The sequence below is a fragment of the Lepisma saccharinum genome, chromosome 15 (assembly GCF_977018435.1).
Source record: "Lepisma saccharinum chromosome 15, izLepSacc3.1, whole genome shotgun sequence".
Classification (NCBI taxonomy): Eukaryota; Metazoa; Arthropoda; class Insecta; order Zygentoma; family Lepismatidae; genus Lepisma; species Lepisma saccharinum.
The window spans coordinates 25122897-25411254 of record NC_139243.1 but is presented as its reverse complement, the minus strand read 5'-3'; the positions used below and the strand labels follow the sequence as shown (position 1 = coordinate 25411254).

Genomic DNA, 288358 nt, shown 5'->3' with positions numbered 1-288358 from the left:
AAAAGATTACATTTCTTCAACCTGAAGAGGGTGTTCAGGATTTCTGTACTAGTTAGCAATGTCTACGTTGCACCAGTTAAAAGATGAAATGTCATCAAAATCCGGACCCTAATTTGACCAATATTCTGTTGTTTTGATGAGGCTAAAATTTAGAGGTATACCTCAAGGTGATTGAAGAGTTAATTTTTTCGTCCGCTGAAAGCATAGCTTCAGGATTTTCCTGTAATATGTTGTAATTTAATAATAGAATATTTGCGATGTGATGTACGCATATTAAGTTACTTTCTTAACATTATATTCAGCGTTAAATTTTAGCGAACTACAAAGATGGACATGTACACGACCAGACTAGCTATTAACATGATGGGCGTGAAGCAAAACGTGTGCACACATTATTACTAAATGAATAATTATTACCAATTCCTCGACGAACGGATGTCATAGGCAGAAAATTTGCGTTTCATTGGCATATAAAACCTAACGTTTTAATTAGCATTTTATATTGGTAATGGTTCGACTTATTATTACAATGCAAAGATTAAGCGTGAAATCGATTATGCTGATTAATTCATTTAGAGCTTTATTCAACGACCGTTCTTTGGGGTAAAATGATCAAGCTGAAATACATAAAGTAGGACCCCTTTAGGAACTGTTTTATTGTCAGGAATCAGTGAAGAATTATTTATTTGGGTTACAAGACCCAACTGTATACAATACTAGAACCTTTGCAAAACTTGTCCTTTGTTAATCTGCATGGGAAATCGATAGGGAAAGGCTGTACTTTCGCTTCTGGAATGCGCTCCGAAATTGGAAGGCTTGACTGTTTTTCATATTGAAAGGAATGAGTACATCTTGCAACCAATACTTGGGAAGAGAAAGTTGCCGAAGTTGGAAACATTTGAAGTACTTGAAGGGTTTCTGGTAGACACAGAAGATGAACTATGATCTTTCATCAATCACTATGAGAGAATTCAGCACATTGGTAAAATACTGTTTTTATCATATTGAGGGTTTAAATTTAAATATGATTGTGATTTTGGTAGTTCAGCATCTCTGCATTTTGTAAGGAATCACACCTTGGTTTTGACACTTTGTTAATGAGCTTATTAATTAAGATTGTTTGAACTGAAACAAAATTTCTGCTTTAATTACAGTAGGAATATAGTCATAGGCATGCGCAGACTCTCTGATTAGGGAGGGGGCAAAAGCTTTGATGACAGTTCAGTTGGAGAGAGAAAAACCTTTCATCTCTATCATACTAAGGGCTTTAAATTTATAGATGTATGTAGTCACTCGGGTGAATATGCCCATCGGGGTTAAATGCCCAATCCCTCGTATCTCGCGCAACGTTAATGTTATGACTAGGGCTCGGAAGTTGAAGACCTATAAATTTCCAAAAAAAGACCTATAAAAAGACCTAAAAATGTCAAAAAAAGGACCTAAAAACGAGAAAAAGGACGTATAAATGTGATCCAAATTAATTAATAACTTCAGTTTTAATTACATATTTAATGAATAAAAAAATAAAAAATTCTGATTGTATGGAACACACAGTGCGAAAATACTATCTGAATGAAATGCATCTTCTTTCAGTCCAAAAATGTTTTTCTCTCGTTTCAGGGATAATTCAAATATATTTCTTTCTTTCTATCTTTTTATTTCTTTACTACAGAAAGGATGTTTAAGAGGTGATGAACTAATGATGATTCGAATTGAGGATGGGCAGTAAAAACGTAATCGAAAGAAGGTGAAGTTGCAAAAAAAAAAGCCTTTAAGACCTAAAAAAAGGCTAAAAAAGGACCAATAAGCCAAAAAACGCCGAAAAAGGCAAAAAAGGACAAATAAAACCCACCTGTTTCTGGCCTTCAATGACCCAAAATGAACATATATTATGTTGGACCTCGTCTTCGGACACTAGGAAAAAAAAGGATTTTTCCTCAACTTCCGAGCCCTAGTTATGGCAACTCTGCGACTCTTTGAAAGCGTCCTCCGTGGTGAGACGAGGCAGCAGGTTTGGAGCTTGTGAGAAGAATCTGAAGCCATCCAGGGTTAATTTCATGAAGTAAGAAGACAAATTTTTGAGGTAATAATTTTTTGGACGTTGCTGTATTAACAGTGTGCAATAATATTCCCAAGAGAGAAAGAAACTGAATTATATTTGGTGTAAAGATCAAGAGTCAGGGGAACATATCTGCAGAGTGAAACTGCCGCATGGTGCTCAGAGTTGCCAACCCAGCGATTCAATTTCCTGTTTGTAGCTGTGGGCTGATATGCCCACAGAAATTAAGTACAATATGCCCATGGGCATGGATCCAGTGTATTCGTTGTAGTATGTGGATGGATGAAATATGTATCAAATTAAAGTCCATGTGTCCAAAGTGCAATGCAATTTCTCACAAATGTAAACAGTAAAAGAGGCTATGGTAAATTCAAAATAAATGTTGTTAGAAACGCTATGCTTGTCTGTACAAATGATGTTCTGTTTACGAAACAAACGTTAATAATGTTCCAGTTAATGCTGTGTATTATTTTCCTTTAAATATGTCATGTGAAGTATTACAACAATTGTTTCTTGTATTGGGCATTTTACCCCTAATGGGTGGGCATTTTACCCTGAACACGTGGTGATTTGCTCAAATTGACGTTCATCTGTTTATTTTCTATGGTTCTTTTCCTATAAGACTTACAGTAATAAAACTTACAGTAACAATAACAAAACATGTAGCTTTCATTTGACATCCTTTTCATTGCGACACGTCTTCATTTAGCGAAGCTATAAACCACCAAAAAAAAGTTGGGCGTATTCCCCCAAGTGACTCTAATTTTCCATATGTATGCCTTAACATAGTAGTTCAGAAATGTCAAAATATCTCGAATTATTCAGTAGAATTGCATCCTGGTTTTGACATTGTCTTCATTGGCTTGTGAATAAATATTTTATGGACTGAAGCAAACTTCATGTTTTAATTGTACCTAGTATTATAAATATAGTTCTCCAACTAGAAGAGGTAAACGTACATTCTTTTCTAATGAATCTAGAAGAGTGGGGAATGCTGAGAACATTGAACATTTTGGGATCTACTATGTTTTGTAAGGCAAATTATAAGTGAACATTCTAGGTTATATACGAGGGCAATTCGAAAAGTCTTTGTCCCTATTTTTTTTAAGTCGAAATAATAAACATGCAGGGTAAATCAACATATAGGAATTGTTCTATTACCTTGCACTATTTTTACACACAGTCATCATAACGGTTCAGGCATTTGTCCAATCATAACACTAGTTTGGAGATGCCGCTGTTGTAGAATCCGGTCGGTTGATCGTGGAACCCCTGCCGGACAGCCGTCTTCGCTTCGTCGTCGCAAATGAACCTCTGTCCTACCAGGAAGAGGCATGGAGCTATCGTGGAGGATGACCACATTGTCCACATCAAAAATCCTTTATTGCTCTTCCTGATGGCAGCTCGCAGACGTGAGAGTGTGCCACAATAGCTGTTAGCGTTGATGGTGTCACCTCGTCGCAGGAGTGGTCCTCAATGACCCCAGAAGGCTGTGACCATCAACTTCCCAACTGATGGCATTCTGCGGGATTTCTTCGTGATAGGCTCTGCTGCTTTGATTCTGGAGTCAAATGCAATACCCACGTTTCATCTCCAGTGACAATGAGATCCAGGAAACTTGCACCCTCCTCGGCGTAACGCAGCAAATGTTTCAGTGAAGCCATCATTCGCTTGCCCTTGGTCAGGTCATCCAAAAGCTTAGGCATCCACCCAGGGCCGGATTAAGACGAAATTGGGTAATGTTTTCCGTTGTGAGCGAAGAGCGAGGACGCCCCACCCCGACCGCTCATTGTCATGAAGGTCTTCTCGGTCATTTTCGAACTCGCAACACCACCACCGCACGCTTCCCAAAGCGAGACACTTGCTCCCATACTTAGGCTGCATTTCCGTATGGATCTTGATGAGCGTTCGTTCCTTGCTCCATAGAAAACGAATAACACTTTGCCCTCGTATGTTTACACTTTCAACTCTAAATCATGAGTTATGTCGGGCCTCACCAACATGTCATTACTTCGTTACCTTTCAATCAAGGTATCCCTCGTTCGATACCAGGTGTAGAAATACGGTGGTTCGGATTTCACTTTAAACTTGATGTCCAGTCCTAATTAGCCTTTCAGACAAACTCAAGCCAAAATCATGAGTTATGAATAGACTTCGGATTTTTAGGTTCTAAAAAGTGTGCTTTTAGGTTCCTAAAATAGGCTCTAAAAATCCTAAAATAGGCTCTAAAAATCCTAAAACAGGCTCTAAAAATCCTAAAACAGGCTCTAAAAATCCTAAAATAGGTTCTAAAATCATAAAATAGGTTCTAAAAATCCTAAAATAGGCTCTAAAAATCCTAAAATAGGTTCTAAAATCATAAAATAGGTTCTAAAAATCCTAAAATAGGCTCTAAAAATCCTAAAATAGGCTCTAAAAATCCTAAAATAGGTTCTAAAATCATAAAATAGGTTCTAAAAATCCTAAAATAGGCTCTAAAAATCCTAAAATAGGCTCTAAAAATCCTAAAATAGGCTCTAAAAATCCTAAAATAGGTACGAAAAATCTTAAGTTAGACTCGAAAAATCTTGAAGTACGTTCAAAAAACCTTAAAATAGTTCAAAATTTCTGAAAAATGCTGATTAGGTATAGTCACCGGCAATGAAAATGGGACACCTATATTCTGAAATACGCACTATCTTGCATAACGTTATGTGTGTTGCCTAACCCTAAGGCGATGGCAGAACTCACCATTGGAAATTTGCTATTAAAATCCACTCTTCGACGTATAGTTAGGCTAAAGTCATTTTTCATGTTATCCACAGTCAAACTCCACAATTTTGTCTGTGAGGATCATCTTATATGCTGAAAATAATCTTTCAGCAAAAACATAGTCAGTGTTGCAAACTTCAATGCTGAAATGTTAGTTTGCAAGGCACGAATGAAACAAAGCACCGAAGTGACACGAAAGTGAGCAAGACCACACAGATCAGACCACTTTGGATTGTACAGGTAACAGTGACACCAGACATTTTGCTTCGTAAAATCACCATGGACTTGGAGGAAGGGAAATCGACAGAGAGTACGTTGCAAACACGTTCGTCATTGAATTTCTTCGTGACCAAAAAAAAGCAAATGCCTCTGTGTGACAAGAATCCTGTAAAAGCTTTAAAAATATATTAAAACCTAAAAAAGGCGTTGTTTAAGCGCACAAACCTAAAATGTGTTCTATAGTTTTCTTTAGGAACTATAAAACTTCACCAGTTGTTGCGTTTTTTAACGAAACGCTGACATAGCTTATTATTTCTTACATACCTGTAAAGGGAAAAAATAGGTTAAAAACCTCAAATCCGAGGTCTAGTTAATTAACACGATACCCTGGCGTTCTGTGTAAAAATAAGAGGAGATAATTTCTTAAACCCTGATTGTATACTTATGAATGAAGTTGTGTAAATAGAGCTCTCTTATTTTGGTATGAATATATTAAAGAACAATTTTCCACTTTCCATTTGTTTTTATTATCCGATTGAAAATTTCACTTTTTCGTCCATGAGAAGTGTAATGTAAAGAAACTTACTCTGAAAGCATAGCTCCATGACTTTCTTGCAATATGCTTTAATACAATATAGTGATATAAAATGTTCAATATGATATATGAATATTAACTACGTCTTTACGATTATGTTCAGTATGCTGCAAGATTGGAACATTGGTGAAAGAAAGTACAGGGGAAACACCAGAAGCCTAATTTGTAGAGTAAAATCAATGATGATGAAAACAATTCCCATAACTTAATCTATATTTCTATTGGCTGACTTACTTTCCCACGCTGCGCTGTCGTTCCAATTAGAACGGATCTCTATAGTATGCGAAGGAAGTACGATTGTACTCGCAGCCTTGAACATGTATATGAGGGGTCTCACTTCATCCCATTTGACGACCACCTCCTCCTTGGGAAATCGATCTGAAACGTACATACAGGGTGATTCAAAAGTGTGGAACTACTCATATAATTTCTACACTCATATAACTCATATAATGCCCATTATTACATTACATTACATTACATATTGAATTTGCATTATAATATAATTATAGACACTTATCAACCATAAGCAACCAATATGCACATATTACAACTAATCAATACATGTAATAAGGGGGGAACGTCTCTTCCCGCCCGCCTCTTCCCGCATACATTCGAGGGTATGAGCTTATTGTCCAGGTTCCTACAAATATACCACGACGTCAGTTGCTCCGAATTTGACTGTTCCCCCGACTTTATTCTCTCTATTTATTGCAATTTGGTTGCATTTTATAATAGATATAATAATAAATTGCAATGTTATACATAGGAATATATAAATGACATAATTGGTGTATACAATACATTATGTGATATCTGTTTTGGGATCCAGAACAGAGGGCATGAACCACGTGAGTGACATTACATTGCATGTAAATTTTCTTTTTTTTTTTCTTCTTTTTTAAACCATTTGTGAACAGTGTGAATATAACATTTTCCATTTGTATGGTTTCTGATTTCGACTCTTATGGTTACATGGTAGGACAGTATTAATAACATTTTAAATAATATTGTCAATAAAGTTCCCCGGACAGTGAGACAGGCATGCATAATCTCGGAGTCACAGTGGATTCCGGTCTGGCTTTCCAGAGCGATTCTGATATACAAATTATTTCCATCATCAATTCACAGAACCCAACTCACAAGTCCTGAACCCGATTCTGGCATACCAGAGCAGGGTGCCCCCAAAAGGCCACATCCTGCGCCCACACTCATTGCCATTCATTCAGTAAGGAAGGAGAGATAAAAAATTCTAGACATTACTGGATATGAATGGAAACAGGTGCTATATATAGAAGACCATGTACTGTATCTTTGATGCATGCTACACACACCGTCCGCCACCTTGGATACACCATCTTGGATCCGCCATCTTGGATTCAACTTAAATTTTTCAAATTGGAACAGGGGCATGTGGCATATCAAAATCATGTGAAATTTTCTGCCAAATCGAATGATGAAATCCATTTTAAGATATCCATTCATTGTTCTCTGCACCATGGGGCCACCATATAAATTAATTATCGACGACATAAATAACATATACAGGGTGTTAAAAAATTACTCCAAAGTTTGGGTGGTGCCATGAAAGTAAGTATCCTTTTCTAATAAACATTACCTCGAAAGTGCTTAAACTGTCCCAGGAATCTCTGTAGCGAACGAACGAAAGCAAGAGACTGCGGAAATAGTGACTCGAGAGAGCTCGACCAATGAACAAGTGCTAGGGAACGGGATTGCATGGAGGGGAACGGACTGCAGTTCCCAGCCTTTGCAGCAGCGTGTAATGCTTCGCTCCGAGGCTTTGCTCCAGAGATTCCCGGGATATAGTATAGTTTCGGCTCTATAAGTACTTGACCTCTATCCTGTAGGTATTCAACCAAACACAGAAAATAATAGCAATGGCCTAACTTCTATGGGCGCGTGAAAGAGTTGTCTTCAACACAACAACTTGAGAGTTACGCAAATGTCAAAGGAATAAGTCAAAGATCACCGCAAATTTAACAAATTGAACGCAAACAAAACAATATCGATAATTTTGGACTGAATTCTAAGTCTGCATCGTTTTCTAGTGTCACTAACAGAAGTATTATATTCAATATTTCCATTACAAGATGCTCGTTGCAGGTGAAACTGTATTTACATGGATAAACGAACCAGTGCCAATATGATGTACAGTATCTGTCGCCTCTTTACACACACAGAGAATGCAATATCTCTTCTAAATCACTCCAATGTCAATTCCAGTGAATTATTATTTTTTTAAATTTATAGGCATGTCATTACAATGTCTGTTTGAGCCTGTTACATGATACGGGGTGCATTCTCTAATTAAAGAAAACACTATACTTCTTGTCTAGTCTTACGGCGGGCGCTCTACATGCTGGCAAGGGAAGTGGGGAGCGGGGAAGCGACCAATCCAACGCGATAAGAAACTCAGCAGCCTGTAGAACGAGGTTCACGTAATACTTCTTCCTGCCACGTCGTATCTCTCGGCGCCACCGCTGTTCTCTGGTTGGTCCCGCTCCCCACTTTCCTTGCCAGCATGAAGAGCGCCCGCCGTAAGAGTAGAAAGGAGCTCCAACACTTCCAAAAAAAATGAAAGATGTCTAATAATTCGCAAATTGACTGTCATAATTGCTGCAAATTTAAAGCTACTGACCCGCAATTTGTATAGATGCTAGATGTAAGGAATGATCTGTGTGGTATTTTAATTGAGCAAAATCGGTCATGGTATTTCAAGATGGCGGCCACAAATCGAATGTTTTATCTTTCGGGAACTTTAATTTTGCTAAAATAAGCTGGCGCAAGATAAGCTAGTAATATTAATAAAATAAATAAAAATAAAAATTGTAATATGCAATAAATCCACGTTACGAAACTAAAATCTCAGTGGTTTTTGGACATAGTTCGAGCAATAATTTTTATGGTAATAGAAACTTTAGAAGGGAACGAAATAGGGGCAAGTCTTGAAGATAGTGACCACAATGATGGCAGCAGATGTTGAGGTTTTAAGCTGCACTTCATACAGCGACTAGGTACATCTGGTCCCGAATTGCATTTACATGCTATGGCAATGATACATTTACTCGTAGCACAAATATTTATTTATTTATTCAATTACTGCCTCAACAGAGGTAAATCCTCCAATTACAGAAGGCAGATAAGCAATCATACAAAAGATAAGTTTATAAACACACACACACGCATAACAAAAATGAAAAAGAACTAAACAGAACAAATGCAATTAGCATATATACAAACATACATAGACCGATAGTACAAGTAATCAATTACATAATCGCAAATAATCAACTTAAACAATTGGTCTCTTTCAGTTAAATTTCACCATACAAGTACAAATTAGTTGTAATTAGTTATAATATAATATAAATCACAGACTGTTTATCATTCTGTATAGAAATAATGCTATGACAAAACATTAATGCTTTTACATTATAAAATTAATCAACTGTTTCTAATGTGACTCAAAAGTTTCACAAATAATGCCTATTTCATTATTTTGAGTAACGAACACTTACAAGGTGTAAACATCCAATTACAGTCCTGAACATCCAATGGGTAGAGGACAAAATCCATCGAACACATCAGTTTCAAAGGTGAGAATCTGTAAGAAGAAAAACACTACTAACACTAAGTCATGGCCTATACTTGAATATGTGACTATCATATGGTCTCCTTATTGTGGAGGAAACAGCAATGACATTGAAAAAATAAAAATAAAGTTTTTATAGATGTCTAAACCTCAAGAAGCTGAAAATTAATGAATTGGGATATTTGTTGTAGTTTTTAAATTTAAAAAATACTGAGACCCGTTTTAAGTATTCGAAACAAAGCTTCATTTACGTGTAGTACCACATTCATGAAAGCACACAAAAAAAATTCTAGCAATTTTGTATTATTTTTGTGCAATTTTGTACCAAATCAAATATTTTATACAAGTCAAATAACCAAGAAAAATCAAAGGTGGTAGGCTACTACAAGTAAATGCTGTAGTACCACTATCGGAAATTCAAAAATGAACAGTGCAGGAGTTTTGTACACGAAATCAAAAATTTTGTACAAGTCAAATAACCAAGAAAAATCAAAATTAAAAGTAGCACTACAAGTAAATGCTGTAGTACCATTTTCGAAAATTCAAAAATAAACAGTGCAGCAATTTTGTACTATTTTTATACAATTTTGTACACCAAATCAAAAATTTTGTACAAGTCAAATAACAGAGTAAAATCAATATCAAAAGTAGTACTACAAGCAAATGATTTAGTATGTTTTCGAGAACCCGAAAATAAACAGTGCAGGAATTTTATACTATTTTTGTACAATTTTGTGCACCGAATCAAAAATATTTCCTTCTTACTTCTTGTTATTTTGAGGTAACGAATATGTGTGTGATTGTGTGTGTGTTTTCTTGAACCTCAGAAGTTCATAAAATTTGGAATGTTGAGCAAAGTTGTAGTGAGCACAGCGCACTACGATGCCAGGGATCCCGGGTTCGAATCCTGGTCTGGACAAGGATGTTCTTTTCGAGTGTCCCTTCTTCAACTTCATCATATTGTAACGGTTTGTCGGGCAAGACCCCTAAGACTACCGTTAGGGGTATGTAGTTCAGACGTCTGGGCTTCGAGCTGTAAGGGAAATACATTAATTTATCCTAGTAGAGTCTTAATACTAATTAGGAGAACCTGTAAGGTGTAGACATAATTAGGCGCATAAGTTATGATTAACAATAACAAGGTTTATTATAGAGAATAGATGTTGCTGCTATATGAAGAATATCTCAACCTATATGTTAGGGGAAGGAAGCTGCTTGGAAGAAAGGTAGATTAGCGATACTTAGTATTCTTGAAGTGAAGTTCCTTGCCCATTTTCTAAGTTCCTGAAGACAGCCTGGACTTGGCTGGGAGGATAGCCATCTTGAGTCGGAGACTGAACAGCGCCTCCGGCCGTACTTCAGATCTGCTGGTCGACTACCACACCTCTAGTCTTGCGACTAGGGCTTATATACTTCGGGTGTTGCCTCGTGTCGCTCTCAGGAAGTATAGAAGGTCAGAGATGCATGGACAGAGGACTGATTTTATCTGGTGTCCTTGCATCGTGTCATCGGGTCGTTCGCATGTGGTGTCTTCACATGTGGAGCTCTCCGCACGTGGAGTTGCTGATCGTATCTGGTTCTTAAAAACCATCGCAGTAACCATAGCTTTCCTCTTGTTGCTGACCTTACAGACTTCACAGAAGGGTAGAGAGTGCATGTGGACTGAAGATAGGCGAAGATAACATCCACAGCGCCTTGAGTGCATCCTGTTGTGAACCGCACCCATTTCCAAGTTTACAGAAAGTCAAGAACGTACAGAAACGTGCACGTTACAATGTCACCAGGGGCGGCGCCAGGGGATGCGAAAGGGGTGTTTGCCCACCTCTTAGTTTTCTCCCGCACCCCCTTCAGCACCCCCTTATTAAAACATACAATGAACCGAAATCACTAACTCTTACAGTGTCATACTATGTCATGCCGTCACATTGAACACCTACTGTTAAGTATTGAAGTGAGACAGCTGTTCTTGCCTCTCTCTGGAAAAAAATCATCCTGTAGTTCATGTATGTCATTGGCCTCAACAAGCTGCTTCTTTCAAATTTCTAAATATGCCGTTGTGCTAAAATCAAGCAAATATTAAGCAAATCGTTAGTATTCATCAGTTTCCTTGGCATATTACCATAGATACCTACTAAAAGTGAATTCTTATGTAGATTTAGTAGCTAAACTCCGTACCAGCTAACTGCAGACCAGGCGAACGAGAACAAGTCTCTGCGCAAGTAGTGACGCGAGACGGCTCCACCAATGAACAGTGAGGGAAACGGGATTGTGTAATGGATAACGGGAGTTACCCGTTCTCGCTGAAAGCGTTCCAAACTTTTGAAAAGGATAATACCGAACGCACATGGCAAACGGACCGTAATTTTGTCTCCAGGTCCGTACGATTGGTTAAGGAATTTCTTAGGGAAATATTAGGGATAAAACTGCAAGAGCTAATTTTGAAAAGCCGTGCATTTAGCGTACGGACTAAGGTCTGGACCGTACGGTTGGCAACGCTGCGCTTTCACCACTCGATTTTCCTCCTCCCCCTCTGCCGATATGCGCGGCCCTGCTTTACAGTTAGCTGAGACATGTTATAAATCATGCATGCACGCTTCTTTTTTCTTTATTTTCAACATCACACCACCTAAATGCCATTCCGGACCCGCCCTCAGCACCGCTAGATGATTAATCCTGACGCCACTGCTGCATATCATCATTCATCCTTGTCTTCACTATTAGCCAAAAGTGGAAGAAAAGCAAAGTGAAATTTGCCAAATCAATGAATCAATCAAGTAAGCATGTTCAACCTACCCCAAAACAAAACGAAGTCGTTTATCCTTGAAGTGGGCAATGGGTATATTCCTCGCGTTCTTTAGTTCCTTGAACTCCTTCATTGGCACGATATAGACGTCAGGGATCCATAGTTTATTAACATCTTCGCCATTCAGAGCTTTCCATTGGCCCGTAGAATTTGGTAAGTCGTCTGTTTGCAGGCGATAGTCTTCCCACTCTTGAACAAGAAACCCAATCAAATCTATTTCCTGAAAAAAAAAAATCAAATTACTGTAACTGCAGAAATATCTTCAACTAAATGACATTTTCTTAGTCTTTATATATTCAACTAGTAACAAACACTCATGCAGTTAAATGAAATCATATGATTTTAATGCTAGTCGAATCAGCGTTATATTGTAAAATATATATATTTTTTTTCAGTTTACGAAATCTGTATCGAATGATTCGATGTTAACATGAATGGACGGACCAATCGAAAACAGTATTGTAGAATAAATATTTCAATAATGTGAGCCGCGGTAGCTCAGTGGCGGAGTGGTTATCACGGCCCGCTATGACGCCAGGGTCCCGGGTTCAAATCCAGGCTTGGACATGGATCTTTGTGTTCGTCTGTCCTGATTATAAATTAGAATTGAAAGAAATTAACATGTATGAATTGGATGTGTGGGGAAGGCTGCCGTGTAGGGGTCTTCCTTAAAAAAAAAATCGTTTGGGCGTCTGACTACCATGCAACAGACCCGGATTCGATTTTTCCCACCTCTTCAAGCGGCTCCGGCGCCCACCCAGCGTCACATAAAATGTGTACCTGGAGGAAACTCTTGGGGGTCAAAGCAGCCAGGGGCGTGGTGCTGATCGCATCACCCCCACCTTCGACGTGATCAAGAAAGTGTGGGGCCCTAACTCCACACCCCCTATACGCCTTCATGGTGTGGTGCAAAGCACAGGGGAGCACTTTACTAGCGGGGTATGAAGACACTGCCACACACATTCTATATGTCGACCATTTTTTTGAGGTGGTGTGATGAACACCACGCTCCGGCCGACTTTATCCCCCAGGTTTGATCCCAAGTACTCATTTATGGAGGCTGGGTGAACCCTAGAGTACGTATCAGCATCTTTATATCTGCATATAATCATTGGGACGGCTTTCCCTATGTATCACACAGTTAAAAACTAAGACTGTCCCATACAAAATATTATTGGTTCTCGTTGCTAGTGACGTTACTATGTTAAGTACACTATTATTCGACGTAGCTATGAAGCTAATTACATTAATTGCATTTCTTCCAGTACCACTAGTTGGTGTGCGAGAAGAAATCCCTTTCTTGAATTACGCTTAGATATAAAGAAAGTAATTTTATGCCACATTGTTCCAAATTTATTTTCTAAACGAACATCAAATCACTTGAGGATTTGGCACACACAGGAGATGCACTACGTGTCTACGTATCAAATCACATGTTTCTAGCTTTATTTGCTTCTGATATATCGAAGCTTAGACATTTATGGATTATTGAGTTTTAACTACTACAAATAAGAGACACATCAAGAGCATTTATATTACGTTAGGGCAGTATTAGATAGATATTTCTGTCCGTTAAATTTTATATTTCTATCCTTAATAGTTTCTGAGAGATCATTGTATCGATTTGTTTCATTTGTTGATTATTACGTATTAGTGGTAAGGCCAATTACGGATACAATATGGAATCACGTTATTATGTCACAGTCCTTTCAGCATACTAAATTTCACGTTTATAGTTCGAGTTGTTTCGGACATGTTGCACCTTTTAAAAAATTATCGATTTTAAATTGTATATATACGGAACCAATCAAAATAATTTGTCACCTTACTAGCATTGCTGAGGTCCTCAACTTCAGTTGCAACTTTTGAACGCTGACGTTAGGTCTTTTACGAGTACAAAACTTCGATGTGAATCTTCATTTTCTTAATTGTTGTTCGTAAAGTTGATGTATCTCCCGTCCCCTTCAACCCAACTTCCGAAATTTACATATAAGCAGTAAATTTTAATCCGAAGCTCTAACAAATGTGTATGTACATATATGTGTGTGTGCGTATATATACACACACACACACCCGTACACTATTCTGTCTTTCGGATACATCTCGATGATGAGAATGGTTGATTTGAGAATCCAAATGAGAAGCGCCTTACTCACGGTTCCAATCTGAGACCTCTGGCTCTTACGTGCTACGCAAACCACTAAACCAAGGAGGCCTTCATTACGCCGAGCCATTTCAGTTCTTATGAATCATACGTAATCACCCCATATGTCGACAATGTAACGATTGAGGTAACGATTGATTGATTGATTTGGTGTTTTAAGTCCACTTTATGCACAGTAAGGCTAATCGGGCCTACTGTTTAAAGTGGGATCCGAATCACTATGTGCCTCCACCGAATATCGAACCCGGGACCCTTTGATTACAAGGCGACGACGCTACCACTGCGCCATCGGGGAGGCCCTATGTTGCGGTAACGAATACGTGTGTGTGTGTTTTCTCGAACCTCAGAAAATACTTAACGTTCAAAGATATTTGGACACAAATTGTGCAACAAGATTTCCCACTATTTAAATTTTTATGTTGTACACCACTGGTTCCCAGCCTTCATGAGACCGTGTCCCTTTAAATTCTTTTTTAATTTTATGTCCCGATCTCAACTATTTTACTCGTAAATACCTTTCTAATTTGTTAAACTTTATACATTCAATTAATATGTACCCTTGAAATTAAATATTAATAAATACATTATGGAATAATTATAAAACACAAAGCTCGATTATGTCTAGGCTTGGTTTACAAATCTAAAATTTGGTTTAAATTTATTGTCAATCATTGTATGTAATGAAATCTTGATGTCGGCTCAGGCCAAAGTCAAATTTGTAAATATTGATTTTTATTAGCGTTTTGAACACTGAAAGATTCCAATTAATAAAGACGTTTCCAGTACAAAATATTTGTTAATTAAAATTGCTGGGAAAACTTAAATGACAAATTTCAGCAGAGCTTCTTCCGGCCATGTATATATTTGATTTCCCGGCCCGGCGGTTGAGAGATACTGTCTAGGCACTTATACGAGGTGGTTTGTGTTGATGAGTTTTGTTTTAAATATACTTTATGCACAGATTTCCTGATCGAGGCTGGACCTACAGTTTAAAGTGAAATCAACTGTTTGCCTCCTCCGGGTATCAAACATAGGACGCATTGATTACAAGGCGACGACCTTACCACTCCGTCATCGGGGAAGCATTTGTATTGGTGATTTTTGGGAGGGTAGATTCTACCTTGTTCAGTTTTGATTCAGTTCTGGAATTTCATATCACACATAATAATATATAATATAGTCATGTCTAATCTCACTATAACTTACAGTCAATAAAATATTATTTATTTAGAATTTTAAAATGCATGTATACCTGGTTCTCCTCGTCTATCGTTGCAACCCTTATAATATCAAGTTTTAATGTTATAACAACTGAACCTGAAATTGATATTAAAACAAGATCAAGGATAAGTTTTAATTACGTAAAAGTTAATAATTACCGTATATCATATAGTATTTATAATACTGATACTGTATATCATAGTATACGTTACTAGTTCATAATTACGAGAGTTGGTCATATAGTCTTTATTATCGTAGTGATGAAATTGATCTGGTGTTATGAACGCCTGGGGTGAGATTAGTCCTTCTCTACACATGCACCACATAGAGCGACACACTTCTCCCAGCGGTGGATGAACTGGTGGAGTCCCCACTTTGGCTGCCGAAGAACTACTCCACTTCAGCAATCACCTCGTCGTCGTCCTGGAAACGCAGCGGGTTCTTCATGCGAAGGGAGAGAAAGAAGTCACTGGCGCTAAGTCGGGTGAATAGGGCGGGTGGGGCAAAATTTCGAAACCCAGCGCAGCTGCATGTGTCACCGTCTGCTGCGGAGAATGAGCTGGTGCGTTGTAATGGAACAGACGAACACCCTTGGAGAATTTTCCTCGGCGCTTTGATTTGATGGCCTCCCGTAACTTGGTCAGAAGGTCCTGGTAGTACCTTCCTGTGATCGTTTGACCCTTCCTAGCGTAATCTGTGAGGAACACGCCATGACAGTCCCAAAAAATTCGCAGCATCACCATTTCCGGTGACTTCTGCATCTTCTCCTTCGTGATTCGTTTTCCAAATTTGTTTGCCCGCATTGAAAGCGCCTGTGCCACTTTACCACACTGTGATAGGATAGGGCATTTTCGCCATACATACTGATCAGTTCCGCATGGATCTCCTTTGCGTTATTCCCCTTCAAAAACAGAAAAAGCATCACTGCGCGAACTTTCACTGTCTCCACTGGGGGTGCAATCTTGGAAGCGACGCCCAGCAGCGTTCCACAGGACTATGGAGCTGGCTAGTTCTGTTGAGCTGACACTAGAGGGACGTGCGCTTACTAGAAAAACACAAACATTGGTTTCACTACGATAATAAAGAATTTATGACCGACCCTCTCGTATGTCCCTTTAATTTTCTAAATTCCACGTTGAAGATTGCAAAATGTTGTAATTATTTGTATTTTTGTTATTTGTGTAATGTTTCTACACCTATGAGTTAATAGTGATGAAAAACAAAATGTCGAAAATGGATGATGGAAAATACAACGGAACATGCAAAGGGACTTTCAGTTGCAAAAAGAGGTGCATTGAAAAATGATTTCCTCATCAAAATGTTGTTAAAACACAGACTTTAATGTGAGTCTACTATAATTACACAGAAGTGAACACAAAGAATTCATCTTGCAAAGGTTTTGAACGACTAGCTCTTTCCCGGAAGTGAAACGATAATCTTTCGAACTTCAGTGAAACGATAAGCTTTCGAACTTCAGTGAAACTATAACCTCTCAAACTTCAGTGAAACTATATGCTCTCGAACTTCAGTGAAACGATAATCTTTCGAACTTTAGTGAAACGATAATCTTTCGAACTTCAGTGAAACGATAATCTTTCGAACTTCAATGAAACGATAAGCTTTCGAACTTCAGTGAAACGATAATCTTTCGAACTTCAGTGAAACGATAAGCTTTCGAACTTCAGTGAAACGATAAGCTTTCGAACTTCAGTGAAACGATAAGCTTTCGAACTTCAGTGAAACGATAAGCTTTCGAACTTCAGTGAAACGATAATCTCTCGAACTTCAGTGAAACGATAATCTTTCGAACTTCAATGAAACGATAAGCTTTCGAACTTCAGTGAAACGATAAATTTTCGAACTTCAGTGAAACGATATGCTCTCGAACTTCAGTGAAACGATATGCTCTCGAACTTCAGTGAAACAATATGCTCTCGAACTTCAGTGAAACAATATGCTCTCGAACTTCAGTGAAACGATAAGCTATCGAACTTCAGTGAAACGATATGCTCTCGAACTTCAGTGAAACGATATGCTCTCGAACTTCAGTGAAACGATAAGCTTTCGAACTTCAGTGAAACTATAACCTCTCAAACTTCAGTGAAACTATATGCTCTCGAACTTCAGTGAAACGATATGCTTTCGAACTTCAGTGAAACGATAAGCTTTCGAACTTCAATGAAACGATAAGCTTTCGAACATCAGTGAAACGATATGCTATCGAACTTCAGTGAAACGATATGCTCTCGAACTTCAGTGAAACGATATGCTCTCGAACTTCAGTGAAACTATATGCTCTCGAACTTCAGTGAAACAATAATCTTTCGAACTTCAGTGAAACGATAAGCTTTCGAACTTCAGTGAAACGATAAGCTTTCGAACTTCAATGAAACGATAATCTTTCGAACTTCAGTGAAACGATAAGCTTTCGAACTTCAGCGAAACGATATGCTCTCGAACTTCAGTGAAACGATATGCTCTCGAACTTCAGTGAAACGATAAGCTCTCGAACTTCAATGAAACGATAATCTCTCGAACTGCTGTAAAAAGATAAGCTCTTGCACAAAAGTGAAATGATCTCTTTCACAAGAGTGAAACAATATGCTATTGCACAAAAGTGAAACAATAAACACACGCGGACGTAAAAGGTAAAATTCAGGAAAACATTGTTAATCGTACATCTTATTTTTCTTAACATATAATGTTATGATTAAAAATTACTGTATTTTTTCGGACATGTTAACCTATAAGTTGAATGAGAATTGCACAGAGTCAAGTGGTTCCCTAAATTAAGTAATTTTCAATAATTGTTTCAAATAATTACCATAGTGTAAATTACTTGTAACTATTATGAAGAAACCAAGAGTAAGTAATTAGTGTCATAGAGTTAAAATTTTCATACCATTTTGAAATGGAGCAATTTTCTTGTCATATGTTTCGTCCGTAATGTTATAAGGAATCTGACCTAGTGCTGCAGCTAAGAAACAAATGACATAATATCTGAAAAAAGAGACAATATTTAAAATACTTTTTAACATAAAATATCTATTCAAGACACGAAAGGCATGTTAACAAGTACTGTTAGCGAAACACAAAATTGGTTCTGTATTACCGCTACAAATGTTTACAGAATTTTAGGGAAATGACAAGAGTTTAATGTATTTTTAGTGTTATCAAAGTTTAGAACATTTTAACTAATGAAATATTTATAGTACAGGGTGTACACAAAGTGTCTGACACATTTCAATTATTAATAAGTCAGAAACAAATGAAGATACAAATAAAACGGTGGCAATGATAGATAAACTCATAAATCAAAAAGTTGTGTGTCCTGTATACACTTCTATGTGTGTTCCCTTTGTCACACGGAGAATGTCAAGATGATAATAGTTTTTTCATATGTTCGGGTCAGCATGTCGACATCCACAGTGGATTCACAGCGTTGTTTATTCCGGCTTTATTTTCATCACTTTTGTAAGGTTCGTCAACATTGTTCGTCGTGTGTTGAACGAACTCTTGACGGGAAGATGAATTTGAGGTGGTGGTTCGATCCTTGGCCCACGAGATCACCCCACAAAACCTTCTTGAACTTTTGTTTTCTTTGGAGATATGTGGTAGACATTTTTGTGAGCAAAAGTGATGAACATATGAACTGAAAGCCAGAACAAACAACGCGATAACCTTCCACGCGTACAGTTACGTCACATAAGGAACCTAAGGAACAAATGCAAGCTTTCACACCAGACTACCATTCTTAGCTAGGTTTAGATTTCAAACTATATACAGACCCAACATTTCAACATCTGACTTGGTATCCTCGAAGCACTGAACTTACACGGATATTATATACTGTTCCATGTTTCGTTTTGACATTAGGACTTCAACTCCAACAGTAATAGACAGCTCTCCTGCATCAACGGAAGGAAACAATTGATTATTTTCAACAGCTCGCATGTCAACGACATGCATTATTGAACATCATAACTTACAACAACACGAGTTCGAAACTACGTTACTATGGAAGTACTATTTATTAATTTACATGCAGTGGTACTTTATATAGATTTCATATCTTTATAACTGCTTTTGTGATTGGCCAGAGGAAATTCGATTTTAACTTTGCATGTTGAGGTTACAGAAAGATCCTAGAATATTTAATTACTTTGTATCGCCGCTGTGGCTTTCGAACTTGAGAATACTGTAAATTGGGCGAATGGTGTATTATATCGAAAAACCGAAGTTACTTTGAATGAGGTTGAATAATGATTACGAAATTGATGAAGAGACACTCGTAGAGAAATATTCATGTACATACCAGGGCTCGCGTATTTCCTTAGTTTGTGTAATTGGTCTTACCTATCTAGGCTAACATCAGAGCCTAAGACTCCTGATTTCGTAGGACAATACACTCTTAGATGTTACTGCAAATTTTACAGTATTCTACCGTTAATGGTTAATGCTCGCCTGTTAATCGACAAATACTGGCCAAACTTAATTTAAATTTCAATATTTTATCGTTCACAAAGATAGAGTTGGTTATAAATTTAATTGCGTACACTATAAATATATATTTAAAAACTGAATTATTGAAATAATATTTATTAAGTTAACTATGTAAATTAAAGTGCTGCCAGGACCCGGAGAGGGTAGCACCAGTCCGTCTTAGGCCAGGGTAAAACATGAGATACTCAGGGCAACTAAAACTGATTGATAACTTATTTTAGGAGGAGAAAGGAGAACAAAGGAAACAACTTGTTTAACTCACTACAGAAGGTACGAACCGACATATATTCTGAAAACGTTGACATAATACATTTCAGACACTTCATTAAATTTCATTATACAATTTCAGATTGAGAATGTTTGTTTGCCTTTTCAATTCTTCAACTTTCTTCTTCTATGGAAAAACTCTTCTGTAGGTCACTGTCTTTTATATCTATATTTCCACAGGCTTCTTCTTCTATGGAATAGACTGATGGACTTCTCGGCTTCTTCTTCTATACTGAATTCCCCAAGCTTCTACTTCTATGGACTACTAAGCTTCTTCTGCTAGTCTTCTTCTTCGATGGACTACTAGAGGCTTCTTCTTCTGAAGATTTTCTGCTTACATCTGCATGCGTGTATTATTCTCAGATTACAACCCTTTATCTGCATATACTTCTGCGATTACAACCCTTTATCTGCATACATTTATTCTTCTGAGATTACAACCCTTTATCTGCATACATTTATTCTTCTGGGATTACAACTCTTTATCTGAATACATTGATTCTTTTGGGATCACAACCCTTTATCTGCATGCATTAATTCTTCCTGGGTTACAACCATCTATCTGCGTACATGTATTCTTCTTGGATTACAACCATTTGTTTGTATGCGTTACTACCTCAAATAGCTAAATGCCTTCCACAGGGCCGCTATCTAGCCTGCACCGCCACCGCCTAATACGAGCAGAAAAGTGGGGGTAATCAAGGGGCGCCGCCTGTCCCGCGCTCACCTTGATTTGGGTCTGCAATATATGCGCCTACACGGAAGTGCTTGGGGGCTGACTATGACTTGGCGCCACACCGCGGAAACAACCAAAAAGTCCTGCACCCAAAATCGTAATCACTTTCCGACTTCTTTAAGTTCTACATATTATCATATAGGCTATACGTGGCGATCATTTGTTTTTCTAGCTTCAAACCTATTTCATTATTATTCTCAGTTCATAAATTAAGATAAACATAATCAATTACACTATTTACAAACACTTTCATTCAATCCCCATACTCCTTGTTTCTTTAATCAACGTTCCTAATACATTCGTCGCGTGCTGCCATCTATCGGCCATTATATCAAACATCCGCTAACTATTCTCGCCATGCGGGCACGTGACAGTCCTTCTCTGTGCTTTGCACCACGCTATGAAAGCGTATAGGGGGTGTGGAGTTAGGGCCCCACACTTTCTTAATCACGACCGAGGTTGGGGGTGATGTGATGAGCACCACGCCCTGGCCGCCTTTACCTCCCAGAGTTTCCTCCAGGTATCCACTTTACGCGACGCTGCGTGGGCGCCGGAGCCGTTTGAACAGGTGGAAAAATCCTGGTTCTTCCCAGTCGGGATCGAACATGGGTGTCTCGCATGGTAGTCAGACGCCTTAACGACTGGGCGACCACAGCTTTATAAGTTAACTATCTAACGGCCGTTAATACTTTAAGAAAGGTGAAGGTCATTTTTTACGTCACTTGGACGTTACCGGAAACTGAAGTCTTCAATCGTCATCTCCTAAAACAGAGTGATAGATTGATTTATTTGGTTTGGTATTTTACTTCGCTTTTCTCCACTTTTGGCTAATAGCGAAGTTGAGGATGAGTGATAATATGATAAAGGGACACTCGCAAAGAACATCCATGCCCACGCCGGGATTCGAACCCGGGATCTCTGGCGTCGGAGCGCGCTGTGATCACTCCGCCGCGGAGGTCTGCAGCAACAGGGTGAGAAATGGTGGGGGGAGAGACATACCCAATAATTTCCGGTCGGAGAGTTTCTGTTCTAACAACAAACATAAACAATTGATTTTGACTTAAAATAAACGTGGATGGGTCAGAAAACAAGGTTACAACAAGCATTCTGTGAATAACGAAATAGAAGGTAAGTAATTGGTTTACCCGGAGGTGCAACAGATGGCGTCATATACGTGTGGCGAGTTTCGACAACTTCACGTTTACCGTCAGCGGCGTACCGTAGTAGACAATGCAATGGCGAGACGCTTGGAGAATTGGTCTGCAGTGGAAGCACGAAGTGTCATGACGCTTCTTGTGGGTGAGGAATGTTCCGGCAGCGGATACTCATAGCCAACTCATGGAAGTGTATGGTGAGAGTGTTATCTTCTTTCATGACAATGCAAGAGCCCACACAGCCCGCCAGACTCAACAGTTGCTGCAACGTTTAAGGTGGAAAGTGTGGAACCACCCCTCATACAACCCGGACTTGGCCCCGAGTGACTTTTTCCCCTTTCCTCAGTTGAGAGCACAAGCGCACTTGTCTGGAACACTCTTCTCGATCGTCGATGACGTCCAGGCAGCTGCCACGAAGGGGTTCATTGAGCAGTGACATGATTTCTACCAACACGGCATCAACAAGTTGGTCCAGCGGTCTCATAAATATCTCAATCGTTTTGGCGATTCATGGAAAAGTGATGTGTGTATAGCCTTCTTAGAATACATCATCAATTCATACCAGGTCATACTGTATTTTTTAATTGTTGTTGTAACCTTTTTTTCTGATCCACCCACGTACTTTTAAAGAATAATATCGAAAATACACTTAAAGAAAGAAAAAACATACCGTCTATCTCTGTGCTTTTTATGAGTGTTGCAGGCTTCTATCCCCCCTCCTCAAGAGGCCATTAACAGATCTACTCCAATAACAACAATATGTGCAGAATAATAGTAAAACAAGAATGCAAGCCAAAAACTCAATATGCTGACCAAGGCAGAATTTGTTTTATTTTAAAACATAAACTAAACGTTACGTTTCAACCTTCTAGCAAGGTCTTCTTCAGACTCTGTACCAAATACAAGTGATATAAGGTACAAAACAGGAAGATATACAGCGTGTCCATAAATATACTGTCATACTTTAAAGTGGTATTACGTCGCTTTGGATAATCGTATTTAAATGAAATTGGTGACATTTGAAAGAAAAACTCAAATATTTTATTTTACAACTCATAGACATTGAATGTGGCCCCCACGAGTGGCCCTGCAGACATCAAGGCGATATTCCCATTCATGCCACACACGCTCCAACATATCCACAGGGATGGACTGGATTGCAGAAGTGATGCGAATTTGCAGTTCTTGCAGGTTTTCAGGCAATGGGGGTACGTGATAAAACACACCAACACGTTCACCAAACTCTGTGTGGAATGATATTCTAAAACACACCAACTACGTTCTTAAATCTTCTGTAATAACAACACAATTTTAAAGGAAAACATTCACATGTAACGTGCCTGCCTGCAAAATATCCAACAATGAACTCGCATCGTCCATTGTTGTCAGGAGTGAATTTATTTCAGTTTCTATGTTTGATTTCTTTCATTGTTGTCCATTGCTGATATTGGTGTCCATTGTTGACATGCACAAAAATATTTGAGTTTTTGTTTCATATGTCACCAATTTCATTTAAATACGATTATCCAAAGCGACGTAATACCACTTTAAAGTATGACAGTATATTTATGGACACGGTGTAGGCTATATACACAAAAATCACTCCCCTCCAGACACAAGATTATTAGAAAGTTGTTTTCCAGCAGGTGGCCTTCTCCTGTCAACTGTTGGTTCACCTGACAGGCGATTTAGATAAATATTTCCTTTCATCTGGAACGTGGTTGGACTCCTTATGTCACGCTCGTTTTCTTTATTCTTTCTTTCTTCATTCCTCTTCCTTCTTTTCTCCTCCTTCGCTCTTGTCCTTTTCACTCTCTCTAACACGTTCATCCATTCTTTGTTTATCTTCAGTCCCCCATTCCAGTTAATTGTGTCTTCTTCCCCTTTCTTCTCTATTTCCTTGGCCTCCTTCCATTTTCTCACTAGTACTCTCTTCTTCCTTCCTATCTGCTTAGCCTCATCCCACTCTGTCATGTCATGTTTCTCTCGTGTGTTTAAATATCGCATTTCTCTCTCTCTTTTAAATCGTACATCATCCCTATGTTCTTTCAGCCTGTCTTTCAGCCTCTTTTTTTGTTTCTCCTATGTACATACTCTGACATTATTTACACTTCAGTTCACAGATAATCCCTTCCTCTTTATATATCTTCCTGTTTTGTACCTTATTTCATTTGTATTTGGTACAGAGTCTGAAGAAGACCTTGCAAGAAGGTTGAAACGTAACGTTTAGTTTATGTTTTAAAATAAAATAAATTCTGCCTTGGTCAGCATATTGAGTTTTTGGTTATCATGGAAACTAGGTTTCATGGTGTTAAGAATGCAAGATAAGTTTAAGTATTAAATTAATTTATTTATATTGGACAGCAAATTATTTTGATAACTTACAGATAATGAAGCCATTTCAACAATTTTCTAATTTATTGGCATTTTTATCAGTTGGTTAAGGAATTCATTTGCTACTTCGTAAATACCATATATCTATAAATATAAATTCCTTTGTACTTACCCTGGACCTACAGTTTAAAGTACAACGTGCCTCCACCGGGTATCGAACGGTTATATATGTAGGCTATATACAAGGTGTCTTAAAACAACTTCAACAACGGTTGGGTGCTGGTAGATTTCATAAGAGGGTCATTCCATATCAAATCAACCAAGGTCTGAACCTTGACATCTCAGTGATTGATATTTTTTGGTGCAGTGGTAGTACCAGTAAAGTTGACGAAAACTGCCAAATTTCGTATTTTTTCGGCTCATAGTTTTTCAGTTATTGACTTTCAAAAAAGCAAAAATCTCAAAATTTGATGACATTTTGAAATCTTTAAACAGCTGTAGATCAAAAACTATTTGACCTAGAGAACTCAAATTGGTGTCCTTCTCTTCTGCTTTTAACGAGATATAATGCAACATGACTGTGGTATTTGAATTTCGTAATTTTTCAAAAGCTTGAAAAAAAAGGTTTTTTTAAAAAAATCTCAAAAACACAATTTTTTAAAATTCACATTATTCGTCCACGACCTTACCGACCATCTCACAGCTGCCTCTAGTAATTACCTTCTTTTCGCAAATGACTAAAATTTTCAGAGAAATCTCCACTTCCAACGATGCTCATCTTCTCCAGAATGACATAACATTTATTTCATGGTGCCTGACATGGAAACTTACATTAAATCCTGAAAAATGTAATACTCTCACCATCTTTCTAAAAAAGAACCTGTTAAAGTCATCTTACTCCATCTTTGGCAATAATATCAAAGCAGCAGTGGCGGCGATTGGGTTCCAAAACCGGGGGGCAAGGACGGTTTATATTCCTTTGTAGATAAGGTTTAGCGTAGTGCGATAGCAAAAGTGGCAAAACGAAGGGGGAGTCAACTTCCCCCTGGTACCCTCCCCTCTAATCGCCGCTACTGGAAAGCAGTATCCTCTCACAATGGCGTAGGTATTGTTTTCGACCAAAAACTCACATTTGAAGAACATATTACAGGCACCACAAAAAAGGCAATGTGTTCGTTACAGGGTTCCCTCAATACGCAATTTTTCAACACCGCATCTCCTGCCCCATCTACACGTACAGACTCCCTATTAACACCGTTTACTGAACGATTTCAGGGATCTTTACAAAATTGTCAATGGCAAAATCCGTTGCAACACGCTCCTCCAGGAATTCCACTTTCAAGTACCTATGCGCACAACACATAATACAACTAATACAAATCTACTTTACACAGAGAAGCCCAGACTGGTAATTAAAAAAAGATCGCTCTTCCATAGACTTCCCACTCAATATAATGACCTTCCATCAAGTGCTGATGTATTTTCCACAGACTATGCCTTTCGATCTACCATCAGAACATATGTTGCTAAATAATATTTAGTTGTGTTTTCTTGACTTATTTATGTGTTCTTTTGTTATTTTTATGTACAGTAAGCCCTCGTTAACACAAACTCGCTTAAGGCGAACACTCGGTTAACATGAACAAAATGTTGGTCCCGGCAGGGATGTAAAGTTTTATCGGTTAACGCGAATTTCGGTTACCACGAATTACGAACTGTTTCTTAGTTAGTTGCGTCATTAGATCTCATTTAACACGAACTTTCAAAGTTTTTCATATTTTTTTCTGTTGTTCCTCTGTCGTTCCTCTGCTACGTATGTAAGAAATCGCTCAACAATCTCTATCATCTTGTCAACAATCAACTTATACAGTATTGTAGCCAACAGATTCAGATCAACAATGTATTCAAATGTGTTTTTCTATTCTTTAAAACGTAGCCAGTACGAGTAACATCAATTGCAAGCAGTAAGACGGAAGTCATGACCAAGAGGAAGCAGACAGGCATACATCTGCAAACAAGACTGAAAATCCTAGAGGAAGTAGACCGTGGTGCATTGAACAAAACGACAATTGCTGAACAGCATGGAATTGCCAAATCTACATTATCTACAATACTTAAATACATAATACGTATTGTAAATGGTTAATGTGTAGAAAGAACTGTATTGCAACAAAACAAATTTGAGTGCCCGGTTAGCACGACTCTTGTTAACACGAACTCTTGATTTTTCGGTCCCTTGGGATTCGTGTTAACGAGGGTTTACTGTATTACGTATCGTTTATTCAATAAAAATGTGCATACACATGTAATATTACGCCCATCATGTGAATAGCTAGTCTGTTCGAATTACAAGACCATGTTTGCAGTTCACTAAAGTTTCACACTGAATATGATAATAAATAACTTAATATTCGTGTATATATTTCCAAACGTTCTACAGGTGGGTCTTGTGGCCAATTTTATTTGTCGTTTGCAAGGAAATATCCACCATGTAGCTTTCGTTACATCTGCACCAACTGCGCGTTCGTTTTAACACGAATTCCAGTGATAGCATCTCTCGCCCGCCTACTTGCATTCCGTATGCTTACAAGAACTGGCCTCAATCATGGCTGCTCCAAAGCACATTGCAACAGTTTGTGACGTAGGTGAAACACACCTATTATTAAATTACAACATATTGCAGGAAAATCCTGGAGCTATGCTTTAAACTTAGTTTGTTTTACGTCACACCTTATATGAACGAAGAAAGTAAACTTTTTCAGTCACCTTGAGGTGCCTCTAACGTTTAACCAAATCAACTGAAAATCTGTACAACTGCTCTATAATATATATCCACCGGGTATCGAACGCAGGACCCCTTGATTACAAGCCGACGACGTTACCACTGCGCCCGGGAAGGCCCAGTTAAAAGTCTAAACTTATACACAGTATAATAACCAATGATAAATTGTAAATGATGTGTACTTATACAGAGTGTTCGAAAATTCACGCAGCCCGGTGTTTACGACCGTATAACGGAATAGCGAAACGGAATGCGAAGAAACGCTTTCTGCCAAGCCCTGTATATTGGGAAAATTTAGAGAGACAAACATATGTAAGAACGTGCATGTTTTAATAACAAATAAGCAAAGTGTTGCCAAAGGCGGTTGTTTTTTGTTTTGTTTTTTTATTGCAAATCGTGTGTATTGATGCACAGAACTCTCTGAGGTAAATTATTGCAACATTTCACAATACCAACGAACAATTTGGATGGCCATTTATTGAATTTGACAGAAAAAGAACTTTGATGAAGTTTCAAAAACATTGCACAAGGGAATAAATGGGCTGTTCCAAAAATCAATGTTTTCACAATATTACGAGGGACACTGGCAACACTGTTGCTGTCACGTGTCACTAACAGACGTGTTTCACCTCAAGCTATCACACTAAGGCACCTTTAACGACAAAGGAGAAAGTTGGTTATTTTGCCCTACAAAATTTTCAATGTTCACAGCTTATCCCACTCTTCTAGATCCGTGAGGTTGGAATGTTCGGTAACCTCTTCTAGCCAGAGGACTGTATCCATAATACATATAATGAAGACAGAAATGTAATTTTAGATCACAAAGTATTTATTCACAAGCTCATGAACACAGTGTCGAAACCAGGGTGTGATTCTACCAAAAAAATGTGAAAATTTTCTTGACAATGCTGAACGACTATATATAGAAAGTCATATCCATATTTAAATTTAAAGCTCTTGATTTGATAGAAAGCGTATTTTACCAACGTGCTGGATTCTCTCAAAGTGAGTGACGAAGGATTGTAGTTCATCTTCTGTGTCTAGCAGAAACCCGTCGAGCACTTCGAATGTTTCCAATCTCGGCATTTTTCTCATCTCAAGTATTCGCTGCAAGAAATCCTCTTTCCTTTCAATGATATCACTAACAGTAAAATATTTCAAATTCCGAGCGCATTGCAAAAGCGAAAGGACAGCCTTTCCTGTTACTTTCAACAATGCACAATGCACAAGTTTTGCATTGTGTCATGGAGAGGAAAAAGGACACCATTTAAAGTACCTTTCCAGAAAATGGTGGGGAAGCGTAGATCCAGAAGACAGAGTGATGAACATAGCTGTACTCCAGAGATATCGAAAGATTTTTCAGCGTGTGGGTTGTAAATGTTGACTTCTGTTAGTCTTTCTCTCGTTTCTTCTGACAAATCTCCGAGACACTCGCATTGAAGCACCCAACGCATGTGACAGACATCCATAGACTCAAGGTACCTGAGGTGATTGAATGAGAGTAGATGGGAAAATACTTCGCGTCTGTTTTCATCGATTTTCTGTCATTTTTAATTATGATTAATGGTTTTTTTTATTTCTTATCGAGGGTGACGCTATTTTTAATTAATCAAGCGTCACGTGTCGAGGGTGGAGGAGGAGATGAGTCATCGATGACTCATGCACACGTGTGAGTTTGAAATTAATGGTTTTCCATTAATGCACAAAAGATATTATTATGTATTCCGTTTTTACCCTAACCTAACCCTATTGAGTAGTATAATTGATGATATTATAAACTCAAAAATTGTACAAAAGAAGAGGTTATTTGATTAAACAGCCCGATTTGCTTACACTTAAAACCATGCCAAGATGGCCCTATTCCCCAATTTTTCAAGTGTGATATGCTCTTAATTTTAAGAATTTTGAATCCTAGTGTAGAAAAGAAGAACCCTCAACAGCCCGATTTGCCCACACTTAAAACTATGTCAAGAGGGGGCATATAGCACAATTGGCCATGTGTGTACATATTTAAATCTAAAGAATTTTTAATTCTAGTGTAGAAAAGAAGAACTCCCCTCAGACAGATTTGCCCATGAGTGTAAAAGCTGAATCTCTTAGTTTGTTGTCTATAAACTTGTCAAAGATATCCCCCCCCTTGATATTGTTTTGACTATACTTAAAACTAGGGCAAAAATGCTCATAAGAGCTTTTGCTTATACAATAATATATGCTTAAATACTTATTACCTGGAATATGCTCAATATTTTAATTGGACAACAGCTTCAACTCATATATCTAGTACTAAGACAATGTAATATGCAGAGATTTTCTAGAATTGCTCTGTGACTCTCTCATTTCTTACATCATAAACATATGATTTTTCACCTATAAGAATTACACTACATATGGTGTCTGCAGGGAGTGTATCGTGGAATTCACAGATAATTTTAATGTTTGTCCTGTCATTAACCACAACTTGTTTCCTTTTTGAAGTGTTGATGACAAACATGGGTCTCTGTGCTTTGAATTCATCTGGTGTGTAATACATGTCAGTATTGCCAGTAGTGACCCTTTTGTATGCTGTAAATGCTTCATATAATTTGAGGAAATCATCCTTGGACATGTCTAAATTATAATTTTCTCTAGGGAATACCTCATTTCCGCCATTTTTAAGATATATGTTCTTGATGTTGCAGCTATCAAATTTACTTGAATTTTTTTCCTGATTATTGTGTCTTCCAGTCTGAAACAGTACCACCACAAAATCCGGCATGTCATATTGTATACTGGAGAATGAATTTGTAGCATCAAACTCATAATAAGTACCAGTGGCGGGCTTCTGTACACATTGATATGTATAAAATTGTAAAGGAATCTATGGATTTTTTATTATATCTGCTTTGTATTTAAGAGCATAACTGGCTTCATACTCAACAACCGGGATTCTTAGCTCCTTAGTCTGAATAATGCACTTGCCCTCATCAGGTAGGGTATTAGGCAGAGCTTCCCCTGTAGAGTTTAATGTACTGTACCTCATCAAAGCATTATTATCATTTGCAGCTCTTCTAAATGTAATTCTTAAACCACCCTTCCACATAATATCTTTGTAATCTGAGAAGAATCCTGGCAACAGGCGCATGGGGAACAGTACAGTGTGGCTTTTAGATAATATCTTATCACCAGCCTCAAATCCACCTATTTTGTAGTAAGAAGCCTCGGTTTTGGATAATTTTAGTGTGGCCAAAGCTGTGGAGGTAATGCCGGGATAATCTACTCTGTTTATAACAACACCATGCTTTCTGATCTCAATTTCAGAGAACAGATGTGGCACAAAATTGTCTACCAATCTTATATTTGAATTTGCCGGATAATCTGTACCATCGAGCTTTACAAGATCAAATTTGATGTATAGATCTGCTCTGTGGGGGTGTATAAAGCCATCCCCTACATCAAGATCAACCTCAATCTCTGTGTTTGGTTGATTTAAATTTGCAAAGGTCCTCCTGTTTGGGGGGAATGATTGTAGCTCATAACTCTCAATATTTTCCATTTTTTTGTATGTATTTTTATTTAAATATTAATCTCTATGATTGCAGTTGTTGTGGCTCCAGCAAAATCAACTAATTCTTCTTTTTCATTAGTGACCATCAACTCAATGTAATCTATTCTATTATGGCACACAGGAAAATATAATGTTGGTGATGGAGTGTAGATGATGGGCTCCATGAATTCAGAGTTAGATTTGAATGTTGCAATGATGCCAGTTTGTTTGTGAGTGCCTATGCCATTTGATTTGGTGATCATACCCTCGGCCACATTACAGTGAATATTCAGAGACTCTATGGCTAAGAATTTGGGTATATTAATAGCAGTGTGTTTGATGGCTGGTTCAAGTTTTGTGTTGTTCTCAAAGCCTAACAGCTCTCCTATAGTACCCAGATCCACTGTTTCTGTAGCAGATACAATCTCTACTCTGTGAGTGACAGAATTTTGAGTCAATACTATACCTCTGGGTAATTGAGCATTTAGAGTAGATAGATTATATTGCCCTGGAGTGATGACAATTTTTTGATCACCAACTGCAATTGTGTTGTTGTGGTGTGTAATATTAGGGATCAAGTACATGCCATAAAATGCTCTGAGAGCTATTGTTTTGGGATACACTATGTCATCATGTAATCTGAGCTTCAATATTGAATTTTGGCTGGTGAGATGGAATACCCCCATGATGTTTTAAATACCACAAAGCTTTTTGAAAATCTTCAATTGATGGTTTATTTATTTGAGACATATATCTAAGAACAGATAAACATAAATGTCCACAATTAACATCTTTGAAGTTTTGAACACGGGCATTATTGTAATAAAGATTAGCTGAATTGAGATATTTTATTAAATTTTCAGGTGGGACACCTCCAAATGAATCAAACACAAATGCCTCATTTTTTAAATATTTAAGATAACAGATCCAGTGAGTGCCCTGATTTTTGTACTTATCCAAATTAACAATGCCACACTCTTTGTTGAGTGGTTGGTCTGGTAAAGAATCAGACATGTACACACCTCTAAAATTTTTGATGCCCAGTGGCTTGATGAAAGCTTCAATATCTTGGTTTGTAAGCGGCTCTTGTTTTTTTAAAACTTATTCATGGCTCTCTTAACACCTTTGCCTTGTTTCTCCATGGCCAGGTTATGGCGCTTCAATTCATCTAATTCTGCCCTATTCTTCTTGGCATCTATTACTGTTTTGCTATGGCAGCTGATCCCCCAGCCAAGCTCCCAACAGCCCCAAGTGCTGCTAAGATGGCCGGGATAGTAAATATGAAACCACCCACATGTGATTTTTTTCTAGATTGTTGTAATTTCTTTAATTGGGGGGTACAAAGCAACAATTTCATACCATGGCCCTTGGCAATACAAGAATTTTTTTTCTTGCGCTGCTTTTTGGTTAAAAGGCTATCAATAGTTTTAAGAGATTTAAGACCTGCATAAGGTACCTGATACATAACACCCTTGGCCTTCATCCTAGGTTTATTATATATACATATTCACAACCCCCACCCCAGTTTTTGTTTGGTGCTCATAGCTATGGTGGTCCCCAATGCTGCTATTTTTTTCACTTAAAGAAGCATCTTTGCTTACAAATCTACCAAATGCAGCCTCTTCTAATTTCTTGTCTGCAACATGTATCTTGTCAAGATCCGAATGTGTGTTGTATGCTATGTCATGGTCTCTACAAGCAGCATCTAGGGGATTAATACCAGGATCACCTCTGTTTAATCTATGGTCTAGTTTTGTGCCTGGACCACAATACTGATAGCCTGGAATGTGTAGTTCAAATGGCAGCTTGTTTATAATGTCATTAACCTGCCCTCGACCCTCAGAAATATTCCAAAATTTAGGTGGTAGAGTATTAATAATTTTTATAAGATATCCAATCCCCTTAGTATCATTCACTATAAAATTAGACAATTTTGTGCTTATCATGTCCATAATTCCAACTTTTTCATTGTAAAAATTGTGGTTGCCAGCATTTTCCTCCCCAGCTATCACCAATAACCTATCTACAAGTTTCCTGACATCATCAACCCACACAAATTCTTTGGGCAGGGTGTTGTAATGTTTGATTCCACTGCCAGTCTTGATCTGTGACCATATGGGCTTGATTAAATTGTAATATTTTGCTCCACTGCTAGACTTGACTCTTTTTTGTGTGGGATCATTGTTCTGGTATAAAGCATCTGATTTTATTAATATTTCTTTGTAATGCTCATAATCTTGATCTGTATAGCTGCCAGGCCTCTTCCTAGTCATCAGTTCCCACAATCCAGGTGTGCCAAGATACTTAACAAAAGCACCTTTTTCTCCAAGATGAGATTCTGAATATACAATAAGATCATCTCCCATAAATGTTACTCTGAAATTGCCAATTCTATGTATGATGCTACCATCACGCTCTGTGTCAGCATATAAGCCAAAAACCTCATCTTTGTTGTCTTTAGGTGTGCTTAAATATTTTTGAGCAAGAAGACCCAATTCAATAGGATCCAGACTAGCTTCAATTCTTCGAGGAGCAACAGGACTAGGTGTATGAATACTAGAAAGTGGGGTGATTGGATAATCTAATATGTTCCTTGCAGCTACAGGTACAAGCTCTGTGATCAAATTTTGATTTTGCTCTGTAACAGTTTTGATATTTTTACCTAATTCACTAATAGCATCAATAATAGGCTGTTCTGTTTGTTTGTGTTTTTCATAGATTCCTCGGTTCTCTGATTTCCATTCCTTAAATCTTTTTACAAGATAATCTCTTAATTTAAGATCATCAATGATTGGCCTTTTCATGGTTATTTATATATGTTTCAATGTCTAGAAAATTGTTAATTTTATTTCTATATTTACCAGTATTAGGTGTTCTTGTCATATCAATTGTGACAAACCCATAGCTGTCCTGGTTCCAGCACCTACTGCAAAACTTGGAAAAATCATTGTAGCTCAAGTCCCCACCTACATATTCATCATGTATGTGTTTGAGGTTGGTATGATCTTGATGAAACACACATATAAAATTGCTGTTGTCTCGGATCAGCTGCTTCGGAATTTTAGAAAAAGTCTGTGCCAGGTAGAAGCAATCAATGTTTTTGTGTCGGCCCTGTGTAAAAAAATTTCTAACCTTGTTTTGATTATCCAGTATAATGTCATCAAACACAACAACAGAATTATCGAGACATTCATGGAGTGGCTTAACATCTGGTTCAAAAGTGGCTATATCCAATCCATCATATAGCTTCATCAGCTGCTGATATTTTAATTGTTCCAAGCTCTTAGAGAAGATATACAAGTGCCTGTTTTTCCAATCTAACCAGTTGGGTGCCAATAAAAAATTATCAACCATTAGTGTAGTTTTACCACAAGCAGATGGCCCAACAATAAGACACCTAATATTATCAGGCAGCAAGTTGCCATTCTCTTATTCTGCTGTTCAGGTTCTGGCAGCCTCTTTATAACATCCCAGGTGCTCATATTATCACTTTGTCTGCATCGATCCAGCTGTGTTCTGGAAGTCCTAGCCATTTGACAAGTAACTTGTTGCCTTTTATGCGGATGATTTTTTCTATGAGATATGTGTCAGGCTGTTTAGTTTTGTTGAGTTCTTCTTCATAGAACCGGCCTTTGAGAATTTCTCCACGGTGGTCTTTTATTATATATGTGTTAAGGGTCCCAGGTTTAACTTGAATAATTCAGTGCTCCAGTTTCTTGTAAAGCCTCTTTTGAATAAGTGCTTATATTTGCTGATTCTTACTTGATCACCCACCTTGTATTTGGCTTTTCTTGTTGTTGGCTGATATCTAGGATAATAAACAGTACTGATCAATTTTTGCTCATCAGATGAAGTTACTTCAGAGGGTTTCATGTTGATTGTGGAATGGACCGAGTTGTTATATTTATGTAGAAGTTCTGGAAGAATACTGAACCATTTATAATTACCTTGAAGTGTAAATTGTTTATACATACGATTTTTTAGGGTTTTGTTGAATCTCTCTACAATTGAGGCCTTGAGATCACTGTAACTCGAATAATGTTGTATTGACTGGCTTCAAATAAATTGTTGAAACACTGAATTATAAAATTCTTTGCCATTATCTGTTTGCAAATAGCGCGGTGATCTTCCACTCTGATTGATGATTGTCTGAAGGCTTCTGTAACACATTTTCCAGTCTTGGATTTGAGTGGCACAGCCCAGGCAAATTTTGAAAATGTGTCTATTACAGTAAGTAGATACTTGTAGCTCTTGTTGATTTTGTCTAAGTTTTTCAGCTGTCCACTTGCCATCTCAATCAAGTCGCTCTGCCATAAATCATCTATGCCTTTTGTGACTACTGGCAGTCTCTTATAATTATGTCTGGCTTGTCTGTGTAATTCATCAACAATAATTTGTCTAGACATAATATGAAAACAAGAATATTGCAACTATGGGGTGTTCAGCAGCTGATACTACAGGATTTTCTAAATATAATTTGTCTCCTATTTGTATATGAAATTCCAGAGAGCCATCATCTTCAGCATAAGATGTTTCTAATGTATTGGGGTCTGTAAAATCCTCCAATTCTACACTGGTGATTTTTGGTTTATTATCAGCATTTGTTATTGATAAGGTAGGGTAGTGGTGTGCCTGTGGTTGAAGCCAATATTTGATCTTGATTGGTCTAAGTGTGCCCCCAACAAAAAAACTGGTAATAAAATTGTGCAGGGGACAGCATATATATTTTGCCACCTGGTGTAAATGGTGAATCATATTCTTTGTTGGGGATACTGTACAATTCAAGAATTACTGTAGGTTTTGGATTCTCGATTATGCCGGTTATTTCTTTTTCTGCTGTAAGCAATCTACTTGTTACAGATTCAAGGTGCTCATTGATGGTGCTAACAACATCATCATGGCCTGGCTTGATTTTTATGTCCACAACAAATTTCTTGTATTGTTGTACAATTTCTTGTAGCTGTGTGGCAAAAACAGACAAAGCATTTGCTTGATTGGATTCCATGGTCCCTAGCTGTTGCTTGATATTGGCTACAATTTGCTGTAAATTTTCAACAACTGCCAATTTTGAATTGAGCAGTAAGATCATGGACCTGTCTTCTGATATCCTCAAACAGGGCATGCAGTTCATTAATATGTTGATTGGTTGGTAGAGTGGCCACTGTCTGAGTGAGTTGTTTGATCTCTGTCTGGATATTCTTGATATCTTCTGATTTCAATATGCGATTCACAGCTCTCTTAATATTTTTAAGTTCCTGTGATGTAGGCAGATTTGACACAGTATTTTGCAAACATTCAAGTGCCAATTTCACATCATTTAATTCAGAAGCATCAACCACATTTTGCATAGCATCTTGGAGCAGGACTATATCTGCCTGAGTGGGTGTTGATTGTTGTAAAATTTCAAGCTTTGTTTGGATATCATCGATCAAGTGATGAAAATGAGATAGCTCAGATTCAGTGTTGAGGTTTTCAAGCTTTGTGATCTGTTGCTGGACACTGAAAAGGGTGTCTACAATCCCAGGCAGGCGAGATTCTAGAGATTCTTGTACATTTGTCAAATCACCTTGCACTGCTGCTATTGTACCCTCAAGATGTGTTATGGTACTTTGAATTTTTCCAAAATCTTCATATGTTTCAAGTTGGAGCTTAATATTGGCAACACTCCGAGTTATTGCACTCAAAGCATTAGAAGATGGCAAGTTGTTCATAAAATTTTCAAGTGTCTCAATTTTTTCTTTAACCTCGGCTATGGCATTGTTCAAGGGGTCCAGATTAGGTATCTGTAATGACTGAATCTGTTCCTTTAGAGTGGAAATCACTAGATCAAAATCTTCTTGTGATTTTATGCTTTTGACAATTGTTTGGAGCTGTGCCTGGACATTATTTATTTGCTCTTCCAATTGTTGTTTCAATTGCTCAGAGTTGGTGGCCTGGGTCTTAAATTTGGCTTGAAGAGCTGCTACAGCCTCTTCTAAACTTTGAAAATTATCCAATGTGGCCAAGTCAGTATATTTCTGAAGCAACAATTTGAGTTCTGAGTCAATTTTAAGAAGAGGGTCCATGCATTGTGATTGCAAATTTGTAATTTCTAGTTGAAGACTGGCATCGAGTGTGGTTTGTAAAGCTTGTAAATCACTTCTTAATTTCTTGACTCTGACATCAAGCATCAAAATCTCATCACTGTGATCTTCATGTCTTGTATGGCCAAATATATCATTAGGCATTTTGTTTTAGTGGTTATTTATTATTGAATATCTAATTCTTAATTCTATAAAAAAGGGTATAAGCTTCTCATATGATCCCGGGACCTCAATATATAAGCAGTCACCAGCAGAAACAGTATATACAGTGCCAGAAACCATGTTTGAGTGCTTAATTCTATAAATATTTCTCCCTATTGAAATCTTGACATTACCCTCAGGGGTTGTAATAAATTGCAATTGACCACCTACAGGTAATTGGTAATGATTTAAATTATTGTTAAATATGTACAATATTTTACCTGTTTCATCATCAACATCTGTAATTATGCTGTTCAGATGAATAATTAACAAAGCACTTAATTTAGATATTATATCAGAAGAGGGTTGTGGTGTTGGCAGGTCCATAATAGCCTTTTTTTTGAACCCAAATAAGTTCATAGGCATGTTTATTTATTTCAAATCATGCTCTGTAATTGGGCATTGATTGCCATTTTTCAAATAACAATGACCCCATGGTAGAGTATGTATGCCACATGATAAAATGCATCTCTTATCATCATGTGGGTCCAGAGCCACTTTTCTTACAATACTGCCAGTCAACAAGTGATCTACACTCTGAATTCTGGATTCTGATGTTCTGATTGTGCTACATGATTTGAGACAATCTTCATAATCTTCAAATTCAAGCTCTTTGTCAACAATTACTCTGCCAATGCCCTTGGCTTTTTTTGCAACAGCACCACTACATGTTTCAAAGCTGTACATCTTGGCCCTTAACCCAGCAAATGCCACAATAACATCACCAAGTGTCTTATCTTTTAACTTGCCAGGCACCTTTTTGTTGTGGGATCGAATCTCTGTATGTTCACTGGTATCAAAATATTTAAACAATTCAGGCTGTGTTATATCTTGATAAACATCTTCTGTTTGAATATCAAGAACAAAACTATCTGTATCCATGTACATCAGTTTTACACGATCCTTATAAAAAGGCTTCAACACATCATAATAGAGCTCCAGCATGTGTAATTTGGCCAATTCCAATATCACAGCCCCTACATAAATAGGCTTATCAAACTTAATCTTTGTTTTTTTTCATGTTGAAAAGTGCCATATGTTCATCATAAATTCTTCTGTAATTGAAGTTGGGCTTTGCTATCAATTTTTTGCTCCGGCTGGGGTCAGTAATTAATTTTACATCAGTATGTTTTCTGACATTTTCAATTGTTTTGCCATACACTGAATTTACCATCAATTTAAACAAGGTTTTATCAAATTGGCTCATTGCAGATGTTCGAAGCTCTGTGTTTGTATCAATATATGGCTTCAACCATCTTGAGTGCCTGAACCTCAAAACTTTTCCAACTTTGGTCACTTGAACACCATGATTCATCAGGAACTGGAGGTTTTTGTAATATATGACATAACCCTGTTTTGGCTCCAGAGTCATCATCAATTTCTTCTGTTTAGAGCCAGATGAGCACTCAACCTCAGGAATTGGGGGCAGATCAGAAAATGTATTGTGTAAATTATCAGGAATTGTCAGATCAACCTCTAAGAAGAGGCCATAGTCACTGTCATCAAAATCCTTAAGATCTTCAATATTGAAATCTTCAACCCACTCAAGCCCTGCATATGGCAGTTTTTTCATCATAGCATAACCATAGAGGCTATTGGCATCTACATACAGTATATAATTTGATGGCAGTGCTGGATCATAATCAGGAATATATTTGTTATTAGCTCTGGCATATCTCTGAGAGCATTGCACCATGCCCCCTCTTATACATTGCTCCATAAACAGATACATGTCCTGATCTTGGATCAGATCCACTTGCATTTTAGTGTTCAAAAACATTGCAGACCATGCTAGGCCCGGAGCACTGTAAAAATACATTGGATCCAGTTTATAATTTTGCATGGAAGATTTTCTGAATGCCTGCAATATATCAGCTAAGAGGGTCACATCAAGTTTTAAATAAGCATTGTGATAATCACCAAATGTCTGGCATTTTAAATTGTTCCACATCAACTGGGCATGGTGATAATCTTCATCAGTGATTCCAGATTCTCTGATTTTGCTGTAAAACTCTTGTTGTGGTGGCAGAGCACACTCATCAAATTTAGAAAAATCTGTAACATAGTCATATGGATATACACCCTTCCGCCTAATTAATTTCAGGTCCTGATTTGGAAACAAAGCACATGTGATTTTCAATTGATCATCAGATAATTGAGTGGCCAGTGTAGCCAGGCTAGCAGACAGAATTCTGTAGGAATCAAGAAATCTTAAGTGAATAGGAACACCATTAACTTTAATTATTTTGCTAATAGCTATATATTTCTCATCATTTTCTGCTAAAATATTTAAATTCTGCTTGTCAAACCCCTCGTACCTGATCAAATGATGGAAATCATAATTGGATGCACCATGGCAAAATATAGGGACAAATTTTGGTCTCTGGATCTTAATATTACAGCTATTACACAGGGCCATTAAGAATTTACCATCTGTATGGGAATGGTGATGTACCTTGATATTTATATCTGAAAATTCAGAATCACATACCGGGCATTTTTCTGCATTGTTGAAATCTTCAATCTGTTCCTCTGTTAAAGGCAACATGGGTTTTGATTTGAATAAGACATTAGATGCTATATAATGGCACTCATTTTCTATTCTATGTGCAAATTCTTTGATGGCATCTGGTCCCATGTATGAATATTTTTTACTAACAACACCATCCTGTACAACAACATAATAAAAACTAGAAGGTTCATGTAACTTGTATGGTGTAATTGAAGATTCCTCAGGGTCTGGGCTACAAAATGCAAGAGGTTTGAGATTTGATTCAAAATCACAGACTATATATGCTGGGTGTTCCAACAAGGCTTCAAATTTTTTGAATTTGGCATTTTCACTTGGCATTGGCATCACCATATGAACAGGTTTATGGTTGCCACAGTATTTCAGATGCTCAATTAATTTGCTTTTAGCAATTTCTGCATTCTCTTCCCGAACCCCATTTACCATTTTTTGGCCATCAAATACAGTTAAACATCTTCGGCACAACTTAAATATTCTATTAGATTTGTCTAATTGTTTTCTGACTAAAGCTTCAAGATTATGTATCAGAGTATAATGGTGTGTATCATCCCCTTCAATTAAGAGCAGATCAATCGGAACAGCAGAATCATCATCAAATGTACTGATTCTGAGAGGTGCTATCAAGCAATTGCCACGGCCAGTAGAACAAATAAATACATTAATAGATAATTGTTTACCATTTATATCCCGGGCCTTTTTTCAAATTTATCAATATTCTGAACAGACATTGGATATTCTAAACCCTCCATTGCTTCATCAAATTCGTGCTCATATTGTTTATAATAACTTATTCTCTCAGGATTCCTTAAAACTGGAAACAAAGCAGCTAAAATACACCACAAAAAGCATTTCTCATCATTATTTTCTATGTTAACCACGGCTCTTTTGTTTTTAATATTGGCAGGTAATGGCAGATATGTAGATCCTTGTAATGGGCTGAATTCAGAAATATTAACATAGAGCTTGTGTGAAGAACCGCATAGGCTCCATCCTGACTCTTTTGCTGCAAATTCAGAGTGTTTAATATTCAATTGGTCTATCAAACTGCTTATTATTTTGTCTGAATTTGCATTTGAATATACAGGTACAGTTTCTGTTATGTGGGGCTGTGTAAATTTTGTGCCATTTGGCTTCTTATATTGTGTAAACAATTTGAGAGACAGCTTATAAGAGCCATTTTGTGCATTTAGAATTGCCTGCACATCAGGATTTATACTGTTCAAAAAATTCTTAATGCCACATCTTGGCTCTGATACAAACCGGTAATCCCTTAATTGGCCATTAAAACTGCTATGGATAGGTGGTGCATAGCGTGGCTGCTTTGCCGGTCTAGCATTAACAGGTGTTTCATGCTTCCTTTTCAGACCAGATGTAGATGGTTGTGGGGGCAATGTTGATGACTGTACATAAGAATTACACTTATGCCTTTTGCAATATGCCTTGCTTAATATTTTATGGCATCTTGGACACATTTTTGTAGCCTTTCTGCATTTCTTACGGTCACAAATAAACCGGTGCATAGCCCAATTAGAACTAGATATATTTTTATTGCATTGATTGCAATATTTTTGATTTGGCATTTTTATTGTTTATTTATATAAAATTTCTTGGTCCAAAAAAACAGAACTATGGACAATATGCCAAAACAATTATAACAGCAGTTAGTGACTGAGCTGGTGCTTTTATACCCAGACAACGGCAGTAACTAGGCTCTGGTGATCCCAATATAGAGTAGTTTTGTTCTTTTATGCTGTTGTACAACACACTTTACCAGGTTTCAAACCTCAGCTGTATATCAGCCAGCAATAAATATTCTCAAAATATCACATGTGGGGATATTATTCTGCCACATGTATTTCAATCTTACACATTTTACCAGGGCCTCAAACCCGGAGCCTTTTGATTACAAAGCAATAATACCAACACTTTGCCATCAGGGGAGGCCCATACACTCTACCAGGTTTCAGACCTGGGGGCCTCTTGATTACAAGGCAACAAGACTAGCACTTCCCCATAGAGAGGTCTTAAACCCAAAAACCTTTGATTACAAAGCATATAAGCCATGGGACTATGCCCATATTCTATTGAGCATCAGAACCCAGGAGTTATGAGCTCTATATCAGCTAATACAATTCAAAGTTGGACTTTGAAATTATGCAATGAATATTCTGTCAGTCTCTCTCGGGTATATATTATCAGAACAATGCAAAACCTGAATTGGATTCATGTATATATGACAACATGCGAGAGGCCAATGTTCTTTTTACTAAGAATTTCCTTTGGAGTCAATGACATAATAGCATGGCAATTTTCCCTGAAAAGGCACAGTGTAGATTTTATCTCATGCATGCAAGCATAAATCTCCCAGGTATGCATTATTTATTGCTGGCCGGGACATGAAACATGATCAAAGATTAGAAAGAACATGAAACAATTTGCAGCCTGACCTTGTCCTATTGTATTGATCTGTAAGTTGTAGAGGATGAGAATATAAGCATTTTTGCCCTAGTTTTAAGTATAGTCAAAACAATATCAAGAGGGGGCATATTTTTGACAAGTTTATAGACAACAAACTAAGAGATTCAGCTTTTACACTCATGGGCAAATCTGTCTGAGGGGAGTTCTTCTTTTCTACACTAGAATTAAAAATTCTTTAGATTTAAATATGTTCACACATGGCCAATTGGGCTATATGCCCCCTCTTGACATAGTTTTAAGTGTGGGCAAATCGGGCTGTTGAGGGTTCTTCTTTTCTACACTAGGATTCAAAGTTCTTAAAATTAAGAGCATATCACACTTGAAGAATTGGGGAATAGGGCCATCTTGGCATGGTTTTAAGTGTAAGCAAAACGGGCTGTTTACTCAAATAACCTCTTCTTTTGTACAATTTTTGAGTTTATAATATCATCAATTATACTACTCTATTGTTGTACTTTATATATGCGTTTCTGCCGGATATGACTCATGGGTGCTTTATGCACACGTGGGAGTTTGGAATTAATGGTTTTCCATTAATGTACAAAAGACACTATTATGGAGTTTGTTTTTTACCCTAACCTAACACTATTGTTGTACTTTATATATGTGTTTCAGCCGGATATGAGTCACGGATGATTTATACAGTCGGGGTACTTGAAGTTAATGGTTTTTCCATTAATGTACAACCCATTTGATGGCGTCAGGCAAGGTTTCCAGACGTCGATGACGTCATGTGGCGACGGTGCTGGAACATATTAGCTATAATTAAAGAATTGGATTTACCCGAATTCAACCGGTGCCGATGCGATCGGAGGTAGAAGATATTATAACACAATATATGGCGTCAGCCTATGTTCGCTTTAAAGGCGAAGAAATTGAACGATGTAGCCTAAATGAAAACGAAGTATACAGGCAGAATGCATGTTATTAATAATAATTGCTCTTAAAAAAGGGAATAATAGGCTTACAGCAAGAACCTGTTACGAGGTTATTTAATATGATTCGAGGGGGAAAAAATAACTGATTTGAAAGTCTCAATGCAGTTTCTTATCGTAGAAATTCCGAAACTATCAGGAAATTGCAGATATTGGTCTGCAGTCCCATCTGGTGGGTGGAATTACGAAATTTCCTTCCCATCCGTATCCCGTCCTATACGTTTCTAATTTAAGAGAATGAAATAAGTCCGAAGGAATTTTTTATGAACAAGCGGATAGAACAAGGAAACTGGTAATTTTAGTGAACCAAAAAAAGAGGGGGGTTGGACCCGTTGAATCCCCCTTAAATACGCCCATGGTTATACACATTATTTCCTTGTAATAATTATACATAAACTAAGTATGGATATGTACTGTGGAACTAATGTAATATTCTCAGTGTATTTTCTCTTATCTGCAAAAAAATATTTGATCATAATTTGCGCAACAGAAATGGAACACAAACTGAAATTGCTTTATGGAAAAGAATGTTAAATAGGCTTTATAAATAAAGTGAAGAATGTAAAAATTCCTATTTTGTACTACATAGGTTACGGTAAATATAAGTTTAAAAAATACTTTTGAGTGTCTGGTCAGCAACCAATTTTATAAGCAATATTTTTCGCATGACCTGAGAACACACAGCTGAACCCTTTCATTTATCTTGCACGTGAGCAGCATGGATATTTCATAGAAGAATGATCATTACAAAGCATAGCTTTCCTTTCTCCTATCGCTCCTTCCATTATTTAAATCGGCACAGATTTGTAAAACTGCTGCACGTGTTCGCTCACCGTGGGCTACCCATCCGGAACTGGACGCTCGAAGCAGACGACAAACGAGCTCTCCCTAAGGAGTGACGTAGTAACATGGCGGCGACGTGTTTTCAGCGCAACGCTATAGCCTCGCAACTTTGGAAGTCTCGTTTCTGCCTTAAACTGGACGCAGAGAAACGCGAGAACTTGCAGGGGTCATTTTTCCAGGGTGTAGTTTTTAAAATTGTAGTAAAAAAAATTGAGTGGAAACGCCCATTATTCTTTGAAGCAATGCTTGGGATTATAGAACTCATACAAAACTTAGAGTCAATTGGGAGGAATTTGAATAATGAATTGTTCTTAGAAGAGCTCTGGAACAAATGGTACAAGATAAAGAAAACAAACGACACCTTCACACCCCATCCCTTGAACCTTACATCGATTGAGGTTAATTTAATGGAGGAATCTATATTTGGTATGATAATTGAGTTGTGTCCGAAACTTCGAAATATACGCTATGATTTATTTGACCCTAATATTCCATCATCATTTTCACTGAGCTAATTAGTAGATGGGAAAATACTTCGCGTCTGTTTTCATCGATTTTCTGTCATTTTTAATTATGATTAATGGTTTTTTTATTTCTTATCGAGGGTGACGCTATTGTTAATTAATCAAGCGTCACGTGTCGAGGGTGGAGGAGGAGATGAGTTATCGATGACTCATGCACACGTGTGAGTTTGAAATTAATGGTTTTCCATTAGTGCACAAAAGATATTATTATGTATTCCGTTTTTACCCTAACCTAACCCTATTGTTGTACTTTATATATGCGTTTCTGCCGGATATGACTCATGGGTGCTTTATGCACACGTGGGAGTTTGGAATTAATGGTTTTCCATTAATGTACAAAAGACACTATTATGGAGTTTGTTTTTTACCCTAACCTAACACTATTGTTGTACTTTATATATGTGTTTCAGCCGGATATGAGTCACAGATGATTTATACAGACGTGGGAGTTTGGAATTAATGGTTTTTCCATTAATGTACAAAAGACACTATTATGGAGTTCGTTTTCGGCCTATTCTAACACTATTGTTGTATTTTATATATGTGTTTCAGCCGGATATGAGTCACGGATGATTTATACAGTCGGGGTACTTGAAGTTAATGGTTTTTCCATTAATGTACAACCCATTTGATGGCGTCAGGCAAGGTTTCCAGACGTCGATGACGTCATGTGGCGACGGTGCTGGAACATATTAGCTATAATTAAAGAATTGAATTTACCCGAATTCAACCGGTGCCGATGCGATCGGAGGTAGAAGATATTATAACACAATATATGGCGTCAGCCTATGTTCGCTTTAAAGGCGAAGAGATTGAACGATGTAGCCTATATGAAAACGAAGTATACGGGCAGAATGCATGTTATTAATAATAATTGCTCTTAAAAAAGGGAATAATAGGCTTACAGCAAGAACCTGTTACGAGGTTGCATTCATCGGCACGCCAAACCGCGAGCGATCATTGACGTGCGAGGAGAGAAACGACTCTATTGTTATGTTCCCCTTACGGGAGCTGGACGGTAGGCAGGTGCCGTGAATTTTTTACACGCGTGTTTTGATTTTCTTTGAGGTTCCCAATTTTATTTTGTGGAAGTAATTTACGCGTTATTTTTTCTTCCGCCTTTCGTAACATTGCAAAGACTATTTTACCTAAAGCGTAAGGAATTTGGCTGAACTAGGAACATTCAGTTCCAGTATCTACAGGTTAAAGTGGATGCGATCCACTATTTGCCCTTATTTCTAGGTTGCGAACCACGGACCCTTTGATTATTGACTTATAAACATCAGGATTCACGTAAAATTGACCAGATATCTTTTTACTGTTAGGGCCAATATTTCGCATTTTTTGTGTATTTTTACTCAGAAAACGCTATTTGAACGATTCAAGCAAGAGTTTGCATGGCAATTTAGATACACAAACTGTGTTTCTTCAACTTTAGCTGAAGTTTAGGTTTATTTTTACTCTAATATCACAATTTCATCTATTCAGGCAACATTTTTTATTAAATTTTGGACTCACAAAGACATTTTTCAACTTTTAACTTACTATTATAAAAGTTTATTTCCATTTTTTACTCTAATATCACAATTTCATCTATTCTGGCAGGAGTGTTTATTGCAGTTTAGACTTGCAAAGACATTTCTCATCTTCTTTTAGTATTTTTTTTATTTATTTCCTTTAGTATCTTATATTTATTAATTTTTAACTTTGAGTTTAGTTTTTTATTTTTAAAAAAATCTCTAATAACTAAGGAACAATTACTTTTAACTAAAACTTTTGCCACAAACTTTATTATTACTATTATTATTATTATTATTGTTGTTTTTTGTTTTCATGTAGTTGTTGAATCTTGTTGTTGTTGTTAGGGTTTATTGAGTTCCACTACGCTATTTTTGGTTTGCTTCGTAGGAAAGTTTGTTTATTTTCGTTTCCTCGGTATTTTTTTTACTGTTAGGTAGGGTAGGTAAAGTTTCCTAAATATATGAGTGGGGTTCCATATATTCTTGTTCTTGCATGTTTTTCATATGATGTGATCACCACAACTCTCCAACTGCCTTTACTCCATGTTTCCATTTTATTGAGGTTTAGTGATTCCTAGAGCCACTTTATGCATGAGAGAAAGCTTGAAAATTTCGATCTCAGATAACAGTCAACCTTATTTTTGACTTATTGTGGGCCGCTAGAATATCACGGCTTGCTTAATTTTTAAGTATGTTGTGCAGTTATTGTATTTTTGCTTTTGCTTTCTAGATAAACTGTACGAAATGTTTAATATTTGTACTTTTTGCACCTATAAGAGGCCAAACTTTTATTGTAACTAAAATTATTATGTCTCTAAGAACTGAAACCCCCTTACCAAGAGTACTATAACTGAATGTTTATTAATATTGTTTCTTTCATCCCTTAAATAAAAAAGTGCTTTACCAGTTACACAGCCAATATTTGCTATTTCAAGTAACTACATGTACCAGAACATTTTACAGCCCAACACTAACTAGACTTCAATTTATACTATATTAGATGCTAAATGTAGCAAGAACACTGATTGTACATACTTTTGAGAATCCAACTATATCAGGATTTTTTCTATGTATGTTTTTATTGAGTACTAACTTTAACAGACCAATCAGGAAGACGACAAAATTCACTAAACTTAGTACTATAGTGTAGGTGATTGCAAGAAAAGTAGAAATTAAAACAACCACAAGATTTCGCTTTTTGCTTTTGTGACTAATCGGGACGCTGAGGATGAATGGATGGCCAAAAATCTTAAGGACTGGATGTATTTTACCACTACAGACGCCTATGTAGAAACACTAGAGTACTGTTAGCTTTCAAAATTGAGGTTATACTGTACTGTTTCTTAAATATTTTGTATTTGGCACGCTTAACAAGTTACACTTATATCCATTTCAGGACAAATATTGCTAAAACTCTCAAATTTACTGTGTACAAGTTGATATTTCTGCTATCAGAGGAATTAACAACCCTATTTTACAAACAAATGGTATTGTTTGCACTTTATTTACTTCAATCTGAGACTAATATTTTACAGTAATTGAATCATTCAGCCCTAGTCAATACTTTACTGCATCAGAAAGTTTGTTATTAATCTAATAAGTATGCTATTTTCTGCTATTCTAACGCAAACGTTGTTTAATTCACTGGTTATAATGCAAACTTTTGCACAAATTCGATATATTCACTACCTTCAAACCAAACAATTGTACTTATTTAGCGCATTTCATTTATATTTCTTGTAATTAACTTATGTTTCTTATAATTAACAAACTAAACTAATTACTTTGGCATGTTAAAAACCTTATTTTTTACTATTTCCTATTCTATCAGGTTCTATATTGCTGTTTTTATCAATTTATGTAAGACCACACTCCGGTAAATACACATATATTCTCTTTTATACACACGCACGCCACACACACACACACATTTACACACTTATACGAATATACATCTGATGTTTTTCAATATTTTGCTATGAAGTTTGCATCGACGCTATTCAAACAAGGGCAGGCAATGTAGTATTTATGAGTATTAGTAATCCCAAAGTGCTGTTTTTTGGTGTCCAAGTTCAGATGAGAGTCTGCTATGTGCCTTTTACAGGGGATTGCATGTGAAGTGTATGCATATTGAGCATTATTGAGTGTGTATGCTTCCAAGTTTTGCTGTTATTTTCCTATAATTCTGCGAGACTGTAGAGAGTTCTCCCTTTTCAAGCAGTTTTCTTTCATTGATTGGATACTTTTTGGGAACTTAGCAGTTTTTTATGTTATGAAGCAGATTGTTGTAGAATATTTTGCATGGTCTTTTGTGATATTGAGTGGCTTCTGTAAGGGTAGTAAGTATCTTTCCTTCTTGTGTTGATGTTCTTGTGTAGGTTTCCTATTTTCGGTCAAGTTGCAGTACTTAGAATAATCTCTATTGTCTTATTGATCTACGAAGCTCCTTTGAATAATCATTTGCATGTGACCATATACTCCACGCTGTACTTTGTTCTGGGAGCTATCTTTTGAAGCCTTAGCAATCTGCTAGTACAGTATTATTAACGTAGAGGTAAATTAGTTCGTGAAAATATGTATTTTTCTGAATAACTATAGTCGCTTAGTTGTTCTAGCAGGTATAAGTAGCCTGCTGATGTTGTTAATTTCCTATTCGCAGGTGCTATGTATGATGTAGCTTATTTGGGTAATTATAATTCTGTACTGTAAATAGCCTTGGCTGTCCCTTTTGTTCTTATGTTGTTGAGTTTCTCCATAAGCATGCCCTGTTTTACTCTATTCTATGCCTTGTTGCTGCTAGATATCTGAGGTATGTTGCTGGTTCATATCTGAGTTAGCTTGTTTGACTACCTATTATTTTTGCTATGGCTGTGGCTATTGATGTCCCTTTCTGAATTCCATGTTGGTTTCTGTTTATCCTTGTTGCTGCTTGTTATCTGAGTTAGATTGTTTGACTTCAGTGCTATCCTTTTTTAACTTTATTGTTGATTGCCTTTTTATTTCCTTATTTGTTTTTATTTCTTTACTGCATCTATTTGTTTTGTGTCTTGTAATATTATTTACTATAGTAACAAAATTATTTTTAAAAATTGATATTTATCAACAAGCTTGTACAGGGTGGCTCAATAAGTCACTTAACACACCAGGTACAAGGCCACTGCAGCGCACAACATGGAAATGGTGATGACCAATCGTTATCAGGCCAAGGGGGAACCACATTGACGCTACCCATGCGGTCGGCGGCCATCTTGATGTCCGCCATCTTGAATTAAACTTCAGAATTTTAAATGGGAAGGGGGTGATATGATATATCAAATCAGGCTAGAATTTCACGAGCAATGCAATGGTGAAGGTTTTTTCGACATATCTTGAACCAATAAAAAGTTATGACTGGATTCTTGTACCACTTTGCTCCTTTTCGAGGTGTTAGAAAAATGCCTTAAAATTTGTTTAGCCCATCGGTAATGCATCCAGATCAAAGTGACATCTAGGGAGAGAGGTTCGCACGCCATTGCACAAGATTTTAATCGGATACATCCACGAAGAGCTGCGCATTATGAATGGTTGTCGCGAACAATTTACAGTGTGACACTTCCATTGAAGAAAAAGAACGCATAAATTACTTCCACAAAATAAAATTGGGAATCTCAAAGAAAATCAATACACGCGTGTAAAAAATTCGGGGCACCTGCCTACCGTTCAGCTCCCGTAAGGGGAACATAACAATAGAGTCGTTTCTCCCCTCGCACGTCAATGATCGCTCGCGGTTTGGGGTGCCGATGAATGCAACCTCGTAACAGGTTCTTGCTGTAAGCCTATTATTCCCTTTTTTAAGAGCAATTATTATTAATAACATGCATTCTGCCCGTATACTTCGTTTTCATATAGGCTACATCGTTCAATCTCTTCACCTTTAAAGCGAACATAGGCTGACGCCATATATTGTGTTATAATATCTTCTACCTCCGATCGCATCGGCACCGGTTGAATTCGGGTAAATTCAATTCTTTAATTATAGCTAATATGTTCCAGCACCGTCGCCACATGACGTCATCGACGTCTGGAAACCTTGCCTGACGCCATCAAATGGGTTGTACATTAATGGAAAAACCATTAACTTCAAGTACCCCGACTGTATAAATCATCCGTGACTCATATCCGGCTGAAACACATATATAAAATACAACAATAGTGTTAGAATAGGCCGAAAACGAACTCCATAATAGTGTCTTTTGTACATTAATGGAAAAACCATTAATTCCAAACTCCCACGTCTGTATAAATCATCTGTGACTCATATCCGGCTGAAACACATATATAAAGTACAACAATAGTGTTAGGTTAGGGTAAAAAACAAACTCCATAATAGTGTCTTTTGTACATTAATGGAAAACCATTAATTCCAAACTCCCACGTGTGCATAAAGCACCCATGAGTCATATCCGGCAGAAACGCATATATAAAGTACAACAATAGGGTTAGGTTAGGGTAAAAACGGAATACATAATAATATCTTTTGTGCACTAATGGAAAACCATTAATTTCAAACTCACACGTGTGCATGAGTCATCGATAACTCATCTCCTCCTCCACCCTCGACACGTGACGCTTGATTAATTAACAATAGCGTCACCCTCGATAAGAAATAAAAAAACCATTAATCATAATTAAAAATGACAGAAAATCGATGAAAACAGACGCGAAGTATTTTCCCATCTACTAATTAGCTCAGTGAAAATGATGATGGAATATTAGGGTCAAATAAATCATAGCGTATATTTCGAAGTTTCGGACACAACTCAATTATCATACCAAATATGGATTCCTCCATTAAATTAACCTCAATCGATGTAAGGTTCAAGGGATGGGGTGTGAAGGTGTCGTTTGTTTTCTTTATCTTGTACCATTTGTTCCAGAGCTCTTCTAAGAACAATTCATTATTCAAATTCCTCCCAATTGACTCTAAGTTTTGTATGAGTTCTATAATCCCAAGCATTGCTTCAAAGAATAATGGGCATTTCCACTCAATTTTTTTACTACAATTTTAAAAACTACACCCTGGAAAAATGACCCCTGCAAGTTCTCGCGTTTCTCTGCGTCCAGTTTAAGGCAGAAACGAGACTTCCAAAGTTGCGAGGCTAGCGTTGCGCTGAAAATACGTCGCCGCCATGTTACTACGTCACTCCTTAGGGAGAGCTCGTTTGTCGTCTGCTTCGAGCGTCCAGTTCAGGATGGGTAGCCCACGGTGAGCGAACACGTGCAGCAGTTTTACAAATCTGTACCGATTTAAATAATGGAAGGAGCGATAGGAGAAAGGAAAGCTATGCTTTGTAATGATCATTCTTCTATGAAATATCCATGCTGCTCACGTGCAAGATAAATGAAAGGGTTCAGCTGTGTGTTCTCAGGTCATGCGAAAAATATTGCTTATAAAATTGGTTGCTGACCAGACACTCAAAAGTATTTTTTAAACTTATATTTACCGTAACCTATGTAGTACAAAATAGGAATTTTTACATTCTTCACTTTATTTATAAAGCCTATTTAACATTCTTTTCCATAAAGCAATTTCAGTTTGTGTTCCATTTCTGTTGCGCAAATTATGATCAAATATTTTTTTGCAGATAAGAGAAAATACACTGAGAATATTACATTAGTTCCACAGTACATATCCATACTTAGTTTATGTATAATTATTACAAGGAAATAATGTGTATAACCATGGGCGTATTTAAGGGGGATTCAACGGGTCCAACCCCCCTCTTTTTTTGGTTCACTAAAATTACCAGTTTCCTTGTTCTATCCGCTTGTTCATAAAAAATTCCTTCGGACTTATTTCATTCTCTTAAATTAGAAACGTATAGGACGGGATACGGATGGGAAGGAAATTTCGTAATTCCACCCACCAGATGGGACTGCAGACCAATATCTGCAATTTCCTGATAGTTTCGGAATTTCTACGATAAGAAACTGCATTGAGACTTTCAAATCAGTTATTTTTTCCCCCTCGAATCATATTAAATAAATTTAGTTGTTAAGAACGTAGTGACACAAGATAAACAGGAAAGTATCAATACTAAGTAGCGTGACTTCGTGACTACAAACACACAACTTTGTCGGATCCAACATCCCCTCCCCCCATGCTCCCCAACAAGCTTCCGGCCAGCAGTGTCGTGGATTTTCACTTACGAAATAAAGCAACCTTAATTATACCAAAAGTTGATCCATCCCTCCCCCCGTGAACTATATATACGCCCATGTGTATAACAATATCCCATACTGAAATGGTACGATATAATTATTTTGAATTTTGTATTGCGAAAAAAGCCGCCTCATCTCGTTACCCCGAACGCATTAATTGGTTGGTTCACAACTTGGTTGGCGCTTTTCCGTTCACTTTGTTTAACCGCAACGATGAGAACGCATGGTTCATTTATTATGTATGTATCATCTCTAACATCACATTTCTTCCCACTTTTGGCTAATCGCTACAATGAAGATGAATAACTACAAGCAGTATTGGAAGTCGGGGTGCAGGAGTACACCCCCCCTACACACATTATCGCCGACTGCACTTGGTCCGCTGCTATTCATGCTCTCGGCCGCTGATTTAGTCAAGTCTGTGAAAATATGCAACGTTCACTGTTATGCTGATGACACTCAATTGTATATATCCACACGCATATCAAAATTGCAGGACGCGGTCGCAGTTTTAAACCAAGATTTGAAGAACATAAGCGATTGGTGCGCTTCAAATGGGTTAGTAATAAATTCAAACAAATCAATATTTACAATTATCGGAACAGGCAGTCTCTTGAAACATATTGACATCAATGAATGCGAAATAATTCTTCACACACAGCGTTTTAAATTTTCTGAAACAGTAAAAAACCTAGGACTGATCATGAACCAGCGGCTCGATTGGTCTGAGCACGTGATACAACAATGTGGCAAGAAGTATTCGATCTTAAAAAGCCTCTATCTTTTGGTAGATTTTCTCTCTCCTAAGATAAAATTAAACCTAGTGCAGTCTCTTAAATTCACCCTGTTTGACTATTGTGATGTCGTTTACGGGCTAAGAATAACAAAAAAACCTTGCAATAAAAATACAGAAAGTTCAAAACGCATGTATTAGATATGTATATAGTAGAACAAAAAATTGTGAACATATTCTCCCTGTGCTTAATGAGCACGGAATCCTTTCCATGGCACGACGGAGAAACCTGCACTTGTTTTGTACACTGCACAACATAATTAATAGCAAGAGCCCAAACTACCTCTTCTCGAAATTAAACTTCAGAAGCAAAATTCATTCCCATTCAACCAGAAACGCTGCCAGATTCAGCTTACCTCGTTGCAGAACTTCAGCTTATCAGGCCTCTTTCAGTTACGCAGCACCCAAAGCCTGGAATGCACTACCAAATCTAACCAAAAATCAAAACTTCAGACGTTTTCGCGATATGCTCCGTGAATCACTGATCAACGATCAGAAGCAGGGTAAATCAACTTATGAATAATGATAAATACTGTGAGTTGCCAGATTTTTTTTTTTTACTATCAACTTTCTCGACTTCAGTTACTTTATTATCTAATTCACTGCCAATATTGTTCCAATGTATATGATTTTATTTCTATTGTATTTTATTGTACTTTCTTGATCAATTTCTTTGTAATCTTCAATTTTATTTTATTTTTATTTTAATCTGTACTTTTTGGGGTTAAGTGGTAGACCAGCAACAGCTGAACCTCGCCCAGCAATAAAGTCAATTAAATTTGCAACGTCCCCCCCGGTTGTACACCAGTCGTCAGAAAGTTAGTTCTCTGCTACTTTTGTCGGGAACATGAGACGCTTTTATCACTCATCAGGGCTTGCTGGGTACAAAAGAAACAACACTGTTTTCAAAGTTAAAACGCAGTTTTATAATCGCGTATATTTCATAATCACTTACCAATAAAACACTAGAACATTCAATACTAACGTTGAGCAATTCCCTCACATATAGCGAAAGTCATAGTACATAATTATTTGCTTACTTTCAACTTATCGGCAAGAAGAAAACTCGAAAACCCAAAATCTATACTTCAATTCTCTCCGTTTCCAAGTTCTTATTATTCTTCACCTTCACCTGTTTTTTAAACTCAGTCTGTCGTCAGGTGAGGAACATTCAGGTGGGTTCACTTCCTCGGCTGAGATTAGAAAGTGACGTCAACACGAACAGATTTTGACGTATTTATAAACATATATAAAAGTTCCAACTACAACTGTATCAGTCTAACTATAATTATCTGTGGCAACTTGCACATTATTTGAAGTAATAAACATTATAAAAATCTTAACTTGTTACAAATATAAAACCTTAAACTCTCAGGTTCGTTACAATTGCCCCTCGTCCGGGGAAAATTTTTGAAGAAATTGTAATTTACAAGTTCTGAAAAAATTTTCAATACACAATGAAACTTTAAATACAGAAATTATCTTGACAGTAAGTCAACTTCTCCAACCAATATTTCTCTTCATTCGACAACAACTCAGAAGGAACGTAGTTTGTAGTATCCAAAACAGAATACAATCCAGGATAGTTAATCAGCCAATAAACAATGAATTCAGGCAATGATTTATTCCATGATGGTTTAATAGAACAGAAGTTATATCTAGTTTCTTCTCCAGAAAGACTTTGTAGAAAACGGTATAGGGTTCGATAAGCAATGAACTGAAACAAACTCAACACTCTTCTTGCTTCTGTGCTTCTAGAATAATGCCTTTAAATTCCACACCAGCAATACAATAACTCCTGCTTATAGGAATCAATCTAAATATTTACTATATGGACCTTTTCTGAGAGGTCTACGGATTTATACATCCCGATTCTATCCTCATTCTGGAGCTTTCGGATGTACCGCACTAAATATATATATATATATATATATATATATATATATATATATATATATATATATATATATATATCTGGAGAATTCATCCTTCATTTGATCAGGAGTGGTAACAAACAACACATCAACTGCATTTTTCTTAATACTTATTTCTGCCTGGTGCAGCTTTTAGAAAAAGCATTCGCTAGAGGAAGTCAGAACCAAAACCTTCTTAAATGAATACTTTGGTGCTAAAATTCATGCCACTAATATCATGTTCTACTTGTCTACCACCTAGCACTATCTTCTTAAGGCTTCCGGAAAATCTATACCAGTTTTGTATTGGGAACCTTTTGCACTTGACTGCCTCAAGATACATTTTCGGTCAGCTAAAATAATCTACATATTATTCTGGTATTTTTCGTCCCTTCGAGTTCACTTGCCTAAACGAAGAGGTGGCTCTTAGAAAAGGTCGACGTTTGTTTGACATGATTGGGATCGCTGGTTTTGCAGAAACTCTCTAGTAGTCTCCACTGCTTCTTCCTGCTCTGAGGCAACGTCATGTCTTGGGGAGAAAGAACCACAATTGTCACCTCTACGTCGTGGAGAGTACTGTCTATGCGGACTAGGGCTACGTCGTTCTTCGTAACGCCATCTGTCTGGAGAATTCCGCTCTTGCTCTGGACGAGGCCTGTAGAAATTTCGCTGTCTTTGGTTTTGATCTTGGTTGAAACCTCTCCTGCCTAATCCTCTGTTGAATATTCGAGGTCGTGAGAAATTTCCTCCTCGACTCTCTGAATCCGTCTGGATATTCCGGATCTTAAAACTTTTACTGCTGCAGCATCTTTATTCTTGGAGACTTCTTTATTCTTCCAGGCATCAGGGTCATCATAAATATCGAAGTCCTTTAAGAAATGTGTCAATTCATCCACACCTCGTGGAGCGTGCGCCAGACAAAGATTCCGAATGCGATACGGCAACTGTCCAATGATCAAATTAAGAACTTCACTCTCATTAAAATTGTCAGCTAGGTTTCTGTACGCTGCGTAGACACTCCAGGCAAAACTTTCTAAGTTGCCGTGGACCAGGCGAGAATACCTTCGGTTCCTCACAGCCGCTAGTTGTCTTTCTTTTGCGTTTTCTGATGCAAATTCATCCTTAAAGCAGAACAAACTTTTTTTTTAATTTTGGCAATGGACTTGTAACTTGTACGATTTCCCTTTAAATTTCTGATTTCAAACGACAATAAGATTAACTATTGTAAAATGTTTTGTTGAAAAGAACAGCGAGACAATAGAGATGTGAATTATAGGGGACAAGAGCTGAAAAATTCCAACCAATTCCGGGAATCGAACCCTGATCTCCCGCGTGGTTGTCAGACGCCCTACCGACCATCCCTCCGCAGCTCCTTGGATGAGTTCCAAACTTTGTTTATTTCAATTTATTGTAATATATTTTCTTGTTTTGATGGATTTTCTTCACACTCAAAATGTCTAACCTCGTTTACTAGACAATTATTTCTTAACAAAGAAACAAAAAATGCTCCTAGATTTTTTTAAAAATCGAATGACTAAAAATTAATTTCGTTCTCTTGCTTTCATAAATACTATATTTATGTAGATCTCTACTAGTTAATAGTAGTAGTAGTATTAGTAGTAATTCAACTAATTAATTAATTATAGCCTAAGTATATCGTATATCTGTTATACATTTCTATGTACTGTGTACGCTCAGTGGCGTCGCGTAGGTTCGCATACGAGTGTTCACAAAAATGTTTTTGTACTGAATGCAGATTTACTCCTCTCCCTTGTAACTTGAAAAAGTGAGAATAACAGTATTATTATTTAATTAAAGTATAATAAAACAATGGTAATGTGAATTTGGATAAAGCTTTAGAAATAACCCCCCTTGACGAAATTCTGCGTACGCTACTGGTTGCAATCCCATTTCAGTAGAGACGGTGCAACAGGAGTAGAGGCAACCAACACACCACTGCAAATTGATGATTTTTTTTTTTTTTAGAAAAGGAAAATTTCGATTGTTCCGCAGGCCGTGTCCGAAAGACCGTACTTGAAGCGAACATCCTCCGGGTATGGTCTTGCAGTGTGGTCGACTGCAAGTGAAAGCACTTCGACTGCACTTCTTCTGCAGCGCCAAATACGATCATTAGATAAAACTGAGGATACGTTGTTTTCCCCGCATTTCACTTGTTCTTCACCACAGAAATCACATAGCATTTTCAAATGTTCTTACCCATACATTTCCACACATTAGAAGAAATTTAACCAACCCATAACGTATATTTAACCTGTGTTGCTGGCTTTCTACCTCCGTGATTTTAAACAAATGAACAACGAGTGTGGGAATCACGTGACCTAGTCAGCAACCATCTGTGCAGTTGTGTACTTCTGTACTTAGCGCTTTCGAACTGCACTAGATGACGTCACTTCCGTTAAGACCTTACTTCAAGTCTGTACTTTGTACCTTTGTACAGAGCCTCACCATCTAAACCTGTTCTGAAAATGGAAGGGGCAAGAAGAGAAGAGGAGACAACTGAAAGCAAAAGCGGTGTTTTAAACATTGTCTAAACTGCTTAGTGCAGCCTGGACAAGAAAAATGCCCCTGTGGCGCTGTCGTGGTGTTATCAAACCGAGCAAAGAGAGCGCGGACATGGATCAGCTGTTTCCATTGCTCGCCTGTTCCCACATTGCCAATTTTTGTAGCCCTGTCAAAAGCTTGTGGCTCTTGTAGTGCCAAATGTTTGATTTCATCATGAAAGGGAAAACACAGTCTTAACATTTAACATTGTTGAATTCTTGTTGTTGAAACAAGGAAAGCTACAGCGACTACTGTAATACGGCGGTGGACTGAGTGAGTACTGATATTTTTATATATTTATTATTCTCTTGATTTTGTTGGTTTGGTAAGTAAAATACAGTGCGTTCGTTGTGATTCCTCGCCGAGAAAGCGCATGACAGCAGAACGGCAAGGGACTGCACAGATGCCGGTAATTTCGACCCGTGACGTCCCGCTCATTTTCACGCACATATCTTTAGCATTAAGAAAATTGTATTTATATTGCATAGCGAGGACTAACCTGAGTTATAAGAGTTGTTCAAAGTGATGGCCAACTGTATTCACTCCAGGCATATTTGACCAAATATTTTGCAAATCCACAATAATATGGATATTGAAGATCGATATTTCTATGTTCTGAGTCATTTTTTCAGGTTATGGGATGCTCAATTATCTATAGCACAATAACATAGCTCTTCTCATGATCGACGCTCATTAGGCTCATAAACAAGATAAACGCATGTTAGGGCTGCTCATCGTGTTCTGTGAATTTATCATCCATCAAGTTATGAGCAGATGTCAACAATTCCACTTGTCGTTGCAAACAAATTTTACAAAATAGTTGTATCCAACATCAAGGAGGGTTGACCGCAGTGCCATGGGGCCTCAGACTCAGACCACAGGCCTTGCTGGCTATGGCCCTGTCCACATGAACGATTTTGCCCTGATTCATGACTATAGAACAGTCCTTCAACGGATACTACTCTGTGTATTCAGGTTGATCATGTTGCCCAATGAACAGTGGTTGAATAAAACTATAAATGAGTGTGGGAGTAATCGCACCGTTGCATTGTCATAATAAGTGGAATTATTACCAGCGGCGTGAGTAGATAGTAAATATGCCTTCCACTGCAATCCTGATTTCTTGACCAAACGACCGCCAAAGCCTCAAAAACTCACTTTCTCTCCACGTTCCGCGCCTCATTTATTGCGCTGACGACGTTTCACGGCGCAGAAAAGCAGTGATGAGTGAAAGATGCACTCTCTCATCCTCTCATCCTTGAAGGATGAATGCACCTTATCGTAATTTTCCAAGTCCCGGGGGCCAATGTTTATATATCGCGAGCTTTGTAAACCTCTCGGGGGAACGATGTGCCACACGCGCGCGCGCGTGCCTCTCATTATTTCCGTATTGTGACGCAAACAAACAAATAATAATTGTTGTTTTTTAGGATTCCTGGCCCCTATAACCTCGCCAGGGTGCGTGGTGCCCAACCAAAAAGTAAAAGGTTCTAACGGCTGCGGTTGTAGATAACCACACCTCTATAGAGTTTCACGTGTTTTTTTTTTCTCAAACTTCCATGAAACTCTACAGAGGACCTCCGTAATGCATGCAACGTGTACTAACGACTCTAGTGTTATTTTGATGTTGTAATATTTTTGGATATAGAGTTTTATTGTGAGATAGATAAAAATAATTATGTTTATTATAATATTTTTCTTGATGAAGATGGAGAATATGTGTGTGTTACAAATAAAGTTGCATGCTTTTTTTCTAGTGTGTGTATGTGTATGTGTTTTTGATGTTCGACAGCATCTGAAACGATAAAAAAAGAAAGAATTTTATTGTTAATTTTCTCGTGTAAAAATAACAACAAATTTTTTGTGCAAATTCTGATTGTCTCGTGCTATAGTGCAAAAACTGATGAAAAAAAAATATTGTAACTGATAACTGATGAAATTGACATTGTGGCTGATCTGAACTAGTGAAATTCGTATTGTGCCATTGTAACTGATTGTGCTAGTACAAAATTCCTTATTTGTAACTAATTGTGCAAGAAAAGATGTTAAACCTGTTAAAACTGTTCCGTGACCCTCTCGTTCTTCACGTCGTGGACGAAGGACTTCTCGGCGATCAGGATGACGCTACACACGGTGTCCTCGGGCAATGGACTGTTGAACTCGCAGACGACCTTGATGTTGGTGCGATCGTTGACCACCACCTGCTTCCTCTTCGTGGTGTTGATGACGGTCATGGGTCTGCGTGTTATGAATTCGCTGGGCGTGTAGTACATGTCCACGTTTCCCTCGGTCACGCGCTTGTAAGCAGAGAACGCTTCGTAAAGTTTGAGATAATCATCTTTGGTCATGTCGAGGTTGTAATTCTCGCGCGGGAACACTTCGTTCCTCCCGTTCTTGAGATAAACGTTCTTGATCTTGCAGTCGTCGAATTTGATGGAATCTTTTTCCTGATTGTTATCGCGCCCGGTCTGAAAAAGTACAATGACGAAATCTGGCATGTCGAACTGTATGTTGTTGAACTGCGTCGTGACGTCGAATTCCATGTGACTTCCCGACGCTAACTTCTGCACGCACTGGTAACCGTGAAAGTGAATGGGCACCTGCGGACTTTTCAAGATCTCCGCTTTGTACTTGAGGGCGTAGTTCGTTTCGTATTCAACCACCGGCATTCTCAACTCCATGCTCCGGATGACGCACTTGGCTGCTTCGGGTAATGTGTTGGCTATCGGCGTGCCGTCTGCGTTCAAGTTGGTGTATCGCATCAGTGCGTCGTTGTCGTTGGCCGCTCTTCGAAACGTGACTCTCAGTCCTCCCTTCCACATGATCTCCTTGTAGTCCGAGAAGAATCCCGGCAGCAGACGCATGGGAAAGAGCACCGTGTGACTTCTCGTCGATATTTTGGTCCCCGCTTCGAACCCTCCCGCCTGATAGTACGCTGCGTCCGTTTTGGATAATTTCAATGTTCCCACTGCCGTCGACGTGATGCCTGGATAATCGATTCTGTCGATGACGGTGTTGTGTTTCCTCACCTCCACCTGTGAGAACAGGTGAGGCACGAAGTTGTCCACGAGTATCAAATTGGCATTGGGCGGAAAGGCTTCTCCGCTTTCCTTCTTCACCACGTCGAATTGAAGGTAGAGGTCAGCTCTGTGAGGATGAACGAACCCGTCGCCTACGTCCACGTCGTATTCGATCTCCCGGTTCGCTTCGTTCAAATTGGCGAACGTGCGACGGTTCGGAGGGAAAGATTGCAATTCGTAACTTTCGATTTGTTCCATTTTTTTTTCCACTACGTGTGTTATTTATTATACGTTGATCTCCACGATGGCAGTGGTCGTTGCACCTGCGAAATCCACCACCTCTCCTTTCTCGTTCGTCACCACCAACTCTATGTCGTCTATGCGGTTGCGACATACTGGAAAATAGATCGGCGAAGAGGGTGTGTAGATGATCGGTTCCATGAATTCGGAACTTGGTTTGAAAGTGGCTATGATTCCCGTCTGCTTGTGACTTCCCAGCAACCCCCCGTCCGAGGATTTCGTGATCATGCCTTCCGCCACGTTGCAGTGAACGTTCAGAGTCTCTATGGCTAGAAATTTAGGAATATTGGTTGCTACGTGCTTCATGCCAGCTTCGAGTTTCGGGTGATTGTTCTCGAAACCTAAAAGTTCTCCCACGGTGCCCAGGTCCACGGTCTCCGTCGCGGACACGATTTCCACTCTGTGCGTGACCGAATTTTGAGAAAGGTACGTGCCTTTGGGTAATTGAGCTTGCAAAGTGGAAAGATTGTATTGGCCTGGCGTGACGACGATATGTTCGCTTCCGACGCTAATTTTGTTGTTGTGCTGCGTGACGTTAGGTATGAGGTACATGCTGTAGAATGCACGCAGAGCTACGGATTTAGGATAGACGATGTCGTCGTGCAGCGTGAGTTTCAAGATCGAAGATTCGCTCGTGAGATGGAACACGCCCATCGTGTTTAAGATTCCACAATGCTTTCTGGAAATCTTCCACCTGCGGCTTATTTATTTTAGAGAGAAACGTGAGCATGGAGAGACAGAGATGACCGCAGTTCACGTCTCCGAAATTTTGAATGCGTTCGTCGTTGTAGTATATAGAGGTTTTGTTCGTTTTCAGGTAATGGACTAAATTTGTAGGTGGAACACCTCCGAAAGAATCGAAAACGAATGCTTTATCGTCATTTTTGTGGTAACATATCCAATGCGTGCAGTAGTTGTATTTACAATACAACCAGGACGAGAAAGGAAGAGCTCCCCTCAAGCAGGTTTGGCTATACTTAAAACAAGCTCAACATGCCCATATGAGCTTTTTGCTCTAGTGTGGAACCCTGCCTAATCCAAGATTTTTGTAAAAAAGCCATCATGGATTCCATGAGAAAGGAAGAGCCCCCTCAGATTGTTTTGCTTACACTTATAAAAGGTACTTCTGTGAGATTGTTGTCCATAATCCTGTCAAAAATATGCCCCTCTTGATATTTTTTTTGGCCACACTTAAAAGTAGACCACTCACACCTACATACACACACACACACACATACATACATATTTACTTCTGGTTTAAGTTCAATTGGATACCAGCTTCAATTTGTATATCTAGTATTAAAAATAATATAATTCTTCTAGAATTGCTCCGTGACTCTCTCATTTCTTACATCATAAACATATGATTTTTCTCCTATGAGAATAACACTACATATGGTGTCATCAGGTAATGCCTCATGGAATTCACAGATAATTTTAATATTTGTTCTGTCATTCACCACAACTTGTTTTCTTTTTGAAGCATTGATTACAAACATGGGTCTCTGTGCCTTGAATTCATCTGGTGTGTAGTACATGTCAGTATTGCCAGTAGTGACCCTCTTGAAAGCCGAAAAAGCTTCATATAATTTGAGGAAGTCATCCTTGGACATGTCTAAATTATAATTTTCTCTAGGAAATACCTCATTTCTGCCATTTTTAAGATATATGTTCTTGATGTTGCAGCTATCAAATTTACTTGAATTTTTTTCCTGATTGTTGTGTCTTCCAGTCTGAAACAGTACCACCACAAAATCTGGCATGTCGTATTGTATACTGGAGAATGAATTTGTAGCATCAAATTCATAATATGTACCAGATGCGGGCTTCTGTACACATTGATATGTATAAAATTGTAGAGGAATTTGTGGATTTTTTATTATATCTGCTTTGTATTTAAGACCATAACTGGCCTCGTATTCAACAACTGGGATTCTTAACTCCATAGTCTGAATAATGCATTTGCCTGCATCTGGTAGGGTATTGGGCAGAGCTTCTCCTGTGGGGTTTATTGTACTGTACCTCATCAAAGCATTATTATCATTTGCAGCTCTTCTAAATGTGATTCTTAACCCACCCTTCCACATAATTTCTTTGTAATCTGAGAAGAATCCTGGCAACAGGCGCATGGGGAACAGCACTGTGTGGTTCTTAGATAATATCTTATCACCAGCTTCAAATCCGCCTATTTTGTAGTATGAAGCCTCGGTTTTGGATAATTTTAATGTGGCCAAAGCTGTGGAGGTAATGCCGGGATAATCCACTCTGTTTATAACAACACCGTGCTCTCTGATCTCAATTTCAGAGAACAGATGCGGCACAAAATTGTCTACAAGTCTTATATTTGAATTTGCCGGATAATCTGTTCCATCGAGCTTTACAACATCAAATTTGATGTATAGATCTGCTCTGTGGGGGTGTATAAATCCATCCCCTACATCAAGATCAACCTCAATTTCTGTGTTGGGTTGATTTAAATTTGCAAATGTCCTCCTGTTTGGGGGGAAAGATTGTAGCTCATAACTCTCAATATTTTCCATTTTCTTCTTGTATGTATTTTTATTTAAATATTAATCTCTATGATTGCAGTTGTTGTGGCTCCAGCAAAATCAACTAATTCCTCTTTTTCATTAGTGACCATCAATTCAATATAATCTATTCTATTATGACACACAGGAAAATATAATGTTGGGGATGGATTGTAGATGATTGGCTCCATGAATTCAGAATTAGGTTTGAATGTTGCAATGATGCCAGTTTGTTTGTGAGTGCCTATGCCATTTGATTTGGTGATCATACCCTCAGCCACATTACAGTGAATATTCAGAGTCTCTATGGCTAAGAATTTGGGTATATTCATAGCAGTGTGTTTGATGCCTGCTTCAAGTTTTGTGTTGTTCTCAAATCCTAACAGCTCTCCTATAGTACCCAGATTCACTGTTTCTGCGGCAGATACAATTTCTACTCTGTGAGTGACAGAATTTTGACTTAACACTACACCTCTGGGTAATTGAGCATTTAGAGTGGATAGATTATATTGCCCTGGAGTGATGACAATTTTTTCATCCCCTACTGCAATTGTGTTGTTGTGGTGAGTAATATTGGGGATTAGGTACATGCCATAAAATGCCCTGAGAGCTATTGTTTTGGGATACACTATGTCATCATGCAATTTGAGTTTCAATATTGAATTTTGGCTGGTGAGATGGAATACTCCCATGATGTTTCAGATACCACAAGGCTTTTTGAAAATCTTCAATTGATGGTTTATTTATTTGAGACATATATCTAAGAACTGATAAACACAAATGTCCACAATTAACATCTTTGAAATTTTGAACACGGGCATTATTGTAATAAAGATTAGTTGATTTTAGATATTTTATTAAATTTTCAGGTGGAACACCTCCAAATGAATCAAACACAAATGCCTCATTTTTTACATATTTAAGATAACAAATCCAGTGAGTGCCCTGATTTTTGAACTCATCCAAATTAACAATGCCACACTCTTTGTTGAGTGGTTGTTCTGGTAAAGAATCAGACATGTACACACCTCTAAAATGTTTGATGCCCAATGGCTTGATTAAAGCTTCAATATCTTGGTTTGTAAGCGGCTCTTGTTTTTTTTAAACTTATTCATGGCTCTTTTAATACCTTTCCCTTGTTTCTCCATTGCCAGGTTATGGCGCTTCTGCTCATCTAATTCTGCCCTATTTTTCTTGGCATCTATTACTGTTTTTGCTATGGCGGCTGAACCCCCAGCCAAGCTCCCAACAGCCCCGAGAGCAGCTAAGATGGCAGGGATGGTAAATATGAATCCCCCCACATGTGATTTTCTTCTTGATTGCTGTAATGTTTTTAATTGGGGGGTACTAAGTAACAATTTCATACCATGTCCTTTTGCAATACAAGAATTTTTTTTCTTGCGCTGTTTTTTGGTTAAGAGACTGTCAATAGTTTTAAGAGATTTGAGACCTGCATAAGGTACTTGATACATAACACCCTTGGCCTTCATTGTAGGTTTATTATATACATATTTACAACCCCCACCCCAGTTTTTGTTTGGTGCTCATAGCTATGGTGGTCCCCAATGCTGCTATTTTTTCACTTAAAGAAGCATCTTTGCTTACAAATCTACCAAATGCAGCCTCTTCTAATTTCTTGTTTGCAACATGTCTCTTGTCAAGATCAGAATGTGTGTTGTATGCAATATCATGGTCTCTACAAGCAGCATCTAAGGGATTAACACCAGGATCACCTCTGTTTAATCTATGGTCCAATTTTGTGCCTGGACCACAATACTGATAGCCTGGAATATGTAGTTCAAATGGCAGCTTGTTTATAATGTCATTAACAAGGCCCCGACCCTCAGAAATATTCCAAAATTTAGGTGGTAGAGTGTTTGCGTTCCGGACCGTACAGGACCAAAACTGAATGTAGAACCTGTCCGGCTGTGAAGGACCAGAAATGAATGATGATCCGAACCGGTAGGATCTAAATGTAAGTGAAATTGTAGGTACCACTTACATCTCTCTGGTATGGATTGTGTCGCTACAGGGCAAAGTTCACCGCGATCCTCTTGGGAGTTGTAAAGAAAACACAGGCACACACACTGATAACTATAACTATGTATTATAAGGTATATGCACATAACACTTGATTACACTTCCCATGCACTCCTGTCTAGGGAAAACTGTTTACACGAAGTTGCAGCTGGTGTTACAACAACGCGCCACTAATGAAACGTAGCCACGTTGGGCTTACGATGTCCATAATTGTCCGCGATGGTTTCTGGCTGTGTCCCGAGTGGCCTCTCTACGCACACTGGCTGGAAGTAACTACCGTGCTAAAATGGCGGCAACTAGACACCGCGCTAAGATTGAATTAGCCAATGGGAGTGCAGGTTACTTAAGGCATTTGAAATACACAAATAAACAATTGAAGCTATATGCAATATAAAATATATAAAGAAAGAATAAACATGGTTACTTTTATAGATAAATCTCCAACATACTCCCCCCCGTTGGAATGTTCACATCCAACCTAACACTAGGGGATACATTGTCAATGTTTTAGCTCATGGAGCGTCTTCTTCCCAATGTGGTAAAGGCACAATTTTGCTTAATGCTCTCTTGTAGACTCCGTCTCTAGTACGAACGGTGACTACGCGCACTAGGTTATCCCTTCCCGGAAACACTTCTTGGATGACGCCGACTCTCCACGAGAGTGGTGGAAGATTGTCCTCCTTCAATAGCACTGGTGTGCCAGGCTTCAAATTCGACTGAACGGCTGTCCATTTCTGTCGCTGCTGCAGACTATGCAGATAGTCCTGAGACCACTTCCTCCACACTCGCTGCTGGAACTGCTGTATGCACTGCCATCTGGATAATCTGTTGGCAGCCAGATCTGTAATGTTTGGTTCAGGAAATGAGGTTAGAGGACCTCCAATAAGAAAATGACCAGGGGTAATGTAGCTGAATTCATCATGAGAATCGGGGAGTGTGGAAAGAGGACGGGAGTTGAGGCAGGCCTCTATTTGGCATAGCAGAGTTACTAGTTCTTCGTATGTTAGCACGGCGTTTCCTGCTACTCTGCGAAGATGGTATTTCATAGACTTCACTGCACTTTCAAAAATCCCGCCGAATGATGGACTGCGTGGTGGAGAATACTTCCATTGGAAATTCTCTTCTGCTGCAAATCTGTTGATGTCCTTGTTGAACTCTTGTGATTGAAAGAGTTTACGTAATTCCTGCAATTCATTTTTAGCACCATGGAACGTCGTAGCATTGTCGCTAAAAATACTTGCACACTTTCCTCTTCTCGCGGTGAAGCGTAGTAGAGCTGCGATGAAGGCTTGTGATGTCAAGTCTGAGACAATCTCTAGATGAATTGCCCTTGTGGCAAGACAAGTGAAAACTGCAATGTAGCATTTTCTTGTGGATCTGCTTCTTGCGGCTCCGGCCTTGATGTGGTATGGCCCTGCGTAATCAACGCCTACGTGATGGAATGCCTTGCTGGGTCTCACTCTACTGGAGGGTAACTGCCCCATCAGCTGCTGGGCGGCTGAAGCCTTCAAACGATAGCATACGTTGCACTGATGAATGATCTGCTTGACCACCTGTCGTATGCGAGGTATCCAGTATTTCTCACGAAGTGATGATATGAGAAGCTGTGGACCAGCATGTATAAGTCTCTTGTGTTCTGATGCTATCAGAATTTTCGCGAAATGACTCTTCGGATGAAGAATAATTTGATGCTTGCTTTGGAATTCCAGTTCACTGTTTTCCAATCTTCCTCCGACACGAATTACTTTTTCATTGTCGAGAAATGGATGAAGGTTCCTCAAAATGCTTTTGTTGTGTACTTGCTGCTTGTCAGACAAATCTTTGGTTTCCTGAGAGAAGAATGCGCGTTGTGTTATCTTGATGCAGGCAAGTGTGGCGCCTTGAATTTCAAAGGTGGTAAGGTCTTCACTCCTTTTCTCTCTTGAGTTTCTGCAATTGCTGATGAACCTTTTGCAGAGTGACACTACTCTCAGTAGCTTGGATAAACTTGAATATCTAGATACGATTTCTTCTTCAGTTGTTACATGAGCGAGCAATGTGGTAGCTGCTACCTTACGCTGCTCTGGAATAGTGTTGTCGTCTGGACGGAATGCTAAACTGGATGATGGCCACTGTGTCTCGTCTTCTTGGAGCCAGGTGGGTCCGTGCCACCAAAGCTGAAGTGATCTGATAGTTTTTGCATCGACTCCTCGTGAGATCAGATCTGCAGGATTGTCTTTTGACGGAACGTGCTTCCAATCACTGACCTGTGTGAGTTCCTGTACCATAGCAACCCGGTTGGCAACAAAAGGTTTCCATTTACTGGCTGGTGACGCCAGCCAAGCTAGGACAATTTTTGAGTCGGTCCATAGGTGAATGGTGTCTATACATAGACGCAGTATGGGCAATGCTTTGTGTACCAGTTTGGCTAGTAGAACTGCCGCACATAATTCCAAACGTGGAAGAGTGGTTCTCTTCACCGGAGCCACCTTGGACTTTGAACACAATAAGTTCACACTTATGTGACCCTCTGAATCAATTGATCTTACGAAGAGAACACTACCATAGTTTCTCTCTGATGCATCAGAGAAACCGTGAATTTGAACTTTATGGATGTCTCCTGGAGCCAAAACGAAGCGTGGTACTTTTACTTCGTTAATACATGTGACCTGCGAATGAAGACGACGCCATGTTTTCTGCAAATCTATAGGAAGCGGATCATCCCATCCTACATTGTGGAGCCATAACTGCTGCAGGAATGACTTGTATGTTATCACCACTGGCGATATTAGTCCGATTGGATCGAACACTTGTGCAATTATGCTGGCAACTTGGCGCTTTGAGAAGATCTTCAACGAGCCTACATCCACTGTTGTGGCGACCTTGCTGTCCATGAGAAATTCGTCCGTGGATGGGCGCCATGAAATTCCCAATGTTTTTGTGCCTTCTGTGTCGAATTGCACTAGATCCTGTACTGCCTTCAATTCTTCTGGAATAGATTGCAACACTGCCTTGCTATTGGAGCACCATTTACGTAGATTGAATCCTCCCTTCTGGAGTAATTCTGTGAGACTTTCACGCAGCTTTATTGCACCTTCAATGCAATGATTTCCTCCCAGAAAATCGTCAACGTAGAAGTCATGTGTTAAGACATGAGTGGCTACTGTGAAATTTGATGATTCATCTTCTGCCAACTGCTTGAGGCATCTTGTGGCCAAGAATGAACTTGAAGTTAATCCATAAGTGACTGTGTTCAAACTGTAAACGTGGATCGGTTCGTCACGTGATGCTCTCCATAAGATGCATTGAAGTGGTCTGTCTTCTGAATGCATGTTAATTTGCCTATACATTTTAGCCGTGTCTGCAGTCAGTGCGATTTTGTGACTACGAAATCTGAGCAGGATTGAAAACAATTCTTCTTGTATCGTGGGACCAATCATCTGTATACTGTTCAACGATTCCCCCGTAGTTGTGGGCGAGCTTCCATCAAAAACCACTCTTAAACGTGTAGTTTTGCTTGATTCCTTGATCACACAGTGATGTGGAATGTAGTACCTTGTCTCCTTGTCTCTGGATACATCTTCCAATGTCCCAATTGGTTGCATGTGTTTGAGTTGTTGGTACTCGACCATGAATTCTGTGTACTCTCTTTTCAATTCCTTGTTCCGATCAAGTCTTCTTTCTAATTGGTTAAATCGTGAAATCGCTGTTTGCAGAGAATCCCCAAGAACGGATCTGTCCTTCTTCAAGGGCAGCTTGACTGTGTATCGACCTTCTCGATCACGAGGTGTAGTTTCCTGGAAATGTTTTTCACAGGCGATTTCTTCTGGCGAAGGCAACTTATCATGGAATTCCTCCAAATCCCAAAATCTCTGTAAATGGAAATTGACTGTATCTTCTGTGCGAACAAAGAATGATTTCGAAGGTCCGTTCGTAGATGGTGCATTGGGAATCCTTCCTGCTACAATCCATCCAAATTCAGTGTTTTGCAACGCTGGATAGTTTCCTGTTCTTGAAAGTTTTTCTGGCTTGAGAATCGTGTAGAACACATCTGCAGACAGAAGTAGGTCAATGTTGTCAGGTGTATGGAAGCTAGGGTCTGCTAAATGTATGTCACTCGGAATTCCCCATGTGGAAGTTTCGAGCCTCTGCGCTGGCATCGAACCTGTGATGTTTGGCAAGATGGAACAAGATATATCCATGGTGAATCCACTTATGCTGGATTTAATCTGCGTCTCCATGGTGTGAAAGGCTTGGACTGTAGCTTCATTTATCCCTTGGATAGGTATTCGGCGTTTTTGTTTCTTGATGCGTAGCTGCTGAGCAAGGTTCTCTGTCATAATATTGCTCTGCGAGGCTCCATCCAAAAGTGCACGACATGGGAGCCACTCGCCGTATGCGTTCTTGATTTTTATGACTGCTGTGGCTAGGAGAACTTGCGAAGTTTCTCTGTTCTTGACAGAACAATATGTTGCTTTAGTCTGGGCATCATTATCCTGAAAACGAGTATCATCGCCTACTGCCGATTTACTTCTGGATTTACTGGGCTGCTTCTGTGTTTGACGTTCTCTGCTGTTCTTATCTTCATGAAGAAGGGAATTATGTTTCTCGCCGCAATACTTGCAAGATCCTGCCTTGCATCCTGACCTAAATCCCTGGTGATCTGACTGTCCAAGACAATTGAAACAGATCTGGTTTTCTCGAAGAAATTTGTACTTCTGAGCTATAGTAGCTGCTTTGAAAGAACTGCACGCAAACAGCGGATGCTTATTATTCTTCATAGTATCCTTGCAATACAGGCATGAAGGAGATACAGTAGAAACATACGATCTTGAAGGAGAAGGATGCGCAGGTTTGTGACTTTGTTGTTTGATGTTGCCACTAAACTGTGGTTTGAATGTTGATTTTTCATTGGAAATTGGTTTGAATTTCTCCAAAGCCTTGGTTCTGTGCTCTAGAAATTGAAACAAACTGTCAAGAGTGGTGAATTCAGAATCATTCACTTCTAATTCAAAAGCTTTTCGTGTGGTGGCATCAAGCTGAGAAGTAAGATGTTGAACTAGCACTATATCTGATAGTGAACTATCTCCTGCTAATAATTTTAACGCTGAGATGGAACTGATAGCTTTGTTTGTGAACGCTCGCAACTCTTCTGCGTTTTCTCTCGACACTGGTTTTATATGCAAAATATCATTGACGTGTGAAGCAGCTATGAGACGCTTGTTGTCAAAACGCTCTTGGAGTTGTTTCCACGCTACACCGTAGTTGGATGCTGTAATTGGTATGCTTTCAATGATTTGCAATGCCTCACCCTTCAGTGCGACACGTAAATACTGGAATTTCTGAATATCTGAAATATCCGAATTATCATGTATGAGCGAAGAAAATGTGTCTTTGAATGATACCCATTGGGTGTAATTTCCACTGAAATGCGGAAGCTCTATTAATGGCAACTTGACTTGAGACTTGCACGAAGCCCTGTGTTCATTTTCCGCGCCGTCTGTATTTGAATGATTTCCCTCAATTAATGTTAGCATCTGCGACTTGAGATCGAAATATGAAAGTTCGATTATCTCTCGAAATGCCGTGTGTTCATCGTCTGTGGCTTCAAATTCAATGCAATCCTGAATTTCTTCTATCTTGGGCCATAATGTGTTCAGTTGCTCCAGCCGAACCTTGATCTGTTGAACGTTCGGCGCCTCTGGATCAACACTGCTAATATACGACTGCAATCTCGTTATTTGCCCCCTGTAGGCGGCACGTTGCTTTAGAAGATGTGCTAAGTCTGCCATGCCTCAAGGTGGGAGGGACAAGCAATGCGTATTGAAATGAAAGGAAAAAGTGAGGAAATATTGAACCAAACACTGTTGTACTCACCGATCTGGCATTCACTGGACCATCTGGGCATCTGAAATCCTGGTTAGGCTGCAACACTGCAGGTAGTCGTTGACACTGACGAGTACTGGAACAGCTGATGCACGGTCGCCATGGTGATGTCACGTCTGCACGCGTGGGCTGCTTGATGCAACTCTCCGCGATACGTTTCTCCTCGCTCCCGCACGAAAACGAACGAAAAGCCAGTCCCGTGAAGGAACAGAAAACTGCAGTCTAAAAATAACTCAGGGACACGCCACCGGTGTATGACGTCATGTCACTGGTTGCGGACCGAGAGTTCCTCGTACAGCGCGAGGGGCGAAGGGAGCGGAGTGTGAAACGTCACTAACAAGCGAACAGCGAGAGCGTTCTCGGTCGGGGAAGTACCGGGCGTGTCCTTCAGCCACGTGGAAAATATCTGGCGCGCTACAACGAATGACGTAATGCTGTCAATAACTTGTAGTTACTGTACTTGAAAATAATGCTTGCACAACACAATGTCACTAAAATCACTGATGATAACGTACCTCATGTTCAATACAAAGGAGATCGCGGCCTGCGGAGGACCAAAATGTTTGCGTTCCGGACCGTACAGGACCAAAACTGAATGTAGAACCTGTCCGGCTGTGAAGGACCAGAAATGAATGATGATCCGAACCGGTAGGATCTAAATGTAAGTGAAATTGTAGGTACCACTTACATCTCTCTGGTATGGATTGTGTCGCTACAGGGCAAAGTTCACCGCGATCCTCTTGGGAGTTGTAAAGAAAACACAGGCACACACACTGATAACTATAACTATGTATTATAAGGTATATGCACATAACACTTGATTACACTTCCCATGCACTCCTGTCTAGGGAAAACTGTTTACACGAAGTTGCAGCTGGTGTTACAACAACGCGCCACTAATGAAACGTAGCCACGTTGGGCTTACGATGTCCATAATTGTCCGCGATGGTTTCTGGCTGTGTCCCGAGTGGCCTCTACGCACACTGGCTGGAAGTAACTACCGTGCTAAAATGGCGGCAACTAGACACCGCGCTAAGATTGAATTAGCCAATGGGAGTGCAGGTTACTTAAGGCATTTGAAATACACAAATAAACAATTGAAGCTATATGCAATATAAAATATATAAAGAAAGAATAAACATGGTTACTTTTATAGATAAATCTCCAACATAGAGTATTAATAATTTTTATGAGATATCCAATCCCCTTAGTGTCATTCACTATAAAATTAGACAATTTGGTGCTTATCATGTCCATAATTCCAACCTTTTCATTGTAAAAATTGTGGTTCCCAGCATTTTCCTCCCCAGCTATTACCAATAGCCTATCTACAAGTTTCCTGACATCATCAACCCACACAAATTCTTTAGGCAGGGTGTTGTATTGTTTGATTCCACTGCCAGTCTTGATTTGTGACCATATGGGCTTGATTAAATTGTTGTATTTTGCTCCACTGCTCGACTTGACTCTTTTTTGTGTGGGATCATTGTTCTGGTATAGAGCATCTGATTTTATTAATATTTCTTTGTAATCCTCATAATCTTGATCTGTATAGCTGCCAGGCCTTTTCCTAGTCATCAGTTCCCACAATCCAGGTGTACCGAGATACTTAACAAAAGCACCTTTTTCTCCGAGACGAGATTCTGAATATACAATCAGATCATCTCCCATAAATGTTACTCTGAAATTGCCAATTCTATGTATGATGCTGCCATCAAGCTCTGTGTCGGCATATAAGCCAAACACCTCATCTTTATTGTCTTTAGGTGTTGTTAAATATTTTTGAGCAAGAAGACCCAATTCAATAGGATCCTGACTAGCCTCAATTCTTCTAGGAGCAATAGGACTAGGTGTATGAATACTTGAAAGTGGGGTGAATGGATAATCTAATATGTTCCTAGCAGCTACAGGTACAAGCTCTGTGAGCAAATTTTGATTCTGCTCTGTAACAGTTTTGATATTCTTACCTAAATTATTAATAGCATCAATTACAGGCTGTTCTGTTTGTTTGTGTTTTTCATAAATTCCTCGGTTCTCTGATTTCCATCCCTTAAATTTTTTTACAAGATAATCTCTTAACTTAAGATCATCAATGATTGGCCTTTTCATGTTTATTTATATACGTCTCTACGTCTAGAAAATTGTTGATTTTATTTCTGTATTTACCAGTATTAGGTGTTCTTGACATATCAATTGTGACAAACCCATAACTGTCCTGGTTCCAGCACCTGCTGCAAAACTTAGAAAAATCATTGTAGCTCAGGTCCCCACCTACATATTCATCATGTATGTGTTTGAGGTTGGTATGATCCTGATGAAACACACATATAAAATTGCTGTTGTCTCGGATCAGCTGCTTGGGTATTTTTGAAAAAGTCTGTGCCAGGTAGAAGCAATCAATGTTTTTGTGTCGGCCCTGTGTAAAGAAATTTCTAACCTTGTTTTGATTATCCAATATAATGTCATCAAACACAACAACAGAATTATCGAGACATTCATCAAGTGGCTTAACATCTGGTTCAAAAGTGGCTATATCCAATCCATCATAAAGCCTCATCAGCTGTTGATATTTTAATTGTTCCAAGCTCTTAGAAAAAATATACAAGTGCCTGTTTTTCCAGTCTAACCAGTTGGGTGCCAATAAAAAATTATCAACCATTAGTGTAGTTTTACCACAAGCAGATGGCCCAACAATAAGACACCTAATATTATCAGGTAACAAGTTGCCATTTCTCTTATTCTGCTGTTCAGGTTCTGGCAGCCTTTTTATAACATCCCAGGTGCTCATATTATTATTTTGTTTGCATCGATCCAGCTGTTTTCCGGATGACCCAGCCATTTGACAAGTAACTTTTTGCCTTTTCTGCGGATGATTTTTTCTATGAGATATGTGTCAGGCTGTTTAGTTTTGCTGAGCTCTTGTTCATAGAACCTGCCTTTGAGAATTTCTCCTCGGTGATCTTTTATTATATATGTGTTGAGAGTCCCGGGTTTAACCTGAACCACTGTAAATAATTCAGTGCTCCAGTTTCTTGTAAAGCCTCTCTTGAATAAGTGCTTATATTTGCTTATTCTTACTTGATCCCCAATCTTGTATCTGGCCTTTCTTGTTGTTGGCTGGTATCTAGGATAATATACAGTGCTGATCAATTTTTGCTCATCAGATGAAGTTACTTCAGAGGGTTTCATGTTGATTGTGGAATGGACCGAGTTGTTATGTTTATGTAGAAGTTCTGGAAGAATATTAATCCATTTATAATTACCTTGAAGTGTGAATTGTTTATACATAAGATTTTTTAAGGTTCTGTTGAATCTCTCTACAATTGAGGCTTTGAGATCACTGTAACTCGAGTAATGTTTTATTGCCTGGCTTTTAATAAATTGTTGAAACACTGAATTATAAAATTCTTTGCCATTATCTGTTTGCAAATAGCGCGGGGATCTTCCACTCTGATTGATGATTGTCCTGAGGGCTTCTGTAACACATTTTCCAGTCTTGGATTTGAGTGGCACAGCCCAGGCAAATTTTGAAAATGTGTCTATTACAGTGAGTAGATACTTGTAGCCCTTGTTGATTTTGTCTAAGTTTTTCAACTGCCCACTTGCCATTTCAATCAAGTCGCTTTGCCATAAATCATCTATGCCCTTTGTGACTACTGGCAGTCTCTTATAATTATGTCTGGCTTGTCTGTGTAATTCATCAACAATAATTTGTCTAGACATAATATGTAAACAAGAATATTGCAACTATAGGGTGTTCAGCAGCTGAAACTGCAGGATTTTCTAAATAAAATTTGTCCCCTATCTGTATTTTAAATTCCAGAGTACCATCATCTTCAGTATAGGCTGTTTCCAATGTATTGGGATCTGTAAAATCCTCCAATTCTACACTAGTGATTTTCACTTTGTTGTTAGCATTTGTTATTGATAAGGTGGGGTAGTGGTGTGCCTGTGGTTGAAGCCAATATTTGATCTTGATTGGTCTCAATGTGCCCCCAACAAAAAACTGGTAATAAAATTGTGCAGGGGACAGCATATATATTTTGCCTCCTGGTGTAAATGGAGAATCATATTCTTTGTTGAGGATGCTGTACAATTCAAGAATTACTGTATGTTTAGGATTCTCGATTATGCCTGTTATTTCTTTTTCTGCTGTGAGCAATCTGCTTGTTACAGATTCAAGGTGCTCATTGATAGTCCTAACAATCTCATCGTGCCCCGGCTTGATTCTTATGTCAACAGCAAGTTTTTTGTATTGTTGCACAATATCTTGTAGCTGGGTGGCAAAAACAGACAAAGCATTTGCTTGATTGGATTCCATGGTCCCTAGCTGTTGCTTGATATTAGCTACAATTTGTTGCAAATTTTCAACAACTGCCAATTTTGAATTTTGAGCTGTAAGATCATGGACCTGTCTTCTGATATCCTCAAACAGAGCATGCAGTTCATTAATATGTTGATTGGTTGGAAGAGTGGTCACTGTCTGAGTGAGATGTTTGATCTCTGCCTGGATATTCTTGATATCTTCTGATTTCAATATCCTATTCACTGCCCTCTTAATATTTTTAAGTTCCTGTGATGTAGGAAGATTTGATACTGTATTTTGCAAAAATTCAAGTGCCAATTTCACATTGTGTAATTCAGAAGCATCAGCCACATTTTGCATAGCATTTTGGAGCAGGGCTATATCTGCCTGAGAGGGTGTGGATTGTTGTAAAATTTCAAGTTTTGTTTGGATATCATCGATCAAGTGATGAAAATGAGACAGTTCAGATTCAGTGTTGAGGTTTTCAAGCTTTGTGATTTGTTGCTGGACACTGATGAGGGTATCTACAATCCCAGGCAATCTGGATTCTAGTACATTTGCCAAATCACTTTGCACTGCTGCTATTGTACCTTCAAGATGGGTTATGGAACTTTGAATTTTTCCAAAATCTTCATATGTTTCAAGTTGCAGCTTAATATTTGCTACACTCCGAGTTATTGCATTCAAAGCATCAGAAGATGGCAAATTGTTCATAAAATTTTCAAGTGTCTCAATTTTTTCTTTAACCTCGGCTATGGCATTGTTCAGAGGGTCCAGATTAGGTATTTGGAGTGATTGAATCTGTTCCTTTAGAGTGGAAATCACTAGATCAAAATCTTCTTGTGATTTTATGCTTTTGACAATTGTTTGGAGCTGTGTCTGGACATTATTTATCTGCTCTTCCAATTGCTGTTTCAATTGCTCAGAATTGGTGGCCTGGGTCTTAAATTTGGCTTGAAGAGCTGCTACAGCTTCTTCTAAACTTTGAAAATTATCCAATGTAGCCAGGTCAGTATATTTCTGAAGCAATAATTTAAGTTCAGAATCAATTTTAAGAAGAGGGTCCATGCATTGTGATTGTAAATTTGTAATTTCCAATTGAAGACTGGCATTGAGTGTAGTTTGTAAAGCTTGTAAATCGCTTCTTAATTTCTTGACTCTGACATCAAGCATCAAAATCTCATCACTGTGATCTTCATGTCTTGTATGGCCAAATATATCATTAGGCATTTTGTTTAGTAGTTATTTATTATAGAGTATCTGATTCTTAATTCTATAAAAAAAGGTATAAGCTTGTCATAAGATCCAGGGACCTCAATATATAAGCAGTCACCAGCAGAAACAGTATAAACAGTGCCAGAAACCATGTTTGAGTGCTTAATTCTGTAAATATTTCTCCCTACTGAAATTTTAACATCACCCTCAGGGGTTGTAATAAATTGCAATTGCCCACCTACAGGTAATTGGTAATGATTTAAATTATTGTTAAATATGTACAATATTTTGCCTGTTTCATCATCAACATCTGTAAGTATGCTGTTCAGATGAATAATTAAGAAGCCATTTAGTTTAGACAGTATATCAGAAGAGGGTTGTGGGGTTGGCAGGTCCATAATACCTTGTTTTTTAAACCCAAATAAGTTCATAGGCATGTTTATTTATTTCAAATCATGCTCTGTGCTTGGGCATTGATTGCCATTTTTCAAATCACAATGACCCCATGGTAAAGTATGTATGCCGCATGATAAAATGCATCTCTTATCATCATGTGGGTCCAGAGCCACTTTTCTTACAACATTTGAAGTCAAGAAGTGATCTTCACTCTGAATTCTGGATTCTGATGTTCTGATTAAATTCTGGGATTTGAGGCAATTTTTATAATCTTCAAATTGGAGCTCTTTTTCCACAGCTACTTTGCCAATACCCTTGGCTTTTTTGACAACAGCATTACATGTTTTAAAACTATACACCTTGGCACTTAACCCAGCAAATTCCACAATAACATCACCAAGTGTCTCATTTTTTAACTTGCCGGGTACCTTTTTGTTGTGGGGTTGAATATTCAAATAGCCTGGCAATTCACTGGTATCAAAATATTTAAACAATTCAGGCTGTGCCATATCTTGATAAACATCTTCTGTTTGAATATCAAGAACAAAACTATCCGTGTCCATGTATATCAGTTTTACTCTATCACCATAAAAAGGTTTGAACACATCATAATACAATATTAACATATGTAATTTGGCCAAATCCAATATTGCAGCCCCTACATAAATAGGTTTATCAAACTTAATCTTTGTTTTTTTCATGTTGAAAAGTGCCATATCTTCACCATAAATTCTTCTATAATTGAAATTAGGCTTTGCAACCAATTTTTTGCTCAGACTGGGGTCAGTAATTATTTTAACATCGGTATGTTTTCTGACATTTTCAATTGTTTTGCCATATACAGAATTAACCATCAATTTAAACAAGGCCTTATCAAATTGGCTCTTTGCAGATGTTCGAAGCTCTGTGTTTGTATTAATGTATGGTTTCAACCATTCTGAGTGTTTGAACCTCAAAACTTTTCCAACTTTGGTTACTTGAACACCATGTTTCATCAGGAACTGGAGGTACTTGTAATGTATGACATAGCCCTGTTTTGACTCCAGTGTCATCATGAGCTTCTTCTGTTTAGAGCCAGTTGAGCACTGAACCTCGGGAATTGGGGGCAGATCAGAAAATTTGTTGTGGAATTTTTTTGGAATTGCCATATCAACCTCTAAGATTAGGCCATCTTCACGGTCATCAAACTTCTGAAAATCCTCAATATTGAAATCTTTAACCCATTCAAGCCCTGCATATGGCAGTTTTTGCATCATCGCATGACCATAGAGGCTGTTGGCATCTATATACTGTATATAATTTGATGGCAATGCTGGATTATAATTGGGAATATGCTTGTTATTTGCTCTGGCATATCTCTGAGAACATTGCACCATGCCTCCTCTTATACCTTGCTCCATAAACAGATACATATCTTGATCTTGGATCAGATCCAATTGCTTTTTGGTGTTCAAAAACATTGCAGACCATGCTAGGCCCGGGGCACTGTAAAAATACACTGGGTCCAGTCCATAATTTTGCATAGAAGATTTTCTGAATGCCTGCATTATATCTGCTGAGATGGTCACATCAAGTTTCAAATATGCCATCTGATAATCACCAAATGTCCGGCATTTTAAATTGTTCCACACCAATTGGGCATGGTGATAATCCTCATCTGTGATTCCAGATCCTCTGATTTTGCTGTAAAACTCATGTTGTGGAGGCAGGGAACACTCATCAAATTTAGAAAAATTTGTAGCATAATCATAAGGATATACACCCTTCCGCCTAATTAATTTCAGATCCTGATTTGGAAACAATGCACGTGTGATTTTGAATTGATCATCAGATAATTGAGTGGCCAGTGTAGCCAGGCTAGCAGATAAAATTCTGTAAGAATCAAGAAATCTCATGTGAATAGGAACACCATTAACTTTAATTGTTTTGCTAATAGATATATATTTCTCATCATTTTCAGCTAAAATATTTAAATTCTGCTTCTCAAACCCCTCATATCTGATCAGATGATGGAAATCATAATTGGATGCTCCATGACAAAATATGGGGATAAATTTTGGTCTCTTGATCTTAATATTACAGCTATTACACAGGGCCATTAAGAATTTACCATCTGTATGAGAATGGTGTTTCACCTTGATATTTGTATCTGAAAATTCAGAATCACATACCGGGCATTTTTCTGCATTGTTGAAATCTTCAATCTGTTTCTCTGTTAAAGGCAACATGGGTTTTGATTTTAATAAGATGTTAGATGCTATGTCACGGCACTCATTTTCTATTTTATGTGCAAATATTTTGATGGCATCTGGCCCCATGTATGAATATTCTTTGGTAACAACACCATCCTGTACAACCACATAACAAAAGCTGGAAGGTTCATGTAGCTGGTATGGTGTAATTGAAGATTCTTCAGGATCTGGGCTACAAAATGCAAGAGATTTGAGGTTTGATTCAGAATCCCAGACAATATATGCTGGGTGTTCCGACAAGGCTTCAAACTTTTTGAATTTGCAATTTTCACTTGGATTAGGCATCACCATATGAACAGGTTTATGGTTCCCACAGTATTTCAGATGCTCAATTAACTTGTTTTTAGCAATTTCTGCATTCACTTCCCGAACCCCATTCACCATTTTTTGACCATCAAATACAGTTAAACATCTTCTGCACAACTTGAATATTGTCTTAGATTTGTCTAGTTGTGTTCTAACTAAAGCTTCACGACTGTGTATCAGAGTGTAATGATATGTGTCATCCCCTTCAATTAAGAGCAGATCAATCGGAACAGCAGAATCATCATCAAATGTACTGATTCTGAGAGGTGCTATCGGGCAATTGCCAGTAGAGCAAATAAATACATTAATAGATAATTGTTTACCATTGATATCCCTGGCCCTTTTTTCAAATTTATCAATATTCTGAACAGACATTGGATATTCTAAACCCTCCATTGCTTCATCAAAATCATGTTCATGTTGTTTGTAATAACTTATTCTTTCAGGATGCCTTGAAACTGGAAACAAAGCAGCTAATATACACCACAAAAAGCATTTCTGGTCGGTATTTTTTATATTAACCACGGCTTGTTTGTTTTTAATATTATCAGGTAATGGTAAATAAGTAGAACCTTGTAATAGGCTGAATTCAGAAATATTAACATAGAGCCTGTGTGAAGAGCCGCATAGGCTCCATCCAGACTCTTTTGCCGCAAATTCAGAGTGTTTAATATTCAATTGATCCATCAAACTGCTTATTATTTTGTCTGAATTTGTATTTGAATATACAGGTACAGTTTCTGTTATGTGGGGCTGTGTAAATTTTGTGCCATTTGGCTTCTTATATTGCGTATACAATTTGAGGGACAGCTTATAAGAGCCATTTTGTGCATTTAGAATTGCCTGCAGATCAGGTTTTTTACTGTTCAAAAAATTGTTAATACCACATCTTGGCTCTGATACAAACCGATAATCTCTTAATTGGCTATTAAAACTGCTATGAATGGGTGGTTCATAGCGTGGCTGCTTTGCTGCTCTGGCATTAAGAGGTGCTTCATGCTTCCTTTTCAGACCAGATGTAGATGCTTGTAGGGACTGTGCAGAGCAAGTATCTCTATGTTTATATGTGAAATATTCCATGCTATATTTTCTATTGCATTTTGGGGCAAATTTTTGTGGGAGTTCTGTATTTGTCCGGATTACAAATCTTTTGGTGTCTGGCCCAATTAGAGCTAAATATATTTTTATTGCACTGATTGCAATATTTTTGATTCGGCATTTTTGTTGTTGGTTTATTATATATATTTCCTGGGTTTCAATTCAAAACTTTATACTGGATAAAATATATCAGTTGGGTTCAGCACTGTACTGTGTGTGTGTGTGTATGTGTATGTGTGTGTGTATGTGTGTTAATATTTCTCGCTTTGGTATTTATATAAAATTTCCTGGGTTTTAAATCTAATCTTTATGCTTAATCAGTTGGGTTCAGTACAGACAAAAAAACTGCATAGCTCTATGTCAATTAGTTCTTGAGATTTGTATTTAGGAACCACTTTGGGCTGTGTGGGGGTGGGGGTGGGTAGGAGTGGGTAGGGGTGCATCTTGGCTTAGTTTTAAGTGCTGTGTTCAAAATAAAAATATAATAGCTGGTAGCTGTATCCAAGCCCTATTATAATTTTTGTTTCTCTATTCTGTTACTAATTTTGATCCTAGGATAATTATATTTATGGGGGTGATTCTGCATAGCTGGAGTATTTTCTCCTGTGCGTACCTCCCGTTTCTCTGCTGGGTGTACATGCAATCAACACTGCACGCCATGCCCTGGCGCTCGCAGGAACTAATCCATCAAGGCAATTGCTGAAGGCAATAGAACAAATCAATATATTGATTCCCACGCCGGTTGAGAACTGGGTCTTGAGAAGAAAGCAGCGGCCTTCAGAGGCACTGACCTAGCACAAATACCTGCACAAACATGCATGTCCCAGAAGGCACTGACCTAATGCCATGTGTATTGATTTTATATAACAACTTGGACAGATATAAGCCTGACTCTAAATATGAATAACATGTGTAACATGTGTAATATGTGTAACAAATATCAGATTTTGTATAAAAAAAATGCAAAATATCCCAGTTTCAATTCGATCCATTTATCTGAATCGAAGAAACCAACAATTCACATATCCCCATATCATTGTATGCTTGCCCTATTAGCACCTCTTTTGCTGTTGTGCTCAATTAATTTTCACTAATTGGCAATTTTCTTGAAGAGGCCTAATAGAACAAGATACGGCGGTATGAGAAATATGTAAATTAAAGATATTTTAGCAATATACGACGTCTTAAGAAAGGCATATTCGGCTCCAAAGTACTTTGTCTAATGCTTACTACCATTCCCTATTACTGGCAAAGAGAGTTAAAAATATTGACATATTGACTTGTTCCCAAGTGTTCACCGAGTTCAGACATTTGCACATAGATGGCCCTGTTGCTGTTGCTTATCAAATACTGGATTATCTCTAAAACAAGCAAATTTTGTTTACTGTTTTCTACAATTGGCAATACTGACATGTACTACACACCAGATGAATTCAAGGCACAGAGACCCATGTTTGTAATCAATGCTTCAAAAAGAAAACAAGTTGTGGTGAATGACAGAACAAATATTAAAATTATCTGTGAATTCCATGAGGCATTACCTGATGACACCATATGTAGTGTTATTCTCATAGGAGAAAAATCATATGTTTATGATGTAAGAAATGAGAGAGTCACGGAGCAATTCTAGAAGAATTATATTATTTTTAATACTAGATATACAAATTGAAGCTGGTATCCAATTGAACTTAAACCAGAAGTAAATATGTATGTATGTGTGTGTGTGTGTGTATGTAGGTGTGAGTGGTCTACTTTTAAGTGTGGCCAAAAAAAATATCAAGAGGGGCATATTTTTGACAGGATTATGGACAACAATCTCACAGAAGTACCTTTTATAAGTGTAAGCAAAACAATCTGAGGGGGCTCTTCCTTTCTCATGGAATCCATGATGGCTTTTTTACAAAAATCTTGGATTAGGCAGGGTTCCACACTAGAGCAAAAAGCTCATATGGGCATGTTGAGCTTGTTTTAAGTATAGCCAAACCTGCTTGAGGGGAGCTCTTCCTTTCTCGTCCTGGTTGTATTGTAAATACAACTACTGCGTGCCTGGATTTTCTTGACTGTCCAAGTTGACTACTCCACATTCTCTTTTTTTAACGGTTGAAGGTAACGAGTCGGACATGAAAACGCCTCTGAAGTTTTTGATTCGTAACGGTTCGATCAGAGATTCAATGTCTCGGTTGGTGAGTGCTGCTGTTTCTTTTTTTTTAACTTTTTCATCACGCCCTTCCCCCTTTCTTCTCCATGGCCAGATTATGACGTTTCTGTTCTTCCAATTCCGCCTTGTTCTTCTTCGAGTCGATGACGGTTTTCGCGAATGCGGCGCTTCCGCCGGCCAAACTTCCAACGGCCCCCAATGCTGCCAGGATGGCCGGGATGCTGAATATGAAACCTCCGATCTTTTGCTGTTTCCGCGAACGCTGCAACCGTCTCAATTGTGGTGTGCTGAGAAGTAATTTCATTCCGTGTCCTTTCGTCAAGCAAGAACGTTTCTTCTCGCGTTGTTTCTTGGTGAGTAACCCATCGAGGGCACCTAGATTTTTCAGATTGGAGTATGGTATCTGGTACACGACACCCTTGGGCTTCATGTTGATGCTCTATATATTTTTTTTTTCACGGTATGTTATTTATATATATAAATGTTCTGAGATTTTTTTTTGTTTCGTGTAATTTTTTTTTCACGGTATGTTTTTTATATATAAATGTTCTGAGATTTTTTTTTTTGTTTCGTGTATTTTTTTTTCAAGGGATGTTATTTTTATATATACTCCGCGCAGTCGTTACACAAATTCTATTACGTGCTTTGTTTTCTTACCAAGAAGTTACTTTGTCCCCTTGTACACGATTCGAGTTTTGTTCTCGATTAAAATAGCTAGCTTCTCGTCGGATAACATGTTAGCGTATCGATCTGGTAAAAATAGACTGTATTGTCCGTCGAGCAACAGACGCACCTTGGGACCATACTGGGTAGAAACGATTGAACCGGAAGTTATCGTGTAAGGTTTGTCGACTTCCAATTCCTGAATTTTTACATACTCGACTGACAAATTTAGCATTTGTTTTAATGCTTGGAGGTCACTCATTTTTTTTCCACTCATATCGAAGGAGAAATTTCAGAGTGTTAGAGAAATTTAATTTTTTTTCACGATGTGTGTTATTTATATATACTTTTTTTTTCACGAGATTTTTTTGTATCGAAGATTTTTTTTTAACAGAGGAAGAAAGTCCGTGCTTCGGAAAACGCGATGATGTGTGTGATGATTTCTTCGGTCTCCTGTTTAGACCTACGCCAATCATCCGTGTATCGTCTTCTCCCCTGCCTCGCCTCGTGCAATTCATCTAACCTATCGTTTAATTTTTCCCCTGCAGCCGAAAGAAGAGTGTCGAGATCACCGCACATCATGCCACTGATCTCCCGAAGACGGTCCTTGATAGCCATTTCACAAGGGATGCGAAAATCCGGCGTTGATCTCGCTATGATTAAAAGTTTATTAACATCTCCGTTTACTGCGTGTTTAAATATAATACACAACAGTTCGTGTGGCAAATTAGTTATACGAGACATGTTTTTTTTTTACTGTATGTTATTTATTTACACACCCCATCCAAATTTTTGTTTCGTGTTCATGGCGATGGTGGTGCCCAGTGCTGCAACTCGTTCACCCAACGATGCGTCTCTGCTGACGAATCTTTCGAAAGCTGCGTGCTCTAACTTTCTGTCTGCTTCGTGACGTGCATCCAGATCCGTCTGCGTGGTGTTGTAAGCGATGTCGTGATCTTTGCATGCGGCGTCCAACGGATTCACACCCTTGTCTCCTCTCTCCAATCTTTTCTCGAGTTTGGTACCCGGTCCGCAGTACTGGTAGCCACGTAAATGCATCTCGAAAGGTAACTTGTTGATGATGTCGTTCACGAGTCCCTTTCCTTCGGCCACGTTCCAGAATCTCGGAGGCAGCGTGTTGATAATTTTAATGAGGTAACCTATGCCCTTGTCGTCGTTCACGATGAAGTTGGAAAGTTTCGTGCTGATCATGTCCACGATGCCAACCTTCTCGTTGTAAAAATTACGATTGCCTGCATTCTCCTCTCCTGCAATAACCAACAACCTGTCTATGAGCTTGCGCACGTCGTCCACCCACACAAACTCTTTGGGCAGGGTGTTGTAGAGTTTGACGCCGCTGCCTGTTTTGACCTGGTTCCATATCGGCTTGATGAGGTTCTTGTATTTTTCGCCGCTGCTGGATTTGACGCGATTCTGCGTAGCGTCGTTGTTTTGGTACAAGGCATCCGTCATGATCAAAATTTCCTTGTAACTTTGGTAATCTTCGTCGGTGTAATCTTTCGGCTGCTTTTTGGCAACGAGTTCCCACAGTCCCACCGTACCCGGATACCTGGTCCAACTATCCTTATCGCCTAAATTAACTTTAATGTCGTTGCCTTCGAAGGTCACCTTCGATTTTCCAATCTTCCAAACCACACCGCCGCCTTCGTTGCTCTTAATGCTCGGATACAATCCGAACACTTCGTCCTTGTCGAACTTCCCCGTGCTCAGGTAGTCTCGTGCCAAAGGTCCCAACTCGATTTTATCCAAAGACGACGACGTGCTACCTATGGCTCGACGTCGTGCCGGTACGTCCTTCAGTTCGAGCGGCGTCGAAGGAATGCTCGAAATGGGCGTGGGTACGGTGTAACTTTTAGCTGCGAGTGGTACGAGTTCGTTGATCAAATTTTTATTTTGTTCCGTGACACTTTTAATTTCTTTACCTAGACCGCTGATGGCGTCGATCACAGGTTTATCTTGACGTTTCTTCTGTTCGTATGATCCGCGATTCTCGGATTTCCAACCTTTGAAGCGCTTCACGAGGTATTCCCGCAACTTGAGATTTTCGTCTTCTTGAAATTGACGTTTTGACATTTTGCTATATACGTTGAAACGTTTTTGAAACGTCGAATTCTCAGCCTATACGTTCGGTTCTCCTAGTTTTCTGCTGTCACCCGCTTGAGACTATCCACTTTTTCTAACACTCACTTTTTGTTGTAATGGTTATTTTATATATGCTTGTCAGACGTTTGAAAAAAAAAAAGAACGTTTTTTTTTTTTCAAATTTTATTTTTTAGATTCTCACGATCTTTGAATTTTTTTTGGATTTTTTTTCTTCTTGTTGCAAATCTGAAATTGTCCTCTTGTTAGCCTTTGAGACGTTTAGATAAACGTTTATTTTATTCCTATATTTTCCTTTCGTCTTCTTGAAATTGACGTTTTGACATTTTTCTATATACGTTGAAACGTTTTTGAAACGTCGAATTCTCAGCCTATACGTTCGGTTCTCGTAGTTTTCTGCTGTCACCCGCTTGAGACTATCCACTTTTTCTAACACTCACTTTTTGTTGTAATGGTTATTTTATATATGCTTGTCGGACGTTTGAAAAAAAAGAATGTTTTTTTTTTCAAATTTTATTTTTTAGATTCTCACGATTTTTGATTTTTTGTTTGGATTTTTTTTCTTGTTGCAAATCTGAAATTGTCCTCTTGTTAGCCTTTGAGACGTCTAGATAAACGTTTATTTTATTCCTATATTTTCCATGGTTTGCTTTTCGAGTCATGTCGATGGTCACGAATCCGAAATCGTCACTCTTCCAACAGTGGGAGCAGAATTTAGAAAATAGATTGTAATTTACGTCGGCCCCTACGTAATCATCGTGTGCGTGTTTTAAATTGGTGTGGTCTTGTCGAAACAAACATATGAAATTAGCGTTGTCGCGTAGCAGTTGTTTCGGAACCTTGGAAAAAGTTTGTGCCAGGTAGAAACAATCCAATCCTTTGTGACGTCCTCGAGTGAAAAAATTACGAATCTCGTTTTGATTTTCCAAGATCATGTCGTCGAACACCACAACGGAATTCTCGAGACAATCGTCCAGTGGAATGATTTCAGTTGCGAAAGTTGCAATACCCAGTCCCTCGTACAGTTTCATAAGTTGCTGGTATTTCGGTTGTTCGAGACTTTTCGAAAATACGTAGAGGTGTCTGTTTTCCCAGTCTAACCAATTGGGTGAGAGGATAAAATTATCAATGAGCAGTGTCGTCTTTCCGCACCCCGAAGGTCCTACGATCAGACACCGTATGCTGTCGGGGAGCAATTCGCCGTTCCTTTTCTTCGTTCGATTTTCCGAATCAGGTAGACGTTTCACGACATTCCACGCACTCATAGAATCACTTCGTTTGAATCGATCCAACTCGTTTCCGAAAGTCCCAGCCATTTCACCAAAAGTTTGTCGCCTCTCTTGCGCAAAACTTTTTCGATAAGGTACGTGTCGGGGTATTTAGTTTTAGAGAGTTCCTCCTCGTAGAAGCGCCCCAATAAAATTTCCCGCCACTGTCCTTTATTATATACGTGTGACGGTTCCCGGGTAGAACTCGAACCACGGTAAAAAGTTCCGTGCTCCAGTTTCGTGTGAAACCCCTGTCGAACGTTCGCTTCAATTTACTGACCCTCACCTGGTCTCCAATTTTGTATTTAGGTTTTTTTGTCGTGGGTGTGTACTTTGGACAGTAAACACTAGAAATTAAACGTTGCTCGTCGGACTTGGTAACGTCAGCTGGCTTCATGCCTATCGTTCCGTGCACCGTGTGATTACACTGATAAACAATGAAATACTCCTTTAAATAAAACTAAGTGATCTTTATGTATTCAGATGTGCTGATAACGAATATCGCATCCGTTTCCTGTATCACCTAAGTTTTTTGCAGACCACCCAAATTTTATAATTTTATGGTTTCAGGTCTCCGCACCCAGCTCCGCTTCCAGCTTAACGTTTGATTCCTAGCAAATGGATAAGAACTTTGCAGCGACCTTGTGTTTATGACTGGCACTTAATATATAGTGGAGGAAACATGTGACAGTAGAGAAATTTCCTGTTTCTCTGTTAAAATTTGTTCTTTTGTGGGTTAGTCGAGTCTTAACTTCCTTTCCGATAACTTCGCGAGTAGCCTTCGCGAGTAGCCATATTTTATGTTTGTGTATGTTCGTGAAATTGTGAATGTAATATTGTATAGTGAAGTGAAGTGTAAGTTGTATTTTAACAAAACGATAAGAGCATTCACAATTGTTTTTTTAAAGAAATATATTATAAGTCAATTAATGAGTTCGCCATGTCACGCAAATGTGTGAATAACCCGAACTTGTTTTGTTATGTTTGCGGGGAATTTACTCCGAAGTCACAGAGAAATACTATCATTCCTATAGTGAAAAAAGCGTATGAGTTGTATTTTGGAAGTAAAGTAGACGAGGGAAAAAGCTGGGCACAAGGTAAAATTTGTTGTAATTGTTCGAGAACTTTACGTGGTTGGCTTAATGGCACTCACAAATCAATGCCCTTCGGAAACCCTGTAATATGGAAAGAAAGAGTATACTACGGATTGTTACTTCTGTTTAACAAACATAGTGGATATAGTTCTAAATCAAAACATTCTATATTTTATCCTGATGTTCCTTCAGCCAAGAAACCTACGAGTCATGATTTTATACCAATTCCTAAGCCTCCTAAAGAATGGACAGTGGATGAAACAGAACCAAGCAGTGCTTCTCCAGATGATGGACCCAGACCCTCATATTCAAACACCGATTCAAATTTTCCTGATCCAAATATACCTCACTTTATTTCCCAATCCGAACTAAATGATCTAGTCAGAGACCTCAACCTTTCTAAAGTTCAAGCAGAATTATTAGGTTCTCGTCTCAGAGGGTGGAATTTATTACAAGATGGTGTTAAGGTGTCATATCGGAAACGCCAACAATCACGGACACTTTTTTTTCTGTTAGTAATGAGTTAACTTACTGCAATAATGTAGAAGGCCTTCCGCAAGTATTTGGAAGGAGTCACAACCCAAACGAGTGGAGAGTATATTTAGATTCATCTAAGAATAGTTTAAAAGTAGTATTGTTGCATAATGGGAATATATACCCATCAGTACCCCTTGCCTGTTCTTCCACCATGAAGGAAACATATGAAAGTATGGATACAATATTAAAAGTGATAAATTATGAAAAATATGGTTGGCAGATATGCGGAGACCTCAAAACGATTGGTATACTGTTAGGCATGCAATCTGGGTTTACAAAATTTTGTTGCTTTTCTTTGCGAATGGGACAGCCGGGCAGAAGATAAACATTACAACATTGTGGATTGGCCCATACGAAAAAACTTATGTCCTAGAGAGAAGAGTGTTAGGTTCACCCTCTACTTGAGAAAGACCAGATTTTGTTACCACCGTTGCATATAAAGTTATGGCTGATGAAAATTTTTGTTAAGGCTTTGGATAAACACTGTGAGGGTTTTGAGTACTTGAGAAAAACATTTCCTAAACTCAGTGATAGTAAGTTAAAAGAAGACATATTTATTGGGCCGCAAATCCGTGAGATCATTCATGATGACAACTTTGTGGAATTGCTAACAGAAAAAGAGAAATGCGCATGGTTAGCTTTCAGACAAGTATGCTGTAATTTTCTTGGAAATGTGAAAGCTGACAACTACAAGGAACTTGTTAAGAACTTGTTGAAGTGTTATCAGCCCATGGGGTGCAATATGTCCTTGAAAATTCAACTTTTTACATTCGCATTTGGACTTTTTCCCCCTTAACTTGGGCGCGGTTAGTGACGAATGCGGCGAGAGATTTCACCAGGATATTTCTGTCATGGGGAAACGCTATGCAGGAAAATCGGTACAGAACATGTTAGCAGACTATAGTTGGAACCTCAAGGAAGATGTTTCTGCTGGGAGTTACAAACGGCAGAGTTCAAGAAAGAAATTTTGAAAATGCGAGTAAAAATGTGTGTTTTTTTTTCGTTTTTTTGCATGAAATTTGTTCATTGAACAGTCAAAATCGGTCGTATATATATTTTTTATTTTTTTTATATTTCATAGTTATTCACTTCAATATTTAAATCTTATTTCATGAGCAAACAAACAAAAATAATTTCAAATTTCGATGTATTATTACAAAGGGAATTAAATTTTTATTAAAAACAAAAAATGAAAATCCAGGGAAAACGATACGTGATACAGCATTTCTACTTTCAGATTTGGATTCAGCGGGGTCGAATTATAAATAATCACCTATTTTCGTTCAAAGGAGCAAAAAAAAGTTTGAATTTGTTCATCAGTGTTATAGTCGTTAACGAGTTCCGGAAGAATGGTGACCCACTAGTAGCTTCCCTGAAGCGTGAAGCGCGACCACATGCGCGATTTCAGAGTGCGATTGAATCTTTCCACGATGCTGGCCTTGACGTCACTGAAGATCGAGTAATGTCGAACGTCGTGTTTCCGAATAAACTTTTGGAATACGGCATTGTAAAATTCCTTCCCCTTGTCAGTGTGCAGAAACCGAGGTCGTCTGCCGTCGCTTTCGCGAAAAATTGTCTTGAATGCTTCCGTGACGCACGTTCCTGTTTTCGCCTTCAAAGATAGAGCCCATGCGAATTTCGAAAATGTGTCTATGACGGTGAGGAGGTACTTGTTGCCCTTGTTCAATTTATGTACATTTTTTAGATTGCCGCTACTCATCTCCACGAGGTCACTTTGCCAGAGGTCATCGATTCCCTTGGTTACCACCGCCAAACGTTCGTAGTTGCGGCGTGCAGGTTTATGCAATTCTTCGACGATGGCTTGCCTAGACATTTTTTTTTTTTTTTAGAGATTACGTTTGAAGAGAAGCACCAGCGTGATGGGATTCAAAGAGGGTGGCACCTCACCTGTGTTTTGAATGATCAGCTTATCGCCGGCACTCACGTCGAAAACGGTAAGATCTTCGTCTTCGTGTATTTCATATATGTTGCGCGTTTCGTTCCAACGTGCCAGAGGAATGTTTCCTGCTTTCTGGACACCACGATTCGATATCAAAGTCATGGTGGGGACGCTAGCTTTTCTGCCGTGAGACCAGTACGAAAATTCGTTTATCTGAATCGTGCCATCGAGGAGAAACTTGTAGTACGGATGATAAGGATGCAACATGTACAGTTTGTTACCTTCGACGAACGTGGAGATTCTCTGTTGATTGGGTACGCTGTTGATTTCGATGGCTTGCAGAGAATGCAGTTTAGCGAATTTAGTATCGACGCTAACGAGGTTGCTGTGAAGCTGTCCCAGTGTATTTTGTATGGGCAACAAATGCTCGACTATGGTATCCGTTACTGTAGAAAATGACGGTTTGATTTTCACTTCCACGTTCAACTGCTTGTAGTTTTCGTTGAGTTCTTGCAACTTGGCACCGAAAGAGGCCAGCGTCGATTCCTGCGTGGATTCCAGCACTCCAACTTGATCTCTGATGTTGACGACAATGTTCTGAAGGTTCTCGACTTGATTCAATTTCGAACTCTTCTCGGTAAGATCGTTCACGATGCTTCGCATCTCTGTAAACTGCGTGTGAAGGTCGGCGACGCTCTGCGAAGTGGGCAACGTCGACACCAGCGAACTAATTTCATCTCGAATCTGTTCCACGTTTGCCGTTTCCGTTTCCAGTCGTTTCAGCATACGTGATATGTTCCTTTTCAAAGCGTGCAATTCTTTGGAGGTGGGGAGATTGGCCACCCTACTCTCGAGATCGCTCAATGAACTTTTGACGTCGCTCGATTCGGATAATGCCGTCACCGCCGTTTTCAATTTTTCCAAATCTTCGCTCGAAGGCACGCTCGTCCGTAACGATTCCAAGTCAGCCTGTATGTTGTCGAGTACGTGATGAAAATGAGCAAGATTGGATTCGACGTTCAAATTTTCTAAATATTCGATTTTCTGCTGAACCGTGCTCAACGTGTCCTGAATGCTCGTCAACGCACTTGCTTCAGCGTGAATATTTTTAATTTCTTCGTTGATCAACTCCAGAGACGCCTGAAGCGTAGCGATGGTGGTTTGAATGTGTTCGAAATCTTGATAGGCCTCCAATTGAATTTTTATGTTCGCGACGCTTTTACCGATGACCTGCAGTTCGTCTGACGATGGTAGGTTCGTCATTGTATCTTCCAAAGTCTGTAACTTGGATTTAATTTCTTCCAACGTGCTGGTGAATTCTTCTTGTAATTTGGAAACGACGACATGCAAGCGTTCCGCATCGATATCGTTCACGACGGTTTGAAGTTCAGAGAAATTCTTTTCGATTGCCGAAGTTCGTTCTTCGATTTCGAGTTTCAATTTTTCCAAATCTTCAATTTCGATTGAAATTGCTGTAATTTGGCCAAATCATTTTGAAGCGAATCCACGCTCAACTGTATATTTTGAACGTTGTCGTAAGAAGGTACGTCAACATAATTTTTTATTAGTGTTTTCAGTTCGGAATCGATTTTCAGAATGGGGTCGAGACATTGCGTTTGGAGCGTAGCGATCTCCGACTCTAAACTTTTGTTTAAGGTCTCCTGCAAAGCGATCAAATCGCTCCTCAACTTTTTAATTCGGACGTCCAACATGAGAATCTCTTCTGCGTGGTCTACACGCTTGGTATTGCCGAAAATGTCGTTAGGCATTTTTGGTTAACGGTTATTTATAATAGGATAGACGATTCGTAATTCTACGAAGAGAGGAATGAGTTTGTCGTAATCTCCTAGGAGTTGAACGTACAGATAATCTCCTGCAGAAACATCGTACGTAATGTTATAAAGCATCTTGTCGTGCTTGCTTCGAAAAATGTTCTTGCCGGTAGATATTTTGATTTCGCCTACGTTTTCCGGATTCACGGTGATTTGAAGTTTCCCACCGATCGGAATTTCGTAAAAATGTAAATTGTTATTGAAGACGTAAAAAATCTTGCCCACATCATCATCCAATTTCGTCCAAATACTGTTGAGATGAACAATCAGTAGATCATTGAGTTTAGATAACACGGAAGGTAAGAGGTTATTGGAATTTGGTAGTGCAGTTTCCATGATGCTTTGTTTGCGGAAACCAAAGAGATTCATTGTCCTTGTTAGTTATTTAAATTTCAAGAGAAGATTTTTCCTCTGCAGCGATGCAATTCAAAAGACTCTCGAACATGTAATTATGTCATTAAATCACGATGAAGAAGAAAAAAAAGTAAGAGTTGAATTTAATGAGACCTCGTTTAGAGCGAGCTTAACGACATAATAACAACTTGCAACTTTTCATCGCCCGAGGGCCCCTCTTTTCCTCCGTCTGTTTTTGAAGAATGGCAAAAGACACAGCGGACTTCATGGCTATGGGGTTACAGTTAACACACGTCACATTTATCGCTTCCATTGCAGTGGCCCCACTCTCTCGTGTGGATTTGACAATCGAGAACACGTAACTTGTTGTCTGTGGCATCCAATGTGACCTTGGTTACGCGCGTCGTATATAGTTCGTGTAATTTATTCGCAATGCGATGATCTGTGCTGAGTTTTCTTTTACCTTGAAACAGGCATTCTTTGTAGTCTTTCATGCTAAATTTGCTGGTACTTATTTTTCCTACCCCTTTCGCTTTCTTGATCTCTTTTTCTTCTGCAATCTTGACGCAGTACATTTTGGCACGAAGCCCCGCAAATTCGCTGATGTAATTACCAGCCGCTTCGTCTTTGAACTTTCCTATGGTCATTTTATTTTCCGTCGAATGCAAGTGATGGCCTGATGGTAAGTTGCTAAAATCAAAAAGATGCTTCATCTTAGTCAGATCATGTTCGAGGCTTGGTGTTTGGATTAGAAAAATAAAGCTATCCGTGTCAATGTAACATATTTGGATGTTATCTCCATAAAAAGGTTGAAACTGATCGTAGTACGATTGGTACATGTGCAATTTTGATAGTTCAAGGACAGTGGCACCTATGGCAATCGGCTTGTTGAGCATCACTTGCTTCTTGTTCTTCTCGACGAATACAAGATTCTCGTCGAAAATGGTGAAGTTTTTGAAGTAGGGTGACGCGACAATCTTTTCGAATTTCTTTTCGTCCGTGACCAACGTTGCGTCGATGTAATTGCGTACGTTCTCCATCGTCTTGCCGTAGATGGCGTTGTTGAAGAGTTTGTACAGATCCTTGTCTGCAGGGGATGTCGATTGCGCTCTGCGTTGCGTGTTCTCGGCTATGTAGGGTTCCAGCCACCTGCTCTGTCGGAACTTCAATCCTCTATGTACTTTCTTGAGCTGCAAGCCGTGACTCACGTAAAATTGGAGGAGTCGGTAGTGCAAAACGTAATTCCGCTTGTTCTCCATGCTTAGTATGAGTTTTGGCTCCTGTCCTCCAGGTGGCTTCTCTTTGGTGGGGGCCAGGGCCAATCCGTGATGTTTCTCGTGAAGCGTTTCGGGGTAATCGAGATCCACTTCCAAGAAACAGCCCCATTCGTTATCTTCGCTCCAGTTGAGAAAATCCTCGCAGGAGAGTTCCTCTTCGATCATCCACGCGTAGTCGCTGATGGTAAGACACTGGGACATGGAGTGGCCATACAGGTTGTTGACATCCCAGTAGACGATGTAGGTGTTGGGCTTCGATGCATCGTAACCAGGCGTATGAGGATTGTTTGCCTGAGCATGGCGTCGGGGACATTGGACGATGCCACCGCGTATCGCACTCTCCATGAAGGCATACTGTTCCTTCTCTGCGATGAGTCCCAGTTCCACGTTGGTGTATTTCATCATCGATTCCCAAGTCAATCCCGGCGTCGTGAAGAAATACGCAGGATCCAACTTGTAGATCGCGATGCATCTCTTGCGAAACGACTCGAAAATGTCCATGAGGAGAGTCACGTCCAATTTCAAATACAGGTCGTGATAATCACGAAAAGTTTGGCAATTGAAGGCCGTCCACACACTACGAGCGTGTTCGTAGTCCTCTTCGGAACAGACGTCCTCCGTGAGATGAGAATAAAATGCCTCCCGGGGTGGAAGTTCCGTCTCGTCAAATTTGTTGAAATCATTGACGTACTCGTAGGGGTAGACGCCCTTGCGACGCAACAGATTCAAATTTTCATCTCTCCCCGAAAAACATTTTTGCTTGGTGGCCATAAGATCTTCGTCGCCAAGTTGAGCTGCAAGGGTGGCCAGGCTGGAGGACAGGAAATTGTAACAGTCCAGGATTCTAACTTCCACACTTCCTCCTTCTTCGAGATGGATCCACACTCTCACTGCAATATACTTCTCGCTCGTTCTCGGAATGATGCTGATTCGAGAAGTTATGTTGTACAACTCCTTGACGAACAGATGCGTATCGTATTTTTCCGTGTAATGCAGAAACACGGCAACGAAATGCGACTCCTTAATTTTAAGATTGCAGGAATTACAAATCGTGTTCAGGAATAATCCATTCTGGTGGTCATGGTGTACGACCTTGTGATTTTCGGGGGTGAAAGCCTGGTTACACTCCGCGCATCTTGTCGCCGTGTCATGTCTTCGTTGTTGTTCCGTCGTGAGAGCAGGTGGAGAAACGTAAGAGCCTTTCAGGCTGGGTGCAAGTTCTCTTGCGCATTCCGCTATCTTCTTAACAAAATGTTTTGCCGCATCAGGTCCGCAATACAAGATGACATCATTCAATTTTTCTCCGTAGATGGAGAAACTGCAAGGCTCGTGGTGAAAAATTTGGATTGTGCTTGAGGTAGAGGGATCAGGGTTGCAAGACGTCATGGGAACTTGGAAGCTTTCAAAGTCGGCATAAAGGACAGCGGGATGGTGGAGAAGAGCCTGATGTTTCTGAAATTTCATCTTGGTTCCGGGTTCCGGCATGACATCTTCGGGTTCTGCATTCACGGAGCCAAAACACTTGTGCTGTTCTTTCGTCTTCTTTCCCACGCGAAAAATTCTCAAACACCGATCGCAAATTTCGATCTTATCGTGATCCTTGGTGATCTGTCTTCCTACTAATCGTGAGAAATTCCGTATCAAACTGTAACGGCCATCTACAAGCAAGAGTCGAATTACATTATTCTGGCTTCTCGCAGGTCTTAACACACGAATGTTGCCGGAATCGTCAACCCCAAACACAGAAATATCGATATCTTCTCCTTTTTCCTCTCTATAGTTTTTTTCAAATTGATTGATCTTATTCAGGGTCACAGGATAGGAAATTCCTCTCATCGTATTCTCGTATCTCCCCTCATATCCTCTGTAATTGGACAGGCGTTCGGGGTTAACATTATTAGCTGGGTGTAATGCGGCGATGACAGACCATAAGAAACTCTTCGCATCATTACTTTTTATGTTCAACACTGCATTTTTTTTTAATGTCTCGTGCAACATTTTGCTTTTTTTTTTTGAGCGCTGCGTAAGGGTTTTAAATTGCAGACTCGAAGCTCTAACATGTGGCTGCGACCGCAAAGACTCCATCCACTTCCTCTACCTTCAAACTCTTCTTGTTTTTGTCCCAGGTGCTCGAATAGCCGTGTCACAATTTCCTCCAGATCGTCGTGATTGCCCTCATGTAAGCCTTCGCACCCTACGTAAAAGCTGAAAGTGCTTGACTCGGACGAGACAACTTTCTCATACAGCAGGGTCAAGACGAGATGAATTTTAATTGCAACATTAACGATGCAATCACGTAATTGATCGACTACCAGAGATTTCACATTGTCGAGGAAGGTGCTCGAGTCACATTTTTCGTCACTTCCAGATTTATACGTCATGATGCGTGCACTTTTATTCAAAGCACCGCCTTCATGCGCATCAATGCGAGATTTCTTTGCCGGGGGAACGACATCATGTTCCGGTAGACGACATTTTTTCAAATGCCTAGCAATATTAGGTTTCGAAATTAATTTTCCACAGTTGCGACATGCCACTTTCCCGCAAAGACCGGAGGGACCTGGTTGCGATTCCATTTTTCCTCTGTTATTTATATACAGAGAAATTTTTTTGGGGGTTGTGGTGGTGGTAGGGGAAAGCGCACTGAAACAGAAGGAAAAAAAATTGAAAAATACTAGACATTTTTTTCCTTCCACATATATATATATATATATATATATATATATATATATATATATTAGACGCGAACAGTATGTGTTTGTGTGTGTGTGTGTGTGTGTGTGTGTGTGTGTGTGTGTGCACTGTTGTAGGAGGTAAAAAATATGCGACATGTATGTGTGTGTCAATTTTTATGACTCCTCTGAATATGTGTGTGTCAGACGCAAAACAAAATATAAATATATCATGAAAAAAATAAAAACTTACCTTTCAAGAGAGATAGAGAGACTTCAAAAATCTTGTAGCTCACTAAAAAACTTCCACGATGATATGTATGTATGTATACTGCCAGACAAACAAATTAAAGAATACTGAACTGCCACGATTGACGTTCACCTTTCAAGAGAGATAGAGAGACTTCAAAATAAAACTTGTAGCTCACTAAAAAACTTCCACGATCATATATATGTATACTGTCAGACAAAACAATTAAGAATACTGAACTGCCACGATTGACGTTCACTATGATAATGATGTACAAAAGAGGAAACTGGTGTGTTATATAGGAACCCCACCCACGCGACCCCCTTGGTTAAAACACAATGTCCTAGCAATGAACTCCCCCGTTGACCGATTCACTCATGCATGTGGTACAAACGAACAATGCTATACTTTTTTTTTCAACAAAAGACTTTTCGATGCGCACAATATCCTGTGGGGGACAAATAGCAATGAACGGGCGTTGACAGTTCCACCCATGCATGTTGTCGATCATTTCCTCGGCCTCTATTCCACGCCCCGTCAGGGTGTGGTGTGTGAAACGGGCGATCCCCCCAGCTCTGTGAGAACCAGCACAAAACTCAACCATGCCTGAAACAAAAACGGTGGACGCTTCGTTTCGTGCTTGTGATTCCATAAAAATAATACGCGAAAAGGTTGAAAAATTCCACGTGCAACAATGCAGCTTTTTTGTTGGTCGAGCATAATGTGGATAGATAAATTTCCGAAGCGGAAGATGCTGCTGTGCTCGCTTCCGCCGCATCCGCTTCTGATTCGATTGTTATCTAGGATGTGGTGGATTCTTCGTTCAGGACCGTGGGAAAGCTGAAAAAATAGAATCTCTTCGGGCGGAAGTTGATGGTAATTGAATGGGTTCGGGGAGGAGTTGCGGTTGTTGTTGCGGCGGCGACGGCAGCGGCGAGGGGTTTTTCGTCGAAGCGGGTAGCATGGGTAACATAGCGATTACTTCTTGTGATTGCAATTCTTTCGAAAACATGACGTTATTTCCCAATCGAGCACACGTTTTCAAGAAAGACAAAACTTGCGAGCGGAATTGTAAATCGTCCCAATATGCGGGCTCGGAGCAAAAAAAATGAGTGAGGTTTCGAAGCCACGACGAACGTTGGATTTCCGCACAACCACTACCACCTGCACATATCGCTCTTTCCAAAATTGCGTCCTCGTACGATGTTAGTTTCGGAAACGCTTGCAATATATTTTGCACGTTGCGCGAAAACAACAACAATTCCATCTTGGACGTTTCTTGCCGTGCAAGATCCGGAATGGTTACTAACGTTTGGGGTGATGCTCTCATCGAATCGAAAATCGATTTCAATTTTTCCGCACCACTCTCTCGAACGACATTCGATAATTACGAACTCGCATGAATTCTTTCGGATCGGTTTGAAAAAGTGTTTGGTCCGTAATGAAAATATTACATTGAGCGACGAAACACAATTTCTCCACGGGGACCGGAAAAGATTCAGTTCTACCGAGCGTCGCTATCCACGCAAACATCAGAAATTGCGTGAATGCTTTTGGGCGGCTTCGCATAGGATTATCGATTTACGTTTCATGGTATAATCTACGTAAGATTCCAGCATCGAGAACGAACAACGTTGATTGAATTTTTGGCAGCATTCGCAATACAAATCCAAACTTGTGATGATTTCGCCGCCACCACGCACCCTGGCGAGGTTATAGGGGCCAGGAATCCTAAAAAACAACAATTATTATTTGTTTGTTTGCGTCACAATACGGAAATAATGAGAGGCACGCGCGCGCGCGTGTGGCACATCGTTCCCCCGAGAGGTTTACAAAGCTCGCGATATATAAACATTGGCCCCCGGGACTTGGAAAATTACGATAAGGTGCATTCATCCTTCAAGGATGAGAGGATGAGAGAGTGCATCTTTCACTCATCACTGCTTTTCTGCGCCGTGAAACGTCGTCAGAGCAATAAATGAGGCGCGGAACGTGGAGAGAAAGTGAGTTTTTGAGGTTTTGGCGGTCGTTTGGTCAAGAAATCAGGATTGCAGTGGAAGGCATATTTACTATCTACTGGCGTGCATTCAGGATACGCAAGGTACGCACTGCGTACCCACAACACAGTAAGAAAAAATAAACATTTTTTCGTCTTCCCCGAACATGAAAATTCAACAATTATCGCTCCGAAAGCAGTTCCACTACAAGAAATTCCGATTTCCGCACGAACACGCTGCTGCCTTCCTGAAGGCCGTCCCGAATGATCCCGATTGTGACTTCGGCACCCACCCGATCCGCACTCCTGCCGATTTCCGCAGAAAGACGCTGTTTCTTCTGCTTGGTACCCTAGAAATTCGGAAGGTAACCCCATTGGCTCATATCAGCCCCGACCACGTGTTTGGGTCTTCCCGCGCCTACCCTCTCTCCCACTTTTTTCCCGGTTCTAAGCTTCGAGGGTACCCAAGATTTTGACAGCGTATGCAGTGTTGACAGTAGTCAACATATTTTTTTCTGGAATGCTTAGCTTACTAGCATTTAGCAGCCACGCGTAGATAGATCACTGTTGGGTTGCAATAAAAATACATTATAAAAAGTGATACAGGAATCAGACAGGAGGGCAAGAATATGTAGTGGTGGAAGATCATATTTAATATATACGCGTAAACTATCACATATAAAATATTTATGTGAGGTTAAAGTTACACTAGCAAGTTTTTTTTCGTATAGGGAGGTGAGGACCAGAATGGACTGTTACTGTGTCGAGGGGAAAATATGTGAACAATTTGCAAGTTTCGCACAATTCTCAGAGTATGAGAGTATCTGTTTATCTCCTTTCGGGATCAACATTTCCTTTGAGTTCCATAGCATGGGTGTTGATTGTTGACCCAACGATATGAATGAATGATAAAAGAAAAACATAATAAAACACAATGCTTACAATGGGATTAGACCCCCCGCCCAGACATTGCAAAGTAATGTACGGTAGTTTAGCTTTTAAAGTGTTCTGGGATGTATGCTGACGTATTTTCTACTTGTCCTTAATTATCTCCCTTCTACAAAATACTTTGTCGACTGGCAACTCCGATTCATTCGTCCACAAGAACGCGTGGTTTTCGGGCATAGCGGGACCGGACACAACGTACCGTGGGAGGTTTAATTTTTCTTTCTTCTGTCGTGTGAAATTTGCAGCGAGTGTTTCGTTCATATTATTTACATTACAGGATCTCTGTTGTTTGTCGGTGCTGTGAAGTGATAAAATAGGGGGACCGGAAGTTATCGATGACATACTGGAGAAGGGATTTTCGGAATTTTCGAAAAGAGTGTAAACAATCCGAAATGGAAGGTCTGTTCCTGATTTGGAAAAATTGTTTCAGGCAATAGTTGTGAAGGATGGTAAGCAGTATATTAGGCATTTTGATTTTTGAGAAGAAGAAAAAATATCTCTACAGAGCGATTGACTGAGTAGAAAAACAGTGAAACTTTATTGTTGGCCTTATTCGTTGGTTTCCTCTGTGAAAGGTGTTGTGAAATTGTACAGGATACTGAGATTTATCAAATTTATTACATGAAATTTTAAATGACGGAAAATGATTGAGCCATTTCCTTCCCGTTCATCGCACTGCATGAAGGAAATAATCAAAGTTGAATTGTTGGACTCTAAGTAGCTACTATCAGAATATATTTGCGAATATAAAATATCATACATATATTTTACCTCGTTACATTTGGATATTGATACACGGATGAGAAATTTCCCATTATAAAATTGTAGAAAAAAGTTATTTTCTGAATAACATGATGGCCAGGGAGGGGGGGTTCTGGCCCCCATAATTCATTTCGGTTGGACCATGTTGCGTACCCTAGTTTAAATGTCACCGCACGCCACTGATTATTACCAACAGGAAATACCAAATAAAGCTTTTGGCTTTAACTGCCAACTGAAATGTAAATTTTCTATGTAACCTCCGTTCCTCAAGGAAATATTTCTCATTATTAATTTAATAAGTACAGCGAAATCAGTTTCTACATATATTATGAATCTTTTTTCAATACAAATGTGTGTACACGTGTTATATTGGACCCATCATGTGAATCATTAGTTTGTTCGTTTTATAAGTCCATCCTTGGAGTTCACTAAAGTTTCACACTGAATATAATCGTAAATAGTAACTTAATATTCATATATTAAATTTTAAACTTTCTCTTATTAAATAACAACATATTGCAGGAAATTCTGGAACTATACTTTCAGCAAAGTTTTTACTCCACACTTCTTATGAACGAAAAAATGAACTTTCTCAATCTTCTTGAGTTACGTCTAAATGTAAATCTAAACAACTGCAAATTGATGAAATTATTCTTTAATATATTCAAAACAAAATCAAAGGGTGCCGTCATAGGTACAAGGGTTGGATAAAAAGTAATGGCAACACTGCTGTCCCGTGAAAGGGGTGAATCACAGCGCCACAAATGTTTCGTGGCTGATAAAGGAATGTCAGACGAGGAAGTATAGTGAGTGGGAGCGATCGTATGTTATTCAGTCAAAAACAGCAGTGCTCTGAAGCAAAGGACGAGAGTGCAAGCGCCCTAACAATATGTTTAGGCAAGAAGAAGAACGTCTCTTAGCCAGACGGTCAACGCAGCCTACTACTGCACCTTCTTGCAACACCACCGTCGTCTCGCATTAAGAAGGAAGCGACGGCAAGTTCTGGCACGGTGTCCCATCATCATGCTTGACAATGCAAGGCGTCACACTGCGAACACTGTAACGGTGCTCCTGCATAACTGGTAGTGGGAGGTACTGGAACATCCCCAGTAATCACCGGTATATGAGACCGTGTGATTACGACCTTTTTGCCAAAATGAAGGAACCACTGGGCGTGAAGCACTAGGACACGCGCGAAGCCATCATACGTGCTATAGGGCGGTCACTGCGGGACATCGACAAAGATGGACGCGCTGACGGTGTACGACGCCTTCCATACGTGTGGCAGAAGGTCGTAGAGATGGGGGGCGATTACATTGAAGGAATATAACACATGCTCCTCTGCCAATACAGTCAAGTACCAATTATACCAGTGTTGCCATTACTTTTTATCCAACCCTTGTATGTTCTTCTCAAGTTTTAACATTTGTTTGGCTACTCTTCTATTTATCCAACTCCATACATAAGTTTACAATAAGACCTGCAGAATTTTAAGTCCGTTCATGTTTAAACAGAACACAAGTGTGTCATGTTTCGTAAGTCATGGCTTAGAGCTACAAGCCGAAATCATAAAATCCAGAATGAGAAATTGTATAATGCTGCACACTGAAATTTTGACCGACAATACAAAGTAATAATAAAAAAAATCAATGTACGGTAACCTCTTCTAGACGGAGAACAATATTCATAACATATAAAAACAGGAAAGTTTTGTCAGTTCATAAAATATTTATTCACATGCTCATGAATACAGTGCCAAAACCAGGGTATGGATCCACAAAAAAATTCAAGAATACTTCTTTTTTACAATTCTGAACTCCTGTGTAACGACCTACATACAGAAAATCAAATGCATCTTTATATTTCAAGCCCTTCATTTGATAGAAAGCGTATTTTACCAACGTGCTGGATTCTCTCAAACTGGTTGACGAAAGATCGTAATTCATCTTCTGTGTCGAGCAGAAACCCTTCAAGTACTTCGAAAGTTTCCAAACTTGGCATTTTTCTCATCTCAAGTATTCGCTGGAAGAAGTCCTCATTCCTTTCAATAATATCAGAAACAGTCAAATATTCCAAATTCGGGGCGCATTGCAAAAGCGAAAGGACAGTCTTTCCTGTTACTTTCCCTTGTAGGTTAACAAAGGACAGGTTTTGCATTGTGTCGGGAGGAGGAAGCAGACCGCCATTTGAAGTACCACTCCACGAAATGGAGGGAAAGTGTAGATTCAGACGGCGGAGCGCTGAACACAGCTGTACACCAGAGATATCAAAAGATTTTCTAGCATCTGGATTGTCAATACTGACTTCTGTTAGTCTTTCTCTTATTGCTACTGACAGATCTCCGAAAAATTCATAATGAAGCATATGAAACTCGTGTCTGATTTCCATAGACTGAAGGTATCTAAGGTGATTGAATGAGCTCAGTGAAAATGATATTGGGGTATCAGGTTCGAAGTCATTGTAGTGTATTCTCTCCAGTTTTGGACATATTATAATTAGCATATTAAATATGAATTCCTCCATACACAGAACCTCAATTGATGTAAGGTTGAAGGCTGGGAAAGCGTAGTTTGGTTTCTTCAACTTGTACCATCTGTCCCAGAGCTCGATTAAGAACCAGTCAGTGATATCTTTGTCCCCAATTGATTCTAAGCTAGGTATTAGTTCTAAAATCGCAAGTTTGGGTTGGAAGTCAATATCATCCTCAATGAAAATGTTGAGATTTTTAAGCGTAGAGCACAGTGGACTCTTGTTCCTCTCGTAGAACATCACACGTTCTCCTTCCGGCAACAACTCCTCCAATGGTGGAAAAATTCCTGGAATATCCCAGATCGTGCTTTGCCAAACCCTCTGCTCTTCTTCAGTTTCTGTTGGATGTTTGACAAAATTTTGTGTTAAGTAATGAACACCTTTAGGAGTAATATTTGACTCCACTGCATCCAAATTCCGAAGACGAGTGCAATTCTCGCCAATCATCTTCATGATGGTGTCATCACAGATAGAAGTTAACTGAAGATCCACTAGGTTTCCAGCAGAAGACAATGTTTGCTTCAACTGCTCGTAGATTCTTGGCGATACAGTGAATTGAATGTCGTCATAGAAAATACAGTCTAATTTCAAAATGCGCAATCCTTCTCCCTCTACTGACGCCAAATTGAAGAAATTTTCAACGTGATTTTGCCGACAATCACACCGTGTGTTGAATATTAATTTCCTCATCCCTTTGGCAAACAGTACTTCGTACAGATATAAATCGGATGGGTATTTTCCTTGTATATATTCCATCGAGAGCTTTTCCAAAATTTGTTGTCGTACTGTGACTGGAAGCTGAGAGAAGAATTCCATCAAAGCTTTTTTGTTTCCATCAAGATTGAAAATATCATTCAACCCCTTCCTGCAAGAGTTCACGATCATTTTGCTTGCCTTCGAGTATCAAATTTCCTGGAGCGTCTGGAGTCCTAGAACTAGGAGAAGAACTGAATCTTTGTGTTGCAGGCACCTCGTTAGTTTGGTATTCAGGGCCATTCTTCGCTTCATGTTGAATAGATTGTTGTAAAGTTAAGTTAATCAAACAATCTCTGCAATTTTATAGTCGAGGAGTTGTCGTTTCCTGGGGATCGTGTGAATATCTCATTTGTTTCTTCAGATTTTAAGAGGAAGAACATGGACCAGATAACCCATATAGTAGTATTTTGGTGTGAAAACTGATTTCCATCGCGGCGATAACAGATTCAAAGAGTAAGGGTAATTTCAGACGAGATGCCCCACGAGAAGAGATACCGCACAGGATGAAATTTAGCGAGTTTCTGCGATAGCCAGCTATTTGTTATTCGTTGTTCTCACAATGTTATCGTGTGTGACATCTGAGTGCACGTGTCTATGATTTTTTTTTTTAAATATTCGAGGCAGAGGGTAAGTTTCATCACAAGATTAAATAACAACTTTTAATTTATAGTTGTACTTCAACAATAGTGATTAATTTTGTCCTGTTTTGTGCTAAATAGTGCAAGGAAACCTACGAATAAATGGCTTTCTACGATTTCACCGCCATGTCGTCTTTCCAACGAGCAAGACAGAACGGATCCACTCTACTTAGACAAAAGGACAAATGCCCCGTTTTAGAAAAAGGAGAGATGGCCCATTAAATAATTTCATGTGAGAAGAGATGTTTCACCTTCTTTTGTTCTTAATTTACTTTGAAAGAATAATTGTAATAATTTTTAAAAATGAATAAATGAAGAAGATATTTCGTAAAATCTAAGCAATTACAGACGAAGAAAAAGAAATCATCGATTAAGGGGAATTGTGATGTTGAGGAATAAGGTAAACCGGGGTATTAAGGACAACAAAATTGATATTTCATTGAAGAAATTCATCAGGAGCTGTTCAAGAAAACACAAACAGGATGCATTCTGGAATGTATATTTCCTAGTTTACATTAATGACAACAAAAACGAGTAGGAATATAATGCAGGCAAAAACAACAATGAATTGAAAGGTAGGTTGTTCCCAATTGCCCCTTTGCTGGGTAATAAGGACCAGCCAATGGGGTATCAAGGACCGGTCCGCTTTTGAATGGTACGTCCTTCTTTTTCGAAACACAATAATCTTGAACTACGTATGTCACACAAGTCTTGTTTGTTCATTCCAAAACCTCACTGAGGAAATAGAATGAAGCACTCCTCTAATTGTGATTCTTCTGCAGCTGTTAGTGCAGTAGACGTTCCAGGGTGTGCTTTTAACTTCATACAGTCGCTCAGCAGTTCTTCATGGCGTTTTCGCGCGTCTACCTTTTGGCTGGTTCCGTTTCCTGGGTGCTTAGTCCCGACTCTCAATACGTGAGCACGGAAACGACCATTTCGTTATCACCCCAACTCGTGATCGGAGAGAAAATCGTAGTCCTGACTGGTCGTTAACGAGTGCCGACTTCGATGGCTTACGAGTTCTCGCTAACGACTGAGAATATAGTCTGTGATGCACTCAAAACAAGTTTGTCGTAGAGGCTACACCCAAAGAACCAATCAGATGGCGAGAATTAAAATCGAGAGTCGTGAAGAATCGATCGATCTTCCTAAAAATCGATTGTGGTTTGTTTACTGTCTTATGAAGTTGGCCAAATGTCGAAATTGATCTTAACGCCATGGATACGAGTTTGTCACCCTTACGTCTGAGACATCTGGTGGTGAAACTTCCGAATTACTAGCAGCCACCAACGATAGTTTCGCGAGCGGGCCCAACGCAAGAGTGTGGTTTATTCCGCGATGGAATATAGTTCCCCGTTTCATTTGCATTTTCTTCCGTCGCTGCAGTTCTTCCTCTACAATTTACCCATCCTTAGTGCAGTACACGAAACGTAGATGTACTTCGGCAGTATGTTATGCGTTAGACTAGACAAGATGCGAAGGGTTGTTTTACATTTCAATTTAATTTAGCGAAAAAAAATGAAAGGTGAATGTTATGTTCCCAAACTACTATAAGGAAGTGTTATAGTGTTATCTGTGTACAATGTTGCCATTTGATTCCTTTCCTAAAATATAAGTTACTCACTCTGTATTTTACTTACAAACAGCAAAAAATAGTATACGCAAAAATAAAACTTTCACCCACAAAATACCTTTTTACTTTTTTTTTTTTTTTACCCACAAAATACGAAACACGCGCCGACCCTCGTTCAAGCTCCCCTCCCCATCCTTCCGGGACTGCAAATTCCTTCATCGCAGAACATTCAACCAACACCCTTCGACTGTTTTTGTTTTGATTTCTGTCTGTCCCCGAGGCTAGGTTGACCAGCGACTCAGGTTAGGTTGGAAATTTCTAGGCGATTGTTTTGGTGATGGATATTCCGTGTTGTTACCAAATAAATTCCAAAATCTGCATTTCAGGCCTCCTCGATAGCTTAGTGGATAACGCTGTCGCCTTGTGATCAAGGGGACCGGGTTCGATCCCAGGTCAGAACACATTATACAGTGGCTCGGAAACTGCACTGTACGTCAGTTCCAATTTGCCTATCTGAGCAACTAGTGAACCAAAACCTTCGTCGCTTTTCACGGCGAGGTTAAATGTTGAGCCGACGAAGCAGGGAATAGAACAAATGCACTAAAATATCCAAACCATGGCCATAATTCGAACAGAAGTCAGTTCTGCACCACCCAGGTGGCAGCTTTGGAATAATACTCTCCTCGGTGAAAATGTCGTCTGAGGTTCAATACCTGCCGAGTGGCTTATCTTTGGATAACACCTGCTCAGGGCAACGAGTCGGATTGTCTTTATCGTGTCGTGCCGACCTTCGTCGTCGAATGGTTAGCACAGCGCGCTACGACGCCAGGATTCCCGGGTTCGAAATCCAGGCTTGGGTATGGATGTTTTTTGTGAGTGTCCTTTTATCAATTTCATAATATCATGTCACTCATTCTCATCTTCGCGATTAGCCGAAAGTGGCAGAAAAATGATGGAAAATAAACCAAATAAATAAATCAATCAAACTAATTGTCGCTGTTATTTGGCTTTCTTGGCGAAGCCTTCTCCTTTCCAATCCTCACGATGCTTGGCCAACACTGACATTTGCGACTCCCTGCCAGACAGTCCACACCGAAAGCAACATTTGACTACCTGGGACTGCATATGAATTTATCATTGATATCGCTATTAAAAATCGTAATAGAAATTATGTTTCAATCTGAAGAAAGTAGACATAAAAATATATTAAAGGCACAAATAAATACAACGTCAAGGCAAAATCAAAATATCTCACCAGGAAATAGTGTTATTTTTACGAATATATAAATTACAGTATTTCAAGAACCAAGAACAGTAAAATAATATTAGTAATATTAAATAATACAACCTCAGAAAGTGGAATACCGGTATATCTGATTTTACTCTTTCACTCATTCTGTCTTTTATGCAACGCGTAGTTACTTTCCTACTTTTTGTTTGCAAGTCGGCTCGTAAATATGGCGGCGCTGCGAGAAACTTGTATATTGTGTTAAATCAATTTCATTTTTTATTTGCAAATAATAAGATAAATGGTCTGGATCGCTCTACTAGGAGTTGAAACCTTTTAATAGGTAAGTCAATTCAAATATTTCTTTCCCATGAAAAATAATTTCGGCATAAATAAAATTATGCTGAAATAAGTTCACGAGACACCAAATCCTATTCTCCCCTCCCCGGGGTCAGAAATCTCTGTCAACCAGTGGCGTGACGCAATATCCTAGCAAGGTCTATCTTCCAACGATCACTTCAGAATTCGTCACTTCCCTCGCAGCTTTCTTCACCTGTTCAAAATGTTCCTACGCAAGTCAAGCTCCTATCACGTTTTATTGAACTACAGTTTGTAAGAAAATCAACAAAATGAGAAATCATCTTCATCGCGTGATATAAAAACGCGATTATCAATTTATACACATTTCCCCCTCACACACACACGAACGAGCGAACGGAGACTGAGACAGAACGGTAATTTTAAAAATCGAGCATATGAATTGGTCGTTAAACTACAAGGAAAATGTAACTGAACTGCAGTAATATGAGTAAAACCACAGAGTAGATAATTTCTAAATTATCTACTCTGTGGTAAAACTTTTCGATAGCGAATTTTTTCATTTCATGCGCAAAATCTTCGACTTTAGCATTTACAGATATCTCTCTCTGTAGTAAAGTGTATACCCAGAATTTTCATTTCCTGCGGGGAGAGAATCTCTTGTCAATACTGATTTCTAGAGTGCCCGAAGAAAATAATAATGTACTGTTGTTTTTATTATACACAAGCAAATAGAACACGTTATTTCTAGTTTCTATTGTTATACAGAAACGAAGCATTGATTCATACTACATACACAGAGCAGTAGGAGAAAAATTACGTTTCATTTGACGTCACTTCCTTTCGATAGATTTTCAACGACTTGTTCAGAGATTATTGCACAATGCACGAAGGCCTTTACTCAATTTCTTCTTCTTCCTTTTTTCTAATCCCAGTCATCTAAAATTTATATTCTTGCATCGCTTCTACTTCACTATCCTTTCCAGTAGTAGTGACGATCTTCCATGTTCCAAATCTCATGTTGTCTCTTCTATGCAGATGATATTTCATGTTTTATGAGTCCAACCGAGGGGCCCTGTTACCTCGGGACAACTGGCCCTCCCAATATTTGTACCCCCTTATGAGGAGAATGATAGCCGGGTTATAACCCCCCCCCCCTTGCAATGGCTGATTGGTTTGATTTGCTATATTTTACTTCGCTTTTTGTGCCACTTTTGGCTAATTTGCGAAGATGGGGATGAGTAATGATGATATGATGAAATTGATGAATAGACACTCACAAATATCCATTCCCAGGCCAGGATTCGAACCCGGGACACATGGCGATGTAGCGAGATGTGCTAACTACTCCGCCACAAGGGCCGGCTCCACGGGTTCTTATCCACTATTCGAAGCACCCCTTCTTACATACTAAAGGGACTTCCTCATCCGGCACTTGAGGGATCATTTGATTTTGTGCAATTTCACCTGATTATGATATTTCAGGTGCATAGATCGTTTCCGGTTGTTGGAGAATCGTTTGCTTTTACAGTCGTAAGGGGTACAGTGAGGACATGAGGTGAAACTAAAAACATAATATTACGCAAATGGACGCATACTGATCAACACATACATATAGTACAATCAACATGCAAGGTAACTCTGGGTAAGATGACATAGTTATGTTTGTTTAAAATGAAATGGGAAATGGGAAAAACATATATATTATCACACTCAATATAGTGCGTGTTTAGTTAACTGTACTGTAAACGAAAAATTTTCTTTCCTTTTCAGTTAGGTCCAACCTAACTGTAGGGAACGAAACTATTCTGCTCAATGTGAAAAGGTTAAGAAATGCAATGAAACTAAATGCGTCAAAACTTACATCTATCTTCAACAAGGGGATAGTGGAACAACATATGAAGTTTGCAATATCACAAAGAGAGAGAAAGGAAATTGAACACTTTGTATTACAACGTATCAGACTCGGTATACAATGTAAGTTAAATATATAGTAATACAAGAAGCATTGAAGCAAAAAAAAATTGCTTTCCTTTAGAATTTTTTACAATATAAATGTCCTTTCTGCAAATTTCGTGGAGCAATTTCTTACATTTAATTCATTGAATCCAATCACATTTTGGCCCCTTTTTATCGAAATACGATCATTCGCATCTTCATTCTCGTTGTCACCACTACTGATTATGAGATTATATAAAATTTAATTCTGTCGTTCACATAAAAGATGATGATACGTTACATGTTACTAGAGTGATTTGGAGTGATTTGTTGTTTTAAGTCGACTTTATGCACAGTAAGGCTAATCGGGACTAGACGTACAGTTTAAAGTGGGATCCGAACCACTATGTGCCTACATGTTAGTAGAGCTAGGCCAGACCGTCATTTGGGTATAATCGTACCACTAGTCAGCATGGGGGTCCCAAGGATTCTCTCCAGGGAGGGGCAAACAAGGTAATTTGCTTTGCAGGTGGGAACAAAGGAGGCACATTTTTTCCCCATAATAGTGATGCCCCCTCGAAAAACAGTATTTCAGTCCGAAATTATTATGTTTCTTCAACTAATTTATAATAATGAACATGAATTACTGTAACTGAAATGACATTATATGTGAAATATATAAGTTTTAGGTGGACCTTCATTTTCCATTTCCCCCTTGCCCCCTCCATTCCATACGACCATGATAATCAGTGTTCCACCTATTAGGACCATAGCATTTTTTTTATCCAGTAAAATCCAGTTGATTTGTCCGTGGTCCCCAAAAGTTTTTTTCAGCAGGTAAACTACTTTCCATTATTTTCACTCAGTCATTTCCGCTTCTAAATAATATTTTATTTTTAATTTTCATTATTTTTCATTTCTCAAACCCCACATTGAGTAAAACAGAATTTACTCGCTATTATTCTTGAGAGGGATCTTACGCAGTCAATAGTTTCATAGAATTTAGTGATAATGCATGCGTTAACGAATATTTCTCAAATATTCAAGGAAACAAGAAAAAAAATAAGCAGATATCCGGATGTAAATAAAATAATGGAAACGTTATTGTTATTTCTATTTCTATTTTGCTTACGTCTTTTTGTAACTTTTGTGATATTTTCGACGATGATGATGAAAGATGAAGCGATGGAACAAATACACATGCATATTTGCTTGGGATTCGAACCTACGACAATTTCTGTGATAACTCCACTATTGAGGTCAATTATTATCAACATTATTATTATGTCATGTGATCAACCAGCATAAATATGTAACACGAGCTTGGACAAACATAAAATACCCGAGTTCAGTACATTTACACGTAATATTTCCTTTTCAATGGAAAAGATAGCTCTGCTCCCAACAGAGGAAAGTTCACGTGCGTCAAGTGGGAATCGCCACATATTAATAAATTATGAAATTATATCTCAAACGTTTGCACATCGTTAGAACACGAAAGCACACTATTTATTTTAATAAGCACACAAATATTAATCAAGATATTAAGGAGTTTATTGTGGCGATTCTGGCTTGATATCAAGATAAAATCGCCACAAATCAAAAAAATATTTTTGAGCAACCAAATTGAACTATCTTTTAGGCATTCGTTAGCACACGAAAGCACACTATTTATTTTAATAAGCACACAAATATTAATCAAGATATTAAGGAATTTATTGTGGCGATTCTGGCTTGATATCAAGCCGGAATCGCCACAAATCAAAAAATTATTTTTGAGCAACCAAATTGTACTATCTTTTAGGTATTCGTTAGCACACGAAAGCACACTATTTATTTTAATAAGCACACAAATATTAACCAAGATATTAAGGAGTTTATTGTGGCGATTCTGGCTTGATATCAAGCCAGAATCGCCACAAATCAAAAAATTATTTTTGAGCAACCAAATTGAACTATCTTTTAGGCATTCGTTAGCACACGAAAGCACACTATTTATTTTAATAAGCACACAAATATTAACCAAGATATTAAGAAGTTTATTGTGGCGATTCTGGCTTGATATCAAGATAAAATCGCCACAAATCAAAAAAATATTTTTGATCAACCAAATTCTAGTATCTTTTAGGCATTCGTTAGCACACGAAAGCACACTATTTATTTTAATAAGCACACAAATATTAACCAAGATATTAAGGAGTTTATTGTGCCGATTCTGGCTTGATATCAAGATAAAATCGCCACAAATCAAAAAAATATTTTTGAGCAACCAAATTGTACTATCTTTTAGGCATTCGTTAGCACACGAAAGCACACTATTTATTTTAATAAGCACACAAATATTAACCAAGATATTAAGGAGTTTATTGTGGCGATTCTGGCTTGATATCAAGCCGGAATCGCCACAAATCAAAAAAATATTTTTGAGCAACCAAATTGTACTATCTTTTAGGCATTCGTTAGCACACGAAAGCACACTATTTATTTTAATAAGCACACAAATATTAACCAAGATATTAAGGAGTTTATTGTGGTGATTCTGGCTTGATATCAAGATAAAATCGCCACAAATCAAAAAATTATTTTTGAGCAAACAAATTGTACTATCTTTTAGGCATTCGTTAGGACACGAAAGCACACTATTTATTTTAATAAGCACACAAATATTAATCAAGATATTAAGGAGTTTATTGTGGCGATTCTGGCTTGATATCAAGTTAAAATCGCCACAAATCAAAAAAATATTTTTGAGCAACCAAATTGAACTATCTTTTAGGCATTCGTTAGCACACGAAAGCACACTATTTATTTTAATAAGCACACAAATATTAACCAAGATATTAAGGAGTTTATTGTGGCGATTCTGGCTTGATATCAAGATAAAATCGCCACAAATCAAAGAAAATGAAAATATTTTCGAGCAACCAAATTGTACTATCTTTTTGGCATTTTCTTCGTAGAAAGTGTACATATGAATTATGTGCCTTTGATAATTATATATATATGTGTACAAATGCATTCTAAGTTTGTTAAGATAGTCTGCAATATAAAATTTGTGGAACGGTTAGGATGATGTGTTGTTTGTGTCTTCTATAACTTTGTTATCCACTGCGTTATATTTTTACCCATTTGTCTTGGCCAATCCAGTGCGATAAGAAACGAAGCAGCCTGTATGTAGAACGAGGTGCGTGTAGTACTTCCTCCCGCCAGGCTGTAATTCTCGGCTCCGCCGCTGTTGTCTGGTTGGTTTACTGCGTATACCCCGCTCCCCACTTCCCTTGCCAGCATGTAGAGCACCGCCGTAAGAGTAAACAAGAGCTTGTCAAGCAGCACACTTTTATTTATTTCTTCTCTCATTCCTGAACCATTTCCAGCCCCCCCCCACCCCCGTTCTTTGTTCCCTACCAAATTGTTGTAACTCGCCTTACACTACTTCCTTGCTATTCCTTTGTGCGACAGACAATACCATTCTTTTCTATATCCATTATGTGTCACTATTTGATTTTGTACTGATGTGTCCATCCATCTTACCGAATCCCACACCCCCCACTAGATATCATTTTTTCTATTTTATCATATATTTCTAGTGCCCAAATGTGTACGTGTTCCTCTTTTGTTTCCAGCACTTGCTTCTTAACGCAGTGATAGCCTATCGTTACGTTGTAGCTAATTTTTGCTTGCACTGTGTGTGTGTGTGTGTAAAGCCGGCTTTTTTTAATGGACTGGGTTTTTTTCGATAAAAAGCTGGCTTGAAATTTTGCAAAGTTTACCAATTGTGGCTAACCTATTTCACTTGCAGTGTTAGAAGAGTTTAGAGGTTCATAATGTCATATTTTGAAATTAGCTAAATAATTTTACATGGTGTAGGAACGAAGAGGCACATACTTGCCATTTCTTCTACAGGGTGTCCAAAAAGTCAAGGAACCAAGACTTTGAACGTACGTTACTTTTGTACAAATAGTTATTGAGACATGAATCTTCTACTAGGTATTAACTTTGTCCATGTGGATATTTTTAAAACTTTAAACTAGAAAATTGTGCTGTTCATGAACATTCAGTATGGTGGAAAGTTACTAAGGTTTAAAAAAAATGTACGAAGTGAAAATGAGCATGGATGAATTACAACTATGGAGTCGCTTGCAAGAAGTTTTCAATATGTACCGTTGGTCTCTGGAGGTATTTACCGAATTGATAAAAGAATGTCCAAATGAAAGAAATATTTGAAATTTATTGTATGAACCTAACCTAACCTAACCTAACCTATTTTTTGTACAATAAATTTCAAATATTTTCTTTCATCTGGACACTGACTATCATAACCAGATGTCAGGCACACCTGATACTGCCCTCTGACCCAATCAATGTTGCCAGTAGACCACTAAATTTTTTAAAAATGCTTCTTCGTGAACAAGTTATAATTACCCCCTAAATCGTCTGCCATGCATAAAAATGTATTGTTCTTTTATCAATTGTGTAAACTGCCCACAGAGACCATCGATACACGTTGAAAAGCTTTTCAAGCGCCTTCACAGCTGTCTTTTATCCATGTTTGTTATACAAAAACTTTTTCTTACACTAGAGTACTGCATGGGACCACTTTCGTTCGCTGATACTCGTTCGAGTCTCCCACGCTCAAACATGCTACCACAGTCTCTCTAGTCCTTTCATGGGCATGCTCGTGCGTCTGGTTGATTCTGACATTAAATGGCAATCGTGCGGACGTGTGCTTTCAGTCTGAGTTATTGGCCCTGCTGTGACACACCTGATAGTGGTTCATGTTTGTTTGGGTTCGGTTGAAAGTTCGTGCTTACAATCAGTGGTTCGTGATTACAGTAACAATGCAGTACAGTATGAGTCAGTACTCAGTGGAACAGCGTGTGTTGATCGTTTGCACATACTGAAAAACCGAATCCATAAAGGCATGCTAGCAACAATTTATTACGAGTTTTGGGGTCCAGAAACTGCCAGAAAAGTTCTCCATTCAATATTTGGTGAATGAACTGGATACAACCTGTACAGGCAGGCATCCATTGATGCTCTTGAAGACCACTCCTCCAGACACATATCCAGGAATATCTTTCGGGGCAATGCCGAACACCATTTTTATGGGGTATAGATAGAACCTCACAATTGTATGTTTAAGGCCAGTGGTGGCAATTGGGTTCCAAAACGAAGGGAGGGGTGGGGGGTTGCAAGAAAAGTTTACTTTCTCGTGTTAGACAAAGCTTAACATTAAGAGACTATAGTGTGATAGTGTGAAGGCAAAAAAAATTGGGTGCAATTATCCCTTAAATCGTTGTCACTGTTTACTCACTGCTTACTCATTAATCTCCAATTACGTACCCAAGGGAGGGTTGATGGGGTCATAACCCCATTTGACCCATTTCAATCAGAACGTGAAATCGGAACATTTTTTACCACTCGACTCATCTGTTTCCATGCATTAACTTTGTATGCCGGAACCATCTCAGTATGTGTGTTTGTCCATTTCTTCTCATCAGGCATCAAAACATATATGTATCAGAAGTGTTTTTACGAAGCTGATACATATGCACAAGATGGACAATTCACTCGACAACGTGAGATTCAAACTGTGGGCTGCGAACTGGACGCAGATAGTTCTCGAATATTTCTCTCTGATTCGAGCCTGAACACCACTAATGTGTCTTGCCCTCCTATGTTTGGTGCCTCCCCGATGGCGCAGTGGTAGCGTCGCCGCCTTGTAATCAGGGTTCGATACCCTGTGGAGGCACATAGTGGTTCGGATCCCACTTTAAACTCTAGGTCCAGTCTCGATTAGCCTTACCGTGCATAAAATGCACTTAAAACAACAATTCAATCAATAAATCAATCAAATCCTCCTATGTTTGCAGCTCTTATAAAAGCCAATACCACAAAATTGTTCATATTCAGGCCTAACCAATCGAAAGTGTTCAAAACTGTCTGTCAGAGCTTCCGCAGTCTTGTCATATATCGGCAGGAAACAAAGGAAGTCTTCTAGAATACAGCTGGATCGCGAAACAATTAATGCAAAGTGAAAACCCTTCCGTTCCCAACACATCTAATCTTTCGTCTCCCAAAATGATCAAATGCTTACTCATTAATCTCCAGTGACGTGCCCAAGGGAGTGTTGATGGGGTCATAACCAGTGTTGCCAAGTTGGCCCTTTTGGGGCCAGAACTGGCCCTTTTGAGTACGTACTCAGCCCCAAAATTCAGCAAAAGCCCCAAGGGGCTTTTTAGCCCTACAGAGAGAAATCTTGCTACAAATCTAGCCCTTTCAGTAATTAAATATTTATTGGTATTTCAGTAAACTGCAAAGAAGAATTCACTTAACCGACCCTCCTCTGCACCTGCAAAGCTCGTCCTGCGACCCCTCCTGGGGAGTCGGTAGCAAGTGCACATTGTCACTTTATCACTGGTTTTGGTATGCTGTGTAGCCCGAGGCGAATTACGGATAACATCGATTCCAGAAAATGCGAATCTTTGTTCAGTTGCATTGCATCTGGTCGGTGAAAGTTCACAGAAGTGCGGTGCGGAATCGACGAATCGTTCGTAACAGGAGGCTCGCCCAGAGACTAGTTCGTGCGTGCGGCCGTGTGTGTGTGTGAGTGTACGTGTGCATATATATGAAGGAGGAATATGCCGAAAATGTGTAATGCTTTTGTGTAATCTACTGCACCACAATTTAAGGGGGAAACAAATTATTTAAGTTAAGAAAATTTAATTTAGTTGAGCGTATGCCGACAGTTGATTAGTTGTGGTTCTTGAGTTACACAAATTTTGCACCAAAACACCCAAGAATTAAGAACCAGATTTTTTTTCAGTGCGCAGCCGCACCTTTGTAAATCTAGCTCCTTGGATGTGAATTTTAGCTCCATTTTGGGTGCGATTTAGCCCGTTTTTCTCTCGTGCTGTTGGCAACACTGGTCATAACCCCATTTGACCCAGTATTCCTTAAAAAAAAAAGAACGTCAATACAGGAAGAGATGGCAAAATGAGGACTGACTACCAAAATTTGTATGCATAACCCCTCTCCCTTCCGAAAATCCTGGGAACGCCACTGTTTATCTCGGACACATTTTTTAAAATCAACTCACCAGAAGTTTTTTTTATAACTTCTTATTGGAGACTGATGCGGCGTTCTTCATGCAGGTTTGGATAATATTCTTTAGGGCAGTGTCGCCTGCCTTCGCACCTGACCTTCACAAAGCCCTAATTATCCATTCTTGTGACTTGGATCTTCAAGACTTAGGAAGATTTCAGACCGAAGGAACACGCGATACATGTCGTTTGGAATGAGCCAATCAACAGCAACGTTTCACACCGTAGCGACAAAATATACCGCACGAACCTACTTTCGACTTGTGAAATCCTCAGGCGACACGGTGTGGAATCTCCCTTAGTAGGCCACTGTCATCGTCACCTCGAAGCGGTAGCTCTTGTTAACCACAGAAGAAAAAAAACCAACCGGTGGGAATGTTCCTCAGTCTTCTTCCTCCTTTATTTTCTGGGCTTGTTCACTGTACAGGCAATCTTACGATTTGACACATACAGGACATGTACTAACCCCCTCCCCCACCCTTGAATACGTGCCTGCATTACTCATACAGAAAATCAGGAGCGGAGAGCGAGAGAAACACACTGCAAATTTTAACATGGAGATGATTATTCATTGTGTCTTTCACTTCACGATCCGGGCCCACTTAGCTACAGCCAATTCTTGTTTTACGTGAACTACTTGCCTTCGAACAGATACCGCTCATATTTTTTGTACGAATTATTAGACACTCGAGAAAATAGCCCTTGCTGCAGCACTTTAGTTTACACCTTTGTAACTTTTCCTCACACTGAATGTTCATGAATAGCACGATTTTATAGTTTAATGTCTAAAAAATATCAGCATGGGTAAAATTAATAACTAATGTAATGTTTTTTCCTTGAAAAATGTAGTCTGTAGATAGTTCTTTCTGAAGATGTCAGAAATTTTCTCCACATTCAATTGCAAGAATCAATGATCCATTCAATGATGAATATTAAATTATTAATGTGGCCAATAATTTCGAAACCGACGAGCCAGAGTACTTCTCGCTGTCCTGGCACTAAAAGATGTTTCCTTCTTCTATCTCCTGTTTTAATGTTCATAAATCAAACCTTATTTTTCAAACACTTTAAGAACAAGTGAGTAGGATGGGATTTATGCTGTTAAATCGGATGTATTGTAAAAATAAGTTACCAATTGCAGAAACAGAAATCCTGATGTAATTTTTAATACTTATGAAAGTTTATTTTAAGTTCACTTGAAGATCAGATAGACTAATCAGGACTTGCTGCTGATCCCACTTTAAATTCTATATTCAGTCGCGAATAGATTATCTGTGCATAAAGTGGACTTTAAACAAAGAAACTCAAACTCCAACAAACCAGTGGACAATGTGCCTCCACCGGGTATCGAACCTCAGTACAGGACTTTACTGAGCTATTGGGAAGCCTCTCGAGTAATGTCCTTCAAAACTACAAAGGCAATCGAACGGACCTGCACCCTCAAAATCTTAGGTTCTATTCACTAACTTTTGGGAGAAAAGAATAGCAGTACATGTTGAACAGTATAAGGGAAACCCTGCAGTCACAACAGAAACGTCACGATGTCAATCGAGATGTCTGTAATTTATGACCTTCTTGTTGAATTGTCAGCAATACTCTGTTGTAAAGTTCATTTTTCGGGTCAACTACAAGAGCACAGTGTTAGCACTTTTCCATGGGAACGTGAGATTTTAGTAGATGCCGTGTTGAATTTTACTATTGTGACGTCGATATTACTGACCAATGAGAAGACTCTATCTAATTTTCATAAAAGTTTCTAGCTCCAGGATTTTCGAAATAAGTTTTAGTTGAATTCTATGACGAAGTGTTTAGATTAGTTAGTTAGTTCATCGGGATCTGTGAAGATACAACAAGAACATCACTGTACTGTAAGGTGTCTCTTTTAAAATCATATTTGAAATGTTTGTTTCATGTGTATGTATATTTTTTCGGAATCTGTTAACGTTCTTTTAAATTTGTAAAATTGCTAAATAATTTAATGCGACTAATAGTGTGTAATACAGCCCCATTCCAAGTAGCTCTCCAATTACCCTCAAGATCCTGAATCGACGCAGAAATTTTGGAGCTTCCCCCGATTATGCAAAAAGCAACAAGCCGGCCTTCGTGGAGGAGTGGTTAGCACAGCGCGCTACGACGCCGGGGCTCCCTGTCTGGTCACGAGTATTATTTTTGAGTGTTCCCTTCTTCAGTTTCATAATGTCATCACTCTTCCTCATCGTCGCGATTAGGCAAAAGTGGCCGGAAAGCGATACTAAAGAACAGAAGTCAAATCAATATCATAAGCTGAAAAATTTAGTTGTTTTAGACATTTCAGATCTTGATCTTCAAGTCTGGGGATGGCGATCGCATTAAATTATTATGTTAATTAAAAATTCATTATCGTTGTTGGATACTAATCAGCATAGCCTGATTCATGCCTCGGCTACGTCCGTCCGTCCGTGTCACCTGTCAATATCTCTAAAGACAAATTTGGTTGACTTAACAAACAGCTAATCAACGCAACTTATATTAACTTGATCGGCTAGATCTGGCTATCGGAGACAACGGTAGATCTAAAAATAGCGTCGATATTTCTGAAGCTATCAAAAGTACAGATTTGAAATTTTCTGAAATTGAAAGACACAGAATTTGTCAGTCTATGGCAGTATAACCGAATGTCAACACTGATTAATTACCTTCGGTTCCCATGTCATCTACACAGGGACGTCGCCACAGGGTGGGCTAGAGTCCACCCTAAAATAGTCTCAGCCGACCCATCTGCCCACCCAAATAGAATAAATACATGAAATGCATTATTTACATAACTAAAAATAACAAACTAGAAAATAATTATATTATAAACACACAAATCGACCTTAACAATTGACTATCATAACTCAGTTTCACTTAAAAAGTGAAGGACGTTTCTAGTTTCTCTATCTCAGTTTGTTTTCTTTCATTAACGTGCGAAGTGTATTAACGCATTTTCCTCAGAAAAAATTCGACAATATAAAGATAAGTTTCCAAGGTGATTTGTATAAATCTTTTAAATGGTTCGAATACAGCGTTTTTCTTCCACATGAACTTCGGAACTGAAATTAAACATAGGATAGTTACATTCACAAAAAACTGCTTTAATAACTGGAAACGTGCTCTGGATAAAGATTCTGGTTTTCGAAAACATGACAACAGTCAGACTCATAAAGCAAAGCTGCTCAGTTATCGTGGGAGTCCTACATTAAAATGAAAGAACAAGGTAAAGAAGTGCCAGTTTAAATAAGTGAAGCACATGCGGCTCAAGTAAAAGAAAACAGAATATTTGATACAAATAATAGACATATTTCGATACACTGCTGTTCAGGGAATAGCGCAAAGAGGGCGTCATTAGTCCCACCAAAGTTCTAATAAAGTAAATTTCCTTAAATTGCTTCACCTCTCTTCAAAAAAAAAAAATTTCATTACATAATTACATGCTTTTTATGAGTTACTAAAACTAATATTCATGTGCAGTTATATTTTTTAATCTTAAATTCTCATAATTTATTCTTCACCGTAGTTTTCGTCTTTTCGTTCGTTAGTGCGTGTGTGTATCTATGTTTGTCAATAAATCGACCAACATTGAGCGTTCGCATTTCCATCACCCTAAAAACGCAGGCTCGGAGCAAGCGGAGTGACCGCGCTAGGAGCCGTCTTCTGGGGGCGCCAAAATTATCAAATTAAACTTTTAACACAAGTAAAAACAATGAGAGTCCTCCTCCGTAGTCGAGCGGGTTAAGGCGTTCACTCGTCTTGAGATCGTTCGCTGCGGACGGCGTAGGTTCGAATCCGGCTCTGGTCGGAATTTATTCGGCCTACGTATAGGGCCGGTGGCAACCCACCATCGTGAGGAAATTGGGGAGCTCCGAGTGAGTGAGCGTAATCCGGTCGAGACGACCTACTATAACGGCTGGGGATACGTCGGGCTGACCCCCCGACTATTCCAATACTGGTTGCAGATCTCCACGCTTAGAGGTGACGAAGGAAAGTGTGGGAGGGAGACCGGCAGTCGGTAGGTAAGCCAAGGCCCTTCATGGGCTGTCGCGCTAAGGATTATTATTATAAAAACAATGACAAGACCTACGAAAATTAATTATTTTCTTAATAAATTTGATAAAAATGGTTATTCCAGAATTCTATTTATTATTCCAGTAACTGTGACTAAATACAAGAAAACTTGGTATTTCATGAACTTTTAAAACTAATATTAGTTTTATGTGTAGTATTTAATATGTAACTTCCCACCAAATATTTCAAAGTGGGCCCAAGTCTTTTCATATTCAAATAAGAACTGCGACAAATTTCCCTCATGGTCCACACCTGTTAAGTGTTACAGATTATTTTAGATTTTTAGCTATAGTGTGATAAGGTAGTTTAATTTTGTTTTAATTGTTAAACACTTCCAAAGGGGGGTAGCTAACTGTTGTACGTCCTTTACCCTCTGACGTCATCAATGATATGTATACGTTGTAGTACTTCCGATATTTTTACTAAGAGGCTCTCAATATTTTTTAATTGCATGGGAGCCTCAGGGTACTGCGCTACGCCACTGCACGTAGTATTATCATATTATCTTGCGGTTGGTGTTATATGAATCCTCATACGTTCCTTCTCTAAAACAAGCATCGGATAGCTACCTGAAAAAGCAGTGATCTAAAAATATTAACACTGATTACTAAATAAGAAGTCCACAGTCTCACAAGTTACCATTTTCCTCCAAAATGGTTTGCTGGAGGAGAAGGGGTGGAGTGTTCACCTTACAATTGCCCAGCTACAGACTGGAAACAACATTTTGTCATGGCATCATGGTTACCAGGTCCACATGAAAATGTGGTAAACTTGCAAAGAAGATTTGTGTTCGCGTGTTCGATCTTGTAAATATCTCTTTATCAAACTTATCAGTAATTTTAATTTTACTTCAGTTAATTAACATTTGTGTCGCCTCTTCGTAAATTTAATGGCTAACATCGACTTTTTCGGGAAGGGTAATTTTTAATAAGCAACCTCCAAACCAATTTAGATTTGTCAATTTTTTATATAATTTATAAGGCTCGCCTAAGTATTTATAGGCGACTCAATTTTAATTCGATATTCATTCTTAATCTTCTTAAATGTGTAACGAGCTGTCCAATTCAAAGTATATCCTTTCTGGTGCAGATTTGAAGAAATTGTGAAGTTTCGTGAGATTTGTCCCTATCGAAGAAAGAAATGCCATCCACAAGGACGACGAAATGCCACGTTTTCAAATTATTATATGCGTGTAATGTCCTAAAAATTTAACAATGTTCGATAGCGTCTTGCAACTCGGGGGCGGTGCCAGACAATTTTGACCGGGTGGGCAGGATCCACATATTTATAGATTAGGGTGGGCAGTGTATGTATGTATGTATATACACACATACATAATCAGGGCTCGAAAAATCCCGGTCGCCAGATCGCCATGGCGACTAAAAATTTCAGCCTGGTGACTGTGTATGCTGTAATATGTACGAACTTTTGATGATTCTAAGTTCAAATTGCAGTACAGCTTAAGTTAGCAAATGATATTTTTTTTAATCAACGTTGTGAACATTCCAGAGTGTCAGTAATAATTTCTTACTCTTTGTCCCCCAACACCCCATTTCCTGCTTTCTCAAATAATTTAGGGATGTTTTGAATACCGTGATGCTCAGCATCTCATACAGAGTGTTTCAAAAGTCGCACAACTCAAACTTTGGAAATGTGGTATATCATGAAAATCAAAAGAGATATTTACACCGGGTTTTCTGCATTATAAAGCCTCATACATTGAGATATATTTCAATGCTTAAAATTCTCAGTTCACTCCATACAGAAAATTATATAAATTAATAACTGACGGAAAGCACCATTCAAATTTTTCCACAAATGAACTTCTGAGTAAGAAAAATATGTAAGAAATTATCGAAGGGTGTGTCATAATTAGACATTTGATGACTGATGCCATGTCATTTCCGACCAATATTGGTCATGAGCAACATTTGATGAATTTTTGACTGGCGATTTTATGGGTTGAACGAAAAGTGCCATTTTTGGGACATATTCGTATATGGCAACATTAGCAGATCGAAATATTGCCAACAGTCGCAAACATGTGTCTAAGTATTGGCTATACATTTACGTGAAAAATCGTAAATCAAGATTTTGTGCCGAAATTGGACTCTTGAGAGAATCCTAGGCTTCCCTTGGTTACATTGAATTCTCTTCGCTCACTTTCGCCGCTACTGTGCCTGTTTGTTTTAATTGATTCAGTATGGCGTATTCATTGGAGCAGTGCCTGTGCATTGCTGAAGAGTATTTTACTACTCATTCTTACACTCATGTGCAAGAAGTTTTCAAAGAAAAATGCCCTGCTTGTGTTGTGGCTACCTCACAAAGTAACTGTTTTACAACCAAACACCAACACATGATCCTACAAATTGTTTAAGAGTTGGTATTTATGGTTGAAAACTAGTTCTCAGATGTTTTCAGCAAATGAACAATGTTTTTTTTTTAAATAATGTAATTGCCTTTATTTAGATAAATGCTAACATAAATTTATGAACACAATGATAGCCTACAGGATTAGTTTAGTGCAGAAAACCCGGAGTAAATATCTCTTACGATTTTCATGATATACATTTTCAAAGTTTAAATTATGCGACATTTGAAACATACTGTAGTATGCACAATTGCTAGTAGATGGTTTCCTGGCGCCTAGGTTTGAAGAAATTTTTTCGAGCACTGTACATAATATATATATTCATTCACAAACATGTATTCTCTCTCCCTCTTTCTCTCGATTTCGTTTGTATTTCTTTCCTAATTTCTTTTTGTTGGTGCACATTTTCTTATTTATCCTTTGCATACCTTTTCCTCACGTTTGTCAATTTTTCTCTCTCACACACATGCGTAACCCTTTTGCCACTTCTTCTAATCAAATTCCTCATCTGTATTCTCTCCATTCACTCCACTTTAGAAAAAGATGGAGAAGGGACTCGATACCGCCTCCTATTGAAAACCACCTGGCAGGTCCTGGCCCTCAAAGATCTGCTTGCTGCTCAGGGTTTTTTCCTCTCTATAATTTCTTATGTCTCTTCTATATTGATATAAGCTCCATATTTCTCTCTCATTTAAGTCTTTCTTCCATTCATTGTATTACCCGATCCATGCTTTCAACTATGTACTTCGTTCTGTGTAGTGGATATATTGTCTCACTGTATCCCTTCAAGTTAGGAAAGAATTTCCAACATACTACTTTATTAGGTGAAAGTAGAAAATAAAATGTTGTTTGATTCATGCTAAAATTATGAAACATATGGAAAAAAATGTTTACCAATGCAAGAGACAGCGAAAGTCATTAGGTTGCAAGAAGTATTTATATTTGTGAAAGGAGAGGGGAAAGCTTCGCCCAACATGGAGGTAAGCCGTCTAGCAGCTAAAATATTTGAAATGTAATTTTAGCATACCCGATCGAGTCCGTGAACTTAGCTCGCCACTTGTCTAGAAAAATAACCAAATTTTGTCCATCGTTAGTCTACGTTAGTGCTCGTTTCTGCCGTAAACAGTTTCGTTAGTGCTCCTATAATTCCAAAATTAGGGCAATTCCAAAATGGGGCGGGCTAACTTCACGTAGCCCGCCACTTATCTAGAAATCTCATGAAACTTTGTCCATCGATAGTGCTACGTTAGTACTGTTTTCTGCCGTAAAGACTTTCGTTAGTGCTGCTACATTTTTGGAACAAGGGCGTTCCAAAATGGGGCGGGTTAACTTCACGGTTTTCGAATTTTCCACAAAACAACCGAAACTTTGCCAATCGGGTGGTGATCTTTTGGGGACTGCCACTGGTAAAATCCTTAATATCTTGATTAATATTTGTGTGCTAATTAAAATAAATAGTGTGCTAACGAATACCTAAAAGATAGTACAATTTGGTTGCTCAAAAATAATTTTTTGATTTGTGGCGATTTTATCTTGATATCAATCCAGAATCGCCACAATAAACTCCTTAATATCTTAGTTAATATTTGTGTGCATATTAAAATAAATAGTGTGCTTTCGTGTGCTAACGAATGCCTAAAAGATAGTACAATTTGGTTGTTCAAAAATATTTTTTTGATTTGTGATATCAAGCCAGAATCGCCACAATAAATTCCTTAATATCTTGATTAATATATGTGTGTGTATTAAAATAAATAGTGTGCTTTCGTGTGCTAACGAATGCCTAAAAGATCCTACAATTTGGTTGATCAAAAATATTTTTTTTGATTTGTGTGCTTATTAAAATAAATAGTGTGCTTTCGTGTGCTAACGAATGCCTAAAAGATACTACAATTTGGTTGCTCAAAAATAATTTTTTGATTTGTGGCGATTCTGGCTTGATATCAAGCCAGAATCGCCACAATAAACTCCTTAATATCTTGATTAATATTTGTGTGCTTATTAAAATAAATATTGTGCTTTCGTGTGCTAACGAATGCCTAAAAGATAGTACAATTTGGTTGCTCAAAAATAATTTTTTGATTTGTGGCGATTCTGGCTTGATATCAAGCCAGAATCCCCACAATAAACTCCTTAATATCTTGGTTAATATTTGTGTGCTTATTAAAATAAATAGTGTGCTTTCGTGTGCTAACGAATGCCTAAAAGATAGTACAATTTGGTTGCTCAAAAATAATTTTTTGATTTGTGGCGATTCTGGCTTGATATCAAGCCAGAATCGCCACAATAAACTCCTTAATATCTTGGTTAATATTTGTGTGCTTATTAAAATAAATAGTGTGCTTTCGTGTGCTAACGAATGCCTAAAAGATAGTACAATTTGGTTGCTCAAAAATAATTTTTTGATTTGTGGCGATTCTGGCTTGATATCAAGCCAGAATCGCCACAATAAACTCCTTAATATCTTGATTAATATTTGTGTGCTTATTAAAATAAATAGTGTGCTTTCGTGTGCTAACGATGTGCAAACGTTTGAGATATAATTTCATAATTTATTAATATGTGGCGATTCCCACTTGACGTACGTGGAAAGTTCCTTCCTGGCCTGGCTCTGGTAATCGACCATTCATTCCAAAGAAGGATTCTGAAATTCGACCTTGACCATTTGGCGGTGACAACACAGCTCTCTCAGGGAGGGTCGAGGAACGGTACAGTCCATTCCCCTCCGGCCAGTGTTGCCACATGAAGGGAAATTTCCCTTTTTGAAGGGAAATTTGGAGCTAATTTTAAGTGAAAAGGGAAAAGGGAAATTTGATGAAAAATAGCGAATTTTCAGGGAAATTTTAAGACAGACTAAACATTAATTATATTAAACATTATAACAGATTCCAGTTTTGAAAATGAAAACTTATTATTATTTTTTATTATTTTGTCGTATACTTTGTTCTGAGAGGAAGGGTGGAATTTGGGTTGACCCACATCTGGCTACCGTTTGGGCATATGGTTTGGGGCCGGAGGTCTTTGGCAATTCATCCTTATGGGAGTGGGAGTCCGAGGGTATTGTTTATTTAAGCTTTCTCCGGTTCTCTGAATTTTGCCTCAAACACTACACGTGCAAACCATAAAGTTATCTGTGTCGCAAACCTATCTTTACTTCAGTCTTCATTGGACACTGGGTGGGTTATTCGTCGTGTGCGAGTGTTTGGTGGAAGACTGTGCCCGTCTTGGACGACGCGAGAACAAGGGAAGCATATCTGCAACTCCAGAATATATTAGAAAACGTCGTGGAGAATTATCGGAAGATGAAAAAAATACCGCGGAAACAAGTTAAAAAATTCCGTGCAGAGTGGCAAGAAGTGACCAGCAATGGATTACATTTTAATAAAAAACTTGCTGTGTTTTAGAAGTTTCCACCTAATATGTGAAATTTACCAAAAGAGAACATTTGCTCAGGTATGTACTATATATCTTTTTTAATAAAACGAGTATATCCATGCGCCGAACTTAACATTTTTATGAGGAGGCAAAAATGTGATTTTCCACACAAACTCTTCATATGTGCGCCTTACTAGAACAGCATTTTGTGTAGAATATTTTTAATTTTCTTCTGATGGTGTGATGAAGACAAGGGGCATTGGCCTCCCTAAATCCAATCTCTGTTTGTGTGTTTTGCTTTTTACTGATGAAAATCGTCAGTTGGTAACTATAACACAGTTTTAGCTTTCATCTCAAAACAAAAAAATTAGCTTGGTTTAGAAATAAAATCTAAATATTCAAAAAAAAACATTTAAAAGTTATTGATTTTATTGTTTATTGATTTGGTTTATTTTACTTCGCTTTTCTGCCACTTTTGGCTAATTGCAAAGATGGGGATGAGTAATGATATGATGAAATTTATGAATGGACACTCACAAACAGCCATGCCCATGCTGGGATTCGAACCCGGTACGCCAGGTGTGAAAAGTGAAATTGATTAACATTTTATACATACATACGAACATGGGTCAACGATAATATTTAATTATTATTATTATTAATAATAATAATAATAATAATTCTTTAGATGAAGGGAAAAAATGGGCGAAAAAGGGAAATTTTACCCATTGGAAAGGGAAATTGTGCTTACAGATTGTGGCAACACTGCCTCCGGCTATTTCGAGGGTATGGCGAACAGAGATTTCGCGGACCTATGAATTTGCGGCCGGAATTGTTGGCGTGACAATTATACTTTCTTATATTATCTGCATTAGGATAGTGATAAAAGACAGTTATACTGCTTTTGTTCTCTCGCTAAATTTTCAAGTTAATTGCTTTCCTCTTTTTTCTTGCTAATAGAAACAATCCTCTTTCTTTCTTGGCGGTGACGTAATTTCTTATTTTATGTCGACAACACAACACTCGCGAGACTCGAAAAACTTTTAGCTAGCAGAAGCTGTCCAACTCGAATATCCCTCCGCCCGCTGGAAGTTCCAGGCGGTGTCGCAGGTGTTGTCTATGCGCAGGTGGCAGCACAATTTGCCGTGATAAAAATACGTTGCAGGCATGGAATGTTCATATAATTGCAAAATAATACGCAATCTTGCCAGTAACAAAAGTATAGCAATCGCAGCATAAATGTTTCCTCTTGTGATCTACGTAGTCGGTTTTTTAATATTCTTCTTGTGAAATAAGAAAATTAAGTGGAAAGACGTGAGATCTGTATTTTGGGATTTATTATTATTTTGCGCTTAATGTAATTATATAATCTATTATATAGCTACGAGTACACACACGGACGAGTACGAAGAACAATGTCCTGCAAGCAGAATGTCAAAATTCCATTTCAGAGCTACACAATCACAGTAGCAATTTACCATGTAAATGAATGGGACGAATTTTCAAGATGGCGGCCGTAGTCTATCCCCTTAAATGTAAAACTGCACGGAAAAAATAAATAGTGAGTTTATTCGAAAGATAATATTCATGTATGTGAGTTGCACTCCATGAGGATTTTTTGGAAGAAAAAATAAAACAAATCTATTCACTTACCAAATTAGCTAATAACGTCAAGACTTAAAAAAGAAAACAAAAAGTTGTACAATGTTATGAATGTCCAGCCCAATATTTTTTAAAGATGTAATAGTAGTTTTCTTAACTGCATAGAAGGTAGGGAGAGGGAGGGTTGTTTCTTTCAAATTTATTATAAAAAGAGGTGTTTCAAATACGTGGTAACTTCTCGGTCCAAGTTCCGATCGTTTAATTCAAAATTAATGGTGCAATGGTATTTTTTACACGGCTCGATTTTTTATCTGTATTAACACATCGTTACCACACATTCTTTATAGTTTTAATGATTTCTTGCTGCATTCATGTGAAGAACGATTTTTTCCTTCCACACATACCTACATGATTGTTTGGGAGTATATATATATTGCAACATATTGAACGTTAGGTTTTTCTTGGTAAATAATATTTTACGAAATTTTAAGGGCAAAAATACACACATATTCTTAAAATGAATGTTTTGCTTGTCTTTGATACAAATAGCTGATTGGTATCTTACGTTTTAGGTTAAGCAGGTTAGATTTAAGGCTCTTAGAATTAATAAAACATTCCCAAATACTTTCGTTGTAAGGTTGGGTTAGTCAGGTTTAGGGTTCTTAGCATTATAACAATATCTCTAAGTGAACAAAACATCCAGTCTCAAGCACAAAACTCCCTTCGAACCTTGATGAAAATCTGCTAAAACTCCATGTCTTACATAACCGGAAACCAAGATTGATTATTTGCTGCAAATCACAGCTACTCGTGTAAGCTCCTTTAAAAATCGAAGTATCTCGGGTAAATAATACTTTGTGTAGAATTTAACAGTGCTAATTCATTTCTCCAAGCTTCAAACTTACCTTCACTTATTGTTTCCAGTATTCCAAACTACTTTCTAATACATCTATAAAATTTGCAATAATGAAAAAGAAAGAAAAAAGAAAAGAATATCATTCAACATTCGGAACCGTTGCCAACTTCTCTATTAATGGCAGAATATTGATTTTCGGTAGGTAATTGTGGGAGTTTGTGAATGAGGGCTGGTTTTCTATGAGCATTGTAGGAATATGTATGCATTTTATCCTAAATTTTCCAAATTTTATTTACAAAAAAAAAATATTGAAAAATCGAACGAACACATCAAACATTGGGAAATACAGGAGTTATCCATTGTTGACATAACATTAAAGTGCAAAAGCAACCTTTTGATGTAATTCTTTTATGGCACATTCCTGGTAAATCCAGGTTCCTCTCCTCACTAATTCATAATTTATTGAATGGAGATGGAAGTATACAGAATTTCTTTGCATTACCAATACAAGTGTGATTTTCCTCAGTGAAATGTACAGAAAACATACCTCAAAAATGACAAAAATATGCTGTCATACAATGAATTTGCTAAAAAATATGCCTTAGGTTTTTTTATGCATTTACATGACAAATGACAGCATCATCATAGCGTTCACAGAAGATAGGAAATTTAATTTGGTGTGGAGAAATAAGCTAGGATAAAAACATGACAAAAATCTGAGGCCTGTAAGGGGAAAAAATCTGAACATATACTTACTGATTTCATAAAGGTGCTTTGTCAAAAATGAAAATTGTTACTTCTGGAAGTTTATGACAGCCACACAATCTTCATTGTGTACCTCAACCTATCTACTCACCATTCAAGTTAACATTTCTGGAGGTGTGAATATCCTTAGCTAGTTATATGCAATAGCTTATGACAAGTTGTGAATATGCTTAACTAGATGGCACCTCCATTGCAGGAAGAACACAGTAATTGCATGACAAATTGTATGCTGTAACTTATTAATGCCTAACAGAACCAAGAAGTTACAGAACTGGCATTGTAAATTTACACAGAGATCCAAGTTGTGGAAATTATGGGAGTGCAATACAGAGGTTTTTTTTTTTTTTTTTTTTTTGGAAACTGTGAGCATTGGCACATAATACCAAAGACATGTTTTTCCATTTCATAAATTTTCAGTCAATTATAATGTCTCTAACATGTAAATTTTGCATTCCTAGATGCTATTTAATGATTGGTACAACTATAATTCCTCAAAACTATTTATTCAGTGAAGTGTAATTTTCAGTCGTTATAGTACCGAGACAGTGATGTGAAAAGATTTATGAATTATAATGACAATCTTAGTGTAGGATTTCCCTTACTCTTTGAGTGGAGTGGAGTTTTAAGTCCACTTTTGTGCACAGATAGGCTAATTGGGACTGGACCTACAGTTTAAAGTAGGATCCGAACCACTATGCCTCACCGGTTCTCAAACTTGGAACCCCTTGATTGCAAAGCAAATATGTTACAACTATGCCATCGGGGAAGCACCCCTACCATTTGAAGTAGATGATGTAACAAAAATTATTGTGGATGCTGTATGCAAATGGAAATATAGCATCAAAAGGTAAAAATAATAATAAAAAAAAGTGTCTCAAGAGATTGAAAATGAAATCTGGAGTCCCCTTGATGTTGAGGTAATTAAGATTTGACTAATCTATTAATGGGGAGACTGTTCAAAGAAGTCCTCCCATTAATGACTATTGCAATATTGTTGTACGAGAACCAGATGGACCTAACTTAAATTTATGTAATTTTCACGAGTGATTATGTCTGAATATAAAAAAGTCAGTAATTTGAAGATACTTAAATCCTCTTTACCACTAATGAGAAAAGCTGGACATGGGTGAATCTGACTCCAAACATGGCTTTTTTAGAGTTACGTTCCTCTGGTTCTCACACGGCAACATATGACATGAGGTCGTCTTTATGCACAAAGAAGCTACAGTTTAAAGTGGTATCTGAACCATTAAGTGCCTCTGCTGAGTATTGAACATGGAATCCCTTGATTACAAGATGGCAACATGCAACATTTCCAATACACCAATGAAGAGGCTTGAACTGTCAGTGAGCAAATGAGTAAAGTAAACCAATTTCAGATAGAACAGCACTGAAAAATATATTTGCAATGAAACTTTTCTAAATCAAGTGGGAGGTGATTGTGTACATTATGAAACATGTATTCATGAAATCAGATACACACTGATTAGTTAAAAAAAAAAACTGACTACATGGGAACTTTGCATGTAATATCAGCTTTTTAAAACTTTAGGAAAACCCTTTTGTGTGTTCTGTTACAGCTCTTGCAACAATCTTCTACAACAACACACTACTTTATGGCAAAAGTAACTAAGGCAATGAAGTACATTGATATTTCATAACGACAAACAAGGCTTAAAAACTGTTTTATTCTGTTGTTAAACAGAATAAAATAAACCTTTTCATGTTTCATTTTGCATATGAAAATATAAATCTCCTTTCTTTAAAGAAATATATTTTAAGGTAACAGCCATCCAAGCCATACGAAATGGCTGATGTGCATTTTACTGAAAAATTATCTGAAAATTATGGCTCAACCAGATATTTAGTTTTCTGTTGGTTGAGTCCCAATCTTCAAAAAAAATTTCCAGCAGGTAGTAAAAATAAATAAGTGAACCATTTAAAGCATTCCATAATTAAATGTAAGAAGTGAGGAATTGGCACTGCTAACAATATTGAAATAAAGTTCTGGTGTACCGTTACAATGTTATATTTCAAAAAGAATGTCACAGAAAACCTATTTCACACAAACTTAATAACATTAAAGCACATCTGAGATTCACACACACACACATGCAGAGTTGACAGTGGATGGGAAAACTGAAATTTCTTCCATCCCTCCATCTTTGATTTTTGTTGCCATAGGAGGGCGATAGTGAAGCACCATGTTCTTTAAAAGACACCTCCATTTTTGTTTTAGGATGCCAATGGTCCATTACATTAGACAGCTACGTATGCACCTCAGGAGTGTTTTCACCAGCACCATCCATTGATGTCATGACCCATGGTCCTCTGGATACCCACTGTTACCTGCAAAGATAAAGAAAGGCCTGTCCTGAGTTTCCACTGTAGATAATAAATATCCCAATAACAATTGAAAGTAACTTCACTCAAAAGATTTTAAAGGATCAGCAGGAATTCAAGTATTAACTTATGAGCACTTCTATAATCTATTCCTTTACTTCAAAACATCTAAAGTGCACATATCCGGTGATGGTTCCCCCAGTCTCTTATGAAGAAACTGTATGTTAAATTTGGCAATCCTCTAAAGTGCCACATTTATAGAAATTTTGAGTACTTTTGTTCAAATCGCAATGTCAATGTTTGACTTCTAAAAATACGCAAGTGTTCCACAAAAGCTCTATTTCCATAGCAAATGGAATGTTAAACAAATGTACATGTAATAGCCCAATCTAGTTGCTGCACTTTTTTACACTCTGTGCAGTGCAGGTGTATCCAGTGTCAAGAGTAGTGCAAGGAAATCACGTTCAACCAACTAGACGGAAAGCAGTGTTCCAGTTAAGAAGATTCAACAAATGCCTGTCTGCTGCTTTGAACGGTCATTTGATTAGTTAGCACGCACCACGTGACCATACACCAGTCCGAAAGGTAGTGCAGATACCAAATACACTACTTGACTCCAAATCAACAAACTTAGACAACTCAGTGTTGCACCGTGCAACCAACTAGACGCTTCAGTGCAAAGAGAGTCAAAAAGTGCAGTCAACTAGACGGGGCTAATGTGTTATGACTCCTAGGTGTTTTATAAACTTGCCTACAACAAACGAGGTTAGATAAATTTATCATCCTCAATTTACATTCTACAAATTCTATTACATTTCAATAATCTTGTTATTCATATCCAAATTAAACATGTATCATATTTAATCACATGCTCATTGTGCGGCAAACATTATAGATTATGCTAACTGTGAATGTTATGTGAAGGCTTCCATGTAAAGTATTGTCTGGAATAAAAATAGTTATATGATTTTATGAAACATTCACGTAACATTTCTATTAATAAAAATGCTTCCACATAAAATTGTCCCTAGCATGGTCTTGTTGTATACTGGTAGGGTTTCTTATTATTATTATTAGTACTTGTATCTAAGAATAAAACGTTTTGATAACATTTGAAGAACTCAGAAATGTTTAAGTTTAAAATTTACGGATAATGCACATTTTGTAATAATAAAAAGGTGAGAGAAGAGAATACTAGACTTATTGTAGAATATAGATAATTATGAAACAACACTGCACATGTATTCATAATACAGTAATGGTAATAAACATAGTACTTCACATCTTTAATAATGCAGTTCATATATGAGATGAGTGCAATTTAAATACTTCATGGAAAAATTATTAACAATAATTATTCCAGACTTAGAACATCTACATACCTAACAGCCAAGTGTTCCTTGTACCTGCCTTATTCTTATATTGACAAAAGTATCTGATGTTGGAATTCCTCATGTGTCCACCCTGGATACCGAGAGTAGTCACAATATTTTCATTTTAATCGGCTATCTGCAAAAGAGGAAAAGTACTGTAACTTTTGCACAAATAATTGGGTTAACAAGTTGAGGTATTGATCATAATAAGATACTGCACAAAGTTAGTGATTTTTTTAAAAAATATATATATATATTCATGTTATTCTGAATGAGAAATACCATCCATCTGATGTTACACATTACTCAGTTGTTTACTTCTGATTTATTTGAAAATAGCAACTGTTTTGAAAACCCCACAAATTCACCTTTTACTGTGTTCCAATAAAAAATAATAAAATATTAAAATAATATCACTCTGGAACTGTTATTGCCATGAGCACCTTTGATTTGGTTTGTCTTAACAATTATAATTGTATTGTTTTGTCCATGCAAATAGGAATACGAGATAAAAAATGATACAAATTTGTTTGCTAATCCAGAACTATATGGATAGTATTGAAAATAAACTAGCATGTTCACTTGCACAATATACCTACCTACATGGCCAGTCAGCCACTCATTTCAGTATTTATGTTTTATTACATTTTATTGTAGAAGCTGTCTAAAACCCACCACATGATGGATGTCAATAGGTGTTATTATAATGAAACAAAAATAACGTACACTATCTTACCTCCTTTTAACATCCAGCTGCTCTGCTTGTATCAATGGGAACTTCATCCATTGTGAGGAGCAATAACCACCATAGCACTGCACACTTGCTCTATACACTGGCTGATGACCTATAACCATCTGGCTGGTACCTCCATGTTGTGAAAATGAGAGCTTCTAGCACCTATAAAATTATTTCAGAAAAAATAAATATAAATTCTCTTACAAGGAAACTTCTATCAAACAGTTCCCACTGACTCAAAGATTTTCATGCTTAAAATAAATTCATGCTACCCACTATCAACACATGACATAAGGTAGTTAAACTGAGTGCATTCTGTTGATGGTTTCATATAGAAAAAAATATTTTCCCCTTTTCAATTGATGGTTATGAATACAGTATACCAAGTACCCCCTCCCATGCACACACACACACACACACACACATATATATACATTACTAATGACATTTTTGTCACAAAAAAAGGTTTTCTCTCACCAGTGTCTGGGCAATGGAATAGAGTACTTTCACTTTTACTGGTGCTTAGGTGTTTAGGTTAGATTTTGTGATTACAATAAAAAAAAAAAGATAACTTTACATTCCCGTCGTGATAAAAAAATAGATTTGGGATAAATTCTAAGGTCCGTAACTATGTAAATATACGTTTCTATGCCCCCAAGCTTCTGATATAGTCTTAACAACAGTTAATCTTTCCATGGGGAATTTTTCCTGGAAATTCGAGGGAGTACGTAATTTAGTACACTCGACCTGCAATTAATACAACTTAAAACATAGTGTCAAAATTTCCTTTAAAATCTTTATCATCAGTTCACGTACTGTATAAATCATGCGTACCATTTTTTCCCCCTATATATAACATATGGTAGTGGTGCCTAATTGAAGTATTTTATAGTACCGTAATTTCATTTACTGGTTGCAAGAGGACAATACGTTGCAGAAAATTAATTGTTCTTATTTTGTGCGGCATCGTAATTTTACATTTTGATGTGACGTGGGTGGAATGTTGGCATACATTTCCCAGGTGTATCAAAATATATTTTGCAGTAGTATTTTATTTCGCGATTGCTAAGCTTAAGGAATGTTGCAAAAATATCAGCTCTAATTCTTACAAAGTACGTGGAACAATGTAATTAACAATAAGAAGGAAAATGGCACGAAGTATTTAATTCTTTAGGTACATCGTAGCAACAATTCACAATACATACGTATTTCACTCTCCCCCAGATTTGTTCCAATTGCCCTTATGTTCATACCTAATAATATTAATAACATACTAACATGACGCACTTACTCGAAATACGACTGAAACGAAGTGGGCTTGCAATTCTTCTTTCTTCAAAACCATCCTCCGCAACAGCTGATAGTGTCCATCTTGAAAATCTGCAGCCGTGAACGAACTCGGTAGGTGCCTGGCTTGTGAGTAGGTTCCACTCGTTTTCTGTTAGTGCGTCCGTAACCGTATTCGTTAACGAAGAGTGGAGACTACACTAAATGGCATTCGTTAGCCTTTCTTGACAAAAACGTCACGAACTCGTTAGACCTTAACGTGTTGACAGTTCAAGACTTAGGCCCCAGGTCTAACTACGCAGCTTACACGCCATTTGTGTGCAGAGTACTATTTACACAAACAAAAGAGGATCACAGGCTGTGCACACGGCTGGTGCGCCTGCCGCTTCGCATTTCTTTGCGCTTTTTACGAAATTCTAGCACACGGTCCTTAATGCCCCGTGGTCCTTAATACCCCGGTTTACCTTACAAGTTGAGCCAATAAATGATGACTATAACCTAGGAACCTGGAATCTTCACATAACGTAAAACGTGGACTCACAATTAGGAAAGGAATTCAAGTGTTTAAAATGCTTAGAAGACTGGGGAAAGGTAACATCCAGAGAAGACTGATGGTGGTAGAATAAAGAACTATGAATAAATCTATTTTAAAAAATAATTTATCAACAAATTTTCATTTTTTCTCTTGTTTATATGTCACGTGATGATTTTAAAATATTTGGCTTTTATTTTTTTTTTAAAAAAACTGCTTTGGCCAGACTGCACAATCGACCCTTGTGTTTTACGGTTTCGGCGTAAAAGAAAAATATGTTCACTCGTAGTACTTAATTCGTGCATTTTTCAATTAGAAGTTCCTGTGCTGTGAAATAATATACACTTTCTTACATTACTTACCATAGGAGCTCTCCTTTATCGAAATCCATGATCTAAAAACACAGTATTGTCAGATCGAACTTTGGATTTTAACCTGGATTGTTTGCGAATTTACACTAGGATTCAATTTTCTTTACTTCGTTTCTTCATCCGTATTTATGATTTTAATTTTATTTTTGGATATTGAATTTTCTATTTTTAGTAGGTGTAAATTATTTTCGTTATTTTAAATTGTTTTACTTCAATTTGTTTGGGAAATATGTAGTTTTTGGTGATTTTATTATTCAAAGTTGTTCTAGCGTTGTGCTATAAGGGAGACCCTGACTTCACTTGCCTCCCTTATCGCACAAAGTAAGGACATCCTTGTGTTGTGACGTCACTCGAGGAATGCCTACGTTGTTAGGTTTGGTTCTCTTAGCATAAATACGCTGTAAGTGTATTACTTGTGCTAAGATACCTAAACCCAACAAGCCTAAAATAACAGATTAGGCATCTAGCCTTACATCTGCACGTAAATTAGGCTCATCATGTTTCATTTATAATGGAGGTTCTTCAAACTTAATTCTACTTTTTTTTCCACTTTCAATTGTTTCCTCACCTCAAATCCTACATTTCTGGAATCCTTGATTCATACCCTTTCCAACGATGTATGATAAATATTTATATTTAAAAGGGTCGATTCGAAATCCTTACCACTGCCTTTTCAGCACATGTTTTTCACAATGAAACTCTACTTTAAACTATTTCGGTTTACTTTAAACAATATTTGTCGTGTGGGGCATTTCACCTTTATATCTTTGGAAAGATGGCCAAACGCATCTGTTCACAAAATAGCTCAAATTTCAGGTCGTATTTCATCTACAGGAATTATAACATGATCCATGGAAACAAGGCTAAATTAGGGTCGGGTCAAAATATAACCATATAGATGACGCGTTTACTTGATTAAGGTCCAAGATCTGAAGAAAGCTGCCGCTACGAACGTGGGTGGGGATAAACAACGGGCGAGTTGTTATCGTCCAATCAGACTCAACCTTCAGCCAATGGGTGCAGCTGCTATTCTGCTCGTCTACTCCACGTGGATTCTCAGTCACATGACTGTGGATATGCTGTTGCCGCACTTTGCAACTTCAATGTGGAGACCGTGGGAAGGCGGAGGGACAAGGTGGCGTAGAGTAGATATGGAGAGTATATGTGATTGTTGCAGCTGGTGGACATGCTCCGTGGACTTCAAGCCAGCCGGTCGTTAACGTAGCTAGCGTAGTAGACTAAAAATGTTGTTTTTTCCAAAGTGGATACAGTGTCCGATTCTTGCATTTTCTTTGTTAGTGGTATCTCTTAGATGTTCCCTGAATGTTAAACCTTTCTCCAAGAGGACTAAAGGTACAGGGGGATCCATGAGTATTACAGTGCAAATTGTCCATGACTATTTTCATTAATTTTTCTCTTATATCCTGTGTGTTTTTAAGAGATTGATTTTTATGTATGCTGGTTCAGAAGTTGTCAACAGCTTGTTTTGAGTTTTCCTTTAATTCTTGAAGCTCTTACTGGGGCAAATAAAGTGCACGAACATGGTGATGGACAATTTGCATGGTAATATTCATGGATCCCACTGTACCAAGCCTTGCTATCCTGGGCAATATTGTGTTTTTCCTGTATGAGCTTCGTGGTCCAGGTTTTCTTTTCTTTGTACATAGTGCATTTCTTGGCCCATCTCTGGAAATCTCGCAAATATCTTTGTAACTTGAAGGTACACATGCGGAAGTACTTAACCTGTTTTCGCAGATGTCAGGCAGAAGTAGATACACGTGAACTTGTTAATTCACAAATCCAGCACCAGGTGCCTAGCAACGGACACAGAAATTGTTCCACATTATGTGCCAAGCAACAATCATTACACAACCCACTTTCGTGTGATGGTGTCGCTTCATCTGATGTGTTTTGCATTACTGGAACAACAGCAAAAGGTTCAAAGGAATTCTGTAAAAATAAGTCTGATAGCCACCAAACATTATGAATGTTGACAAGGGGGAGATCAAACATTCTTTATTTCACTTCCCTACAAGCGTTCACTAGATTTTTATTTCATTTTGTGAAGAGATATATCGTTAAAAACTATTGTCATACGCCAAACTCCAGAGCACGGTTAACGAGGCGGAGGACTCATGATAACTATACCACAGGTCTTGTCATGTCACCATAATCCTGGCCTGGACAAGGGTGTTTTTTGGGAGTGTCCCTCACATCAATTTTATCATTGCTCATCCTCCTCATAGCGATTAGGCAAAAGTGGCAAAAAAGTGGAGCTAAATAACAAAAATCAAGTCTTGTCACAATGCAAGGGCATTCGCAAGGGAAGGGATTCCCGCCTGAGATTTCTGATAAGAGTAAATGTTACTCGAATGCTGAAATTGTAGAGATATTTTGTAACAAAAAATATTGTTTTCTGTGAGTTAAGGGCCGTAAGGTACAGTAACTATTATTATTATTTACAGTACGCTTCGGCATGTGAAAACATGGATTAGAGGTACCATGAAGGAAAGTAGATTAAGTGGTCTCCGACTCTGGCTGATATCTGTGCATTGTGAAAGATTCCAAAAAGAAAGAGGACTGTTCGTTCATCAACAAAGTGATAGGCCAGATGCTTATTGAAAAGAAGAAAGGCGAATCCTGTTTCTATCTAAATACCTAGTAGATTCGAGTCTGAACTTGTATACAATCCCAAAGTATTTTCACAAATAATAATAATAATAATAGCAATAAAAATAATAGCAATAATAATAATAATGACAATAAACTTTTCTATGATTCTGCCTCCCGTGTCTAAGACTCTGCCCCCCCCCGCCCCCCCAATTTAGAAAAATTCTTGCAGGCGCCCTTGTCACCATGTGGTACATTCCAATGCCTGACAGCAGTTCCTTTTTTTCCTTGAAGCAGAATCGTTGATCCGTGACTTTGATGTCTAATTGCTTCCCTGTCTTCATTTAGTGGTAACATAAAATACCCTCAACCTGAACATGCAATTGTTTCACAGCAATAGAAATAAATCACATGAATAGGATATTTTTAAAACATAAAACTCTCCACACAATTAACCTAATTTCATCCCTATATGAATGATATGTAACTGCTCCAGACACACACACACATTGTAATTGGTAAAATCCGTATAACTGGGAAAAAATGCACTGTTGTACTTGTGTCATAACAAATTCAGTATGCAAAAGTCCATTTCATGCTCCGAAAAGACTGGTCCTACAGTTTCAACCGCCAGATATTACATCATGCAGTATTTGAAATTTAAAATAACTTGCATCGAAATACAAATGTAATTTAGAATGTCTTGGCTTTCTTTTAAGTCCACTTCATGCACAGAAAGGGTAATCGGAATGGATCTACAGTTTAAAGTGTGGATCGGAACCACTGTGTGACTCCACCGGGTATGTATCGAACCCGGGACCCTTTGATTATAAGGCAACGGCGATACCATCCACTGCAAAAACGGCGAGGCCAAAATTTGTAATTTACTATGAGATCAAAGGCAATAGATTGCAAGGAAGAAGCAAGGGTTAGTTGTCTAGTCTCTTGGTTGAAAGAGAAAGAATTAATTAATTAACATTTTGAGTTCGTCGACACCCTTCAGAATATTCAGGGAAAAACCTCCTTATCTAAAATCCTTACCTTAAATTTTGAAAAGAGGTGGGGGGCTCCTTTAGAAAGGTTTAAACTGCATGATTGTTATGGGGACCTGCACAGAACATACACAACACATTAGAAAGGTTAGGAGAGAGTAAGAAGTTCGGCAGAAACAGTGTACGAGACCTGCTCTTCTGTTAAAGCTAAAAACATTATTTATTATCCAACGTGGGTGAGAAACAGTTGGGAAGATAAAAAGTTTGTCTAAGGAGAATAACATCGGCGCATTCGATGCTGAACACTTAAAAATAGCATTACGTGGAAGTGACATTGGTTGAGACAGCTGTGTCCGATACGAAGCCGAGTTAAAATGACTTCTTCTAGACCAGAGGGATGGTACGATAAACGTCATGCACCAATGGTGGGCTTGGTAGCTCATTCCCCGTTACCTCAGCCCAATCTTCCTGCCAAACGTCATGAAGAGAGCAATGAAACACATTCTTCAGGAGCCTGTCGGGCAGGAGGTGGACAAGAACATCGCAGTCTTTCTTCAGCAGTAGACTTGGTGGTAACATCAGCTGCTTCATTCTTCTTCACCGCAGAAGCGGACTCTTGCACTGGCAGATGACATGAACCGTCAAGTGATGCACTACACCTGCACTACAGGGTACCTAGGGTGCTGGTTCCGCTCTTGAACACGTTAGATGCAAAGGTTTTTTCCTTCCCCTTCTGCCTCAATTTTCAACACTTCATTTTGGATACGTTGTTTTTCCATCGTTTTTCGTATCCTTAGTTTAATCCTGTTAAGATACTAGACTCGTTCCTCGCTACGTTGTACAACACATGATGTGGTTGGTAGTTTGTCATTTTACATAGAATATATGTGTTCCTTGCAACACTGGCACACATCGTTTCATGACAGAAATGTCGCAGTTGCGATCATATATTACGTAAGGTTGCCAGGATACAGGCAGCAAAACAGACCTTTTTGAACGGTCGTAGCTCCGAAACGGTTCACTAGCAACAAAAATTTTACTGAAAAAAGTTGTTTATTTTGATCTCCTACACGTTTCTGTGACCTGCGGGCGTCATTTTAATGACAAAGGCTTAACAATTGCATTTACTTAGTTTCATACTTTAATTAAGGTAAATAAACCATTCATGTATTGAAAGATGATTCGCAATTTTTATCAAATCCGCAGAATAGCACTTTATCAGTAATTTTTATATCACTTTTTTATCTCCTTTGGCAAAAATGTAATATCTGTTCCTTTTCTGATACCAATAACAAAACTAATTCAAGAATAAAATAACATATACAGGGTGTTCCGGGAGAAAGCGGCAATACTTTGGGAACTGGTAGTATGGGTGATTCTAAGCAAAGGAGTTCATATGAACATGGGTCCGATTTTGAACGATAACGGATATGAACAGAAATAAAAATGCTGTAGGAAAACGTAAACAAAAACAGTAACAAGTAAAACATGGCAATGTAATGGTAATTGTGTAAGTAAATACGAGAAGGGACATGCTGATACTAATCTTTATTGCATGAATTTGTGGTGTAGCAGTAATTAGTACACGATAATTAAGTAATGAAGCATGCAATAAATGTAGAAAAATGAAATGTTTAGATTTCATGCTAAAAAAAATATGTTTTATGTGTGTCCCGTTATTTGTAGAGAAATTAATAAGCTTGCAGTTTATTTACGGAATTGCAACATGAATTTAAATTTCCTGCATCTTGATATGTGGGGTAAGGTTGTCGGGAAGATATATGAACGGTTTGGTGAAGATAAAGCTTCTATCAAGAAGATTGGTTCTTCTTCTAAATGTTCTGGCTTTAATCACTTCAACATCAAAGGTTGATCAGAAAGAACGAGAAATGCTATGCAAGTCTTACTTCGATTATAATAATGCCTATTGACAACGGGAGATCATATTTCATTTATTGTTTGTGGTATATCATTTATGTGATCCATCCTTTAATAAATAATAATAATAATACGTTAATAATGACAATAATTGTATATTGTGGTCCCTCATGAGAGTCGGCCAATGATGGAAGTTGAATAGTAGAAAAATAATAATAGTAATAAGTATTAATTTCACGGTTATAAATGTTGTTATACAACAGTGGCTCAGTTGGTAACGCACGTGACTACCATGCTAAAGGTCCCCGGTTCAAATCCGGGAACTTTTCTAATGATGGAAGCTCCCACCCAGCATCGAATAACATGGGTACCTGGGGGGTAAAGGTGGTCAGGGGCGTGATGCTGATCACACCACCCCCACTACTCATGACCGGATCAAGAAAGTGTGGGGTGTTACCTTCACACCCCTATACGCCTTCATGGCATGGTGCTATGCACAGGGGAACACTTTACCTTTTTTTACAATAATAAATATAAATTAACAAAAATAAACTTTATTAGAAATAATAATAATTATTATATAAAATTGGGAGACTCGATCCACCAAACAAGTGAATACCAGGACAACCATGGTTCCATTATTTCTTTTGCATTTTACGCAGTTAGTACTTGAAATGCATTTTTGATATTAACTTTTGCACAGCTCGTTCAAGAAAAGGCTTTAAGTGTTAGGGTTTTTATTTCATAAACTTTGTTGTGTGACCTCTCACCTACTACTGTAATTATTAGAATTTTGAAAACTGTGGAACCATTTGTTCTTTGTATGCAATGGTAGAATACAACCTTATTCCTGTATTTTTCACTTAATGTTTTCGATCCAATGCATTTTTACTTTGATTATTCTGTTCGAATACTAACTAAATTAACTTCATTTCTCTTCTTAACAATATGAGTAACAAATTTTTGGCTTTCTTGTATCTTTAAATTAACGATGTCAATTCACAGGGGGGGTCCACAGACCCATTCGACACCCCTCCCCCTCCCGATGCCCATGATCACCCTACTTGGAGTAGGTGTTTCATGTTCCCATGGAAACCAAACTTTGGTCGTTTTCCAGAATCCAACGGTTGGAATTCCCCAGCATGTATCAGACTGGTGTACCAAAAATGACGTCAAATTCAGTGAAATCTGGAAAGCTTCACACTGAAACAAATGAAGACTAGGTTTATTTCACCATAAACTCTCAAATCCAACAGAGTGGTTATACTTGTTTTTATCCTGTTTTCGAAGATTTCAGACAGAAGTAAATTGTTGTTAATTCACATATCCAGCACCACGTGCCTGGCAACGGACATAGAAATTGTTCGACATTATATGCCAAGCAACAATTGTGACCCAATGCGATCTTGTGTGATGGTTGTCGCTTCATCTCATGTTTAGCGTTAGAGGAAGGAAAAACCACGAAAAGAATTAACAGCAAAAATAAAATTTCTAGGGGTGTGCGGGATTCTAAAACATCGGGATCAGGGAAAAAAAATCCCATCCTGATCCCAACTTCGGGAAATGACTTCCCAACTTTTTGGGATCCTGAGCAGTTGGGAAATACCAAATTGTCATTTTAAAAAGTCGTGAATTCTCATAGTTTTCTGCATTGTAAGTGTCAGGAAATTATCGAAAATTGTAGTTTCTATTCCAGAAATGCAAAAACAATAACTTAAAGTTAAAATGGTGTGTATAATTCGAGATTTCCAGAGCTTCAGGAAATTTCGAACATTTCCCTCCCGAAAATTTTCAATCAGGAAATTGCGAATCTTTCCCATCCCGAATGTCAGGATTTAAAAAAATTCCCGTCCAGATCCGACCAAAAAAAATCTGTCCCACACACCCCTAGAAATCTTCAGATAGTCATCAATCGTTATTACGAATGTTGGCAGGGGGAGACAGACATTTTTTTCACTTCCCAACAAGAGTTCATTAGATTTTTTTTATTTTATGAAGTGTAAGGTCGTAAAAAAGTATTGTTATACTCCAAAACAGGGCCAGGGCCATGGAGTCTATAACACAAAATTTTCATAGATCTGAAATATCAGAGTTACACCTACTTATTACGGAGCTTCTAGCAAATCACACAAAATTTTACCTTATTGTTTCCCTATCACCCAGCGGCAGTGCCAGGATTAATTATCTAGGGGTGCGATGTTGAAAATAAAGAAAACATGAAATGTTCATGCATGTTTTAGACCCTAAATCAAATATCAATCAACTTTTAGAGGCATCTACGATAATATGCCAATGAAACTGAAGAATACTAGGGAAATGCTTCATTTTGCCTGATTTTAGCACAACCTAGATGTTTGGAAATTTGAAAAGAACAGCTTGTTCAAGAGAGGCCACGCCACAATGCTAGGGGTCCCGGGTTCAAATCCCATCCTGGGCATGGATGTTTATGAGTGTCCATTCATCAATTTCATCATATCATCACTCATCCCATCTTTGCAAATTAGTCAAAAGTGGCACAAAAAAGCAAAGTAAAATAAACCAAATCAATCAATCATAATTTTGTACCAGACTGAGAATCATAAGAACAAGAGGAACATGTTTCAGAACTGAATCTTTTTAGGGAGTAGAATCACAAGAACCGAATCCAGAAGTTCAAATGAACCACTTGTTCGTTTTGCAACCTTTTCTCTTGTAGACTCCAAAATTTGCATAAATTCCACACGATCTGTAAAATTCCCTGACATTTCCATGATTTTTCACTGACAAGCCAAATTCCCTGACATTTCCCTGTTTTCCAGTTGCGTAGCATCCCTGAAAAGATATGGATCTACAACTTCGCATGTTTTACTACATCAGGTGGCTCTTCCAGTATGACAAATTTCAAATTAATCAAAACATGAGGGGTTGAAAAGTGCCGCTTCATACGTTGATTTCACATGGCACGACCGCATAGCAAAATGTTATAAAATTTTTCCCATGTGATGATTACATGTGAGGTCTTTTTTAATACTGCCTTCATGTTCATTTGCAATATTGTCCTGACTATCGCAATAGGAAAGCAAGTTTATGGAAGTAAATGTCCCTAATATTGTTTAAACATAGAAATAACATGATAAAAACACACTAAAACTGCTGTTGACTCCTTCCAGGATTCATCATGGATGTTGAAGACAAATCAAATTTAGAGGAAAAAAAAAAACTTCGAAATATGCGAGTGAATATATATTTAAATATTTAAAATCAATTCTCTATCATGAATTCATTATTCCAGTCTGTGACAAACAAAACAGAAAATATATCAGGACTTTTACATGTAACAATATTACAATTCAGTTTTTTCTTCAGATTGTACTAATTATATGTAACATGCATCTAACCCTTAACATATATAATTTTACTATTGGTTCGTTACATTGAGAAGCACCTATCCTGCATACCTTCTTCACTGGGAAAACTAAAAACATACATTTTAATAACTTTAACAGATTCAGTCAGTTTGTAAAACCACAACCTCTTAAATCTCTTGGTCCTATTCCTTTATCGTAAAAAATCTATACATATAATCTCTCAACACACTCCTCAGTAACAGAAATTTTATTATTATAATCAACATTTGAAGTAACAGTACATCTGTCAAGTTAAAATAAAAAGCAATACTTATTTGTTTCTTATTCACAACACTCATAATACTACTCCATTCTGGACACTGGTCACTGTACAGATATAAACAAAATATCAATTACATGAAAGAAAATTTTCTTGACCATAGTATGTCGTCACACAAACATTTAGCTTGTAAAAAAAAAAAAATTACAAAAACACAGCTATGATGTTTCTTAAATTGAAATCTGTGTTTTCTTGCCTAAACTACTGAAAGAAACAACACTAGCACTTAAGTAACAGCAACAAAAAGAAACTTAATTTGACTGAAGCATCAGTTTCCAAAGCATATAAAAAAAAATCATTCCATATGCATACTGGGTGCTCCAAGTTTATTTTGCAGCATAGCTAAATAAAGTTAAGCAGAGAAAGGAGTTCTCTCTCATAATTTTTCTTCCTAAATTTAAATTTATATCTCTCACATGAACACACACACAACGATCAACATAAATATTACAAAACCGGATATCAATTAACTTGCCATTTTTTTTAAAAAAATTACTTTTAAACTTATACTAAATTAAATTTGATATATTTAAGATACTGCTATACTATTGCCCTTCTCTGTATTACTAAACTGCCAATCAAGGCTCTTGCATGTTTCTTTATATTATGTTTGGTTAATATTTTGTACTATTCCATTACACCTTGCAAACCTTGTTGAAATGTATGTGCCTGAATGTCAACAATACAGGAGTGTGCATGAAAATATAAGGTAAAAAAAAACAACTTGAAATTCAGGAAAACATATTCCAGAAAATTTTAATAACAAGCTATTTTATTGGTTCAGGAGCATCAAAAGTATAATGCGGAAAAAAATAGAAATGGGGTTCCACTAGAATGTCCAATTAACACTTAGGCTAGTAAAGTGTGTTCTTGCATCTGATGGTTCCAATATCTCAATGATTCAATATAGTATTACAATTTCCTGGCCCCAATACGAAACATAACTTTTATTTTCAACTGAATCGCAAATTTCAGATGACAATTCTGTAACTTCCTTATTATAAACAAAAAATTGACTTTGGATTGTCCTTCATTATAGCCAACCACTGAAATTATACAACATGGCCGTTTAGTAAACACTTCTAAAGGCACTAACACCATCCTGACCCACTTATTCTTTTACAAATATTGTGCACAAATTGCACTTCCCAAAACAATCATGAGATTTCACAATTTCTGACAAAGGCAATGATACTTAAATAACTGCACACAGTTTTTCATTTCGATTAAATTTTTCCTTCTAATCTTTTCTTTTTAATTATCAAGTTAGAAAATTGTTTCAAAAAGTAGTGTGTTCAGAAAAGCTAACTTTATAAATAAAGAGTGCTTACTTGGAGAAGCAGGATCTTGAATAATTATGATCACATAAATTAATTGAAAATGGTGGTAAATTTGTTGTAATCTCATACACTTTAGCATCTCCGGAATACCGAATTCAAAACATTTCCAACAGATTTAAATGAATTAATATTTAGTAGGGATGGGACCGATTAATCGGTACTCTATCGGTATCGGCCGATATAGGCATATCGGTGTATCGGTTTATCGGTAAAATTACCGATTATTTTACCGATCCGATATATCAATAAATATCTGATAGTTTAGTGCAAAATTCTGCCACTTTGGTGCAATTTTTATGGATAATCTCCATGCCCTACTTTTTTAAAAAGTAAATGTCTAAATATGCAATTTCTCTTGCACTGCAGTCACTTTGAAACACACATTTTTTAAGGAGGTCAATGAACCTTTCAGGTACTTCCAGGACCATTTCTAATTTTATATCGGATCGGTAGAATATCGGTTATCGGTATCGGTAAATTTTATATCGGTACTTTATCGGTATCGGCCAAAATTTCATATCGTCCCATCTCTAATATTTAGTAAAGTTAATGCAAATGCAACATTTAAATGTCACAATATAACTTTTCCTAATTTTTCTCAATGACAAGTCACAATGTATAATTATATAATTCAGATAATAATTAGCAAAAGTTGACTGACTGTATGTGCACACGATATTGCAAATGTACTTCATTTTCCTAAGTGCAATAACCAGAATCATCCATTAGAAAAGCAAAAAAAATAAAGATTACTGTATCAACTACTGAAAACTTATAAATTCTAGCAGCTAAAACCCCAAACAATTTAGGATTCTTTAGTGCGAACTGTTCCTGGTCACAAAACCATGTCACCATTTCAAGCCTAAACAAGACAAGATTAGGAATTCCTCATCGCCATATTTCTGGCATAGCTGATGGCCAAGTAAGTGTCCCCTCTGATTGCAGTAACTAGTGATCTGAAAGCTGGGCCATGCAATTGAGGCAACACAATGCAGTTGCAATGAATCAAAATGACGAGTTTATTTTTTTCTTTTTAGTTACATTTTATTATATTTTTCTCTAATTTGAGCATTTTTAATGACTTACAATAAAATTTATGAATACAATTAGAAATAAATTTGATTACTGGGGGTTTAGAAATGGAAGCACTATGGAATTTAGCACTAAAGTTCAAAATTATTGTAAGGTACAAGATAATTTATGGTATACTTCATAGTAATATAGTTTGCCAAACAACTAAAAATATATCCTGTACTTGCACTAATTTTAGAATCACGACAGACCAACTGTTATGGATGGCAGAATTCTCAATAAAATATTTGATGCATCAGAGAGAGAAGGTTTTCCAAGAGACAAAACATTATTCTGAACTTGATATCCATTTCTAGAGGCTACAGACTTGAAATTTTGTTTTAGGTTAGCAACACTTAATACAAAATACAGAAGAAAGCACAATTTCACCCAACTGAACAACACATGTGCACTGCTCAATAGATAAACTGTTTCAAATAGGTCACAAAAAAATTAAATTTCTTTCAAATTCCCTTCATCGTATCATTCATCATTTTCATCTGTCCTGAATAGAAGGTGTTCATGATAACATCCAAGAATTCATAATAGTCTTAAAAAACCAAGTAATCTATTGTGTGTGTTTTATCTTTGTTTGTATAGTGTCCTGCAGTGTTAACATTGCTTTTGTAATAATTGCATCTGCATTCTCCTAACAATCCACTCCCTTGTGCAAATTATGGCCACCACTGGCACCATTAACTTCAGTGCACATGGCATGAAGTACAACACAGATTTGATACCATTTGTGCCACTACAGACACTTATGCAGAAGTTGGGTCATTTTTTTTTTTTTTACAAAGAATTTTTTTCGGTTCTTTACACTCAAGTGGCCAGAAATATGGGTGTCTGTTAATTTGTATGTCTTATAATTTCGAAATGACCAAGGATGACCATGTACACATTGGAGTGCTTTCAGAACACCCATTTTTGCATGTTACATCATAAGAATCCAGTTGTCATTCAAGTTGTGGTGTTTTGTTACACAGGACACATTCTGAAACTTTCATATACTTAAGCTGATTAAGGTGACACGAGTTGTTTACTTTTTGGTGAAAGTGACTTTTAAATTTTAGATTTGCATGTGAAATTCTTAGCTTCATATTGCACAATTATGTGTAATGAAACTGGAGCCAATAACGATATAGAAAAACATGTAAATGTATCTGCTTTTGTTATGCGATTACAATGAACATGATTACAAATTGTAATACGTTTCACAAAGTTCATGGGGACTGGTTCATTTTGATAGCAAATCTCATGATTTTATCTCACCTGTTTACATACGTGAAAAAAAGACACAAAAGAATCGAAGGAACCCTTTAGCATAAAACAAAATCAGCAATGTAAGTCACATTTGTCTCTATGGCCTAAAACATTAACGTATAGATTGCTATCCATGCTAACCTTTCTTTGTAACCTGTACAAAGACTGCCTTCTGAACATTTGTACAAGACATTCAACATATAGTATTTAAACTTTAAAAAAAGTAAGCATGGGATATTAATAATTAAAAGAAAATATCAATATAACACAACAAAAAATCCCAGTACAGAAAAATACAAAATAATGCAAACAACTTTTGTGTCTTGTTGGTTACGTAAATATGAAGGAAAAGAAACTAACGCACCATAGCATAAAACGCACACATAAAGAGTATTTTTTCATGAATATGACAGCACATTACATATAAACACAGAAAACATGCCATTACCAGCATAGGAATTTAAATTTAGCCATGAAATGATGTCTTTATAAATTCATATCCAGATGTTACTTCCTATCTGAAGCTGCCACATAACACTTCTTTACATTTTCTTCTCACAAGCATGTTTGATTTTTTTTATTCTTCTTTCTTATGTTAGCAACAAAAATATTTCAGTAAAAGAAGCAGCAACAATGGATGAAATATATATATTAAACAATAAAAATAAAATGGTATTTTTGTGACTGGCCTCATAATGACAAACATACCGAATATGTATTTTTTTTTCATATATTATAAACAATTCTGTATTGCCGTATCATTTGGCACACACACAGGAAGTGCACTATGTGCAAACTTCAGTGAAAAATGCAGGCTTAACCAGGACTCAAATTGGGGTATCTGGCATGCTGTCTCTTTGTTCTAACAACTTAGCTACAGAGCCAGCACTGATTTCTTTCAATTTTTTTCTGCTGCTGTTTTTAGTCGTGTGGAATTTTCTCTCACACTGCTAACACAATGGAAGATATTGCCTTTGAAACAATGACGACTTTGATCATCAAAAGCAATAAACAGATCCTGTTTTAGTACCACTGAGAGACAACTCCACAGAAGTAAAACAGTGGCAGTAACAGATCAGGCGAAACCAGGTCTGGATAGTTCAGTTGGCAAAACAATGACATGGTATGCCACTGATTTAGGTTTGAGTCCCAGTCGAGGCTGCATTTTTCGATGAAATTTCTATGAATTCTGTACTGACCTGTTATTTAAGGTAAAAATTGACACAAATGTATTATTTTTTGGCAAATACATATTTTTCACTACCTGCTATGCTCACGGCACATTTTGGAACGAAGTAATTTTTTATGTTAATATTAACTCCTAGTAGAATTGATTTTAATTCCGGCAATATACTGAGACAGACTGCTCCAATGTAAAAAGCTGATCTACAGAAAAGTCACAACCAGTTTTTGAAGAGCATTTTTTCTTCTTTGTTCACCATGCACCAAAATGAAAAGATATATTAGCTGGACAAGTAATGTTTAATAGGTGTTTAGCAAATATTTACAGCTGAAAAAAAAATATTCAATTTTGTAAAATTATATGCAAGACTAATTAATAACACTGTTGAGGATTATATTTATTTGTCTTAGCAGAGGTATTTTGGCACAAATATGGTTGAGTATACATAAAGAATTAAGTACTTCTATGCAACAGAAGAACACATGCAGACAAAAGTAAGTTCAAATTACATAGGTTTTATAGGAATGCCTCATATATTATGCTAATATATGTTCTACATATGTGATATTTCAATTTTTCCTTGTTCGACTTTGAACCTGATTCATTTTTGCCTAAAATATTACAGCTTGTCTAGTGCAAAAAGTAATTTTGAAGTGTTTTACTTGAAAGTAGCCATAAGCAAAAAGCACAAATTGAAAAGCATGATTGTTTCATGTGCCTTAAACACAGGCTAACTAAAATAAACTAATTAAAACACTGGAATAATGTAAATTGATATAGTCCCATATATAAAATGCTGCAAACTATAATAATTTCATTCACTGATACAATGCCCATTAGAAATGCACTGCAGAAATTGGCATATACGAATGCCACTACAAACATCTACGAATGGCAAATAATTGATGACACATTATGAAAAGTATTCTACATTTTTTTTTGTTAACATTTACATTACTTCTCCACATAATAACTGATACAACTAACCTATCTTATGTACAAGTCTTCTGCAATAAAAATAATTATGACAAACAACAATATAGAGCTATGATTATAGCAACAGCATGACTATCAATGAATATAAGGAAAGGTATGAATTCACAAAAGTATTCTTTTAAATAACTTTTTTCTTTCATTTAATAACATTCATATCACATTCATACTGCGTCACACATTAGACTTACCCCCTTCGCTTCATTATATTCATTGGGCTAATGTCTTCCTTTTGTTCATACAGCGGGAGAAATAAGCCACGCAAACACAGAATTCCATCAACACTTTCGCGAAGTGCTCATGCAGATTATTTTTTTTTTTTAACATACATACATTATATATGTCTAATGCTTTGGAAATTCTTCTGTGATCCACTTCACAATGCAAATAGTGAACTTTCTGTTTCTTCCTTGTCTAATTGGCGGTGGTGGGGTCGTGAAGATGAGACGGGGCCAGTGGTTGCGGCCGCAGATGGAATTGTGGGAAGATTTTCAGCAGCTGCAGCTCTCTCAGCCAGAAATCTCTCAAACTCTGTGCTGGTTAGTGACTCCTCTTGTCCCCCTGGATTGGCTGTTGGCTGAAAGGTTAAAATTACACACAAAAAATGTTAATAAACTTAATTGTGTAATAAACTAGAGGCCTTGCCTCAAATAAAAAAAAATAAAAAGTTTGGATGTACCAAAATTACTTTACCAGGACAGAATACAATACAATATTTAGAAAGTTACCAATCCAATAGCTTATAACCTAAATAATATACAGGGTGTCCCACTAAAACCTGCCATATTTTAATTTGCTCCTACTGGAAAACTAACATGAACAGATGTAACACATCAAGATGCTTGTTGTCAGATTGTACTCATTTAGCACAGATTACAACATTTGAGAAAAGTTGCAGGTTCAAGGAGTAAAATCCTTTTCCAGATGTACTTGCATAGGCAGAAAAAGTCAACATCAGATATATTTACAGCCACCCCTCCTCCCCCTGTATGTCAAGCCACCAAAGTTTAAATTTGCTTATGTTTGCTTTGAATTGAATGGTTGTTTTAAGTCCACTTTATATATAGAAAGGCTACTCGGGACTGGACCTACAGTTTGAAGTGGGATGTGAACCACTATGTGCCGCCACCAGGTATGAAACCCAGGACTCCTTGATTACAAGGTGGTGATGCTACCACTGTGCCATCAGGGTCGCATTTATTTATGTTTGTTTTGAAGCTCATGTCTAGCTAAATAGACAGCACTCTTGCCTTAAATTCAGTTCAATTCATTGTACTGGATTGATTTGCTTTATTTTACTTCGCTTTGGGTGCCACTTTTGGCTAATTTGTGAAGATGCGGATGAGTGATGATGATGAAATTGATGAATGGACACTCAGAAACATCCATGCCCAGGCCAGGGTTCGAACCTGGGACCCCTGGCTTCGTAGCGAGCTGCGCTGACCACTCTGCCACGGGAGCTGACTTCAATTCATTGTAGAGTTACAAAATTTGATATTGACCCAATATCTTCAGTACAATTGGAGACCTTGAAAAGAACTGGCAGGCTTGTCTAGAAACCCCCCCCCCCCTTTCCAACTGTGGCATTGGGACATAATGCAGTGACCAAACATTGCTCAATGAAAAGGTGCTAGGAAAACTGATTGTCTTGGAGTGTGTGATTTATTTTGTGATCATATTTAATAGGTGTGTAGTAATTTTGTGGAGTACAGAGTTTCTAGATGATGTTAGTTTCATGTCAGGAGTCGTATCAGCCTCAATGTACTAATACACTCACTCCATTGCATCTTTGCAAAAGACAAATTGTAAAATATTAAACCTCCGCATTGGTACTTTAAAGCTGACATAATCTGATCTCCCTTCAAGCCAAACTATCACATGTGGAAGTACGCCAATTTTTTTTTTCAATATGTGTGCTAAGTTGCATTTACATACTGATAGGACTGGAACAACACCAATGCCATATTGGAAAGTATTAGTTTGAATTTAATCATCAATACAGGGTGATACTTTTCCAATAAAGTGGATGTCTCACATGGTCTCATTATCTTCAAAATTCAAAATTGTAATTAATTTTGTACCAGTAGTGAATGAAAAAATCAATTTGGTGACTAAATTTCACATATTTTAATATTCTAATATAATTCTTTGAAACAGAACTCTAGTAATTGTTGTGGTTTCATTGTGAAATCAATTATATATCATTATTCTCAATAAATTTTAATTGTTACAATATTCAAGTATCTGTAGCAATCAGCAAGTGTGTTGGTACTGGCTCAGCTCTCATACTGATTCACTTTTCTACACAAATAAATGGGACAGTTTCAAGTGGAACACCCTGTATTCCCATCAATGATGATATGAAGGAATCTTTCACTTGGCCAAGAATTTAACACAGAACTGATGATTCCTGGACAATTTAAGATTGAGTAATAAAGTGAAAAGGGTAAACAGATGATCATGTACAGTGATATGTATAAGTATTACCAAGAAAATTGTATATCACAATGTTTTTTTGTTGTGTTTTACATAGCGAGAACTTCAAGAATTGAAGCAAAATGCCAAACAAACTACTTACAACCTCTGCTCAAGCATACGTAAAAATACATTCCTTAAAACACTTAGGATACAAGAGAGAAATTAATGAAATTATTCATGGACAATTTAACTTTACCACGTATTACTTGTGCAGCTCACTGTACTCGGATCTGGGTGAACCTGACTTAACACATTCATGAAGTAGCCATTTTACGAGCATCTTTGGAACTTCTCTAGAAATGGTACCACCATGATATTACAAAACATGTTTGAAATTATTAGCTCGATTGAACAAGTTACCCATTTATCTTTCATTGTTATTTTTCTTTTACACCAATTATATTGCTGATACTTTTATGGACAGGGGGAGGGGACCATTAAGCCCTAGGCCTCTCACATCTGGTGAGCTCTTGCCCTGCACCAGAGAAATATTTATAGAGCAACTTTAACACTACATTCAGAAAGAAAGTTCTGTCAAAATAAAAAAAGAAAGTTCTTTCATGCACTGAAGAAATGCTGGAAATTATTGAAACTTTGTAACAAACAAAGTACTACCAATCAAAAATAGTTTGTCATTAAGTTTGATTTTTGTATCCACTTTATGTACAGAAAGGCTAATTGGTTTGATATGATTTTGTTAATTAGCGGCGCTTTTCTTCCGTTTCTGGCTAACCTCAACAATGAGGATGAGTGATATGATAAAATTGATGAACGGGCACTCGCAAAGTACACCCATGCCCCGGTTGTGATTCAAACCCGGGACCCCTGGTACCGTAGCCCACTTTGTTAATACTCCAGCATGGAAATAGGCAGAAAGGCTAATTGGGACTGTACCTACAGTTTAAAGAGGGAACTGAACCGCTGTGTGCCTTTTATTGATGGCATAATGGTATGAAACTGTCAGCTTATTGTATATTTGCTTTAGCATTTAATGTAAAACTAGAATTGAACACAAGAGAATTATGATGGAAATATAATGGGTAGTATATTATTAAACATTTCACTTCAATAGGTGAAATAAATTACAAATAACGTCGCACCAGTGGCATACCAAACATGAAAATACAATTTTTTCTTTCACCCATTCATACCTAGTCATATCATAAATTCTGTTACAAAGTTTAGACAGGAATGGCAACACTGGTTGGCAAGGTAACCTCGCAATGTTGGATCAAACAGCAACCAGTATCATTGTGTGTTTGGCTGTGGTAGCGGAAAGGTGAAGTTCACTGCGAGTCGAATGGAGTGGGGTGTATACGAGAACCATGTGGCAGTAGTCGCACTGCACAAAGTTCGCAAATCACCATCGGCCATTTTCAACACCCTGAAAAAGCTGAATATCAGCAGGATGTTCGTGCATCGGACCATCAACAGATACTGTGACACAGGGACAATTGAGGACCGCCCCAGGAAACGTAGACCTCGCAGCGTGTGGAGCCAGAAGCTCGTGAAAGCAGTGATGGTGCAGATTCGACGAAATCCTGTCAGGAAACAAGTAGTGATGGCTTGCGAGCTGAACATTTCGAAAATGTCGATGTCGCGTGTGCTCCGAAGTGACCTAGGACTCCCCGCTTATTGGCAAAGTACTGGTCACTTCCTCACTCCACAGCTTCAGGTCCAGAGGGAGCACAAAACAAAAAGACTCCTTCAGCATTACGCAAATGGTGGCCACAGTAGGATCCTTTTCACGGATGAAAAAATCTTCATGATTGAAGAGTCTTACAATCGTCAAAATGACCGTGTTTATGCCTCGACATCCCAGGAAGCTTGTGAAAACACGCCACAGATCCTCGGAGGCCATCATCCCGCCTCAGTGATGGTTTGGTGAGGGGTTTTGTACGATGGGTACAACTGACCTCCACTTCTGTGAACATGGTGTGAAAAGATCTGCAAAAGTGTACAAGCGACAGTGTTGGAGCCACTTGTGAAATCGTTTACCCGCACAATGTTCAACAATGAGCCGTGGAGCTTCCAACAGGAGTCAGCACCGGCCCACAAGGCAAAGACCACACAGGAGTGGCTTCAGAGGAATGTGCCTGATTTCATTGCTCCGGCTGATTGGCCCTCCAGCAGCCCCGACCTCAGCCCATTGGACTACAGGTTGTGGTCCGTTATGGAGGGCATGGTCTGTAGGAAGAGGCATCCAAACCTTGCGAGTCTCAAGCGTTCTCTTGTGAAGGAAGTGGCGGACTTTCCCCTCGAGAACGTGCGTGCTGCGATCGATGACTTCAGAGACTTCGGGCCTGTGTGAAGACCAGAGGTGGCCATTTTTAACAGTGATTGGTGCTCTGTGTTGGCACAACCTGTACCTTTGTAACATCCAAATATTAAAACATTAGGTTGCTCGCTGTGCCTGTAGTTCATTATTAACTTTGTAACAGAATTTATGATATGACTAGGTAGTTTATATTTTTAAAAGAACTTTCTGGTTGCTGTTGTTTGCAATAATCAGCACATAAAGTGAATTGCTACAAGACCTCAGATTTTTGTAGATGACGTGAATTGAGGGCAGGCCTCAGCTACTGGGCAGGTCCGCAGGATGGTGGATAGCGGAACGGTCTGTAGATCTGCACACTAAAGTCGTTTTCACGTTCAGAAGACACAACGGCGCTTATGGAGAAACCGCACAGTGTTGCCAATACAGCGCTAGCTCATGTCGCCGGGAAATGATGACCTTCCTTCACAATGAAGGTGTTACATATTTTGTATATATAATGATAATTATAAGTAATTGTTAATATTAATATTATACTGTGAACGTTACAGTTAACCTTTTTACTATGATCCATTGCGATCACTACACACGCGAGTGTAATGCACGAATATGACATTTCAGAAATCATTTTAAAAAGTAAAAATCACTGAGAGCTCACACAACTGAAAACACTTTTTTGAGAGAGGGAAAAAGTCTAAACAGACCAAAGCAGATCTCTCACTCAAGTAAGGGGAACCTGGCACATGGGTTAGATTCAAGTTGCAACCCAAACAAACAAATGAGTTATGGCCCACGTGAACTGATAAGACGTGAATGACTCAAGCAAGGCATGTCATATTTCTATCTTGAAGCCCCATATTTTGTCACGTGTTGGAAAGCCTTTCAAAGGTTAATATGGTGTCTATGAATTTATGTGTACGTTGGAAACTGAAAGGTGATCTTCATTTCAGTATTAATGTCGACAGTAATGTAAACAAAAACAACGTGTATTTGCGACAGCACTAATGTTGCTCACAACAGCAGCATTGGAAATAATTGTCAATTATTAAATTCAAGTAATTTCAATTCTATTATAACAAACTGCATGAAGTTCATATTTTTACTGAATGGAAATAAAATAACAACTCGAAAACTTGGTGGCGATTAGCCGGAATGCTGCGGTGAGTCAGCTCAAGATGGCCAGACAACGTCTCCTTACTTCGCGCGCGGTTTGGGTTAAAAAGAAACTCCAAATGCATGGAAGTAATATTTCTGGGAACCTTTGAGTGGTTATAAAAAATAATTTCATTATTTTCTCCACAACTTTGTCGTCGGAAGTTTTTACTTGGAATTACAGAACAAAAAATGGCCAGCAACGACATTTTCTACTGCACGAATATAAAAAATCTCCACATACTTTATTTGAACATTTTTCAATGCAAATATGCTTTAAAGTATTGATAAATTCTGAGTACCACCGTCACCTATGACAATTAAAACACAGTGTCAATTTTTTTAATAATGAATGCTTCAATTTTACGGCATGTTTCAACGTTAAGAATTAAAACAATGTAAAAATTGTGTTTTCACAGAAAATTTGCGTTTTTAATTTATCTAAAATTATGTAAGCAAGTTACCAGTTTTTTGTGTTCACCATCGTATTCTCTACAAAATTTCCTGCAAAACTGCAGGTACCGATTTTACTTAAGCTAAATTTGTAAATCCAGAAATTTCACAACATCGCGCTCGTATTTCCCATAAGAAAAGCATTGCCCATAAGAGCCCATTGTGTCTTCTGAACGTGAAAACGACATTAGGTGCAATGATGGCAAGACCAGAGTAGGTTAGATCATCAGAGCGTGGGAGTGTGGTTCATGGCAGGACTACACTCATCAATAGGGCTAGAATTTTCATGACTTAGCATATATTTTTTTGCTAAGGGTGATGTGTTCCCTAAATATATAGAAATTTATATTGTGAAGAATCTAATTGAATTAAGGTGCTTTTTAAGGGCATATTTTCACATATTTGGCCATTTATACGTGATAGAGCATATTTTCATGGATTTTCGATCATATTCAGCATATTTTCGCTTTTTCAAGAAATATACAGTCATTTTCGTAGTGGATTCGTTCTAACTTCATGTTTTTTTTGTATTTTTTTGACTGCAGCAATTTTTTTTCATTTTTATTTGAAAATTTACAGAAAGTATGCATTGTGCATTGCAACTCAGGGCCCATAAAGTGAACTAAAAATAGTACGTATGTGAAAATATTTCAGCATATGTTAGATATTGATGTTTGAAACATTCCAGTTATAAGGGCATATTTTTCAAATTCTATTGCATATTTTGTAAAATTCTAGGTCATTAGAGCATATTTTATTTGGCATATTTTGTTATTTTTAAGTCATAAAACTCCTAGCCCTACTCATCAAATACCACAATGCTTGTTAACGACCTGGTGACATGGCAAATAAGCACTGACAATAAATAAGTGCTGCCTCTGCTGCCTTTCAGGTAGGGATTAGCTCAAAAGCTAAGGGAAGGAAAACCCTGACAGAAAACCATGGGTAGAGAGAGCTCTGTAAGACGTGTTGAAGCCAATCCCTCTAGGGGAGTAAACCCAACACAAATCCTGGTCCTCCAGGTTGAGAGTTGAGGCATTGGGCTGTCAACCCAATCCTTGGAAAAATGCCTGTTGTCCAGGAACCCAACAATGAGTCTCGGATAAGGCGACGACTAACACGCCTACGAATTAAGGCAAATAATCTAAGGATGGCGACATGGAATGTGCAAACAATGCTACAGGCTAGCAAATTGCCAGAAATTGTTGATGAATTCATAAAGTATAAATTGCATGTTATGGCACTGCAAGAAATAAGATGGCTTGGAAGTGGTGAGATAGACAAGGGGCCCGTTCCGAAAGTCGCACGAGTTTAACGTGTTAAACGAGTTATGGTAACTGACTGTCCCATAAGTGCTTCCGTGCCTTTCATTATGCTGTCCCAAAAGTTGCATTCTGTGAGTTTCGTGCAAGAACGAGATTCACCAAATGCACGGGCCAGGAGGCTGGTTTGTTCGGTGAGAATCGTCTGCTGCTTCCAGACAAAGCAGGTGCTGGTGGACTCAAACTGCACGAGTTCGGAAAATTAATTATAATTTTAACAGACAGCGATAAGAAGCAACATGCACAAGATGAGTATGCCTATAACCGTTCTTACAATGTGATTAAAATGAGGAACAGTGCTCACGGTAGAGTTTATTTTTGCCATAAGGACATTCCTTCCGCTGACGCCATGTGGAAACTTTCTCTAAACAAAACGCTGCGCCTGCGCTTTCGCCTAGAGTGTCCCATAAGTCTGTAAAATAACTTGTTTCACCAGATTCACAAGCCCAGTTATTTTCGTTGAATGCATTCGTTTCGTTAAGACTTTCAGAACGCACCCAAGAAAAACTGCACAGTTTTGATTAGTGTTGCGGAAACTAGGGGGTACAGGGGTACAGGCTTTATAATAAGTAAATAAGTTAGGAAATCATTGATGGAATTTACACCAGTAAATGATTTACTGTGTAAAATCAGACAAAGGGAAGTTTTACAACATCTCCATCATTTCTGTTTATGCACCTACCGAGGATGCAGAAGAGCTGGACTAGGAAGAATTCTATGATGAGTTAGACTCATTAAATGAAGGCACAAATAGACATGATATGCTACTTGTCATGGGTGACTTTAATGCAAAAATTGGCAAGAGAAGCAAACACTAAAGAGGTGGCAAGAAGTTCTCTCTGCATTTAGTCACCAGCGAGAATGGCTGGAGATTAGTGCAGCACTGTATACAAAATAAGATGCTTGTGAGAAATACCCATTTCCCCAGAAAGGACATCCACAAAGGCACCTGGAAAGCTCCTTGCGGAACATATACGAATCAGATAGACCATGTTCTGGTGAACAACAGACATGCTACATCGGTAATAGATGTTAAAACATGCAGAGGAGCTAACTGCGATGGTGACCATTTCCTAGTCAAATCTGTAATTCGACAACGATTGTCCAATGTAGGTAAAATCAAAGGAAAACAGAGGTTTGGATGGGATGTAGAAAAGTTAAAGGAGGATAGCTATAAGAGAACTTTTCAGGAAGACATACATCAACGGCTATGTGATGGGATGATATAACAACATTGAGGAAATATGGAATGATATGAAGAAAATTCTATCCGAAACATCGGAAGAGAACCGAATGAGTGCAGAGCATTAGTAAAGAAAAATGAGTTACGGAAAAAGCTGCTCCAAAGGGGAACAAGAGCATCCATGGATTCATACAAAAATTCTAGGAAAGAAGCCACTAAACTCTGTAGGAAGAAAAAGAAACAATGAATGGAGGAAAGAGTAAGGGGAATTGAAGAACATGAGACAGAGGGTAATATGAGACAAATGTACAAGGTTGTTAGAAATCTTAGTACTGGATATCAACCAAGATTACGCATATGTAAAGATAAAGATGGGAAGCTGCTTACGGATCAAAGTAAATGCCCGAAAAGATGGGCAGAATATTTTCAGGAGCTCTATAAATGTAACTTCACAGATATTGTGGATAAAAACCAGCTCCAAGTATCAGAATGTGAGTTAGAAAGACCATCATTCGACGAAGCCAAATGTGCAATATTGAAATTAAATAATAATAATAAAGCACCTGGAGAAGACTTGCTAACCACAGAGGTATTTAAGAACGGTGGAGAAGCACTCTGGAGGAAAGTCCACCAGTTAGTTTGCATGATATGGGACCAAGAGAAAATATCCAGTAGCTGGAGATATCTTTCCCATCCATAAAAAAAGGTGATACAATGAATTGTGGTAACTACAGAGGAATAACCCTGCTAAATATTGGATACAAAATATTCTCCAATATTCTGTACATGAGAGCATCTAAAATAGCAGAAGAAATGCTAGGGGAATATCAGTGTGGATTCCGTTCAAATAGATCTACTATAGATCACATCTTCACCATAAACCAAATTATGGGAAAGTTATATGAACATAATATAGATCTGCACCTTCTATTTATACAAGGGTTGGATAAAAAGTAATGGCAACACTGGTATAATTGGTACTTGACTGTATTGGCAGAGGAGCACGTGTTACATTCCTTCAAAGTAATCGCCCCTCATCTCTACGACCTTCTGTCACACGTATGGAAGGCGTCTTACACCGTCAGCACGTCCATCTCTGTTGATGTCCCGCAGTGACCACCCTATAGCACGTATGATGGCTTCGCGCGTGTCGTAGTGCTTCCCGCCCAGTGGTTCCTTCATTTTGACAAAACGGTCTAAATCACACGGTCTCATACCGGTGAATACGGCAGATGTTCCAGTACCTCCCACTACCAGTTATGCAGGAGCGCCGTCACATTGTTCGCAGTGTGACACCTTGCATTGTCAAGCAGGATGATGGGACACCGTGCCGTCGCTTCCTTCTTAATGCGAGACGAAGGTGTTGCAAGAAGGTGCAGAAATAGGCTGCGTTGACAGTCTACCTGAGAGACGTTGTTCTTCTTGCCTAAACATATTGTTAGGGTGCTTGCACTCTCGTCCTCTGCTTCAGAGCACTGCTGTTTTTGACTGAATAACATACAATCGCTCCCACTCACTATACTTCCTCGTCTGACATTCCTTTATCAGCCACGAAACGCTTGTGGCGCTGTGACTCACCCCTTTCACGGGACAGCAGTGTTGCCATTACTTTTTATCCAACCCTTGTAGACTACCAGTGGGCATTTGATAGCTTGCTCAGAGCAGGGATTACTAAGGTATCAAAGAAAGTGGGATTCCCTGGTAAATTAATAGGACTAATTAAAATTACTTTAGAAAGTACAACAGCTGGAGTCCTGGTGCAGGGTGAAGTCTCCCCAACTATTAAAATAGAAACAGAGGTGAGACAAGGGGGTGCGTTGTCCACTTTAATTTTTATTATTGTGCTACATGATATTATCAGTCCACTGCAAAAACGAGGAAGCATATTCTACAAAACAACTCAGATGCTCGCTTATGCTGATGATATTGTGATATCACGGACCCCTGCAGATCTTAAAGGCACTTTTTCTTAAAGATAGATAGCAATCCAGAGAAACTGGGCTATTAATTAATGAAACCAAAACGAGATACACGAGAATGTCCAGATTGCCAACCAGACGAAATCCCATGGTTCTGAATGTAGGCACATACTGTTTCGAAGTAGTTTCCACTTTTACCTACCTTGGAGCCCTTTTACATAACAATACAGAAGAGACCGTTAACCATAGGATCCAGGTTGGAAACAAACAATATTATGCACATGTAGAATTGTTCAAAGTCCAAAAACCTCTCCAACACAAAATTAAGACTATATAGGACACTCATCAGACCGGTGATAGCTTATGGTGCAGAATCCTGGAAACTTGCATCCAAAGCAGAAAGCAAGGTAATGTGCTTTGAAAGAAAAATCTTACGAAAGATTTCTGGCGCCATTAAGAATGAAAATGGATCCTATAGAATTAGGAATAACATGGAGCTAGAAGAGTTGATCCAACATGAACATATTGGGAGATAAATCAAATCACAACGTTTAAGATGGGCAGGACATCTGATGAGAATGGAGGACAGGTTACCACACTTGGTATTAACCAGAAACTATGGGGAACAAAGCCGAAAGGAAGACTGAGGGGAAGATGGATCGATGCGGTTGAGAATGATTTAAAAAGGATGAACAAACTTAATTGGAAGAATGAAGCTCAAGACAGAACGAGCTGGAGGAAAATTAAGTTGGTGTTTTAAGTCCACTTTTTGCACAGTAAGGCTAATCGGGACTGGACCTACAGTTTAAAGTGGGATCCGAACCACTTGTGCCTCCACCGGGTATCGAACCCGGGACCCCTTGATTACAAGGCAATGACGCTACCACTGGAGGAAAATTGTTTGGGATGCCAGAGCCCACTAAGAGCTGTAGTGCAATAGAATAATAAGAGTTGATCTAAAAACATTTCATTAAAGGTCTTGCACTCACATAAAGTTTATCCTACAAATATCAATTCTTGAATGTTGTAACAACATAAAAGTGATTCTGAGTAGTTCCAAATGTGAAAATATAAAATGTTGCCTTGAAATTACACAGTATCAATCTACTCAAGTTTTGCTTACAATTTCCATAGCGTCATCAACGAGAACTAGAATATTAAAACCTGAAGAATCATAGAAAATTCTACATTTTGCCTTACTGAAAGGAATACTCTGGACCTGCAAAACTGTTATCTGCATTTTGTGTACATTGTGTTGTACAGTCACGGACACTTCTGGGTTGTATCAACTCCATTTACAAGGTAACCAAAAAAAGTTGTCGCTGTTTTTTGATCGTCAGAAACAAAAAGGTTTACAGCAAATGTCACAAACTGTGTCCTCAAAGTAATCCCCATCGGCATCCAGCACCTTTTGCCAACGTGCCTCCAGCCGTGCAATGCCCTGGCGGTAAAACTCGGGGGTCTTGGATGCAAAGAAGTCTGTGAGTGCTTGCCGCAAGTCTGCCTCATTTGCGAAGGATTTCCCAGGAAGGTGGTTGTCCAGGGAATGGAAGATGTGATAATCTGTTGGTGCAAGGTCCGGGAAGTATGGTGGATGGTACAGTGTCTCCCAGACAAGTCGCTGTATAGTATCCCTGGCCACACGTGCAACATGGGGCCTGACATTGTCGTGAAGGAGCAGTACACCCTTGCAATTAACCAATGCTGGTTCCGTCTGCTTCAGTGCCTGCTGCACACGTTCCAACTGCTGCAAGTAGAGATCACCAGTGCTGGTTTGGCCCATTTAGCAGCTCGTAGTGTACCACTTGGCGACTAGTCCACCATACAGAGCATGATCTTGCGTGGGTGTAGAGGTGGTCTTGCGGTGTGAGGCACAGGGTCCCGTGTTGACAACCAATGTCTGGCACGATTGGGAGTGTCATACAGGACCCACTTTTTGTCACTGATGAGTACTCGATCAAATATGGATATGTTTCAGTGCTGCCGAGAAAGCAACGACAAACAGGCTGTGACTCGTTGTTGCTTTCAGACAGTGTATGAGGTACCCTCTTGCTCAACTTGATCGTCTTTCCTATGTGTTGCAGGTGCAGTCTGTTACATCGGAAACCTGGAAGCCGTTGGGAAGATCACCACACATTAGGTTTCTATCCTCCTCTATAGCCACCTTCAGGGCCTCGTCATCCAGGACCTGTGGCCGGCCACTGTGGGGTTCATCACAAAGGGACAGATCTTCCAACCAGAACTTCTGGAACCAATGCCTGGTAGTGCATTCTTTCACAGGATTGTCCCCAAAGGCTTTAACGTTTTCGGCATCTTGATTCGGCTGCGGACAAGCCCACCTCTAAGTCATAAAGCAGACAACCCCGAACGAGCTGCTTCGACATCCATTTCTCTTCGCAATTGCTTAATCTATGGCTGCTGCATGTGCAACGTGCCTGTATTGGGCAATGCCAATGAACCCACTCCTACCCCCACCACTTTTCCGGCACATGGCAGATGTATTTCCGTATCAGTGATCACTTCTTCTCATGGGTCATCAAAAACGGCAAGAACTCTTTTGGGTAGCTTGTACTTTCAATAGGATCATTACAACCCAGAAGCATGTGATTGTACAAGGAACTAAAAGCTATCAGCCAGTATTGGCAAAAGCTTTTGCACCCTTAAAAGTATAGGACAAAACTTCCTTATCTTTAAGTTTAAAAAAAAAGGGGGTGTAAAGAGCTTCTTCAGAAAGGTTAAAAGTGGAAGGTTGTAAACTGACCTGCACAGGACAAACACAACACATTAAAAAGGTAAGATAAGTCTAAAAACTTCCTTAGAAACAGTGTATGAGGCCCACTCTTCTCAAATAGCTAAAAAAAACATTTGTTAAAACATCGCCATCTCCTTCTAACATGGATGATAAAAAGTTGGGAAGATTATAAGTTTGCCCGAGGAAAGCAAAACCGGCACATTTGATAAGAATATGCCAAACACTTAAAATAACATTACAGACACGACATTTGGAGGGTCAGGCTCTTGCAGCAAGTGATTATGGGTGAGACCGCTGTGTAGCAATTAATTGAAAACCAATACTGTAGATATTGGAATAAGGATGTCCTGTATATTTATGAACCAAATTCTCATCCACATAAAAAATAATAATAATAAAAATACTTGATCTTTCCGGTTACTATTAGCAACATCTACGTGAAAACATACCAAAGCAACTAACATTACAACTAGCTATAAAGTATTAAAAAAGGGCAAAAATTAACAAAAGCGCACAATACAAACTTACCCTGTCCTCCAACCAAGCAGCCATCTCATCAAAGTCACTCTCCTTATGCATCTTGAAAAAATTAACAAAATAACACGTAACTCAAGCAACATCACATAATCCAAATAAGAAAAATGAACTATTACAATGCCAAGTCTACCACAATTCTGCAACAATCAACTGGAAGCACAGGAGGAGTACATTCATAATCGGGATATTCTTAGCAATATCTGGCACGATATGCATCACAGTTTAATATATATATATATATATATATATATATATATATATATATATATATATATATATATATATATATATATATATATATATATCCATTACAGATAGTTCGATTGAAATTATATGAAAATGTTGGTGTCAGCACTACGGCTATTTGCATCTGTCAAATTATACCATGCCAAACCCCTTATGATAGCTAAAATCAACACGTCTCAGAGATCTAAAATCTCTTGTTTAGGTTCAAAACTGAAGCTGTAGAGGGCTGCTCAGCACATAGGGACAAAATACAGGACGTCTAGGTTCAAAACTGAAGCTGTAAAGGGATGCTCAGCACACAAGGACAAAATACTGGATGTCTAGGTTCAAAACAGGCTGCAAAGGGCTGCTCAGCACACATGGTCAAAATACAGGACATCTAGGTTCAAAACTGAGGCTGTAAATTGCTGCTCAGCACACATGGACAAAATACAGGACATCTAGGTTCAAAACTGAGGCTGTGAAGGGCTGCTCAGCACACATGGACAAAATACAGGACATCTAGGTTCAAAACTGAGGCTGTAAATTGCTGCTCAGCACATAAGGACAAAATACAGGACATCTAGGTTCAAAACTGAGGCTGTGAAGGACTGCTCAGCACACATGGACAAAATACAGGACATCTAGGTTCAAAACTGAGGCTGTAAAGGGCTGCTCAGCACACATGGACAAAATACAGGACATCTAGGTTCAAAACTGAGGCTGTAAAGGGCTGCTCAGCACACATGGACAAAATACAGGACATCTAGGTTCAAAACTGAGGCTGCTGCTCAGCACATAAGGACAAAATACAGGACATCTAGGTTCAAAACTGAGGCTGTAAAGGGCTGCTCAGCACATAAGGACAAAATACAGGACATCTAGGTTCAAAACTAAGGCTGTAAAGGGCTGCTCAGCACATAAGGACAAAATACAGGATAACACAAAACCGTATGGAGGATTGTACTGACTGTAGGTCGATGTCAGAGCCCCATTGGCCTGCAACACTTCAGGTGTACTACGTGCATGGAGCCTTCTCATAAGGTCATATAGTAATTCAGAAACTAGTGTGTAATTTCCAATATAATATATTTAGAAAGCTGCTTAATAGTAATAGTTTTCTTACAACATTGAATGCCACATACAATTAAGGAAACTCAAGTAGTCCTCCTGTGCTTGACAAATACAAACAAAAGCCTTACTTCAACAACATTCTTGAAATTTTAAAGTAATAAATGAACATATATGAGACGTGTATGTAGATGCAAGACCAGCATTTAAAACTACAAACTTATCATCAGAGAAAAATAAAACTTATTAAAATTTTCTCAGCAGGCATACAAACAACCTATAGGTTTGATCCAGTGTCTTGGATAGACATGCATAAAAAATTGCTACCATTTCTCAGGAAAACAATAAAAAAGTGCAAAAGGTAAGGTTATGCAATTCTTATAATTTTGGTATCATGATTCATCAGCTACATTACCACTTTCACTTTCCATCAGTCACCTAAAGATTTTAGTGTCAGACTTTGACTTTTATGAAAATATTTGCTGGATATTGCACACCTTGGTTAGAACAATTAACATTAACCTGCATAGGAAAAGGGGGATGGTTGTAAAGAGGAGAAAATCAGAGTTGTAAATTGGGGAAAAGGCAAGAGTTGTAAATTGGGGAAAAGGCAAGAGTTGTAAATTGGGGAAAGGCAAGAGTTGTAAATTGGGGAAAAGGCAAGAGTTGTAAACTGGGGAAAAGGCAAGAGTTGTAAACTGGGGAAAAGGCAAGAGTTGTAAATTGGGGAAAAGGCAAGAGTTGTAAATTGGGGAAAAGGCAAGAGTTGTAAATTGGGGAAAAGGCAAGAGTTGTAAATTGGGGAAAAGGCAAGAGTTGTAAATTGGGGAAAAGGCAAGAGTTGTAAATTAGGAAAATGCAGTTGTAAATTAGGAAAAGGCGGAGTTGTAAATTAGGAAAATGCAGTTGTAAATTAGGAAAAGGCGGAGTTGTAAATTGTGCACAAGGCAGAGTTGTAAATCACGGAAAAAGCAATAGTTGTAAATTAAGAAAATGTAGAGTTGTGAAGAGGGGAAAAGGGAGAGTAGTGGATATGGGAGAGTTGTAAATTGGGGAAAAGGCAAGAGTTGTAAATCAGGGAAAAGGCAAGAGTTGTAAATTAAGAAAAAGCAGAGTTGTGAATTTGTAAATAGGGGAAAAGGGAGAGTTGTGGAGAGGGTTTGATTGATTGATTTTGGTGTTTTAAGTCCACTTTATGCACAGTAAGGCTAATCGGGACTGGACCTACAGTTTTTTAAAGTGGGATCCGGGGAAAAGGGTGTTATAAAGAGGGAAAAGGGGCAAATTGTAGAGGGGGAAAGGGAGAGTTGTAAAGGAGGGGGAAATGGAAGAATTGTAAAGAGGGGAAGTGAGAGTTGTAAAGAGAGGAAAGTGAGAGTTGTAAAGAGGGAAAAGGGAGAGATGCAGTGAGGAAGGACAGTTGAATGGTAGAAAAGGGAGAGTTGAAGAGGGAAAGAGGAAAGTTATGCTTGAAGGTATGCTTGAAGGGTGAGTAGTTGAAGAAAAGGAGAGTTGTAGGGGAAAACCAGGGATTGGGAGAAAGGGGGAGAGGCATAAAAAAGGAGAGAAAGAGGATAATTTAGAATACCACTGTGGTTCTTCAAAACAAACAAGAGACTTTTTCCAATATTTATTGCTGGACTCTTACCAAACTTCTGTTACAAAAGTCTGGCCAATAAGGGAAAAGATCAACACATTAATGCTATTGGATATTCAAGGAGATTTTATAACAAATTAAATTTGTCAAAATACTAATAATCAAGTGTGGTTCATGAGTGAGATGAAAAAAAAAATCTGATGCATATTCTAATCCAAGGCAAGACTTACAAAGTCATACAAAAACACGCACACTTGAAATATTCAAAACCAGGGAATAGAAAAACCAGAATAGGAAAATATATTGACAAGACAACTACAATACTCACACAGGAACATCAACTAACTAAATGTTGTTTGGAACTTGTAAAGTTACATAGCTACCACAAAGTTCAGTTAACCATGCAACAATACAGAACTAAGGGGCATGGACTGTATCTCGTCTGGCAAGCAAGAACACACACTAACGTTTACCCACATCAACATCATTATTTTCTGATCAATATCCTTTCTTCCACAAAAAAAGATCTGCTACTTGCGATATTTAGGTTTTGTACCCCTCTGTAAGGAAATCATCAATTAAAAATCAGATGGGTTTAATTTTTTCTACAATGAATAGCCCAGATTAGATTACCATATTTTCACAAACTGTAGCTCTTTTGAGATGGTACCATTTAGAAAATGTATACCTTTTCTTGTAATTTCACTCAAAAGTAAAAATAATAAAAAAAAAGTGGTGAGAAATATGGTAATGCTCAAATTCCTAAGCTTGCAGCTGCCAAGATAATGGTACAGTCAGGGACACTTCTGGATTGTAACAATTCCATTGAAAGTTTATGGGAGTGTTACAACCTACAAGTGTCCATGAATATGCCAGACAGAGCAAAGCAATGGTTAACATTAGGGATCAGCCGATGAACCGATACAAATGGCAATATTTAAAATTGTAACAATTCAGTAGTTCAGGATATTTATAATTTTTAATTTATTAATTTTAATATGTAAGCTTTCCATTGGAACGATTGTAGCAATCTATTGTAACATTATTAATTCGTATTTTCAATAAATTAAAAATACAAAACTTTGTTACTTGCGTGAAAATTGAAAATATGAATTAATATATATAAAGTGAGTAAGTCGCACATATAGTGAATTATGAATATTGTAACATTAATCGAACAAGAATAAATGTCTGATGAAGGGAGTGTGTGTTCTCCTGAAACGTTACATTGCAAATTGTGCCTATGTGCTTGTAAGAACCATAAACAACAAGCGAAATAATTCTACAATACGTACATGCAAGACAAAAAAAAATCCAACACATGTTTTGCTTTAAAATATTTGCAACATTGCACACGAGATGATAATCTAAACACAAAATGCATCTCCCTCCACAATATAGTTGAAAAATCAATGCAAATTATGCACTTTGAGGAATATTCAGAATCCATGAAAGTAGTGCATGGCATTTCTGCAGACTCCATGACACACCTGCACTCCAAGTAAGTGCAGAATGGTTTCAATGATTCAATTCCAACCCATCAATACTTTATGCTATTGATACGTCAATATCGGCTCAGCCCTGGTTAACATTCATTTCTTCATCATTTGAGTTGATTCATCAATGGCCAATGAACACAGATCAAGTAGTGAGTTGTACCTTGAAATTTAAGTTTCAAATGGTCCATTATGCCCAAGCAAATGGAAATTGAACAGCAGGGAGAAAATTCAGCATACACGAAATAAACATGCATAAATAGTTTAACAAAGGACACTTTTGAAAAAAATTAAGTATTAATTTCAGTTATTTCGAATAAGCCGCAGCCTAGGTTTTATCCTATGATGTATGGTAAAAAAAGTGCAGCCTACGCATGTGAAAATACAGTACTATACCCATGACATTATAATACTATACTTTAGAACTTCATTCTTTGCACATTCACTGACACAAATTTGCTCCCTGAATTACTTGTACTGTGGGAGAGAATGCTTAAGCACTTTCAAAAATGCCATTTAAATTTTGAGCACATCTCAAAAGAGGAAAGTCTGTTTCTTAAAAAAAAAAACAAATAATAAATAATTTAAACTGGAATTCATATATTAAGAAGTCTATTTCAAGCAAGAAACATGCATAAAAAACACATACAATCTTAATTTCCATATGAGATAATGTTGATCCAATAGTTGCGTCAGAAATTGAAACATAGCCAGGTAGGCACGTAAAAGAAGTGTTTTTAAGTTGAGTTATTTCTGCCTGCAAGCTGGTACATTTAACAAAAGTAATGACTGAAGATTTGACAACTACAAGATAACTATGAGAATCCTAATGCATCATAAAACTACACTATATATTTAGTAACAGAAGAGCATTCAAACCCAGGGTTCTGGAATTCTTGAAAACTACTCTTGCATTAACGTAAACAAGTATCACATTTCAGTCGCGAAACAACAGCATACGGAGGAGTGACACTGAATGCCAGGATCCAAGGTTTGAACCTGATGAACCCACAATTTTTCCTGTTCTTTTCAGTTGTTGTATATATAACTGGACATTTGCAATTAGTTTTAATAAGGTACTTGTCACATGCATACATTAAACACTCACCTCAGTATTCGAAAGGTGAATTAATCTCTTCTATATAAAAAAAGAAAATACTAACATTAAAGCTAAATGTTAATTTATTTTAATCATTTAGGATTAGACTTAGGTAAGGGAAAGGTTCATAGAAGCAGAATTTAAATTTTTATTATAGATCAGGTTGAACAGATACCATTTCAAAACAATTCTGATGCTATTAATGATTCATATGAATATTGATATGAGAGAGGTTCAGTAACTTAAGCACTATTATAGAACACTAAATATTAAAATACAACTTTGCTAAGCTATCAAATTATTTTGCAAAAACAAATTCCATGATTGCAATGCCTCAAATTGCAAGAAATAACATTTTAAATATTTGGTGTGTCAAATTAGTTTACAAACATTAAACAATCCATGTTCAATGCAGATATAATACCTGCATCTAAGAATTTTCCATGACTTTTTAGTCACAGGCCAATTTAGACACGTGGAATGAATTCAATGTTTGCCTATTTCATCAATTGTCTAACATCCCTTGTACCTGAACGCTCTGATTCTTGACTCTGATGGGAGCAGTCCAGGGTTTAATACCCAGAAGATCCTAAATTTTGGATCTCCTTATTTTTCTGCCACTTTTGGCTAATTGCAAAGATGAGGTTGAATGGCGATAAGATGATACTGATGAAGGGACAATCACAAACACATAGGGACAACACAACACGAACCCCACAAAGGATTATACTGGATATGTGTCCACATGGTTTGCAAAATGCAGTCCAGGGTGTACTACATGGAAGGAATGTTGACATTTGGGTGCATTTGAAAAGGATCCCTCGCTTACATCCCCAAATTTAGTTGTCCATACAATATTGTAAGGATTTGAAGATACTTGAAAGCAAAATTAGGAAACTCCAGTCTCGAAAGCCAGAAAACAGGGGAGTATGGTACTTGAAGCACTGACCACGCATCACCCAGATTCCAAATTGAAACAATTTAAAGTATTTAAGAATAATTTTTCTAAAACTTTAAAATAAAGGGTTTTCAATTACAACAATGCCATATCAATCTATCAAAGTTTTGCTTTAAAATATTTATAATCTCGCACAAGATAATTACTATATTTAATCACAAAATCTATTTCTCCCCACAACGAACAATGAAAATTATGAATTTTGCATAATTTTCAGGATATTTAGGCTCCACAAAAGTGCCAAGTGACATTCTTGCGGAACCTGAAACATTCCTGGACTGAAAATATATCTGCCAGTATCAGTAATTAAAAATTTGAACAAAAACTTTGGTATCGGCATCGGTTCATTCGTAATTTTAACCAGTACAAGTCAAAATTAACAAAACAATCGCATAACTTCAAAATTTCCAAGATAAACTCATATAGTATGAATGAATCCGGCATTACTTGGGAGAAAATATATACATTTTTGGTACATATTTTCTCAACAGGACTCAAGATTCAATTACCAAGCTGAGCAATCTCGTAAAGGTAAAAGTATCTCGTGGATACAGGTGCAATGAAGGCACATTTTAGGGGGTGTTGGGGTAGAACCCACACATTCTCTATCTCGGCCATTTTGGAGATGATATGATCAGCACCACACTCCAGCCACCTATATCCCCCCAGGGTTGCCCCCAGGTACCCATTGATTTGAGGCTAGGTGAGCTCTGGAGAAAGATGAGCAATCTCAGATGGTAATTTTTCCAGCAAATGTCTTTGCATAAAGAGGAGAACCTGGGGATAAAGGTAACGGAAGCATGATGCTGATCACATCATCCCCATGAATGTACACAATCAGCTAAGCATAAATTCAATTTTATAGTCACCAGCATGTCTGCTACTACAAACACAGAACTAAAATCTACATAAGAAACTACACAGTAACTACAACTACTTGCTTCATTTTTACCTTGGATACCTGAAACTACAGACAAATGAGCAAGCTTACCCCGATCATGTCATCCTGGATAGTATCACCATCCTTCACACACCATGCAGAAAAATCACCCATGGCAGAAGTGGAATCCCATACAGGGGTGCAAGGGGTAAAACAATTACCAAAGAGACAGACAAGGAACACAAAAATCAGACACCATACAAGCAGTAAGCTACTCTACAAAGCATCACCTTAGGATACAACACACACAAGTGGATTCAGTGATGTACGTATGTTGCAAGAGGACATGTACAAAACACGGAACAAAAATAGACTTCTTCAAAAACTAATAGCATATACTCCACGTACTTCATTTGTGCAATGTAATTTGAAGATTGTCAATAAGCTTATTGAGATTGAAATTTTTATTTTCTTTAATTAGTGGAAAGTTTACAAATCTAATATAAAATGTTATTCACCATAACAACACTGAAATGTTAGTTCATAAACTGAATTTGTCTTGTCTGTCTGCAGCAGTGTAGTTCTTATTGTAGAGCTGCCCCTAATTGGTGGGCCATAATACAATATATGGGGTCCTGAATGTTGATAAGACCATTATATACGACTGTTATATTTTTGAAAAGTGAAAATAGCTATTGTCTATATATTTGCTGTGTTTTCTATTATAGAATGAAGATCCAAGTAACAATGCTGTAACCAAGGAAGATAAAATAAAGGAGACCAACACACAAATAAAGAACTAGGACACCGAAAATAACACCCAACATACCTAGTCCAAGCATAGCGCCCCATGAGAAAGCATATGCTTTGAAAAATAATTGAAAGGATCAGAGTGCGAGTGAAGATTCAGAATACAGAAGGTGCCTTGTAGACATACCCACATCATGCAATATAAAATATACTAGGGAAAGCACTGTTTGCAGTACTTATCAAAGTTGTTAGTTTTGAAATACTGCCCGTAAAAGTATTTATTATTATTTAATTTGGCAAGTAAATTTGTGCATGCACTCTAAAAACAATAAAATATTTCTGGAAACTTTGTAGTCGAAAATATTTCTTGTACTACAACAAACCACGTTCATGTTTAAAAAAATGCTCAACAAAACATGGTTTGCTGGAAAAAATTCCCTTGACGACAAAGTTTCCAAAAAAATATTTGTAATGAATTCAGTTAATTTTGATTGATTGATTTGATTTATTTTACTTCACTTTTCTGCCACTTGTGAGTAATTGCAAAGAAGAGGATGAGTGATGATATGATGAAATTGATGAAGCGACAATCACAAAGAACACCCATGCAGAGGCCAGGATTCGAACCTGACGTCGAAGTGTGCTTTGCTGTGCTAACCACTCCACCATGGAGGCCAGCAGTTATTTTTAGTGTGTGCAATTAACTGAACACTTTTACGAGCAATGTCATATGGAAAATCTCTTCCACAGAACTAACATTGTATACACGCATTAGGGTCCATTAAATATTAGCTCCAAGTTATAACAACCCATACCATTTTGTAAGAAACCATGCAAGATCAGTAAACACATGCAAGTGCATCTTTATTAAATTTACGTTCATCACCTGAAAATCCGTTTACTGTTACAACTGGCAGAATCAATACACACATTTTACATACACATAACACTGAATCCACTTCTGCATGACATAAATAACTACAGGTAAATCTCTCCTTTGTTTTTTTACATCTATATACAAATGTGGAAAAAAAAAAGCACCAAGTGATAAATACACTGGTCAACAATTGCTAAGGAACAAACACATATTGACCCATATCTTTTTCATACACAACTCCGTGTCAGTTTGTTGCCAGTAAAAGACCAATAGAGGGCAGCAAGGAATCGTTGTGTCCATTCAGAAAGGAACGTGTGCACTTGGAGCATCGTTATCAGAAAAAAAAGCAGTGCTGTGGCAGGAGGTGGTACCCACAGGAGACAGTCAAACACGGTAGAGGCTGTTGGTGCAATGGGTACGAATGGGGCAGAGTGGTTGGTCAGCTGGAGTCAGGGCGAAGTGTCACTCAAGTGGCACGTGTTATCGGGGTATCGAAAAGTGTCATTTCCCGGCTTCCGAAAGCTACTCGTGCCAGAGGAACAGCTTTGCTTATGCATGATGGAGGTCCTTTTTCTTTGGTTGATGGGGAATCCCCGTCATCTTTTCTCAATAAACCTTAACTGATATCTGTACTTATATATTGTTCACCTGTTGCACCCTGATCACGTAGTCAAAAGTTATTGGTCAAAACGGGTTTGTTCCTTAGCAATTGTCGACCAGTGTAGTACCATATATTCTACAAGTGCAATCTTCTAACCCCAGAAACCAAAATACAATTACATGAGGTACTCTGAGAAAATTACTGTAGCAGGTAGTGCGAAAAATATAAGTTCCTATGGGTGGATGTTGTATGGATAAAATTACATGTAGGCAGAAAAAAAAAAAAAAAAAAAAAAAAAAATCTTTCCTTCCACATCTGTACTGCTTCTTTCTTAAGTTAAATAATGAGACATATTTTTATATTTGCATGAACTGTGATGATGAGGATGGATGACACTTACCTGAAATCCACACTTTTATCATATTGATTTCAGATTACTACACCAACAACTGGATGTGGGTGCTGATGCAAAATTAGTGCAAAATTATGTTTTTAATTTGGGAAAATTTCTAGTGAACATGATGTAGGTGAACATGTAAAATGAAAAAAATTTCTACACAAAATTTGTACTAAAAAAGAGAAATTAGAATAAAGAAAAAAATCACTTACTGGAAAATATCTTATACAATAAATTGTTTTTTTTGTTGACTGCATCCAATAATGTCTCAAAGTATCAGTTACCTCCTCTAGCCACCATGATGGATATACATGTTCATTTGAAAAACTTGAATGTTAATAGCGTTGCAATGTAACAATCCAATCCATGGAAGTGGATCAAATTGTGTTCAAGTAGAGCGGTTGTTAGTAGTTTAGATTTTGCCCCCAACAGTGGGGAAAAAGACCCAGATTGTGCACAGGATGAATTTACCCAAAGCCAGATGATGAAAAAATTATGAAATTTCTGTAGCAGCAAGCAATATGGAGCTTGTTCAAAAGTGACAGAAGTTATATCTTAGGCAGCTTTCAGAATATAGCAACATGTGTTATTTGGAAATGATCCTGTCTAGATCCTTCAGAAATAAATGCAACATGACAAGCATACTTAAACTGGACTGTTTTCTCACTACTGTGCATCGTATCGCTACTTCTGTCTGAATGCTGCCTTAAGGTTACTGATGGTGATAACATAGTGTGCAAGCCCACTCTGAAACATTATTTTCAGAGATATGACGTGATAACCGAATGAACTGAACAACTAAAATACCAACTGAGGTATAGCAGAAATTGCAACCTCTGCTTGAGGGTAAGGAAAGAAAACTCAAATATATTGGACTCATTCTGAGGCATACGATCAGGAAATCTCAACTTGATCGCAATCGGAACTAGAAGCCAAAAATGAATTTATCCACCACAACATCATCTAATGATTATGAATAATATGAGAAGCTGACATTTATTAACAATAGGGATGGGACCGATTAATCGGTACTCTATCGGTATCGGCCAATATAGGCATATCGGTTTATCGGTAAAATTACCGATTATTTTACCGATCCGATATATCGATTATTATCTGATAACTTAGTGCAAAATTCTATCATTTTGTTGTAATTTTTATGGATAATAATCATGCCTTACTTTCTAAAAAAGTGAATGTCTAAATATGCAATTTATCTTGCACTGCAGTCACCTTGAAACACATTTATTAAAGAGGTCAGTGAACCTTTCAGGTTCTTCAAGGACCATTTCTAATTTTATATCGGATCGGTAGAATATCGGTTATCGGCAAATTTTATATCGGTACTTTATCGGTATCGGCCAAAATGTCATATCGACCCATCCCTAATTAACAATAACACATTTTGGTTACGATAAATGGAAAAAAAATGAATTCATGGTAGTTTTCTCAATTGGTTTGTATTCACCCTGTTGATACAAATGAAGGCTTCACACTTACTATTAAATGAAAGGAAACAGTTACCCACATGAGAGTGTAAGTATAGGGAGAGAACTTTATTTAACAGCACAATTGAACCCCAACCAATAAAAACAATCACATTCACAAGCAGTACATGATAGAGGATACAAGAACACACACACATAGGACTTCCAATACTATGTCCACTATAAGAATGAAGTCAATGTAAACAAATAAAAGTGGCTTGCAAGAATCCTATTGGCGATTCCAATGGCAGCATGTGATAAAACCTGTATCATTCAACGTAGCTGCTATACTGAAGTTGTGGGACCTTATATTATGAGCTGTACAGTGTACAAGGAAACACAGGAACCAACAAAATGGAAAGGAACTACTTCTCACAAGTGATGTGGTTTTGTTTACATTAAATTCATTCTTACAGTAGACTGAGAATACATCTCAAACAAAAACAAATAACAGAAAAAGTGTTTTTGAGATATCTGGATGCAACCAAGAAACAGACACACACACATGTAAAATGTCACAGAATCCCGCAAGACAAATTAACTTACGGGTTGGGCTCTGGTCTGTGTAACAGCACCTAATAATCCTCCTTGAACTTGGTCTGGTTCAATGTTATCCTTGTAGCTGCTACTCCTGTATACACAGAAATTATACATAAATGCCTGCATAATACACAATACTGCGAGTTAATAATATTAAAATATGCCAAGATCTGTCAATTAAACTCATCTTTCCAAATGTAAATGCATTGGAACCTTGATTTTATGTTTTTCAGAGGACTGAGATGAAATAACTTAAACTGAAGGGAACTTTAAAATCTGGGAAAATTTAATAGCACTTTGCTTTATTGGGACAAGATCGAATTTATAATGAAGGAAAATGTAAAATTGGGGAAAGTTAATTGGGGTTCCACTTTAACCCTATATTACTTTTACTATTACTACATGTCACTTATATTCTTCCAGACCCAACAGTTGAAAATTATTTTAAGGCCTATGTACACTACAATGCAATGTTGTAGCCATTAGTTCATCAATGAAATACGCTACAGTCCAGTTTAACCGAATCGCTAAAAAAAAGCAGTTACTCGTGCGCGACCGTGTTTTACTTGGGAGCACCGACAAAGCACTTCATCTAATCTTAAGCAAAAGAAAATATCACATTTTTTTCACAAGCTGAATTAAACTTTTTTTGTTTTAGTTGTACGATTTTTTGTACCAGAGCCTTAATGTTACTGTAATCAGGGGCGCCGACTTGTAAAAATTATTGGGGGGGGGGGGCTCTGATCACTGAAATAAATTAATGAATGACTCACTCACTCACTCCCTTTTTTAAGTTTTGGCCTCAGTGTTCGGAATCTCGTAAAGTCCCATGAATTCCTCAAAAATATTAAAATTTTCATTTACAGTTCGAATGCAAAATGTCAATTGTTCACGGATGTATATGTCACAAGTTTCGTCAACCATAATAGAAAAATATTCCCGACTTTTAATATCTGCTACCACGGAGCGCAAGACAGATCTCCCTAATATATCGATGATCTCCTTCTGAATGTCATGTGAGAGCCATTTGTAGCCCAAACGTCCCATCCACTCTCCTAGTTCATGCACATCTTCTTTTGAAACTATTTTTTTAGTAAAAATGTTAACAATACTCATCATTATATACTTAGTATATAGTAATAAGTCATGGGTTTTGCTGTCTCTGGTCATAGCCCCTCCAAAGTTGATGGTTTAGCGGTCTCAGTCCCCCAAAGTTGATGGTCTAGAAGATTTCAAATGTGTATTTAAAGTAGGGATGGGACCTATTAATCGGTACTCTATCGGTATCGGCCGATATAGGCATATCGGTGTATCGGTTTATCGGTAAAATTACCGATTATTTTACCGATCCGATATATCGATAAATATATTATAATTTAGTGGAAAATTCTAACATTTTGTTGTAATTTTCATGGATAATCTCCATGCCCTTCTTTCTAAAAAGGTAAATGTCTAAATATTCAACTTCTTTTGCACTGCAGTCACCTTGAAACATGCATTTATTAAGGAGATCAATGATCATTTCAGGTTCTTCAAGGACCATTTCTAATTTTATATCGGATCGGTAGAATATCGGTTATCGGTATCGGTAAATTTTATATCGGTACTTTATCGGTATCGGCCAAAATTTCATATCGGCCCATCCGTAATTTAAAGTTATGTTCATGTGGCACAATTCAGATTAAACTTTACAAGAGAAGCAAAATAATACATTAGATTCTCTTAAGCAAAATTATTTTGGGGCTCTGCCCCCACATCGATAATATTGGGGGGGCTCGAGCCCCCCCAAGCCCCATGGAGTCGGCGTCTATGACTGCAATTCATGTTCTTGAGTTAAATGACTATGTATTATTGTAAGCTTTTTGTTTATGCCAACATGCTGAAATACATATGTACTGTATATCAAAATACTGTACGTAATAAAATGTATATACTGTATATCAAAAAACCTTTATTCCGGTTTAACAGAATTTTCGTTCAACTGAAGCACCACTGGTCCCATCAAATTCGGTTAAACGGGACTGTAGTGTACATTCATAAATTTAAAATGCCATATTTTTTATACTGTATATTTAAGCAGTTTCAAGGTGGATCCACCTCTGCACCTCATGACAGGCATCATGGCCCAAAATGCCTTTGACCTTCAAACACACCCTTGTGCATATCGCACAGGAAGCAACTTTCCTTTATCATTACACAAGCTCTCCTTTCATATATTTTCAAGAGAATGCACAATTATAAACCATAACACTTAATGACATTTAAGAATAAATATTTTTCAGTTTATTGTACTGCACAAAAGAAATGAAAAGAGAAAGGTGAGCAATTTTAAAAATAATATTCTAACAACATAGCATATGTGGAAATCTTATGATACAAAATCTATCGCAATTAGCCAAAAGTGGCAGAAAAGCAAAGTAAAATAAACTAAATCAATCATATTAACGAAATGTAAAAGTGAACTAGTATTTTTTTTAAGTCTCATTTTATGTAGAAAAACAAAATTCTCCAATAACTGTGAAAATGACATTTTTGGACCTATATTGAAAAGTTATGAAAATTGTGGCTCAATAAGGAATTAAACCTGGATTTTCAGCATTTCATGCCAGTTCTCCACCACTAAGACATCCTTTGGTCTCACCGCAACTTCTCTAATTTGGTGATCATTGAATTAAAATTTCAGAATTACAAAAAACATACAATTAGAGATGATCTGATACCACTTTGAACAAGTGCTCTTAAAAATTCCCACATACACTTCCATATTGTAACAAATTAGTTCAAAATTTACAAATTTTAATACATAAGTATTCCACTTGAACCTACACCACACTAATCTGTCAGATATTATTTTTAAATATTCATAATTCTATATATATATTACATTAAGATAGCTGTCATTTAATCACAAAATTAATATTTCACACATTGCTAATGCAAAATTACAGCGTCAGTGATTAAATCCCAACTAATACTAATACAAATAACACATTTTGACTCTTCAAGATAATAAAAATGCTTACCCTTTTTTCGAAGTTTCATATGTCACATTACGCGACTGTGCAAACATATCAAACTCTGAATCTTCTCTTTCTATCTCCTCCTTTTGAGAGCCTTGCTGTGCGGACACACTGCTAATTCTGTTAAGCTGTGATGTTGCATTTCCCGTGCCTAAACCTGAAAAATAATTACCAGTATACTACAAGAATTTCACAAAAAACTAAATCAATATGCGCCGTGAACTTGTAGATATTGAAGAAAAAATAATAAAGGTAAATACAATGAAGCCTTAAAATGTTCCCTGCCCGGGTGGTTTCACCACTTCCTTCATCCTGCACCAAAATGAATATTGGACTTTATTTCGCAAATTTCGCCTTTTCCACTTTCCTGCCAAAAATAACTACTCCAAGGAAGTTATGGCAGTTTCGGCCTAAAATTTTCATTCAAAAGCACACTTTTTTGCAGCATCTCGTGACTCGAAACCACGACCTCCCACTTTCCAACCTGTGTGAATCATTGTTATACTCGAGACTGAAGGTGCGCTAAAACAACAACAGTGCAAGCCACATATTTCGGTCATAATGACCAACATGGCGTGATTGGTGCGTGCCTGTTTCGGTCATTATGACCAAAATGGGAGAGAACATGTTAATAAGTTACTCAAGCAGGTAAAATAATTTAGATGTGAGAAATGTACACTCCTGTTGAAATAAAGAGGCACTCAGGCTACAGCAACTCGCTTGGACTTCTAGAGGTCCGCAAGCAGGACAGAATTAGTGGAAGAGCCATGTGTGCCGGTGTAATAACCGGTGTAATAAAAATAAAAATCACCAATATGTCAGCTTGAGCATATAGTGAAACTATGATTTTATGTTCATACATTTTACATGTATGAACATGTAAAATGTGTGCCGGTGTAATAACCGGTGTAATAAAAATAAAAATCACCAATATGTCAGCTTGAGCATATAGTGAAACTATGATTTTATGTTCATACATTTTACATGTATGAACATGTAGAATGTGTGCCGGTGTAATAACCGGTGTAATAAAAATAAAAATCACCAATATGTCAGCTTGAGCATATAGTGAAACTATGATTTTATGTTCATACATTTTACTAACTAACTCTAGCCTTCTTAAATCCAAAGGTTTATGGCTGCATGGACACAAGCCTTCCATCTGTCCCTACCTTGAGCAAGATCAATCCAATCTTTTCCTTACCAATTTCATTTAGGTCCATCTCAACGATATCCCTCCTTCTTCGTTTTGGCCTTCCTACAGGTATCTTACCATCACATACATTTAAATTTTTATAGTCCCAAAACATAATAAAATATTGCCAGATTTTACAATTTCCCACATTTTAAGATTTTCTTCACTCTGGTACCCTGAAAACAGTAAAATTGAGGTCCCATTGTGATTTAGAAAGGCCAGAGCGTTACTTTCTGACATACTTACTAAGTCCTGCCAATTTACTATTTAAACTTCCATCCACCGCCTTCTGTGCTGCGTCATCACTCAGATCAATTAAAGACTCTCCATCATCTTTCGCAGCTTGTTGACTAGCGGCTTTTACATTTTGACTACCTTCACGGTTCTTCTCAAAACGACTGTGCCTGAACAAAGAAATACAAATCACATTAGAATTAAATAGAATACATGTCATCCTCTAAATCAGAGGTCTCCAAACTCACTGAACCATTGAGCTACTTCCCGCATTTGAAAATACATGACGAGCAACCAAGAGTGGATTGAATTTTTTACAATCCTTTGTTGGTTTATAAAAACGAAGATGTATAATAATTTTTACAGCCTTTAGATGCCAGGGACCCCGGGGTTCGAATCCCAGCACGAACAAGTGTTTTCTTTTCGTGAGTGTCCCATCATCAATTTCATCATATCATCACACATTCTAATTGTTGCTGTTAGCTAGAAGTTGCAGAAAAGCGATGTTAAATAACAAAAATTAAATCAAATCAAATTACATCAAATTATTATTTTTTAATTTCTCTGCGACATATAGATTGAATGATTGATTTGGTGTTTTAGGTCCACTTTATGCACAGTAAGGCTAATCGGGACTGGACCTACAGTTTAAAGTGCGATCCGAACCACTATGTGCCTGTGTGACATATAGAGGCTGTTATTTCTTAAAGAGAGTTCAAAACATGATGTACATACTTTTCTCAGAAACAATAACATTTTAAAACTTGTCCCTAATCATTATCATCTTGCTTCTTATCATGTTAATGAGTGGATGAGACTCATTTTAAATTTTCATGTACAATATTTGTAAGGATGGGTGAATAGATTGTCACGAATATTGGAACGAGTTGTTCAGAGGTTCATCTATCTGCAAAAGCAGATCTTTCTACCAAAGTGTCAATCAAATATTGCCACTCTTAACAACAGTCTAGTCTAGGCAAATCCTTCAAGAGCTACTGGAAATGGCCTACCAGTAGCTCACAATCGACGGCTTGGCGCTCCCTGCTCTAAATCATTCACGGTAACTATTTATATGGATTAGAAGGATGAGATTAAAACAGTCTGTACCAGGGCTGAACCAATATCACTTTGAACCAATAAAAATACTTGAAATTTTAACAGAAAGTGCCAGGTGGCCAGAGCGTCTGGAGCCCATTCGAAACAACGGATTGAACTGGAACTTGGTATAAATAAATGCTATGGAGACCATGGGGAAGCGAATGCTGACGAAAAAAATAGTTCCAATTTTCTCCACCAGGTTGATATGTGGTACTGAAATCCTGTGCACAGTGAACAGCATTCCGGGAAATACTTTGTTCGACCAAAGGGCCATTCACGTTAACAGGGTGCATATTGAACACTGCTGCACATACATAAACTCAAATTACTTAGGCGGCACATTTGCACCTGGTGGTGAAAATGGGAACTATTTTATTCATCAGCATTTGCCTCCCCATTGTCTCCATGACATCTATACCATGTTTCACCGCAATCCATTGCTTCGAATGGGCTCCAGAGGACTCCGAGTAGAGCAAACTTTAATTGAGGCCACACCGTAGTTCTGAATATTCATTAATTTCAATGTTGAAGTATTCCAATTTAAAGCTTTTGCTTTAAAATATTCATAATTTCAAATGAGATAATCATTTAATCACCTAATTCACTCCACAAGGTTGTCAAAGCAATGAAAAAAATATTCATTTTGTGTCATTTTCAGGGTACTTAAGACTCGGTGAAAGTGTTTTGCGGAGTCTGCATAAATACCGCACAACACACAGACTCTGGAAAAATGTCGGCCAGCATCAGTGATAGTGAATAAATTCCATTCGAAACAATACCAATACATCTGTATCAGCTCAACTTTAGTCTGTACCAAATCATTTTATAAGAATTTTTGATGCATTTGTATTTTTCTAGAAACGTTTGGTTAACGAGATGACGATAATGAAATGTTGATTGCTAGCTTGCAACTTTTGCCGTATTAAATTCCTTTCATGCTGTTTTGAGCCTAATCGCCATAGTCATTGTCACTATTAGCCAAAAGTAACAGAAAAGTGATGCAAAATATGAAAAAAAAATCACTAGAATATAGGGTGAACAATGTCTTGAACCAATGGCAGTATTGTTTTCTGATTACGGATTAACTATGGCACTGATGAAAGATGACCGAGTCGAGATAATTCGTCTTTAGTGGGTGCAGAGGAAAGTGGCAGTCAACTTCAATACAAACTATAGTGCAGTTGCTCTGGACCTTAACATTTTGAAGAGAATTCAAAGAAACATTTTGAAATATTTGAGGAAGTGTGATGAGACTGGTGGTGGACATTTGATACACATCTTATATTAATGAAATGTGCTGTTCATCAGTTCTCAAATTGGTTCAGTATTTTATGGGCACCCTGTACAAAAACAATTCAACACGTGTGCCCATAAAAAAGAAAATTAACAAAAACTTTAGTCACTGATTATTTTAGTGCCTTCTTTTATTATATAGTGCATTTTTAAGTGCCTATTTTCATAATTTCTTGGGTGCCTATTAAACACGTTTTTAGTGTATATAAATCCATCCTAGTGATTACATGAAGTTGATTGACACTTGCAAAGGAACACCCACACCAAGATTCAAACCTTTGATACCAAAATTGAGGCAATCACTCAATGAGCTTGGCCACCAATGCAGCATGTATCCATTGCTGTTGCATTTGATTGGTTGAAATTAAGATTCTAGGTACATCAGGACTTACTCTCTGTCTAGGGAACCAACATTGCACATAACGACAGAGAATTGGGAGAAAGCAAGTAGGCTGAGGAAAGCAGTGCACTCTGTTACAATTGGCTGGTAGCTGAAGCCACGTTTTCCCCTCCATGTGCTCACTTCCCCTCACACGAGCCTCTTCAAGTCGCTACTTGCAGACTTGTTTTCCTTAGCTTGCTCCAGAGAATCCTGGAACAGTGTACCTGCACTCACTTTCCCTCTCATGAGTTCATTGGTCGAGCCCTTTCAAGTCAACTTGCACAGACTTGTTTTTTTGTTCGATTCCTCCAGAGATTACAGGGTCAGTGTGTGGACTATTTTCATCCAACACATTCTGGGCAGATAAGGCTAACAACATAATAGAGTAGGTCTCACAAATTAAAACAAGTTGTCTTGGTGGCCAAGCATATTTTGTGGTTAACTTTCAATACTAACAATGGAGGTCCTGGTTTCAAGCAACAGCCTGTGTATGGGTGTCTTTGTGACAGTCCCTTCTTCAATTTCATTTACACGCCACTCACTGTCACGACTAGGCAAACTTCCCTATCCTGATCAAAAATCATCATCATGTTATCAACAAGAAAGTAAAGCATATCTCAGGAATAATATCTCCATACCACTGTTAAAAACCATAGCTCCATAGGAACATTCAGCACATACAAGAACAAAAACAAAACACACACATCTCCATTGAGAATTATCCAGAATGCAGATAACCTGTAACAATGAAATTTTCAGGGTGAGCAGCAATGATAGAGATGCTGACACTTGAGTACCTTTCAAACCGATCACTCCTTACACCTTGGAAACATTTAATAAGGGTTGCCCAAATGAAAGTGAAACTCTTGGTAATGATTTATTGGTTGGAATATATGAAAATACAGGAAGTAAAAGTGATCCATGGGTGACATATCCTCTACATGTAGTCACCTTCTCTGTTCAAGACACAAACTGAAATCGGCCCTCAAGAGTAAGTGACCTGGCATGTTGTGAAAGGTCTGTTGCACGACCTCATGATGCACAGGTGTGCAGTGATCTGCTGCGGCGTTTCCGCTGGGAAGTTCTCGACCATCCTCCCTACAGCCCCGATCTCTCACCCTGCGACTACCACATCTTCGGGCCATTAAAAAGACATCTGAAGGGCCGCCAGTTCGCCAGCGATGCTGAGGTCAGTGATGCCATTGAAGATTGGTTCCACAGTCAACCATGGACTTTCTTCGCTCATGGTATCCATACCCTTGTGATGCACTGGGACACTTGCTTGAACAGTCAAGTTACTATGTGGAAAGGATATGTCACCCACTGATCACTTTTACTTCTGTATTTCATATATTCCAACCAATAAATCATTACAGAAAAAAAAAACAAGTCTCTCACTTTCATTTGCGCAACCCTTATACACAGCACACCCCAAATTTGTAAGTACCAGGGAAAAACTCACCTTAAAAATAAGTTGTTCAGTTCATCATTTATTCTAAGGAGTTCAGCTGTTATTTCATCATTAGCTACTTTGCCAATAAGTTCTACAATCCGCTGCTGCATTGCTTTACATGTAGCATGCAGATCCTGTAAATAAACAAATATTATAATTTCAGTACCCTGCTGATGAACAAACAAAAACTTTTTGTACTACTCTAGTTTCAAGTTAACACAAAAAAAATCATAGGTTCTGTTAAGAAAAGGGAAGGAGAAACAGTCGTCTAGCCAACAGGGCATCTAACTGCCACATGAGACAGTGGGTTCAATTCGAAAGGAAGTTCACTTCAGGTGGGAATTCTCCTGACAGTCCCTGCATGAAGCAGCTCTAAGGTTCAACAAGCCTCTAACCAATAGATATCTGGGAGATAATAGAAGCCAGAACATGGTGCTGATCACATCACCTCCAACATAGATATCGAAAATGTGTGGAGGCCTACCTCTCCACTCATGTGTCTTTATGGCACAGTGTCACTCACATGGAAGACAATGCATGTCTGTCTGCCTGCCTTCCCAGGTTTACCCAAAACAGAGGATTCTTCAATATTGTGCCCATCTCCAGCCTTTTTATTTTAACCTTTCTATGTTAACCCTTTCCTACCTGGCAAATGTGGATCCATACACAGATTTGTTGCATTGAGGTCAACAGAAATTGATCTTCATGAGTTTCAGCGAACTAACAGGTTCTAACAAAGATGTCTTGCCATTTACAGAACTGCATGATTGATATATTCTGCACTTTGTGATACATTCTTTGGTACCATTTCCCAAGTGGCACATTTGCACCATAATGCAGTAAACAGCACTTAAAAATGAGGGGGATACATACTGTGACTTTGCAGCACATGTTCTAACAATAGTCGAACGAACAAAAAAAAAAAAAAAAAAAAAGTATCACAGTGCTCAAAAGTTACCCATATGGTGAGTCATTCTTATGTACATTGCTGGAAATACTTGAGAAAGGCCCCAGAATAGGAACCAAATCACCAAAACAAATTTTGCAACAGGAAACACTCATAAGTACCTTTTTTATTTTATTTTCTTTTTGTTAATATTTCCTGTTACATACAAAACAACTGTTGTAAATTAGTGCTCAATATGTAAAAAAGACATACACTGCAGGCACGCCCAAAGGTAAAAGAAATAGTATGCAAACTGTCCATCGCCATTTTCATTTAGTCTGTTATCCACAATGTGATGATTATGAATTGGAATAAAAACATCAATAAGCAGAAAACAATATGTGCTTCACGTTAACAGAATTCCATTCCATAATGCAAAAGAAGGTGCAGTAAAAATATCTTTACCGTTAACTGTATGACCTTTTTTAATATTTCTAAACTTTCCATTACCTAGATGTATAATGTTTCTCATATGTACGTATTGATTGCATTGTTGAATTATATATCAAACTAAAAATGTCTGATGAAGGGAGCATATGTTCTCCCGAAACGATACATCAAAAAATGTGTATAAGTGCTTGTAACACCTGTAAACTACAAGAGAAATATTTCCATTACCTTCTTAAGACAGACTTTCCATGAAAAAAAACAGTCAATCCTATAACAACCACTAAAATATTTAACTCTTAAATTGGACTTACATGCAAAAGTTCCAGGTCGCTAGGGTGCTCCTTCCCAGGGGTCAACTCGCTCAGCATTTCATTCAGCACTGACATGTTGCCTTGTACTATATCCAACTCACTCTGAAGCTTTGCCAGCTGCTCTGGTGCCAGCACGGCAGGACCTGTGCTCACAGGCATCTGCTGAGGGTGGGAGTTAGGAGCAGGCACCACTGGTGCAGGCACAGTTTCTACATCAGGTACACTCTGAAAAAAAGTAGCATCGTGTAATTAAAAATTCTGCAATTATCGTGTATGGACCTGTCAACTCTGTTTCAGACCAAAGTGCTTCAGGGCTTGACAGGTGCAACCAAATTACAAGGAGCATCCCAAATGCAAGTTTACAAGGTGCACAGTATCAGTAAAAATTCATATTTGATTCTGGAATATTACAAGGGAAAATCAAAAAATAAGTTACACCCGACCCGTGTTCCTGTACTAAAAGAGATAAAATAATCACCTTTGGTGACAACAGTGTTCGGAATGTTTTCTCCCCACACCCAAAGCAAGCATGCTGCAGCTGGTTTAGTATGTGAATGGTCACCGTGTGAGTATAGCACATCGTATTGAGGTGGCATCCAACATTGAGGTGTGCTCCGTCATCCAATTCTTATGGGCAAAAAGGCATAATCAGAGCGAATTCCATTGTCAAATTGTCGAGGTGTATGGTGAGAATGCGATGGCATGCCCCATGATCATGAAATGGTGCCAAAGATTTTGGACAAAATTTTTACACACAAGGGATCGAAAACTGGTCACATGATACAAAAAGTGCTTGGAATACCTTGGTGACTACGTTGAAAAAAAAGTTTTTTTTCTTTTTTAATGTGTTGAGTTTTATACAGGGGGTAACTTACTTTTTGATTTACCCTCGTATAATTTTGTCAACTCTTAACAACCTGTAACAATGGAGTACTTGGTTAGTGCACCAAATCTGTAGTAAAACCAGAGGTTTGTTGCAAGTTCAACCACCTACAACCAGCAAAAAAAATATAAAAAATTGTTCACCTGAAGACAAGAGAAGATCTCTTCACTGATTTATTTCATATGGAATGACACAGCTGTACACACTCACAGGATAAAAATTCAGGTTTTCTTAGTGCTTGTAGCATTGAAACAAGGCCTCAATGAGCAAAAAATTACTCAAAGGTTGTTCATCTTCATGTTCTCCACATGCTGAGGGAAGTTTGTCAGTGCTGTTTCTGCAGATTCATGCATATATACTGTGGAACCTCGATTACGTGTTTTTCAGGAAAACTTAAATTGCTGGAAAATGTGTAATCCAAGAAAATTTTATAACATTTTGCTATGTTGGGACCATCAAAATTGAATGTATAACGCAGGAAAATTTAAAATACAGGAATGTAAAATATGGATTTCACTGTATACACTTCTTTCAGAAGAGCTACAGCGAAACATATCGTGAGTCATTGCCACATGTTTGTGCCTAACCAACAGATTCCCAGAATAATGAACAAAGGTGTTCCAAGAGGCAGACAGTGTATGTTTACGGTGTTTATGCTTCATTGAAGAAGCAAAGATTAAAGAAAATAAAGATTAATATATTTCTTTCTATACAAATTGTACAAATCTAATGTTTCAGTATATTGGCAATGTTCTTGTAAGTGCAACATTTTTTTTTAAAGTGCAGAAATAAATCAAGGGTCCAGCCATGCTTTACACAACATTTCACAACAATCTGAAACAATGTCTATTTGGGATAGGACAGTATAATCAGCATTCTATTGATATGAATGGCTTCGACATTTCTGTAAATAGCCTTTACATTAGTGCAAAATTCCAACGTTTTGTTATTATTTCTGTGGATTAGAAATTCTTTATTCGTGGGCAGAGTTCAGCCTGTGGTTGCTCTACTACTTATGAACATATAATTCATATATACCTAGTTTTGTAAAGTAAATCTTCAAATGTGCAGTTTCTTCTTCATAGCAAAACCAATTGCACTAACCTGCTTAAGCCCCGTGACAAGTTAAATTTGCAGCAGGTTTTATGAATTAATCCGTGTGAAAATGGCGCTCAGCATCTCCCGTGCCAGTCTTGCCTCAACCGCCGAGCTGTTTATGCACAGACACTGAGAAAATTGGCAGTATTGTAGCGGAACTATATTCTGCGCGCATGTTTGGGTCTATACATGCGAAAAGTTGCTGCAAACTTAACCTGTCGCAGGGCTTACATACATTAATTAAAGAGATGATTCATGTTCATCATAGAACTTTTGAAATTTTATATCAAATTGGTAGAATATAGGTTGTCAGTATTGGTAAATAACTACTTAATCAGTATCTACAATGTCAAGATGAAATTACCCTCTGTGGTGTATGAATAGGTGCCATTGTATCCAAATCAGTCATTGGGAACTCAATTCCTTTCTGCTTTAGATCGTTGTAAACTTGAACAACTCCGGAAAGATCAGACTGGTTGCGGAAAGCATCCGCCCAACTCTGGATAAGACTTAAAACTTTCTCCTGCACTGCAGTTGGTGGGTCATTCTTCGGCCCTAGAAAAATAAATTCATACGTGGTTGAAAATCATACATACAGCAATTAAATGAAAACATGGAGACAGCCTCATGCGAGGAAGTGCTATTATATTTGTACAGATACAGGTAAACTACATTAAACTATCCTCACAAAACAAGATCCAGATATTGTTTCCATGAATGGACCTAAGTCTGTTCACTACATGTAAAGTTTAGCATGCCTAGAATTATCTAGTTTGATCAATAGTGCTTATTTACTTCAGCAATGCCTAAAATTCTTAAAATGTCGAACAGAGAATAACTTACCAAAAGGACAATGACAAAGGTTCATATTATACACGCAACATGGAAGTATTAATTTTTACATTTTCAATTTAAGACCTTTTATTGCTCACAATATTTAAAGTTGATGCCTGTTGTAGTATTTGCTGCTTATCATGTCTTTTCTTCATATTTTAGTTACCTTTTATCATTAAAAAATTTATATAAATTAGCCTGCAATTTAGTGCACTATTCTAGTATTAGGTTATTGCATTTATATATTTTAAGCGTAATTCATGAAAAGTACGAGGGTGGATCATTAAGTATCGCACAACATTTTTTTAAAAAAGAAGTTTAATAGGTAAGACAACATAAATTATACACATTGAAACCACATCTTTTAGCTACATTTCGACATAGGAGCCAAGTCTTTCAACACATTTCTTTTCCCCATAGAACCCCGTCAATTGGGAATACAGCCATCTGCGCACAACTGATTGCACTTCTTCATCGGAATTGAAGCGTTGGCCACCTAGGAATTTCTTCATTGGGCCAAACAGATGGAAGTCTGAAATGTTGAACCGCCCTGACAAGGTTCTGAGATGGATCCGCCGGTCGTTGAGAATTGCCTGCTCAATGGCTGTAACATTCCGTTCCGTTGCAGCTGTTACTGGTTGCCCGGAACGTGACGAGTCAACAAGGTTCACACGGTCTCCTTGAAAGAATGTGCACCACCTGGAGATGTTGCTACGGTCCAAACAGTCTTCCCCATACACGCCCAACATTTCCCCGAGAATTTCACTAGGGTTTTGTCCTTTCGCCCACAAAAAACGAACTACAGCTCTTTGCTTTTCACACGTTGATGACAATAACATGCGCACTATCTTCGCTTCTGCTGCAAGAGTTATACCTGATCAAACAAATGCCGTCTCTAGCGCGAACTTCAAACTATACATCTGTAAAATTTCAACGTCCCAGCCACAATAACATCGCGGGGAAAAATTGTTGTGCGATACTTAATGATCCACCCTCGTATTTTTAATATGGAGTTTAATAATGATAAATCTTTATTCAGTGGGTGAGGTTCATATGCTGTTCTCCACCTAAGGTTTGTCAGGATAGTTAACATATATTCACTACGAATAGAGTACAAATACATTTATAAAATAAAAAGGAAAATAAATATAAAAATAAAATTAAAAGACAAAAAAGAATTTCGATAATCACTGCAGCAACCTGATTACATACATTACATTCATTTTCCTAAAGTAAGATTTGTGCACTAACCTGGTTACATATAAGAATAAATGAAGTAGACATTTGGCATTTAATACTGGATCTGCAGAATACTGGTTACCATTTCTAATTCAAAATTCATATTGGTCTATCCCCAATACGTGCATATAATATTTGGTCTAGGAATTAATTCGTGCGCCTGGACAAGAGATGGCATAAAGAGCATATCGTCCCACAGTTCCGTGTAGCCACACATGCGTTGAAAACTCCTGTCAGCGCACGTCGTTCGTAGTATAGGGCAGTTGATTGACGCGTCAACAACAGCATTTTGTAGTCAACTGAACATGGCGCAGTTCGTGCCAGATAAAGTGTTTTTGCGGGGTGTTCTGCTTCATTACTTTAACATGCAGAAAAGTGCTATCGAAAGTCATCGTATTTTGGTGAAAGTGTATGGTGACCATGCGCTAGCTGAGCGAACGTGTCAGAAGTGGTTTGCACGGTTTAGAAGTGGCGATTTCGGCCTGGAAGACCAAGAGCGACCTGGACAGCCAAAAAAATTTGAAGACGAAAAATTGAGAACATTGCTTGATCAGGATTTGTGTCAAACGCAGGAAGAACTTGCAGAAGCATTAGGCGTTGATCAAACAACAGTTTCCAAATGCCTCAAAGCCATGGGAATGATTCATAAGATGTCACATTGGGTTCCACATGAATTGAAAGACAGAGGCGTTGAAAGACGAAAAACCATTTGCGAATTGCTGCTTCAAAGACAGAAAAGAAAGGGGTTTTTGATTCGCATTGTTACTGACGATGAGAAGTGGATCCATTACGAGAACCCGAAACGAAAAAAGGCCTGGGTGAAGCCAGGTGAACTAGGTCCATCACAACCGAAACGAGATATTCACTGTGCAAAGGTTATGCTGTGCATATGGTGGGATATGAAAGGTGTGGTGTACTATGAGCTGCTGCAACCGGGTGAAACTATTAATGGAGAACATTATCGACGACAATTAATGCGATTGAAGCAAGCTCTGGCCAGGAAACGACCAGAATGGGAGAACAGACATGATAAACTTATTTTTCAACATGATAACGCTCCCCCACATGTTGCAAAACCGGTCAAAACCTATTTAGAAAATGTCTGATGGGAAGTTTTACCCCACCCGCCATATTCACCAGACGTTGCTCCTTCGGACTACTACTTGTTCGATTGCATGAATAACGATTTGATTGGACAGCGGTTCACTTCTTCAGAAGATATCGAAAAGTGGGTCTCTGACTGGATCGCTTCAAAGGATGAGGACTTCTTTCGCCACGGAATCCGTAACTTGCCTGACAGATGGGCGAAAGTGGTGGCTCGTGATGGACAATATTTTTCTTAAGGTATTTATGTATTTTGTGTTTGAACTACAGCTTCAATGTGTGCGTAACAACCGCACGAATTAATTCCTAGACCAAATAACTAACCACGAACGATTGCTAAATAACTGGAAAAAAAAACTAACAGTAAAAAGTCATTGGTAACATCAATTTCCTCCTCAAACCAAACAAGCAAAAATATTACATTGTAAACTGGAACCAAGACTTACCAATTAATTTCACTAGTTCCTGAACAAATTCCTTATTACAGGCTAAAATATGAAACCTCTTGCCACAGTTCTTCACACACGTTTCCAGAACCTGCAAGAAAGTAAGAAATTTAAAAAATAATAAAAAAATAATAACCAGATTGCAATTAATGCACCTGAATATCTGACATTTCATTATCTCATTGGCCATTACATGTATATGTCTATACTTATAACAAATTTTCCTTTCTAGGAATTAGATAAGATACCCAGCACTAGCTTCAAAATTTTCCCTGGAGACAGGAACGTTTCCTTCCATTTCATAAATTTTAGATTTGTGATGTTCAAAAAAACACACACACACAAACAAACTTGGAAATCTCAAATACAATTAAAACTGATCGCAATTGGATTTCCAAATTATTACTTTTGAAACTCTAGATTCCTCTAGAAGCACAAAATGCATAATCACCAATACCACACATTATTTAAAGAATTCGTACTTACTATCACATATTCTCTGAAGGAAGAAAAACAAAAATAAGCTTTATGCAGAGTATACTGTTTTTAAGGAAAATTTAAACAATGTTGCACAAAGTACATGCATGATACCACCCATATGGCACCAAATATTTATATAAAAGTAGTAAGGAGGAAAATAGAAAAGAGTTAATAAAATTTAAAATGGAGTGTAAATACTCTCTTCTTACACAAACACATAATAATTCCATGTGTCTTTTATGAAAAATTACTTCATTTGCCTATCGATTCCAATGGCTCACTGCAATTCACAGGATGATACATCATTTCTATACAGATCCCTTCAAAAACAAATTAAATCACTCCAATTAGCTCATTATTCTTATAAATACAGTGTGTTTCAATAAATTTGATATCATTTTGTAATCCAATAACGTTACCAATTCTCGTGCAAATGATCTGAAAATTTAACAGTGTGTGTAGAAACACCTCAAAAGTTAATGTGTAGTGTGGTATGTTTTAATCTTTACAAGTATAGACATTCACTGGAAAAGAAAAGGCATTTTGTGTGTTAGAGTATGCTCGAACACAGTCGAACAAGACTGTGCAGTGTGCATTTGTGAGGTAATGTGCCAAAAATGTACCAACTGCAATGCAGATAGGTACATGGTACAAAAAGTTCAAAGAGGATAGGTGTTTGTGCAGGGTAGGGCAAGAGGATTTGGACATCCACCAGTATCAAATGAGATAGTTGAGTGGGTTCAGGACACATTTGTGCAATGCTCCAGGAAGTCCATAAGAAGAGCAAGTCAGGAAAACTAGATTCCTTTGACGACAGTTTGGCTTGTCATGAGGAAACACTTGCGAATGACACCCTATAGGCTGCAGCTCGTCCAGGTCTTAAACAGAGATGACAAGTGAATGCACAAGCAATTCTGTGTCGACATGTCTTTCACCTGACCTAACTGCTTGAGATTTTTATTTTTCTCTGGGGCTATGTGAAGGGCCCTCGTCTATGTCCCTCTTCTTCCTACAAGCCTAGAGGAACTCCAGCAGAGAATCTCCCCCACACTGGAGACTGTTACGGCAGACATGCTGCAGCAAGTTTGGCAGTAGCTGGACTACTGACTTGACGTGTGTCGTGTCACAAGCTTGCGCATATTGAACACTTGTGAACAATCATTTGTGACATCCACACACATCAAATTTTTATGCATAGATCTTATTGAGCTGAGCTTTACACCTATTTAGTATCCTTTACCTTGACTATGTAGTTACTGAGATAGTTACATCTGTAATGATATCAATTTTTTTGAAACACACTGTACTTCTAAAAACACAAATGTGAAGCTATTACTACTATGAGTTATATCGATCAGAAACAAAACATTGCAAGATGCAGTTCACACATGACACTATCAGTTATTCATCAACACTTGATTTTTCACTTTTCATCACCATAGCAGTGGTAAAATTTCAACCACTACTTGATTTATACAGTGCTGAGCAAAAATGAACAGAAAACAATTATGTACAAAAATAATTAATGAATTTTCAACCTTTCGTAATAAGTAAGAAATTAATAATTTGAATAAAAACTGAAGAACCAAGAGACATCACAAAAGCCTTCTCTGAATGGTGACAGAGAATCACTAAAATTGATGGTGAATTTAAGTATTTTTTCACAAAAGGCACTTGGAATAATTATATATTTGTGCAAGTAGAAAATTCAACTGTGTTTGCACTATGAAGAAATAGAAAACTTAAACAAATTCTGTTTGGTGTTATCTAATCACAAAAAAGCTCCACTGTTATCTTCATGACAGCTGTCTTGTTAAGCCTGTATATATTGTTTAAACGCAATACCAATGCTACTCTTGGAAAAGGCACACGCTTGAAGCATTTAAACAAGAACATATTAAGTACGAGGGTTACACCAAAAGTCACGGCAACCATTTTTTTTTACAATAATGCGGGTCAGGCAAGAAATTGTAAAATATATAATTGGAAGGTCACGATATATGCTAACGTTTAATGTATGAATTTTGAACAACATACAGATCTGTATCAGGATAGAGAAAAAGACAAAATAAGAAACATCAATCGTTCGTTACAAATGTCATCCTGAACGTTGCATGTCGGCAGTTGCTTTTCTTCCATGCCCGAATGCTGTTCCCCATCTCTCAACAGTTCAGTATGGCACAGCATCATTTCCTAAAGCTTCCACAAACTCAGTGTGACATTCTCTTGCATTCCTTCCACGGAGAACTGCTATTTTCACATAAGAGCATTGTTCATGCCGGGTCACATTCATCCTGAACGAATGTTAAACATGCACTGACTTCCCACTTCCATCAGTTCAATGTCTTGGCAGCCACTGCCATCTAGTGGCATCACAATACATTGCATGTGACGGTCTCCACTGTATATTTTAAAATTTCTTGCCTGACCTGCATTATCGTGGAAAAAAATGGTTGCCATGTCTTTTGATGTAACCCTCGTATATCACAGAAGAAGCCTCTTGTTTGCATTTAAACAAATCCAAGTTCACACAATGAACACAATTACAAAGAATTGAGGTAAAACAGGGTTGCTACGATTTTGTGATTATGAAATTCCCTGACATTTCCAGATTTCCCAGTCCAAAAATGAATTTTTTCCAGACATGTTTATCATCATGATTTTTGCTTTTGAACCTTTTTTCAACTAAATATATAGGGTGCGGCAGAAATAGACGATGTTTTTTTTGCAAATTATTACTTTAATGAACTTTTAATAAAAAAAACATTTATATGCCAAGAATTTACATACAAAAGCTCACGCTGCGACGCCAAGGGTCCCGGGTTCAAATCCCGGTCGGGCTTGGTTGTTTGTGAATGTCCATTCATCAATTTCATCATTTCAACACTCATCCCCATCTTCGCAAATTAGCCAAGAGGCACAAAACGCGAAGTAAAATAAACTAAATCAAATCAAAAAACATACAAAAGCATTACATATAGTAATTACTTCTTGAAAATTATTTCACTGAGGTGTGCACCATGGGTAGTCAAACAGATCTCTGCACGTCGCCTCAGCACACTCACAGCTCGTTGCACCATGTTGAGCGGGGTTTGTTGGATTGCAAGTTGAATTGAGTCACGCAAATCCTGTAATGTTGCAGGTTTATTTGCATACACTACTTTCTTCAAGGAAGAAGTCACATGTCGATAGATCCGGTGAGCGTGAGGCCAAGGAACATTGCCGCGACGAGAGATAACTCTTCCAGGAAACATCCTCCCAAGAATGTTGATTGAAGCATTTGCTGTGTGTGACGTGACGTGGCTCCGTCTTGTTGAATGGGTGGAAGTGTAGGTCCTGGTGTAATATTTGCTGCACACTCCTATCTGAAATGCCAAGTGACACAGCATGCCTACGAGCTGAACGCCTCGGACTTTGTTCCAATGCCTCTCGAACCATCTCTATGTTTCCTGGTGTTCTCACTGTACGATGACGACCTGGGGATTTCTTTGATGTTGCAGACGCCGAAGCTCGGAAATTCTTCACCCAATTAAGAATAGTTTGTCGTGTCGGTACTTGTCCATTTCTACCAATGTTAAAATGACGCCTGAACTTACGCTGCGTAATTGTTGCAGAGTCTTTGTTCTTCAAAAAACACTCCACAGCGAAAGCGCGATGTTCGTTCGGAAAACGCTCCATGTCTACTGACGGAAGGATTACGTAATACTTAAAATACGGTGCATGCGCAATGACCATTCGACCAAAACTACATGCATACAAAATGCTTTGAACCACTTTACAAAACAAAACCAACAATGAACACTTTATTTATCGGGATGCGTTTCTATGTTCATTTTACATCGTCTAACTATTTCTGCCGCACCCTTTATAATCCGTTATTATTATTAATATTCACTTTTACAACTTTTTTTTAGCAAATTTCATTCTACACACACAAGCAACACCTGAAAATTCGAAGAGTAAAATATAAAATTACAATCGGCATCAAATGTATTGGGTGCTACAATCACGTGCATCTAGCCTTCAGGCTAAGGTAACAGAGGTACATTATTTCACCATAACAGATCTCCACAATATAAAAACAATAGAAAAGTTTGTAAACCATACACAATTTTTCATTTCCTGGCAGATTTATAGCGTCATAGAAAATGCTGCTTTTTTCATTACATTTACGTATAAGTACACAGCATCTGGAAAAATTTTTGATGCATATAGGAATTCTATAGGAAATGCCAACAAGACTAAGATCTATAAAATAATAGACAATAACTTCATCTTCACCAACCTTTCCGATAATTATCATCATATTGTCAATGTACTTTAGTTATCAATCAGATATCTGGACTGCAAGTTTTACTTTGATATTCTTTCTAATATCTAGTATTATAAAAGTGACAATTTATTACAGAAATTCGAAGGGACCTTAATTTTGCACCAGACTGAGAATCATAAGAACGAAAGAAACAAGTTTCTAAACTGAATCTTTTTTGGGAGTGGAATCACAAGAACCGAATCCAGAAGTGGAAGTGAACTGTTTGTTCATTTTGCAACTTTTTATCTTGTAAACTCCAAAATGCACGTAAATTCCACACGATCTACAAAATTCCCTGACATTTCCCAGTTTTCCAGGTTTTCCAGATGCATAGCAACCCTGGGTAATGGTTGTCTATCGGTGCTTAAAACATTGGAAATCTTTGGTAGATGGCCTGTATTCATCAACTTGTTTCTAGTATCAGAAATTGCTTAAAGCATGCAGGAATTTTATTTTTTTACTTTACTATTACTGAGATCGAGAATGTGTGCAGCTTCACACAACATTATTTTTTACCTTCAAGACATGTTGCTAAAAAAGAACAGTGATAACTTTAGTATGTTTCCTAAACTGAAATATGCTAAATGTTAGCACTTAATGTGAAGGTGTACAATTAATTACTTACTGTTAATGTGTACATAACAACAGTGTAGTTTTTGCCAGCATTCTGCTGCAACCTCTTGCGAATAGCTTTAATGGCATCCTTGGGCCCATCTTCCGTTTCATTTATAATATCACATATTTCCATATTAAGCGCCCAGTTTTCTGATGCAAGGGATGCATCTGTTGCTTGTTCTGGAATGAAAAATAAAGTTTACATTAAAATCGCATCAAAATATAAATTACATACAATAACAATTACAAATTATAGCTGCAGATCACAGAAAATAGCCCAGAAACAGAAACCAAAATATGTTTAAGATTTTATTCCTCTCCAAAATATCAGGAAAATTATACTTTTCAATTCTAATTTTAAAATGTAAGCTGCATGCCCCTAATTTCTTCTCTTTACATAAACTCATAGTCATGTGGATTATTGCACAACTATATATTGTAAAATATATGCTGTCCCCAGGCCCGTAGCTAGAATTGATCTCCGGGGCTCACGGGTTATCGAGGGGGGCTTTGTAAACCAAGTCCATTTTTTAAAAAAATATTAAATGAAGGTAAATTGTGTGTGTGAGGGAGGGCGCTCATTCATTTATAAATATCATACTACACAAATACTAAATTTTTCTACATCTTTTAAAACATCTCTTTAAGTGTTAATTGACTGATACTGAAATTATCCCTTGCACACCCCATACTATTTTAGATGATACAGATATGTACATCACACACAAAAAACGCACAATATTTAATCACAGTGCCTACAGTATATTCCACCCCCAGCCGAAGCAATTAAACTCCCCTTCCTTCCCAAAACTTGGGAGCTGTTGTTGCCCTTTGACGCAGATCCGGAGGGAACTTGCATGATGACATCAAAGTCACAGATTTCTGTCTAAACGGGAGGTCGCAACAGGGACAGTGAAGGTACAGATAAAGAAGCACCCCTATGAAAGAACTTTCTGAAGTCTAGAGAATATTCTAAATACTTGCAGCTACTTCTGCTCATAAACAAAATGAGTGAATGTAATAGATACTGTTCATATTCTGTTGATTTATCCTTAAAGTTGTGAGTTGTCTACATTTTCACCCTTCACTGCAAACAAATTATGCAAAATAGTTTACCTAATGTAAAGGGGGGCTGATGGCAGTGCCAGGGGGGGCTGAGCCCCCCTGGCCCCTGCCTGGCTGTCCCATTGAGTACAATTTAAGACAATTATTACAAATTCCTGAATATATATAATTCACTGTCTTGATCTGAATATTTTTGTTATCTAGATGTAAGTTGTTCCATATTTGAGAAACACAAGAATTAATTTTTCCCAAGGCATTACGTCATTTTGCAGAATTGAAATGTACTCACTGTTGATAATAGGCACAGAATTAGGTGTGCACTTTGGGTTATAGGTGTGTACTCAGTAGGTAGCAAATCAGGTTCAAAAATGATTTAGTGAAATTATTGGTTTGAGTCTCTATTAATGTCCACTTTATGCACAGAAAGGCTAACTGGGCCTGACAAACAGTTTAAAGTGGGATCCAAATCACTACGTGCTTCACCGGGTATCTAATCTGGGGCCATAGCCACCCGCCTCCCCTGGCGCATACACAAAACATTCAGTTTCATTACTTTTGTTAAACTCCTGGAATCCACGGAACAAAGAAATAAAGGGTAATATTTCGTGTTTTCACAAATGTAACAGTTATTATTTATTAATCCTGGAGGATTTTATGGGATGGAAAACCTTTCAAATCTGCCACCCCACCCCTAAAGTTAAGTCCCAAGTTCGATTCTGCCCTACCAAAAACTAGGTCCCAAGCTATGCCCTGCCCAGAATTCCTGGATTTTCAAGCAACAATGTTACCAGTACGCCATAGAAACCCCAACGTGAGAATTTTTTGATGAAATTAAACATGGTTACATTTGACTGATTTTCGAGCACCGAGACATGACCTAAGTTGGAATCGAAACCAGCACACCTTATTACAATGCACTACTGAACATGAACACAGCGGTATCTATGTATTTCTACTCGTTTAACACACACCGGCTGCGATATTACTAACAAGTTGAAGTAATTTTTACATGTAAGATACAAATTTACATTTATGAAATTTTTTAAAAATTAATTGCAGTACCGTGTGTACAACGTATTTGCAAGGAAAAGAAGTGTGTAAAGTGTGGCCTCTGGGGCACTCAAATGTCAATCTGCAGGCTGACGAGGCTCTGGCGCCTGAACCCACAACCAGGATAATACTCGAGTGGGATTCCTGTCCTATTGTTCATGTGTGTTCGTGATTTGTTCCTTCACCCATCTGATCAGTAGGCTTCCTCTATGGCGTATTGGTAACGTCGTCGCCTTGTAATCAAGGGGTCCCGGGTTCGATACTCGGTGGAGGCACATGGCACAGTGGTTCGAATCCCACTTTAAACTGTAGGTCCAGTCCCGATTAGCCTCTCTATGCGTAAAGTGAACTTAAAAACACTTATATCTCAAAACTACACATCTCCATCGTCGCGATTAGCCTAGAGTAGCAGAAAAGCGATGTAAAACAAACCAAATCACTGTATTTCCAAGAAGCAAGAACGGGTATGCATTTTTTAATGGCAGCTGCTATTGAATTGCAAAAATTTATTGCTACGCAAAGACATACCAACACGACGAGTTAGCTTCCTCACAGATAATCGAAAAACGATTAAGTTGCACCTACAGTAAACATAAACCCGGCCTTCCTTTCGCGTAATTCCGAATCGCATACCTGCTGTTTTCCCATTGCTAATAAACATCCAGATAAAGCCCACGTGACAACGTTGGCACAGCAAAATATATTACTGTTGTATATTTCCTTCAGTGACGTAAGCTCTTCACGGCTAATAACTGTCTCGCTGCAGTCTTGCACAACTACGATAGAAACAATTAACAAGCAGAAAAGAATGGTTCTAAGTGATAGTGACGTCAATAGAAATACGCATTTCACTTTCAAAAGGGAGGTCGGTCTCCAGTCATTTCACGTATTAAAAGAGCCTGGTTATGATGATGCACGTCCCTATCTACCTTTGGAATATTCACGGGACATCAGTCGCATACTGAACCTTTCTCGCATACAGGGTGATACAAAAGTCACGCGACCTGTTTTAATGAAACGTTCCGTCGATGTATCGTTCAACACGCGATGGAGGTGATAGTCTGTGACCTTGGTTTTGATTAATTTGTTTCAGGTCCACTACATGTTCAGATAGGCTAATCAGGACTGGGCCCACAGTTTAAATGCGAAATCTGAACCACTGTGCCTCATCTGGAGGATTAAATTAACCCGCCCTTGATTTCAAGACGACAGCGTTACCACTAGGCCATCGGGGAAGCCTGACATCATAACAACTCAGGGATGACTAACCAAACCACGGCGCATTTTCCATGCTCGCCTACAACGGGGCCGAGCATGATGCTTGCCGGAGCTAAACGAAGAGACGCGGAATTACACGAAAGGCATTTGGAGACGCGGCCAACGGAAATTTTCCACCCTAGAAACCTGCACACTTCTGGCACGGAACTTCCGCGCGTTTCGCTGTAGTGGGCGTTACACCATTTGATTTCAATAGAAGCAAGACAACAGAAGTTCCATTGCTGCGTTTCTCCGCGTCTCAGTGGACGTTAAGCTTAATGAATGCATAAGAAGTGTCGTCGCCGACCTCTGTGGCGGATTGGTTAGCACAGCGCGCTACGAAGCTAGGGGTTCCGGGTTCGAATCCCGGCCTTTTGCATGTGCGTTCATTGTGAGTGGCCCTTCAACAATTTCATCATATCCTCATCGTCGTGATTAGCCAAAAATGGAATAAATGCGACGTTCAATATAAAAAATGAAATCAAGTCAAGAGCTGGTTTGGAAAATAACCTCGATCAGCAACTATCGTTGTTTGAACCCATAACATTTTTTCCTATTTTTATTACTATATTACTTTTGAAAGCGAAATCTTGCTCAAGATAGGGACAGATGGAAGGCCTGTGTTGCTGCAGCCATGAACCTTCGGGTTTAAGAAGGCTAGAGAGTTAGTTAGTTAGTTAGCGAAATCTTCCCTTGGTAGAATATTTGATGTGCATCACAGTACGCCAGAGACATCCTCTGTTTCGCCCTTGCAATCATTAAGCATGTTTGCAGGATACGGATGTGAACATTAATCGTACAACAATCAAATGCAATTTTGTATATTTTGCTCAATTTGGCCGAGTTTGTCAATACTATATGTAAATAATGTACAGATAATTTAAGACACGCTACAGTGAATTATTATAAAGAGTGCAGCGGCCCATAAAAACGTTTACATCCGTTTAGAACAATGCGGAACTCTAACAAGCAAAAACCAGAAACACTAATACATAATATAGGGTAATCGCTAAAATCTAATTTGCAGCAAGTTGTTTCTTTTGTTTTGCTAGCAGTGGTCCAGTGGATACATTGTAAAAAGTCTGGTGTCAAGTAACACCAAGTATAGTATTACAAATACTCAAGCGTGGAATAACTTAACCCCCGTTGGTGCTAATGCGGAATTGGCCTTTACTATTTTAAATTTTCGACATCCTCCACCCCCCCCCCCCAAAAAAAAAAAAATCAGCTCTTGATTGATCCCATGCGTTTTTATGCGATGTCGTTGATGGCATGGTAAAGTAAATAATAATTGAAGACCCAGGGGGAAAAACGATGAATGTCGATTTTTCGCCCATTTTGAGATCGCAGCGCCATCTGATAGTTCAGAAGCTGTACTATAAGCATTGGCGTAGCATGAGCATTTCGGATGGGAACGCCAAGTCCGAAGGAAGTGTAGGCCTTTTTTTTTTTTGCTTAAGAGTTTACTTATGGAATTAGCCGACATATGTATTGTCTATTTAAAATCACAATCTCATTGTGTTTATTACATGAAGTCAGCCGGATTCCGATAAAACATGATCCATGCTTGTTTTATCTAGAACATAAGATGCCTCAGTGTGCAACAAATGCTTGGAGCACTGGTGTTTTATACCATTTTTAATTAGATTGCTCAAGTCAGAAACACCGTACACCATTCGGAGTATTTTGCTCCGCACGTATAACACATGTGTAGCAAAACAGTATTTTACAATCAAGGAAACCTTTCGGCATGACAGAAGTAATTTTAAAAAAAACTACCTGAATCACAAGCGCCTCTAGAACAACAGTAGACTTCATTGTTGTGGATGATACAACTATTGATTGATTTGGTTTATTTTACTTCGCTTTCTACCACTTTTGGCTAATCGCAAATATGAATATGAGTGATGATATTGATGAAGAGACACTCACAAAGAACACACATGCGTAGGCCGGGATTCAAACAGGAAACCTCTGGCGCCTTAGCGCGCTGTGCAAAACACTCTGTACAATCGTACATTCTACTGACGTAACAGTGCCTATTAGTAATTCAGAATTTCAGACCACTGTTTATTGCATCTTGAGAGTGCTGATAAACATTTTAAAATAATTTTGTCAAGAGATCATACGATGTTAAGTTTTGAAACGAATGCTAAACATTTCCACTGGCACAATATTAGGCAGTAAGATACTAACGAAAAAATATTTTTTTAAATAAATAGTTTTGCGGGTTAGGTGGTAGAGCAGCCACAGGCTGAACTTCTACCACGAGGACTTCATCAACTTGTTTGACAAAAACTGTTTTGCTCTTTTAGTTTTTAATGCACTTCATGGAGAGAGCATTTCGCCCGTGCTGTAGAGTTCCAAGCCACAAGCTTTTTCTCCTTCTCTCTGCCTACAGGCAGGCATGGTCCTGTACGCCAAACCTAGCCGGCGTCCGGCAAGCAGAGACATTAGATAAATGCTATAACGAGAGCTGTTAGTGGAGCGTTGTAGACGGATCGAGAAATTAGCTTTTATAGTGCCATAATGCTCAAACATGTATATAATTAGTACTTTATATTTACAGTATTTACGCATTTTTAACATTTTAAATCAGGGAACGCCGGGCGTATGGGCGTACTAGGACGCTACTGACTATAAGAATGAGAACGGCCTTGGTTGGGAAACGATGAGAAGTGCCTGAAAAACGCATTATTATTTTGGCATATATTAACGTACTTATGAAAAGAAACACTTTGTTTTTCATTTCCTGGCAAATCGTCTCGAATGAACATTCATCGTTTTTCCCCCTGGCCCTTCAATTACTATTTAATTTTACACAGGGTGGAAAAAATCATGATTTTCATTTTAAAAAAATCATTTTTTAAAAATTTATTTTTGATGACTTTTTAAAAATAAATCTGATTTTAAAATGAAACAAAAAAAACTCAACATTTCATATGAGGTTTTTGCCACCATACAAATAGTGTTTATTTTTCTGGTAAACGGCCCTGTAAAATATTTAACCAGTTTGATTAAAGCAAATAAAAAATTGTATGTAAATCCACAATTTTCTGTTTCTAATACTGTACATATGAATCTACTATGGAAATGTTTGTTGTTTTTTAATGAAACTATAATAATTTCAGTAACATTTCTTCCAGTGAAAATAAAACATTCTGGATCTACTACATAATTGTAACTTAAATATTTTTATACTCTTTGTAGCTGAATTTTGGCATTTTTTTTTTTACGATAGTTTGTAAATCTTAAGCTGCCATGTTTTCAGTTTAATGATAAGGGTACTATTTATAGTTTAACATGATTAGCATTTTGTATATTATTCTACACAAAATGTTTCCTATTTTTGCCTGTAAAAATTATTGAATTTTAGATCAAGAGAAATTTATGTGTGTTTATAGTTTGCATATTGCATTTCCTTTCCTATGAGCATCACCCCATCAGTACATATATTTTTTCCTTTCTTTTCCTTTCTTAGAGCGTAATAAACACTATTAAATGTTTAGGAGATTAATGTACTTTCACCAAAAGTGATTCTGATATCTATAAAAATCCTTATGCATATTATTCTGTAAATTATTTCTCTAAGTGATTCTTTTTAAAAAGTCACCTGATTTAAATTAATCCACGTTGATTTTACATAAACGTCCTGACCCCTTTGCAAGAAATATTTGCGACGACCATGAGTCTGAATTTACGAACCTAATTCAAATTGCATTTTGACCTCTTCGTTTTCTTGTTTCCCAGACAGAAATCCGATTAATGCTGAAATAAACTAATAGGGACTGAAATGTCATTGAAAATGAAATTCGTCACTGTATCCACATTTCAGTGGTATCCGAATCACTGTGAAATGTGCCTCCACCGGGAATAGAACCCGGGACCACTGGATTGCAAGGGCTTGCTTTCTAGTAGACTCTTAAATGCGCTCGCTGGGCAAAGATGAGAGAGCTAACTTTTTGGCTGATTTGGTGTCGTGATATTATGAATACTTTATGTATCAATTGATTTAAACCAATACTATCGTGAACTTGAGGAGTGGGGAGAAGTGTTCGAAATTAGTGGTCGCATTGAGGAGTGGGGAGAAGTGTTCGAAATTAGTGGTCGCAAGTGTAAGAATCGTGTGAATGGGACTACAACTATACCGCGTTTGTTACAACCTGTCCCAGTTCCCGCGCTAGCTGTTCGCTGACTTTTCTCCGTGCTGGGGAAAGTCAAAGCCAGGCAGCCAATTAAAATACGCAACGTCGGAACAGCGTCTACGTAAGCGCCTCTCTTCTGGCTCCCATTCGCTCCTCGCTGCCCAGCAGACGATTTTTTCCTCGTTTCTCATTGGAACCAAAACTGTCGAGCGATCGCTAGCGCGGGAAAGGGGACAGGTTCTAACAAACGCGGTATAGTTTGTCGACTGTCTCAACGTATTAGATCATCACTTTCGGCGACTGCACAGTGGGCCTTGAATATTGTACATTAACCGCCAAATGATGCCTACCGTTTGAAGTCCAGATCCACACCCTGGAAAAGGAGTGGAGCTTATTTAAGTCCACTTTATGCACAGAAAAGCTAATCGAGACTGGACGTGCACTTTAAAGTGGGATCCGAACCATTATGTGCCTCCACCGGGTATCGAACCCGGGACCACTTGATTACAAAACGACGTTACCACTGCGCCATCGTGGAGGCCGGAAAAAAGAACTGAAAACTTCTGAAGGCTAAACTAAATTTGTGGACTTGGCTTCTACCAGTCTGGAAAACCTGGATCAGGGAATTCATTTTTTTCTGGAAAAGTCATGTAAATATCATGGAAATTTAATGTTTATGGAAAAAGTCAGCATTTTTGTAATAGTGCACTAAAAGTAGTTTCTGAACAAAGAAAGAAAAGACAAGCAAGAAATTTAAAACTTGTTGTTGACAAACAATACTTCACTTTGATACACTGACTATTACCAGAAGTCAGGGTGAATAAAAATCATGATTTTTATTTAAAATTTGATTTAAATCTACGTTTTATATATTTAAAAAAAATACGCTTAAAATTGCTTGCATGGTTTTTAGCACCATGCACATACGTAGATATATATGTATTTTATAGAAAGGTTTTTTCTAGAAAACGGCCCTGTAAAATATTTGAACAGTTTGATTAAAGCGAATAAAAAATATACATAAAAATACATTTTTCCGATACTTTAACTACTATGGAAATGTTTGTTGAGTTTCTTAATGGAACTAATTATAATTTCAGTAACTTTTCTTCCAGTGAAAATAAAACATTCTGGTTGCACTATATAATTGTAACTTAAAATATTAACTTAGATATTTTTATAGTCTTTGTAGCTGAATTTTGTAACTTTTAAATGATAGTTCGAAAAAATATCAGCTGCTATGTTTATTTACAGTTTAATGATGTTAACACTATTTATGGTTTAACATAAGTATTTTGTATATTTCTCTACACAAAATATTTGCTATTCTTACCCATAAAATTATTGAATTTTAAATCAGAAGAAATCCTGTGTTTACATTTCCTTTCGTATGAGCTTCACACTTGGTACATATACTTTATTTCCTTTATTTTCCTATCTTAGAAGCTAATAATTACAATAAAATAATTACGAGATTAATATATTTTCACCAAAAGTGATTTAAATCAATCCAGCCTACCAGAAGTTACCATAAAACTTGAACTATTTTCATGCAGAACTTTATTTCCTTCTATTCTATTTCATCTACTACAACACGTGTGAGGTAAATATTTCAGTATTTGGTTAAGTGGGAATATACGTGTGCATTTAGCTGAAATATATGAAATTCCACACATGTACACTAATTATCCTAATGATTTGGTCTGCAAAATTTGGGTCCTTGTCTGGAAAACTCAGGGAATGTTGTTTTTATAAAATTGTAGACACCCTGTCGTATGCGTTATTATACAACTCAATTCCAAGTAGTCTTTACTCTCGACATGGCACAATCGATATTGTTCTATCACGAAGCCAGACAGATCACAGACATCGGATCTGCTAAAGTGTTATCAGGTAGTTATTGTTAAAAACGGGTGAGCTTTCCTTTTCCCTCCACCGATCACCAATACAGGAAATTAAACAGGAAGAGTTCCAGGTACTCTGCATCAGAGATTTCGTCATTTCGCTGTTCCACAACGTCAAGTGAAGCAGAAAGGACGTTCTCCATGTGCAAACACGCATTTCTTTGAAAGTCAGCATAATAATTTGTTATACATTATGTATTGCGCTGGTTATTAAAAAGAAAGTTGGTCATGTACTGTATAACTCACGTCTTTATAAGTGTCCTTTTCTATGTTGCTCTTTCTAATTGGGAAATAAAGTAAGGAAAAGGCACAACTAAACACATACGTTTGATTTGAATTTTGCTATTTAACGTCGCTTTTCTGCCAATTTGGCTAATCGCGAAGACTAGGATGAGTGATGATATGATGAAATTAATGAAGGGACACACGCTCGCAAAGAACACCCTTCCCCAGGCCGGGATTCAACCCGGAATCCCTGGCGTCGTAGCGCGTTGTGCTAACCACTCCGCCACCGAGGTCGGCTAAACATCTACGTCTCGAACAGCTCACGACCTACGACTATCAGCTGATGAAAAAACTTCATGGAAAATATCCAAGGTACGAACGCAGAAGTCATAGGTTATCATTTCACAAATATTCATCTTTTTAGTATATCTACTAGTTTCTGAAATATATATCTGACCCAGACGGACAGTAACATAACATAAGGCCAATAATACACAGAGTTCAAAACAATTAGTCTTCTTTAATTGCAAAATAAATTCTGTTATTCTGTTATGTCGTCCTCGTGTTATGCAGCATTAAGTTCGAAGACTCAGGCAAAGCAGAATTTTAAAAAGAAATGCAAGCATACCAGCTGACTCTAGCAGGATGCACACACGACCTTGCATTTCAGACGAGTCCACCATAAGGGAACAACAGCTGCAGAGTACCGCGTTATCTATGCCAGCAAAATTGAATTCACAATCGCAACGTTTACCCTACTTCCACATTGCACCGCTGCATCAGCTTTGCCAGACGCTTTGCTTTATTGCATCACGCTGAAACAGAATTGAGGTTGCCCCACGCTATCTCGTCTGAACGAGCAGGTGTCCTGCAGTTCACAATTGTCATGGGAAGCTTCCTTCTTTTAGCTGTGTCCTGCTAAATTTATACATATTTCACCTTACAACAAAAAGAGACCTCCAAAATGGAAAGGAGGGGAAAAGTACAATACTAAGGGAAATTTCACCCCGAAGCGACAAGTGTCGCGTTCAATCGAACGCAGGCTTGTTCGGTGAAACGTTGCTGTTGACTGGCACGTTCGTAAACGGTATGTGTCGCGTGTCGTTTCATTCTGAAATCTCCCTAGAGCAAAAAAAAAAAAAAAAAAAATCACCGCACAGACTGAGGAGGGTGACACGATGCACGGTATTGAGAAAAGGGCCCAGTTCGAGCGACACGTGCAGCTTGTCGTGTCGCTTCGGTTCGGAAGGTAACATTTATTTCTGATTGGTTTCCAAGCGACACGTGTCACCTGTCGCTTCGGTCTGAAATTTCCTTAACTCTTGACTTAATGATGAGATAAAACTGTTGGGAGAGTCGTAGCTATTCTCCAACCGACAAGAGTTAAGAGCTGTCAGTGAACACGTATGTGGGCGGATTGAAAAAGTGTGTGTTGACCCTAGAACCAATGAAGGAAGGTTAGTCAGGCCCGTAGCGAGAATTTCACTTCTGGAGGGGTTCATCCCTAATCAGCAGTCGCAATCTAAAGCCGAAAAAGTGCGTGGGTAAAATCTCTAAAGATAAATTGCTCAGTATATTACAACTTATTATACAAGATGGTTAATCCAGCTAATTAATTAAAATTAATTACTACTATACACTATTTAAATTAGATATTTGTGGAATTTCGGCGTGGGCTTCAGCCCCCCCCCCCCGCCCATCCCCTAGCTACGTGCCTGGGGTTGGGTGACTTCATGGGGTACGTCTGCTCTCCGCCCTCTGGTTTAACTGCGAAGGGACAGCAGATATTGGCGGACCGAAGGTTGGTTTCTGACTGAAGGTAAGGCAACAATGCGACAACTCTGCACCTCACCTTTGGACCCCTCCATTTGGAGGCGAAAGTCTACACCGTCCAGGGAATCTCTAGAGCAAGCGAAAGAAAAGAAGTCCTCTGCGCAAGTAGTGAATCCAGGGACTCGACCAATGAAAGCGTGAGGGGAAGTGGTGTGTGGAGGGGAAAACGCAACTGTAGCTACCAGTCGTTTGCTGCAGCGGACACTGCTTTGCTCCGCAATCTCGCTTTCTCTTCTCTACCGTTATGTGTCGCCTTGCTCCAAAGATTCCCGAGGCAGAGTGAAGACCTATTATTTCATCGCGTGGACTGTAGAGATATCTGCGTCAGAAGCAAGACTATATCTTCCCATTATAACACCATTAAGCCTTGTTTCCATGATTATGAAAAACTAAATATGCTGACCAAGGTAGTAATTTATTTTATTAAAAACAAACTAAAACGTTTTAGTTTATGTTTTTAATAAAATAAATTACTGCCTTGGTCAGCATATTTAGTTTTTTATATTTTCCCGTGGCTCGAACACTCCTTTTGGCTGGCAGATTGTGTTGCTGACACAAAACCGACACTCAGTCTATTAGTAAAACCGACACTCAGTCTATTAGTATAACCGACACTCAGTCTATTAGTATATCGTCTCGTAGCTGGAAATCGTCTAAGAGAATAGAACGGAATAGAATGGATTTTTATTTAAGCAGGAGAACAGGAATATTTCTTCCTCGACCACGAAATACTTTACTTATACTTCAATTATCCTGCTGAAGGGGAACAAAAGAGCCTTGACACAGCAGTTCATACAAGAATACGCATGTTACAAATTGGCAATAAAAATTTGGCACAAATGGCAACAGCGGCGAGTACGTTAATATTCAAGCTTTGAGCACATTTCTTGTCTTTTGGGGCGATCACACGTATTTTGCCGATTTTCTGTTCCCTGCTTTGATGTATGAGCCTCCACCCTTCCGTTGTTCAAACTCTTTTTCAGTGCTTGGGCGATTTCTGTGCGCGCAGTTACGTAAGTGCCAACAAGTATAGACGTGAACTTGTTATTTTGTGCTGCAATCTGATGCTTATTTTTCGCTGTAGGGGTGGCACCGAACGAGACTAAACTTTGTAGTTTGTCGCCTCATGCAAGAGGTTTGTTTCGTTCTCGGCCTCGTCGCAAGTCGTACGCGTCTATTTTCTTCTCGTCTGGAGTCTCAACTTGTACAGTCACGGACACTGCCGGCTTGTAATGAATACAATGACTTTCAATGGAATCGTTACAAGCCAGCAGTGTCCGTGACTGTACATAGCACTACAAGCAGGGTTGTTAAAGGTCCAGGAATTTTAAATAAATTCAATTCCGGTCCAGGAGAGAAAATCAGCAAGCGTAATTGGGTTCTGTACCGTAAAGAACCTTTTTATCTGTAATGTATTTCAATTCGGTCCAGGAATCTTTACTCCAGGATCAATTTAAATACGGTCCAGGAACCTTTTTTCCGGATGAATTTAAATACGGTCCGGAAACCTTTTTTCCGAACCAATTTAAATTCAGTCCTGGAATCTTTACTCCAGGATCAATTTAAATTCGGTCCAGGAACCTTTATTCCAGGATCAATTTAAATACGGTCCAGGAACCTTTTTTTCCGAATCAGTTTAAATAGGGTCCAAGTTCCGTATTGAAATGAAACAATACGCAACTTGAATCAAATACGGACCTGACGATAAACAATTATCCACTTGTGAGCATGAAAGACTAATCCAGGTGCTGTCTCGAGAATCTAAGGTGCAAGGTAGAAAAGCGCGAAACCGCTGCAGTCACGTTACCACTCTCCATGTAGCCCCATTCTCTCGCGAGCGTTCCTTCACTTGGTTCTAGCAGCACTGCCGTTCCCTGTTGTAATATCTGCTGGCAACACAGCAGCCTCACGTTACCTCATCGACGGCTCCTATTGGCTGCGGTTCCTGGATCGGATGCCGGAGCAACACGTGGCGGGTTTGTTTGAACTCAATGTGACGCCATATAGTAACTCTTCCTTCTGGCACACGAGAGAACAACAGCGTTCTGATTTAATCCCTGCGCTACGTTTTCTACAACCGCAGTGTGACATTCCAATGTAAAACGTACTCGCTGACATTCTTAGAAGGCAACTTTTAATCGGTCAAGCCTGGTCTGTAATTGTAAATAAATTCAATCCCGGACTGGGAGAGAAAATCAGCAAACGTAAATGAGTTCTAGACAGTGCATAACCTTTTCATATTTCAATTCGGTCCAGGAACCTTTTTTACGGAAGAATTTCTATTCGGTCCAGGAACATTCTTTCTCGCATCAATTTAAATACGGTCCAGGAACCTTTTTTCAGGCAATTAAAATACGGTCCAGGAACCTTTACTCAATGTAACAATACGCAACTAGGACCGAATTTTAAATTGTGCGAGAAAAAAGATTCCGGTCCTGCAGCGGAACCCAATAGAACCCATTAGAATTTATGGGTTCCTGGACCTTTAACAAGCCCGACTACAAGTATACAGAATGGCACAACACAAACTTTCTTCCACGGCATATAGAGGTCCTTAAGGCAAACAACTTTTCTCAAAATCGTTTCCTTTTTCCGTTTGACACCTCGTTTCGGAAATAGATATTTTCCTGAATATGTGCTTTGACGCTGCAGATATTAACAATTGTCATTAATGGGATAAACCCTCGTGCGATGAGAGAACCGATCTGGACTTTTCGTCTCCAGACGTGGGAGTTTCCAAGTGCATAAAGCGGTGTTGTCACGCATCTGATTTACACTGTTCATGCACTTTATATTACCCAATGAGAGCTTCAAGAATTGAAACAAAACGCCAAAGAAGCTGCCGACAACCTCTGCACCAGCACACGTAAAAATCTATTATTTAAAAACACATGGGATACAAGAAAAATAGCCATGGACAATTCGCTGAGCAATACTTGTGCATTCCACTGTACCCCGAACTGCTGCATAAGTTTGGCAATGGTATATAGCACAAGAGTTTCCCGTCACCATGGTTACTGAAAACCCAATTGGTTCAAGGGTTCATGTGATCTCCCCTGCCTTCCAACACAAAAGGCAAAAATAGAATTATAAGTTGGTTCTTTCAACGCGCGGGCCTAGTCTTTGGAATTATCGCAAAGTATATTACTTGTGTATAAATATTGAGGTACATAACCGATTGATATGTTTCAACAACTCGCACAGTAAAGTAAAATTGGTTGTGCAAAATTAAAAAAAAAAAAATCAAAGCAGTCTCGAACGAAACTAAGTGTCTTGGGCACTAAGTCTCGGTCTCGTCTGGACGAATGTCGAGGGGTCAGGTCTCGTTCTCGTTACGATTTGAAAAAGACCGTCTCGTTATCAACCCTAACAATGGTCTCCCGATTTATATCGTTATTCTGAAAAACTACCACCTACCCGTTATTTGCAACTTCCGAAACACACCGAAAAACAAGCCTGTTTTACCTTCGTACACATATTCACAAATTGTATCTCTCCGTACCTCGATCAATAATAATACACAGTATCACTGAAAGAACAGCTGTCCAAAAAAACCTTTCGAAGGAAATTAATCTTTTAGCTAACTGATAACGACAGAAATCTTTCAGCTGCGAACAGTTTAAATGAACAATGTAACATCTGCACGAATGAAAAAAACAATGATGCTTTTCGATTTAGCAGTCTCGGTGGCAGAGTGCGTTGAATTCTCGACTCACGATGGTGACACTGAAAGTTCTCGGTTTAAATCCAGAACCGAGTCATTATTTATTGTTTACATTCATCCTCTTCTTTGGGTGACGCCGGGATTTAGAATCAAGAATGAGGGGTGCAATGTATGTACGAGGGTCACTATTTATATTTTGAGCCTAACAATGAAAAAAGAGGAATTTGGCATTGAAAACTGCTTTATTGTTTTTCGAAGTATTCTCCTTTATGGTCAATACACTTTTGCATTCGTTCGAACCATTTGTCAAAGCAGTTTTTCCAATCTTCTTGAGACACCTCCATAATATGCTTTTTGAACGCATCAACGGCGTCTTCCGCCGACGAAAATCGTTGTCCACGCAATTTATTCTTGACATTCGGGAACAAGAAGAAGTCATTGGGTGCCAAATCAGGACTGTGCGGCGGATGACCTATCAATTCGATTTTTTGACTGTTCATAAAGTCGGTTGTTAGACGAGATGTGTGACAGCTGGCATTGTCTTGATGAAGAATGATCCGACGGCGTTTGTTTGTTTTCCGTATTTGACCGAAGACCTCTGGCAAACAAATTGTTGTGTACCATTCAGAGTTGACCGTTCTACGTTCCTCTAAAGGCACAGTTGCCACATGACCAGTTTTCCTGAAAAAACAGGCGACCATTTGTTTCGATGTGCTTCGAGCGCGAACAACTTTTGTTGGATTGGGTTCATCTTGGAACACTCATACAGTCGACTTCTGTTTACGTTCCGGCTCATATGCATATATCCATGATTCGTCACCTGTTACAATCTTATATACGTCTTTTGAAGCACCACGATTGTATTTATTGAGCATTTATTTGCACCAATTGACGCAAGCGTCTTTTTGAGTTTGTGTCAAATTGTGTGGGATCCAACGAGAACATACTTTTCTCACAGCTAAATGATGATGTAATATTTTATATATGCTGGTGGAACTAATGCCTATGGTTGCCTCAATCTCACAGTATGTCACGTGACGATCTTGCAGTATTAGGTTTTGCACAGCATCGATGTTTTCTTGAACAACAACTGATTTTGGATGACCTTCGCGAATCTCGTCGGTGAGCGAATGGCGGCCACGATTAAATTCGTTATACCAGCGTTTCACAGTGGCAAAGGATGGGGCTTCATCGCCAAATGTGGAAGTAAGTTGATCGATGCACTCTTGTCTTGATAATCCACGTCGAAAATCGTAAAAAATCATCGCACGAAAATGTTCACGAGTTAATTACATTCTATTGTTGTCGCGCAACTATTGTTGTCGCGCAATCTCCAAGGCAACATAAACAACACAAATCAAGCTATTGACAAAACATTTGAAGTACGTTATGGTCAATAATGCCAGACGATTCCGTGCAAACGTCAAATCGCACCTAACTTCAATCAGTGTTGCCAAGGCTCAAAATATAAATAGTGGCCCTCGTATGATCGAAACAACACTCCTAATGATATATTTCTTAGGCTTCATAAAAATCGATTCAAGGTCGCTATCATAGCCGACCTTCGTGGCGGAGTGGTTAGCACAGGGCATTACAATGACATGGATCTCGGTTCAATCCCGGACTGGGCATGGGTGTTTTTTGTGAGTACCCCTTCAAGTTCATATCATCACTCATCCTCATCTTCGCGATTAGTCAAAAGCGGTAGAAAAGCTTAGTAAAATAAAATCAATTCAATCAAAATTAAGGTCACTATCATAACAATAATAGTAATAATAAATAGCAGTAATTCTTGTCTACTAGGATAATATTACGCCTACAAGATTGTTTTTGCGTCTGTCATAACTACGTGTAGTGTAATAGACTTTTGTCCTGCACACGGCCAAAAAAATGTACATGTTAATACGTTAAAAAGTTCTAAAGAACACCTCTAACAAGGGACATTTCTTAATTCCCAGGCAGAAATACATGGAGATATACAGTATGGTGAGATTACTTCTTAATAACGAACATTTCAATAAAGGGAGCGTACACTGTCTGTCTCTCTCTTTCTCTCTCTCTCCCCCTCTACGTATCCCCCCCCACCCACTCTCTCTCGAAAGCTATTCTACTTTTGTGGCTATGCATTAATTTCCTCTAACCTTCGTTCATCATCGTCGTCGTTATTAGCCAAAAGTAACATAAAGACAACGCAAAAATACAACAGAATACTAAAATATCAAATAAATACATGTTCAACTGAGTATGAAAATAAACAAATTCATGTTCACTGACATTTTGGCGCCTTCTTTTTTATTTCATGGAACCCCTTTTAAGTGCCTGCATACAAAACTGTCTTAATGATTAGATGAAGGAGGAGCGGATATACAGAGTGGCTGGCCTATGTAGGAACATGATAAAATTCAAGCATTATTTCCGGAACAAGCAGAAGTTTTCTCTATTTCAACCTTACGTATTAATGCCTCTCAGCACCCCAACCCACCGAACACACCCAAATATATTAACAATATAAAGGATCTGTGTGATTATAATACGTCCAAAAATTATAATTCAATTCAATTAAACGGAATATATATTTAGAATATTTAAGGTGAGGAGTTTACATTTGCCATTTCACATATTCACAATTGAAAAACATCTACAAACACAAGTCACAGATGTTACGGGATATACTAATCTACGAAGAAGTGTGTTAATTGTACAAGAACTTCAAACTCAAATTTTCCTAATCAACTTCAAGATATCTTATCTTGCAATAATCTTCCGTCTGTCAGGTAGATTGTTCTGCAAAGGACACTAACAAAGTAAACGGATTGAGAGAATTCTGTTTTATTTTCACGTCTACGGAGAAAAATTCACGCAGAATGCAAGCATAATCAGTGTTGCCACATAAAGGGAAATTTCCCTTTATGAAGGGAAATTCGAACCAAATTTTAAACGAAATGGGATGAAAAATACCAAAATTCCATGGAAATTTTAAGACACCAAACTCAAAAATAGTACAGATTATGTACAATTTATTACTAGTATTTTTAAAGGTTTCTAGTGAAGGGAAAAACAGAGCAAAAAGGGAAATTTTGACCCTTGGAAAGGGAAATTATATCCTCAGATTGTGGCAACACGGAGCATAATACCGGGAGCCAATAATTCAAGCATAATTCTCAGCATTCTCGGTGAGTAGGCACACTCTTATACAGTAAAAGGGGCCGTCTTTATTGTACTACGGTAGACCAACTTCGTGCTGACGTCATACGAGGAATATACGTTGTCTGGTTAGGTCTGTTAGGTTTTGTTCCCTTAGCATAAATACAGAAAATGTATTGTTTATGCTACGAGAACTAAACCCAAAAAGCCTAACCTAACAACTTAGGCATTTAACGTAACAATGAAAGCAGACTGCGGTGACGTCAGAAGCAAGGCTGTTCAAGCGTTGTGCGATAAGGGAGGCCCTTATAAAAGAACACTCAGGCCGGGATTCGAATCCAGAACTATACTCTGTTACAGATCGGTTAGTTCACATGAACTCTCAGCCTAACCATTACCAGTGCGTAGTTGAAGATCAGTTAGTTCATCGAACTCCAGCCTAACTATTGCCTATTTTGGGGGAGCAGGAAAAGGTTCTTAAAGATTCGAATCCAAAGCCTTCGTGGCGAGATCGTACGTCAAACACAACGAAGCGGGTTTTCCACCTCGTTCTTGAGCAACAAAAACGCCCTCTTTTGATAAGAGTTTAAATTTAAACATTCATGACTTATATATAGACGTGACTTCAGAGTTAACCGCATGCACTTTCAGTATGAGTCAATACGCTGCAGCAAGTACTATGTGCGTGTGAATCACGAAGAGCATTCAAACTTACCCTATCGCACAAGCTACCGGCGAAAACAGGCATTGGAAACGGTGAAAGTGAAGTCAAATCGTGAGACGGTTCGTAACGAAGAGAATTATTGGCCGAAACCCCAACGAAGAACACAAAACACTTTCGCCCGAAGGTGAAAGTGAGTTTTGATTTCACGATCAAGTAAATTCGATGCCAGGAAGAAAACGCTAATGCCGCTTGTCTGCTGGATAACAATGCGAAATGTTACGGTGAACTTGCTTCGTTGCGCTCACATTTTTTTCCCCAGTTTTTTCCTGCTTGCCAGAGCGCGGTTCGATGCATTCGAGCGACTGCGTGAGCAGAGAGCTTAGCTCGGAGCATTACCCACTTCCTCTACGTGCTGGCCAAGGTCTTCTCACGTTGCACGCTTCTCAAGTATAAGGAAAAAAAGAAAGAAAAACCCACACGCGCGACAAAAACCTTCCACCAATGCGGAAATACAAAAGACATTACATTTAAAAGCCTTCAATTTATGAATACTATTTTGAGAGGTACAGATTTCGACATGAAATTTACTGACACGATAATCTATATTCTACCGATCCCAATGGTTCATTCACCTCTCTAAATACAGAGTGGCTACAGACAAACAGAAATTAAATTCCCGACTTCTACAGGTTTTCCAGGGCAAAATTTTGCATTTTTCCTTCACAATTATAAACTAAATTCACGATTTTGTAAACGGGGGCCCCCCTCCCCCATGTGTAGTGCTAACGTCGTCGCATTGTAATCAAGCGGTCCTGGATTCGATACCTTGTGGAGGTACATAATTGTTCTGATTCCACTTTAAACTGTAGGTCCAGTCCCGATTAATCTTCCCGTGTATAAAGTGGACTTACAAACTCATTTACATTTACGTTTTTGTAAATGGAAATAATAAACTCATACAGCTTACAAGTATGGATTGTATTAAGTACCTATGTTAGTTTGGACGGAAGACTTCATTTCTCTATGATTTATATTCAAATTGGAAAATAGTGAATTTGGAAAATTATTACAATTCACAAGCTAGGCAGTTTTATATAAATATTTGCAACAGTATGATTATTTTTAAAGTTATGACAAAATGACATTTAGAGTAAATTATGATAAATATGAGGATTATGAAAGAGCAAGGCTAGTCTATAGGAAATACGATAAATAAAATTCAAGTAAGGAACAATCATATTATAAAAACGTTAAAATTGCAATTGTGGGAGTGGTCAACATCAGAAACCAATCAAAAATGACAAGAGACAATCGGATACGGCTACTGATACATCCTTCACAACAAATTGTGTATCATGTCCTTTGTAAACAAAAACCCTATATCGTTGTATTTTTCATCGTTTTGTTTGTTTTCGCGATGACGACGTAGTATATATGACACCCTATATTTCAACTTTAAATTCCTATTTATTTCCCTAGTTACACCAAGAGCTTCAACATGTTAACCCATTGGAACGTTCCCACGTTTATAGTTCATACCAGGCATCTGTCGAGCCCTCCAGTGCTCAATCGCTTCAAACCTAGCCAGGTCATGATACCATTACCGCATTAAAAGCAACAGCGTCTCTCCAAACACGTCACCAGGAACAAATTGCAAGACGCAACTTTACTTGAATGTTCAGCTACCAAAGGTCTCGGTCATGTTTCGAAATTCGAGACGAGAACGAGACATACCCCGCTAAACATCGAGACAAGAGCGAGTCTTGCCATCCTATACACACACATTGAACGGTTTGATTTTGATTGATTGATTTCTTTAATTTTACTTCGTTTTTCTGAAGGGTAATGATATGATGAAATTGATGGAAGGGCACTCACAAAGAACAACCATGACCAGGCCGGGATTCGAACCCGTAGCGTGCTGTGCTAAGCACAGCCGACGCACTGAACGGTAACACCATTAAGCTTTGTTTCCATGATAACCAAAAACTCAATATGCTGACCAAGGCAGAATTTATTTGATTTAAAACACAAAACGTTACGTTTCAACCTTCTAAGCTCCGCGACAAGTTAAGTTTGCAGCAACTTTTCGCATATACAGACCGATACGTGCGCGCAGAATATAGTTCCGCTGCAATACTGCCGATTTTCTCACTGTCTTTAATATGAATAGCTCGACGGTTGAGGCAAGACTCGCACGGAACCTGCTGTAAAGTTAACCTGTCACGGGGCTTAGCAAGGTCTTCTTCAAACTCTATACCAAATCTCCCCCTTTTCTTCACACGTATTTGATACAGAGTCTGAAGAAGCACTTGCTAGAAGCTTGAAACGTAACGTTTTGTTTATGTTTTAAATAAAATAAATTCTACCTTATTCAGCATGTTGAGTTTTTGGTTAACACTGAAGGGATATCAACCTGATTATTTATAGATGCTCTATATATTGTTTATAGTTATTACGCAGTGCCATTAGTGGCAATTGTGAGTCTGTACTGCGTAGTTGCATGCATTTAGACAAAATTATGTTCTTCCAGAGCTCATGGCATCAAAGAGAAAAACGTTATTGAGAACGTTGGCCTTTATTACCTCTATTTGCTGTGAGAGTTTTCGTGGACACTCTGTATATGATATATTGATTGATTTGCTTTATTTTACTTCACCTTTTGTGCTACTTTTGGCTAATTGGCGAAAATGGGGATGAGTGATGAAACTGATGAATGGACTCGCAAACATCCATGCTCAGGCCGGGATTCGAACCGGGACCTAGCGAACGATGTACTAACCACTCCGCCACGGGGGCTGGCTACACGATATATTGTTCATACTATATATTTCAAGACTGATTGAATTAGGTTACTTTACGTCGCTTTCTGCCACTTGTGGCTAATCGCGACGATGAGGATAAATGGGCAAAACGATGGGATGGATGAAAGGAGAGTCACAAACGCAACACAATTCCTATAGAGATTATGCTAGCTGCAGGTCCAGGCGCCACAGCCTCGTTAGTCTGCAAAGGCAGTCCAGGGTGTAGGGGGATTGACATTTGGGTGCCTTCAGAAAGGGTTACACATTACACCCCCGACACACTAGATGAGTCCGAGAGACGAGAACGAGACGATGTTCAGAAATTGAGACGAGAACGCAACAGAAATTTACAGCTCGAGACGAGACAGAGTTCTGATACCATCGTTTGTAATAATATCGACATCGGATTTGTATTAATCGATTAGCTATGCGCATAGAGTGCAACCCAAATATTGTTATGCTTTTCAAGAACTTCCAAAATTATGTGTTTATGGGCAATACTGCATGCATTATGCTTTCAACCATGGTTGACTATACAGTGTATAATGAGCAGATGCAAACATAGAACGTCCGGTCGCGATGCCATCTGAAAATTTCTAAAATATATTTTTTTCCAATATTTCGAGTTCTTCCATGGAAATGTCCATTTCGTTTGTTTTTTTTGTTTTTCTTTTCCTTAAATAATGCGTACAGCATATGCATTGGTTTTCTGTATCACGTGTATCAATAAATCAGATAAACAAACATGCCATTAAATGTTCGCACTGTTGCTAGCGGAATTTTGAAATCTGCAGCTACATGGTAGTCGACAATATATTGGAATGTATTGCATAGTTCTTCATACTGCTACCGATAGAGCAATGTGTACATAAGAGTTCTTTAGGAATGCCACTCCGACGCAATAATTAATTACTTTTAATCCAATCTTGTATTAATTAATTAATTACATGTTTTACGGATACATTTCGAAACGTACAACTTTATCTTAATTGAATTCATACTTTTCTTAGCCCGTATTTGAAAAAAAAAAGTTGGTTTCTAAAAATATTGGGCTGGTTCCTAAATTATTTTTAGCTTTGGTCAGCTGTGTATATGAAGATGCAATTGAATTAAAAGAGTGGCCATCAAAAACATCTTATACATTCTTTTTATGATAAAGAATTCAGTAGAGCTGGTCACTGGCGCAACAAAGAGAGGATTTTATTCGAATTCCGAGTTGAAGGCCGACTATGAATGGGGTAATAATGTTGGAATGTGAGAGGATTTAATAGGCTCTTCCCGAGCTACTAGACTGGTCAAGGAGAATCTACTGCTTGGTCACCATGTTCGCCTGATATAAATCATTTTTATGTGAGAACATGCCAAAAAAATCATTTTGTGCGTATGTATGTAAAGGGAAGGGAAGCTCAATCAAAACAGAAGTCTGTAAAAGTATTAATTTTAAATAGTGTCCTCTGCACAATGACCAACACAACCTTAGAAAACCTAAAAAAAATTTCTGATGTTAGTTTTGAGTTCGTTCTAAAAATAAACAAATTCAATTCAGAATTCATAATCGGCCAATCGCTACTTTCCAATTATTCCTGACATATTTTAAAGTTTGGTCTGAATCTCAGTCCTACGTTTCGTTTTGCCACGAGAATCTCGCACACGGACATGCAAGCTCAACATGCAACAGGTCATTAGCCACATCGAGAGGGCATAAAATGCGACACCGACAGTAACTGCTCAACCCGCTCTGCAATAAATTTGTCGGACAAATACAAAAGTGACAGGTCAAAGTCACTTAAGGTTAAGAGATATTTCAGAAAAAAAAATACCGGACAATGTTCAAAACCAGCACAGTGTCATAAGGTGACAACCAATGTTTGTCACGAAACCATTCAAAAACAATTAGATTTCCATACGTTCAAATGTGGAAAAGAATAATAATAAAAATATGAATTACCTTGAGTAAAGTGTTGGGTATTGGAAGTAAGACTTCTATTCGGTATTTTGGGTTATGTTAACAAAGTTCACAGCAACGAATTACCTTGGGGCAACAGCCCTTTGAGAACCATGTCTTTTCTATGGACGATGCTGTGGTCATCAGATCGCATCCCATTTCGCCTAATGACTTATCAGCACCTGTCAATCAGATCTGACAGCTGTCCGCCATTTTAGGCGAAATGGGATACCGGTGATCAATGTAAACACCAAACATTTAGGAACACGTGAGCTAAATAGTCAGGTGTTGCCCCCTAAAGAGCTTTGTCACACAGTTCAGCAAGCGGGGGTGTTCGTCGTATTTTCTATTACATAATAGATACATATAGATACAAAGTATACACACCTAACCCAACATAACCTAACCTGTCGTTTTTCCATTGGCTGGACCGATTGTTGAAACACGTGTGACATCAAGGAGAGTTAAGCATGAATTAACACAACAGAACAGAGCTGTATCTTCCTGTTGCGAGACCGCTAAATTTACCTCATTCCAAATATTTCCCATTCAACCACTTTAGGCGAAAGGTCAAATAATTTTGCTTAAGAGAATCTAATATATAATTTTGCTTCTCTTGTGAAGTTTACTCTGAATTGTGCCACATGAACTTAACTTTAAAAACACATTTGAAATGTTCTAGACCATCAACTTTGGGTGGGGGGGGGGGGGCTATGGCCAGATACAGCAAACACATGACTTATTACTATATACTAAGTATATAATTGTGACTATTGTTAACATTTTTACTAAAAAGAGTTTGAAAAGAAGATGTGCATGAACTAGGAGAGTGGATGGGACGTTCGGGCTACAAATGGCTCTCACATGACATTCAGAACGAGATCATTGATATATTAGGGAGATCTGTTTTGCGCTCCATGGTAGCAGATATTAAAAGTCGGGAATATTTTGCATTCCTGCTAGCAAAAATTTTAAAGGAAATGCTTATGCTTCCGTCTAAAGCCGGCTTAATGCTGTCAGCTTGTAATCAAAAGGGTTCAGTCCAAGGTTCAGTTTTTATTTGTATGTTTTTTAAGTGCATTTTATGCACAGGGAGGGAAGGGGTCGAGCAGGTCTGTTAACCCCAACCACCTCCTGAAAATTAAACTACAGTAGTTCATTTCAAATTACAAAAAATCAGAAATCGTGTTATTTTTATTGTTAATAACGGAAATAAAGTTTAGTTAGTTACTATTCCAACAGAATAACGATGTAAAACATGCTTTAAATGGGAAATAAATCAGTGTAAAATACACATTCTACTGTTTAAACCAAACAATAAATAGCTTCATAGTTTTCAAAATTTCCAAAAATTTGATGAAAGACGTCACACATCATAAACACCAAAAATTCTTCTTGAACGACATGTGTAAAAGTTGATAAAATAGAATAACTATGCATTTCAGTACACTAACTGTATGAAATGTAAATAATAATAATACTAAAACAGTTGTGATGGATATTCACTCATTTGGTGGATCGAGTAGAAAAGTATCTTAAATGATATAATAATAATAAAATTTGGAATAACATTAATCAATTTTTATTAGTTTATATTTATTATTTTATAATAATAAGCATAAGCATGATGATAATAATTATGTTCAAGCATTATCAATTGCCTGAACTATAGTGGAACCACGAGCAAAACAACCTGCGCAGACCCGCGACTCCTGTGCACCGTACCCCCCCGAGTAGGGGTTGGGGAGAGTGGACCATGCTTCCTTATGGCCCGTGGTGGAGGGAAGAAGGGAAAACTGGGTGGGGACTTTTCGTCCCAAGGTTTTTTCCTTGTGGTCGATCTATACCCTTCAAAATTTTCTAGCGACGGCCTTGCAGGGTCCCGGCTTGATTTTCGATGGAGGCGCATGGTGGTACGGATCCCACTTCAAACTGTACGTCCAGTCCCAATTAGCCTTTCTGGCATAAAATGGACTTAAAACAAACCTTGGCCTTCCTGGGTTGAAGTACTTAAAATCAAAACAAAAAAAGTAGCAACAACATTATGTAGAAAAACTTAAAAACTTGACTCACGCTTGCCACTCGTATTAGGTCACCATTAATAATTGCAAGGGACTGTATTTCATTATGGAGGTGTTAATCCATGAATAAGTAGAAATTTGTTACAAGAGCAATGAATGAAACATCAAATGCTTTGTAATGAAAATTAATAGCCATGCAGCGAGCGACGGACCGTAAATATTACGCCCCTGCATGTTTATAAACATGTGCGTGACGACAAAACACTGGTTTGCTACGTCAGCGGCTTAAATGTGTCATGTGGATAATACAAACGTGACTCCTGAATAACTGTAACATGAAGAAAGGCCACAGTCACAGAATTCTTTAACTTTCCATGCTTCACTCCGCACGAAAGAAAACAAATGTAAGAAGGCTATGAGTACAGAACTTGAGATAGTCATTGTATCACAACTCTAAAGTGGACTTAGCTATGTTGTTCTGCCTCTTCTAATTGTTGCATTTTCACTTTTATAGTGAACATACGCCCTTATCTAGTCCAGTTGTGTGTACAGTGCTGCCCCAATTCACTTCATTATACAGCATTTTTGTCCAAGGTGCAGTTCGACCAACATTGTTCGACTGTTTTTACATAAAATTTTCTATTCATTCGAGTAATTAATTCTTCTTGGTGAAAGTAGAATCTTCCCTAATTATTTTTTGCAAAACATTAAAATGAGTGCGTCTAAATTGCACTGTATAAATCACACATTACTACTAAATTGTTGACTGCACAATCCCCGGCAATAAAATGGGACATCTAGATCCTGAAATATTCACTAATTCTACAGCGGTGGTAGAAGTTGCCATTGAAAATATGCTATTACAAACTATTGCAACACACACTACATCTTGAAGGGAAGCCAGTATTATTGCCGGTGACTATACATGCGTGCAAGAAATATTTGGCAAGTCACGCCGTGGCATAAAATTGAATATTCAATGAGGCAATTATCATAAACTAATAATAATAAACGTATTTCTACTGCCCATTTATAATCATATTATATCCTAATGGAGACTTCAACTCGATACACTGGATAGGCCTAAGTGAATATCAGGCACAACTATTTTCTTCGCTTTCATATCGTTTATAGACTGAAATTTGTTTTCTTTTTCACATTTTTAATATGAAACTATTAAATATAATACTATTAATGTAAATATAAAACTATTTTTAATAGTTATTATATTTTTCCCTCATTGAAGAAAATAATCTTTCAAAGTTAGGATAATTTCTTTCACATGCTGTAGTTTTTTTGTTATTTCCACCGCATGTTCCGAATTTCCCAAGGTTAAGAGGTTCTTTTTGTAATTTGTCCTGTCCAACTCGAACTATTGGATAATTAAGATTTCCGGGTTCGATACCCGGTGGAGGCACATGGCACAGTGCTCTGGATCCCACTTTAAACTGTAGGTCCAGTCTGGATTAGCATTTCTGTACATAGAGTTGACTTAAACAACAAATCAAGAGCAATCAAATCGAACTATCGGCACCCGACCGTATTTACTTCCGAAGACTAGTACGTAGCCACGTTCCCTAATTTTTAAAACTAGTAATTCGGACGACGATAAGTGCTTAACCTCCGTATATGTCGTGCGAGTTTTTAAGTTCACTTTATGCACAGAAAGGCTAATCGAGAATGGACCTACGGTTTAAAGTGGGATCCGAACCACTATGTGTCTCCACCGGGTATCGAACCCGGGTTCCGCCTATGTTAATAGCCACGTTGCCGATCTCTGTGGCGGACTAGTGAGCACAGCAAGCCGCAACGCCAGAGGGTCCCGGGTTCGAATCCCGGCTTGGGCATTGGCGTTCTTTGTGAGTGTACTTTCATCAATTTCATCATTACTCATCTTCATCGTGGTGATTAGCCAAAAAGTGGCAGAAAAGCGACGCTAAATAACATAGCCCTGATTAAAACCAACTTCAATCTGCCAATTTTAAAACACATTTCCTCGCCCCTGGTACAATTCTTTCATTTATTACTTCCCACAATTTCTTACACTATTCCCACAATCGACAAGCACTTTCGAATGCATGTGAAAAACTAAAGAAAATGCACACTAATTTGGCAAATTTTCATCTGTTTATATAATACAATGGCAACGTATTATGGTTTTGCCTCGACCGTTATGCGATTTCCACGTCAAAGCGAAAGGCTGCATTGAACGAGAAGTCAAGTGATAAGTCAATGTTAATAATCAGCAGCCTTCACGCTGTTCCACTTGGACTTTCTAAAAGATAACGGCCTGCATAAACAATGACGGAGTGCTTTGCAGGGGGGAAGAAAATAAAAAATGACACGTTCTGTTCATTCAATAGAGATCGATGAACCGAATAGCAATCATTCTTCAATTATCTTTGCTGCGAGCAAGGGTGGCGATACCATTTAACCATTGCTAAATCTCAAAATGTCTACCAAAATAACAAAAAAAATCTTGACTTTTTCTTTACCTGTTTTCGTTTTTCTTAATCTTTATTTATTCGACCGATAAAGTTGGAAATTAGCAATCAAGAAAAATATTCAATAAGAGCGGCGGTAGTTCAGTCGTTAGGGCGTCTGACAACCATGCGAGAGACACGGGTTCGATCCCCGGAGGGGGGGAATCAGGATTTCTTCCACCTGTTCAAGCGGCTCCGGCGTCCATCCAGCGTCGGTTAGAGGGTACCTGGAGGAAACTCTGGGGGGTAAAGGCGACCAGGGGCGTGGTGCTGATCCCATCACCTCCACCGTCGGCCGTGATCAAGAAAGTGTGGGACCCTAACTCCATACTCCCAATACGCCTTCATGGGGTGGTGCAAAACGCCAGGGAAGCACTTTACTTTTAATATATATTTAATGAAAACCCCCTACCAAAAGTCCAGTTAAAATGGAAACGAAGCCGTATTAACAAGAGAATTACACTTGCTATATCTATTAATCCATCCTGGACTGCATTTGGCAGACTAGCGAGGCTCTGGCGTCTGGTCCCACAGCCAGTATAATCTTATGCGGGGCTTGTGTTGCTGTTCCTATATATTTGTAATTGTCCCTTCATTCATCTTATCTTACCATCATTCTTCCTCATCTTCGCCATTAGCCAAAGGGGCAGAAAAGTGAAGTAAAATAAACCAAATCAATCATTGTGCTAAATTCTTGACCACAACTATAATCTTTTTACTTTTTATTGACTTCTTGTTGATTACTTTTTCTTGACATTCATGACTGATAGACGACACACTGCATCTGTAATATTTTAAAGAAATAATTTTCTCAAAGGATGATGAAAAAACACCAAAGATTACCATAATAAAGAGCAATCATACAAAATTCCTTGTATGAAAACAGGGCTGTGCGAGATCCCAAAAAGTCGGTACCGAGGATAAAAAAATTTCCATCCCAATAAGTGTCACCTATCGAATGAAAAACGAAATGGAATGAAAAACGTAAAATATTACCCTATTGCAATAATGCCTCGATTGACGCATCTGTCTCTACGAGTCAGTCAATATCATAGGACATGTAGATACAAAGCTACTAGAGCAACGGCTATAAAATTAGGACAGTTTTTTTTTAAAAAAAAAAATAGTTCTTCATAGCATAACGATTAGCATTGTGTCCGCAGTGCGATCGTTCTACTGTTTTGTTGTAGCTTTGAGTTTGAAGTCCACTTTATCCACAGATAGGCTAATTGGGACTGGGTCTCCATTTTAGAGTGGCTCTGCCGGGTATCAAACCCGGGACACCTTGATTACAAGACGATGACGTTACCATTACGCCATCGGAGATGTGGTGTAGTGAAATATAAATATGTTTTTAAAATGGTAGCTAATAGAACCTAATCTATATGTAATTTTCTTATTTCACCTCGTTTTTAGACATCTAGAATAATTGCAACGATGACGTGATTAGATCAATCTGATTAAGGGACTCTGAAAGTAACACGCATGAGCACGCCAGGATTTGAACCTGGGATCGTCAATGGCGATACAGTGAGTACATAAACGCGTTCGGCCATTGAGGTGACGTCTAGTTGTGACACCAAGAAATAACAACTGGGAGGAGTGAATTTTAATCGAGCACAAAGATCCTTGTGAACATATCGCCCAATACCATATTCATTAATTTCGTTTCGGCCAATATGGGTGTTCAACAGAGCCGAAAAAGAACAGCCAGTGAAACAGAGGGTACCAACCCCCGGTACACAAAACCATCTGGTGCGAGCTGACGGGGTGCAAAAGGAAGGTGAAGGAAATTGATTTGCATCCACGTCTTTGAATTTGTTTGTGCTTCACTTAGTCGTGGGCAGATTTGGGGAGGGGGGGGGGCGACAATACCCCAGAGGCCTCTAAAGCTAGGAATAAATCGTCTATTAACATTTAACATATGGGTAACTAATGATTCCAAAGTGATCGTAATCCACATACATTAGGTCTATGCATTTCTTCAATCAGGATATGAACTACCTACCTTACGTTTACAATACTTTATAATATCAATATATGTCTTTAAGGCAACTGCCCTTTTTAAAATTCAAAAGAAAAGTGCAAAAAATATTGACTGATAATTGTATATACAGGGTAGAAGCATTCTTTGAAACTAATTTTGTTAGGTAAAATAGAAATAAATAAACAGAAATAAAACTCCAAAGAAAACCAAATAAGAAATAGAAATATAAAAAACCAGAAAGGAAGAGGTGAATAAACGTGAGAAAGAAATACGAAGTTTAAATAAAACAAGCTCGATATATAGAGAAATAAAGGTGAAACAGGAGTAAATATTGATTGATTTAGTTTATTTTACTTAGCGTTTTGTGCCTCTTGGCTAATTTGCGAAGATGGGGATGAGTAAATTGATGAATGAACATTCACAGACAATCAAGCCCGAGCGAGATTCGAACCCGGGACCCTTGGCGTCGCAGCGCGATGTACCACAGGGTCCGGCTCAAGAAATATGCTGATCAAGAAAATATTGGAAAACGAAAATCTAGATACAGATACGAAATTGCAAACAGGAAAGGAATGTAAATGTATTACACACCTGTCTGACAAGTGTCAAACAATATCGCATGAAATATTCGTATGTTCATAAGTCTCTTAGTACAGACATCAGAGACAGGGATTAGTGCCCAGGAAGAGATTACAAATACACGTCACAGAAGCTCCAACACAAACATAAGTTAGTGAAGGAAATGCAACACTTACCAATCGAAGAAATTACGCGACTCGTTCCCATTGCAACCTTGCAAGATCCAAAAATTATAACAAAATTAAGGGAACACTGTGATCACAAAATTGCCAATTCGTCAGTTGAAATGACCACTTCACACACACACGCACGTAAACGGATTCCTTCTCTTGACTGAATGCAGGTGAAAAGCTGACAGCCGATGTTTTGCCATGCACGAATGTTAACGGCCCCGAAATGAGGATAATCTTACTACAACTCTTGTATAAAAAGAAAAAACAGACACGGATGACGCACATTTCCGTTGGAAGTTACGACACAGATGCTACACTTCGCCGCGCGGCATCATTCAACGCTGTGGATACCTAAACAGGAGGATGCAACACCCTTATCTGCTTACACCTTCGCCATTCGTCTGTCGAGTGAGTCATTTTCTGAAACTGCGCCTAATCTTTCATGCTTTGACTGCAAAGAAGGGAGGAGGCGGAACGATTATGTAGGACTTGTATTTTCTTTGACGTCACTTTGAAATAGTTTTAAGTTGATCTCTGTCCAAGTTCGAGACTACTTTGTGGCCATACCGGGTCTTCAGTTTGAAGTGGAATCCGAACCACTGCACTGTGCATCCATCGGGGATCGAATCCGCCTTGATTAAGTTTGACGCCTACTGAGATGCGTTTCTGGCGTCTCGGTGGGCGACAACTTTTCTGCAGACTTCTGGCACGGATATTCTCGCTTCGGTTCCGCGTGTTTCCCTGTAGTGGGCGTTACTCCATTTGATTTCAATAGAAGCAGACAACGCGTTTCTCCGCGTCTCAGTGGACGTTAAGCTTTTTGTTCAAAATCCACTTTATGCACAGATAGGTAATCGGCACTAGACACGCCATTTAACGTGAGACCTGAACCACTACATAATGCCTCCACCGGTATCGAACCTGGGACCCGTTCAGTACAAGGATACAATGTTACCACCTCGCTGAGGGTGCTCTCTTCATCAATTTTATTATATCCTCGTCACTCATCCTTCCTCATCGTCGCGATTTGCCAAAAGAGGCAAACAAGCGACGCTAAATAACCAAAATACAAGGCTTTAGCGTTACCACTATGCCTTCAATCGTGAGAATGAAATCGAGAGGATATCTGCCAGCTTCAACCTGGAACTTGTTGTGGCAGAGCAGTGGTATGTTCTAATCTAAGCCCCGCGACAGGTTAAGTTTGCAGCAGGTTTCATGTATTAATCCGCGCGAGAAAGGCGCTCAGAATCTCCCGTGCCAATCTCGCCTCAACCGCCGAGCTGTTGATATCGCAGACAGTGAGAAAATCGGCAATATTGCAGCGGAACTATATTCTGCGCGCACGGTTGGTCCTACATATGCCAAAAGTTGCTGCAAACTTAATCTTTCGCGGGGTTTTCTTAGGAAGTGGATCTGGGTCCAGGATACGTACACTCAACGGCAAAAGTAATAGTAGGCGAAATGTCCATAACTTCCAATCAGTCTGCTTTTTACAATGCGATCATCATGAATTGAAAAGTGGCCCTCGTGGTGGAGTGGTTAGCACATCGCGCTACGACGCCATGGGTCCCGGGTTTGAATCCCGGCCTGGGCATGGGTGTTTGTGTCTGTTCATCAATTCCATCACATCACAAAGAGAAGTAAAATAAACTAAATCAATCAATCAATCATGAATTGAAATAAAAAATTTAATATGCATCTGCTTTGTATCAACAGAATTCCATTCCTTAAAAAAAGGCACACTGTAAAAAAAAAACAAAAAAAACGAAATAGCGATGGACAATTTTACTATTATCCGTGCCTTTGGCTGAACAGATAAGCGCGTTCAGATACGGTAGCCCCCGAACTATACTATGTGCCTCCACAGGGTATCGAACCCGGGACCCCTTCATTGCTGAACTAGCTTGGAGGGAATTTTCAAATGCAGTGTTAATTCATTTTAGTATTTCCAGTTCGCTTACGGAAATTTCCATTACCTTTTTTTTTTAATAATAACGAGTAGTGTGTATGTGTTTTTTTTATGTCTGTGTGTTTTCTGTATCATGTGTATAATTAAATCAGAATAATAAACATGCCCTTATATATTTTTGTAAGGCCACTCCTGCACAAGATTTAATTACTTTTAATCCAATATTGTACTAATTAATAAATTAGCTGCTTTAAGGTCACGTTTCAAAACGTGTAGATTTTTCTTAGTTGGATTCATGGCTTTCTAAGACCGTAAACAGTAATATACGAGTATATATATTTTTTTACATGCTGGCTGGCTCCAGAGAAATAGAGGGGCTAGCACCTGAATTATTTTTACTTTTGTCTACCACCGATCATTGATTGATTGATTGATTTGCTTTATATTACTACCCTCTGATTGTACTTCGCTTTTGTGCTTCTTTTGGCTAATTTGCGAAGATTGGGATGAGTGATAATATGATGAAATTGACGAATGGACACTCAAACATCTATGCCCAGGCCGTGATTCAAACCCGGGACCCCTGGCGTCCTAGCGCGACGTGCTAACCACTCCGCCACAGAGGCTGGCTACCACAGATCTTACACATAGTAAGAAAGAGGGAAACGACAAGTTACTAATGTTGATTGCGAGCATACTTTAGCCTGCATCGTTGTATTAAGCCAGAAATGGAAACGATTTCAAGTCGAAAGAAGTTTTTAATGAGCTACGAGAATACCCTTAAGAAACTATCGTGCAGGAAGGCAAGAGCGATCAATCACTTTCATCGAGTTCCCAAATGTATTCTTCGCATTCAACTTCAGCAGAATTATCGAGCAGGAAGTTCCTTATATTACAGAAAAATCTATAAACGAACTGCATATGTTTAAATAATAAAATACCGGTACGTGTGTATTGTATATTAACGATTTTATTTTTGACATGGTGACGTTGGTCTAGTGGTGAAGGTTGGTTCACCAGGATGTACTCAGTCTATGCACACCATGTTTGCATCGCAATTGTATGGCCGAATCACATGTAACTGGATTTCCAGTAGGAATGCCCTAGTTGACGCTGGACTGGTTACCCATTTGCTAGTTTTCGCCTCACACGATACTTATTACCGTACTTGTCCATAGACTTTTGTTCCCATAAGACATTGCGCAGAGCAGACAATCTATAAAGATGAACGAGGAATTTAAATAATGTTGTAGGAGAATTACTGCTTTGTGCTTTTATTAAAAATTAAAAAAAAGAAATTGGCTCGAAACAAATATGGTAATCAATGCGTACCGAATAAGCTTTTCAATGAACGGGTATGCATATTCATACATGAGATTCGCAGGATTCATTCACAAATTTTACAAAAATCAAACATTTAATTTAATACACATGTAATAATAAGGATTTTCATTTTCGGCTAATCATATTTGTCACGTACACATCTCATCGCCTTGCATAAATACCTACATATTAATGAACTAAACACGAATGCACTGCACGTCATGTCTTTCCTTTTTTCTTTATCGAGAAACAAAAACAGCCAACACTCGGAAACCACAGACAAAACTCCCCTTTGCAAACTCACAGATTATCTTCACATGGCCAAACTTTGCTCTGATTGGCTGTTCCACAGAATCCAGTCGAGGAAAGCCAGTAGCAATTAGAACATGACCTATTCCTCCTAACCAGTCAAGCAGCCAGCCAGGCAGCAATCACATCCGGGCAGGTAACCAGTTCAGCGCCAACTGACTGGATATCCAGTTACGTGTGATTCGGCTTTAAACCGTGTTCTAATTGCAACAGGCTTCTCTGTTAGATGCTGTGGTAACAGCTAATTAGAGCGAGAGTTTGGGGAGGAAAAGGGATCTTTTGTCTGTGCTTTCCGAGTGGGTTGATTATATTCGCTGCTCGATGAAAAAAGTAACAGAAATTAGATGAATTCGTTTCCATTGATTTAGGAATGCATCCATAGCAATGAGATTTGTACACGACTACCCGATATGATTAACCGACAATGAAAATTTTTATTATTACGACTGTAAAAATATAAATATATGTAAACATATTTTTTTATGAATGAATACTACGAATTTCATAAATAAATACATGTCCAAGTTCATTAAAAGCATGCTGAGTACACCTTGAACACCATATTTTCTTTCGAAACAATTGCTTAACATTTAATTTTGGCAATTCTAAGGAAAATAGCTCTCCTGCAACGTTCTTCCTCAAGTCGCTCGTCTGCGCAATGCCTTGTGGGAACAAAAGTACGACAACGAGTGTCCTGTGACGCAAAAACTAGCCGGTGAGCAAGTATCACAAAACTAGTGCAAGTCCAACTGGAACATACAGCAGGAAATCTAACCTCGTGTGATTCAGCTCTTAGAAAGTCTTACTTAGTAAATGCTGCACTTGCATCTTGAATGACAATATTCCTAAATTTTAAGAAAGAGAATGGGCATCCGGAAAGCGGGTAGTACGGGGTTGCCCTTATCTGGCATGTGAAGGTCAGTGTCAGTCCACATAGTTCGTGCATGCATTTTTATTTCCCTCCGTGGCGGAGTGGTTAGCACAGCGCGCTACGACGCCAGGTATACCGGGTTCGAATCCCGGCCTTGGCATGGGTGTTCTTTGTGAGTGTCTCTTCATCAATTTGAAATCATCCTCATCGTCGTGAATAGCCAAAGTGAAAGAAAAGCAATGCTGAATAAAAATCAAATGCAGAGTAGCCTGGACCTTAAGGTGCTGTTTCGTTTGTGCGATGACTGCGTGCAGTCGCTGCACACATACACGTCAAATGGAATTCATCAGAAGTGATTTCGTTTGTGCGTCGAACGAGAGAACGCATGCGGCTGATGCAACGACTCCTCTGGGAGCATTCAGCCTGCAGCGATCGCTTGCTTTCCATTAGGTTTTCGTGATCTGCGCAACTTGTGTTTATTTCTTAGAAGAATGAGTTTCAACAAAGAGGATGGTCCTGACAGAATTTCCACAATCTACGAAAAATATTATTTTAACATAGTTACACATTTCGGCGATTTATCTACATATTTCGCAAGCTTTGGCTACATAAAAATCCGGCCCTTGGAATGAGTATTGATCGACGAGAAAATGAGGTAAGACTTATTTTACAAAAGTCTGGCAATGTCTGGCAAAAAATTGCCACGGCATTGAGTTAGAGCAAAACTTAAATCCCTGCAAATAGTGACGAAACTGGTAAATCAGCCACTAATAAGACGCTGAGTGTAGAAAATATTGTGTTTATATCGGAATCCACAAATTCGATTTCAATATTCACGAAATATTGATAAATGCTATCGATAAAACATTCCTCTGTTTGATGATTGCATTTATCCAATTATTAGAACCCACTATAATAGTGCTAAATATTGACTGTAAACAAGAATTTTTCTTACTGTTTTTGAAGGTAATTTCTGAATATCTTCCTTAATAGCACAAAAAAAATGAAATAGATTTATTCTTAAACGAAAAAATGTGTGGAACTTTGTTTCATTGTGAGATATTTTGTAATTAGGTTGTAACGGTATCCTTCATTTATCCTTTCGTACATCTCATCTGTTCTCTTCCTTCATTTCTTTTTGTTTTAAAATGTACAATCAACGGCAAAGATAATGGTAGGCAAATTGTCCACCGCTATTTTAATTACTCTTTTCTTCTACATTCTGTGTTGTTTTAAGGACTGAAACTATGTTGGTTCGAAGCAGGCATTGTTCTCTGCTTATTGACATCAGTATTTCAATTCATTGGCATCACAATGTGTAATACAGACCGAATTAAAATGGTAGTGGACAATTCGCCGTTGGGTGTACCGTCTCTGGACGTGATCCATTATAGATAGCTCCAGCTGTCACGGTTGCATGCGTCTGCAGTCTGCTGCATAAACGGAACTTCCCACCCATGTGTTGGTCGTAAGCAATAAGCAATCACTGCACGAAGCGAATCGCACGCTACCATCGCACAAACGAAACCGCACCCTTAGGAGTAAAACTGGCACAGATTTATTAAGGAATGCAAGAATTTCAAATGCAAACAGTACTTGGCGAGTGAGGCAGTAGTTTTTCTTTGTCCCTCCCTGCAAAATTCTGCGAACATCCGGGGCTCAAGCATGTTAAAACCGATCACCAATGACCCTCTTCTTTATTCTAATCAACAGGTATTGAATAGGATTCAAAGCGGCGGAAACTGGGAACAGATCGTCTTTTGTTCAGGCAAACTCTATGCGAAATTGTGCCGAATGATTTCACCTAAACGACGAGGAATCTCGTTCGCCATCTCTCGATGTAGCTGGGCTTATCATATCGGGTTTCAGATGAGGAGAAAAGTAGCGCTAACTTTTGAAAAACATTGGGAGGGCTGAACTCAGATATTTGTTTTATAATTTTTCGAAGTAGGCTGGGGATTTGTCCTAAAATGCCTTTATTGTTCCTTGGCCAGAAAGTGTAGGCTTTTTTACGTTTAAAAAACATAGGGATACATGAATTTTGTAGTGGCTGTATTTGCCTATTTTAGTAGTTAGTTCCTATTTCGAAAAAAACTTTTTGAGTGCATAATTCGAAAAAAGTTATGAAATATTTGTCGATGATCATAAATTTTTGTGCCTATTTTGTATTTTTCGGTGCTTCTTTGCCTATAATATATCGATCCTCATCCTGGTTATAAGCTATTATCGTCACTTACTTTCTTAATAATGACGTGATCAGGGATAGTGTAAATAAAATACGTGGGGGGGAGGGGAGCAAAAGAAACCGGAATCGTTCTCTGGCGGGTAGGCCTATTGTAGTACATGCTTCCGCCGCTAGATGTATTTTGCGGGGACCCTTTTGCTTCTGCATCAGATCATCAGTCTACTATATATTTCTTGCAGACTTGCAGTGCAGTCTACCCTACCGAGCGGCGTCGTCGAGTGAAGTCGTGAATCGTCGATTTTTGTGATTGCTGAAATGTTTGAACAACGTGCGGTTGTGACATTCTGTTTTCTGTTAGGGAAAATGGCAGGAGAAACAGTTGTAACGCTTGGAACAGCTTACAAGGAAGCTACTCTGGGGAAGACACAAATTTGCGAGTGGTTTTCCCGCTTCAGGAATGGTAAATTGTCACTTGCAGACAAACCTCGGTCAGGACAACATGTCAAGACGATGCACATTTCTATATTTTTTATATGCAAACGGCATTGTTCACTCAGAATTCGTTCCTAATGGTCAAACTTATAACCAGGCGTTTTACCTACAAGTTCTGAAACGTTTGCTTCACGCGATGAGATGAAAACGCTCTGAGTTGTAGCAAAGTGGGGAGGGGTGGCTTCACCATGACAACGTGCCAGCGCACAAAGCTTCGAGTGTGCCACAATTTTTTTTTAAACAAAATTGCATGACCCAGCTTATCCAATTGCCATATTCACCCGATCTCGCTGTGCGAATTTTTTATTCCCCCGAATAAAAAAAATATATTTAAATAAAAACGTTTACGGACGTCGAATAGGTGAAGAAAAAACGACGGAGGCATTAAAAGGCATCTCTTTGCAAAAATTTCAGGCCTGCTTCGAAAATTTGAAAACACGTTAGGTCCCGCGCATTGCATCAAATGGACAGCGCTTTGAAGGAGATTAAATTTGTAACACCTAAAAATAAATATACAATTGTCTATTACAAAGTCACGGTTTCTTTTGGGTCCCCCACGTAGGACACTGAAAAAGTAACATATTTCAGATTAACAAATTATGACATATTTTTATAACACTCAGTAATTATTTTGTGAAAAATACTTAAATGAACTGTAATGATGAAACATCTTGTTTATTGAATTAGGTGCGGGACTACATTTCTAAAAAATTACAACAGGCAAATTATTGGATGGGTTCGAGCCCCACAGGCCTCTCTCTATAAGTTGCCGCCCCTACGCCTAACCCCCCATTTCGAAAGCAAGAACTAATCCGTGATATTTACGTTATATCGTTGTGTGCAACATGTTCAAATTCGTCTTAAATAGCTACTTTTGTTTCAGGTACAGAGAAGCAATCTGAAAATCAATGAACTGGCAAATTGTAAATAAGAAATTTAAATAACCCAATATTTTACACTATCTCTCCGAAAAATCTGAAGTATCGTAATCTTAAACAAGCGTTACGGTTTAAAATAATGCTTGCTTGTTTTCTGTGTAATCGAGTTCAGTTACAGCAACATACTGTTTATCATCTACAGGTATTGGTGAACTTTACGGGGCAATGCGGTGAAATGTCAACCGTATCACCTTTAAACGCCGTGACGTGTGAACTGACCCAGACCTCTATCCTTAATGACTTCCTAAACAGTGTCACGGGCGCGTGAAATGTCACCCTTAAAATAAGTTCCATAGCAGCAAGTGCTTAAATAGAGCATTTCCAAAAGCAGCATACTGCGCAGGATATCTGAACACAAGAGTGGCCAGCTTTAGGAGCGTTGAAACTAGACTTCAGTATTTAGGTGCCATTTGGCGACTAATGGGTAAGGTTTAGGCGCCAGAGTTGAAAACTTGGTCGCCAAAAGCGATATAACTTTCATGCTATCACGTGGATATCTTTTTATTGCTGTGCATATATACCGAGACAAATTTGTAAAAATCTAGACAAGACCGAGACAGCGTCCGAGTTTCTCGTTAAGATCCCTAACTACGGGTCTGTTGTCGCATAACCAATGGTGGGTGATAAGATGATGGCACGTAATTCTCCCGATATAGTCAAGTTTGTGTAGCATAAAAAAACTGTATTCAGTCTTTAATCAATTCTTTTTTCTATCCGGATGCATTTAAATGCATAATTTAATCACATTCTGCACGTTCTTCATCTTCAACAGCAAAGTCAGTGCAAATAGAAGCTCTGACGTCGCCATGACCATAATTGTATTGTAGGTAACTATTCTACATCCACTGTAAGAATGAAGTTCAGGAATATAAAAGCATTTCTAAAACATGGTTCCTTTTCTATTTGTTGCCCCGGTGTTAACTTGCCTGTAAATATATTGCTCGTAGTAGATGAACAGCTCATAATATAAGGTCTTCCTGGACTGGCTAGATTTACTGGGGTAAATCAAAAAGTAAGTTACACCCCCTCCCCGTATAAAAAACGAAACACATTATTAAGAAAATAATTATTGTACAAAAATGTATGAACATTTAACTTTTTTTCGACATAGTCACCAAAGTAATCCAAGCACTTTTTGAATCGTGTGACCAGTTTTTCAATTTCTTGTGTGTAAAAATTCCGTCCAATTTCAATTGAGTTGACTTTTGTGCTCATCGGTTAACAATCGTGGCACCCAGTGAGAGCACAGTTTACGATACACCCAACACACCATCCTAGGATATGTTCAGTTCACTTGCAATCTCTCAATTTTCACGTGGCGGGTGGCAAGGATGATTGCATTCACACGCTCCGTTTTGTCGATAGTGTTCACAGTTGCAGGCTCCCCGACACACTGTTCGTCTTTCACGTTTGTACTTTCCTCTTCGAACATCTGGCACCATTTCCTGATCATGGGGTGTGACATTGCACTCACCATACACCTCGACAATTTGGCGATGGATTATTTCACTCTGATTATGCCTTCCTGTCCACAAAATTCGGACAACAGAGCACACCTTAATTTTGGACGCCACCTCAATACGATGCGCCATACTTATACGGTGACTACTCTCATATTAAAGCAGCTGCAGCATGGCTGCTTTGGGAGAATACATTCCGGACAGTGTTGCCACCAAACGTGATTATTTTCTCTCTTTTTAGTACAAGAACACGGCTCGGGTGTAACTTACTTTTTGATTCGCCCAAGTATTTAGCTCGTAGCTGAACTCAGAATATAAGGTATTACAACTTCAATATAGCAGCTATTGAGTGGTTGGATTTTATCACATGCACTGTATTCCCACGAGCAAGGTTCCTACGTAGGTAGCTACCATTCGAATACCAAATAGAATTTCTCGCAAGCCAGATGTATTTGTGTACACTGACTTCATTCTTACAGTAGACAGAGAATAGTGCATGAAATCAAGTCTCACTACTTCAGCGTAGTAACCAAATTAAGATACAGTGTATTTATTGCATGGAAAATAAATACCCATTCAACCTAGTATCGACCACTAGACAAACAGTAACTTGTCAATCCTATTTGTTTAAACTTGTAGTACATAAAATTACCTACTCTTATACGATACGTAAGATGGGCCCTAGAGTGAATCAAATTTTTTGAGCATACTTGCACCTTTGTCGCCTTGTAATCAAGGGGTACCGAATTGGATACCCTGTGGAAGCACATAGTGATTCTGGTCCCACTTTAAACAGTAGATCCAATCCCGATTAGCCTTCTGTTCATAAAGTGTACTTAAAAACCCAAATACTTCTTTCTATCCGATTGTGGAAATTTGTGTTCGTATTTGAATAAAAACATGGTGCCATGGGGAGGTTAAAGTCAAAGCATCAGATGCAAATAACACCTCATGAACTATGATTCATGCTTCATTTTAATCCTATATGATCACCATTGTTGACTTGAACATGTGAAAAAGGAATGTACCACCTGAAGATAACATCAAGGTTGAGCTGGCAGAGAAAAGAACAAAGCATGCTAGAACAAGATTTCTAAAACTGATATACCCTCATTGCATTTTAGATTAAGATGAGGACAAGGTTATATATTTTTTTCCCCTTCTTTTACGTGGCTTTTCTGCCTTTTCACCTAATCTAGACGATGGAAATGAATGATTAGGTGAAACTGATAAATGAACATGCAAGAGTATTCATACCCAGACTGAAAATCGAAACCAGTTTCAGGGTTTCAAAGGGCAAAATGTACAATTGCAATTTGCATTAAATATATTGGGTACTACAATCATGTGCATCTAGCCTTCAGGCTAAGGTAACAGAGGTACATTATTTCACCATTAACAGATCTCCACAATATAAAAACAACAGAAGAAGTTCATAAACCATACACAATTTTTAATTTTCAGGCGGATCTATAGTGTCGTAGAAAATGCTGCTTTTTTGCTTACACAGCATCTGGAGAAATTTTTGTTGCATATAGGAATTCTATAAGAAATGACAACACCACTAAGATCCATAAAATAAAAGACAACAACCTCATCTTCACCAACCTTTCCGATAATTATGATCATATTGTCAATGTACTTTAGTTATCAATCACCTATCTGGACTGCAAGTTTTACTTTGCTATTCTTTCTAATATCTAGTATTATAAAAGTGAAGGAATACAGAAATTCGAAGGATCGATAATTTTGAAAAAGACTGAGAATCACAAGAATGAAAGAAACAAGTTTCTAAACTGAATCTTTCTTGAGTGGAATCGCAAGAACTGAATCCAGAAGTGGAAGTGAACTGCTTGTTCATTTTGCAACTTCTTCTCTTGCAGACTCCAAAATGTATGTAAATTCCAGACGATCTGCAAAATTCCCTGACATTTCCCTGACAAGCCAAATTCCGACATTTCCCTGTTTTCCAGGTGTTCCAGATGCATAGCAACACTGCGGTTTGATTCCCAGGATGGGTGGATCTCCGATTGAAATTTTTCAATTGAAGTCTCTACATGTTAATGTCAATGTTTTACAAAATAATATATTTTCATTAAACGTTTCATAATATAAAAAGACTGATATGATCAGTTATCAGAAATTGTACAAAATTCATGTTTAATTAAATTCAACAATTTTTTAAGCGTATGTGAAGGTAATGTGCACAATAAATGGCAAAAGGTAAAAAAAAAAAAAAAAAAAGGTAAAGTGTTCCCCTGTGCTTAGCACCATGCCATGAAGGTGTATAGGGGGTCCGGGGGTAACGCCCCACTTTCTTGATCCGTTCGTGAGTGGGGGTGATGTGATCAGCACCACGCCCCTGACTGCCTTTACCCCCCAGGGTTTCCCCCAGGTACCCATGTTATTCGATGCTGGGTGGGCGCTGGGGCCGCTTCCAACAATAACTGGCCTCCATACTATCCTTGCTGTTATTTAATAGTCATTATGTAGGCCAGGTCATGGAAGATTTATGAACAAATCATAAACAGAAAGTGAACAGGGAACAAAGTGAGAAGTCCATAGTCTTCGTTAACGATATCATCCCAGAACTGACTGTAGCAACTGACGGAAGTCATGGGGTGACCTCGTGCGAATAAACACGGTGAATCCATCACCTAAAATCTAATTATTCAGTTTACCATCTTCCACATTTAATACATCAAAATATTGACCGATTTTCACGAGCAAATTTGTAAAATTCAATGAAACCTAACTTAATAGAGAGCACAGCTTAATTTTGGCGAATTTGGTGCAAATACTGACATTATGCTGGCATTGACAAGCATACCAAATGCATAAAATATTATCTGTGAAAATATGTAATGTGATTTCTACAGAATGCTTGTTTCTCTCTCTCTCTCCTTTATTTCTATGCCAAATAAAGCACAATCTTTGTTCATAAAAGAACAATGGAAAAGTCATGGTATAACTAAATGAATCATGCGCGAGTCCTATTATGGAATTTTTATTTCCTTTCGATTTATTATTTACTCTTTCCTTGCATGTTAGGTTTATTTCCATTGTGAATTGTTCTATGTCAATCCATATAGATCACAGCCTAATGAACAATGGGCTAGGTTGTAGCTAATCATCAAAATGGGAAAAAATGCCTTTATAACAGGTCATTCCAACCAGGTGAACTATTATCACTATTTCTACAGGGTGTACAAGAAGACCCCGTACCACTAGATTATAATACATAGTACATATTACCCGAAGGTTTGTGCACCCACACACATCACTAGCTATTCTTCAGAACTATAACTATGTCCACTCCCACCTGACATACGAATCCAAGCTAACATCCCATGTGACCTTTAGAGCAGGGATGCCAATCACGAAAAAAAAAAATCATTCCCAAGCAACACAATAGCGACAAATTTTCAACATGGTCGCAGAAGAATACATGAAAGTAGGGGTATTGGATATCTCAGACACTAATAAAACTGCACACAAAATTTAGTAGAGTAATAAAAATACTGTATAATACCTCAATGTAATGCATGTCAGTCAGTTTGTCTACGTCAAAAATGAAACCATTCTTTACTTGCAAAATACTAAAGAAGTGAAGACAAAATTTGGTATACTGAAGAAATACCAAACAACTGTTTATTAAAATAAAAATTATCCTCATTGAACAGGTCATGAAGTCTGGCGTAATTATTATTTATTGCTACAGAAATATGTCACATTTCCATTCTGTTTAACATGATTTGAACTGTAGAACACTTCTAGTTTCCTGTCACTTTTTTCAACAACTCATTACTGAACACAACAGCATATGAGTCATTCCATGCCAAATCAACACAGATATGTGCAATTTCCAACCTGACCATCTCCGATTTTCATGAAATTTGGGGAGTTGAAACTGTGCATGGAACTTAGTAACTATGAAAATGTTTAGTTTCTTTTGTCTTGTAATTGTTAAATTATTCAAGGTTAAAGTTAGCAAAAATTGCCAGTTTTCAGTCTGCTTAGCTATACTAAATGTTTTCTAATTCTGCCCCTATTTCGCCTAGGAAGCTCAAATAAAGCTTATTGTACAGGGAATTGAACAAACTTTCTAGTGATATATAACAAGCCTACCTTTGGAAAAAAAATATAATTTTGTGCTGGCTAAAGATAACGGAAAAACCTTCGTCACTTCATTTCTCGTGAAATTCTAGCCTGATTTTATATATCACATCACCCCATTTTCTTTGAAATGTTTGTGTTAAATTCAATATGGCGGTCAACAATATGCCGGACCTGCGCTTGACACACTCAGCTAAGGATCTCCCTGTGCCTAACCTATTTCTTTCATGACCATGATAACTCCTTTCCCTTTTGTAGGGGGTGTTAAGAGACTTTTGACTCGTCATAGTTCATGTAATGAGGCTTTAAACAGTCACACATATTATTTTGTATCCTCTGATCCCATTGCAGTCCCAGAATGATTTTTTGATGTTTTAGAGTATGGTATGAGGGACCAAATATATTTTTTTCACGATTTTTGGTGGTGATGTTTTTTGAGATATTCAAGGTCAAAGATCAAGGTCACGTGAAAAAATTATATTTTTTTTCCAAAGGTAGGCTTGTTATATATCACTGGAAAGCTTGTTCAATTCCCTGTACAATAAGCTTTATTTGAGCTTCCTAGGCGAAATAGGGGCGGAGTTACAAAATATTTAGTATTGCTAAGCGGACTGAAAATGGGCAATTTATGCTAACTTTGACCTTGACTAACTTAACAATTACAAGATGCACGAGACTCAAAATTTTCATAGTTACTAAGTTCCATGCATAGTTTCAACTCCCCAAATTTCATGAAAATCGGAGTTGGTCAGGTTGTGGACTGTGTTGATTTCATATGGAATGACTCATACTAACAAACCCCAGCCTATCATAAAAAAGCAGAAAGTGACACTTTAAGTTTGTTGTGCACAATGAAGTAATGTAGCACTGGAATTGATTAATTGATTTGGCTTATTTTACTTTGCTTTGCTGCCACTTTTGGCTAATCGCAAAGATGAGGATGAGTAATGATATGATGAAATTGACGAACGGACACCCACAAAGAACACTCATGACCAAGCCAGGATTTGAACACGTGACGTCATAGCACTGTGTGCTGTATCACTGCAATGTGAAAGAACAGTGCTGCAATATGCAAATGTTAAATCACACACAAAAAAGATAATTATCTCTAGATAACAAAGAATGTCTAAGAACCACATGAAAAAGCAAATGGTCACATTCAAAATCTGGCAACAGAGTAGAAAACAAAAATGTCTGTGTGGTTTAACGGTCAATGTCCCACTTCACACACCTTTGAAAGGAGAAGTTCGTTCACGGTTCCAAAAATTTATTGATTTTTCGCAAGTTTTATGTGTGCTTTAGAATACTGGAAATATTTTTGGAAATTATTTCAAAGCTTGAACAATCTAATTGACAGAGTTAAAAGCTTCACTACACATCAGTCACCAGAGAAATTATGATTTGAAATGTAGCTTACGTGAGCAGACTTTCTTGGTTTCCTGTCAACATGGTTATGGAGTTGTTTTTTTTTTTCTCTCTCTTTAGTGAGGCTCGAAGGGGTTTTCATAATTGAGACCAGATATTACATGAGCAGGTGTTTAAAGCATTTAGGGGCATTATTTTAATGTTAAGAGCCCTAAACCTGACCTTCCTAACATAACAACGAAAGCATTGAGACAAATACCCCATTCATACCCCACACATGTAAAGTAGATGGCAGCAGCAGTCCATATCCAAGACTACAGTAAAAAAATGGCTGCTCGCAAACGAAGGATCATACAGAGGTATACGGAAGGGAAAAATGTTTTTCAGAAAACATGCAGTAATAAATAAGACACTGAAGTATGTGTTAACAGACACAATTAGATATCGAATCAGCATATTAACCCTACACGTAGGGGTAATTTTGACCCCCGGTTGGAATTTTTTAATACACACACACTTGTTGGTTGACCACAATGCTAGTACCTTCCTAAAACTGTCTAATTCAAACATCAATGTCATTTCCTTGAGTGTTTGAGCAACTACAGCAAGGTGAAACTGTTCCAAAGTTGCTGGGGGTCAACTATACCCCCACGTGACCGGTAACGTATGTGATTTTTTGTTGTTCATTTTCTAAAGCTTTAGCTTACTGTGCTTCCTGAGTGAAATATTTTACTAGCTTTTACTTCTTCAGGGGGTGTGTGATCAAATTTTACAGTGGACGTTTCTATTTTTTTAAGAAATCGTTAAAGAACATGTAGTATAAAGGCAGCATGAGCGTGTACAGTCAGTAGTGTAACTAACAAGCTCTGCTCCCTTCCAACAACTTTCACTTGTGCGCCCCTACTCATAAAAACCTTCCCTTTCTACAGCCTACATTTATATTAGATATGTACAAATATGAAAATACATACATGTAATTGAAATCAATGTAAAAGGTGGTACGAACAGCAGACAAATTGTAAAAAATTGTACAGGGTTTCATTTTAATGGTGCCCACGTACCACAGAAACATATATAGGACATCAAAACAGACAAATTTCCCATCGGTAACATCATTTTTTTGCGGCAAAGTTGCAAGGAAAAATTTTGTGAAAAATTACAAACCACATTATGTGCTGTAAAACGAAGCGAGCAACGAGCCTAGTAGACAACTGGAAGTGAAACCAAGAATACAAAAATGGTAGAAAAGCAAGGTATCGAAAAGATAGTGGTAATATCGGTTTTTGTCTCTCAGTATACAAGTCAACTTAATTTGCAAATCTCACTGCAAGGTTGAAAGTCAGCACTGACATCGCATTTTCTTGCCTGTCATCCACCCTTCAATGACTTGAACTATTCCGCAAACGAAGGTTTTCATCTAATCTGGTAATTCACTTTCTTAGTGAATAACATTTTCTGTTTGCAGATGTAGGGGCATAAAAATATATTTCAACGCTGAATGGAAAACGTTTTTGAAATGTGGGTCTTTCTTAATTTATCATTCTTACTGTGAATACCGAAGCTCGTGCACCCCACCCCCTCCCCTGCACAATGGGGATGTTATTTACACCACTGTGTACAGTGGATGTCGGAGGATGTTTCATTCGAGAGCAACACTAGTTCATCTGAAATGTTTTGAGATGAAGAATTTACTCAAGAAGCAGGTCATGATGAACATGCGAGTCATAACATGAACAAATTCTGATACAAGTGAAGATGAAGAGAATAATATCCCAGAGGATGGATATTATTTCCTGGGAAAAGATGAGATAATATGATAGAAAAAGTTGCCTGCTCACGTCCAAATGTTCACATAAGAAGTATGAATATTTTTTATGCCTTCCTGGAAAATATGCAGCTCCAAACAAATGATAAATCTGCTATAGAGACGTTTATTGATGACAATTATGGATAATTATGGAAATTATCAAGAGGCACATAGAAATAATACTGAGAGAATTTATAAGAGAAAGAGAAAGATATTCCTGATATCCGAGTATTCAGATTTCTTTGGCATGAGAAATATATTTGTACCCTCCACCTGGATCACAACATTGTCATAAGAATATCCCAAAACCTCGATTTGGTGTTGAAGACATGCACAGTATGTTGGCAGGAAAACAAACAAATGAATGCTTACAAGTAGATACACATACTGGACTAGGTTGATCCACTGTACCCATTCAGGAATTATGTTGAATTTCTTTTAACCCACAAATTTTGAGGTTTCATGTAATAATAAATTGGTTTAAGCATGCGGAATACCCAAATAACAGAAATGTTTGATCACCAAGTATAGCCTGCATAAGTAAAAACCTGCCATCTCTGAATACTTTTGCTGTTTTTTATTAGGATAAACCAGTTTTATACACATTCAAATGGCTAAAGAAAACATGCAAATTATCATACCATCAAACTTGGCATTCCTAACTGAACAAAAACATTGAAAATTGCCTGGATTATATGGAAAGGCAAGAGGCATAGCCAGTGATTGGCAAAGTGGGTGACTGTCCAGGGCCTCACACATGGAGCGACCTTGTGTTCCATGGGGGTTACACAGAAAAATGTAATAAATAGAAGTGAGAAAAATAGATGGAAAAGACTAATTTTTGAGGGTGATAAAACTACAACATTGTTTGTTTATCCAGTTTGAAATTCTAGTTGAACATTACAATTTGAATGAATATATCCAATATTAAATATTTTCAATAAACCGTAAGATAGTCATTTGATTTTAGAAGCCACACCGCAATAAATAAGCTATAAAGAAAAGAATTTCTTGTTTTTTCGATTCTGTGACTGTTGTTCATGTCATGCATTGAAAACTAATATAAGGAAAGTATTGCAACTGACATTGGCAATGGTTCCGAATGTTTTGACTCTTTCAAATTATCTTAGCAGAAAGATTTCATTATTTTGGCAATAATTGTCACAGGAAATTTGAACCTTCCTTAAAGTAATGAGCACTGTTTGGATTTAAAAAAAAAAAAAAAAAATATTTATGTTGGGAAAACAAATTATGTTATGCAAGCATGTGTGCTCCCCATGGACAAGGCACTCTCCATAGAAACGACAGCAAGTATCGCAGAATAGTGGGAATGAAAGTGTAAGTAATATGGGACCTTCTTGAAACTAATCAGCAGAGATTTAATTTCGAAAAAGTTCAATTCATGGCTAAAATAAGATGTTAAAAGTACCATGCGCAAAAGTGCCCATTTTGCATGCTTGACGAATTACACAGACAACCACATCTAACTACAAAAACCATTTAGGGGTATTATTTTAATTCTGAGAGAACTAAACCTGGCCCACCTAACCTAACCACGAAAGCATTTAGGTTATTATTAAAATTCTAAGGGGACTAAACCTGACCCTCCTAACCTAACTACGAAAGCAAAACATCTTGGTGTCAAGAATTATGTGGAAGTGAAAAACCAGTGTCAAGAAAACATGCAGTAAGTAATAGCTAAAACTCTGCAGAATGTGTTGACAGATGTAAATCAAAATCGAGCATACATAACATGATGAAATCTCAATAAAACAATTGGAACTTGGGCCCTGACATTAATATACGATGATGGATTACCAAATACCTGCCTATATCCCTTTTAGGGATCCCACAACAACTGATCAAAATGATAAAGATTTGTAAGACTTGAAGCTTTCCTGGCGACGAATGATGAAAATATTTTCTCTGGCCATCGACCATGTTAGTTGTGGAAAAGATACCAAGCTTTCGAGAGCTAATGTCACTCTTATCTTCATCCACAACTCACCTGGTCGATAGCCCAAGAAAATCTTTTCAACGATAATGATTTGATCTTGAAAGTGAATTACAATCAAGGTTTCTTAAATGGTTTCCAAATGATAGGAAAAATGAATCAACTGAAACAAACACAAACTTTACATTAAATACACTAGAGAAAACAATGCAATATGTAATGAGTAATTTTTGTTTTTACTATTTAAATGTTTATAATATTATACTGACCTGAAGATTTTGTTATCGATTCACAATGAAATTTCAAATTCAAAAAATGGATAGGGGCCTCAAATTCTAATCTTGCCAGGGTCTCATGATATGTTGCTATGCCAATGTGGAAAGCGAACATGATTCTCCACTAAAGATGCAGCCAGAAATCATAATGCCCGTGTAGTATAAAAATTGAACCATGTTAAAAGTGGTGTGTACATGCAATGGTTGGTTTGGAATTAAACAATCGGAACTTGGGACAAAGTTTCAGTTACCCCTTTATAGTTCAGGGGAACATTATGTTTCAGTCAAAATTTTTATATATAATATGTGGGGTAGAAAAATACATACTGCTTGCTTGACATGGCACCTGTATATATTTACCTGGTGTTCACTTGTGAAAATATCAATTACTTTCTTTTGAAATGGCGATTACAGCATGAATTTTTAAATGCTTGTGTGATTTCTGCACCACACGTATCATTAAATCAGAATATTAAACATGCCATTATAATTTTTTTTCGCTGTTCCTAGCCGAATTTTAAAATCTACTGTTATATGGCAGAGTCGGTCATATATTAGAATTTAGGCTGTGACTATTTTCACCAGGTACTGAGAACAGCACATGTGGCTATTTGCACAGGCAAATTAACTACCTGAATGATAACATAACATTGTCTTTAATATATTATATTCATTCGCAGTGTTGCTGAACTTACAGCGAAAAAGTTATTTTAAATTAAAAATGTGTTACAACTACAGGGTAAGTCAAAATGATGGACCCGATTTCAGACATTTATTCTGTGAAATATAATAAACAAATGTTATCGTGAGACATGTGCTAAGAAAGGTAAACTGTCAAAGTTTTTTTTCAAACAAATCACAAGTGTTCTATGTGAGCACCTTGCGTAACGCGGCACACATCAAGCCGATAGTCTATCTCCTGCCAAACCTTGTGTAGCATGTTGCGGTCAATATCAGCAATGGCTGCTGTGATGTGGGCACGCAGGTCATCCAATGTTGTTGGAAGTAGTGGTACGTAAACATGATCCTTGACAAAACCCCAAATGAAGAAATCACTCGGGGGAACGAGGTGGCCAATGAAGGAGAGGTCGATCCTCCGGAGATGCACAGCCTGTCAAACGTTGTTCCAATGCCCCATTGAGATGGTCCCGAACACTGCCATGTAATGCGCAGGGGCACCATCCAATTGGAGAATGAAATCTGCGCTATCCTCTGGCTCCTCTGTGGAAGGAGCCGTAGTTGCAGCATATCAAGGAAAACAAGTCCTGTCACAGTACGTTCATGAAAGAAAAAGGGCCCATAAATCTTTTCATGGGAAATGGCACAAAAGGCATTCACTTTGGGAGAATCGCATTCGTGTTCCACAAATTCTTGGGGGTTAGCAGTTCCCCAAATTCTTACATTGTCTATTCACTTTCCCTGAAAAGTGAAAAGTTGCTTCATCACTGTAAATTAACCTCTCAGAGAACCCATATGTTTCCATTAATGTGAGGAAATCAGTACAGAAGGACGCGCGCAAAGCATAATCAGTGTATTTTAAGGCTTGAACTAGTTGCAAGTGGTAGGGTTTCATTTGTAAACGTTTCCGCATAATCTGCCAGACAGTTTTCTGTGGACTCCGCATGAAACATGTGCGCACTCGTTCCACTGTCTCTTCCCCAGTCGACGGACGGTCAGTCGATTTTTGTTTACAGATGCAGCCCGAATCTCTGAAATGTTCATACCACTTACGAATGGCCTTCCCCGTAGGTGGTTCTCTCAGATATTTGGTACGGAAATGCCGTTGCACACTAATCACAGACTTGTTCACATGATAATCAAGCACACAGAAAGATTTATGTTCTCCAGTCAACGCCATTTTCCTGCTCGCTGCTGACTCCTAGCGGTAGAAAGTGGAAACACTGCGTGGAAACTTAAACTTTGAAAGTTAACCTTTCAAAGCGCATGTCTCACAATAACATATGTTTATTACATTTCACAGAATAAATTTCTGTAATCGGGTCCATCATTTTGACTTACCCTGTACTATTGTCACCAGGTAGTGAGAATAGCAGAAAGCGCTGAAAACCAGAAATTACATGATCAGGTGTTGGGAAGTATTTACCGAAGTAATTTTAATGCTAAAAACTCTAAACCTGACCTGCCTAACCTAACAACGAAAGCATTTAGGAACATAATACCCCTTCATACTTATATCATATGACATATTAGCAGCACCAGTCGACATCAGGACACCTTGCAGTATTTTTTCAACTCCATGATGTGCATAAAAAAAGTACTTGTCTCCTACACGAAAATAAATGCACACCAACATAAACTTCATACACATCAACAACTAAAGAATACACACATACGTGTAGTAGGCCAGGCCAGGTTGCAGATCATGTCCATGCTGTTTAAATTATGGCGAAAATAGCTCAAAAGCTAGCTTCACCAACTGGTGAAAATAGTCACTCCGTAGAATGCATTGCATAGTTATTCATACTATTACTGGCTGAGCCTCCTTTAGGAAGGCCTCTCCCACGCAAGAATTAATTACTTTTAATACAATCATATTAATACATTAATTGTTTAAGATCACATTTTAAAATGCGTAGCTTTATTTTAGTTGGATTCATAACTCTCTCAGCCCATATTTCAAACATAGAAAGAAAGCTCCTGAATTATTTTTAGTTTTGTCTAACCCCAATTATCATAATTAGGCTTTGCAGTTTGCATATGCAAATGCATATTTTCAGTTTCTTCAGGATATATTGCATATTTCACCGATTTTATCTTACAAATGCATATTCTGCTGTTTCTGGAAAATTGAAGTTTCCTTTGCTTTGGAGCAATTCAAAATTCTTCAGGAGGTAGGGAAACAATTCTTGAGGAAGTGGAATAGGTAGAACAAGTTCTGTTGAACACTGGAAGGCCAGAAGTACTTGAAAAATTTCAGTATGTGTTGGCAAAGAATTCTGGCTACAAGCTCCTAAAGAACATTTGCTTTATTCATGAAGGGACACAAAATGTTTACGGTATTCCAAGTGAACTGCACGTTTCCGATTTGTTGAAATTACAACATGTGCCTATTGTTTCTTGTGATGTGGAGTGTTTTCAGAGTATAAAAGAATTCTCGTGGATAACAGGCATAAGTTTGCTTTTGAGCATCTGAAACAATATGTAGTTATTAAGTGCAACAGTAACCTTTCATACCGAGTAGAATGAGAGACAGCTGGTGAAATTCCACCTTCTGCTAGTCGTGACGTTCAGTGAAGTCAGAAACAGTTAGTGGACTTACGATAAAGATACATATACAAAAACCATATGTAAAATATGGTCATTTGTCAATAAGGTAAGCCAAATCATATTTTTTACTTATGTAACGGGTAAACAGTGGAATTAATAAATAATTAAATGGCTAAATTTTCTGAGTTTGATGTAATTTTTTAAAATTTTAAATGCATATTTTGATCATTTAAAGAGCATATTTTGAGTATTTGAGGAGCATATTTGCATGCATATCTAAAGGTTTTTTAGTGCTTTACTATCCAAAGCCTAATCATATTATAATACTTAAGTGGCTTTGAGAGATCTTCAATAGTAACTGGTACAACAATGGCTACTGGTAGAAATGTTGGATTCATTTATCCGAGAAGGTCCAGCAAATATCGATTGTCCAATTTCAGCTATTGCAACTATGTCACAAGAGCTGTGTACAAAATAGCAAGGGTCATAAGCATGCTCGCATGATTTACGCTTAAAATGCAACATGTATTGCAATTTATTCACTGAAGGAAACATTAAACGTTTTAAGATAGAACTGTGAAGATAAATGTAATAAACAAATTATGGTACAGTTGACCCTCCGTACCCCGCGATAAGGTGATGATTTTTGTGTTATTTATGAAGATTATGTTCTATACGAACGATTTGTGTTGTTTTTATTTTTAGATTTATTATAGTGGAGTAATGAGAGTTTTTTGATGGGAGTATTTATGACGTCATTTTCATAGTTGCCATCTGCATGTGAAGGAACATGTTGTTACGTTGTTTGTGTTTTGTAACTTGGAGCCGTGTTGTATATAACGGAGACTGAAGATTGGCAATCCTGGTGTTACGTCAGGGAGCACGAGATTTACTGCAGACGATGTTTCGGTAGACGAGGAATGCCTATGAGGTTATGTTAGGTAGCATTAGCATAAATATAATGACAAATTATAATTTAGGCTAATAGAAGTAAACCTAGCTAGCCTAACCTAACAACATAGGTCCCGTGATGTCAGAACACAAGGTTGCTAAAGTGTTGTGCAATAAGTGAGACTGTCATGTGACATGGTACTGCCACGGATTTTCTTTGGAAGGTGGGTGTGTGTTTTTAGTGTGGTAAGTGCTATCAATGAAAATGTGTGATTCGTCTGCCAATTGACACATTTCGCACCTGCAACCACATAGCAGAAACTGCATTGTTTTAAGGTTAGTACTTTTTAAAATTATGTATTTTTGTTCACATTGGAAATAGTTGTTAGGTTAGGAGGGCCATGATTGGTCACAATTTAGTGATTTCACATTGTTTTCTTAGTACTTTCAAAAATTATATATTCTCGTTCGTATTGGAAATGGTTGTTAGGTTAGGAGGACATATTTGAGTTTTTGTTACGCCAGGAGTGTTAGTTTTGCTGCTGTTTGGGATTTTTTTACGGGAAAAATGAGTGACGTAATTATCGAGGGGGTGCAGTGGGTCGACGGCCCAAAATTACAATTTCATATTCTTTAATATTAAATGACTGACATGTATTTATTTACATGTATTGTGAAACATGGCTCGTAGTGAACGTAGGTGCTTCGACACACTGCAGTTAAAAATGCCATATGTTAACAAGATATTAAATTTATATAATTTTGTGTTATCCGATTGATAAACTAAGCTGCAGTTCCTTAATCGGAGCATGCAATATTCCGATTAATGAAAATTCACAGCGAAATACGTATTATGTTCTGAAAACGGTACAAGTTGAAGTGTCCTTGATTGTCATTTGTTGCCCTTCCCTTAGTTTACATGTGCAGATCATGCACATGCCGATTACATTCTGGTGAAAATAGCTCAAAAGCTAGTTTCACCAACTGGTGACAATAGTCACTCCGTAGAATGTATTGCATAGTTTTTCATACTATTACTGGCCGAGCCTTCTTTAGGAAGGCCTCTCTCATGCAAAAATTAATTACTTTTAATACAATCATATAGCCTATTAATTAATACATTAATTGTTTAAGATCACATTTCGGTAATCCTTCGGACATCTCTAATTTTTTCGTTTAGTCAATTTTTGACATTCATACTTACGTATCTGTTTCGCGGAACATTCCTGCAGGTGTATCAACGTTGTTTTGATGAAATTAATTGCAATTTTTCACATTACCAGTACGTCTTTCTGGTAGGCCTTTTAGCTTGACTGAGACACAATATGGCGAGTCACCTTCCTACATAATTGCGCGTCGTGCTTGTCTTTTGTCAAATTTTTGACATTCGTACTTACATATCTGCTGTGTTTCCTAACCTAACCACGTGCCAATGGTTCGCAATTATTTCCAATTTCTAGATTCTGATACTAACACGACACCAAATTTTAACTATGTTTCCTAACCTAACAGAACTAACCTATCCACGTGCCAATGGTTTGTGGGGCTAGCGCCAATGGTTTCCTTTCTTCACGACTCCGTGTTCAATTAGAAAATCCACTGGATCCTCCACACCTGGTACAAACTTCACCACGCATCCAGGACACGTCATCCTTCTAACTCTCGTTGCAAACGCAGACAGTTCGAAACACTGGATACCCAATGAACATGAACAAAACACAATCACGATGCATCATGATACAGTTACGATGCGTGATGGTGTACGAAGGTGTACGCGCCAAACGCTAGTGTCCGTCGGAGAATTAATTTTCAACGAACAACATGAATTTCAGCTATGAAACATTCCCACATCACACAAAACACCTTCCTGATGTTCGACAATGCTACAGGAACTTATTACGGTAAGTAGTTTCTTCTGTAAAACTAAATAAATGTGTCCTAAGGATACTAAACAAGTACCAAACACAGTACTATTATAGTATAAGGGAAACACCTATAAATCATATATTTCACACTTTTTTACATTGCTAACGTACTATTCTGCATTGCGGAACATTTCCAAAGGTGAAATAATGAATTTCTAACGAAAATAATGTCTATTTCTTATATTAACGAGTACTTACTGTTGTTCCTTATTTCCCACAAACCATCCACGGGTAGCCCCCAAAACCATTGATGTTAGCCCAAAAATTCACGATAGCCTCACGAACCATCACGGGGATGAGGTATGCCTACTAGGTTAGGTTAGGTTCCATTAGCACTCCTTTCATTCAATTTAGCATATACGGAAAACATCGGCTTGTAGCAGCAGCAATATCGCGTATTGTGCTCTCGTGCAGAAAGCAAATGGCGGCAGCAGCAATAGCACGTTGGAAATAGATTTTCGTAGAAAACCACATGCATTCGCATTAAAATGAATCAAAACTACATTCCCGAACATCAACAACGCAACAGAAAATGATTTGCGTAAGTACTTTCTCCTGTAAATTTGAAGAAATCCGTCTCCGGTATAGTAAAGTGTTACCCAGAAAGCAAATGGCGGCAGCAGAAACAGCGTGTCGGACAAAGATTTTCACAGAAAAAGACATGTTTTTGCATTAAAATGAATCAAAACTAGATTCACGAACTTCCACAACGCTACAGAAAATGATTTCCGTAAGTACTTTCTCCTGTAAATTTGAAGAAATCCGTTTCCCTTATACTATAATGTTACCAAGAAAACTCCTGAGAAAAAGGGTCTGGCGCCTGAATTATTTTTAGTTTTGTTTATCCCCAATTATCATAATATAATATGTAAGTGGCTTTGAGAGAACTTCAATAGTAAATGGTACAACAATGGCTACTTGGTAGCGATGTTGGATTCATTCATCCAACGAGTTCTAGCAAATATCGAATTTCCTATTTCAACTATGTCAAAGAGCTGTGTATGAAATAGCAAGGGTCATAAGCAAACTGGCAAGATTTAAGCTTAAAATGCAACATATATTGCAATTTATTCACTGACGAAAACATTAAACGTTTTAGGATAGGACTGTGAAGATAAATGTAATAAACAAATTACAATTTTATGTTCTTTCACTTTAAATGACACATGACTGACATGTATTTAGTTACATGTATTGTGAAACATGGCTCGTAGTGAACGTATGTGCTTCGACACACTGCAGTTAAAAATACCATATGTTAACAAGATACTAAATTTATATTATTTTGTGTTATCCGATTGGTAAACTAAGCTGCAGTTCCTTAATCGGAGCATGCAATATTCCGATTAATGAAAATTCAGCAGGAAATACGCATTATGTTCTGAAAACGGTGCAAGTTGAAGTGTCTTCGATTGTCATTTGTTGCCCTCCCCTTAGTTTACATACGTCTTTACCTCCCTTCTTCTACTTTGTCGCCTTTCATCATCAACACTTTAGATTGAAACGCAAGAAAGATTCACAATAAAATATAAACAACAAGTAATTAGTTCTAAATAATGTACATTACCTATTCTTTGCCCAACGGGAGTACTAAACGGATTTCCTCCGAAGAACGACATGTTTGATTATCATGTGATGCACGGAAGTCTCGAACCCAAATGACTCAGTTCCACCTGTTGTCATAGCAACGACGCTTAACGCGCTACGTACGCTAAATATGGTTGTATTTTGTAAGCCCTGGTAATTCTTGTTACTGTGTTACTTGTCAGAATGGAAGGAGAATCACACGAATCACTTGAACCTGGAGTTATTGACGAAGACGAGATAAAGATAGCAATAGAAGAGCAAGGTCCTAAAGGGGAAGCGGGTCGTCTAGCTGCAAGGGAAGGAATTGCTTACAATGAAGTGTTTTCTCTTCGGCTAGAATTCAAAAGTAAGTATTCAAGTTATCACTTAGATACACTGAATAGGCGATATCGAATTTTTAATTCAACTTCGGTTTACATTAGTTTAATTTCATACACAGGTATCGAAAAAAATAAGAATGCAAATACGAAGTGCAATTTGTAAAATAAATATTAATCCTTCGAGTACCAAGGTAAAAATGTTACGCAAAGTACCAAGACTGGGTCATTTTGACCCAGGCACTATTTTTTAAAAAATACATTTAGTTGGATGCAGTGAGTTGTAATTGGATATACAATAAACAGGACAATGTGCCTGTTTGTATCATGTATTACAATACATGTTATATATACACAATAATATGCATTGTCTATATGAAAGTAAATAAGCACATACACATTTAGTGTGGACACAATAGGTGCAATTTTTAATGTACTCTATTAATAGCAGTTTTCTTTCAAACAATACTTGAAATATAATAATTCAAAGTTTAAAATATAAGCATACAAATAAGATGTCTCTTTTAGAAGAAACTGACATCACATATTCCATTCTGATTACATTTGACAGTCCTTGCAGAGCGGTTCGCTGATATAGTGTGCTTTGCATACAAACTTATTTATTGGTATTTTATATACAACTTTATTGAAATGATGCGCTAAAGTAAAAACGCATGTTAAATGAGGAATACTACGCCACTACGGCTCTTTAAAATAGTGAAATTCCTAAAAGAAATGTAATCTGGGTCAAACTGGCCTAGTCTTGGTACTCGAAGGGTTAAGATAAATAGCACAACCTACCTTTAAAACTGATAAAATAATAATCAAAGGCCCCTCGCTAGTTCGCAGTGACTGCTCTAAAGAAGGCTAGGGCTTACAGTAGTTCAGGAAACAAGACTCCGCAAAAATGTTTTAAGCATAGCTCTCTCTATGTTCAGATGTATTGATCGAGACTAGATCTACTTCAAATTTTCCTCCGCACTTTTCAATTTTTCCCCCCTTGAAGTGTTTAACAGTTAGAATAAAAAAAGCAACTACCTTGTCACAGCCAGTGACGTTCTCTCGGAAGGGGGTGGATACCATTACGATACGACAACAGAATCTTCCCCAAATTTCGGCACCCAAAACCCATCCCCCTGTCATGTGTGTCATAAAAATCTCTGCCATAAGTAAAACGTCGGAGGCAGGTGTATGTCGTGATTTCGCAAACCCCCTCACCACCATGCCATTTTGCCAGTTGCACTATGTTTTGAGGACAGTATTACAATTGCGGAGTCAGACCAAAACTCGGAAAATCCACATTGCGAGGATTGTGTTGCATTTTGCATTAAATCCAATAATGAATGTGCATTGAGTTAACACGTATTGAACAATCAAGATCGAAGAAATAAGTACAAACAATCAATTCAGCATATAATAACTATTTTCAAAAATAAAACTCTTGCTTGCTTTCTTTGCCATGAACAAAGTGCTTCGCAATGTTTTCAGCGTTTAGCAGTTCCGTTTGCATGTGCACATAATTCAAAACGTATATGTTTGTTTATGCTGAGAAACAGTATTTCGCATGTATATATTTATATTATTGAAGTTTCGAAAGTGCACGTTATGCATAGGCTATAACCACGGGTAAAGTGAGGAAGATGAAACAAGCAGTAAATAAATACGGAACGACTTCGCAAATAGTCTCCAGTTTTGTGATATCTGCCTTTGTTGGGCGGCTTAAGATAATATTTTCACCCACGCGCGGAGACAGATTTTTGGCGCCCTCTACTTTCCTTTTTCTTCTACCCTGGTACTCCTATTTTCCACCTTCGTCCAATAAAAAACATGGCTATGTTATGTATTTACGGTTTTAATGACGCCTTTATTTTAACGCACTTCAAGTGTTACTGTTAAAGAACACGTTTATTCTAGATATGTGTTTAAATGTACATAATGACATCAACAATAATCTCGTGGCTTAAATTGCAACATGATTTACAATACGCTTAGAGTGACTTCAATTAATTCTAGTCCATAATAAATTCAAATCTTTCGCACACGGTCGAGGCACATAGCGGTTCGGATCCCACCTTAACCTGTAGATCCAGTCCCGATTATCTTTTCTGTGCATAAAGTGAAATTAAAAATAAACTCAAAGAAACAAACAATCAGCCTCGCTTATGTTATCAGAAATAAGGTTTAGGCTCTAATCAAGGGGGCAGTGGCGTGCACAAGGGGGGTTGGTGGGGGTTATAAACCCGTTCCCCAGCTCAGTACCCCTAAAGAAAAGAACATCAAAGGTAAGAAAAGATGGCGAAATGAGAGCAGACTACCAGAAAAAGTTTGCATAACCCCTCCCTATCGAAAATCCTGAGCACGCCACTGCAAGGGGAATGCACCGGTGTGGCAGCATCCTCCCGAGGGCGGAGCTTGGGCAGTCGCCCTTAAGCCGCCCCTTAGAATGTAAGTAGGCCTATTTGGTGTACGAGAACAGACCTAATGTCGTTCGAGCATTTCACTGCGAAGTAGATGGCACTATTGAAGTTCGTTTTCTGAAATATCAAGGAGCACCGAAGAACAAATAAACGATTTTGTTAAAGCTCGCAAAACCGCAATTCTAGTTTGGGACCTCCTGCTGCACATGTGCGTTTAGAAAACGCCTATTTTTATTTTTTTATTTTTAGAAAGGGGTGGCAACCTAAAGTAAACTTGATAAAAGATAAAGACGGTGATTTTCTAGCTGACCCAAGCGATATTCTAAATAGATGGAAGAACTACTTTAATGACCTTTTAAAAGTCCATGTAGGGGATAAATCGGAAGTAAATGAAGTACACACAGCAGAACCTTTAGTTCCAGAACCTAATTTAACTGAAGTTAAAGATGCTATTAAAAGGCTAAAGAATAACAAAGCACCTGGCATTGATTTAATACCAGCTGAGTTAATTAAATATGGTGGAAATTCATTAATATGTCAAATTCATAAATTAATTTGTTTAATATGGAATAAAGAAGAAATCCCTCAACAGTGGAAAGAACCCATAATTGTTCCTGTGTTTAAAAAAGGTGATAAAATGAACTGCAATAATTACCGTGGAATTTCTCTACTCTCAACAACATACAAAATATTGTCTAACATTCTTTTAACAAGACTAACACCATATGCTAATGAAATTATAGGTGATTATCAATGTGGATTTAAACGTAACAGATCAACTACAGATCAAATTTTTCACATCAGACAGACACTTGAAAAAAAAGTGGGAATATAATCAAAATGTCCATCAGCTATTCATTGATTTCAAAAAAGCATATGATTCGGTCAAAAGAGATAAATTATATAATATATTAGTAGAGTTTGGAATACCTAAGAAGCTTGTTAGTATGATAAAAATATGCACCAGTGAAACAGAAAGTAAAGTTCGTGTGGGTATTAATATGTCTGACAAATTTACAATTCATGATGGGTTAAAACAAGGAGATGAATTATCTCCATTGCTCTTTAATTTTGCCTTAGAATATGCTATTAGGAAGGTAAAAGAAACTAAAGAAGGACTAAAATTAAATGGTGTGACTCAGTTGTTAGCATATGCAGATGATGTAGACTTACTGGGGGATGATGTGAATACAATTAAGAATAATGCTACAATATTTTTCAAAACTGCTAAAGAGATAGGTTTGGAAGTTAACAAAGAGAAAACTAAATATATGCTTATAGGCCGAAACCAAGTGTTAGGTAATAATCAAAATCTAATTATTGATAACAACTCGTTTGAACCAGTTTCCAAATTCAAATACTTAGGAGTAATATTAACAAATGAAAATTATATTAAAAAGGAAATAAAAAGTAGACTTAATTCAGGAAATGCATGTTACTTCTCTCTTCATAAACTTTTGTCTTCTTGTTTAATATCTAAGAAACTAAAAGTTAAAATAAACAAAACAGTAATTTTGCCTGTAATATTATATGGATGTGAAACTTGGTCCCTTACATTGAAAGAGGAGCATAAATTGAGAGTATTTGAAACTAAGATCCTTAGGAAAATCTTTGGACCTAAAAGGGATGAGGAGACAGGTGAGTGGAGAAGGTTACATAATTTAGAAGTACATAATTTGTATTCATGTCCAGATATTATTAGAATAATTAAATCAAGAAGACTTAGGTGGGCAGGCCATGTGGCACGAATGGGAGAGGAAAGAGGAGTTTACAGGATTCTTGTTGGGAAACCTGATGGTAAGAGACCTGTAGGAAGGCCAAGACGAAGATGGAGGGACAACGTTGAGATGGACCTAAGGGAAATCGGTAGGGATGGAAAAGAGTATATAGAACTTGCTCAAGATAGGGAAAGATGGAAGGCCTATGTTGCTGCAGCCATGAACCTTAGGGTTTAAGAAGGCTAGAGAGTTAGGTAGTTAGTTGTTAAATGACAGCGACTCCTTACCACAAGAATATAATTATCTTTACGGATATCCCCTATAACGGTTGGGAGTTCGACGTGCTGACCACACGTCACCCCATTACTGGTTAAAGATCTCCTCACCTCTAGGTAGGATTGTGGGAGGGACTGGCAGTCGGGAGATAGACCAAGGCCCTTCCAGGGCTGTCGAACCATGGGTTATTATTTATTTATAGATGCTTAAATATATGTGCAACCTCACATGTCTTTCCAGTGACTTATTGCAAGGGTTTGTTATTATACTTGACTGAACAAAATAAGCTTACTACTGTGTGAGGCAGATTCATAGGAACCAAAATAATAATAATAATAATAATAATAATAATTTACTTCAAAATTACAAAAATGTATTTACTTGTACTTGTTTAAATTTTCGATTCCTCGAAAAGTTTGTTAAGGAGTTGAATTGAATTGGTGTTTTTAAGTCCACTTTATGCACATTAAGGCTAATCGGGACTGGACCTACAGTTTAAATGAAGATCCGGACCACTGTGTACCTCCACCCATGTATCGAACCCGGGACCCCTCGATTGCAAGGCAACAACGCATCACTGCGCAATCGGGGAGGCGTCGTTTGTTAAGGAGGATTCTCAAAATCGGTCTTCACGATATCGAGAAAAATATGCGACTCTAGAAATCGTACAGTTTGTGAAGATAATTACTTTTAACACGTTGCGTGTTTTAGACTGTTTCAATAGTGGAATAGATATTTGGTGCGAATAATACTACTTACCCACAGATATGAGGCATCCTGCCACCATTATACTTATTTAGCGTATATACTTATTTAATATATATGTGGTTTACCGCTGCACAAGCGGTCGTTCTTCAATCTACTCAAGCTCAAAACATTGTTTGGACGCAACGGCAACACTCAACGCCCAACCCTGCCTGTTGTTGACCTGTGACTGCTAGGGGTGGAAAGACCGCTCCCTCAAAATTCCGAGAAACGACGAAGTTCTAGGTTCCTACACTGACATCCACTATAGCTATAACCAGGAAAACGAGAAAGAAATGTGGTTTTGGGTTCGTGCCACTCAAATTAAGAACAGTGTTTCTAACTTAAAGAAAGAAATGACTGAAAAACTATTTTGCAACATTTGTCATGAAAGTAAACGTTTCGGGGGCCAGTGCACCCCCCCTAACGACGTCCCTGGGCAAACACAAAGAACACCTATGCCAAAGGTCGGGGTTCGAAACCAGAACGTGTCGTAGTGGGCTGTGATAACCACTCCCCCACGCAGGCCCGTAGCTAAAGGGGGGAAACTGTCCCCCTGAGAGCCTGCTTTGCCCCCCCCCCTCCTGTGAAAAATACAGAACACATTCCTACCTGGAATTCTCACTAATCTCTACAATTATATCCTGTATTACTCTAGCAACATAACAAAGACACATATTGATTTTGTGGTTTATTAACATGTGTGGGATTCCGTATAATGTCGTACCAGGATTGGGTGGGGGGATTCCCTTCCAGATTCAGACTTCGGGAAATAATTTCGCAATTTTCAGTATCTAGAACAGTTGTGACATTTTGAGTAGTCTTGAATTAAAGGTGCCTAATGTGTTTGGATGTTTTTCTTGAATGTGTTGCTATGAAGTTTGAACTGCTTAATTTATTGTTTCCCAAGTCTACCTTTTTGTAAATGTGATTCATGTGGTAGAGAGAGGGAGTGGACATTTGATTTTCGTTACTTAGCGTGGCATTTCTGCCACTTCTAGCTAATCGCTACAATAAGTGATGTGAAATTTATGAACAGACACTCACCCACAGTGCCACAGTGCCACAGTGCCGAATTACCCTTCCCCCAACCTTGGACGGAAGTCCATTCTAGGGGGGCAAAATTGAAGTAAGGAAACAAGACTAGCAGAATCTAAGAATAGTAGGACAAATGGATACTCAAGATGGAATTAGTTTTCACGTGTTTCTTGTATTTTTGTTCCAGACGGCCAAGGGCACTTGCAGGGGACATAGATGTAGACATGCCCCCGTCGATTTCACATTTTATACAAATAAAAATACATTTCGTAAAATTTTCTTGCTCGCTTCGCTAGCAGTTTCTGCTATTTTTAAAGTCCATGTTCAGAGCCATATCTATGGGGCGGCGGGAGTCAACCCTGGGATCCAAACGATCTAAAAGAAAAAAAAATTCAAGAGAATGTCATGGCGCCCTGTGAAATTATTTGCGCCCTATTAAATCAATATTGTTTTCAGTTTGCAAAAATTTGTATTGTTTCGGTTAGTAAGCGATAAAATTTGTAGTTTGATGCGGGGTACAGTAGGCATCTTGTGGAGTGTAAATATACATTTCAAATCTTATGAATCATTTCTCTTATGCAAACGCATCAAATATGATAAGCAACATAGGCGTGTGTTACCAACGATAAATGCATTTTATAAAGGAAAAGGTAAGTGATATCCCTGACTGGCATGATATCATTTCCATAGCATGTTATACAGGGTGTCACGGACCACAGATTCGTATAGAGGACATCAAAACAAACAACTTTTCTCAGTAACATTTTTCTCGTTGGTGCGTCGTTTCTGCGCTACAGCCGTTCAAAAAAGACCGTTTTGCCGCCTGGATACTGGCAACCCAACACAACATTTGATCGTATCTGTGACGTAATTCCCTGCGGCGAAACGGCGCACGGCATGGTTGCAAGGAACACACAAATTTTGTGAAACATGATAAACTACCAACCACATTATTAGCTATAAAACGAAGTGACAAACGCGTCCAGTAGACTTAACATCATAGCCTACCAGCCAGAAGATCAGCAGTCAACTCAGGGGAAGCGGAAAGTGAACCAACGATATGAGAAATGGTAAAAAACGTATTCAAAATGAAGTGTTAATATCGGATTTTGCCCCAGCCTATATATCAAATATCAACAACAATAAATTTTATTGGACTTACAGCTTACATGTGGCTGTTTACGCCCAGCTGCATGTGAAATATTTGCAAATCTCGTTGCAAGGTTGATATCTACAGGTTTGTGTCCAGATGCCTTGTGGTACTTTTGGGCTGATAACGGAAGTATCCGAGGTTCACGTTGTTACATTACGGCTAAAACACGTACAACCACAGTAACAATGTATCAGTAAGGAATATACTGCCCTGTTTACAGTTGCAAACTATTACATGTGTATCCGGTGCATAGATAAACACAGTCGTCGGAGAGCTTGTATTACTACTACTTATATCCCTGTATTTTCAACCATTTTTGTAACTTGCCTCATAATGCTCTGAATATACCTTATATTATGTGTTGCTTACCTTTGAAATTTTGAGTTCTTTCATTTCTATTTTGTCATCTGTTCCGATCTGTTCAGTGTGTCACAGACAACTAGTATCGGAAGGACGAAGTGGATAGACTAAATTGTAGATGCCAACTTGGAAACTAGATTTGCAAATATTTGACATGTAAGCTGAGACAAAATTCGATATGACCACTTCCATTTGAATTCTGTTTTCTTTGTACCAGTTTTCGTGTCGCTTGTTTACTTCTTGTTAGGTTAAAGAACGTGTTTTCTCGTTTTCTTTTACGGTACATAATGTGGCTGATTGTAGCTATGTCATTTTCACAGAATATGAGTGTTCCTGGCAACCCTGGAACGCATCGCTTCAGGACGGGATATGACGTCACAAATGCAATCAAATGTTGTGTGTGGTTGCCGGCATTCAGGCGGCAAAACGGGCTTTTTTGAACGACTGTTGCGCCGAAATGATGCACCAACGAGAAAAATGTTACTGAGAAATGTTGTTTGTTTTGATGTCCTCTATACGTTTCCGTGGTCCGTGGGCGCCATTAAAATGACACCCTGTATATTGCTTTTAGAATTTTAAACGGCAGCAAAAATAAATGCTATTTGCAACTGCGAAGCTATAAATGGGATTGCATACATTAAGGTCAGAAGATGCCATATTTCGATTGATTGTAACATCGAAAGAAGAATTGATATGATATGATATGATATGTTGTTTTAAGTCCACTTTATGCACAGTAAGGCTAATCGGGACTGGACCTATAGTTTAAAGTGGGATCCGAACCACTTGTGCCTCCATCGGGTATCGAACCCGGGACTTCTTGAGGGGAGGCCCTGGAAAGAAGAATTGGACGAGCAAATAGTTACTGAGAAAAGTTGCTTGCCTTGATGTCCTGTAGCCTACATGCTGTGAAAGTTGTCGGTGTTATCAGGAGGCACCCTATGAATATAGGTTCAAGAAAATGAGAAGTAGAAAAAAAGCTGCAGTGAAATAAATACGAATGAAAATCTCTCAAATTATATTCTAATTATTTTCTTACATTTATAATATTTTACTGTGTCTGTGTAAAAATACCTCAGGCACAACCTAATTTTTTGGCAAATAATTCTGTCAACTCTTCTGCTGTGGAGTGGCTTCTCCTAATTGTATTCATATTTCTTAAGTCAATCTGCGACTGGCAGAAATCAGTATCAGCATAAAAAAAACTGATATTAGGGGTTTGTAAGCTTCTGCTCAAAAAGTGGTGGTGATAAGCTGTCCAAACCTCGTGCCGCGGGGATGGTGGGGTAAGGCGAGGGAGGCCCGTTACATCGTTTTTTCATAATGTAAAGAGGATACAACATTTCCATCTATGAAACTTAATATGAAATATTAATGATGACACTGTATAATCCAAGAAGTCATTGATCAATCAAGGGATTCCTATTTGTTTGTCTGGTGTCAAACATGTATTTCAACAATAAAATACAATACACACAATATTATGCAAAATGGTTAACGTAAACAGCAGACAAACATTGTCTGTAGTGATGTAAGAGTCTCCCCTTTCAAGAAAATAGAAGTAAGGGACTAAGGGACCAATGTTTTAATGTTTTAGCAAGTACAAAAAGTGCATTACAAATTTTTACACAAAGTGTACTTAATATGTAACTATTACTGCTTAATTAATTTTATTTTTCTTGCATAACACAGCACAATGGTGTTGTTGGATTCTCGTTAGATTTCTTTGTGCGTAAAATCTTGCATACTGGAAACTAGAGGGAAACATTATGAAGTACAATTTATAAATATCTCCCTTAATCAGTTCTGCAAAGAGGCCTAAAGCTGTTGATACATATTGATCGTCTATTAACATTATTGACCTATAAATATCAAGTAGATACAGTCCCGATTAGCCTATTTATGTTAAACTTCATCTTTGTATTATTTGGCAGTCCGAAAGGTCATTATCAAAATATTGTTATTTGATGTTGCTCGAACTTTTTTTGTTCGTTGGAGTTTCAAGATATCATCCCTTTCCTGCAGGCCCGTACCCAGGGGCGGCAAGGGGGCCATGGCCCCTCCTCGAGCCATGAAGTATTTTGATACAAACCTACAAAAATAACATGGATATTTTTTAAGATTTTGCAAGAATTTAGATTTTCTTCTTGTATAAATGAATGGGTTGTCTCTGGAGAGATGCAGACTCCAGAAGTCTGCAGTCTACTATATTTAGTAATTTTAGTTTTATAGCCATTTATGCGAAGCTACAATTTGGTCGGGACAGTTCATCATATTTACTCCCTGTTTTGACTTTTTTCGAACTGCAGTCTTGATGAGAAAATGTCCTTTTTTGTGGTTAATTCACATTCAGACATGTTCTTCTATATAAGGATAATTCCATAGCGTTGGTGGTCACATTCAGGGTACGAATTCCCATGGCGGAATTTTCTTCCACCTTGCCACCAACAATCTTGTTCTATTCAAATTGTCCCCCCTTAAAATTTTCCGAGGGTAAGAGTTTGTGTTACAACAACAAAGATAAGCAATTAGTTTGGACTTCAAAGATACTTTACTAAGAATAACATCGTAAACACATACAAAGAAGGAATAACAAAGAATGATGTCAGCCTGTGTGTGAATGTTGCATACATCTCTCTCTCTCTCTCTCTCTCTCTCTCTTTCTTTCTTTAGGGCTGGTAACAGGGGTAAATACGTACTTCTACAGTCATAGATAAGATTTTAAAATTATATCAAATTGGACTACTAAGAAATGGAACCGTAGCTGCGAAGGTGGTTGTCATTGTCACCCTAGGCCCCTGGAACATAGAAATTAGACCGACCTGTACCTGTCAATTCTCCTCCACTTCTCATCCCCTTTCGTCGGGAATAAAACATAGCACACTGTGTACCCTGCTATATCTGCCAATGCGACACAATATATTAAAAATTTGCCCCCTCTAGGTTTGACTTGCCCCCCCTACTAAGAATTCCTGGCTACAGGCCTGCCCCCACGGTAGGTTGGTTTGGTGTTTTAAGTCCACTTTATGCACAGAAAGGCTAATCGGGACTGGACCTACAGTTTAAAGTAGGATCCGAACCACCATGTGCCTCCACCGGGTACCTGCACGGGACCACTTGCACTCCCTCACGGAGGTCGTCCAACAACAAAGATGGGTGGAAAGTAGGGGTGTGCGGGACAGAATTTTTTTGGTCGGGACGGGATCGAGACGGGAAATTTCTTTAATCCCGACATTCGGGACGGGAAAAATTTGCCATTTCCCGACAAAGTCGGGAAATTTTCGGGACGGGAAATGTTCGAAATGTCCCGAAGCTCTGAAAATCTCGAATTCTACATGTCATTTTCAACTTAAGTGATTGTTTTTGCATTTCTCGAATAAAAATAAACAATTTCCGATAAGTTCCAGACACTTGCAATGCAGAAAACGTCGAGAATTAACAACTTTTTAAAATGACCATTCGGTATTTCCCGACTGCTCGGGATCCCGAAAAGTCGGGATCGGGACGGGAATTTTTTTTCCCGATCCCTGTCCCGACTTTTCGGGATCCCGCACACCCCTAGTGGAAAGCTCTAACTTTTCGGTTACGTGGGTGTCGGGGTATCGCAAAAGCAAACTGCATTTTTCCTCAGTGCTAATTTTCAATTGGATTTTTGAAAGAGCATCTTTGTATATCATTAACGTTTTTCAAAAACTTTGCATTGCTTGATATCCCCAATTTCTCCATCTCACAATCTCGTTACTGAAGGATCCGGTCTCGAGCCCTGGCCTGTGCATGAGTGTTTCTTTGTATTCACCTTTCACCCATTTAATTTAATCAACGTTCATTGTCATGGCAGATGTTAGGTAAAGTGATGGAAGAGCAACGCTAAAAAAAAAAATCCTCCCAGTGCATCTGCAAGGCACTGTGAAATCAGGAGTCCAGAGTTCTCTGTTTATGATTGTCCCTCATGACTTCCATAAGCTCATTAGCTACAGCTAGAAAAAAGTTATGAGAGGCGGTAAAAATTCAATACATTAAAGGGCATAAACAGGTAACAAAACACACTTTCTTTGTAGTTTCATCAATAACACTTATTGGGCTTTTTGAGTTCTGGGATACATTTTTCATTCCAAATTATTTCATTATTCACTGTAGAGTACAACACATAGGAACAAGAATGTGTGTTGTTTGTGAGGTCCCTTCATCAATTTCATCATATCATCACTCTATTCACTCATCCTCATTTTCACGATAACCAAATGCGGCAGAAAAGCGAATTAAATAAACCAAACCAACAAAAACAATTAGAACGTGCATTCCCTTGCCCCAGGGCCGCCGTTAGGGGTGTGCGACGCGTGCACCGCACAGGGCCTCGCGCTTCGAGGGGCCTCCCGCTTCCAAATCAGTTATTTGCTCATATTTTGTGCGATTGCACTCGAATTGGAGAAAGAAAAACATAATTGTTGTGAAAAAAAAATTGCATTTCTGGTAACGGACTGACAACTATGTCCCCTCCTGTCAAGCCACCAGTGAAAATTTGCCGACAAGGAACAACGACCCATTTGTGACTCCAACTTTCCCTGATTTCCTGCCTAATGCTCGACCCAGGACAGGCATCATAAAATCATAAAATGGTTATTTGTCTGGAAACTGAGGCCCAACAAATTTGAGGGTGTACCGCTCCGCGAAAAGACGAAAACAAGAGTCGGCATCAAAGCCTTGAAGATCCGCTGGGCTCTTTACTACAACCTGTCGTGTTTACAACCGCAGCGGCAAGATGAAACCGTCTACTGAGTGTCTAATAAATACTCCATTAATGCCAAGCACGTAACGCTCTTGTTCTCGAGAATAATAAGTAGGGGTGCGGATTTGTAGTCAGCAAAAACATCTGAATCAAATACGCAAATAGGCACCCAAAGTATAAAAAATGCATTTCTCTGTTTTCTGGCCTGATCGTTTGACTGATTTAGTTTATTTTACTTCGCGTTTTGTGCCTCTTGGCTAATTTGCGAAGACGGGGATGAGTGATGAGATTGATGAATGGACATTCACAAACAACCAAGCCCGAGCGGGATTCGAACCTGGGACCCTTGGCGTCGCAGCGCGATGTGCTAACCACTCGGCCACAGGGTCCGGCTGGCCTGATCGTGACGACGATGATGAATGGTAATTAGATGAAATTAGGAGAATGTTACTTTATATTAAAGAAATAAATTTAAGCGTACCTATCCCGCGAAGTCTACTGGTTAGCGCTCTAGATTTTGGTGCGAGTGGTCTCGGGTTCGATTCCCAGTTACAACTCTCAACATTTCGGTGTTAAGCCAGCATCGTGAGAACAATTAAGGAGCTACTTGAAAAGAAGCAGTAGCGGGCTCCAGTCTCGAAAGCCAGAAAATAGCGGCGATGGGATTCGATGCGCTCACCACGGGTCACCCAAAGAAAAGCTGATTGGCAGGCTGTGCCCCTAAGACTGCTCTTGCGCCACGGAGTTGTTTGTAGCAGCATTACTGTGAAGAATTTCGAGATTAAAGATAAGTTCAGTTCTTTTGCTTTACTCATATCATCGCTCGAATCCTGACGTGGGCTTGGATGTTCCTTTGTGAGTGTCCCTTCTTCAATTCTATATAAGCATCATTCATGCTCATCGTTACGATTTAACTGAAGAGACAGAAAAGTGACGTAAATTAAGAAAAATTGACATAAATATAGTTTGAGAACAGTCCCATTGCTGGCACAATCAATAATTTGCCTGTCACTTTTAGGCACTAAAATGTGACTGCAGTATTTAAGCAAACATCAGTTTACAAGAATTCATTTTCATTGTGTTTTCATTTTACCTTTCCTGCATGTATAAAAATTTCCCGATTTTTTAGGCAAGCATTTTGCAGCACAGGATTGGCGTCAATCTTTTGTGCCTTATTTGGTGATATTCTAAGCACTTCAGATTGTAAATAGCACTTGTAAAAAAATGGACGGCAAATTTAGAATTTGCCACGTCAAATTTGTCTTCTCAATAATTTTCGAAACTCCTTGTCGGAAGGAAGCATAGAAAACAATGTCAGTTTTTTAATATTGCGTTTTATTGTACTTGACTCAAACTTAGATATGAAATGAGAATCCTACAAAAATAAATCATAAGGAACGCACGAATACAACAAAAATTACACAAGGTTATTTCGCTTTTTAATGAGGGGTGTACTGTGTTTTCTTCCGAGGCCTTTACTCCCTCTGACGTCAAACTTTACAACTTCATCTATTTCCAAAAAGGGGCTTCAGAAACAGGCCTCTCAAGGCAGGCGGTGTGCAGGTCAAAGGACCTTGGGTCGGCATATTGCCCCTACAGATGAAATCGAAGTAAAGATCTGGAGATATGAGTACTTTATTTTTATTGCCTCTCAAACTTTCCCAGGGAAGGAACGTTTCCAGATTTTGGCAGATTAGCGAAGTGTCAACAAATTTCAAGCCATTCTTGTTTGACACAGTAGTGCATGTGGGTGTGTAGAATCGCGATTATAGGAATGTCTAGGGAATGGGACAAATTTCGCAAATTTGAATCTGGTAAAAAAAAAGGGGGGCGCGTTTTTAAAAAGTCAGAAGGGTGCCTTCGAAAAAATCTTGCTGCCTGTAAATACAGTTTCCATTTCAAGTTTCGCCACGATAGACGTAAATAATGTAGATACACTTGACGTCATTGTTTTAGTGTTAGTGTTGATGGTGGTGTTACTGAGTGTGTTCGTGATATAGTCCAAGTCGCATGTATCAGTGGCGGCACCAGGTGTCAAAGGTAGGAACTAATTGCGAGGAAGAGTATGCTTCATGTTCATCTTCTGAGTCTGGTGACAGATCGCCTCTGCTTTTAGATCCAGGTGAGTGGACGTCAGTTTTAAACAGTTCCGAATTTGATTCAATCACTCAAAAGGGCCCTATTTGCATCATAAATCATGATTACCCAATTAATGATGATAGTCGATACTTTTCACCTGGACATTATAAGCGTGTTATGCAAAATGGAGAAACGATCGACAGAAGGTGGTTAGTGTACTCGAAGGAAAGATAAGATTTTCTGTTTTTGTTGTAGTAAGCTGTTTGTGAAGAAGGGTGGGGGCAAGCTTGCAAATGAAGGCTGCGATGATTGAAGGCATTTAAGCTATCGACTAAAAAACCATGAAATATCAGAAAGTCAAATTCAATGCCTAAAAAAATGGACAGAATGTGAATTTAGACTGCAGAAAAACGTAACTATTGATGAGCAACAGGGACTGTTGATTTCACAGGAAAAGCAAAACTATTGAGCGACCACAAGGAAAAAACCTTGGACAAAAAGTCACCGCGCAGCTTTCCCTTCTTCCGTTCAGCTCGGGCCATAAGGAAGCATGGTCAACTCTCCCCCTTCCCTCCACGCGGAAGTACGGTGCACAGGAGTCGCGGGTCTGTGCAGTTTTCTTTGCTTGTGGTTCCACTATAGCGTGAGGTCCACGAACGAATACTGTATGTCTTTAAGTATTTGGCAGAGCATAATCTTGCATTACGGGGGCTGGGGCGTAAAATATTTGCGGGAAGTATAATTAATTTATTTTTTTCAATTTTTGTTCCTTAGTCTGAAGTACAGGTTAGTGATGGCCAAACGGATCCGGATCCAAAAGTTACGGATCTGGATCCGGATCCGAAAGTTTCAGATCCGGATCTGTATTCGGATCCGAGAGTTCCGGATCCGGGTCTGAAAGTTTCGGATCTGGATCCGGATCCGAAAATTCCGGATTTTTTGGATCCGGATCCGAGAGTTTCGTATCTCAATCCCATTATAATATTACCACACCTTAAAAGGTATTATGATCTTCGATTACAAAGAAATTTTTCATTAGTTAGTCCTACAAGAATTTTTTTCAAGTGTTGTTCCTAAAATACTTTGCTACGCATCGGCTAACACACTCGTGCACAAAAATAATCTTACTTGTTTAACATAAAATGTCAGAGGTGATTTTGTAAATGCCATTGAAACGAATATGTATTCATTCGAATGTATTGGAAATGAAAACATACATAAATGTGAGACATTCAATTCCAGGATGAAACCTTTAACACATATAACAAGATAGAAATGTTATACAAAAATTATACAATTGTTCTACAGTTACAGTTTTACAAATTAAAATAAAACATTATAATATATGCAGTGTTACATAATTACAAAGTGTAAGACTAACAAGGGAGGTTATCTAAGTGTCCCCCTCCGATTTCCATGAAACTTGGCAGGCGAATAGTGGGACCCAAAGAACGAAATACGTGTTTTTTTGTTTCAGCTAAAAAACGGTTTTAGGGGGCAAAACCCCCTCAAATGTCAAGACGAGGACAAATTGAAGTGAGGATCTGACCCCTGTGTCCCCCTCCGATTTCCATGATACTTGGCAGGTGTGTGTATAAACGGGCCCAAAGAAAGAAATACGTGTTTTTTTTTTTGATTCAGCTAAAAAACTGTTTTAGGGGGCAAAACCCCCTCAAATGTCAAGATGAGGAGGACAAATTGAAGTGAGGATCTGACCCCTGTGTCCCTCCGATTTCCATGAAACTTGGCAGGCGAATAGTGGGACCCAAAGGACGATATACGTGTTTTTTTGTTTCAGCTAAAAAACGGTTTTAGGGGGGCAAAACACCCTCAAATGTCAAGATGAGGACAAATTGAAGTGAGGATCTGACCCCTGTGTCCCCCTCCGATTTCCATGAAACTTGGCAGGCGAATAGTGGGACCCAAAGGACGAAATACGTTTTTTTTTGTTTCAGCTAAAAAACGGTTTTAGGGGACAAAAACCCCTCAAATGTCAAGATGAGGACAAATTGATGTGAGGATCTGACCCCTGTGTCCCTCTCCGATTTCCATGATACTTGGCAGGTGTGTGTATAAACGGGCCCAAAGAAAGAAATACGTGTTTTTTATTTCGGCTAAAAAACTGTTTTAGGGGGCAACCCCCCCTCAAATGTCAATACGAGGACAAATTTAAGTGTGCATTTGACCTATGTGTCCCCCTCCGATTTCCATGAAACTTGGCAGGTGTATAGTGGGGCCCAATGGAAGAAATACGTGGTTTTTTGTTTCAGCTAAAAAACTGTTTTACAGGGCAAAACCCACTCAATTGTCAAGATGAGGACAAATTGAAGTGATGATCTGACCCCTGTGTCCCCCTCCGATTTCCATGAAACTTGGCAGGCGAATAGTGGGACCCAAAGAACGAAATACGTGTTTTTTTGTTTCAGCTAAAAAACGGTTTTAGGGGGCAAAACCCCCTCAAATGTCAAGACGAGGACAAATTGAAGTGAGGATCTGACCCCTGTGTCCCCCTCCGATTTCCATGATACTTGGCAGATGTGTGTATAAACGGGCCCAAAGAAAGAAATACGTGTTTTTTTTTTGATTCAGCTAAAAAACTGTTTTAGGGGGCAAAACCCCCTCAAATGTCAAGATGAGGAGGACAAATTGAAGTGAGGATCTGACCCCTGTGTCCCTCCGATTTCCATGAAACTTGGCAGGCGAATAGTGGGACCCAAAGGACGATATACGTGTTTTTTTGTTTCAGCTAAAAAACGGTTTTAGGGGGGCAAAACACCCTCAAATGTCAAGATGAGGACAAATTGAAGTGAGGATCTGACCCCTGTGTCCCCCTCCGATTTCCATGAAACTTGGCAGGCGAATAGTGGGACCCAAAGGACGAAATACGTTTTTTTTTGTTTCAGCTAAAAAACGGTTTTAGGGGACAAAAACCCCTCAAATGTCAAGATGAGGACAAATTGATGTGAGGATCTGACCCCTGTGTCCCTCTCCGATTTCCATGATACTTGGCAGGTGTGTGTATAAACGGGCCCAAAGAAAGAAATACGTGTTTTTTTATTTCGGCTAAAAAACTGTTTTAGGGGGCAACCCCCCCTCAAATGTCAATACGAGGACAAATTTAAGTGTGCATTTGACCTATGTGTCCCCCTCCGATTTCCATGAAACTTGGCAGGTGTATAGTGGGGCCCAATGGAAGAAATACGTGGTTTTTTGTTTCAGCTAAAAAACTGTTTTACAGGGCAAAACCCACTCAATTGTCAAGATGAGGACAAATTGAAGTGGGGATCTGACCCCTGTGTTCCCCTCCGATTTCCATGAAACGTGGTAGGTGTATAGAGGGGCCCAAAGGAAGAAATACGTGATTTTTTTGTTTCAGCTAAAAACTGTTTTAGGGGGCAAAATCTTTTCAAATGAAAAGATGAGGACAAATTGAAGTAAGGATCTGACCCCTGTGTCCCCCTCAGATTTTCATGAAACTTTGCAGGTGTATAGAGGGGCCCAAAGGAAGAAATACGTGTTTTTATTGTTTCGGCTAAAAAGCTGTTTTAGGGGGCAAAACCCGCCTCAAATATCAAGATGAGTACAAATTGACGTGGGGATCATCTGACCCCTGTGTCCCCCTCCGATTTCCATGGAATTTGGCAGGTGTATAGAGAGCCCCTATGCCCCCTGTTTCTTCCTATGCCATATTTACGTGGTTTCGGATCCCCACTTCAATTTCTCCTCATCTTGACATTTGAGGGGGGGAGGCTCTATACACCTGGCAAATTTCATGGAGATCGGAGGGGGAGACTTAGACCTCCCTTGTAAGTGTATTAATTAATTACAAATCGCGCACGTGGGTACACACACTATATATATATATATATATATATATATATATATTAGCAGGTAACAATATGTTATAAGCACATTCTTACTTTCCAAAGAAGCGCATGTGGGGTGGCAAAACGGATCCGGATCTGCGGATCCGGATCCGAAAAAATTTGGGATCCGGATCCGCGAGGATCCGGATCTGGCCATCCCTAGTACAGGTGTCCTACAAAATTATAATATAAACACTATTACATGTTCTTTTCGTTTTCGTTCTGATGTACGTCATTGTCTTATAATCAAGGGGTGCCAGGTTTGATACCAGGTTGAGGCAAATGGCACAGTGATCCCACTTTAAACTGTAGGTCCAGTCCCGATTAGCCTATCTGGGCATAAAGCGAACTTAAAACAACAAATCGATCACTCAATTAATCTCATGTAGGTACCTCTAGTACATATTTAATTGCAAAACCGGGAATGTTCAATATCATATTGTTACTTTAACTAAAAAGTAACACTATTTAATCATATCCAATAACATAACTATTTTCTTTACTATTCATTGAATTTTGGTACTGTAGTGAATTTGCATTGTTTCCATAAAATAATATTTTCATATCATATTTCATTCTATAAGTAGCCTAAACAAACAATATAAATTATGTTAAGTATTTTTGATACAAATATTTAGAACACTATCTTTATGTAGTAGCTACTTTGTTTATGATTTCAGTAATTTTGGATATGTTTAAGTATGTCAAAATAAGACACGAATGCAGGCTATATCAGATTAGTTACTTAATTGGAAGCGCCCGACCCTGTGGCCGAGTGGTTAGCACATCGCGCTGCGACGCCAAGGGTCCCGGGTTCGAATCCCGGTCGGGCTTGGTTGTTTGTGAATGTCCATTCATCAATTTCATCCTTTCATCACTCATCCCCATCTTCGCAAATTAGCCAAGAGGCACAAAACGCGAAGTAAAATAAACTAAATCAATCAATCAATCAACTTAATTGGAAGCGAGTGCCCGAGTTGCCACCCCCTAAGGCCGGTTCTTGTTGTCATGAACCCCTTTCCGTATTTAGTGCATTTTCTGCCAGAAAAAATACATATCAACAACAAGGGTAAATTTACAATACATGGCTGCAAACACACAAGATAACTTTTTTTTTCTGGGGCTTGTGTCACTAAAACAAGGTCTCAATCAGCAGTCATTAAGAAAAACTGGTTGGCAAATTTAAAATTTTATTGGTGCTAAACTGCAATATTGCGAATGCACGCTCGTGCTTAACAATAAGTAATAATTACACAATTCTATTAACCAGGTTGGTTCTATAGAAGAATTTTACAAGAAACGGATGTTCGATATTTTAACATTACATAACACAAAGGCCTCGCGGTATAATTCGCACAGGGCCTCGCGTTCCCTAATGGCAGCCCTGCCTTGCCCAAATAAATACATCCGTATTTATGACTGTTTAGCTTACCCATTTACTTTATTGGAGGCCAAGAGATTAGTATATTTAAGTAAAACACTACTAAAACAGGAGCGAGAGAGAGCATGAGCAAATATTTGTTATTTAGAAAATAAAGGATGAAAGCATAACATTTTGTCTGCACATAATACGTTCCCATTTCATAAATAATAAAACTACATCCCATATTATACATACATATTGTACAACGTGTAAAAAATTTTGGTGTAAATACAGAAAACATAGTACTGCAGAAAATTTTTCCCTGAGTTCTTTAGAGGATTTACGAAGGAATCGAAAGAAAACCAATCCTCTATTTGTTCCTATAGGAGATAGACTGGTGGACCTGGGCATTCAACCATTGCAGTGGGGCACGAGGGGTCAAGGGAGGTAGAGGCTGAAATCTTCCCTTTCCCTTCCAGGGGCTGGTTCTACCTGGAACCAGTGAGGTGGAGGAAAAGACAGCTAGAGTAGCTGGTAGGAGCTTGCCTGCTGAACCGCACCGAGGGACGAGAAACACGTGAAAAAAGAAAGTGTTGTATATGAACTGTGGCTTCAACAAGACAACAAATATTGTGATTTGAAAATAATTAAGATGTGAGATTGATTGATCTATCTCTGCTGGACTAGCCACTCCTCAGTGCATAACACTGAAATAAAATTGGGCCAAGTGGCGACCCTTGAGGTACTCCACAAAATATTTATTTTCTAGAAGAAACTGTTTCACCAATTTTAACAGAGAAAATTCTATTTACTAGAAAGTTGGAAAACCATTTCAGAAATCATGGTGATAATCCAATTTGGTCGAGTTTATAAATTAATAACTTATGGCTGGCACTATCAAAGGCTTTAGCCAAGTCAATAAATAAAATATCAGTCTGGGATTGCTTCCTAATGTTAGATTTAAGAGAGTCTATTAAAACCAATAAATTTGTAATAGTATACCTTTTTTTAAAAATAAAAACCATGCTGATTTCCATTAATAGAGATTTCCATTTGAAAGAGAAAGGCAAATAGTCAGCAATTGTGTGTTAAAAAACCTTTGCCATGGCATTTAATATAGTAACTGGCATATAATTATTTATGTCATTACCTTTGTTACAGGTACAATAAACACATTTTTCCAGATATCTGGAAATATTCCAGAAGATAGCGACATATTGTAAATTTTAGTTAACAACGGTAAAAATATCTTTGCTTTCAAAATAAAATTAGGTATGACATCAGGACTTACTGAAGACCTGCCTTTTAGTTTGTTAATTGTATCACTTACATCTTACATCCTTTTCCAAGATAACAGGTATATCAATTAAGTTGGTGTATGAATCATCTGGTAGGGGTGGGGGTACCAGGGGAAACTAGTCAAGTGGAATATTAGCCCCCACTCCCCAGCTCACCAGTGCTTTGCCTCGTGTGTTGAAAAATACTCCAATATTTGTTTTATTTTATCCCAACTGTGTACATTATTTATCAATGTCTGAAAAATAAAATAAGACATGTACAGTCCTCCCCTCCCTTCCCACCACCCCAGGTCCTCTGGGAAGGGTGGTCATCTCCCGGCATCTTTGATCCCCCCAGCTGAAGCGGTGATTGAGTGCAAACACTGTGGACCAAGAACAGTTTACTTCCTCTTGGTGGACAAGGCTTAGCATTAAGGTGTTAAGATGCCATAGTATGGGAGCAAAAAGTAGGGGACAACTGCCCCCGGGTAACATTACGCTAGTCTTTGACCTAAAGTTCATTTTGCACTTCTCTCTCATCGACCTGATCCTTTGGTATCCTATATTTTGTCAACCCACCCCAATCCTTCTTCACCTGTATCTTTCATTCCCCCCTCCCCTCCAAAGTTATACCCCAAATTCGATTCTGGCCTCCAAATTTAGGCCCAAAATTACACTCATTTGGTGGCAATTCTCTGGATATTCGCATACAATTAAATATATTACAAGAACAAAATTCACACATTAAAGTAAGAGATGAAAAAAAACAGAACTATTAAAAAATCACATTGTGGAAAAATAATGGTTAGATCCTGTTACTACACTTACAAGAACACAGTGGCGACTCGTGGCTTTTATTAGGTGTAGGAAGTTATGGTAAACAGACCGAGGAAAGACTTTGGAAATGCATTCAATTAAACAGGCACACGTATCACTTGTACTATCCATTGCATTTAGCTGCAACACTGTACCCACTTTTAAGTGCACCAATCATGCTGATTGGTTTGACCACAGATAAACATATTATGTATAATCTGTTTATCCGTGGTTCGATGTTTGTGGAGTTCTCCCAGCATGTCATGTGTTTTGCCAATCCTGTGATAAGAATATTGCTTCTTCAACTCTTAAATTATGCTAAATGCAACTAATTATGTAGTTTTAAGTTCAATTTATACAGCTATTTTGGTATTGTGAACTTGCTTTATCCATTATTTACTATATTTAAGCAACATTTGACAATTTCGCCCATCAAATCAATTACAATGCTTCAAGCAACCAATGAAATGGATTCAGTATAGTGTTTGAAAAGTTGGAGAAAATTTGATGATTGGAAACGGCTGCTCGTGTATCATTTGTGACCAACTTTCTACCGATTTTCTTTAATAAAATGTTCATTTGCTAAATCAGGGAGGATAAAGAAAAAATGAAAACAATAAGATGTACCGAAATGTGATTGTAAACGCTTTTCCTTTGGTCGGCATACTTTCCTTTGTTCAAAACAAGTCCATTGAAGAAATAAGATATAACTTTAAAAAATATATTCCCTCAAAGTATATTCCATTGAATTCGATTTATCTGTCTCCTAGGGGCACGTGTTTAGAGATGATGCTAGATTTTATCCTCATATCAAACACAGGGTGCTAGGTGCCAACGAAGTTCAAATCATGCTAGGTTTAGAACCATAAGGCTAAGGTTGGCATCACTGAATGAGGAAACTCTCGATGTTTCCTCCCTGGCCATTTAACAGAGCAACCCCCCTCCCTCCCTTCCATAACTCTCGCCCATCCCACTGTAGGTGGAAGATCGAGGTTCCTCAGCAGTAGGACGACTGCTGTCCTTGGGCGGCAGCTGGAGCAAGCGATTGATAGTGAAGGTAGTCAAGTGTTCGCGCATTGTGCTCATAATTTGATAATGCACATTAAACTCCTAAAAAGTAGAGAACTGGAAATAATTACAAATGAACTGTAGGAAGTGCCTCACTTCCTACATGGAGGAATCGCCCCTGCGAGAACATGTATAATTAAATCATGTTCACCACTGAAGTAATAAGGAATTTTTAAAGTTTGATATGAACTGTGTATAACACCTCTTTAAAGTTCTAATAAGAAATATCAAATGCAACAAAATACAGACTACTACCATTTTAACATTTAGATATCTTCTCCTAGAATGTTACGTTGATGAAATGTATACCCTGTATTGTTTCCATGCATTCCTAATTGTAATAGTAATTATAATTGGTACCCTATTGTTTCATGAATCTATTGTTGTAGTTGTGCTGCATTAAAGCAGCTGTGGTGGACATAAAGGGGGGGGGGGGAGGTGTAGGGGCCACACAATGTGCTGCTGAAAGTGCCAGAAATGTGTCAATTTAGGAAAGAGATGTGGGTCAACAATGAGGCAATTCAAACTCAAAATTATCTGAGGTGGGAACTGAACAGAAAGACCAGATATTATTTTTCTTGTAGGTGAACTTAGAATGCATATCTACAGAGTTAGTTGTTTCATGAGTCAACGGGCATCACAAATAACTTCACAACTCAGTATTTTATTATTATATTTTGTTGGTGGTATGCGAGTCGGTTTCCAGTAGTGTATCATAAGACGATGTCTGTGATAATAAGCAGGAGTGTACAGGCTCAGCTAGAGATGCCTAGGAAACTTGACATGCGAGTCCTCTCTCTCAAAAAAAAAAAAAAAAAAAAAAAAATTGAAGTGTTAGAGAGAGAACAAGAAAGCAAAGCAGCGAAAAACAGTGAGCAGGTGGTGGACCTTATAAAGGTCTGAAGGAGATTGGGGATAAAACCACCATGTTTAGTCTAGATGTGAGAAGAATGTTCCCGAGCATCAAAAGGGGACACGTAGTGGATATAGTGAGAAAGAAGATGGGGAAAAAAACATTATAGGGGAATGGGATAGTGAGAGAGTGGTGCAAGCCCTGGAAACCATTTGTGACAATGGGTACAGTGGGAAGCAAAATCATCAAGTTAGTGAAAACTTTGCAGTTCCCCAATTACAACATTTACAATCTCAAGTGATTTTCCAATTGGATGGTGCCCCACCACATTGGAGCCTACAAGTAAGGAAGTATCTTGATACGGAATTTCCGGAACATTGATAGAAAGTGATGGGCCAATTAGGTGGCCACCACGCTCCCCTGATGTAACCCTCTGGACTTTTTCCTGTGGGGGCATGTGAAAGACATTGTGTATTCCAGCGAAAAGGTTCGTAACCTTGATGAACTGATGACCCGTATTCGGAATGCGATTGCTTCTGTCACACCTCAGATGTTACAAAATACGTGGAGAGAGATTGAATTCAGGCTGGATATTCTCCGAGTCACAAATGGAGCTCACGTGGAGTTATACTGAGTTACAATGACTTGTAAGTAATACCAATAAAACTTAAGAGTTTTCCTCAAAATGCATGTTTTCTTTCTTCCCTATCTCTAACCATATTAAAACTACACACTTTTAAAAACCGTCAGTCCCATTCCGGACACCCTGTATTACTCTCTGAAATGCCAAATTAACTTACTTGCATTCACCATCTCAGACCTTTTTAGTTACATAGTTTGTCATAAACTTATAGTGTAGGTTGTCTAAAGTTATGAATTCAGTAGGAGGATTCAGTTGATCAGCCAGTCGATCTCTTATTGCTCACAATAAACAATCAAATGTGATAATTCATGAACTTTTACCATGAATCTTAGTCATATGGGTAATATTTAAAATGTAACATCCCACCAAATATTTTCAAGAGGGTCAAAAGTCTTTTCATGTTCAAATAAGAGATGAGATAAATTTCCCACAATGTCTGCACTTGTTATGTGCTGCAGGTTATACTCGATATTTAGCAATACTGTGACAAGGTAGTTGATTTTTCTTTTAATTGTTAAATATTTCAAAGGGACACAAAAACTCAGTTGGACGTGGGTCCCAGGAAGCAATTATCCCTTGCCCTAAGGGCAGTGATCAGAACGCTACATTTTAAAAGTAGCTTCGCAAAAGCTACAGCTACTCTTCCAAAAAGGTAGCTTCGCTACAGCTACAACTACATTTACCAAAAATTAGCTTGCTATGCTACTCCTGTTCGCTACTCTCTACTTTTGCATAAAAAACTTAAAACAACCATAGGCTATGGATATTCAAAAGAAGCCTCTAGTATGATAGTAGTACTTACTGGAAAATAAGATTATGTTATTTATTATCATGATTCCCATCATTTGATAATGTTGATAGCAGTGTTACTTCCTTTACTTACTTTTTACTATAGGGTTTGACAATAACATACCTTTGTAAGTGGCATATCAATTCAAATTTGTTATCCGAGTATTACAAATTATGGTGTTGCAAAAATTAATGATTACAACAATACACAATTTGGTAGCATTATTAATGTTTATATATCAACAGTGTGGTATTTGTAGGGGGGATGGGGTGGAATTCTCCCTCTGGATACTTGTGTCCCCCTCTCTGCTTGATAAATTTTATCCCTGGAGGGGAATATTTGGGGGGGAAACAATAAATTATTGGCAATTTACTTACTTCTTCCCACTTCTCCTTTAATTTGCAACATTTTCTGTCAGACAACTGAAATCTCTAATAGGCGAACACAGATGTGGCCTCAAGCGCTGCTCTATTCCTGGAACTGTCAAACAAGTGGCCAGGGTTGAAGAAACCTCCCCTCTTCCCTTTTCTGTCCACAGAATTTGGCAGGAAAATGCCACCCCAATCAATATGTAAGTTACAAATTAGTTGTTACGTGACTCAAACTTGTCACCACAAAACGTCTGTATTTGTATGAGTGGAACAATAGTGCACAAAGATAGCCTACATGGAATTTTTGACGTGAGCGCGATAGCCCTTTACGAAGTCATTTTTAAAAGATTTCTTTATGAAGCTAGAATATTAGTGGAAAAAGTGAGCATTACGAGTTCCAGACTCTGCTATATCAGGAATCTGCCTTCAAAATGCAACATCACTGAATTAAAACACATAGGCCGGTCCACGTGGCAGAGTGGTTAGCATATTGTGCTATGATGGCAAGGGTCCCGGGTTGGAATCTCGACCTGGGCATGAGTGTTTGTGAGTGTCCATTCATCAATTTCATCATATCATCACTCATCCCCCTCTTTGCAATTAGCCAAAAGTGGCAGAAAAGCGAAGTAAAATAAACTAAATCAATCAAACTAAAACACATTGGCGAGTCAGAATGTAGTATCCTTTGTTGGAAATATTTTTCAGTTTGAGCATGCATTGTTGAGTTGGTGGTTTTGTTATTTTGCATCAAGCTAAAGACATGTATAAAATATCATGTCTAAAAGTACAGAAGAATCGATATTGAATTAATTCTCTTAATCAGTATCGTAACAACAATTGATTATGAAATTACATACACAGTGATGGGTGTTAGATATATAATAGTGGTAATTGCTATTGTCTTGTATTCAAATAACCTCAGACTAATTAGCTTTAACCTAGCGGGAGCACTTGCCCACTTAACAAAATTTAGAATTAACAATCTAATGGAACTTGTGTTCACCTCCTGGGACCTGAGAAGGAAGTTAACGAGTAATTTTTATGATTTCGCAAATGTAACCGTAATTTAGCAAAGTAGTCTTGAGCCCTATTTTTATGGGGTAGAAAACTTTTGATTCTATCCCCCTAAAGTTATGTCCAAGTTCGATTCAGATACCCAAAATTTGGTCCAGACTATAGATTTCTGGGGGTGGGTTTCAAAATCTCACTTTAAAAATTGTATGCCTAGTCCCGATTAGCTGTTTTGATCATAAAGTGGATTTGACCTTTTTTTCTGTCAAGATACAAATTTAAATCGGTAACTTCTAGCAATTGTTTAAAATGTGTTGTTCAAAGCTCTTTTTTTTTAAAAAAAAAAAGTTGGGTGGCATAAAACGAAGTGTGGAGTAACTTCATTTACCATTTAAAATTGTCGAGATACACCCCCTTCCCCCCACAACCCCTCTCCTTTAGAGGTCACAAACATGTGTGTATATAGCTAGCTATATATATATATATATATATAGCTATATAATACATACACACACAGCATATAAAGCATTATCTCATGCTGTCTCTAGACAGTCAGTAGAATTCCCCCTCCCCCTTCTGGAAATTTCTTAAATACCACACTGTATATGAACATATTTTTCTTGAGAATAAATATTTCATTTTTTAATGGACTGATTTGAAGGCAGTATTTTGAACGAAAAATATGTCGAACTCACTGTTTCAAGGATGATAATTGTCATGAACATGATAAGCAGATAATCAGATTTTCTGAGTAATAGATTTTGTCTTCATGTACCTTCTGCAAGCAAAAGTAAGCGTTAATGTCGAATTTTTTTGGACCCTGTTGCCACATACAAAATCTACTTCAAAATGATGAGTAGAAATGTAGCTGTAGCGAAATTTTTGCTACAAGTACAAGAATTTTGTAGCTCGCTACATTAGTGATGCTACAAGTAGCGCACTACTTCCGTGGCCATCCACTGTCTAAGGGCCACCAGTACCTTCTCTTCTGTTACCCATGGTGTACAGTGTACGAGTTAAATGTTACCATTACTTTTTGTGTATTTTGTGAGGTTCATTTTCCTTCCTGTATTGAAATTTTGTGAACATCTCTGCTAAACGAGTTTTTCTTTTACAGTGTATTATGATTTTATAATCTACAGTGCTTGAAATAGAAATTCCTAGCTAAGAGTATGCTTGGTTGAGTAGAATGGATCAACGTGGAGATAAGGGATTGATTGATTTGTTGTTTTAAGTCCACTTTATGCACAGGAAGGCTAATTAGGACTGGACCTACAGTTTAAAATGGGATCTGAACCACTTGTGCCTCCACCGGGTATCGAACCTGGGACCCCTGGGAGACATTGGAGTAGGTGGGGGATGTTTGTGCAAATTATTATCCTTGTTAGGGGACGCTTTATAAAAAAAAGGTTTCTTAACTGTGGGGATAAATCCCCCATCCCTTTTACACACACACACACACTTCAAGCAGTGATGGTCTATTTAAAAAACATGTCTTGTTTCATGCAAAAGTCTAAGATATGTATGTTTGGTGGTATGTATATACAAAAGAAATTGCATCATTTAAATTATGATTAATAATAATGAGGTCTAATGACATTAAATTAGACACTGTGTCCATGTGGCAACAACCTTTTGGGAAAGGGGGGGGGGGGGTCCAGTCCTTCTGATCAGCTTTTCTTGGGTGCAACATTTTCAGTGAAAAAAGTCTCGCAGCCGACTGATTTATTATATGTCTGTCAAGACTAGAGTGCACACTACTTCTCTCCAGTAGATTCCAATTGAACTTGTTATCGCTTGGTCAGCACGGACAATCAAGAGGTCCAGTTCAACCCCCAAAACTGAAATAGTAAGTTCGCTTGAATATATTAGTCACTATTAGTATAGTATTAGTAGGCGAATGTGAGTGACTTTTCCTGCTTATTATACTAGCCCAAAACAGTAATTTTTTAATATCTGTGTATGTACAGTACATATGTAACGTAATTGCTTCTTTAAAAATTGTATCATGTAAAAAATACTAAAACATCATGCACTACATATATTTCTCCACGAAGCGTTCCCCCCTCCTTCAAGGAAATCATGGCTTGCATTGAAGTAACAGAAAATATTTGAAATTTCTTCTTCAAGTAATTTATCAGAGATTCGGGCAATCCTGATTTAGTTTCCATAAGCTATGATACTGACATTGATATTTGAGTCAATAACAAAAAAAAATGTGACAGCACAGTATCTGGGACAAAAGTTAATTCCTTGTACTACTGTTAGGGGTGGGGGATAGCTAACTATTGTAAGTTTGTCCACCTTTGTGGCATTAGAAATTCTTTATTCATGAGAGAAGTTCAGCCTGTGGCTACTCTAACACTTAACCCACATTCAATGGTATGTAATTACATTATACTATTTTCAATATTTTTTTCACTAAGGGGTTCCCAATATTTCACGTGTGGTGGGGCACAATAAACTGTAGGTCCAATCCCACTTAGGCTATCTGTGTATAAGTGCACTTGAAAAACTCGGACAAACAAATTGCAATAGCTTTCCATGCATTATCTATGACCCAGCCCTGGAAAACTTAATTCTCTACCATCTTTTATATATTTTAATCCATTAACATTATTAATAACAATTAAATTTTGGGAATATTTTGCCAGTGTGATGTAAGGATGGGTCTACCGTATCATAAAAAGAAACATCTTCTTACATTAAAACTAACCTCAAGAAAATGATAATAACATTAGGTGTGGATCTTTACCCCCTCTCCCCTCCCAGTTACCCTATTCAACTTATTGGAGTAGTATCATGAATATCATGAAGAAAAAGACTGTCTTGTAAAAATCAGGACACATGATCATCTGGAATCTGAAATCTTGTCCACACATTGGGGTCTCACAACGGGCATAGCCCACAGTGCACTTAAAGTCAATGTGGACGAAAGATGGGCATAGCCCATCCTGCGGTATGCAATCGCTTTGCCGATTGAACTACGGGCTATGTTCGTAGTTCGTCTCATGTACGTGTTCCTTCAAGCCTCTTGGTTGAAATTCCGACCACTAGGTGACTTATGTCCTATTTTTATCTTGCACCTGGGACTGTTTGTTGTCGGGTTGATGTACGTTGCATTTTTAAAATGGCGTCGTTAGATCCAGACCGCAGAGAGGAAATTGTGCATTCCATTTGTTCATTAGGTTAGTGGTGAATGCATATGTAATTTATAAGAAAGTGAACAGGGAAAATCATAATATGTCTCTGGAAGAGTTCATCATCCAAGTAGGGGAAGCACTACTCATTAAAGCGGGCGAAGATATTCAAGGTCAAACATCAATGTCAACTACAGCAGATAGGCTAACAAGCCATCATTTTCCAAGGAAAATCCCCCCCCCTACAGAGAAAAAGTTAAGGCCCTGTAGGTCATGTAAAGTTTGTGGAGACAGGCACAAAAAAGAAACTGGCAAGTGGGCACGAAAAGACACAACATTTTACTGCCCCAGCTGTGACATTGCTCTCTGCATTCCTGAATGTTTCGAACTTTTTCATACAAAAGCTAATTACCTGTAATCTGTAATTATTTTTTGTTATGTGCACATAAGAAGTATTCTTATGCAAGATTCAAAAGATGTATTGATAGTTTATGTAGTTTTTGCATTGTTAATTATTGAAATTTCCAGATTACGAACTTAAAATATCTCTATATTAACATTTGTTACAATGTTGTACTTTTTTTCTTCACAAAAAATTGCTGAAAAAAATATTCAAAAATGTCTGAAAATGAAAAGAAAATTTAACAAATTTTTGTTCATTGAAAAGAGGAAGTTTTGTAGATTTAAGAAATGTGTGGTAAATAAAAACAAATTAAAAATATTTTTTGGATGATTTTTTTTAAAAAATAACCAAAAACTGCAGGCCAGAGGTAAATATGCTGTATTATGAGGCCAGACCCAAATGTGTTAAAACAGAAGAAAAGTAAATTTACGGGAAAAATATATTGAGTAATTCATAATTTCAATGTATGCAGAAATATCTATTCAGTATTCTTTGTAGCTATCCAGTATTCTCTTATAATTTACTTTTCAGATTTGTTGAAGATAGACAACCTTTGGATGATGACTTCTTTAACGAAACTGCAGCTGGACAATAACATAATTGAAAAAATAGAAAATATACATATGCTGGTGAATTTGAAAGAACTAGACCTTTCCTTTAACAACATTGAACTCATTGAGAATATAAATGATTTAGTTCATCTAGAGATATTGACACTGTTTGAGAACAGGATTTCCAAAATTGAAAACATGGATAGCCTCAAGAAACTAATGATTTTCAGCATTGGAAACAACAAAATAGAAGATTGGTCTAATGTAAGTTAAGTAAGAAGTGAAAAACATGCAATATAACTGTATCTACAAGCACTGGCGTACGCAGGATTTTTTTTTCTCGGGGGGGGGGGGGGGGGCTGGAATTGTAAAGGTGGTGGATATTACATACCTGCGGGATACACTATAAAATATTTAGTAATTACTGCAGTGGTCTAGTTGGTAGGGTGTCTGACTGCAATACGAGAGACTCAGGTTCAAATCCTGGGGTGGGTGGTCTAAGGTCTTGTCTCTGCATAAAGCCTCTCTGGGGCTCACCCAGCCTCAAATCAGTGGGTATTTCAGGACAACCCTTTGGGGTAAAGGTGACCATAGCATGGTGCTGATCACGTCACCTCCAAAATGGCCAAGATCAAGAATGTGTGGGATCCTACTCCCACATCCCCTGAATGTGCCTTCATGGCACGGTGCTACATGAACCAGGAACTTTACCTTTTATCATTTTTAATCCTCATTTTGAAAGTAGTCCGAAGCCAAAAATGGTAATCGAATGTTATTTTAAAGAACAGCATTTACCACTTGGGTTTTTCCCTAGTTTTTTATTGCTCTCATTTGAAAATTTTGATTTTCTCAAAATTTCGGGAGAGGCTGTAGCCCCCAACAGCCACCTTCTGCATACGCCAGTCTCTACAAAGTGTTGGATAAATAAATAGTGCAACATTACAGTAACAGGACTAAAGTGTTTCAGATGGTTCGTAACTGGTAGTGACTGTTAGATGGTTGCTTAAATGTGGTGGTGACTGTTGTTAACATCTAGGATGTATTCAGAATTTTCCATCGGGGGGGAGGGGGGTATAATTTTGTATTTAGGAGGGTGTAGGGATACAAAGAGCTAAAATTACATAACTTAGGGTATTGAGGAAAAATAAAGTGCTGACACTAAACATGTGCTTAGTAA

At 38.1% G+C, this 288358-nt stretch overlaps 2 protein-coding genes and 1 long non-coding RNA gene across 10 annotated transcripts; 1 reads left to right on the top strand and 2 right to left on the bottom strand.

Annotated features, from left to right (window-relative positions):
* Nucleotides 1-131913: 131913 nt before the first annotated feature.
* Nucleotides 131914-135617, bottom strand: LOC145999429 (uncharacterized). 2 transcript variants are annotated; one of them, XR_014443385.1, is made up of 4 exons: nucleotides 135344-135617; nucleotides 134043-134214; nucleotides 133326-133452; nucleotides 131914-131949 (listed from the first exon to the last, which is right to left on the bottom strand). It is a non-coding gene; the product is annotated as an uncharacterized LOC145999429 (long non-coding RNA). The 2 variants fall into 2 exon arrangements; XR_014443384.1 differs by having other exon boundaries at nucleotides 134053-134214.
* Nucleotides 135618-147265: 11648 nt separating this feature from the next.
* Nucleotides 147266-256287, bottom strand: LOC145999647 (TOM1-like protein 2). 7 transcript variants are annotated; one of them, XM_083136760.1, is made up of 12 exons: nucleotides 256182-256287; nucleotides 198631-198800; nucleotides 193214-193304; nucleotides 189955-190145; nucleotides 187610-187834; nucleotides 185972-186096; nucleotides 181749-181906; nucleotides 180311-180464; nucleotides 177294-177378; nucleotides 172747-172779; nucleotides 165301-165351; nucleotides 147266-151815 (listed from the first exon to the last, which is right to left on the bottom strand). In XM_083136760.1, the coding sequence occupies exons 1-12, from the start codon at nucleotides 256231-256233 to the stop codon at nucleotides 151615-151617; spliced, it is 1536 nt and encodes a 511-aa protein (XP_082992886.1). In that variant the 5' UTR covers nucleotides 256234-256287; the 3' UTR covers nucleotides 147266-151614. The 7 variants fall into 7 exon arrangements, with proteins under 7 accessions (XP_082992886.1, XP_082992887.1, XP_082992888.1 ...); XM_083136761.1 differs by lacking the exon at nucleotides 172747-172779 and adding an exon at nucleotides 170807-170836; XM_083136762.1 differs by lacking the exon at nucleotides 256182-256287 and adding an exon at nucleotides 229567-229848.
* A 60-nt stretch (nucleotides 256288-256347) lies between these two features.
* Nucleotides 256348-287454, top strand: LOC145999168 (uncharacterized). The gene is made up of 2 exons (XM_083136100.1): nucleotides 256348-256547; nucleotides 287162-287454. The coding sequence occupies exons 1-2, from the start codon at nucleotides 256385-256387 to the stop codon at nucleotides 287452-287454; spliced, it is 456 nt and encodes a 151-aa protein (XP_082992226.1). The 5' UTR covers nucleotides 256348-256384.
* The last annotated feature ends 904 nt before the right edge of the window (nucleotides 287455-288358 follow it).

What these genes read in the sequence shown, in the direction of transcription:
- LOC145999168 (XM_083136100.1), top strand. Translation starts at nt 256,385, where the DNA reads ATGGAAGGAGAATCACACGAATCACTTGAACCTGGAGTTATTGACGAA. An exon ending in TCTTCGGCTAGAATTCAAAA is followed by an intron (nt 256,548 to 287,161) that starts GTAAGTATTCAA and finishes TTTACTTTTCAG; the next exon opens with ATTTGTTGAAGATAGACAAC.
- LOC145999647 (XM_083136760.1), bottom strand. Translation starts at nt 256,233, where the DNA reads ATGTCGTTCTTCGGAGGAAATCCGTTTAGTACTCCCGTTGGGCAAAGA. An exon ending in CTGAACAACTTATTTTTAAG is followed by an intron (nt 181,907 to 185,971) that starts GTGAGTTTTTCC and finishes TTCTTTGTTCAG; the next exon opens with GCACAGTCGTTTTGAGAAGA. An exon ending in CTGCTTGGTTGGAGGACAGG is followed by an intron (nt 151,816 to 165,300) that starts GTAAGTTTGTAT and finishes TTAACCTTTCAG; the next exon opens with CCAACAGCCAATCCAGGGGG.